Genomic DNA, 278,489 nt, shown 5'->3' on the forward strand with positions numbered 1-278,489 from the left:
GTGCCCTGCATCGCACGTCCGACGCTCGAGTGCTGCGGCAGCCACCGACCTACATGTGTGGACGGAGCGCCCCAGGCAGGGACGAGCTCTGAGCACCCCAAGGGGGCGATGTATACACACAATATGTTATATTTATCTCTTTATCTCCCCAAAACACACCAACCCAAAATCTAAACAACTCTTCGCTCCAGCTCTTGCTTTGCTCCAGCCTCTGATGTGACAGCTGTTTTTCTCTCTGTCATCTTCTGCAAAGCGCTTCCGATCCATCCCATGCTATCAAATTAGCAGCTATGGCAAGAGCTGGCTAGAAACAGGCGCTATGTAAACAATAAGCCACAAGAAGAGGCTGGATTTAACTTGCTGGTGTTGAGAGACTCCCCCTTGCTTGGCTTTTCTTGGGAATAGCTTTTCCCACTCGTGAGAGAAGGGCTCTCCTCCCAGCCAGCTGGTAGAGGCTGCTGGCACCCTCCTGGGGATGGTGAGTGAGGAAGGCTGTCCCTCCTCCTTGCTGGAGAAAACAGCAGTTTCCCACTGCGGTGAGAAGATGATGGGTGCCAGGAGAGCAGCTTGGGACCCCCCACTCCCAGCCGGCACAGGGGAGCACCAGACCCCAGTGCTGGCCCAGCCGAACCGAGCTGGGATTCTCCCCCAAACCCACACTTCAGCCACAGCTTCCCACTTGCTGGGGTCATTGCTACTGGTCCTGGTGGTTGCCTGGGGACCGGGAACCACTGGCACCCCTTCAAGGTGGGAAACTCGGCTCCCGCCCTCCATCTCCCGTGCCGTTAGAAGTGATTTTCCACCAGGAGGAGCTGCCATGTCTCTTTGATTCCCTCCGCATGTTGGAGCTCATTGTGTTTTCATTTGTGCACCACATTCAATTCATACTTGAAATGAGTAGAAATAGCTCCAAGTTCCCCTCCTAGTTCCCTGAGCAAAACGGGACCTTATCCAGGACTAATCTGAACCAGATGACAGCAGTGGAGGGGAAGAGCAAGGAGAGTCAGTAATAGAGAGATGTTTGTTCTCGCTAACAGTGTTTTTAAATGGAAACATCTTGCTTTCAAGTAGAAGAGCTTGGGGTTTCAGTGCGGTCCAAGTGCCAGGTTCTACCAAGTATTGTTATTCCAGATGAACTTTGATCAAAGCAGATGAAATCCCGTCCCTGCACTTCTCTATAAATTATCTGGTATGAAATCCAAACATTAACCTCTGTATAATTCGCAGCTGCAGTAACTCTGGGGATAATCCAGGACAATTTGCCATGCACAGACTGTATGTAGTATCTATGCTATATTTATTTCAATGTAATTTTAGCCAGCGCAAACAATGCGTTCAGCTTTGGCCGCCTACTACACCAGTCCAGCGACGGGAGCGTCTCTGAGAACCGTAACTCATTTTTGACGAGGCAAAGAACCAGCTCAGTGGATCTTTCCTTAAGAATCAAGTATTTACTAAGGGAGGACCACATACCCTTCATTTCAGAGGGAATGGCATTGCTGAGAAAGAGCATGGACCTGGAAGACACGAAGACTTGTTCCACATGCCTCTGGGGCGGCTCACACTCGTGGCGGCATCGGGACCATCACATCCCATGGCAGTACTGGTCACGGCCAGTCCCTCCAGTGCTCCGGTGCTAACGGAGCTCCATCAGCCCCACGCACCAAGTGCTCCTGTTTCCCAGCCGGCCGGCCAGACACCTCGTGCAGGAGATTTGGGTCCTGACCTGCATCCCCAGAGCAAAGCCGTCACGGGCTTGCAGCAAGCGACTTGGCCAGCTCCATTCATGAATCATCTCATAACCGGGGCTCTCTGGTGACACGGTAATTATGTGTTACAGTGTGGCTCCGTTATTATTCTCATATGTCCGCAAGCACAGCCTGGTGCAAGAGAGATGTGTCTTTCCAAGATTTTCATCAAACAAAGGACTAAACTCATCCGTGGTGTAACCAGGTCAACCTTGGAGCTTGCCCCAGAGCTGAGCCTGGCTCAGGCAAGCCAAGTAGTGACTAATGGGTTGACGAAGCCTCTCCAGACTTATGATTCGGGATGGGTTCGGCAATATTTCTCTCAGGAGCTTTCCTTGAGCAAGGTGATGTATTGCACTGAAGGCAGACGTGTGTCTGCAGCCTTGCATGTCCTGAATCTCCTGGACACAGGCACTGGGAGCCACGCTCTTCCCGCAGCCCCTGCCCCACTGCACAGCCAGCCAGGCAGGCTCCAATCATCCCAGCGAGTTGCTTTAATTGCTCGCATCTACTGAGGCAGCATCTCCTTCCTCCCGCTCGGCATCGCCAGTAAATTAAACATGCAGATAAGTAGAGGGGTGGGATAAGCCGCATGGCAGGAAGGACGGAAACGCAGCCGTGCTCCGTGCGTGGGCTCCAGATGCTGCAAGGCGTGGGGGGGGGGGGGCACAGAGCCCCCTCCCCCAGTCTGGTTTCGGGGGAGCTTTTGTTAATTAGCCCAGCTTAGGCCCTTGAGCATCTGTCTGCCTGGGTTTGCTCTGCTGCAGCAATGGCTACGGACTTTTGCTCGCCCCGAGGGTTGTGCACTGCCACATGCCCCCCCTCAGTGTCCCTGGGGTCGCCCAGCATCCTCCACCCTGTCCCCACACCATCCGTTGCAGCTGGTGTATGCTCAGAGGCTTGCGAGTTTCCCATCCCCGCGATATACGCGCCAATTTTATCTCGCAGAGCCAGGAGAGGGAGCCCAAGCCACCCCCACCGCCGCTCCTCGCCCCAGCCCCTGGCACCCACAGAGCTCCTCACCCGCCATGGCTGCTCGGCGAGGCAGCGTGGCACCGCACCGCGCTCGGCATCGCCCACGGACGCGCTGCCGGTGGGAAATTCCAGCTGCCTCCAGCAAGGGCTCTGCTCGGCAGCTCTTTGCAGCAGAGGTGCCTGCATGGGGTTGGGGCCGCATGGCCCGGTCGAGCCCTGCAGGAGTACTCCAGTTGGCCATCCCGTAGCCATCCTCCTGGGCCACGGGAGACACGTTCCCGTGAGCCGTGTGTGCAGCACAGGGGCCGAGCGATCCTCCCCACGCAGCCCTGATGCTGATTTTCTCTGCAGGCAACTCCAGCTGGAGGAGGCCAGGACCAGGACGGATCCTGTGCTGTGCCGGCAGGAGATTTTAACTCTTTGATGGTGCTGAGCATCTCCCTTTTCCCGGGGGCTGCAGCAGGAGAGTGGGTGCTGTCCGTGCAGGTCTGTACAGCCCTGGCACACTCCCCTCCTTGGCCCTCCAGGAGGGCAAGTCCAGTCTGGGGCTTGACTGGGGTCCCAACAAACCTTCAGAGCAAAACCCAAGTAACAAAGCCCCTGCAATCTAACACTGGCTTAATTTTGATCCAAAAAATAATAAAATCCTTTCCAGTCTGCCAAAAGCCGGATGATTTGGGGTTGGAGTCGCTGTGCTACACTGGTGAAACAAGGAGCCTGTGCTGTTTTCCCAGCCACGGGGCAAAGCTAAGGGCCAGTTTGCCCCTGCCAGCTCTCAGCGGTGCCCCACGCATCCATTAATGCCATTTTCCGCTGGGGCTCATGTAGAGATGCTGCAATGGGTGCCCTCAGCCCATGGCATTGCTGGAGGGCAGGGAATTGTCCCATGCTTGGCAGGGCCAGCACTGCTGCAGCTTCCCCATCACTGCAAAATCCCACCTTCCCACCCCAGCAAGGGCTGAGCCACCCCAGCATCCCTCCTGCTCCATGGCAAGGGCTCAGCTGGCAGGGCTGCATCCCCCGCCCTTCCTATCCCCCCCCACCCCAAAGGGGGTCCCAGCCCCTTCTCCAACAGGAGTGTTTCTGGGCTCCCCCTCCAGCAGCAGCATTTGGGGTTTGGGGGATGCTGGGGTGCAGCCGCGTGGCTGCCTCTGTCCATCAGCAGGATCAGGCCCCCAGGAGCCACCCAGCAGCGCGTGCCTTCCCAGCAGCCTTTCCCTTCTCACCCTACCTTCGCCGGCTGTCCCAGTTCGCCGCTCCAAGCAAGTTGTTTCAATCAGCTAATTGGTGCTAATTAATCCCAGCAGCTCCAGATGAGCGCAGAAGGCGCAGCAGGCCCTGGGCGCTGCCGCTTCCACGGCACGAGCGGCGGCTGCTGGGGCACGGCGGCTCCACTGAGGCTTTGCAAGAGGCTGGTTTCTCCCCGTTTGGCTTATCTGGGCCTTGATGTCCCCCGCCTCGTTCACCCCCCAAACGCCGTTTCAGTTTGAAGCATCAACTCTGTCTGCGTGGAGCGTCCTGCTTTGGTCACCAGCTCCCAGGAAAATGTTTTTTTTTCTTGGGAAGAGGTCATCGCTGGGTGGTTTGGGAATTAGAGGTGGCTGCTTCTGCTGGCTAATGTCATTAGCTCTACATTAATTGCATTAACCTTTCTACAGTTTCCAGTCCAGCCCACGGCACATGGTTTATCTTTAAAAACAGAATTGATTTTTTAGAAGAATATCAGAGGACAGATTCCTTTTACAACTCTCGGTATTCACTTGTTATCAGATCCACTGATATTTTATGGGAAGGCTCGGCACTAGAATACAACTCAGTAATCTTTCATCAGACTCTTGGCTGAATAATCTCCTTATAAGAAGGAAATCCTTTGTTTATTGGCAGAGTGCTTTTCTTTAAGGGGAATTCAAGATGCATTTAGTATTGGCCTCAAGTAGTTTTAATTCAGCAACAATAAAATAAGTTGGTGCAACATCTAATGTAATGGCTGGATAATTCTGTGTCTGGGTCGTATCCTGCTGATTTCATTCCCATGTAACCAGGAGACGACGAGCTAAAATGCTATGATTTCTAAGTATTGCTTCTCTCATCTCCAGTGATGGGGATCTTTAAAAACATGAGAAAATGCCTGTGTTTTGTGGCCAGTGCAAAGCCTGGCGATGCAGGCCATGGCTAGCGAGGCTGCTTCAGTGCCTGCTGGTACCCTGCACCCCTGAATTTATTTTGAGTTGGTGCCGTCTGGAGGTCCGTTTGCTAGGGGGTGAGAAGAGGAAGCAGGATAAAATTACACAGATTTTATTTCTTTGTCAGTGAGCTTGTGGCAGCCGTTTGAGCCCCGGTCTGTGAGGGTACCCGGCACCCAGCTGCACGGTGGGATGCCGGAGTCCTGAGTAACCCTGTGCATCCCGGTGCCACCTCCAGTTCATTCGCCTAGAAAATGGGACTGACAGCTCTGGGATGAAGCAGCGGTCCCTGGTGTTATCACTTGTTTATAACGGGGGACTGGGGTGGGGGGAAATCACCTTTTACGTGAAGGGAAGCAAGCACATGGATGCTTATGGATGCCATAGGGCCCTGCTATGATGCCCGGCCGGGAGGGACCAGGCACCAAGGTGCAGCACATCCCCGGCTCCCGCTGCAGAAAGCCGATGATAAAACGTGTGACTTGGTTGCAGTGACCCCGCAGAAGCTGGCGCCGCAGCCTGCCGGTCGGTGCCCAGAAACCCCCATTTATTGTTATTTTTTGAGAGAAAAGAGAGCTATTGCACGCCCAGCGCATACAGGCTGGTCTCACCGGTCACCACCGGACCTCGGTGACCGCCTGCGGGCAGGGAGGCCCCTCCTGGGCTGCCGCCGCCCCCTTGCGCATCCTCCGGGGGGGGGGTGGGGGGGTGGGCGGCAGGTGCCGGGACGGGGAGCTCCGCTTAGCAAAGAGGTAAAAACCGGTTTTTTCTCCCCTGAGCCGAGCTGCACCCACATCCCGCTACCCCCCCACCCCCACCCCTCCTTGGCTGGCCTCCCTTCCCGCCCCGGCCCCCCCCGCCCCGCGCGGGAGGCGGCTGCTCCGTCACGGCGGCGCGGGGTGACATCACCGCCGCCGCCGCACCGAGCACCCACCGCTTCGGCTGCTCGCCCGGGCGGGCGGCGGAGGGCTGCGGGCTCCCCGCTCTGCTGGGCCGGCTCGTCGGCACCCCCCCGCCCCCAGCCCTCCCCAAAGGGCGTCCTTTTCCTTGATTTTTTTTTATTTTCCCCTCTCTTTTCCTTCCCCCCCCCCCCACCCCTTTCCCCCCTCCCCTCCGCGCATCTCCCGCTCCCGCGGAGCTCCCGCAACCCTCCGCGGCTTCCCGCATGGTTGTCACCGAGGTAAGGACCTGCCGGCCCCGCCTGGGATGCTGTGCCGGCCCCGCCACCCCCGCAAGGTGCTGCGGAGGGGGCCCGGCCGCCGCCTTCCCCCCACCCAGCTTGAATTTATTTTTATTTTTAATATATTTTATTGTATTCCCCCACCCCCCGCCTCCCGCTTGCTCGGCCCCTCCAGCTCGCAGCCGTGCTGCATTTTTAACCCTTAGAGCAGCCGGCCGGGAGGGCCGGGGGCGGGCTGAGCATCCCCCCGCCGCCGGACCCCGCTATAAGCCGCTTTCCGCGAGCGCTCGGCAGATGCTGCCCAGACCTCTACAGGTGGCTGCCGGCTTGTCTGGGGAGGGGGGAGAGTCGGGAATGGGGCTGGGGGGGATTTAGGAGGGGGACGGGGGGGTTGCGGGGTGGAAGGAGTTCGGCGGCGGCTGAGCAAACCCACCCGAGCAGAGCTGCCCGGCGTGGGAGGCGGTGCGGGGTGATCAATTCCCTAAATCTGCCCTCTAACCCCTTAAATCTACCCTCTAACGCCCCAAATCTGCCCTCTATCCCCCCAAATCTGCCCTCTAACCCCTTAAATCTACCCTCTAACCCCCCAAATCTGCCCTCTGACCCTTTAAATCTGCCCTCTAACCCCCCAAATCTGCCCTCTAACCCCTTAAATCTACCCTCTAACCCCCCAAATCTGCCCTCTAACCCTTTAAATCTGCCCTCTAACCCCCCAAATCTGCCCTCTAACCCACCAGATCTTCCCTCTAGCCCCCAAAATCTGCCCTCTAACCTCTCAAATCTGCCCTCTAACCATCTGCTGGATCAGCCTGAGAGTCCGCTCTCCCAAATTCTTGGCAGTCCTGCAGAGGGGAAGGTTTTGCTCTCCGAGGACTTTCCTATTTCTCCCGGTCCCCATGATCCCTCGTGCAGGGAGATGAGTTCATCTCCTGCTCGCCCCATCCTGCAGCGGGTCGGGCTGGCGCCAGGGTGAATCTGCCACTAGGGTGGTACAGAGCACCCAGCATCCTGCTGAATTAGTGCGTGATACGGCGGAGTCCGGAGGAAAGGGGCCACCTCCGGCCTGTGGGAGCCACAGGACCTTGGGAGCGGAGCGGTACAAGCTGGACCTGCTCAGCCCAAGCCCTCCAGCTTGCTCTGCGGCCCCGACACAAGGACGTGGTTGTGCTGATGAGGCTAATGGTTCATACGCTTGAGGGGAAACAGCAGCCCTCCTGCCTCGGGAAGCCCTCCAAGCGAAGGGCTGTCTGGCCTCACGGTGGGCAGGGGCTGGCCATAGCTGGAAGGGTCTCAGCGCGCTGTGATTGCCATCCGGGGGATGGGACTGGCCCCATGGCGGGCAGGGTCTGGCCGTAGCTGGAAGGGTCTCGGCGTGCTGCAATCGCCATCCTGGGGATGGGACTGATGGGGTCCCTGCGCATGTTTGGTGCCACACCGCTGATCCGGGCTGCGGCACGGCTCATGGGGCTGTAGCGTTGGGCATGGCCCCTAATTAACTAGCTTGGTGCATGCAGAGTGGAAGCAAGCAGGAGTGAAGCTGTTGTGGTGCTTCTCTGAGCTCTGAGGCAGGACGTGTCTGGGGAGGGAAGTGGTAGCTGTGCTCTGCGTGCTGCCTTTCACCCCAAATGTTGCCGGCATCCCCTGTGGGAGGGGACACGCAGCAGGGGCACGAGTGTTGGCCTGAACATGCTGGGGATGTCCAGAGAGCCTGAAGATGCTCCAGGGCCAAAGCTGGTGTGCGCCCAGCCTCCCCAGTGCCCAGCGGCTGCTGGGCACGAATCGTTCTCTCCCGTCTTTGTCCTTAGCAAGTACCTTGCATTTTTGCTGCTTGGCTTTTGCTGGGTGGTCACCGCATTTGCATTTGTTGTCGGGTATTTCTGCACGCCTTGCGCTGCGTCGTGCCGTCCTGCAGCCCCTGCCAGCTTGACAAACCCACCAGCATCTGCGTTCAACAAAAAGTGGGTTTCCAGCTCTTCTGGGCGCTGAGAGAGGGATTGATGGACGGACCTGAAAAGTCAATTGGGTTGAAAGAACTACAAACTTACGGATACCAAGTATCACAGTTTTAAGCCAGGCTGACTAATCTGTAGTGCTCATTAACAGATTTTTTTTCTGAGTGTAAATTGATTTATTCAGAGTCACGTTGAGAAAAGGCCACAGGGCTGTAAGGAAAGCGCCTTCAGTGGGACGGGAAAGGACCCTGCTGTTAATCTGGGGGGAATGGAGGTGTAAACTGGGACGATCTCTACTGCGTGCACAGAGTATGCTTTCGCTAAAGCAGTGTAAAGCACCCTATAGATAGTATTTCCTGCAATATGGATTATCCTGATGCAAGCTGAAGGAAGGCCAAGACCAGGCTCCTGACGTGCCATGGCATCAGCGCCGGGGTCTTTCCAGGCACGTGGGGACACAGACCCCAGCGCCGAGGTGGAGGACGTGTCCTTTGCTCACTGGCCCATCCCCTTGGTGCAAGGCTGGCACGCACAGCCCAGGCTGATGGGGTGGGGCGGGGGGAAGAAAGTGGCACGAGCACCCATGGGAGAGGAGATGCTTTTTCTGTGTGTTTTTGGCTGCCAGGAGTCAGCGCGAGGTGGTGACTTGGGGAAGGGTCCAGTGCCCCGAGGCTGGAGGGAAGGGGGGTTTAGGGAAGGGGAATCCTGCGTGTGTTCCCACGGTGGGGCAGACAAAGAGGGGAGCCCCAGGGGACTTCTGGGTTCTTTGCATCCTGCCCAGCAGCAGGTGTCTAACTAAAACCGGCAAAGCCCACAGCTCCCAGCGCTGCCAGGGACAGGCATTTGCGGCGTTCCTGCAACAACTCCTCCCACGCTGGGGCCGCTTCCCAGGCGGTGCTGGAAACAGGAGCCATGGGTAGGATCTTACAAACTTTGCAAATATTCCTGAGCAGTTTATCCTTAGAGGAAAATTGATTTGAAAATCAGGTCCGGGTGCCTGACACCAGGCAGAGCTGTCCTAGCACCAGCCTGAGGCATGGGGAGGCACAAAAAGATTTCCCTGGGGTGTGGGGGAGTGGGGCTGGTGGAAGGCAAGGATAGGGCAGAAATACCTGCTATCAGTATGTGAAATAGGCTGTTTTCATCCGTGTCCCAAGCTACCCCCTTCTCTCCCACACAAAGAAATGCAAGCAGCTACAGCGCATCCCCAGACCTTGCTCTTTTGGGGGAGTTTGCTACCCGGGAGAGTTTAAACAGGTTATAAATAGGATGGAGAAGGACCAATGCAAAAAGAACCCACGCCTCACGCTCAGGGAGCTGCCCAGACTCTGTGACACCTCCCCTGGCATCATTGCATTGCGTGGTGTTGCATTGCATGGTGCTGCATTGTGTGACATTGTGTGGCATGGCATTGCTTTGCATGCCATGCCACGCCATCCTACACCATGCCACACCAGCTCTGCCTGGCCAGGGCTTTCTCCAGGCTCTGCAATAAGGGCTACCGAGGTGGTGGCCTTCAGCTGAGAAGATGCTGTAGGAATCAAGGGCAACTTCATCCCTGCTGTAGATCAGCTGGTCCCGCGACTGTCTGGGGCTTGGGTTTGGTGTGTGGTGTTTGTAAGCAGAAAACCAGCCCAAATGCACTATGTATAAAGAAAAGGGTCCGTGTTACAAAGCTAAACGAGTCTGATTGCAAAAGCGATAGGCAAACAGTGCTGACAGGCCCGGGTGTCATGGCAAATGGGGAATTGCTCGATGGCTGTGGTTTATAGGGTCTGGGTGAGTAATTCCTCACCCCGGATGACTTTCTGCTTTATGCCAGCAAGCAGGAAGAGCACGAAGCCGAGCTGATGGTGAGCGGGCGGCGCGGGGCTGGGGTGAGAAGGGATGTGAGTCACAGGATGGAGAACAGAAGCGGGAGGAAAGAGCCCACGGATGGGCTCTTCAGATTTATTTGCCATCGAAAGTGTAACGAGATCTTTGGGGATAGCCAAGTGGGAATCCTGTGGTCAGGGAAGGGCTAGACAAATTTAACCTCTGAGCAGGGGCTGTACCGGGTGTGTTTTGGCAGGCAGAGGCACGGCAGAAGTCCCTGGGTACATCAATGCCGCTTCCAGCCTCCACCCATCACCAGAGGCTGTTTCCAAAGCCCTAAATATAATTAACCATGAACACAAGTTAGTGGGGGCCTGGGGGCGTGTTAATTTTGGAAATATAGTTTTAAAATGACTGGAGGTTTTTCTAGATGTAGTTTAAAAGAGGATGCCATCTGGGAGGTCCCGCAGCGTGCATTAGCCTGAATTATCCTCTGGTCTCCTCTGGTTTTATTATCTATTAGTTGGCATTAGTCGTCGAGCCACACTGCCTGGATAATGGCTCACCCTCCTAGTTCAGCGAGCAGATGAAGCTAAAACCAAAACCCACAGAGCAAATTGCAACTATGTCCTGTTGTGATCAAACGCAATAAATAAATGATGCTCTAACACAGGTAAATAGTGATTACCGCCGAGGCCCTTGGTGGGGAGGCTACGGTTGCAACGCCGTGACGGTGGCAGCCGAAATGATGTTCCTGACGGGCAAGTCGCAGTGTCCTCTGCCTCGGCCGTAAGGGCAGATTTAGAGTGTCTGGGGCAAATGCTGATCCCATGGAAAAGCTGATACTGGTTCAATCAATAGAAAGCTTAATTGAAGGCACTGGGCCATGTTATCAGGGAAAACGGCTTTGCAGAAATTAGGCTTTGGACAGCACAGCTTGGCTTTATTTCTGGAGAAATAATGGGCGAAGTCTTCTCCAGGCAGTTTGTTAAAAATGAACTTGATGAAGCACCGTGTGTGCTCTGACGCTTGAGAAACGGCTCCAAATAATATTCATAAAACTCATGTTAATGATTAGGTGCAAGCTAACCAATGTATCTAGCAAACAGATTAACGGGATTTATCATTGCATGGGGTTTTGCTGATGGTGTTGGGATCAACAGGGCTCCTTCAACCCCGAACCCAGCCAGGGCTGTGCCCCGGAGAGCGGGGCCAGGTCCCCACGCAGGACCGAGCGGCTGGCACGGTGCTGTGACAAGGGGCAGATGCTCTTCCCAGTGCGAGAGGGGCGTGGAGGCAGCGGCAGAGGCAGAAACAACCCCCGGAGGGTGCAGGAGGAGGCTTCCTCTGCCTCTTGCTGCCTTAAAATCCTTATATTTTCAGTTGGGGTTCGGCAATGCGGCAGTTGGAAAAGCCTCGCTCGTTTGGGCTGCCCAGGCAGAGTTGCCTGTAAATAACTACCTGGGCAAAATGGATTCACGAGGTGGGTCTGAGGTATGGAGGGACGGTGGCTCTTCTGGAGGAGGTGCTTTGCAGCGTGCGGTGGGTGGAGAACACGTAATGGTGTGTGGTGCCGCAACTGGAAGGAGGTAAGGAGGCCGCACCGCTGACCAGCTGGACCGGGATGGAGCGAGGGGGTCAGCACTGACATGTTGCTAAAGCACAGAACAAGCCCCCTTGCCCCCAGCAGCGTGGATGTTCGCTAACCTTTAGCTTTGGGGGGATTTCTGGGCGTTGGGAATGAGCATAACAGGCTGCTTTGAGTCTGAAAATGGAAGCTCCCTGTTTCAAGAAGTATTGCTTTCATCAAAGGCAACTTGCCTGGCCTGCAGTTTTTTAATGAGTTTTAATTGTGATTCAATGCAGCATTAATCTGGTGCTTTAATATTGCCCGCCTGTGGCCAGCAGGCTCGCTGGGCGCTGTAATTCATACCCTGCAAATGCAGCACAGGGTTGTGTCCCCCCCCCTTCTTCTTCTTTTCATGGAAATTTTATCAAATGATGAATGGTTCAATTCATTACCCAGCTAGCAGAGAGCTCAAAGGAGTCAGATCCTGGATTCCTATCTCCCGAGTCAGTGTGTAATTACCCAAATCTGGCAGCAGGCAAAATCTACGTGATGGAGCCAGCTGCTAGAGTCCCCCACAAATCTGTGAATCCCATCGTTCCCGGGCTGGGAGGGGACCAGCGCCAAGCTCAGCTCCCAGAAATCCCGCGCTCCTTTGTTCATCGCAAAGCTGTTGGCAAAGCCCTGTCGCTGCGGCTCTCTGGCCAAAGTCGGTCTGCAGAGCCTTCAGCATCGCCATGAGAAGCCCCAGGAGCAAAACTGCTCCGGGGAGAGGCTGTGCTGGGGCGGTGCTGGAGCATCTGAGACATTTCTTGAGTTGCAGAGGGCAGAGAAATAGGGCTAAACTCTTCAGAGCTGAGCCCAGAGTGGGGTCATGCTATGGCTGGTGAGCACGACAGGGTCCCTGCTTGATGGGAAACGTGAGCATCCTTGGGCAGGGCAGGGTGACAGCTGCCTCACTGCACCAAAAATGAGGCTTTCCAACCTGTTGCTCCTTGCTCACATAAAAGCGCGCCCAAGGAAGCGCCTGTTCCCGCTCAGCACCAGAACGGGAGGTGCCTGCAAGCTGCAATGCACTGCCCTTCCCACCTGGCTGCTGACCACAGCCCCCACCCTCCTGGTGGGGTACAGACCTGGCTTTTCCCCTCTCAGAGTGGCTGTTTCTCCCGGTGACAACCTGCTGTGCGAATCACTCAAATAAACTGTGCCAACTATCTCCTGTGCCAACGGGTCAGGAGTAGCTGCGCTCCAGCTAAAAAGCCCCATGGAGCAGCCGGGGAAGCTGCTGGGGCCAGTCCAGGGACGTGCACGTGCCTGCCTTGGGGACCGGGGGATGCCAGCGCCGGGCATCGCTGTCACAGGGTTAATGCCCTTTGGTTTTGGTAACAGGAAGGACCTAAAAGGCTGGTTCTTGGGGCTGGAGGAGTGCTGGTGCTGTTGCCGAAGCCCGAGCCATTAGCGATGCAGGGATGAGGGTCCCTTTGCAGCCAAGGCTGTCCCCTTGGACAGGCCAGCCCTGGCTGTCTTCTGCTCTGAGCACCCCTGCTCTCTGCCTGACAATAGCTCCTATAAATTCCCCTGAGAATAATGGTCTCTCTGTCTGTGCACAGGACTCTCTCTGCCTCCCCACCCCAAAGCACGCCGGCCCTCGCAAGGGCTGGGGGGGCTACAGGGTGGTGGGGGCCCCATCCTGACCCATCCGTGCCAGCAGCACCAGGACTGTGGCTGCAGAGGGTCCCATAGCTGCAGGCGGGCTGGGGCCATCACGATCCTGGCTGCCAGCACCCAGAGCCCCTGCACTGGGTGCTTTGGGGCTCGATATCCCCACTGGTGAATGAGGGATGGCTCAGCCTGTGCTATGAAATACCCGCTCGTGGCTGCGATAAGCCGCAGTTTCGCCGTGTGGGGCTGGGGGACGGTGACGAGAGCAGGGGGGCTGGAGCCAATCCTAATAGCATTAGGAATTATCTGCCTGCAGCTGTGCTGGCGCCGGCGGCTGCACCCCGGTGCATGTTGGCACCCAGCGTGTCTCGAGTGCGTTTGGTGAAGCTGAGGTTCAGGCTTCGTGCCTGGTGGGGGCTTGCGGCAGGCAACAGCGGCGCTGCTGTAACCAAAGGGTTTCCCTTTCTTCCAGGGTCGAGGAGCACCCACGGTTCCCTGAGCCCCGCGTCCAATCCTGGGTGTCAGGAGGCACCCGACGAGCCTGTGGAGCAGAGCAGGGCAGGTGAGGACCCCACGCTGCACCCGCACCCCAACAGACCTGGGGGGGACCAGAGGGGGATGGAAACAACCCGGGGAACTGGCAGCCCCTCTCGCTCCCTCTGTGCCACCCCCAATTGCTCTGCAGGCAGCTGGGCAGGTGGTTGCACGGCCAGAAAAGCAGTTTTTATCCAGAGGAGTGCAGCAGCTGCCGCAGATCTCCTCCCCCCAGAATTTAACCCTGTACCCCAAAGAAGCTCCGTACATCAGAAGAGAGCAGATCCGTGGAAAACTCAGTCCTTGTGGAAATGCTGAGTCCTTTAAGCAAGTGACCAAAAAGCTGAACGTGCAAAAATATTGCTTGGGTGAACAGGGGCGCTGCTGCGATGCAGCGAGCATCCCATGTGAGCTCAGCCTGCGGGACGCCGGCTCCTGTGCCTTCCCGGGGGGATTTACAGCTCCGGCTCGGTTCGCTACGAACCTCTGGCAAAGAAAGTCCCTTTGGCTGCTCTCACAATTATATTAAGTGCAGAGAAACCTGATTCTAGAACATTGTGTGCTAAAATACAAGGTAAAATAGGGAAAAGGCGAGGTTTGAGGCTGTGGTGAATGTATGGACATCATGGGGCAGCGGGAGAATATTGCAAATGTTCCTCCATGAGCTTCCCTTGCTCTTGTTTGTGCCTGAATAACGAGTCTCTGTTGTGCTTCTGCGGATGGTTTGCCCCTTCCTGGGAGCCAGTGCACAAGGCAGGGCTTGTCCGGGCTCCAGCTCCCCGGCGGGCACCGCGCGGGCTGGCAGCGGGGGGGTCGGTGCCTCCCGCATCCCGGCCCCAGCCGTCCTGTGACCTTCATCCACCCAGGCTCTGGCACTTCCTCGCGCTGGCCAGGAAATGGGTTTCTGAAGCCTGAAATATTTAGAAGATAGTGTTTGTTTTTCTTCTTCTTTTTTTTTTTTTTCTCTTTCCTTCTTTTTTGGAAAACTTTTGCCCCCAACTGGGATAAACTTCCAAAAAACCCTTGCGGTTTTGTAAGCCGTCCAGGAATGAATGGCTCTGTGCGGGAGCGGCTGGGCTGGGAAAGGAGCCACCGGAGCCCAGGCTGCGGGGTGCTGCCCCGTGCCCTGAGGAGCACCCCGGGGTGCTCATTCCCAGGGAGTGTTTTTGGGCCTTTGGGTTGAAAACAGCAAGTGAGGGAGGGATGTCTGAGCTGCTCACCCATGCGCTGCCTCCCTGCTTTAGAAAAGTCCTGTTTGCCAGGGTAAATAAGTTTCTGTGGTTCATGTCCTGTACAAAGCTGGGGCTTGGTAAGGGTTTTTTTCAGGCTATCACAAAAGTAGCAATGTTGGTGCTCCCAAGCGGTCTTTTTGCCCTGATTTTTTCACTGTCACCCACCAAATAGCATTTTCCCAAGCAGTTTCTTACCCATGGGGTCCAGCAGCCGCCCTTCTCCCCACTGTCCCCCAGCCCTTTAACACCCGTGCGTGTGCCTTTTCACCTCTTTACAATTAAAAAGCAGGTGACTTTAGAAGGGGTTGGATTTATGGCGTCCTCCCACCGGAGGCTTTCTCTTGTTATACAGACAGCCCTGCTTATTCTGCTTAAAACTGGCTGGAAAAAACTGTTGTAACCAAACCTCTTGACTCAGTCTTCTTGATGATGTGCGATGCGATGTGAAATAAGGCTCATGGACAAGCGCCTGGCTTGGTTACCCACTCGTCTCAAGACGTGAAAAGAGACGTTTTTTCCCCTCTCTGAGTTTCTAAAACCCTCTCAAGTTGACTAAAAACATGCAATATTTTTGCCTTCAAGGAAACATTAATCCAAGAAGCTGGAGGAGGGTAACACCGCGTGGCCGGTGACCCAGGGGCAGCTCTGGGGGCCAGAAACGCTTTGTGTTTCACCAGGATGTTTCCGCCAGCTTTGCGGGGTGGGAAGGAGTTGGGAAACAGAGCGGGAGGAAAATTGAGGCTGTTTACAGGATTTATTGACAAGCATGAGATTTATGTTTCTTCTCAGCACACGGGCCCAGGAGACATTTGGTTTTACTCCCCTGGAAGGTTTCTTGGGGGGCAAAATGGTCCAAAATGGGGTCCCCACCAGTACCGCAAATGCTGGTGTCGGGGATGCTTCCTGCATCGTTCCCAGGCAGCCCATGACATCTGTGGGACCATGTGAAGTGCCCGGGGCGGGTGGGAAGCAGCACCGTGGTCAAGGAGGGATGGGGACCCGCGGTGACAGCCTGGCCACGTGGCCAGGAGACATCTGGCCTCGCTTGGTGCTTTTTTCCCAGCGGCTTGGGAAGAGGAGAGGCTCTTCCTAGGCAGTCAGGGGGCTCTAGAAAGAAGAAATCATTGACAAGTTGAACTCCAGGGAAAACCCAGTCACTTCCTTCCAGGCTGGAAAAAACTCAGCTGGCAGATACCGCTTCAGAAATGTTCATCTGCCTTTTGCCCTTTGTTTAGACTGTGTTAATGGGATATTAATAATATTCCCAATCTAATGGGATGTTAATATTTGTAAAATCAATCAACTGCCATTTGAAAGCTGGATAAACACAGGGCTCTCTTTGCCTCTTCTTGTCTGTGCGCTAAGGACGAGTGGCTTTCCCAAACTGAACCATGCCTGCCAAAAACCCCATCTCGCCCCCCCCAGCCCAGCTCCGGGGTCACCGTTGTGGAGCTGGGGTGCACCCACCCCCCCAGTGGGTGCAGGAGCAGAGCTCTGCTCTGGCTTTTGGCAGCTCAGCCCCATTTTGGGGGGGGACCAAATCAGAGCAGGGCTGTGTGTCTGTGTGCAGGGGGGTGTCAGCCCCTTGGGAGCTCTGCCCTGGGCTGTATGACTGCCTGATGTCCCCTGTCTTTCCTCTGCATGGACATTGCCCCATTGCTAATGTCATCACAGCTCTGATCTTGGGTGCAGGGTGCTGCTCGTCCTGTCAGTGCCGGCCACTGCAGAGTACCCGCCGGGGTGCTGGAGGGCAGGCACAGGGCGAAGCTGATGCAGGGACATCTGGATTTGCAGCACAACCTCGGAAAAGTCCTTTCAGAGCATCCCAATACGCTGCTGTCCCTGTCCCCCTTCCCTGGAGCTGCTCTGGCAGGGCTCTGGGATGCAGGCACCTGGGGCAGAGCAAGCCCAGGAGATGCCCAGGCTCCTGCCGACCCGAGCGTGACCCCCTCTTGGAGGGACATCACCCCACGAGCTTCACAGCAGCCCTGGTGCTGCTTCTTGGGTCAGGGCTGAGCATGGGGCAGCCCAGATGCACCCCTTAAGCGCAGCCGCTGCTCCTGCAGCGTTGGTATCTCACCGTTGGACTCGGTGTCAGCGGGCTCTGTCCCCCTCCTCTGCTGTCCCTGCCAGGGGGAGAGGTTCGGTGTGTGGATGCATTGGTGGGGGGCACCTTCCTGGGGTGCAGCACGAGCAGACGGTGCCAGCCCACCCGTGAAGGAGGCAGCCAGGCTGTGTCAGCGCTGGTGCTCCTGCACTGCCAGGCAATGAAATCCCTTATCTCATCATTCCTTAGAGCAAACGGGCAAATTCAAAACCCCACGAGTAAGGACACAGTGAATTCAGCGTCAAATCCCACGTCTGTTTTCTGAATGCAGCCTCAACCCAACAAGTGGTCTGGGGGCTCTGCTGAGCCCCCGCTGCGGATGTCCCACATGCCAGCGTACAGCCCTCCGATGGGCTGGCGGCATCCCCCGCCGCCGAGAAGCCTGTGAACTACTGCCGCCGCCGGTATGGGGCACGGCCCTGCCACGGGGGAGCCGCCAGCGGGGTGCTGTATGGGGTGAGACCTCAGCTACGCCCCACACCGACCCCCAGCCACCTCCGCTTTCCCCCCCCCAGCAGAGTTTCTACCTTTGCCAAGCGGTCTGTGAGCTTGTCCCCACCGCTGCTGTCCAGCTGTGCCAGGCAGGGCGAAGCCCAGCGGGACGGAGGGGATGGGAACACCACAGCCTGTTTTATGGGAACGTGGTCTTTTTTGAGGCCCTGCTCAGTGCATTTGTTCCGGTGTTTATTAGAGCCCGAAGGTGTTTCCTGCGGCTGGGTGCAGAGCTGAAGCCATTTGCTCAGCTTCCCTCTACCGCTCCAGCTGTTTGTGCCATCAGCCAGATGCATAAATAAGGAGAAAACAAGGAGCTTTGCTGGTTACTGTAGGATTTGGGTCCTCAAAGTGTTGTTAAGAGCAGGCTGAAGGGCTCTCCCCCGCTCCGTGGACTGTGCATGTGTAAAGGGCTGGTGGAGATGGAGGAGACGGGGTCTCTTGTCAGTGGTACAAACTTGTACGAGCCATGGGCCAGATGCTCCAGCACCACGTCCCGCCAGGAGACAGTGAAAATGGATCTGGTGGGGTGGGATGGGAGGAGGAGGACCCTCTCCCAGCACAGCCGATTCACCTCTCCCCGCCGAAAGAAGAGGGGCTGATAGCAATTCATCCTGTGGTGGATGTGCATCGCAGCAAGGGATGCTGCCTCGTGCAGCATCAGCTGGCAGGGGTGAGGACCGGCGTGCCCGCGGCTCCGCAGGCTGCTGCGCTCTGCCCGGCACAGTGCCCCGTGTTGCATCAATAAAACAAAAACTATGCAGTTGCTTATCAGCTTTTCGTGGGGATCAAACCTGTATCAGGACCAGGAGAAAAAAGCTTCTTCCCAAGGAGGAGACTCTTTGTTCTTGTACATTTATAACTAATTGGGGATGTGTATAATAATTTTTTTACTAAGGATCAAAACATGCATGGTAAAGCTTGATCTGAAGGAAAAAGCAGCTTCAAAATGCTGATGGCGTTTGGGATTGTGGTCCTGGTGCTGGCAAGGGAGCATTTCCAGGCGGCACTTCTGCCCACTGGCAGCCGTGGAGGGGCTTGCACGGGTCTCCGTGAGACCCTGGGGCTTGGCCGGACTGGTGCTGGTGGGAAGCAGAGTTGTGCCTGTCCCCAGCCCTGGCCCGGGAGCCACCGTGCTCTCATGGCAGCAGGAGATGGATGAGGTCCCGCAGCACTGCTGATGTTATCTTAGAGTTGAAACTACCAAGCCGTCCAAACCATAATAGCTGCATGGGGGCTCAATGGGGAGCTTTATTCTTCACTATTGACATAGTTATACTGTAATGGGATACGCAGTTTTGCCTGTCTCATAAATACCCATAATCTGCTTTTTAGAGGTCAACATGTAGCCCTGAACCGACGTCATACAACTACCAAACCTCTCCTTCCCCTCCAGCCCCTGTAGCTTTCTCAGGCTGGCAGGGCTTGATTTTGGGGCTCTGACCATCGTCGCTGCTGTGCAGCCGTACGGGGCATGCTGTCAGCCCGGTACGGGCATGCGGGGCTCCAGCTGCCGCCCCTGACGGCTGGGGCTGCTCCGTGCAGGCACATGGGCTGGGAACATGTTAACAAGCTGCATCCATCAGCCTGTGCTGGATTTCACGCAAACCACCTTTTTTTCAAATATCAAGCAAGTGCTTCTTACAGACAAGCACAAATTCAAAACCTACAGCCTTTGAAATTGCACCACTTTAAAAGTTTTCTCAGTGGCAGTGAGCAAAATGGCTTTTCCCCACAGCTGAGTGCAAACCCCCCCATTTCTGGTGCTCGCAAAAGCCGCCTGCGCTGAAAACACCCAGCAAAATAATCCTCCCCATTTTGTGCTCCCCCAAGGAAGCCATGGGGAGGCTGCGTGGAGCGGCCCCTCGCCTGTTGTCCCACTCCCACGTCAGGCCATCCCCGTGTGGGGTTTGGGGCCGGATCCTGCCCTGGCTGCAGCAGGCGAGGGGCGGACGTGCCCACGCCGATGCTTTGGGGGCTCTGAGCGGAGCAGCTGCCTCGCCGGCAAACTTCACCGGGGCGTATGAATAGATGTTGCTTTACATCCCGCTGCTGATCCCAGGGTTTCTGGACAGGTTAATGAGTACGTTACGGGGCTGTGTATGAGTCAGGTAATGTGCCCTGTACGTAAATGTCCCCATTTGCTAACGATTTCAGCAGCAAAAACTGTTTGTGTTGGAATTACTTTGTTCTCCGGAATAAAGTAGGTGGCGATGAGTAGTTATTCTAAACGGGGCTGGCAGCCACTGGGGAGGACACGGGGGTCGGCGTGATGGCTGCTGCCGGCGGCTCGTGGGGCTCAGCCTCGTGCCCTGCCGCCAGCGATGCTCCAGCTTGTGCAAAATCTGCCCAGGAGCAGGTCCGTGGGGGTCGGACCCTGCCACGCATTGCCCAACGCCGCGGCGCGGAGAAGCAGGAAGGGTTTGTTGTGTTTTATCTCAGCCTCCCGGGATGGTGAATTGAATGTTTTTGCTTTCCCTCTCTGCACAGAGCTCTTGTCGAGTCAATGAGAGACCTCCACAAGTCTAGCGTGCTGGGAAGCAAGCACAGCAGCCTGGTGAGTGTCCCGCGCAGGGCATTTTAATAAGGCTGGGACAGAGAGATGCATAGAAACAGCAGCTGAGCCCAAGCCAGCCAAGGGCCCAACTGGCTGGCTCTGCTCTGACGGTCTCTTGGCACAAAAGAGAAACTGCTTAATTTACACCGGAGACTCAGCATTTCTTAGCCCGTCTGCTTTTAAGTCGAGCTCGGGCTGCAAACGCGCCCGTGTGCCCCGGCTGAAGCATCAATTCTGCAGCAATGCTGAATCTGGACTTTCAGACACGTTTGGTGGCTGAATTACGCCAGCACGCTGCCAACATGTGTTGCTCTCTGTGGCGGAATTGTTATTAAAATGAAGAACGGGATGTGCCTAAATGTTAAATCTTACCGAGCCTCGTTAGCATGAAAGCCATTAATGTGAACAAAAGCCGTTTTCAAGGTTGAATTGAGAAGCATCAGAGCATTAGAGTACTGGAGAGATTAAAATCAGCATTTGTTTGGCTCTAATCTAATGTGCATGGAACAATAAGCATTTGATGACTAATTTTGGCAATGGTGGGTATCTTATCAAAATATAGCTGTTTAATTTCAAGCTTTTCTTTGGGGAGTGGATTCCAGCAGCATAAATCCTACATGCATGCTTTGCTAATGCACCGGTCATGCACTGAGCAGGTCCCATCCTCTGTGTCTGGAGGAGGCAGGGCAGGACACGTCTCCGGGTGGCACCGTCCTGCCGCAGCCCGCCAGCGGCTCTGCCAGCTCCTGCTTGTGCATTTTCCCCTCTGAGAGGAAGAAATAGTGGCTTTGCTCAAGCAAAGCAAGCGGGGGTGGGTTTGGGGCAGGGTTTGGCTTTGTGGGGGCTCCCCCACCACGTAGTGATGGCAGGGACAGTGTTTTGCCGTTTGCCAGCATTGATTTTGGGCATGAGCACAGCCCGGCTCGTCCCAGTGCTCTCGCCGGCGCAGGTCCCCTGGCTCTGGCCGTTGCGGGTCCTGGGCTCCCCCTCAAGTCCATGGCCAATATGTACCACGTCCTTTGGGAAGGGGTTTAATCCCCCATGGCCATGAGGCTCCTAAATCCCCCGGAGCTGATGCTCCCATCGGGTGTGGAGGAGCATCGGGACCAGAGCAGGGTCACGGTGGCCCCATGGGGTCTTTGGGGACAATGGCTCTGTCCTGGAAGGCACCGGCAGCATGCTTGGGAGCATGGCATGGCGCTGGGTCTGGCAGTGGCTTTTTCCTCTAAAATAAGCCCTGATGAGCTGTTTTGGTGTTTTCTTCCCCGCTCTCTGCACGCGGGAGCTGTGAGAAGTGTCCTTGGGCACGGGCGGGGGACATCAGGCAACCCTGTGCTTCCTACAAATGAAGCCGTCGCCTCGGTTAAGACCTGCTGAAAAGCAGCTCTTGTTTTGCCCAGTAACATTTCGTTACCTTAATGGCTGATCGATACTCGAAATGTCAAACTTGAGCAGCGCTGACCTTTCTGACGGAAAATAACTTCTGCCCGGCGGCTCCCAGGGATGCGCAGGCAACGCGTCAGCTCCGGAGAGGGGAGAGGGAAAATAACCCTGTGCAAGGGGGAGCACAGGGCGTCGGGGGGGGGGGTGGGTTTCAGTTGTATTTGATTTGCCTTGTACAAAACCGTGCCTTCTTTGTACAAAACGGGGAAGCCCCAGATGGGGAATGCTCACTAGAGCCTCTGCCTGTGCTGGGAGGAGGAATGAAAAAAGGGAATAATGTGATTTTGGAAAGGCGCTGTGTCCTGGAGCGCCACAAAACCCCTCCTGAAAGCCCCAGATTCTCTAGGCACAAAAAAAAAGTGTTGGATTTCCTTTTCCCAACACACTTTTTTCATGCAAATATCTTTTTCTTGCTAGTCAACCATAACCCTGTTACTTAACATGGACAGAACAATTAGTCAGACAGTCACGATGAATGAGCACTGGTTTCCCGTTAAAAAACTCTTGAAGGACACGGGAGATGCTACGTGCCATCGCGGTACCCCAAAGAGCTGCTGTGGGTGCCACGGCCCCCTGGTCGCTCCCCTGGGGGGCACAGCGAGCCGGAGAAAGGGCTCCCGCTGCGCCGGGGCTGGGGGGGGTGGGGTATTGCCGACCCCCCCCAAAATGACTGCTTCGTACAGGTGAAAGCAGAAATTAATTTCTCTGAAAGCTTTCATGATTGAGGCAGATTAAACGGCGCTATATATAGGTTATACAGATTTTTAAGGGATTACAGTCCACCGTGCTGCGTAACCGCCTCTCGCGGCGTGAGGGGCTCTTTGCGCAAGCTCTCCCTCCTGGCTGCTGTTGCCAAGACTCCCGATGCTTGAAAAGATGCATTTAAAAATAAACACATTGAGACAAGAGCTGTGTCCTGCTGCTGCTGGTAGGCAAAGGCTGGAGCTGCCAGAGGATCAGAAAAGCCTCCAAAGAGGGGCTGGGGATTTTTGGATTTTTGCTTCTTGTTTGTTTTTTTTTTTTTTTTTCTTTTTCTTTTTTTTTCCCAGCCGAATGGCAGGGCTGTTCCCAGGGGGATGCGGGCAGAGCTGGAACCCGTGGTTTTTGTGTGTGCTGCTGGGACACGCGGGTCAGAACCGCCTGCCCCGCGGCATCTGCTCTGCCCGGCTGATGGGGGCTGTGGGGTGGGTACCCCTCCTCCATCCTGCAAAATAAAAAGTTGTTCGTTTGGTTTATTTTTTTTTAATGCAATTGCTCCCGAAGCTGATCTCTGCTGTAAAACTGAATGGCAGCCTGAGATACCCACTTAAAAGGTTATTTCCCCACCCTGCAAGAAGCAGGAGCTCGCAGGGTGCCCAGGACGGGGCCGCTCCGACCCTCGAGGTTGCTTTGCTCCTCGTCCCGGGGAGCTCCCTGCGCCACTCGGGCGGATGCCTCCCTTTCTTGCTCATGCGTCAGCCCTGTGATACGTGATGCAATCTTGCAGCTCCTGGGATAGATGGGAGAAAGGAAGGGAAGTCGGCTCTCTGCAATCCCCACACACGGACCAGCCCACGCTTTTGGAGAGGAAAACTTGCCTGTCCCTTCCCCAGTACGGGCTGCAGCCGCTCCTCAGCATCGTCTCCTTCATCCAGCCCTACTGTATACGGAAAATCTCTTGCTAACCGACCCACGTTGCATGCCTCTGTCCACCTTCTCCCCATATCTGCTTTTGCACTGAAGAGGAGTCAGAGTAAGATATTAATGCAACCCTGCACAGGTGCCAGAGAGCACTGCAGGCTTCACCTGGAGCCCCAACTGCCGGGCTCCTTGCCTATACTACTGTCCCTGGGGTTTTGCACCACCTCCGGGCCTGTGTGTTTTCCTCTGGTTTTGAGGAACAGCACCAAAAGCGACGCAGTGACACACAGAAACAGCCCGGCGCTCCTCCGCATTTCTCCTTCAATGAAATATTTTTGCTAAACAAGGGATGTTCACCCCAGCCTGGGTGCCCGGCTTGGCACGGACGCCCGGCGGCGGCAGATACCCCTGCTCCGATTATGAAACCTCAATGAGCTGCTTTGTTCTTTTGTTTGGGGAGGAGGAGCCGGAGGGCAGCGCTGGCCGGCCCTCCCCTCCCCGGGGCTGCCTTCTGCCCCTCCCCGGGGATGCTGGGGGGAGCAGGGATGGGGAGGAGTGGGAAAGAGATGCTCTGCACTGGCCTGTATCACTGCTCGAGGCTTCCCAGCTCACCCGGTTTCTGCTCTAGTTGTTGTTACAAAGGAGATTTCCATCTTCCAGCTTGGGATTTCGGGACACGCTCTGCCCCTCAAGCACTTAAATAAGTAAAACATTGCAATAAGCCTAAAAGCGCTGGAGCAGAGTGGAGAATTTCTCTGCTGTTACTCGTTTATGAGGATAATGTTGATGCTGAATGTCGTGATTGGGATTGTGATTTATTTTATTGCCTCACTTCAAAGTGCCTTATAGTATTCTTGTTCTTCATGTAAGTTCTGCTCAACCCAAAGCAAGGGAAGAGGTCTGTAATGAAAGGAAAAAACCAGCGTCCAAGAATAATGCAGAACTAGAACGAACCTTGGAAATGGTGGTACATTAGTCCGATTCTGGTGATGGATGGAAATGACTCCAATAAATCAATACTATTTTTTTAATGCCTCTGAGCCATTAAGAGTGAGGTGATGGAAAAATAGAAATGCCCATTAGCATCAGCAGAACGTAGAGAATTACTCAAAAAGTGAGTTTCATAAAGATTATATATTGTAGTATTGCAAATGCTCTGGCTAATAACTTCCAGGACTGCTGGATGTGGCAGGAGCTGGTCTCTTGCTGCCGGGAGTTCGATCTGAGCTGGGGCCAGCCGGGGCTCCAGGGACGTCTGTGGCTTCTTGCAAGTGCACCAGGACAAGCAGGAGCTAAAATTAGCAGGTTTTTTTGTCTTGCAGAATCCTCCGTCTTCCCGGAGAGCTGCTGGCAGCAGCGCGCCCATCGGCTGCGGGATGATGGCTGGGGGGCTCACAGGCATCCCTGAATTCACCCCAAGTTTCTTTTTTGAATGCTTTAGAGCAGAGGGAAGGGTATCTGTAGGGGGTTAGATAATTTGCAATGAAAACGATAGGTTCTGAACAACAACAATTTTGCAAAATTGAAGTTAAAATCCCACAAATAGCTTGTAAGTGAGGAGAAAAAGGAAAAGAAATTTGGAACAAAAACCCCAGGAGTCTGAGATGCTGTTCATTTCCATGGTTGCTGAGGTGCAGGTGGAGCAAGGGTTTAAATTCAAGGGGAAGACAGCAAATGCAACATTCCTCTTTAAGTTTTTGGGGAAAATCGCTCTCCCCTGGCACAGGGAGGGCTTGTCACGACGACGCCACCGCGGCCAGGTCACGGCCACCTCTCCCCATACCCTGTGGGACACGGGAAGCTTCGGTCTGTGCACGCAAACACCCCTGCAAAGCCCCCCGCCGCCGTTGGCGTCCCCCCAGCAGGAAGCGAAGGGCAGAGGCCCCAGCGTGGGATCGCAGCTGGGTCACTTTTTCCAGCCTTTCCTCCCCTGCTTTGTCTCACCCGAGTCAATCCCCTTTGGGGAAGGGGTTGTTTTCCTCCGCGGCTGGGAAATGTCAGAACCACCTGCAAAATACTCGGTGCCGGAGGGGAACGCTGAGCTGCGTCCTGCCGGTGTCTGAAGCATCCCTGCATCCCCCCTCCTCTCCATCCCCTCCCCGGCTTCAAAAGCCTTTTTGCTGGCTCGGCCAGGAAATAGGATGTTTGTCCAACGCCGAACCCCAGCGTGTCCCCTCTGAGCTCGGAAACCCCGGGGAGCAACGGACTCTGCAAAGCAGCGTGCGGAGGGAAAATAAATAAGTAAACAACAAAACTATTTCCCATTTGAAACCATACTTCTACCCCGGATTGCACAGGCTGCCGGATAAGAGACTTTTGTCCTCCTGGCTAGAAAATGTGACTTCTTTTCAACAGTTTTCCATCATAAAGTGGTGTTTCTTGTGAAACCATGTGTTTTGCTGGGAGGACTTCCCACATGCAACCTGTTGGCAGTTGTGTTTGCAGCGTAAGGGCGGCGCATCGCCCTTTGCACGTTGGCTTTTCATTGACTTTCTTCTTCCTGGCAGCCCTTACATCACTTGGTGGCCTCGCACGTGGGCTTGCGCTCTTATCCACATCCTTTGGGAGTAGCTGGGTGCCGGGGACATCTTTCCAGATATGAAGCCGTGGTGTCCCCAGCAGTGCTGCCATGGGCTCAGGTCTGTGGCCACCATGGGCTGCCAACAGAAACCATAGGGGTCCTGCTCTTTCCCCCATCCCCTGGATGCTTGGAAGCCCCATGGGTTGACACTGGCTTCAAAGAGAAGGTCTAAGTGTATATAGAGGGGAAAGATAAATGGAGGAATAAATAATAAAATTAAATGGAAAAATAAACCCGGCATCTGCTTGGAAGCTCAAGGTTTTCATCAATCCACAACTGAAACATCACTCATGAAAACACCCCAAACGGGATAATGCAATGGGAAACAGGCGATTTTTTTCTCGGCCAGAAAGTATTTCTAGGTTTTTATTTTAAGCGATGCCTCCCACAGCCCACCTGGCTCCATGGGTAAAGGGGTTCGGGCAGGGAGATCCCACCGGTGCCGGCAGCAGCTCCACATGCCAAACCCAGAGGTGCAAACGGCAGCGCAGAGCACGCCGTCGCTTTCCCCGGGACGCTTTCCAGCCAGGGAACACAGCCTCTGCCGAGGCCATCAGCAGAAGGACCAGACGTGGAGGTGTTTTGAAAGTGGTCTTGTCCTGCCCGCCCACCTCCTGAGCACCTTGCTCCCGCGATGGGACAAAATGCCACGGGAGCAGCCTGCGTCCCCGCCAGACGAAGGGGCAAAGGATGCTGGGCTTTTTATTTTCCAAACCAGATTCAACGTCGATGTGTAAGTGTCCCATCAGCTGCTTTTCCCCACTCCTCCCGCACCGCAGCGCCCGGCGCAGAGCTCCTTCCGAAGGCTGGTGCTCCCCGCAGCCGGTGGGGCTGGCACCCCCGCGAGCCCCCCGGGCTCTCCCGCGCGGCATGGGAGCTATTTCTGGTGTGGGAAAGCCTCTGCCAGCTGCCAAACCCAGAAATCTGCAGGAAAGGGCTTGGCCGGGGGCCGCCCGACGCACAATGCCGGCTCTGGGCAGCCCTGAGTCCCTTGCCAGGGATTTTGCCGGCGTTTCCGGGCTGTCTGCATCCCCGGGGCCGCGGGGTGATGTGACGCTGTTTACAGGAAATACTGACTGAGGTTAAAGGAAAGAAACTCTGGATTTCTCCAACGAAACAGGCACTTGAGCTTATTACTTCCTCCCAGCGTGGCTGGGGCTGAGTGGAGACTTGCCCAGTTTTTGGTGAAAGAATAAAACAGGGAGGGCTGGAAAAAAAGAGAGATGCAAAAGTGCTGAGGTCCTGGAAGCAGCATCGCTCTCGTGTCTGGGGACCATGGTGAGTAGGGAGCATCCATAGCCCACACGTGAGGACTCATGTTAAGGGTAAAAACACATCTCTGGGCTGCTTGGAGCTCATTTGTGCTGGCGCTTTGTTTGGCAGCAATTTGTTAAGTTGGATTTCTGGATGCACAAAATAGTGGGAGCCCCTTATCTGCGCAGCAGGAGGGGTTTCCGAAGGGGGTCCTTGGGTTTTCTCCTGCGTGGGGATACGCTACGAGGCATCTGAAAAGTTTAGTGGGGGAATGATGGAGCAAATGGCCCTTTTGGTAGGATTTAGGGCTTTTTTTGACAATAGGTCTGGAGCAGAGGGGCACGGACAGCAGAAATGAGAGGAAAGTCAAAGTCCTGGGATCACGGAGCAAACCGAGAGCTTAAAAAATATCGAAGCACATTTTTGCGCCCTTTTAACATTATAAAAAATGTAATTTCAATATGAAAACTCATCTGTTCAGACAAAGGAAAAATGTAAGTTCTAGTGAAACTCTTGAAAGCCACTCCTCAAGCTGCGGTCAGGGTGTTTTTCCTTGCCCGGCCTGGCTCTGAACGCTTGGGTAGGTTTGGCAAAGATTCCCGGCGCTTTGTTGGACGTGAGTCTGCATTTTTTCAGAGCAGAAGCCTTTCCAGCAAAAAATGCCTCTCTGCTCTCATTTCGGGTTAAATCCTCAAGGATCTGTGTCCTTTTTCCTTGCGGCCTGGGGATTGCCGACAGCATCGCCTCCGCGGCAAACGTGCAGCCCTGGCGCTGCCGTGCACCCTCGGACGGATGCTCCCAGCATACGTGCTGCTGGCGGGATGGAGAACAGCCGGGATTTGGGGAGTGATGGGTGGGTACCGGGTCAAGGCAGCGCGGCGGGATCCGGCGGTGGGGTCTGCAGCGGCCCCGCAGCCTCCCTCGCACAGGTTTCCTGCAGGCAGGGGTGTCGGATGCTGCGAGGAACATCGGCACCGCGGGGTTCTGCTCGCACGAGGCCACTGCGACGTGTCGCTGGACGTCAGCCCTGCAGTGCGCGGGGCAGGCTCCCACCCTCTGCTGCTCCTCACTCTGCCTTTTGCCCCATGGCCATGAGTTAACCCCGTTGTTGGGCTGGCTCATAAGTTAGAGATGGAAACGCTGCTGTTTCCAGCCTTAAAACATTCCCTTTTCAAACTGAGGAGGTGCTGCTCAGACGTGCCGTGCTCCCAACCGTGTGCCCGCGGTGCGGAGTTCGGGGCGAAGCAGGGACTCAGTCCGAGTTATTCACGGTTAGAGCAGCTGCCGGAGCGCTGCTCTGGCGTTGCCCCGCGCTGAGACATGCTCTCAGCAGATGACTCGGTGTTTAAGTACGCACTTACATGCTTTTATCAATGGATGCTGGTTATGGAGACGTGAGCGGCTGCGAGTCCTCAGGCGCGCAGTTACCATGTGTTTGGATAGAGCTGAGTACTTACGTTGCTCTAAGGTGGCTTAAATACTTCTGCACACTCGAAGTGCCTTAAATCTTTATCGATTTTATCCTGAATGCTTGTGCTACCATAAGAACTGTTCAAAAGAAGGCTGACATGAAAAAAGCAGTCTTTTTTTTTACTTAGGAAAAGCAAAGTAGTGAGGACAAGCGAAAGCGCACTCATTTCTGTGCGTGCGTCTGCAGCGTTTGGACTTGCTGCGGGGAGGCAGGACGAGCCAGCGGGTCCTTGGGATCCCTGGTCCGCCAGGATCTGCTGGTGGGATCCCCGGGAGCATCTCACTGTTGGAAGCAATGGCAGCCGGCCTGCAGCTACTGCTCCCGCGATGCTCTGGGTTAGCCCGTGCAAGGAGACCTGTGCAAAATAAGCTGAGACAGCTGAACACAACACGTACCTGCTCCCCGATGCTCACTCCCTGCCTAAGTGCTCTTATTCTGCCCTGATGCATGCTTTCATGTGGTCCAGACAGATCCATTTCCAAGTCATCGCATTAAAAGCCCTAATTCATTTGTCATATGCACATGAAGTGGTAGTTGCTGTGTGTTCTAGATAAGCAGTTCATGCTGAAAAGGAGATCAGCTTAAATTTTGCAAGAGTAGAGAGCCTTTTAATGCCTTTTGTGAGTTGTACCTTGCACCAGGGAAACATCTTACATTTTTTCAAGGGTGTTACATTGGTGGGTCTGGGCTGCCCCGCGCTGCTGTGCCTTGTCAGGCAAAATCCCCTATTGCAGCTCGGGTTGGAAACGGGAAAGCAACAGGGAAAGAGCCCGGGTGGGGTATTTTCGGAAGGCTAAGCCCTCTGTGTTTGCCCGGCAGATGTCATGGCGCCCGCAGTACCGCAGCTCCAAGTTTCGGAACGTCTACGGGAAGGTGGCGAGCCGGGAGCACTGCTTTGACGGCATCCCCATCACCAAGAACGTCCACGACAACCACTTCTGTGCCGTCAACGCCCGCTTCCTCGCCATCGTGACGGAGAGTGCCGGCGGGGGCTCCTTCCTTGTCATCCCCCTCGAGCAGGTAAGAGGTTTGGCCCCGGCGGAGGTGACTCCGATCTGGAGCCGGTCCCTAAGCGTGGGCGTGCGGATGGATGCTCCATCCCGGGAATCCCCGCCTGCAGCGGGATGTGTCGAAGCCTCTGCTGCCCTTTCCTGGAGTTTTCTCGTGCGGGGAAGGGAGGTTTTAGAGCTGCTTTAGTAAACTGAGTTTTTTCTTTAGGAAGAAAATGCAATGTTCGTTAAAAGTGGGTTTGGCATCTCTCAGTGAGCGCGTGCCGGCGGGGCGGGCGCTGGGCACGTCTCCACCCTGCCCCTTTGCAGTGGCAGAGGCCACTTGGGTTTGTGACCCCAGTATTTCACCAACACATCTCCCAGACAGCAGGGGAGCCCCCGTGGAGCCCCTTGTCCTGCCGAGCAGGTAGCAGCCCTTGCCCTTTATTTAAGCTTGACCATATAATCTCAGCCCTCAAATTTCACGCCCTGGACAGCCCGAGAGGGAGAGCACAGCTGTGCACCCAGTTTTCCTGTTGCAAAACCCAAGGGGTTTTGCTTTGTGGACTGCAGCAGATGCCACCTCACGCAAGATTTATTTTTAAGACTCCGTCACCAAGCCGTAGCCCCTTACGAGCAGCCGACGATGCCCAGGAGCCATGTGTTGTGCAGAGGGTGCTGGGCTTCGGTCTGCAGCTGTACCCCCCTAAAGCTCTTTGCACGGGAGCAGCGGCGCATCCACCTCTGCACTATTAATCCCGTTTGCAGCACACATCCTTTCTTCCCACCACGCTGTGTTTTTGCTTCCCCAGCTAAGACTTTCCCCAGGTCTTTGCAGGAACACCCACGTGAATCCGCACATCTCTTGCTCATGCAATTTTAAACTCCCAGAAATTCAGCTGATGCTTCAGAAGCCGCCCTGTGGGACTGCACTTGGCGTGCAGAGGTGGCTCCTGGCTGAGCATTCGCCCCTGCGGCAGACGCAGAGCTGCGTCTCTTGGAGGAAAAGCTGGGCAGCAGCGACCTTGAACATGAAATAAATAGTACCTTTGCTTTGCTTTGCTCCCGAAACTTGAGCACAGGGCAGCGCTGTGGCATACCACTAATGCTCTGCTCTCCTGACGATGCTCCAGTGTGTGGACCGGCAGCGCCGAGCTGGTACCCGCATCCCATCCCCAGGCATCCTACCCCAGGCATCCCAGCCCCAGGCATCCCACCCCAGGCATCCCAGCCCCAGGCATCCCACCCCAGGCATCCCACCCCAGGCATCCCATCCCCAGGCATCCCACCCCAGGCATCCCACCCCAGGCATCCTGCCAGCTCTTGGGCTGCAGGAGGGGACACGGGGCTCCAAGTCACTCAATCTCGGGAGCGTCTTTGACACCGGAGGAGCTGTACTAACTCCTCTTAAGGACGCACCTACCCCATGTAACTTGAAGACACACCACGTCTGAAGGCGTACAAGGGGCATGGGGAGAAGGTGGTGGTCTCTCAGGCCCCCAGAGAGCACAGTCGCAGTGCCAAACCCGGCGGGATTTCCAGCCAGGAGGGGAAGCTGGCAGAGCCGGCTGCGGGGGGATGGAGGAGCGCTCCCCTCCGAGCCCCTCCACACCCCATCTCCCCACACCCTGCCATTCCTCTTAGACACTTTCCCCATGTAACATTTACATCTCTTCTGAATTTCTCTTTAATTTCTGGAGCAGAATCAGCTACAGATGGAAGAAATTATAATCAGCGTTTTAATTGCAGCGCACAGCTTGACTCTTATTAATATTCAAAAAACCAGGAGCTTTGTCTGAGCACTCGGAGTGCTCCAGCCCCATCTCTGCCTCCCTCCCCATGCCACCGAGCTGATCTGGGAGGATGCCCGTCCGCACACCGCTTGCTCGTGGTCCTAAATCCTGAGCTAATAACCTGGTATTGCCAGCAAATCACCCCTTCTTTTTTTTCCTGGCAAATGTAGCCCGGTCCCAGTGGGATCAGAGCGGAGGGAACGCGATGCCGTTTGCAACCTGTTCCGAAGGGATCGTCAGCCCCATGCGGAAATCCTGGCAGTATTGCACCCAATAAATCCCAGCCGGAGCAGACCTCGGCACTCTGTGTCAAGTGGCTGCACGCGCTTTTGTACAATCTAATAATTTCATTATTTATTTTTTTTTAAATAGGGACTGATTAGCTCATTAAGAGTAAACTAATTTTCTTTGGAAATCAGCAGCCCTCTAATTAATTGGCATCCATATTTAGCTGCACATAATTAAGGTAACCTAGATACTGCAGTTCTACTCAGGATTTTACTTGCTGCCATGGTTTTGGGTTTTTTTTCCACATTTCTGCCCTCAGTTCTGCTCAGAAATGTTCACCAGAAACCCCTCTGCTTTATGCTCTGAGTGACAATGCATTTGCATACGCTGGGCCATATGTTCCTCTGCCTGCACATCAGAAATGCTGGTTCCCTGTGTATTTACGTAGCGATAAAGTGGGTGCGTAACTGCTTCTGCAAGTCTGTGTAGGCTGGAAAGATGGAGCACAGCTGCGTTTTGTTCCCCCGTCCTCCCTAAGCCTGTCCCCCTGCCCTGCGCTGCAGCAGAGCCGGGGCAGGATCCCAACTTCTGGAGTCTCGGCCACCGGGAATCCGCCTTTCCCCAGCACCGCAAAGGTTTTGTGCTTTAAATATCCCTGGAGAGTGGGCGAAGGAGAGCTTGTGCGCTGGTGCTCAGAGAAGATGACGGTTTGCTCCCCAAACCGTAGCGACAGAAGGATTCGGTCTGGGCTTCAGCTGAAAGGGAGAGGAGACCACGTTGAAGATGTCCGTGTATTTTGAGTCAGCAATAACATGTTGAGCTCCATCACCACGAGCAAAATCCAGTCTTGCTTGGACAGTGCAACTCTGCAGGAGAGCGGCTCAGTGAAATCGCGCCCCGGTTCGTGGTCCAGCATGGACCACGCTTCTGCTCCAGAGATGCTCCTGGCATCGGCTGCCCACCCACCAGCCACCCCTCGTACTCTCCGCCTGTGAAGGGGTGCGTGGACGGAGAGAGGCTGAGCGAGGGGGACCCGTGAAATCACAGGAAAGCCAGGATTTAGGCTCTGTGCAAAAATCCCAGAAGCATCAGGAATGGTGAGGCTACATTTTTTTTAGCAGGGAACGTGCTTACTTGGGGGAACCTGAGATTGGACATTTTACAGCCCCGACAGCGGTGTTTTCCCCAGTGCTGCACATCCCTCGATGCCAACACTGAAATCCAGCGTTGGCATCAGCATCATCAACGGCACAAAGTCACCCATGGAGGAGCCTTTGCCTCTTCCAGGCTTTCAAACATTTCAGGGTGCATTTTGTGGCATTTCCAGGCTTTTATCAGTCGTAATGAAACATTTTTGTCCCTCTGAATGGAAAGCCACCGCTCTCACATCCATGTGTGACCCCAGGGCCGGGATGGGGCCGTGCAGCCCCAGGAGTACCTGCTCTCTCCTTCCCGGGGGGTTTCCATCCCTAAACTGCTACCTTCAGCTTCGGTCTATTCAGTCTCTAAAATGCTTTAGCTTTATCCAAACCTGTGGGGAACCCCGGTGCCCACTGGCCAGGGAAAAGACAAAATACGTGGTGCTTTTTGAAGTTACTACACTTGCAGCCCTGAAGGCCGAGTGCTGCTCTCCTCCCAGTGCCAGGACAGCTTTTAGCAGCAGTTATTAAGTCAAAAAAAATAAACTGGTGTGTTTGTGCTATAGCTTAAACCTGCAACAACCAGCACCAAGAAAGCTTGGAGACACTGTGTGCTTCGGGCAGCACCAAGGCTTTGCTGGCCTTGGGCTGCCCAAAGCAGCTGGGGAAAAACAAGCTTCAGCAGTATGTGGCTCTGTCTCAGCTGTGCCTGATTTAGGTGGCTCCATATTAACCAGGCTGGGGGTGAGGGGAGGTGTTGGGAGTAGGTTTAAGGGGAGGGTTCTGTTGTGGGGTTTGATGGGGTGCTGTAAGGGCTCCTTAGGGCAGGCTTTGTAGGAGGAGGGTGGCTGGCATCACTTGCACTGCAACAGGAGGATTTATTTTTTGTGTAGGGGATGAAGACAGCTTGTTTTCCATGGCCAGACAATGTTATCTGCCTGCATTCCTGAAGGAAGCAGTGAGCAGGAAAGGGGAGTCTCTGTTTACATGTAGGAAGCTGAAGTTTAAAGCTGTTGCTCATGCCAGTGCTGCCTCTTGTAGCTGTGTGCGGTTGTGTGCGAGCTGCCTGTGGTGTGGGGCAGAGCAGGGGCTGGGTGTGGGGTAGGTCCCTCACCCTGCTGCGGGCACGGTTGCTTTGCTGCCGGTGATGGGTGGGTGCAGACAGAGGTGTGAGCAGAGGGTGTTGGGGGGCTGGCAGGGAGCTGAGCCCTGCTGTGTCCCTGTGGGACTCTGTTGCTGCTGCGGGGGTCTCTGTAAGCCTGCCTGGAGCAGGGGTGGTCTGTGGGGGTGACAGACCCATTGCTAAACCCCTCGGAGGCCCCAGACCTCTACAGCAGCCCTGGGGAGAGGGGGACAGGGACAGCAGCTGGGCAAAGCTTGAGTTGTGCCACAGGGTATCGCGTGTGTGTATTGCCTGTCCCTTTGTTACCCAGCACAGAGGGGGGCAACAGAGGAGCAGCCCCTGTATCACGAGGAGCCGCATCACCATCCCTTGCCTGTGTCGGATTAGTGGCCGTCACCTGCGTGGGTGCCCCCCTGCCAGCTGTGTGGCAGCTGGCGAGCGGGAGGAGCGGGCTGTGTGCCCCAGGCAGCCTGCCCTGGCCCTGGGATGGCTCGTCTCGGCTCAAGGTCCTGGTGGCATCTGCTCTGCCTGTGTGCTCGCGGCATCGCCCGAGGGGCTGTCGTGCGTGCCCCCCCTCTGTGGGGGCGACTATTTGCCAAGGCTGGGCAAAGAACAGGCAAGCTCATCACACAGCTGCTTTCTTTGCTTCCTGGAGTTGCTGCGCTTCAGAGTACCAGGAGGTTTTCTGCAGGAAAATATATAGAATTTTCTCTATTTCTCTGTATTGTGAACCAATTTTCATGTCCTTGGTGCTTTGCTACCCTTAAACTCAGGACACAGAAGGCTGTCTTGGTCTGTGCTATAGGTTTTTTGGTTTTCTGTGAAACTTTCCGCTTTTAGTCTGCGGGAGATACTCCTTTAGCCTAGGGTTGGCCAAAGGAAAAGAAAGACCTGAGGCTTACAAAAAAAGCTGTCACTTCAGCATTACTGTTCCACACTGGAGCACAATCTGATGTCCCTGCATTTATCAAGGAGAAAACAGGAGAGCAGCTGTGGGAAGCCCAGACCTGGAATCTGGCTGGTTTTAAGCACCTGGATGAGACAAAAAGTGTCAGCTTAAAATGGTAATGCTGCCCTGAGAGCTGGTGGTGGCTCAGAGGAGGAAAGGAGCTCTGAAAATGGGGGTCCTTGGGCCAACAGGAGCTTGGGAGGGGAAATAAGGGTTTTGCCCCCATTAATGCTGCTGCATTTGGAGCCAAGCCTGGAGTCGAGCCTGGGGAAGTGAAAGCTTGGCTTTGCCTGGGCCATCGCAGTGCAGCCTTGCCTGCAAATTGCCTGCCCCCTCTGCCGGTTAAAATAGAGAGAAACCCTGTCCTCACTGGGGAAAAGTGGCTTTTTGTTACCAATAAACATGGATTTATTTTTAGTGTCCATAATCCAATTTCACAGGGACATTATATGTGCTTTTCTCTTTTTAATTAACAAGCTTGAGCCTGGCTACTGCTTTTATAGTGCAGATAAATACCGCTGCAGCAAGGCTTCGGGGTTTTAATCTGTGCAAATTGTTTGTCAAAAGCTGCTGCGTGCATCACTTCGCGGGTTTTATGCCATAGGGCTGTGGAGCTCTGTGGGTCCAGCGTGGCTGGAGATGCTCATCTCATAGTTACCCCAAGCAGAGGCAGCGGGGGGGCTGCCATCTGCCTGGGGGGGAGATGGGAAGCTTACAGTCCACAACAGTATTTATACTTCATTTAACAGCATTGATACCCCCACAAGGGGACTAACTGATATTTAAACCTTCATCCTGGCAAAAATGGCATTCAACAATGCTGATTTCTTTCCCTGCTTTATGTTTAGTTGCATAACAAAAAGAGTAACTAAGTCATCTATAAATTGATGTAATATTTTTATGGCAAGTAACCTGGTAAATCAGGGTAAATTTATTTTTCCCAAAGCACCCCTGACCATGGAATTTGCCAGAGACAGTGATAGCATCATCACTCCTGGGGAAACTGAGGCACGGAGACCTGTGATGCTTGCTCATCTCCATCTCCCTCCCTTCCCTGTTTGAATTTCCCAGGGGTTACAGGCTGGGAAAATGGACGGCAGTGTTTGCTTGTGGTGTTATTTTTCTGGAGGTGCACATCTGGCTAAATAGCTTCTTCGCACAAAGGTGCCAGAACACGAGCTGAGCTTTTATAATTTGTTTACTAGAAAGCTGGCTCTTGGCTTAGCGTTACTTACTGCCCTCATTCACAAGAGCAGTCAGAGAGCTTGGCAGTGTGTCCACGATAACCAGGTTACTCTCTGCAGGGCCCAGAAGCACGTTCAGACATCGCCAGCACCTGGAATTGATGTTTTGATGAACGATATTGTTGGTTGCATGCATGGATTTCTTTGTTTTGGTTTTTTTTTATGGATTTATATTGATTTATATGGATTTATAATCCCTAGACCAGCTTCTGGCTGGGTCAGTTGTGTGCCCCAGGCTCCCCAGGGGATGATCCTGCTGGGAACACGTGTGGTTGCCCAACCTCCTCGGCCCTGGCCGCCTCTGGCCAAACGCAGTCGCTCCGGTCTGGAGGTCTGCAGCTGCTGGAGGCTGGACGAGCGTCCTGGCAGAAGGGAGGCCGCTGGGGAGAAGAGGAAAGGTGGAGAAAGGCTTGAGGCATCTGTCTTTATATTTATTCGGTCGCTGGAGAGAAGCATCTCCCATAGCAGCATTCTTCCGCCTGCACGTGGGAATTTCCTAGAGGAATTTTGTGCAACCCCACGAGTGGCTGAGGCGCAAGCGCGGTCTCTCGGTGCATCACCTCCGCTGCCCAGCAACCCGCCCCCTTCCATTCAAGCTCTCGCTGCTCTTTGCTTAAATAGTTCATGTTGCAGATGTGATGCCCAGCTGTGCCCAGAGCCCTCCCCTTGCCTCCCCCTTCCCCTGGGCTCTCAGCCAGGGCTGGTCCCCACTACTGCGTGGGGAAAACGTGCGGCCAGCAGCGTGTCATGGCAATGGGTTTTCTGGGTCCCGGCCAAGGGTTTGTCCCATTTCTCTCTTGCTTGTGCTGGTTCCGTTTGACTTGGTGCCTAGTGAAGATCAGTCAACCTGTGGCGACCTTCCCTTGTGCCGAAATCGGCCGGGGATCTGCCCCGGGTCAGGGAAATCTCTGTAATTTCCTCTTCTTTGGCCCTCGAGTAGGAGAGACCTTCTTTAAAAAGACAGCAGTAGATATATTTACTCTTAATCTCAGCCACTGGAAACTTGTGTGTACTCAAGGATTTCCTGGGAAACCCTGTAAATCCCCTATGGCTCAGGCAGCGCTTCCCTGATCCCCCTCTAAAAGCTAATAAAGGATCAGGGGGCATCTGGGGGAAGCTGCTGGGTGGGGAAGGGTGGCCTGGCCGGTCCCTGGGGCTGGTGGTGGGTTCTCCTTCCTCGGGGGAGGTTCCTCGCCCAGGGACAGGCTCTGAGGGTGCTGGTGTTGATGCTGGATGGATGCTGCTGTTATTTCTGTGAAGTTTTCTGTGCACAATTGGTTTGAGGGTCGAGTTGAGTAAATGTTTTCACCACAGTTGTAGAGCTTCATAGGAAACATGAGGATCTGGAAATGGTCTGGGCTTGTATTTCCAGGGAAGCTGGTGAAAAGCTGGTTTTATGAAATACATATATTAAAATGATTTAACCGAGCTTCCCGCTGGCTTGTTGCAATGCAAATGTGGAGTCCTGCCATCGTGAGACTGAAGCTCGTGCTGCTTAGAGGGTCTGAAGTGATAACGCTTCCCATCGCCCGAGTCCAATGATGGCCAAGAGGTTCACTGAGGCGGACCCTGTTATCAAAATTGCTCACGAGCTCGCACCACTCACAGCAGTGCTTTGATTCAGAGTGCTTAAAAGTGATGCTTCTAGGAATAAAGAGGCTTTGCTCCTAGTGATGGTGTTCCCCTTCCCGGAGCCGTCCAACCCCGCCGAGGCCATGCATCCGTCCCTCCTGGGCTCTGCCCTTGCTGCTGTCCCAACCATTGACCGGGAAGCCTTCCTTCTGGGTCACCAAGCAGCAAAATAGCTGAATTCAACTATCTTAAAAAAAAAAAAAATAAAATCCATTGTCCTTTCTTCCCTTTCTTCCCCAGATATAATACAAATAACTTTCTCCTTTTTAAGTGCTCCTAATTGTTCCAGCGAAGGGAGGGCTTTGAGGGGCTGAGGTTGCTGGAAGATTTGTGCCTTCCAGTGCATGCCATGGACAACTCCAGGTTGCTGGAGCCTGGAGAGGCGGCACGCTCTTGCTAAAGGGACAGTATCTAGGTCACCGAGCTTCCCCTGGCCAGGGATCCAGCGATTAGGAGTCACCGCAGCTCAATGCACGGCTGCTGGCGAGGCCCCTCTAAGAATGACTGAATGGGAAGCTCTGGCATGAATCCCTGATTGTTTTATATATTTTTTCCTTCTTATTTCCTTTATTTGGCTCCTTCTCATCTTGCAGGTGCCTTGGGCGTGGACACAACCCACCACTGCTCTCGCACAAGGGCAGTCCCTCGCTGCAGCCACCGTGGCAGCTCCTGCGCACGGGCTGCCTTCAACTTATTTTAGTCAAAACTCTTGATTTCTTGGGCAGAAACTACCCCTAGTAACCAAACTCTGTTTTGTCCTCTTGAAAGCCTAATGAATTTTGACAAAAACCATCAAATCTACTTTGCAAAGGGAACCACTCAGCTGGTTGCTCAAAATTAAAGTGATTGCGTATTAATTTGTGCTGTTAAAAGGTCGGTCCGCCTGGAATTTAACAGCTGCTGGATGAATTTCTGCTCTAGACAGTGTCTTAATAATGTCATGCTAATGCAAATATGAAAAATAGGGGGAAGCTAGATAATCTGCTAGCGTACTTACTGTAATAGCCCATAAAGCTGTGCTTTGCATCCCATTAATTCACGGGGGGGTCGCTGGGTGGTACCGGGAGGGAGAACTTTGTGCGCTAACGAAGCATCAACGTTGCTGCATTTCCCTCCATCTTCTGCGTCTCACCTTTGGGTGTTTCTTCCCCAGATCTTGTCTGTTTGCCCTGGGGGCTGCATCCCCTCCCCTCGCGCTTCGCACGGTATGGTGCTCGTGTGCAGGATGAGACCCAAAGCACCTCATCCTCTCTGCAGGGCTGTGGGGCACAGGGCTGAGCTCTGCCCACCTGTGAAAGGACGGCACAATTATTTTTTTCCCATGGGAAAACATAAAGAATGTGAAAAATCAGATTATTTGGTTTTTTCTTCATAACTTTTCATGGCATGATTTTTGCAGTGGGGTTTGGGTAAAGGCAACAGCTGACTCAGGGCCTCCCCAGGCGATGGGCAGCTCTCACCCCACGTCCTGAGCGTGCCTCAGGGTGCCCAGCCCAGCAAGGGCACCTGATGTACCAGGGCCCCAAGGAAACGCCTGCTGAATGTGAACGCTGGTGTTAGATACTGAGATTTATTTTCAGTGAAAAGCAACATTTTTCCTTAAATCTTCTACCCTTCCCCTTTAGGAAAATTTAATTTAGTGGAAAACTAATTTTTTGATCAAATCTGTTCTCTAGGCTCTGCATTGGAAAGACTATTTTTATTTAAATGAAGCATTTGTCTTCTCTAATGCTTCCCCTTGTGTTATGGCCCGTGTGCTCGCAGCACTTGGTCAGTCGATGCTTTTCCTGGGGCCTGTTGGCTTCCAGCACGGAGATATTGGTGTGCGAGGGGGATCCCCGAGATGGGGGGGCCGTTGCCCCCCACCGCACAGGTTTGGTGTGACAGGGGCTTCCCGAGGGACTGTCTCTGCCACTGAGTAAAAGGAAAATTTAAAATCCATGGGTGAACGTGTACTTTAAGGCGTTGCCCTTCCTATGGGATGCTCCAGTGTTTGCGGTGGTGCTTGATGTAATCCAGGCAAAGAAAAGTATCCTGAGGGGGGGTTGAGGGGATGGGGGGGACCAGGGTGGGGGGTTCAGGGGGCTGTCCCTCCGGCCGTGGCATCATCCAGAGCTGTGGGCTGCCAGAGGTTTGGGTCACCCTGGTAAAATTGTCAGAAAGTCACTTGTTTTTATCCCTAAAAACCTGAACTGATTTATAACAGCACTAATAAAACACAAGCCTGGGGCATTAACCAGGAAAACGCCCTTTCAGCTTTTTGATAATGTCAGAAATGTCGTGTATGTCGATCACCGCTGCTTATCTGGGGCAAAGCTGCCAGGTAAATGCAGAGAAAAAAATGCATTTGTGGATGGCAGGAGGCAGTTAAGGGTCCAGGGCTGACGTGGCAGCTCAGATCGGAGCCAGGTTGTTGCTGATGGGTAGAATTATCAAAATTTAGGCTCTCTGAGCGAGCCGATGTGATGCTGTGGGCAGCTGAAGGAGGAGGCGGGCACAGCCACCCTGTCCCAGCTCTTCCACCCGTCCCTGCCCCGACACCCCTGAAATTGGCCCTAATGGAGGTTAAAATCACACCAGCAGGTACCAGTCACCGAGGGGAAAATGAGCTCTGTGCCGTATGGGGAGGGAATTCGCGTAACGTGCCCTAATTAGAAAGAGGTTCACGAGTTAGAAATCAGCCTCGCGTTAAGTGCTCATCACGGGCCGGCTAACGGGGATGTGATCCCGCGCCGGCGAGGTAAGGACTGTTTGTAAGAGACCGCATCGAAGGGCGGAGGGGAGCGGCTGCCGCAGACCCGGTACCCAGCCGGTGATGGAGCGGAAGGCGTCCGTTTGCTCACGTACCGAAGGCGGCGAGAGCAGGCACCTATTTTTTTTTTTCCTCCTCTACCTCAATAACTGAAATGACCCATATAACTAAGTCCCCTGTGTTTTAAGACCAGCCTAATTCTCATCTTATAGATGGGCCGTGTCCAAGGGATGACTTGGAGCTGTTGTAGCAATTTGAGCGAGAACTGGCTTTTCACTCTAATAATAATGCCTATGAAAACTATTTTAAAATTGATGGAGCCTGTGTTTCTCGGCGCCTCGTGCAATGGTTTTCGGCAACCCCCTCCCTGCCTGATCGAATCCAGGCAGGCAGAGCCCCTCTGCCCGTGCACCCCGTGCTGGTCCTGGCTCGGCGTTCGCCGTGGCCTCCTGGCACGTAGCAGCCGCGTCCTCCCTGGGAGCAAATTAATTCAAATACACCTTCCCAGCAGTGATGGTGCAGAGGTGAGCCCCTGGGCCTGATCCGGCTGCCCAGAGCACTCCTGGCCGTTGCCAGCTGCAGATGGTAAAAATGCAGCGTGTTATTCTTGGCGCGTTTCTTTGTTCACGTTAAATGGAGCCGGGAGCTCGATACGTTAAAAGGTCAGTGCTGGAAGGGCTATGAAATATTTAGTGGCTGTGTCGTGCTGACCTAGTTAGCCTGCACACTGCCACCACCTCCAGGCTGCGGCAAGGAGCCGGCGCAGGAGAAGGAAGGGTGGGGTGGCCGGCCGCAGAGGCAGCCTGCGAGGTCCCGGCAAGGGGCAGGGGGTCCTGCAACCCACCTGCAACGGGAACCTTAAGAGGAGGCCGCGCCGAGCGCTGTGCACCGTCCTCCGCTGCGGAGCTGTGCGGGTCCTCGCTCTGCTGGGATGGCGAGACCGGCCCGGCCCTCGAAGCGCTGCAAGGGTTTCCATCTGGTGTCGTGATTAGGTTATTAGTGTCGTTAAGCGAGAGTGTTGACGATCCCGGGGTCGCTGGGGATTTGTCCTGCGGAGTCCACATGCGTACCGTGCTCAGCGTCACTTCCAAAGTCTGGTACTTTTCCCCCAAAACGTTTCATGCATGGCCCGATGGCTGATTTGCCTCGAGGCCTCTCGAGTCGCTTCCAGCCCTTTTTTGGGTGGTCGTGCAAAGATTTCCCCCTGAGCTTCCCAGCTGGTGGTGCCCCCTCCCTGGGGGTGGGCAGCCCCACGGGGTTGTGTTTGCAGGAATCCCTTCTCATGCACGCATCAGCTGCAGCCGCCCCTGGGAATATCGCTGGGGTAAAACCGATCCCTGACTCAGCCGGGCATCTCTGGCCAAAAGCCCCATCCCAGCGTGAGCTACTGAGCTCTCTCCCCTCACAAGGCTCCAGCCTTAAAAAGACCGACTTTATCACTAAATTTAATATATTTTTTCTCTTTTTCTTTTGGTTTATCTTAAATTACAGACAGGCCGGATCGAACCAAACTACCCCAAAGTGTGCGGTCACCAGGGCAATGTGCTGGACATCAAGTGGAATCCCTTCATTGAGAACATCATCGCGTCATGCTCCGAGGACACCTCGGTGAGCTGGGATGCTTCGGGCTGGCGCTGCCCGGGGGTTCGAGCGGCCGCAGGCGTGCGGCTCCGTGCGCCCTTCCGCCTTTAACTTATAGACCCGGAGGTGCAGGGAAGGGGCTGCCAGAGGCACTGCGGGTGGGTGATGGCTCGGCAGCCTCAGCAACGGAGAAGGGGTAAGAGATTGATGAGGAGCAACAGGCAAATCGTGCCAAGCCCCGGCTCCTGTGTCGGCGGGGTGGGGGCTGTGGCCGGTGCCCAGCTCCTCTGCTGTCCCCGGTGTCGCTTATCATCACAGCGCTGCTCTTCCTGCGTCCCTTGCTGCAGATAAGCTGTACAGCTGCGCGCAACGAGGTCTTATTTTCCTTCTTCCAAGCCCAATAGCAAGGCTATTATTAATCCTCTGTGCTATCGGGGACCGCAGGGGCTGCAACTGCTCTCATGGCCCGATCCATCAAGTGATATGAGGAGAAGGCAGTTCTGCAGGCGGGGGGATAATGAATCGGGTCATCTTTGCGTAGCCGTTATTTGCATCCTCCTCCTTTTTTATTTTCTGGACGCAAACAAGCCCATCCCAAAGGCTGTGTCATAAGGCGGGGGGGGGAGCCTTTGTGCAAGGGAGGAGATCAGAAACCGGCGCCCATTCTGCACAGCAGAAGCCGGGGTTTGGGGTGAGCCAGTTCTTAACCCGTTACAAATCTGCCTCGCTTGATCCTTAGCGTTTTACTGTATTAATACCTAACGTCTCATCCTCTCCTTTGATTCAGTATATCAGAATTTTTTATTAGCTGAAAGCTTGTCAAGGAAGATATTGAGTGGGGGGAAAAGATTCAGATCGTGGCTGTGAATCATGGTGAGGTGTCTCCCACTTTTAATTATAACCTTTTATATACAGTTGCCGTGGAATAGAAGGTCCTGGGAGGGAGGCGGGGTACTGGGAAGACTTTATGAGCCCTTGTTACACCTGGGAAATTAAGATAATTGCCCCTGAGGCTGTCCAGAGTGGGGGTTTTCCCCTGATGGGGATGAGATGGAGAGGAGAGGCCCCACAGCTGGGTGGGTTCCCGGTGCCACCCCACACCCAGGGTGCTCCTTATGGGCAGGTCCTGCACCTTTGGGCTCTCTCCGCTCACTCCCACGAGGTTTAACGGGGCTCAGGCCAACAGTCTTTGATAAAGAGAGGGGATGCTCAGGTCCTTGAGGAGTCCAAGCTGCAGAAAACAGTATTTGCATTATATTTGTCACCTGGGGGCACCGTCGGTCCCAGGCTGGGGACACCACCGCCGTGGGGACATGGAGGACCTGCCCCGCGTGCCGCTGGCTGGGGGGGGAGCCTGGTGGTGCAGCCGGCCGCTGGTCCTGCTCTAGACCCATGCCTTTCCTCCATCGTGCCCTACGCGGAGAGGACAACGCGTGCAGCCTTGTCCCTGGGGCATCGCTACGGGTTGACCCTCTCCAAGGGGGTGATGAGGATTTTAGGGCTCGGCAGCACCCGGGTGAATGGCTGTAGTTTGATGCTGCCTTGCTGGAGGGTGATCTCTCTCTCACAGCCCACCTGGGTTATTGCTCTGCTTGAGTCCTCTCCTGCAATTTCTCCCTGGGGATCAAACCCGTATCCATCCGTACCTGTCCGTCCCCGCTCAGATCACGGCGTCTGTCCTCGCCTGATGCTCTCCCTTGGGGCACCGGGGCTGTTAATTCATTATTCGTCCTGGCAGGACAGCGAGAGCGGGGCTGGTCCCGGAGTTCCCCATCCTGCCGCGGTGTTGCGAGTTGCTGTGAAGGCTTTTTGGGAAGGAGCTTTGTAAGGGCAGGACAAACCAGGCGGGAAGATTAAAAGGGGAATTATCCCTTCTCCGTAGGTGTTTCAGGCTCTGTGTTTTCCTGGTGCTGGAGCTCTCCGTGCACTGGGCGCTGATATGGCATGCAGAGCTAGAGGGGGGATCCTGCAGCATGGTTTGCAGGATAAAGCTCTTTGTGGAAAGGGACTTTTCAGGGAAAAATTTATCAAGAACATTTTCTAGGATGGTCTGGGAGAGGAAACCTGTGGTTTCACATGCTACGTCCCACCCTGGCTGCTCTCCCTGGTGTCATGGGAGGAGGGTGGAAGAAGGCACTTCTATGGTTGTTCCTCTGTTTTTTTGTTAATGATAATTTTCCAAAAGCATCATTTCCATCCCAGGATGGGACAAGGTTGTGAAACCCAATGCTTGAGTTTTGGGTTAGCTCCAGCTATGCCCATACTGGCAGCAGAACGGCATTAGGACTGCAACCCGTTCCCACACGTCTATTTTCAGGTCATAGTGACCATGGTAATGGGGAAACCTGCCGAAAATAGCCTGTCCCTGGCACTCACCCCACTTTTTTTGCAAGATGCGAGGAATGACGCGACTCCGTTAGGAGCAGACCGCAGAGGGGATGCTGCACTGCAGACCCCCAGCGATGCTTCCCGGCTGAGCACGGATGCAGGACACGTTTAATAACCACCCTTTAGGCCACCTGCACAACAAAAAGCAAGAGGTAGCTCCTAGCTGAGCAGACCCTGACGGTGCAGGGAGCCCCGGCATCGCAGCTGAGCGTGAGAAGGTGTCCCTGTGTCCCCCTCCCCGGGTTTGACGGCGCATCCCCCCAGCAGTGAGCGTGCAGCAGGCACATCGCCGGCGTGCAGAGCTCGCTCGGAGCCCTCGTGGGTGCAGATCGCCGGAGCGAGGCGCAGCCAGGGGTTTGGTAACAGCCGTTTCGTAACCTGCCGCTTTCATAACCGGTTTCTTCGACGCCCAGTGATCAGGGCTGTGTTGCTTGTTCCTCGTGTTGTGCCTTGTTTGAAAACTGCTGATGTTCTCAGAATTGCTCCCTCCGAGCCAAACCAGCCCCTTAACCGTGTCTCTATCGTAACGCCGTTTCCTCTGCATGCCATGCAACCCAAAGAGCAGCGTCTCCCACCTCTAAACGTGCAGGTTCAGGCAGAAAACTCACCGCTCCACCCGTACATCCTTATGCAGATTTTTCACTGCGATATTGCAGATGACTTCTTGCCCCCCTGCCCAGGCTGTAGCTCAGCCCCCGGCTGGACGGGGCGACCCTGTGGGTGCTGGTGAAGAGAAGGAGCGACCGAAGGGGCAGCAGGATCAGTCCTCCCCAGGCAGCAGCTTCCCAGATATCCTCTGTTCTGGAAAAGCTTTATTTCAGCTCGGTGATGCTCACCGGGGCAGCATGGCCCTGGCCACCGCATCTGCCCACAGGAAAGCTCGCCTCTTGAGATGCTGGCGGAGGAGGTGAGAGGGAACCTGCAGGGGCTGTGTGCTGCATTCGATATGGGTTGGCTCTCTTTAATAAGTGTTCCTTAAAGGTGGTGTGGTGTGTCTGCAGCTGATGTTAGAGCTGGGGTGAGACGAAGGCTCTGGGAAGGACGAGCGTGCTGGCCGAGGGCAGCCTGCCTTGGGGAGATGAGGGTGCAAAGCTCAGTCATTTCACCTCCTCACCTGAACCACGGGGACACACGTCCATGCACCACCAAAGGCTGCCAGGTTTCGGGTGGCTCTGGGAAGCCGCAGGGCTGGCAGCACCCCGGCTCTCGCCGCTCGGATGGGTCCAGGGCGCTTGGGCGCAGAGCAGACCGAGGGGGGTTAGATAAACGTGACGTGTCACTTCGGCTTCATACCAGTGACGTGCCATGGAGGTGAAAGCATCTCCAACTGCTCTTGATAGCATTATCTGGAGATGTTTAATCGAAGATCGACCCCTGGGACACGCATTATTATGCAGGATGAGGCTGCTGGCATCAGGCACTGCAGGGATTCAGCAGCTCAGGGGTGTCGGGGTCCTCCCGGGGCTCCCAAACCCATCCCAAGGCCCGCCCCGTCCCGCAGGTGCGGATCTGGGAGATCCCCGAAGGCGGCCTGAAGCGGAACATGACGGAGGCCATCCTGGAGCTGTACGGGCACAGCCGGCGCGTCGGCCTCGTCGAGTGGCACCCCACCACCAACAACATCCTCTTCAGCGCTGGCTATGACTATAAGGTGAGCCCTGCCCGGCCCCGCTCCTTGCTGCTGCCTGCGGCTGCCCTTGCAAAGGCTGTCCCTGCTCGTGGCACGGGTGGGAGTCGCCTGCCTGCAGCCGGGGCAGGATCCTGCTGGCTGGAAGAAAATGACCCACCGTGTCGTGCAGCAGACGGTACCTTCCCTCGTGCAAGGGTCTTGCACCCGGTCATAAGGACTGTTTTAATTTTGCACAAGCAGCAGCTGCAGGGCAGCCCTGGGAGGAGGGAAGGGGATCTATAGGTGATGAGGGGGTGATTTCAGCCAAAACAGGTGATACTAAGATGGCCAAAGCAGAGATGGAGGTTGCAGGGAGGGGTTGGGGGTCACCAGGAGTGGAGACACCAGGGCAGCCTCCCCTCTTCCCGCAGGTCCTCATCTGGAACCTGGACATTGGGGAACCGGTGAAGATGATCGATTGCCACACGGATGTCATCCTCTGCATGTCCTTCAACACCGACGGCAGCCTCCTGGCCACCACCTGCAAGGACAAGAAGCTGCGGGTCGTGGAGCCGCGCTCCGGCAGGGTCCTGCAGGTGTGGTGCTCGTGCCGGGGCGCTGTGTGCGGCATGGGGTGGGGGGTTAGAAATAAGATCTTGGGGAGGAATCCTACAGAAAGGTGTAAAAACATCCACAAGGTGCCGTACATACTTGTGATGCTGTGCATGTGTCAGGGTCTGCAGGTGATTCCCTGCTGTGGGGCGGGGGGCTGGCTGTTTTAATTAGGTGGAGATGGTGGGGAGGGCTCAGCCTCACCCCAAGTACAGGAGTTGGAGGCTTTTATTCTTTTGTTAATTAAGGGTTTGTGGAAAATAGTAGAAATTGGGTGTGTGTGTGTGCAGAACGTTCCAGAAAGAGCCGCAGTTTGGAGGAAGACAGTGGTTTCTCAGAAAAGGTGATACCTAATATTAAGGGAAATGGGTGTTTTCATTTGGCACATGGGACAGGCGCTGAATCGTGGTCCCTCCGTGCCGGCCGCCACCCCACCAGCACGGAGTTTAACCGGGGAGAGGCACTGGGGGGGCGGCGAGTCCAGGGTACCTGCCAAGGGCCAGGTCTGGGGGCCGCGACGGGGCAGGGGGGCTGCCGGCGAACGCGCTCCTGTCTTGCAGGAGGCCAGCTGCAAGAACCACCGTGTCAACCGGGTGGTCTTCCTGGGCAGCACGAAGCGGCTGCTGACGACGGGGGTGTCGCGCTGGAACACGCGGCAGATCGCCCTCTGGGACCAGGTGGGTGCCGGGACCCCCGGCTCCGTCCCCACCGGGACCCCCTTTCAGCACGAGCGTCGGGATGGCTTGCTTAATAAAGTGCTTTTTGCTGTTGTGCAGGAAGACCTGTCCATGCCCCTCATAGAGGAGGAGATTGACGGGCTCTCGGGTCTCCTCTTCCCATTCTACGACGCCGACACTCACATGCTGTACTTGGCTGGCAAGGTACAGGCTGCGCTTCGCATCCCGCAGCTGCAGGGGCTGCAGCAGCTCCCAGGGAGGTGAAAGGGGTCTTTTTCCAGCTAACAGCATCGGGGAGAAGAGCCGCCCCGGGAGCAGGGCTTGTGCTGAGCCCCAAGCAAAGCGTTACGCAGCCCTTTGGCCATGAAAGCCTGGTTTGCAGGGGTGCCCGCCGCTCTTGCGTGAGCAGGCAGCATCCCGCGGGGTGATGCGCGATGCTGCAGTGGCCCCGGCCTGCCTCCCCCCAGCATTTCCCAAGGACGGGGTGCTGGGGTTTGTTATCATGGTCTTTATTCAACCTCATGTTTGCCAAAGCAGTAAACGGTCCCTCTTCCCTGCGCTCACTCCAGGGCGATGGCAACATTCGGTACTACGAGATCGGCTCGGAAAAGCCCTACTTGAGTTATCTCATGGAGTTTCGCTCCCCAGCCCCGCAAAAAGGACTGGGTAAGGATGGCTGGGCTGCTGTCCCTTTGCTCTGAACACATAAACGGTAGTTGACGGAAGGTGCTTTAATTAAATGCTGCTTGTAAATGGGTTTGGCAGCCGCTGGGCCGGCTGTGGAGTGCCAACGCAGGGCTGCAGTGCTTGTAGGGCAGCCTTCACATTGCTGTGCTGTCCTTCCTGCAGTGATGCAGCCAGGCTGGGGCTGGGTCCCAGCCAGGTGCACCCCTGGTGACACCCTTCCTGCTGTCACACACGCCAGGCTTCCACAGGCACCTCAGCCAGCGATTCCTGTGATATTTTTTTCCCTGCATAAAAGCTGCTTATCCCTTTCCCAGCATCCCTGGAAATGCCCCTAGTGTGGCCCAGGTCTGCGCCCCAGGTCCCCAGGGTGATGGCAGGGATTAATTCAGCGAGGATCTGGGTCTCCCGATGGGAGAGCAAGGACCTTTTGGGGTCCTCCACGCTGGGAGGCAGATGGGTCCCAGCCGGCTGCCCGGGGTTTGCAGCACGCGGGGGTTATTTTCTGCGCCTCTCCGCAGGGGTGATGCCGAAGCACGGGCTGGACGTGTCGGCCTGCGAGGTCTTTCGTTTCTACAAGCTCGTCACCCTCAAGGGGCTGATCGAACCCATCTCGATGATCGTGCCGAGGAGGGTGAGTCCCTCACTGCGCCCCGGGGCGCGGGGACAGGCTGGTGGGGGTGAGCGGTGTCCGGGGGTGCCCGAAGCGGGGCGGGTGTGATGGAGATGCCTCCGCTCGCGCTGCTTTGCTGACCAGTCCAATGGCTGGGTCAATTTGCACCCATCTTAGACCTCCCAGCTGTGGGATTCCCAGGGAGGGTTTTACCCAAGATTTAATGGGAATGTTTTAAAGACATGCACCTCTTCATTGCTCCCGGCCTTGATGCAATTGTTTTGTGCAAATTCAGCTTGGTCCGTTGCGAGAGGTAACAAGGGGCTTGTCTCGCCTGAGGTTTGGGGGCTGTTTCTGGTGAAAACTATCTCAGAGCTGGAGCAGGGTTTGGCGTTTGCCTTCCCAGTGCCGTCTGCAGCTGGAAGCAAACCCAGCCGCCAGCCCTGGCTGCGCGGAGGAGCCGGTCCCAGGCTCTGCCACGGCTCGGCAGCCGCTCGCCCCCTCCGCTTCGCTGCCGGCGGCCGGCCAGCATCTCCCAGCCCCACTCGGGTGCCCCGAGCAGGCAGCGCTGCCATTTCTCATCTAACTTAATGGTGCAAACACCAGTTTATTACTTCCCGGCTGCCCTGCGTGGCTGCATTGCTGCATGCCAAAGGAGCGAGCGCAACTGTTTGCAGCGTGTTGCAACGTGTAGTTAAATTGCGAGAGGATCCACAGAAGGCGGTGGTTTTTCTTTCCCCCGTGTTTTTAGTCGGAAACGTACCAAGAGGACATTTACCCGATGACTCCGGGTACGGAGCCAGCCCTCACGCCGGATGAATGGCTGAGCGGGGTGAACAGAGGTAAAGCCACGGGCACCGCGCTGGGTGGGCGGCACGGAGCCCCGCAAACGGCCGGGGCAGTGGGACGCAGCCGCAGCCCCCCCACCCCAACCCCCCTCCCGTGCTCTGCCCCGCTCAGATCCCATCCTGATGTCGCTGAAGGAGGGCTACAAGAAGACATCCAAAATCGTCTTTAAGGCACCGGTGAGGGAGAAGAGGAGCGTCGTCGTTAATGGCATAGACCTGCTGGAGAACGTGCCGCCCCGGACGGAGAACGAGGTAGGGCAGCGCTGCTCCAGACCGGGGCACAGGGACGGCCGCTGGCCGGGGGGATGTTTTTGGGGTAGCTCTGGGGGCTGGCGGGAGGGGGAAGCCCCGGGGCCAAGTGGCCGGCGTGGTTCCTCCAGCTCCCTCCTTCCCTTCCAGCTCCTTCGGATGTTCTTCCGACAGCAGGACGAGATCCGGCGGCTGAAAGACGAGCTCTCGCAGAAAGACATACGGATCCGACAGCTACAGCTGGAGTTGAAAAACCTACGTAACAGCCCGAAGAATAATTAACTTCCAGGGACATTTTATAAATAAACTTTCTTTGTTTATACTCGCTCTTTAATTTTATTGTATCCACTTACACAGAATATGAGCCAGAAGCCAAGTGACCTGCCAAGAGCCCACTCGCTAACTGGAAATACGTCCTCCTGGTCTTGTCTAGCACTAAAACCAAAAGCTACTGCATGAGAGGCGGCTGGGGTGTCTGCCTGCCCCAGCAACAGTCTTGGAGTAAGTAGGCGAGCAGTGTCCCCTCCGTCAGGGTTAACCGGCTCCGGGGCAGCCGAGGCGGCGGCGACTCCCCAGGAAAGCGTGATGCTTCGTTGCTATTAATTTCTTTTCCTATGCAAAAATGTGACAGCGGGTGCAGAACTGGAAACGGGGTGCGGGAAGGGCTTAATTCACAAAAGCGCACTGCCGGGGCGCAGCCGGGTGGGCTCCGGCACAGCCAGGCTTCGGCAGGAGCAGCCTGTGCGTCTCCTCGGGCTACGGCTTGGGGAAGGCAGTTGCTCCACACGCGTGCCCGTGTGCCTGTGCACATACATCCTTTTAAAACAATAAGAAAAGAGGCCGGGTTTCCTAACTGCAGAAGGTTTTTTTGCTCCCTCCGCCTCTGCGAAGACGGATATCCCCCCCCTCCTTCCCGCTGGGACACACGCCGGCGCTGCAGGGAGCGGGGAAGGATGTCACCCGGCGCTGCCCCGAGGGAGGGACCCAGCGGGTGCTGGCGCTGCGCGGGCGCTCCCTGGGTTCACTACGCGTGTACAGTCATGTGGGGCTTTTTTTTTTTTGTGGATTAGGCCTGTAGCACAGGAAACAACACCAAATACTGCTAGTTTACCTATATATATATATATGTATATTTTCACTAAACCAAGTTGCTGAACTGCCCGGCACTACCAGTGCAACGGTTTCTCCTCTCTGTCATTTTACTTTGTGCCCCGCACCCACTGCTTCGCCCTCTTTACATTACATGTGCTGTCATTGCCTATTATTTATGCTACTATGGAATAGTGATGAAATAAAATGTTTTCAAGATAGCAAAACCTCGCCCGCTCCTTCCTTTCTGTGCCGAGGGGCTGCGCATGAGCGCTGGCCCCCACCCCAGAGATGGGGTGGTGGGAGCCAACGGGGAGTTTTTGGTGCACGCAAAGGTGGTCTCTGCTGGCACTGCAGCTCTTTCCCCGGGCTGGGAGGGCCCTGCAGGATCGAGCGATGCTGGCCGGTGGCTCAGCTCGATGCCGGGCAATGGCTGTGCGGGGCTTGGGTGCGCGGCAGGAGAAGCAGAAGCAGGGAAGGAGGTGTTGGGACGGGACCTGGGCTGCGCTGGCTGGGCTGGGGTCCCCTGCGAGGCGAGTGGCGTGGGGGTGATGCTCACCCGAGGCTCTTCGCTGGATGGGGGAAGCAGCCGAAGAGGAATGACAGCACCATAGAACGGTCTGGGTTGGAAGGGAGCTTTAGAGGCCTCCTAATCCAACCCTCCTGCCATGAGCAGGGACACCTTCAACTAGACCAGGTTTCTCAGAGCCCCGTCCAGCCTGGCCTGGAATGTTTCCAGGGATGGGGCATCTACAGGGATGGGCATCTACATCTCTCGGGGCAACCTGTGCCAGTGTCTTGCTCCCCCCCCATCAAAACTTACTTCCTTATATCTAGACTAAATCTCTCCTATTTTAGTTTAAAGCCATTACCCGTTGTCCTGTCACAACAAGCCCTACTAGAAAGTCTGTCCCCATCTTTCTTATAACCCCCCTATGCCAAGGCTGGCCCCAAATTTGCAGGTGAAATGCAGCCATCCTGCTGCCCCGGCTCCCCGCAGCGCAGAGGGCAGCGCGAGGGATGCTGAGATGGAAATCAAGTTTGGTGTTTTTTTTTTTCCTGGTGTTGAGGAATGTGTTCTCATTTGGTGTCAGGACTGGAGTTTCCTGGTTTTATCGTGTCTCATAATTGGAAGGAGAAACCAGTTAAAGCACGGCTTGGCTGCTTCGTGCAGCGCAGCAGTGGCTTGGTGCTGTTTAGGGTTGTTTATGTCTTATGGCCTTAGTCAAAGGGGGGTGGTGTGTTGGGGCTTATTGCACTGAATTACCTCTTGTAAGGGAAAAGCCAACTTTTCTCCAAAACCCCTTGAACTGGTGCAAAATGAGCCCCATTACAGCTGCGGGTGGTGGGGATTCATGAGCCAATTAGCATCTCTGCAAACAGCAGCACGACTCCAGCAGCCGCTGCCGCCTCTCTTGCAGGTGACGGGGGCGTCTCAGGGACTGATGCAGGCTGCGGCCCCAAGGGGTGGCGCTGGGTGGGCTTCGGCGCGAGGCGTACCTTTGCGACGTGTGCTCACAGGGCTCCCAAAATCTTCGGGATTTGCACAAAGAAAATCTCCCGAGCCGTGGCTGTGCCGTTTCCAGGGCAAACGCTTCAGCAGGTTCGCGCTGCTCCTCCTCTTGCACCTTTCCTCCCAGACTGCCCTCGCTCAGTACCACCTCGCGCTTTTCCCAACGGTTCCACCTGCACCATCTGGGCGCTATTTAAAGCAGAAAGGCCCATTTTTGGGGCACTCGCTACCGCCGATTTTAGCACCTCTGGTTGCTAAAGGTTGCTGCTCTGCTGCAACCTTCCGTCTCGCCGCGGAGCAGGGGCGCTGCGCAGCTGGGCGCCAGCCTGCGCCACCCCCAGCCCAAGGGTTTTGTGCCACTCGGGAACCGAGAGACCTGCTCCTGCCCTGACCCGCCTCCCTGCCCTCTGCTCTCGCCGAGCCTGTGGTGCTGCTGTGGGGTTTTTTGGGATGTTTCTGGGTAGTTTGCAGTATTTTCCAGGTTCTAAAGGAGACCGGTGATGAGCCTGTAACCTCCCAGCTTTTTCTTCCTCCCATCCTGTTGCAGACAACGTTAAGTTCCTTTAAAGCCTCCCAGCTGCTCCTTGGTCCTGCAGGGTTAGCGGAGCCCATCCCTCGCTCGCCGGGACCAGCTCCTCCAGAACCCCTCGAGGAACTTCATCGCGACTCAGCAATTCACACAAACATCTAATTTACCTGCAGCGTTTCCCAAGCTGTCCCCGTCCGAGCCCAGGCTGAGGTCTCACCCTTCCTGTAGCGCCGCTAATTGCAATTACCTCTCCATCACAGCTGACACCTTCAGGGATAAAGGTTTTAAGGAAAAAGGCTTAAAAGATCTCAGCTGCCCGTAGCAGAGAGCCCCTTCCTCCTTCAAACACGGCCACGGGGTGATTTCTTTCCTACTTCGCTTTTCCCCTCCGTATTAGTGCTCTCCCTCTGCGCTCATCCTTATCAACCTGACCTACTTTCTGCTTCCTGGAGGTTTCGCTTTGTTTGAGGCTCGGCCTCCTCGTATCCTTCCAAGCTGTAGGATTATTGTTAATTCTCTGTTTTCCAACATTTTGTGAGTGCCTACTTGAAAAGATTTCTGGAGATTAACCCCCCCCCCTCCCCCGAGTTTATAGATGAAGATCTGGCTTTTGAAATCTAAACCGAAGCAAGCGCAGAGGAGAAGGCCCTATGGGTTTTATTTTAATTAAACGGGAGTTTCCCATCCATTTGCTGAGGATGATGCTGGTTCCTCCTTTTTCTGACACCTGTAAATTCAAGGGGTGGTTTGCACTCGCAGGACTCGGTTCAGCAGCGCCAGCTACGCGCTCAGGGACCCTCCCATGGGAGCTCAACCCCCTCACAGCAAATAATTATTAGGAATTTTTACAAATTTAGTGCATTTTTAGAAATTATTCACCACTGCCTTTTGACCTAAAGCGAGATTCCCAGAGCCCGACCTTCCCATCCCCTCCCACAGGCTTTCCGACACCGAAAGGGGAATTTGGTGCTGAAATGGGAGCTGAAACTGCCCCAGGGTTTGTGCAGCCGCTTCCCTGGGCGTCCTGGCGAGCGCCGGGCACGTGCCACATCAACCTGCCCACCGGGAGTGACGGCCGTGCTGGGATGGACCCGCTCCAGGCAGATGTGGCCGCTCCAGATGTTCCACAGCATCCGTGAAGGCTCAGCAGGGAAACAGCCCGTGGCCTGCCCCACTGCCCGGCTTCTGAACAGCACCGGAAAATCAGTAAAATTAGCAACGACAGCAAAGGCGATCTACAGGGATGGCTGGAGCGAGGAGCAGGGGTGTCCTCTCACGGGAGGATGTCCAGGGTGAGATGCTTGCCCGGTGCTACCTCTGCTGCCGCCTCCCCCCTTCTCCGCGCACGTTTGGCAAGTGCCAAGCATCCAGGCGTAACGGAAAAACAACAACTCCAAACAGAAAGCGTGAAAAAGCCTTGCCAAAACGTTCTTCGCGGGGTTTTTATTGGCTGTGGGCAGAAGGAGCAAAACCAGCAGTGACAACAACCAGCTGACAGCAGGAAAGTCACACGGTGACGTTATTGGGACCGAGGGAGCAGCGGAGCTGAACAGAACGGCAGTCAAAATACATCTGGAGAAGCACCAGTAAGAGTTAATGGGAGATGATCAGAAGTGGTCAGGTTTTCCCGTTAGAAGAGGGGCGGTAACTCCAGCTCCCGAACCACACACACACGTACTCTGACTCCGGCCCGTCTCCCACCCTGCGCTTGCCGCCCCGACAGCATTAATTCCACCCCCCCCATCCTCCTGCCCAATGCATGAAGCAAAACAGAGTATTTAAATCCTCCCATGGCGATCCGTGCAGCCGTGATTCAGGGTGCTGCTGCTGCTGCCAGAGCCTCGCCTGCAAGAAGGGCGAGTGCTGTTGCAAGCGAAGCCGTGGGTTGCGCAGGGCGATTGCTTCACCCGCCGCCGCAAAGGAAGCGTTCGTCAGCGCGCAGCAGAGCGGGAGAGAGGAGGAGAGCTTTCCCAGCTCCGTTTCGGGAGGCGGGAGGCATTATTTGCAACAGCAGAAGAGAGCGGTGAGCTGGGACACCGAGGGAAAGCCGGCTGCCCTGGGCTCTTTGGGTACTGGGAAAGCATCGCCGTCCTCTCACACCTACCTGCTGCCAGCCTTCAGTGAGGGCAGCACCTCCACCCCGTTCCAGGCTGCCCACTTCCCTCCGCTAGCGCCCAGCCGGCGGTCCCGGTCCCGGTCCGGAGGGGCCGGCAGGACGCAGGCGGGAGCCGCACGGCTGCAGCGGGGCTCCCGTCACTGCAAGCCCAGCGCCGGGACGTCCTCGAAGGCTGCAGGAACGGCCGCCGCCGGCCCAAACCTCCGCACGTTCGCTGCCGGCGTAGGGGCGTCAGCACGCTGACATCAATGGCTAAAGCCGACGTGACCTCCAGAAAGCTGAGAAATAGTTGTTTTTCACATCAGGATGAGCTCCGTGCAGCTGGATCCTTAATCAAGGCTCATTTTTTAAGTACTCTGCAGTACATTTCTTCCCTTAACGATGGGGACTGAAAATCCTCGGCCATCTCACTCCTAGGGCCGAAGGCTGCTGTCAGAGATTTCTAAATTTCAGCATGGGATGATTTATTCTTGCTGAACCATAGGACATCTTTGAAGACAATTGTAAGAGAGTCCTGGTCAACACAGGGATTGTCCTGCGGAGATCTCGGGCGGTGATTTACTACCAACCGAAGCATGGCAGGGCAGGATAAAGCCCTGGACTATCACCGACTCGGGAATCCACCTTTGACAAGGATGGTCAGTTCTTACAGCTGGCTGCAGACCAGGGAATTTGCCCCTCTCTGTATCCAAACCTCAGTTCAAAGTGATCTGGAATATGCATGTGGTCAAGCAAGCCACCAGCCCCATCCTGGGCGACAGGATGAAGGACCAGCTTTCCCTGAGTAGCAGAAATCCCTAAGTTTTAAGGAAATACCATTTAAACCAGTGGCAGGGGACCCGCAGCTGAGTCCAGGCAGAGCCAGCAGTCATCTCCTCCTGTATACTCAGATAACACTGACAATTATTTGGGCTTGGAAAGCCTTCCTGACCTTCCCCAGAGTCCCTTGCTTTAACCTCCACAAATAGCTCAGGTACAAGAAAGCATTAGCCAACCAGCCAAGGAGAAGCCGCCCTGGAGGGTGCCAGGAACGCAACCCCCCAGGCCATTACGTTATTAGGACTACAGGGATCCGCAGTCCCCGTCCGTTCAGCTTGGCACGTAACGCGTTTGACCAAGAGCATCTCGCTCCCGACCTGCACACACGCTCACTGACAGGCACGGCACGGCACCGAGCAACACAGGAGCGAGGCTTTGCGTGGGAGGAGAGGCACCAACGAAGGCTGGGAAGCCCCAGCAGGACATTTCAGGTGGTTTGAGGTTTAGAACAGGCTCAGGAGAGCAAGGCAAAATAAAGCACCCCAGGAACAAGCTCTTGGGATTTCTCTGAAACAGGAGCCAAGGGAGGGCTCTGCTTTTCCGTGACGGAGAGGTTTCTCCCAGGTCCCGACCAGTTTTTTTCCAGGTAAAGCATGTTTCGTGCTACACATAAGGATGAATGCACAGAAGAGAATGGTTTGGGCATCTGGGAAATACCATCCCCACGGTCCCCACCCAGGCAGAGCTATCAGCCCCAGACTGCCGCACGACCAGGGCTCTTCAAATTACAGCGTGCAGAAGGAGCCAAGCGACACAAAAAGTTGGGATTTGAATGAGCTGAACTCTCCCATTCTTCATTTCTGAGAGTATTTCTACCTGGGTTTTCCTGCTGAACTGTTATAAAATACTGGGGTTTGGGTTTTTTCCACGAGTTGATAAATTGGTGAGTGTCTTTAGCCAGCTCTTACGTTCACAGAGCACTTGGGGAAACAAGCCCTTGTTTCTCAGCACAAGACTGCACTTATAAACTATGAAGTAACCATGGAATTATCCACATCGGGCAAACCTCATTTCGGTTTTCGGTCGCAGCAGGCAGTCAGAAGTCACTTAGTTCACAGCCAAAACCTTGCTGTCCATCGGGTACCTGCCTCCCCTCTTCCCCACCTCTTCTCTCCCGGGAGCACTGGTGCCTCCACGGAGCTGAGCAGCGAACAGGACTCTGCTTCACAGGGAACGCCGTAAATACGAGACACGGGTAGCGAAGGCCTTGCTGCTGCAGTTCTCCTTGAGAAACCTAATTAATTCCAAAGTAAGCTTTGAAACAATTAACAGCACAAAGAGAAGAGTCACTTAAACGACACCCCGGCTGTTCACCGCTCACACAAGGCGAAGAGCTGAAGGGTTTCTCGGCGCTTCCAGGGTAAGAGGAAAAACCGCTCTGCAAGCCAGAGGTGGCTCGGTAGAGCCCACGGGTGACAAAGGTGAAACCGAATGTCGCTTCGGCATCACCGCGTGAGCCTGGTGTTGCTGCACGCTCTGCATGCGAAGGGGACGTTCATCTGGGCGGGCTCGTTTGCTGCGTCTCTGGGACCTACAGAGGCTCATCGTGCAGGGAAGGTCAGGTCCAGACGCTGCCGCTGCCTTCTAACAGCTCGAGTAAAAGCTGGGTCTTTGGAAAACCGAGTTCCCCAGTATAAAGCCTGAACTTTATACTGAACTCAGCCTAAACTGAAGTCTTAGACTGAGCTAGTTCAGGGGCACACGGGCTCTGTTTGGGCTTTAGCTCGAGAGCTGCTGGCCTTGCCCCAGTGTTACGCAGGGCTGGTGGCTGCTGTTCGCTTTGTAGGAGCCCGACCCTGCCCTGCCAGTTCGTGGTTTTGCTTTCACACCAGCAGATCCTGGCTGGGGAGGGAGAAGCTCGCAAGTATTTCATCTTAAAGAGAGACAAACCAAGACACCCCACCCTACGCAAACCCTTCAGGAGAGCGTAGTTTCCCACCTACAAAACAGGCATGGCTTTTTCCGAAGAGATCTAGTTAAGAAGGGGGAATACGTGATCTTCCACAGCTTCTCATGCTCTTGCACGGCACAGAAACTTAATTTTAAGCACCCAGTGTATGCTCCTTGCTCTGCCATTCTCCTTTAATACCCAATTCATTCATGAGAGAGGAACACGCGGGGACTTAGCTCTGGACTGGCGGGAAGTCGCAGCAGACAGCCCTCGTCTCAGGTTGACCACAGCTCCTAGATACACCAACCCCGAACTCACACCCCGAACCACAGCACCTCGCTCAGACGAAGAAAATCAAGAGATTCTTTCTTCCGGGCCTGGATAAACAGGGATAGGATTAAAGAGTAGAAATGAACACGCTGAACCTCAATAATCACGCTGGTAACACAGAAGAAACCCTCGTTTTGGAAGAAAAACGGCATACCATTATTTGCGTTAAAGCCAAAACCTCTCCCTTGGTTCACCCAGCCATGGCTAAGAGTAGTTTTTATGGAGCAAAACGTATCATCAAGCTACTAAAAATACCAGGGAATTTACCAGAATAGCTCAGTAAATGCCTTTTTAAAAAAGGTATGCGATTCCTTCCCCGTGGCCCGTTTTACTCAAATAAGCCACAGAAAAATTGTATAAAAAGATTTATTGAAATTCATCAATGACAAACAGACATAAAACTCAAAGTTTGGCTCTTCTGGGAAAAAAAAACTGTTGCAAATGTATTTATACAGATGAAATATTGACTAGGAAATACAAGTCACTTCTAGAGCTATTTTAAAGAGGGATATGAAAGTAAAACTGTACATTCACTAGGTATTTTCAGTCATTTTACTGACTTCCACTAGGTAAGAAAATACAATTTTGTATTAGTATCTCGTGCTTGAGTGTATGAAAAGAAACCTCCTACCCTACATGCTGAACTGCCTCCTGTATTTAGGTTTGTAAAAATTTTCAAAGTATATAGCACAAGTGGAAGTAGTTTCTCATCACTTAAAATTGACTAGGTGTTATATATTACAGACCAAAATAGTACACACCTTATTTAAAAGGGTTGAAACATTTTTTTTATTACAATTGTCAAATTCATTTCACTAGTAACTCAGGAATTAGGAACACTTTTTATATATATTTATATATATATTTAAATGCCTGCCATTTTCAGTGTATTGGCTATACCCTAGCCAAAAAAAAACAAAACAAAAAAAAACAAACCAACCCCAAAACAAACGAAGGAAAACACACAACACACAGGGCAGGGAAGGGAGGGGATTGCAAATTCACCCCACAAACCAGATCCAAAGGAACACCCCCCCAAAAAAAGAAGAAAAACAACCCCAACAAAAACATTTGGTCACTATTTACAAACAGCAAAATAAAAGGTACCTACAAAAGCAGGGAAAGCATTGGCTGAAAATGGCAGTCATTCACGGACAGGCAACAAATAAATCACTTTATCAATATGCCATTCTCACACCTGTTGCTGTGGAGGGACGCGCTGCCCAGATTGGCAGCATCCCCCAAAAACGCTTACGATGTATTTAGTGACTGGCAGCGGTGGAAAAATCCCAACAACCAAGGCTACCCGGCTGTCTCAGAACAGAGCAGTATGTGTATTTGGGGTATCGTCCACTGATCTTCTACTTTTTTGTCTTTTTTTTTTTTTTTTGAAGATGTCAAACTATCCACTCCAATAATAAGAAACAAATTACCACTTGGTTTATACTTACTATTGCAGGTACAGGGACTAAGAGAGGGACGAAAAGAAAAAGAAAAAAACAACTTAAAATGAATAGGAGGAGGAGTGGCAGTAAAAATAGTATTTTATTCCCTTGCCCACCCAGTCTGCTTCTCCCTCTCGTTCCCACAGCAACATTACAATCAGAAAAAAAAAAAAAAAAAAGAAAAAAAAAAGAAAATAAAAGGTTGGGGGTGTGGGGAGGGGAAATACAGGGTAAAAACAGTCAAATCACAATAGGAAATTTTCAAAATAGGTTATTCAGTTTAGTCATCTTCATCCCCTTCGTCTTCAGGTTCTCGTTTTCTCTTCTGTCCCCGTTCTTCATCTAGGAAATAAAACACAACGTGGATTATACGAGCGCTCCCTGACGCTGCTGAGGCGCCGAACAAGTTCAACAAGCTTCCACTCCAGCAACTGGCTTGCTATCAAAGGAGCAGGAACACAAACCTGAGCCTGCTTTTTAGAAAATGGTATTTTACTTTTTTGAAAAATTATTATTATCTCTAGCAAAAAAATGGATTACGGCCATACCGGGCTCTTCTTCATCTTCATCGTCATCTACCTCACCATCGTTGTAGCCTTCTTCATCCTCCTGGATTTAAAAAAAAAAGGAAGGATTTAAAAAGTCCATTTCAGCGTGGGACCTTCCACAATTTGCCAATATCCAACAGCATTTTACAACAGAAAGAAAGTCCTTGAAGCATCTTAAACAAAAACCAAACAAAAAGGCAGGCACTTCCCACGCACTTACATAAGCGCCCGTTTTTGCTACAGTATAACTGGACTCTGGCCCAAGTTTCAATGCAGAAAATCACAAGCAATCATAGCAGCCACTTCTCGCGTCAAGTCTTCAGCGAGAAAAGGGTTTTATACTTCATGCCAACACGTAGCTGCAAATTTCATTATGATGTCTCGAGTTTAACAGAACTCGATGACTGGCCGGTAGGAGAAGGCGCACGTTGTAGGGGCAGGGAGAGATAAAACAGGAACCGGCGGCTCCAGCGCCTGAGGAGCTGCTGTTGGTTTTGAGAAGAAGCCGACCAGCCGTGCAGGAGCGGCAGTTAAGCATCTAAGGTCGTTTGGTCAGAGGACGGATAATACGGCCTCCTACAGATAAATTTTAGCCCCGTTCCCAGTGGTTGTGCTAACAGCAAAGTCTCAGCAGACCGTGACCGGGCTCAGCACGCCCTGCACACAGAAGCTGGACTGCACGAAGGATTTAAGCACCCTGAAGAACCACGAGGGATGTGCCCAAGGAGGAACCTTCCCCTGAGAGCACAGGGTCACTAAGGCACATACCACCCTCTCGCCTGTACGGAGGCTGTAACCCCAGCCCTTCAAGGGCACCACAAACGAGGGCTGCAGGTGTTCCTGACAGTACTTTTGACATCAGCCCAATAAACAGAATGATTTCATGTCAGTGGTCACTAGATGGCAGCTGGCTCATAGACAGGCACGCCTCAAAGCCAACCCGCCCCTCGCTGCGGTGCTTCTCAAGTGAAAAAAGCAAGCACACACTTCAAGTACTAAAAGCCTCCAACGTTCCGTGCGTTTCTTCCCCAACTATTCCCAGTTACAGAACGTTCACTCCACACCCATTTATGAACTGCACAAATCCTTACCTCCTCTTCTCCGCTCACATCCTCCTCTTCTCCTTCCTCCTCTTCCTCCTCGTCTTCTTCATCTTCTACTACCTGAGCATCATCATCATACTCCTCTTCTATACAGTCAAACAAGATTAACCACTCAGACATTTAAAGTTTACTTTTTGCCAACGCTGCCACCTGAGATCTGACCTCCCAGCAACACAAGGAGCAAACTGCGAGCGCTGCTCAAGGGCATTACAGAATTAAAGGCAGCCCTCCAGCTGCTAGACAGGGCTAGATGTCATCCTGCGCCTCTTTAGCCTAGCGACAGGGTAGGGTGGCAGCTGCACCCACGGTCTGAGCTGCTCTAGGGCTGCAGGGGCCTTGGCACTAACTCACGGCAGCCTCGGGACTGCTTTAGCTTCAGCTGCTCCGCTTCCCACTACCAATATGCATTTTTGATCCCACAGGACACTTGCAGCTCTTCATCTGCAAGTGTCCATCTGCTCCCACCAGGATAGAGCAGAACTTTACAAGCCAACCATGCACTTGGAACCCTCCCCAAGGGCCACCCCTTGCCTTTACACTGCCAGGGCAATGCAAAAGGGTCACACACAATCTGTCCTACAGGTTTGCAATCTCTTTTCAAGAGGAAAGAGATTAACTGCAACTAGCCCAAGCAACAAACCAGGAAGTGTTTTCCATGCTGCAGGAATGGTGTTTTGGAGCTTTTTCATGCATTTGAATGCAGGCCCGGACTTGTGCTCTGATGAGGAGAATGTGTCCCTGCTGAACCTGGCTGAACGCGCCGCTCTGCCAGGCACCGCTGCAGCATTCGCCCCTCACACCAATGCTCGCATTCAGCACTCGAGGGAAAAGTGCAAGTCCAGCTATTCTGCTTTTGCTGTGCAGCTGGGTTTGAAGAGTCTAGCAAATTCCCCCAACTCAGCCGGATACTCATCCGACCGGTACACTGATGCCTCCGAGTGCAGTCTGCTGGGGAGGCAGAACGGCACCTACAGCGCAGTGGGACCCACCGTGCAGTTGCCTAACGCTAAAAAGTTGCTTTGCTGCTTCGTTAGTGCCTTTCACAGAGCTTGCCCCCAGGCAGACTTCAATACACACGCTCTCCTCTCTTCTGTCTGATCCCAATTAGTTCATTTTGTCCTCACAGAGCAGCTGCAGACTCCTATTAATGCCTTGGCTCCTTTACTTAGTTCCTTGACTCAGCTACTTTTTTCTATTCCTGGTCTGGTTCTCCACCCTGCCCTTCTCCATCAGGGTCTACACAACTGCTCACACGTCCCTGACTGTACTGTTCCTGGAAAACTGTAGCATGTGCATGCCACCCTTTCTTACCTCTTTTTCTCCCTTACGTCCTCACCCCCTGGGGTTAGCTGTTCCCTCAACTCTTTCAGTGCCTTACTGCTTGTCTTACTCCTCCTGGCCCCTTTCTCCTACCACCCTTTCACTCCCCACCTTTCGCTAGAGATAGAACTGAGAAATGAGCTCTTTCAGGCCCTGCCCACCTCCTCCCTCCTCGGGCCTTCGGAGGACACCGAGATACTTCTGCTTTACACGAGCCGGAAGGAGCCGCCGAGGACGCCCTTCTCCTGCCAACAAGTCAGAGCTGGAAGCAAAACGTGCCACGCAGCGCATCAGTCTCACAACTTACGTACACCAAGTAGCACAAATTCACATACCATCTTCATCTTCCTCCTCGTCGTCTAAGCCCTCCACGTAGCCCTCTGCATCAGAGTCCGGTGCTTCTTTGTCATCCCGATCTTTCACTAGAGATAAGACTGAGAAAGTAGCTCTTTCAGGCCCTGCCCATCTCCTTTCCCCTCGTTCCTTCAGAGGACACTGAGGTACTTCTCCTTTACATCAGTCAGGAAGGAGCTGCTGAGAACACCCTTCTCTTGCCAACAAGTCAGAGCTGGAAGCAAAATGTACTAGGCAGCATATTGATCTTTTAACTTACGTACACTAAGTAGCACAATTCACATACCATCTTCCTCTTCCTCCTCGTCGTCTAAGCCCTCCACGTAGCCCTCTGCATCAGAGTCCGGTGCTTCTTTGTCATCCCGATCGTAGCCATCGAGGTATGTGAGTTGCGGGAGGAGATTGAATACATTTTCTCTATAATCGTTCAAGTTGGTTACCTCGCAATTGAAAAGGTCTAGACTCTTCAGGTTTTCTAACTTTTTCTGCAAAGAAAGAGAAGCCGTTTAAGTTCAGTGTTACGATAACTCTGTACGGAGAAGAGAACACAACAGCAGCCAGAGTTAATGTGCTCAAGAGCTTCCCGTGACAAAATGGTCATTTTGGTCTCTGCCTGCTAAACCGGCGGGGCGCAGAAATCTGCAGTGCCTGGCCGCTGCTGCTTCGGTATCTGCGAGTGGAAAATGCCCTCTCCCACATTCAGCATCTCCCAAGTAGGAGACTGAGGTTTGGAAAGAGGTAACGATGCAAAAAATCACACATGCTGCAAGAGGCCAAGCTAAGAGTAAATAATAGTCCTGCAAGGCAAGGTATTGGAGCCAGCAGTCAGGTATATTTAAACTACTGCTTTCAATGGAAGAAGAAAGATTTCTTTGGACACAAGAATTTTAATAGGAGAAATCTTAAAAATTTTAACGATTGTACTGTAGCCTTTGGAAAAAATAAAAATGTTTAGAAATTGAACTGGAAGTCAATTCCTGGTTTTCATTTTTTTTTTTTTGAGGAGGAGGAGGTCGTCTGCATTGCCTACAGCGCTTCAAAGTACTAACAATAAAAGCACAAGAAGTTGAGGTTTTGTATCAAATATTATGAAATAACTCTCTTCTGGCGTTTAGCACGTGGAGCAATGGTGACATCAAGAAAGAAATAAGCCCGAAACTGGGAGCAGCTATAATCCTCTCTCTCATCCATTTGCTCCAGGAGTTTAACTACTCTGCTCTCCCTTTCTGCTGGGGGAAAGGCGATCCAGGGTGGACTCACCTGAGAACTGTTCCTTGAGACGTTTTAAGAGCAAGTATTTGGGAAATAAGCATGAGCCAAAACTTCATTCCTAGAGAGCAAAGGGCACACAAGCCAAAAACTAGAAAACAGCACCACCAGAATTGACACCTGGATGCTTTTTGGAACCGTAACCTGACAAAATTGAACTCAGTGCTTGAAATGAGAAGTATAATATCCGTGAGCAGGAGAGGCAATGGAAACCAGCAGGAATAAGTTGGAAGCTCAGCAGCCTCTGCCCAGCTGCAGTGAGCAAACCCACATGGAGGCACACGGGGCTACAGCCGGCCCCTACCACCCCCAGCACACGCCACACCCCTGGGCAGAAGCTGGTGATTTTAGACCCAACGCTTGAGGGAAAACACGCCCAGCTCAAGCAGAGCGTCTGGGAGACAGAGCCGGAGCCCATGCCACCGCGGAACGCCCGCGGGGAGAGCCCAGCCCCGGCGGCGGAGCAGCAGCCGCTAGAGGGAAGCAGCCACTCATGCTGCCAGCACAGCCCCAGGGCAGGGCTGCGAGACAGCCCGGGGCCAGGCTGAGCCCCATCGCAACCTGGCCGGAGAGATAAGCACTGAAGACACTCCACTGCAAGTTGCTTCGGTCTTTCCAAGGCCAAAACGCCTCTACTCATCACAAAAGAGGGTTTGATTTGACCCTGTATCATGTCAACTTACCAGCGGTTCTATTGTACCGAGATCTTTTATTTTGTTGCCGCTTAGATTTAGATGCGTGAGGTTTGGACACTTTTCTGCCAACACTTCCAGTCCTCCTGAGATTCTGTTGTCGCTTAGCTCGAGCTAAAAGGCATACAAACGTCTTGAGTTTTTAGTGCAAACACGTATCACAAAGCAGTTTGGCCAGCTAAATTACGGTTTTATACAAACAACTACTTCACACATGCAGTATAGTGCAAAGGCGGGGGGTGGGGGATATGGAACAGGGTATTTTATTTACCTTCTTAAGTTTGTTTAACTTTGGTAAGTTTGCAACTGAGGTTAAGCCTACGTTGATTGTACTTAAGAATTCCAGCTCTTCGAACTCATCTGTAAGGCCTTCGATTTTGCCTTCGTATGACCTACAGTTGTCAAGAACGAGTTCTTTAACCTGGAAAAAGAACAATGCAAAATGCGTTTAAGACGGTTTCCTCTTCATCTGGAGGATAAAGATTTCCCTCACGAGCGAAGGATGACACAGACCAGGCAAAAATGAAAGGCATTCCATAAACTGGCAAGTATGCCCAAGGTTGTTCTCAGTGTCTGATCCCTACTTTTGCTGGCATGCCAGGTTACCGGTGTTTCAAAAACGCAGATATTTGGCTTTGCTTCAACTGCCCACCTTTGTGTTATTCTATAAACGGTGCAAACGCGTTCAAAAACATGAACCCTGGCCTAACCGATTTGGTTGTTAGAAATAACCTCGTCCTCGGTATACACAAGAAATAAGCATTCTGAAAAACATGAAACCAATCTATTTTAAACTAACCTACAACTTTGACACTCCATACAACCCGTGCGCTATTACAACGTATCATCAGTGGTTAAAATAGCTTCTCTCTGCATGCAAACTTTATCCGAGCTTTTCAAGCGTGAAGAGATCGCTCTCTGCTCAGACACTCCCAAAACCCAACAGCAGGCACTGGTGATCCTAAACCAGGTCTTGCTGGAGTCTAACCTCACCGCTCCTAGTTACAGGAGCTTGGTGGTACTTCAGGGGAAGATCTTCTCCACGGAGTTAACTCCTTTCTTGGGGAATTACAAGGCTGTGTCAGATGATGCTGGCCAGGGAGGTTCGGTGAGCGTAGCTGCAGCACACCCCTTATCTCCCCTGCCCTGCTGCGGCAGGGAGGCTCGAAGCGAGGGACGAAGATAATGGGCCTGAGCAGCACAGGACCTGCCCGACAGCCAAGGCTGGGCAGCCCCACGGCTGGGTACAGCAAGTTACAGGCTGCAGGGTTTTATTGGGGTTTGGGTTTTTTTGGTTTTGTTTGTTTTGGGGTTTTATGGGTTTTTTTTTTTGTTTGTTTGGGTTTTGGTTTTGTTTTTTTTTTTTTAAATCAAGCACCGCTCTTTGTGCAGGTGCTATCTTCAACGGACACAAAGCATCAATGCAAAAATGCCCCTAAATACATCCCTCCCTGAAAAAAACTGCTTTTCACCCCAAAACCAGGTCAGCCTTATGGGATTCAAGTCCCTTAGTAGTCAGTATGAGTTTTCCTGGACTCAGGGGAAACTCTGCCACCAAGGACTATGATTCCAGAGGAAGGACCCATGCGGGGAACATCCAGGCATTTTCACACCAGCAGAGACCTGCTGGGGGTTATTTCTCCCGTATAAAATGCCCAGGAAACCCCATCCTTCTGCGTGCACTGCAGACCCCGTCCCGTGGCTGAGGTTTGTTTAGAGGTTTGGGAAGGGAGGGGGTGCTGCTTTTAGCGAGGAAGGGATAGAACAAGTCTGCAAGAGCAGTGTATGCAGGAACATGAAGCGACTCTTCAGTTCACACCAAGGGCAGTTAATATGCAAATATTTAATTTTCTTAATTTTTTTATTACAGTAATCCCGCTGCAGAGACAAATCCTATGTAGTTTTATAGCTCCAAATAACATCCCTAGATTTCTAATTAAATCCCAGGCACTGAAGTCAATAGGGAAGTCAGCCCAAAGCAACACGAGAGCACAAGTGATTCATTGAGAGTAGGAGGATCAGCGTTAGACAGGAAATACATTTTCCAAGACTCCTCGATTTTCCTAGAAGAATTATGATGATAGAGAATGACTACACAGAAGTCTTCCAGAAGAATTTCAGGCCCGTTAGAAGAAACCAATGATCAAGTCAAACGCTCCTGATCCCACATACATCTATTCTGCTGGCGGAGGCAGGGGGAACAAAACCCCAAAAACAAACTACAAAAAACCCTCTTTGCTTTGAAATTTGGACAGCAGGAAAGCCATTTTAAAGGCAAACATGTATCTTCTTACTGTAACAGTAGTTAAGTATCAGGATCCTCCAGTGAGATCAATCTGGGGACAAATACAGTTTTCTCAGTCATCTGCTTGACACACACACACGAAGTTCCCGCCAAAAAAAAAAGAAAAAAAAAAAAGAAAAAAAAGAAAGTAAAATAAGAAAGTAAAATAAAAGCCGCTCCACCCCAAACCCAGAGCACGCACCAGCGACATTTCCCCCTATCTGTGTCCTTGCTCGCCAGCACACGAGGCCCCTGCCTGCCCTGTTATCTCCCTTGGCCAGCGAGGTGGCTCATCCCAGACAGCACCCACCTACAGACACATTTCGGAGCCCGAAGGGCAAAGGAGAGCACCGTGGTGCCGGCTGTGCCATGTTGGTGTATGGCTGGGGAGCCTGGAGGTCTTTTTTTTTTCCCTTATCCTCTTTGCAAAGGAAGCTTGCAAGAGCACCCATAGGAAGGTGAAGCGAGGCGGGAGGGAGTCTGGGGAGGGAAAATGCTCGCAGCTGCAGCAGCCAGCTGAGTTTAGGGTCAGCTCCAGCTCTGAGCTATGCAGCCGACCAAAGGCACAGAGTGAAGCTGCACCTAAACTGGGAAAGAACCAGTGTCTGTCCTCACCCCGGGTGGTGGGACAGCCCTTCATCCTGCCCAAGGGCAGCACGGAGAAGAGGCAAACGGGGAATTGGACAAAGCTTCCTCAGGGGTAGAGAGGAGATTTCGGTGGGAGCTGAAAATATCCACAGATGCGGAATAAAATCCCTTTAATATGGTGGTAGGAGAGCCAACCAGCTTCTACTTTTGGTTTGCTCTTTTCAGTGCAAGGCTGCTGTTTCCTCTCTACCTCTGAGAAAACTTTTGACACAGAACCGCAACGCTCTCTTCTTTGCTGTGCCCAGTACCAAGACACTGGGCAAAACCACAGTCAAAACGACTCCACAGGTAAGCTATCACGGAATAAAACCGGGCAGGTTTGCAAGCGGTGGAAAGCTTGGTGGAATCGAAGAGCGAGTTTAGGAAACGGCAGAGCACAGGCTCCTGACGCTCCAGCAACGCAACCGCAGCGACGTAACTTCGGCACTTACGTGCTCAGAGGCGTGCTAACGCACCGAATCGTTTCTGAAAGAACGTGACGCCACAAAATAAAATTCAAGTCAAAATTAAGATGGCCTTATGGTCTGAAGAGATTTAAGAATCCCATAGAAAATACACGTGCGCAAAAGGAGAACAAACCGGGCTGGTGCGGCTTCTCCCAGCTTCGCGGCCACGTGTGCGCTCACTGCTGCATCGTCCCCAGTTGTCTCCATACAGCATGGGCTGTAAAAACTATCACCAGCTTATAAAAACTGTGTAATTATTAAAATTCCCCTGTAGCTATTTGCCCACAGCCTGCACATCCCACTCCCCTCCCCTTCCACTCTGACTTGTCTCCTTAAGGACTTGCTGGTTTGCAGCTAACCGTGAGGCAGCACTGTGCCCCCCGGGAGAGGGCACTGCTCTCCAAGGCCCCTCTGCGATATTATCGGGGCACTTTTCCGAGGCACTGGCTGCTGCACAGAGGTCTCCTCTCGAACCATAGCCCCCTTGCGAGGATGCTGGGCCTCATCCAGGCACACCACAGCCTTGACGGTTCGTGAGCACGTAACTGTGTCAGTATACAGAAAGGGAGAAGTGGAAAGGTGACCTTAGTAAAGCTACATTCCATCTAAAACAGCTCATTACCACAAAAGTATGACAGAAGGACTAAAAACCTATTCCTCACTTGTTTTTCAGAAGTCTTTGTAATTTTAAGGAAAATTCCAGCTCCTGAATCACTCGCCAAACATCTACTGAACTTCCCTGAAAGCACACAGTAGACTATAGTTTTTACCTTTCTTTCCTCATACTCTGTCACCAAAACACAGAATAAACCCTTGCCTGATGTAAGTAGCCTGGAAGAGCACCCTTGTTATGGCCCTGAGCGAGACGAGTGGGCCTCAGCTGGTCTGAACCAATTTAGTTGTATCACACTGCAGAGTCTGTAACATTACAGACACGTAGACCAGCAGTCAGAATTAGGGAGGTCAATCTGAACTCATTTGGAGAGATAGGCTAAGGGGATAAGGGCCCTCAGCTAATTCACGTCTAGCTGCATCAAAGACAGGAAGATTCAACTTGCAGAAGTTGTATAGGGTCAATCTGTTCACGCCACAATGCATAGGCAAATCAAAGCACTAATTGGAGTAAGTACTAATACAGGTGAGGACTAGTACAAGACAGACCACGTGAGCCGTACTTATCTTTCCTCCTTCTCCCAAAAAACTGCTACCTAGTGAGAAACAGTGGAAGAACAACATGCCACAGGTAACCGGCCATCACAGATAACACCGCAGTACTTACCTGAACAGCTAAGAAAGCACTCGCAGGTGAGTGTCTAGCGGAAAACCAAACAAGCAGGTGGCTAGGTTGGTTCCTGTAGTACATACCTGTGTCTTCGATAGTATTTATGATAAGGCACCGTCCGGCACTCGCGTAGGGATATTACACATCGTACAGCTTCTTGCCCAGCCTGCCGTTCTGCATTGCCCTCGGCGCTCCCGGGGCGGCTCAGGGCTCTGCTGCCCCTCTGCCCCCTTCAGCGGGTGCCATCTGCTCGAGCAGGTGCTTCCTGGGTGGCCGCGTACTTCTGCTCGAGCATTGCTCTGTGGTTTGCTGCTATCAGTCCTTAGTTTGCAGCAGTCGCACAGAAGCAAGTAGATGGCTGCTTCTCCAACAAACTCCTCAGGCCACGTGCCTTGGACCCGTTCTCCTGTGGCCATCCCGGTTTCTATTTCGGATAGTCCCAGACGCTTTCAGCACATGACATCACATCTCTGTTAACGCACGCTGCGCTGTTAGCTGTGCATTACTGCATCCCCTATATCTCCTCATGACATCACACATTACTGCCTGCTTGATAACCAGGGACTCTTGTTTCCTAGTACGGTTCCTGCACTAAGCTGCGTTCCCAAACGCATAAATGGTGTCCTTAATATAGCCACGGGGTGTACTGCGAGACTCCAACCAACTCCTAGGGTATGTACAGGCAACCAACACATAAGCAGCCGCTGGATTTCACGGGACTCGTCACAAGTGACATCTGGGACTCACTAGCTCTGCGCTGTACCTGGCGGAGCTTCCCCTGCCTCCCCTTCCCAGCGCAGGCTGCCCCTCTGAAAGGGCCGTACTCTCGAGTTATCAACACATACACCATCAACAGAATATAATCACATGCAGATAACTATTAAGTCACACATGTTATCACCTTAATGTTTAGTCTACATTTCCATTGTAACTGGTAAAAAGGCAAAGCCTCTGCTTCAGAAGGCCTACAACCCATGGGCAGGGAGATCCGTGAACTTGGGACTAAGTTGCTGAATCCTGGCTTGCAACTGAAGGCTTAACAGGGTGACAGAAGGACACAGTTGCGAATATAAATTTTAAAAGATAAAAGGCCAATTTACAAGTACAAATACCATTCTGCCAGCTTTACAAGCAGGAACAGCAAAGGCTGCAACATCTCATTTTCAGCACAATGGACCAGATGCTTTTGAAGTGTACGTTGCACATGGTACCCCTAGGACAGGAATACCCCGCTATGTGGCCTTTTTATCAGAAAACAGCAGGTAAAGATGAGGGTCTTAGCTCTGCCTTGCACTGCTCCCAAATAAATGATCCAGCTCAGCATTGAGAGAAGTCCTTCATACCTCTTAACCCAATGGAAATTTCACTTGGAGAAGGGTGGAGCTGTGGAAAGAAGGAAGGGGAGAGCAAGGGAAGCCTGTTGTGGTAAGTGGAAGCGAAGTCTGAATGACTTTTGAAAGCAGAGACAGTTTTATTCTCTCCTAGATGCACCAACATTTCTCCCAGACACCTGGCTTTCTGCCTTTGGGGGTCTTTTGGCCTCAGAAGCGTGCATAGTCCATGCAAAGCCCTGCATTGCTCCACAGCAAAGAATGACCACGCCTGTCTACTGTAACCAGACTGCCAAGGGTTGTGTCCTTCTAGTTCTTGTACTGTGTCCTAGACCTGTACTCACACAGATTTGGGGTTCCTTGAGCAGACACGGATCTCCTCAGGTTTCTATTCCACCTGGTTTGTGCAGCAAAGTTTAAAAGAAGCCACTCCTCCACAGTCACAACGTTCTCATTGGTTGGGAAAGGCACAGGTTTGACAAGGCTCAAGATAACGCCCAAGTCTTGCAGGCAGCCCATCGTTCATCCTTAGCTCTACAGTGATGGCAAGGACATGATGTTCTCCATGCTCAATTTTACAAGCTTCCCCTATAGTACTACTGGAATGAGTGAAACACTTCCATTTCAGGTACTATCTGGTACATGACTAGGCCAAGAAATGCTTGAATGAACAGCCTACTTAACACCTCGGGCTACCGACGCTGCTCTGAAGGCTCAAAGCCACGATGCAACTTCCGCTCTAAGATGGTCACCAAACTGTAACCAACCTGAGGAACTGAATTTTTTTTTTTTTTTTTAAAGTTAAGATGGCACCACATGTCATTTGCCACCTGCGTTCAAGGAAGACCTTCAGCCACGTTAGGGCCCCCTGTGATATAAACACACAGCAGAGCTGGGCTATGCTAAGTTCAGCTCCTGGTGGGAAACAAAAGGAGACAGAGGAGGACAGAATAATCTCTAGCCCAAGTTAGAGCAGCTCAGGGCTGCCGTACATCAATTAAGATGCACCTCAAGAGCTGTCGAGGCTTTCCAGGCTTGCCAGAGCGCTGCCCGTTCGGGCTGTGCCCCCTCCTACCTCTGGCACACTGCCCACAGGCAAGGAGGCAGGCAGGGGCAGGCAGCAGGTGCCGTGGCACCGGCTGCGCTGGCTTGGTGCCACAGGGGATTCCCCTTCAGTGGGGCAACCCTCAGCTGCTCCTTCTGGGCATCGCCCAGTAGAGATGCTTGGGGGATGAGGATCTAGCCACAAACAGAATTAAATTTATCGGGGAAGCGAGAATTCCAATGGTGTTGACATCCTTTTTCTCCCCCAAGGTACACAAGTAAAAAGCAGACCAAGATAAAGCTCATAGACACCAACTGCAGGTGACAGCGATAAAGATTTTTCCTTGCCAACCCAACATGTGATTTTGTATCTTCACGCACCCCTTCAAGGCTTTATTACATGTAGCTGAGATGAGATACATAGAGTTGGCTCACTCGCAGTGCATTTCTTAACCCAGTTAGCTGACGACCATTTACCTTGCAGGGGCCGTGGTCATTATTGCGTTGGGCAGAGAATCTGCAAATCCAGAGGCAGGGAGAAACGCTACGCAAAAAAAAAAATCCTGCAACGGAACACAAACCCCGTCCCCTGAGATACAGCGAAGGTATCTGGCAGCCAGAGTACTTGGGAACCATATTGGCAGAGGTTGTCACTGACGGCTGGGAAAGACTGGATGGGATTAATGTGCATACCTTGGGATTTTGCGCAGTGCTCCATCACCACCATTACGGACATCGGGTGCAAGTGCAGAGCCTCGCCGCGGCTGAACGCCAGGCGCCTGTCAGGGCTTCAGAGCAGTTCAGGCTCAAGTTTACAGGATTTCCCCATGCGTGTTCCCCGCACCTGAACAAAGGCGTCGCTTCCACCTGCACTCTGCAATCTGCCCCATCCATACCAAGCCATTCACAACTGCTGAACAAAACAGCTTCCAGCACAGCCTGGTTCAACGGCAACCCGCTCCACTTCTGTTTTGCCTCATCTATACCCATTCAGCCAAGCTGGAACTCCAAAGTCTGGCAACAAGGTAACATGAAACTACTACTGGACCTCAAAATTCAGCTAGGGTTTCTCAAAATGACGCAACCCTGTCAAACTTTCATATTAGAATTCCGCTTCTGCATCTTTTCTCGGAAACTCCCACCAATACTTTCAAACGCTTCAGGTTTTAGAAGCCCAAAACTGAACTTCCAGCATCGTGCCGATACACCTTTGGTGCCTCTTATATTCTTCGCTACAAGGACCAATATACATGGACGTGCACGGATCCCGATCCTGCTGTCTCTGAACTACAGTGCCACAGTTCTACAGGTTGACTCCACATTTATAAACTATACCCAGCAAGTGCTTTGTATTTAATTTAGTTGATCTAACAATCACGAGATGAAGAAACTTGGAATATTTTCTGAGCTGGAATATCTTTTGGATTGTGGTTCCGCACAGTTCTCAAACCTCCACCATCCAGCACGCTTGAGAAGAGCGCCTGGGGAGGGATGGAGCTGGAAGCAGCAAAGTCCCATCAACATAGTACCGAACCCGTGACAAACGACCAGGGGAGGAGAGGTGAAAACCAAATTCACTCCGGACGAGGGAGCAACCAAGGAACAGCATGAAAACGTTTGCCTAGGAACCAAGAGCAATCCAGTGACAACATGGCATCTCCCTGGGCATGTCACGGTCTTTGCTCAAGCACCTTGTTAAATCGCTGTCCCCAGGTTCAAAGCGATGCAGTAAAATAGCAGTTTAAATCCACCTTTTAAACTCCCCTTGAGCTGGGCTCTGGTGGCATTAACTCCCACAAGGATGAGCACAGTTAGCGTCTTCTTTTTGCTGGCTGCTCTGCATGTACGGGGCGCCTTGCATCACCCCTACCCCAGAAAAAGGGAAGGAGCAGGGGAGGAAAGAAGGGAGATTTTGGGAGTTTTATCTGTTTGGTGGTTAATGTGTGGTGGGTTTTGTTGTGGGCTTTTTTTCCCCCCCCTAAATCAAAGCTGCTCTGTGTTCAGAGACAGCTTAAGGCTGCTTGCAGAGCTCAGAAAAAAAATCTGGCTCAGTATCAATACATTTACTTTTTTTACCCTCTAATATTTTACACAGCATAGCTATAAACTCCGAGAGCAACACATATGGCTCCAACTAATTTTATGTCCCTTCGCTCTGTTCTGTGAGAAACTAAAGGTCCAAGTGAAATACCTCAGTGGCAGAAGGTTGAAGAGTCTTGGCAATTCTGACTACATCTTACACTCGTATCTAATTACGAGGCATCACCAGCACTAAAAAACTTCCAGAAAGAATAATCTACTGTTGTCTTTCTCAGTAAACACCCCCCCCCCCAAACCAAGAAACCCCATGAGTCACATAAATACACTTTCACACATTTACAAGGGTCCGTACAGCCATATGCATAAGCAACACACTAATTAATAAATCGAGAACACGCTTTGGGGACACGGAAAGCTGTTTCATTCAAAAGCATATAGCTGGTTTTTGTTTTGGTTTCTACTGTTAGCAGCATAACTGCAAAAACTCCAAATACTTCTTTAGGCAGACTGTTTCAAACATTTGAGTTATTAAATTGCTTGATCATTGCATTAAATGCTTTTTAATATTCATGGTAACGTTGCTTGCTTCTCCCCTCTCTACCGATGGTATCCCATACTGGCAGAGCACCTCGCTCTGCTCCTGCCTGGAGTGGGTGACTTCGTGCGGGTCACTTCAGCTCCACGTCTCCGTTTCTCTCTATTTGAGAGCCAGAGGGCCCGATACCACATCCACAGTGCTTTTCATTCACTGCCAGCTATTATTAAATAAAACAGAAGCAAAGCATAAGACTTCACCTTTAATTTGAAAATTCTTCAGCTGGAGATTTTAAGCGTTTAGCTGAACTGCTCAGTTTGTTCAGTCGCAAGCGCTCCGAATTGCCCTCAGCAACAAAGGACTGATGCGGAGACATGCATAAAAAAGAAACACTGCATTTAAATTAAGACTAATTTCAAGAGCTGCATATTTAATATGGAAAGCAGTCTCTGAAGATGTCAGCTGCTGTAGAATGCATTGGCAAATCATACTTGTAAGAGAAGCTTTTCCTAGCTTTTTTTAGGGCTTTGAAGGGAAAGCGTTTGATGGACTGAGCTGATGGACAGACAAGCGCTCCAATAGAGAGCGCAACTTTTACACAGCGGCATAAAGGGAAACCACTGAGGCTTCTTTTCTTGGGGGGGATGTGGGGGGGGTGGGGTGTGGCAGTGAGGGGTGAATATTTCAAAGGTCACGCTTACATGTGCAAGGGCTTCAGGACTGATTTTAGTAACCTAGTGAAAATACAGACTATGTATTTAGTAGCTGCGTTGTCTGAAGGATACCAGAGCAAGAGAGGAGATGGGGAAAAAATTATATGCAGAACAAGTCCAGTAGTGTCACATAAATAGCTGAGAAGTGTCCATCACTCCAAAGCACAACAAAAACATCACTGCTCCCTCTTCCCACCTGAGACTTGCACCTTGCTGCAGATGCAGAGAGTTTGGTTCATTGAGCCGAGCTGTTTGTCAGTCAAGACTGCTGAAAGCTATCACGCGCCCCACAAATGGCAAGCCCGCCGTGGCGGGTGGCGAGGCAAGGACCTCCCTTCCTCCCTTCCCGGCACCCTGGGCCAGTTCTGCTCCCTCCCAGACGCGGGGCTGGGATCCTCGTGGGTACCTGGGATCCTGGCGTGCAAACCAGAGCTACTCCCATAGCCTTCCTTTACTTTTAATTCATTAAAAAAACACTCAAGACGTAGCACCCACTCACATTTCACAGATCCAGTTCCTAGTTTTCAGGCTCTCCAACTTACCAAAACCTGTGCCTTTATGGGCAGGAGGATGGGGGCAGTAATCCACAGAAGGAATGAAACAAAATGGGAAGAATCAGTCAACATCAGCCTTATGGGGTGTAAATATTTAAGAAAACAGCCAGTGATACTTGTGCCACCACTCAATATACATTTAAAGACGCATCACTGAGGTAGACAGTATGGTCTTTTAAATAGAGCAGAAGAGAAGATATTTTGTAAATTCTAAATCCCTACACATGATGGTACCTTGAGACACTCCGGAGTTTTTGGTGTACATTTAGAACAGAAAGGTATATTCTATTTATTGATATATAACATACAAATCCTGCCACAAGGATGGATTATAATAGCTAGGCTTAACCCTAGGTTTGTTCTAAGCGGCTTTTTCCCGCCCCTCCCCTTGTTTCAACAACTTGTTTCATCTGGTGGGCAGGAAAAGAAGCCTTGTTTCTTCAGGAGATGCATTTTTTTGATGGACTGCAACACAGTTACATCAACTAAACGCCCACTATTTCTCTTAATGCATTTTTATCAAGACAGTGTTTGGACACACACCTGAATCATACAGATAGGTAACTGTATAACTGTGCACTTTACATATTGCTGGTCAAAAGTAAATTCTCAAGAGTTGAGGGTTAAAAAAACCCAAACCAATAAATCTACCATTGCTAATTTCCAGCAGCATCACAGAAAAATGGGAAAATTAGGCATAGATCCATATACCAGTGCTTTTCAAGTCCACGTTCATAGCTCCTTTTATATGCTTAAAACTTGGTCCAGGTTAAGAGAATTTGCCAAATACTTCGCCGGTCAGCCCAGCTGTCTGCTGTGAACTCGTCTAAAGTTCAGTGAGGACAGCTCACACATCACACCTGTTCTGCAGCCTGGCTTCTGGGGGCTGCGGTCCCTCTGAGATGAGCATCCATCTATCTAACAGGGTGCTCATTTCAGAGGTTTGCACCTGGAAATTCAGAGCCATGAACACCAGCTGTTAGGCAAACTTGGGAAGTTTGCGAAGACGACGGCTACTTCTTTGTACATTTACACCCTGCTGTCAGCTACATAAGTGGTTAAGTGATACAAGGCTGCAAAAATCCATTCTAATCTGCACACACCGCACAGTTTGTCCGTGCTGATATCGTGCCTCCCTAGGTACAGCCATATCTCACTTTGTTTCCAGCCTAGAGTACATCCCCTTCCCATTTTGAGGTTGTTTAGCCTGCGGAAAGTAAAATAAGTATGTATCTGCACCCAAGACCAAAATATTTTTCTAAATGTAGAACTTGAAAGCCACGTGCATCACTTTAAACTCTCTACTGTTATCGCAAGTATCACAACAAGGAACTAGCTTGGGGAAAAGAGCCTTTTTATTCATTTTCTTTGTTTGAAAGAACACATTGTATACAAGACTGCACCGTATTTCCCTTCAGTGTTAAAATCTACAGGAAAACCAGAGAGAAATCAGACTGTCAAATAAGTTTTAAAGTGCAACAGAGAGTTAGAACAACTGTAAGAAATGCTCCGTGTTACAGTCAGTGCTTTATCACTGCCGCAACTGTGAGCTGATAAAGCACTAAATCCTCAGACTAAACCAACCGGCGTGGCAGTGCTAAACCAGAGAAGGTGAGTTTTGTGCACGGTTTCAAAAACCTACCTCTGCATCGCACGGCTGAGGAGAGCCCCAGTACCCAGCTTGTTTCACAGTCTTTGCGTTTTACTAATGAGCGTACGATGGGAATCGAACAAGAACGCCCACAAACGTGCCCAGGCGAGCCCCGCTCTGCGAGGTCAGCAGTCACCACTACCGGCTAAGGGCTCTGGAGGAAACCCACATAAAAAAACTGCACCTGGCCAATATCTAGCAGGCAGTTAATTATAGTAGAAAACCATGTTGATAAGATAAGCAATGTGACAAAGGCTACGGCAAGTGCGCTACCTTAAGTGACCATTAAATAGAATGGGATAAAAACTGAAATATCTGGGCAGAAAATAAATGTGCAAGCTCAACTCTGGCTGTACAACGCACAGGAAAAAAAACCAAATTTCAAGCACTAAAAACCCCAGACCTCTCACCAAACCTGAATTCATATAGAAATGGAGGGGAAAAGCAACCAAAGAGGGTAAGGAAGAAAAGGAAGAAATAGCTCCTATACAGTCTACTTCAGGACATTTATATCATGTTTTATTAGTTGACGTGTAACCTTACAGGATTATATGACTTAACAGCCTGAAGTAGCTGGCTCAGTATTCTACACAAGAACCGTATCGGGCAGATCAAGCTGTAAAGTATTAATACAAGCTCAGAAGGAACCACATCACCTTATCAACAACCTATTATCTAACTTTGATTTACAACAAGTTTTCATCCCGTACGGTCTGATAACAGGATATATTAAGATGTACCACAAAACTTATGCACATATTGGGCAGAAGCTCCAAAACAAGTACATTCATGGTTACTTTCACCAAGATTTATTTATGTTTCACTCAAAAGTTTGAAAACAGTGGTCCCCCACAGGAGGAGAAATACAGCCTATATTTGGAAGCAGAGACTAAGGAAAACAATTCGCAGAACCATCCTGTTCACACCCAATGACTTACTGAAATCCATAAATAAATGACATTGGCATTAGAATCGCTTCTAATCCCCAGTTCCAAGTATTTTAGCTAAAGCACTAGCTCGATTCAGCTGAACTTTATTTTAATAGGTATTTTAGAGAAACAGACTTCAAACCGCACACTTAGCTCTCCACGACACAAAAGCACGTGCGCACATCTGTCACCAGCGGCTTTACAAAGCGGACTCTAAACAGAATGGCATTCCCAAATTCTCTGCTTTGTATGAAAGCGGAAAGATTTGGCTTTAAAACGGAGGTGATCACCTTTGCTGCCTTGGGAGGGCTGATACATGTAATTCGGGGACAGAGTTAAAGGCTAGCAGGTAAAAAGAAAAAGCGACAGGTTAAATAAACCGTATTTTACCAACAAACTGCTCTAGATTTCTGAGTTACTGAGGAACGGTGAAACCCCACCAGAGCAGAGCTCTCAACTTTCTTTGGCGTGAGCCAGAAGGGAGAAAAACTGAAGAAAATCCAAGCGTGGAGGGGAAAAAAAACAAGTCCAGTTTACACCTAACGCACTTTGGATCACGTATTTAAACCGTGGGTCTGTGTTTAAAATGGTGAATACGCCTCCAGCAGTGAGTGTGATGGGCAAATCGACCAAAAGCAGTGGGGAAAAGGCAAAAAATAATAATAAAAAAAAATAAAAAGGAGCCCCAAGAGCAGAGAGCTGCGTTCCCGCAGGGCCCTGCCCTGGAGGAAGGCGGGATCCCAGCCCCCCGCTCCCGCCCGGGGGGGGGGCCCGGTCCCCGCAGCAGGCCGGGGGCGGGAGGGCAGCCTCCAACCGCCCCACAGCGGGATTAAATAAAAATAATTAAAAATAACAACAATAAAAGGGGTGGGGGTGGGGGAGAGGACGGCGCCTTTTTACCCTCCTGGCTCGTCCCGCCGCGGTCGTCGCGAGCCTCCTCCCGCCCCGCGCTCGGCGACGGCGGCGACAAAATGGCAGCCCCGGCGGCTGGCAGTCATGTCGGAGAGGGCGCCCGGGCGCCCCGCCGCCGCCGCCCGGCCCCGCCGCCGCAGTGCCGGCGGGAAGGGCCCCCTCCGCCAACGCCTCATGTCGCACTTCCACACACCGCCGCTACCCCCCGGCATTGCCAGAGCGGGAACGCGCGGGCGGAGCGGGGCGGCGGGGCTCCCCTCACGGCCCCGCCGGCCGTTCCCTCCGCCGCAGCTGAGGAGGAGGAGGAGGAGGAGGAGGGAGGAAGGAGCGGGGGGGAAAGAGAGGGGGAGGAAAAAAAATGGCGCCGCGTCCTAGTTGCGGTGTGGCGGCGGCTCGGCGGGGGCCATTCGGCCGCCGGCCCCGCTCGCCTCACGGTGCCCCTCGCGCCCCAACAACGAGCCCGGCGGGCCCGCGCCTCGCCTCACCGCCCGCCGGTGGCGTGTGCCGCGGCGGCGGCGGCGGGCGCCCTCCTCCACACACCCTCCTCCTTCCTCCTCCTCCTCCTCGCCCAGGAGTTTTTAAACTTTAAAGAGCAGGTTACATCGACCTGCCCGCCTTTGTCCCTCGGCCACCGCGCTCGGCCACCGCAAAACCAGGCGGCCGCCGTCCCGCCGCCTCGCCTCCGCCCTCCCCTCCGGAGAGGTACGTTCCCCCCCTTTTCCTTCCTTCTTCCCCCTTCGGCGGCGGGGCCGGGGCACACCTTGGCCTCCCCGGCCATTATGCAAGGGCCTGGCGGGGGATGGCGGGGCGGGGAGGAGGAGGAGGAGGAGGGAGGAAGGGGAGGGGGCTTCCCCGCCGCGCTGCCCTCGGCCTCGGTGCGCCCCGAGTTCGCGCCCCGCCGGAGCGCGTTGGGGGCCCCGCCTGCCCCCCGCCGCCGCCACCACCACCCACTCTTTTACGGTGTTTTAAATAAATACATTTTTTTTTTCTTAAGGGCTTTTTAAGTATTTTTTTTTTTTTGTCCTGACAAAGTTTTTCTCTCCCTCTCGTTTATTCCGCCAGACGCGGAACAACAACCTGAAGTCCGGCCCCGGGGGATAAGAGAGAGGCGGGGGGGGGGAGAGAAAAACACGCACCCGCACACACACATCCAGCCTTTTTGTGCGTGTGTGGGGATGGAGGGGGTGGAGAGTGCATTTATTTCTTGCAATTATTATTTTTTTTTTTAATTCACCGCTCGCGCTACCGCCGGCGATAACCCGATCGCCCCCCAAAACGCTAAGCATTGGTTTAAAAAATTCTTTTCTTTTTATCTTCTCAGCATCTGGAGGGGGGGGGAGAGAGAGAGAGAGAGAAAGGGCGCGTTCATGAGGACTACAAAGTTACAAATATGGCTCCCCAGTCTCTCTTGCCTGATCACTGCAAAGAAATGAAGACGCACTTTAAACTAAACCATTCGCAACTCCCTCGCAGTCCCTGTCTGCCTCTCCCTGCCCAGCACCCAGTACAAATATTTGCGAACTAAACACGCCGACAGAGGAGCACCAACTTATTTTTATTTAATGCACGGCGAGCCCCCTCCGAGGCATCGCACACCGGCAGAGTCAGGAGCAAACCTCTAGTTTTTTTTTTTTTTGGGGGGGGAGGGGGGGTTCCCCCCCCCCACCACCCCTCTCCTAGACCATAACGCGAGCGCCTTCGGGCACACCCCCCACCCCCCCCCCCCAAAAAAAAAATTGGGGTGCACGGCCGCATACACACACAGGTAAGCACCTCAAGGGCAGCAGCGGCCCCGCCGCCCCCCCCCACCCCGCTGCTCCCCCCCACCCCTCCCCGAGCCCCGCGGGGTCGGGATGCACCCCCTTCCCCTAAAAAAATATTTAAAAAAAAAAAAAACGTGCGATGGATTTTTATTTTTTTTTTTTTTTTGCATTGCTTACATCTGAGGGCGTCCTGTTCCGCAGCTCTAAGTGGATCCTTTTCTTCATGTCCATGTCCGTGGCTGGCGGGAGTCGCTCGCTGTCCCCGGCTCGGCTCCTGCGGTGACACCGACGGGGTCCCCCCAAAGCCAGCGCCGGGAGGGACTTTGAGGGCTCAACCAGCTCCGCTCGGAATCCCCAGCCCCAGCACCGCGGCGAACACTAACCTGATAACTGCGGAGGCGGGCGCTCCCGGGGGCTCCGAGATGATTGACGGCCCTCCCCGCCAACCGCGTCGCCGCGACGCGAGGCCGGAGCCAATAGGGGCGTGGAAGGGGATGTGGAAACCAATAGGGGAGCGGCGAAGCCGGCCAGGGGGATAGCCCGGCTGGGAGCGGAGGATCAGTCCGTGCTGGTGGCTGATGGGGAAGGAGCGGCGGCGGCTCGGCGGCGGGGACGGGGCGCGCTCCGGCGCCCGCTTCCCCTCCCCGCTCCGCTCCCCCTCCGCCTTGCCGGCTCCTGGGGGAGGCGCTGAGGCCGGCGGGGCGGGGAGCGGCGCTCAGGGCCGGAGCCGCCCGGGCGTGGGGCGCGCAGCCAGGAGGGAGGGAAGGAAGGAAAGGTGCGGAGCGGGGCGGCGGAGGGAGCGCGAGGAATGGCGCGCGGGCCCGGGGCGGGGAGAGCGCGAGGCGGGCGGGCCGGCGCGCGGGGAGGGGCGACCATCTCCTCAGCGGCGGCGGGAGGAGGCGAGGCCGCGCCGGGCCGTCCCGCTCTACCGGGGAGCTTCGGCGGGTCCTGGCCGCCCCAAGCCGGGTTCCCGCGGCACGAGAGAGTGGGGGGTGTCGGGGCCGCTTGTCCCCGGCGGCGGGGGCGCTTGGGCAGCGCGGGGTGTCACCGCTCGGGGTGTTCGCCCGTCCCCCCCGCCTTCGGGTGAGGGGGCTCTGGGCGGGGGAGGCGTTGCTTGTGGAAAGAAATCCCGGGTCGGTCGTTTCCATCTCTGGAAATCTGCCTTGGAGGTGCGTGTAGCTGCTCCGAACGTGTCAGCAGGCGGCTTGCGGTGTCTCCGAAGCCTGCTCCTGCTTGGTAGTCACGTCCAGCTGTTGGATGAAGTGGTGGTGCAGGGCCTGTGGTGCCAACGGGAGGGATATTCTCCTCTGTACCCTTTGCCAGGGGGACGTGTGAAACGAGGCGCAGGCGATGCGATGTCCTGGCAGGGCTCGCTCTGTGCGTCAGGTATCGGATCCACTGGCGTTCGACAGCGGCGAAGCCCCGCGCTTGCTTGTCCTCGTGCATTTGTGACTGGTTTTGTCAAACGTAGGGGGCCGTTTTCGCTGGGCGTAGCAGAAGGTGGGTAAAACGTGCTCCGTTTGCCTGGTGAGGTTCCCGCTTGCCCCTTCGTGCGGAGTCACCGGGGTTTCGGTGCGCTAGTTCACCTTGCCTTCGCCTCAGGTGGCTGTGCAAGGAGGGCTGTAAACACCCCTCAGAGCTGTTTGGAACGTTTGATGTTCAGTATCAACAAAAAGATGAGAATTGCTAGAAGCCTGTCTGTCTTAAAAATATTTTGCAGTGTGGGATGGCGATACTTTTACCTGCGTCATCTGCGGATAAACTGTAATGAATGCAGTTGACAGCTTGAGCACCAGTTCTGAGAGCGTGCGGGCTGAGAGAAAGGTCACGCTGGATCCAGCTTAAGGTAAAAAGTCTAACTTTTACCTTAGTAAGGTGCCGCTAGCATTCTGCAACAGGTTAATATTTTTGGGATGGTTTAAGGCCTCATTATGATTTAGCTGTTAGAGCCGTTGGATTTCAGTTTTGCCTGTGGCATGCACAACTCCTTTATTGTTCCGTGGCACTGTTTTCAACGTGACAGAAGTTACTGCAGTAGTTTTAGTATATAAACTTTTCAGAGCGTTTAGTACTTCAGGATGAGGGTGAATTTTACTTTAGCTCTGTTTTAAATTCTCCTTTACAGGTGTGAACAAATGTGGCCCCCAGGCCGAGGCTTCACAGAGGAAGGTTTGGTCTGGAATTGGTTTTCGTGGCACAGGTGAAGACCTTTGGAAAAGAACTTTTATCATGGAAACAAAGTGTCTCTAAGTATTAACTAAACCAATGTAATATTTAAACAAAAAAGTTTCGGAGAATACAGAGATACTTTTTTTCTCCTGAGAAAACTAAGGAAAAAGAATGTGCTGCGTGTTCTAATTATATAAAGTTGTGTAAAATGTCCCCCCTCCAAACTATTGGGGGAAACTTACTCAAAACCAAAATTAAATGTTTAAACCTGTTGGTTTCCCCATGCCCCGTTCACGTGCACGCCACGTGTGTTGCAAGGGTTTGAGAAGTCTTGAGAAGTGTTTGGAGAACTAAGAATGAATGGAAGTGTTCCACGGGCCAAATATCTAAGCATCCTGTCACAACGGTAAATAAATATTAAATAACGTCTTTGCAGAGTGCAGCTTTTTTTAAACAGCAATAAAAAAATCTGGTCACTGGACTGGCTAATACTTTTAGGATATGAAAAAAAGTAAATTGGCTTTAAAAATTAATATGGTGATGCTATTTAAACTGAGGATCCAGTTTTGTTCCCTTTGTGATAGCGGAAGGAACTGTTGTATTTCAATGAAGTCTTAGTTGGGGAAGTTTTATTATGCGTTTCTGTGAGTAAAGCTGTCAACTATCTGTTATAGCTGTCCTTGATTAGAAAAATTGTGTACTGACACAGCATGTGGAATCCCGTCTTGTCGGAGCCCTTAACAGAGCGGAGCGGCAAAAGGGGTCTGAGCCCTGCTTATGATGGTGGGAAGCTGCTCTGTAGGATCCCTGGCCAGTCTCCCCTTGGAAGATGAAAATATTCCCTGTTCTTATCTGTATGTTCTGGCTTTTAAAGTTCAAGTACAAAGAAGTTAATATTGTGAGTAATCGCTGTAATGTTTGATGGGTTTTTTTATATGTTTGTATGTGGTTCACGTATTTGTCCAGTTTCTTTGTTGTTCAAAGTAACCTGTGGTTAACCATACAAAAAGGAGATTCTAAATGCAGGCTTGCATGTTGAAGCCGACCATGTGTCACAATCTAAAACCCTAAAAACACTCGCTATAGAAACTTTTCAGTTATTGCTGAGGCTGAGCTAGGTTTTCATGCGCTTCTATGTGATTATCTGTCAGGTTTTTTCTGATCTAGCCTTAGAAGCTCTCTAATGTAACTGCAGTTTGGCCAACTGGGTGATTTCATCCACAGTTTGTACTTCATTATGGACGGTTCTGTGTTTTATTTCTTTTTTTTTAAACACGAATACTGCAGCCTTACATGATGCAAGTTTCATATGAAGGTCTCCTATACATTAAGCATATGCATCATGCATGAAATCCTACTGTGTTCTGTGTCTGTAAAGTTGCTGGGTAGCTGAGCAGTTGCTGAAATGAGCTGCTGATTGGGTTGGGTGGCTTTTTGTGGTGGGTTGTTTTTTTTTTTTTTTTGAGGCTTATAATGCTCCTTTGTAGATCTGCTGGTATCTTGTTTGTCCCTGCTGCATCTAGACAATGCATTCCTTCATGTTTTGTGTAATATCTTCTTCAGTCGTTTCTGTGTATGTAGATATGGTAACTGGAAGGAGAAAGTTCTGTCCTTAAATTGTCCCTCTTCCCACCCTCAACTTCCCCACCCCCAGCATAGCTGGAGTTGTTGGTCATTAAGGGGAATTTAGACCAGTATTGATTGCTGGTATCCAGGAATTCTGGGGAAAGGGACAAAAATGAGCATTGGGAAGCTATATAAGTTTTCTGACAATGCAAATTTACGCTTTGAGACCCTGAAAATCAATAGGGGAGTGCTGTAGGTAGAATAAGAAAAAAAAAGAAGAGCTCGAGACATCGGATGAATAAGCTCCTGGAGCTTACTGCTGTTTTAAGAGGCTTGGATGTTGGTGCTGTGCCTTCTGTCTGTCGCTCAGTTGTTTAAATCTCTCCCAGTAGTGGTTAGCAAGGTGTAAATGGAGCAGTCGAGTCTAAACCCGGAAGGGTTCTTGTCTGCTGTTACTTGCTCGATTTTTAAACGCAATTGGCCCTTGGAGGGAGTTGGGCCAGTTCAAAACAATATGTTTTTCAGTGCTCACTTCTGGGATCGGTGTATAATTGCTCTGGCATATGAGTGAATCCTGTTGGTTTCTGCATTAACTACTTGCAGATACTCCACGCTTGGGTCACAACAGGCTGTTTTCTAGCAGCGTTTCAAGTAAGACATCGATACTCGGCTGTGAAGCTCAGATGAGAAATGAAGAAATGTTAATTTACAACAACGTATAGAATGGGAAGCAGCTGTTTTAAGTTAGCAAATTAGGAGAAGAGGAGGTGAGTACTTCTGGTACATCTCAAAACTGGCCTTTTTCATCCCGAGTTGAGTGTAGGATGTTATTTCCCATTTTATTTGCGGAATATCAGGCATGCCAGTGGAGCCTAGAAATTCATCATTAACAGGGGAAGAAACCGTTTCAATGTATTTTTGCTGGTCTACGGATATAGGCTGATCAATATATACCCCCATAAACCTTCCATAACTTGTACACCAGTTTTTAAAATAGCCTAAATAGTTTTCTGCAAGTCTTTTGCCGTATTCCACCCTCACCCACCCCACCCCAGTTTCTGTTTGTCAAATATGCTTTTTTATTTCCTACTGAAACTGGTTGTGGTAGTTAGCATGCTTTTAGGACAGGGTTTAGATGAGTTTTGGGGGTGGTTTTTTAGTTTCTTTGGTTTTGAACCAGGAGGTGCATTGTCTATCATTCTTTTTTGTGAAAAGGCTGCTTAAGGGTATGCAGTGATTATTCTTTGGTGATCTTTAGATAACCAGGCAATTCCTCATGTAAACTGGCAAATTGCTTTGTATTTCTTTTCTGAAGCGTTAATCATTTTATTATGGAGGTGGGATGACATTGCTACAAATAAGTGCTTTTTTATGTCTTTAATATTTCATTTTACAGGATTTAACAAATAAAAATAATTGTTCAGTTCGTTTCAGTGGCTTATAATAGATATTACTGATCTTGTAACGGACTGTTCGGCCATTCTTACTGCTTCTGCAGTCTGTCCTGCCCACAATCAACCTCAGAACTTTTGCAAAATCTCAGTAGTTGGGCACTGTAAGCTAAAAATATTACAGATTAGCTTAATTGCTAGATAAACCTTCAGGATAATCTGGGGGGGGAAATGTGTGTGTAATATGGAAGTGAAAAAATCCTAAACTGAAGAAATAGCATCATAACTGTGAAGTCAAATGAGCAGCCGCGCAGCTTTCCTGAGTAGTTTGTCTACTATCAGAATACGATAACTTGTTGGACATGAGACAAGAGGGAGGGTCGGAAATCAGCTTTTTTTTTTTTTTTTTGGCCTGTCACAAATCTGTGGGTGGGTCAACACAGAAGTAGGAGAAGAAGTTTAGAGGTTCTTGCAAACCTCCTGATAAAATTCCTTTTACAAAGCTGATAAACTCAGCTGTGGTACAGCAGAATAAGACACAGAATCGGAGGTAGGGAAGAAAAATGTCCCTTCTTAGTACAAAAAGTTGAAGAAGGGTTCATACCAGAATTTGAAGCTAAAAATACATGTTAGTGTGTTTTGTAACTCAGGTGGGAAATACAGGGAATGATGATGTCAAAATGAAGCTGTATAAAATGAAGTTTATTGAAAAGAGTTTGCAGGACTCATTTAGCTGTTCCTGAAGATGACAAGAGACATTTGGAGGACTGCAGTTAAATTGGAGGTTCTTGTTGAATCTGTGTGTGGTGGGATAAATAGAAAGGTGTGGGGTTTGTGTGGGTGTTTTTTTTTTAATAGTGGTTTGTCTGAGCTACGTAAGGCATCAAGAGCACGATGTCAGGTTTTCCCAAGGTCTGCGCACCAGCAGTGTAAATGGAGCTGAAAGTACAGCAAGCTTACTGTACCACTGGGCTTTAAGAAAACTTTCAGGACTATTTGACCAGTTCTGTGCCTTTCAGGGGGGTGGAAAAAGGAGGTGTACTTGTAGTTCTTATACTTTACAGAATGATTAGGCTTTGATTTAGCAGGACTACTTCAACAGAAGGGAGTGCATTTCTTTCTTACGCTCAGAATAGGAAGTACCTGCTGTAGAAAGAGCGTATTGTACAGAACTTGCTGCGGTGGATGTGGGAGCTTTCAAGTCTGACAGCTTAAGTAGTGAAGATGAGAGTGAGGACAGTTCTTGGGCAGGAGGCTTGAAGAGGAATGTGATTCATGGGACATAGTTACTGGCGCAATTACCAGTGCAGCTGCTGTAGTAACTTCTGCCAGGACTTAAAAAAAAAAATATCTGCCATGTCCAATGCTCCGCTGGTCGCAGCGTAAGTGATGGAGGCGGGAGCGGCAGCAGTGTGATGCCTCGTTCCGCTTGCCAGCTTCAGACCCGCGGATGCAGCTGTTTCTGCTGGGTTTCAAACTGGCACCAAAGGAGTTCCGAAAGCGTTCGGGCTGGGCTAAAATTGTGGAATCAGAGGCGGTAGGATTTTGTGTTGTGTTTTCTGTGAATAGTAGCGAAAGGGCAGGGATTCAGAGGGGCTGAATTACTCTGATAATGGGTAAAACCTGTTGAATTCAGGCAAGAGAAAAATCCAACCCTTAAACATAAATACCTTCTATTTCTGCACTTCATTACACAAGGTTTCATTTCAGTAATAAATTCATTTGCTTCAGTACTGTAATGAATAGGAGTTTTCTACTTCTCTCTGGGATTATACTTTCTATTGCCATTCCTTAAAGTGTAGGTCAGACTTTTCATTTATTAGTATTTGTTTCCAGTTACGTTGAATGGAACATGTTGGATTTGATCCAAAATGGAATTTGGAGTTGAGAGATCTAGAAAAATTTGGGAGGATGAGGGATAAGGAATGTTCTGTTAGACCCAGGCTTCCTTTTAATATAAATACTAGTTCAAATGAGAAAAGTCTTTTACTGGGAAGTGGGGGGCTTCTGAAATACTACCCCTAAAACATTACGTTCTCTCACTAATGTGTCATCAAAACTCAGTTTTCTAGCACTCAGTAAGTGCAGTTTCCACTTAAAATTGTTAAAGCAAATTGCCAAAGGTCATGCACCAGCCTAGTGTCAAAGATGGGTCTGGAATTCAGGAGCTCTGGGTTATATAGTCAGAGATATCTATTTAGCTGTCTAGCCCCAGCATCTGCATTAGCAGGGGATAAAATTTTGTCTGTGCAGTGGAAATAATTATTCTGTCTTACTTAAGAGAATGCTTAGCTTCCTTCCTAGCTGTTCTGAGTATCAGCGATGCAGATGTACGCACGCAACCTTCCTAATTCCCTTCAGTCTTACCCTCTTCAATGAGTTGCCAGGTTTGCTCCCCTCAACCTGTCACTGCCCGTTGCTTCACTTTTGTCACTTCCACCTCCTGTTTCTTAAGAACTCACCTCCTACTGCGGGGCAGTCTTGAGCAAAGGCTTTTGTGACTTGATTCAGGAAAGAGGTGAAGTGGGAATCAGAACTTCCAGCACGCAAAGTTATCGCAAGTTTGTTAGTTATTTCACGAAAGCGCTCTGTAAGCATCCCTGGCTGCCGCCCCTCTTGACTGCTACGGTGCAATTCCCGCAGACCTAAATTCAGGCGTGACGCGAGTCCTCCAGTAGTCCTGCTACAGGATGGAGCTCTGCGACGGAGCGAGGCTCCCCGTCCTCCTCCCAGGCACCGCCTGGCCGCAGACCGAGTGGCAGTAAGTAGCCTGGTCCTGCGCCTCCCACGCCTGGCACGGATGCGTCTGCGCTGGGACTCGGCCCTAATAAAGTGACCTTTTTTTGGTGGCAATTACACTACATGCTTTCCTCAACGTAATGGCTAGCAGTTTATGGAATGAGAGTCACGCGGCGTTTTTTGAAAATGCCATTAAAAATCAAGATTCTCTACAAATTTAATTTTTGCCTGAAGGTTGCAGTTGGTGTTTTTTGGTTTGCGGGTTTGTATTTTTTAACAATGAAAACCTGAGCCTGAAAATTGTAGTTTAATTCTCTTTCTGTGCCATCTTTGAACCTCTTTCCAATATGGAGAGCAGGGTGAAAACTGATTATTTAAAAAAAAAAAGAAAAAAAAACTCCTTTTGAAGCCAATGAAACAAAAATAGTCCTAGTTCTAAAATGAAAACTACAGTTTCAGCTGGTATAAAAGATCAGCTCATCCCAGAGTGGGTTTTCCTCAACAATTAGGTCTCCACAGTCTCCAAAGTAGGTTAACAACTAGAGTTTAATAATCGTTTAGTTCCTCTGCTTTTCTTTGACTTGCAAATTTGTCTGCCTAATGCAAACGTATGGTGCATTGTGTGTCCATCACTTTTTTTGCCCAACTACACAAAGAATTCCACTGTTAAACGCAGAGGCCAGTCGCAGGTGGCGATAGGGTATGACTTTGCTGTTCCAGCCAGTGCTCTGAAGGAGGATTTCTCAATTCTTGTAATGGCTCAAAAACTCACTGAGCCAGAGACAAAGCCGGCCGAGGGGCTGATAGCAATGAAGAATCGCAGAATCATTCGTGACTATGAATAATAGCCACGAGGTGTACAGAGCAGGGGAAGCCTCGCGTCCGTCCTATAGATGGGTAAGTGATGTGTGCGTCGTGTGGGAAACCCGGGTGGAGCAGAACTTGCAAATCCCGACTGACAGTAGAGTTACCCTTCCTGTCCACCCAGCAGGACTTGGCGCTTCCTAGGCATGCAGGCTAGTCTTCGAGTGCCAGGTCTGTCTTCTGCTGGCTTTTATGTGCAGTTATAAAAATAAATGCAGCTACTTTTAAGGCATAGAGGAAGAAAAGTTAATTTAACAAACCCAAGTCTTGACTTATGCTGGAATACATGGATGCTTTCTTTATTCCAAGACAGAATGACGGGGGAAGGAAGCAAATCCTGTAGCGTAGAAGTTGTTATCATACCTGAATGAGTTTTAAAGTAGATGGGCGTTTTTAGAAAGCTACAGAGCGGGGTTCTTGCGTGCCGGTGCTGTTGAAGTGGAAGTGATGTACCGGAGTAAGTACAATGAGTTGGCGCGGAGTAAGGAGGGTGAGCACAGGCTGGATGTGGTGTCCTGGCCCGTAGAGTTATGGAATTGTTGCCGCTGGCTTCACGTTTATTACGTAAATGTTTTTATAATTGAGAATCCTAATCCTCTCATGGCCGCATTGTGGTGTTTTCCCTCCCAGGTGGGTATGGAGTTTCTGGGCAGCAAAAGCATCAGTTTTACAAGCTGTCAATGCGCTCTGTCCTGTAAAGCTGTAATTCAAGTCCGTTCCATGTCTGGTAACACGGGTGAAGAAGCAGGGCTTGGATAAGTAATGCTCGATTTGACTTCAGTAGGCAGCAGAGTTAGGGTCCCTCCCACCTCCCTCACGGAAAGAGGACCCTAAAACTGAGGAATTGCTTCATGCACCACCCTAGTAAATGGCGGCCTCTCCTAGAAGATACAACTCTCTATGCTGCTCCAGTGAAATACCTTACACGTTTGTTATTTTCTGGGTAACAGCCAAATCATTTGTTGTCCCTCCACACACACACGCTTCCATTTAGAAAGGAAGTCTTCAGTCTTTTTGAATGTCAGACAAAACTGTTCACGACCAGCCTTGAGCAATTGAAATTCAATTAGTTCAATCAGAGCAATTCAATTGACACAGCTGACTTCCGTGATCTGAACAAAAGATTTTGCTTTAATTGTGTAGGAATATATAAAAGATGATGCGATTGTCTCGTTCCCAGCCCTCCAGATAGATGTAATGCATTTTGAAGTTCACTGGCATACGCCGCATTGCACTACTTGAGGTTTATGTGGTGCTTCAGCCTTTCATAAAACTGCAGGTGAAAACAGTCCCCTGGAACACAGGAAAGGGTTGGTGTTGGGTGTGGGGCAGCCTGGTGAGCCTTGGGGGTTAACACGTAGGATTACAAGTAGATTTGGTGAATGGCCCAGTCGTCCATTCCCGTCTCAAGAATTACAGTCTTGGAACATCCATTCGCAGATGATAAATTGTTTGAGGTTGCAATTCACGGCTCAACTGCGGTGATGTTCAAGTCAGAAACCGAACTTTATCTCAGAGCAGAGAAGGTGATGATGTCTGCTTTTTCTTAAATCTGCCTACACCTGTCAGCTCGCAACGTACAGCAGGGTGCAAAGCCAGCATAAACACCTTTATTCCCTAATAAGAGGAGCAAGATTGTCTGCTAGCTAGAAGCAGAAATTTCCTTGGTCATCTTGCTTCTGCCACTAGCAGTCGTGCTCGTGGACTTCTGTTTTCCCATGGCGTCTGTGGCTGCTTGCCACCGGTTCTTCTCTCACCTTCCTAGATGCTTCCTTATCGTGTTTTTCTGTACGTAATCAAAGACCGCAGTCGTCATCTTGCTTCCTCTGTCCCTCATTTTGCATAAGCATGAGACTAGTGGTCATACCAGGCGTTCTGATGTTACTTACTTCTGTTCTCTGTCACAACTTAAAATCCCATTTTGTCTTTCCGAAAGTAGACGAGGCATCAGCGTATGCAGCACGTGGTTAAACTGGCGATCCTTTTCCTCTGCCAGTCCTTCGCTGTCATAGTCGAGGCAGATGAAACAGCCTTATTTGCTTGTCACGCAAATTCAAATCGGGCGTCATCTTTGAAATAAGAGTTTCTCTAATTCTGAGTAGGGTTGTCTAAACTTCTGTATTTCTTTCTGCGTGAAATCTCAAGCGATGAGGTCCTTGGCCATCCGCACATGTCAGACATACGCAGCATCTCGCCATCTAATTAATCACTCCTTCCAATACTGTTTTCTCCAACTTGGCAAATTTCATCATGCGTTACCTCCGCACGGAGCGATGCTGTGGAGCGTACTGTACAGGACAGTGCTTTGATATTTCATCCCTTTCTTGTGGTCTGCTCCCCTGCTTTCAATAGGAGGTCTTTTTCCTTATCTCAGATCCTGCGCTGCCTTATTTCTCATCACCTCGCCTTAGTCAGCCACTAATTTTGCTCGGTGCAGTGTGCCAGCCTCCATCGTCTGCCTGTTGCATTTGAAGCCATTATTTCCATCTGAGGAGGAGTATCCTGTAAACAACACCTTCTCCTGAGCAGCCCTTAATTTTCCTTTAACTTGAGGACGGCAAAAGTCTTCAGAGCTACTTGTTGACGTGCCGTTGGGGCTGTCAGTGCTGTTGTGCTGTTTCTTTGGGCCTGCCTACCTGTTTATTCCACTGCTGCCTTATATTTCTTTTTTTGTGCCCACCGTGGCATTTCTGTCACACATTTATCCTATCCCAGGGCTTGGCATGAGTCGCTGGCTAGACTTTATAAACATTATAGTGAAATAAATAACGATAGAAGTGAAGTAATCAAACATTGAGTCAGAAGTATGGAAGGCCATCTAGCCCACGCTTCCTTTCAGGGCAGGGTCAGCTACACATAACTTTCTTCCTAACAGATGTTTATGTGGGCAGCCCTTGGAGGTGAGTAACGTTGAAATTTCTGCTCCCCAGTAATTTGCTCCAAAACCTTGCTGTGTGTGTCAGCCATAACATCTCACCTGAATCTTCCTTGCTGCAGAGTAAGCCCATTTCTTCTCGTACAGGCTGTGAACAGAAAAAACACCATCATATTTCCCCCCCGCTTTTTTTTTTCTTTGTTTTAACACTTTTATTTAAAGTACTTACAGACTTTGTGGTCATTTTGTCAGGGCAGGTTCCTCTGTTTCTCCAAACTTCCTTGGAGGTTGTTTGCTGAACATCTGATGTTTCCGTACAGTCTGTGGTGAGTACACCTCTTAAGGCACAGCATTCCTGAGCCGGGTGGTGTCCTCCAGCTGAGACCTGGGTTACATCTGTCTTTGATCCCCGTAAAGTGCGAAACACTGTTGACTCGTGTTCACCTCATCATTTCTCAGCAACCATCGGTTGTTTTCTGTAGAGTTATTTAGCTCCTTCTTGCCATCCACTATGTGATTGAAGTGGCAGTGATAAAAAGTAGGTGCAGTTTTCTTCCCCTCAGCGAGGGTCTTGGTCTGGATGGTCACTATGTCAATGAAAACCTGTTCTTAGGGGCAGGTGTGATCAGCGCGAGGAAGTCGCGTGGCCTTCAGCTGGAAACAGAACTGGAAAAGATCCTGCGGCTGTTCAATAAGCCTCTGGTGGATATAAGCCGTCTAATTTTTTTCATGGTGCCTTGTAGTCATGATATCTGTTAGATTGGATAGCACCGCTTCTCTGATATTTATCCCTTAGGTATGTGAAGGGAGGAATTTTATCCCTTTTCAGCCTTTGTTTTGGTGAAGCACCTATATGCTTGATGAGTCTGTCACCTTAGCTGTTCTTCTCTGCACTTGGTCTTTGCTAACAATCATATTTTCACTAATTTTTCTGACCTATTTCATCCTGGGTTCACAATGCAAGGGATCCAGGTTTCATTGTTGAATCTTGAACCCTACATGCAACAGAAAAAAATATGAGTATGTTGGATGGTGCTTTGAAGAGTGAGTCAACGGGCCAAGTGGCTGAACATCCATCCTTCCCATCTGCGCAGTCCCAGGGTGGGGAGCAAACTTGGCCAATACCGGACCCAGCAAAATCTTTACAAGGATTTTCAGACTGGAAAGATCCAGGTAGAAAAAGAGAGGAAGGATTTCTTGTTATTGATCACCATCTGTATTGAGTGTAGTACTACTATTGTAGGCCTTGGAAAATGATGTGTTACTTTCTCTTCTTTTAATTATGACAAAAGCAAAACCTAGGAATAAGTGGTGGATGTTAAATACTGAATATACCAAAGAGGATTTGTCATCTGCTGAGCATAAAAAGACTTCAGAAAGAAGCAGGCTGGCTAGGCGCAGTGTGTTTGTTTTTCTTCATATGGATCGTGTATTCCCGTTTCTGTTGAAGTGACATTTACATTTGGGTAAATGGAAGTGCTTTTCCTTTACAGAAATGCTGTTACAAAAACAGTGAGTGATTTAATCAAATGAGCTTCACAGAATATTCACAGCTCACCCTCTCGCGTGCTAGAGTTCAGCGTTGTACAAACAGGATCAGAAATTCTTTGCTTACCTAGCAGCAAATCGGCTGCTTAGTCGGGTACGCAAAACACCCTGTTGAGCGTACGATGCTGAAACGAAGTGTTGGTAATTTAGCTTTCTTCTACAGTGTCGTTTGTTGCTGGGTCAGACTCCTCAGATAATAGCTGTACGAAGTGCCTCAGCATTCTGTGCGTCTACTGAATGAAGCTCGAAGCACAGATCTTTACGCTGGAATACGTGCTTGGAGATGAGCTAGGGAAATACTCGGAGGCTCTGAATGTTACCGCCGCTTATGTGCTGCGTTATTCTCTTGGAAAATTCCCAGAGCTTGCGATACGTTGTGTGTATTTAAAAGCCCCACGAGGGGAGGAATAAGATACATTCTTCTTTCCTCCATACTTCATGAATAGCTTCTTTCTTGAAAACCCAAAATGATATAACCTCGTTTATTTTCTTACATTTACTTTCACTGTTTTTACAGCAACCTTAAAAAAGGTACTCTTTCTGTCATTGTTCCTTAAATATTTGCTTTCCTATCTCAGCCTTATGAGTGGAAAGCCATAGGAAATTAATGTGGTTTATTAACGGTTTAAGTTGTTCTGGTAGTTGAGAGTTCTAGAAATCACTGCGGTATGGGCAAAACAAGTAGAGTTGCATATTCTTGTTTCTGGATGTGGAAATTCCATGACCACCCCCTGTTTTGTTTTTTTTTTTTTTTTCCCCGAGGTGGTTCCACAGGTCAGGCAGGCATTCGAAACTCGAATAAATTTGTGTGAAAACAGATACAAAAAAAAAAAAAAAAATCCAGTTGGCAGTTCTGGGGTGTTGTATACAGGTACCAGAAAACACAGGAATGCCAGCTAGCATAAACGAGAGTGTGTGCTTGCGAAGGAAGGCGGGTGTTTGTCTGAGGGAACAGGCAGGCTTGCAGGCTCGGATGCTGAGGATACAGAAGGGCTGAAGGAGTGTGTGCGGGTTCGCAGAGCTCATGCCACGCCAAACGCATCTGCTTGTTTGCAATGACCACCCGTGCAAATGGAGCTTTGGCGGATGCAGATGAGCTAGACTCGTTTTACTGGGCGCATAGCTAAGTCACACACGAGTTCGTGACAAGTGGTTATACAAACAAGGAGTCAAATGACTTGAGTGCTTTGTATTAATTAGGACGTTTGTAACTTTTAAAACACTTGGATGTACGTGGCCGTATGTATTTGAAGATACATCTCTGCATACAGGTTACTGAAAGTAGGTTCTAGTACCAGGAAAGGTATTAGTACGAGGACAGTACGATATAAACAAGCCACCTTTTGGTTTTTTATTCAGTGAGGTAAAATGGAGAGACTCTGACGTATTATTTACTAGGTGGGGGTGGGTACTGAAGGTGGCTTTTTGTTCCTCAAAAAGAAGACAGTGGCTCACCAACTTCTGGTTTTCATAGACACCGGTAAAATATCTTCCCCTTGATTTAATCTTCCACACAGGTGGAACTTAAAGCTCAGGGTAGGAAATGAATTAAGCAAAGGGAGATACTACCTGAATATTTTTTTTCTGCAAAAAGCTTATCACAAATTCACTTTATTATTCTAGAGCAACATTGTACTCTCCAGAAATGTCTAAACTCCACCTAAAATAGTCCACACTAAAGGAGGGACAGGAGTGTAGAAGTACCTATGGAGAGTATGTTTTGCCTTTTTGGGTTGGTTGGTTTCTTTTTAGTTTGGGTTTTTGTTTGGCTTTTTGTTTAAAGGGGTAAATTCCTACCAAAAGGTCTTATTAACTGAATCCTGTACATTAAACTCATTCAGTGTTTTAATGAAAAAGAGTAGGCACTCCCCTTAAGCTCTGATGAGACGCCCACGTGTATTGTTCCCTCTGAGAACCATCTCCTTCGCTCCGTTGTGGCCCCCTCTGCTCGTGGCCTGATCCTGCTTTGCCAGAATGCCCGTGCGGTGGACTTGAGGCCTGACTGAGCATGGGAACCCGCAGATGTACAGCACAGTTGATCCCATATGCAGAGAGCCGTTGTTTTTAATTGGTGGGTAAAGTGTGGAAATTAGGGAGGAAACGCTCTTGGGATCCTTAGCACTGCTGTCCTCTTTGATCTCCTTAGGTAAGGCAGATCCTTAACGTTTTATGGAGGTTTTGATACAGGCAAGCCCACCTCACGGCAGCGATTGAGTGGATCTGTCCTGCCCTTGGAGACTTTTACAGTTTCTTTGTTTGGTGAGTCTTTGATCACCTCCAGTCTCGGTTCCCTGCAAGATGCCATCGTTTCCCAGGGTGTGCCTCCTCTTGACAAATCGGTGCTCAGTAAGTTGTAGTTTGCTGTTCAGTGGGGTAATCCTGAAGTCAGACCGTCCCGTGTTGCTAGCCTATGCCAGTACCTTTTAGGGTTTCCATCCTACGTGGAGAGTAGAAGACAACAGGACGAGGAAAAGCCCAAGTTTGCGTTCTGACAGGTACCATCAGCAGGAGACCGGTAACCGTTTGAGGATTTCCACATCGTTTCAGGAGGACTGGAATGAGCTGTGCTGAGGGAAGGTGGAGCAGAGGGAGCAGGGTCTGTATCCTTGGTATCGCCATGACCAAAACTGGACTGTGTCATCTTCAGATGCAGTCGGCTCAGGAACAAGAGAAGGTTGGCGAGCACGATAATGTATTGAGGAGTCCTTGGAATCAGGCTTTGGATTAACGCGGCCAGCCCATTCAGAACCTCAAAGAACAATAAAAGGATGACTATGGGTTAGGCAGAGCAGGTAAAACAACCCGAACACAAGTGCAGTTGTGCAGACGTGTGGAATCGCGCTGCTTGGAAGGGGCTGCGTGTGGGCTTCAGCCATACCATTGCCCGTTTCCTTGCCTGCTGTCCCCCCCGGGATTGAGTTTGCAAGAACCAAACCTTGAGGTAAGGAAAATGTGCCGCTGTTGTGAGACAAACACTGGGGGAAGTGTTCAACCGAGGGAGGCGGATCCCGCTACCTGCTGGTTATTGAGGTCCAAAAGTCTTATTTCATAACTGAAATTGTAGGGAACGTCCTGTGATAGCGAACAGCAGAGTAGAAGCCAGTTTATCTGGTGAAGCTGATGGAAAGGACTGGTTTTGGGTTGACCTACCAGTAGCTTGTGTTATGAAGCTTTTTTTGATGGAATAATCATACCTGCTTCTTATTTGTTCATCAGTAGCAGCGAATACACTTAGCCTTGCTTTCAAGGCAGAAGAATGAACGTTAAATGTGTATCTAGGCAAGAGCCTGTCTTTCAAACAGCAGGCCTGAAGTGCCACGATGTTTTTAAACTTCCCATTTATTCATACTTCAAGGCAAGTATATGGGACTTGGCTGTCAGCGTGGCCGTAACTTAGCGCTGAAACGAAACCATTGCCTAACGTGCATAGTCAGATATTCCGAAAACAACAACAAAATAGTCTTCTCTGTGTGTGGATGACTGTGACTGGTGAATGCCATCTGTGTTAAAGTGCTTTAAACTTGCTGCCCAACAAAAAAATGTGTTCTAGCAGCGCTTTGTTGGCGTTAACATTTTTCTGGCCGTACCCACTGCAGTTTCCACCTTAACGTTTCTGGCCCTGGAATTCTGCATCTCTGGATTTCTAGAAACAGAATTTGTTAATCTTTCATGCATTTAGTAAATGTATATCCCAAAGCAGACTTTACTTTGTCTTTTGCCTGGGGGCTACGGGCATAGAGCACAGCGTATGTTTTGCTAGCTACACTTGATTTTAAGAAGTAGAAGTAATTAATAAGGTAAAATCCTTAGTGTGGACCAGGAGGGATTAATATGCTGTGAAATTTGCACAAAAGAAAGGCATTTCTGGCTGTCTTTAACGTTATTTTATAAAAGTATGTTCCCAAGGCTTTTGTATTGAAATTTCTTTTTACCGGTGCTCTGTGATTCGCAGGTGTGTTGTTCCTCAGCAGAAATAACTGGCTCGGCTATTTTGTGATGTTATTGTTAGAAAATCTAAAAGTAATATTATCTAGAATCGCCTTCTACAAAGTTTACTATTCCCTGATACTGATCTGTGGTGGGTAGTAGATGCGAGAGGTTTGAGGATGACAGGAGCGACTAGGCTTGCGCTTCATTAGGAGCAAGAAGAAGAAAGAGGGTGATTGAGCCATCCGTGGAACACTGTGATTTCTCCAGGTGTGACTTTGCATCCTCGTGTCCCCAGAAGGGGTTACCGGTAGAGATCAGGTGTATGTCATGCCTAAGGAAGCATTAATCAGCTCCTAGACTCCTCGGCAGGCTGTAAGCACTCGCAGGAGCAGCCTGCCAAAGAATGCCGATGGTCAAGTGATTCTTACCTTGCATTTCATTGGGGAAATGCGTTGTCAGTCAGTATCTTGCCGAGCAAGTTTAATGGGGTGGAGATCCTGGGAAAACTGGTGGGACTGGAAGTAAGTAGTACGCCTCTAATATTAAAATTGAGTTAGGCTTCTGAATAAAAAGTGATTATTTGCCTAATTTCCCTTCAGATGTTCTAATATACGCATGGGTCCAAAGCTAATTCTCTGCCTATTTAATAGCCTTTAGCTGGTTAAGATGCAGCCCTTAGAATTGAGGGGGGGAGGAAGGGGTGGTGAACGATCACAGCTCCTGGCTGGGAAATCAGGTAAGTAGAAAACTTTTGGGTTTTTTCTAAAATCTTTTTCTTCATGGTTTGTTATTTCCAGTTCTCTCATTCCTTTGTGATCTATTATTTCTATGGATGTTTCTCAAAAAGCTGCTGTTCCTGCTTGTAGTATATAGAAAAATGGGGACAAGTGGTTTGTAATAACCTTTTTTTAAAAAAAAAATTTTTTCATGTTGCCTAAAAACCAGGATGGAAATGAAATCCTCTTTATCTTCTCAGAAATATGGCTTAATTTTATTTTTTTTTCTGTTGTGAGACTGCGGATAACCCAGAGATGGGGGACTCAGCTCTGGAAACCCTTGCTTGAAAAGGCAGGCATTTGAAGTCTCAGCCAGCATTACTTCTCCCCAGGTATTTGAGTTAATGAACATAAATAGAAACCAGATAATTTTAAGCCACCTGTAGTAGAGCAATTTCCTTTGCAGAGCAAATTTTGCTACCGTCTCACTCAGATTCTGACTATGTGTATCCCATGGGAGAGAAACCTAAGCATCCAGTGTAAGGTCTCAGCAGGCAGGAATTTTAAAATTATTTTTCCTTTTAAACAAAATATAACTAGCTACACTTCACCTTTTGTTTCGAGGGTATGCAAAGGAAAATCACAACGTGAAAAAAAAATCACCCAACCAAAAAAATCTTTAAAATCTTTCAAGTGAATCAATTTGGAATATTTTCTTTGAGCAGACTGACTTTCCCTTTAGCTGCGCGTGCCTGTTCTATAGGCTGTTTGCGTTGTCCAGAGACTTCCAGGTATTTAAGATCCTCATTCCTGAAGGTACCGTGCGTAAAAAATACTCAAGGCGTTCCTAGAGTGCTTCCACATTTGAAACCCATCTCGGTCTCAGCGTTTGCATTAAGCACTTCGCATTTCAGCCACTGTGGAGGGAGCAGAGTGCCTGCAGCGCATAGGTGCAGTGTGATTAAGCCATTTTAAGTAATGGTATGGCCCAACGATCTTGAAAGGGGTAGTCGTCGTTCTGGTAAGGCACCTCCTGGTTTGCTGCGGTGGGAGTGTGCCACGTGCCTGGTGGTTACTCTGTTGTACGGGTTGAATCACGGGTGATTGAAATTTAGGACTAAATCCCAAACTGAGCAATCCCTGTGATGTTTTTTGGTTTATACCATAAGTTTCACAGCATCCCAGAATGGCATGGGTTGGAAGGGCCCTCTGGAGCTCACCCCGTCCCACCCCTGCTGGAGCAGGCACCCCCAGAGCAGGGGCACAGGGCCGCGTCCAGGCGGGGGCTGAATGTCTCCAGGGAAGGGACCCCACAGCCTCTCTGAGCAGCCTGTGCCCCTGCTCTGGCACCCGCACAGCAAAGGGGTTTGTCCTCATACTGAGGTATCAATTCCTTGATATTACTCACCCCACCCCAAAGTAGAGATGGGCCGTAGCGAGGAGGAAGGGAGATGTGCATCCGCACTGCATTCCTCATGCTGGCGAGTTCTAGCCGGCTGCTGCAGGCTTGTGGAAAGGTAGGCAATAGATCTAGACCCAGTGACACTGAGAAAGGGACTGACGTAGGAGAACGTGCTGCTTCTTGATTTTTTTTTTTTTTTCTTTTTAATTGAGAAAGTTCATGCAACAAACACCGGTTTGGGAATCAGCCAGCTGACCCTGCCTGGGAAGTGCTGTATGTCTGCAAAAAGAGAAACTGAGGATGTCTAGAATGACTTTTTTCCCTATTGCAGATCTTGTTTTGTGGCTCCACAACATTTATATGCATTTGCTGCTGCCTCCTCTCCAGCTGCAAGTCCATAGCTAGCCAATTTGGTATTGACAGATGCATCACTACGGCTTCTCTAATGGAGCCGGCACTGCTGACTGGAAGGTGTTTGTCCCCCCTTGGGTTATTTTTGTCTGAGTAATGCACAGGAACTTGATAATGGTTTGAGATTTTTCTTATTTTTTTTAATATTTCTTTCTCAGTGGAGTTTCTGCATTGCACGAAACTTTCAGTGGTATGAGTCCCACCGCTATCACTTCAGTTGGAAGGCACCTCTTGAGGTCAACACGTCCAACCCCCCGCTGAAGCAGGATCAACTGGAGCAGGTTGTCCAGGGCCGTGTCAAGTCAGGTTTGGAGACTATACCTCCTCTCCGAGCAGCCTGCTCCAGTGTCTGACCACCCTCGCAGTAAAAAGTGTTTTCTTGTATTGAAATGACACTTCCTTTTTTAATTTATTCTAATTTGCACCCATTGCCTCTTGTCTCAGGGCGCTACTGAGAACAGCCTGGCTCCCTCGTCTTCGTTCCTTCCCATCAGGTATTTATACACACTGGTAAGATTCCCCCTGAGCCTTCTCGTCTTCAGGCTCAAGAGTCCCAGCTCTCCTGGCCTCGTACGAGAGATGCTCCAGTCGCCTTTGTGGCCCTGATCTAGAGCAGCCCCTGCCTGTCCTGTGCCGGGGAGCCCCTCATGGCTCTTTGCTTTCCGCAACTGGTCTCAAAGCTCGCTTTCAAGAGATGGTGTTTTGTCCAATGTCTTTCCCAGCCTCTCTGACCGCCGTGGGGTGACTGGGGGGAGGGTTTCCTAACTCCAGGAGTGTATTAAGTCGTGGTTTTTTGAGAAGAAAAGGGCCCCAAGATACATGCAGGCTACAGCAGCCTTTGAGAGTATAGAACTGACATGTTCTTCAGGAAAACCTTGGCTTTGTCAGCCCGGCCAGGTACTAGCTGTTTGTCTGTCCTCTCTCCTGTCATGCTTTATGGAACCTTTACGCCACTGTTGATTTTTTTTTTTTTTTACCTCTGGTTTGGCCAGAGCAGGCTCTCCAAGGGTGTGTTTTGTAGCATTGTTCCTTTGACGCAGGTTGGCCGGGGGTTCAGAGGCATTAGCCGCTTTGTTAGTAGCGGTCACCAGCATAGTCCAGTAGCGGGGGGAGAAAAGAGAAAATTAATGCTAAAAGTAGAACCTACCAGTGGAGAGTCTGGCGGGGGTGCGGCAGCCGCTGGGGCTGCCTGTGAACCCTCTCTGTTCCCAGTACACCTGTTTCCTTAGAGCTTCTAAATACCAGTTGTTTCCTAACAAATACTACTTCTGTTTATCAACACGCAGTCCTTTGTAACACCCAACAGCAAGCAGAGCTGGAAGAAATGTCAAGTATAGGCAAAACTGTTAGGCTAGAGGCCTGCATGTAATTTCTGGAACTTAATGGCATCTCTGTGTTCCTGTTATCTCAGATTCCTAATTTAGATTGGAGATCTCCAAGGGGTTCATTTGAACATACTCTTTACTAGCACTTTAAAAATGTCAGGCATATGTTTGTCAAATTTAGGGCTGGTTTAAGCACAATTATGCATGCATTTAAGCAAAATAGTTGAAGTGATTTCATGAACTGTATCAATAAGTTTATACTAATATAATTACACTGATACTAGCAAGTTTTATTAATTAACTCCATTTGTTTCCAAACAAGCGTAGCTGTATCAGTACAAAATCTGTGCATAGACAAACCCTTACTTTTGCTAATAACACAGTATTACAAAGGTGGGGTGTGTCTTTTAAGGTGCTTCATAATCTTCTTTCCCTTAAACAGGAGGAAACTGAGGAGCTGGAACAAGACACCTTAGGAAAAAGTGGGTGTATATTTTGTTTGTGTTTTTGGGGGACTTTAGGGGTGGTTTTTGTTGGGTTTTTGTTTGGTTTGGGAGGCTTGGGGGTTTTTTTTGTTTAAGGGAATAGGGGGCTATAGATTTCAAGGAAGAAGCATTCTTGGCACCAATCCAGAGATTGTTTCAAGCATACTGTAGTTAAAAAAAAAAAAAAATGTAAAAAGTCAGAATAATACGCAGGATCGGTATTTTTGGGGCTGCCTTGACTGGTGCTGGCTGGGGAAGGGCATCTTCAGCGGGTGAGCGTGGGGGCTCCGAGCACGGCTGTTCCTGCACCGCGCTGGCCGCAAAGGTGCATGCTGAGCTGTCACCGAGAAGAACCTGGCAGCTCCTTTGTCTGGCTCATCACTTCTAGTAGCTGAACGTTCACCAGGGAGAGGTGGAAGAGCCTTGGAGAGAGGCAGGGGGATTGGTCCTGGGGAGTCATCTCTGAATTGGGTCCTGCTCCTGCAAACCACACGGTACACGAAACCGCTTCTGGAGCGGGGGGATTTGGTGGGTGCAGGGGAAGCTCTGCGTGGTGTTAGGGGGTTCTTTGGGTGCCTGTGGGGAGGAACAAGGGGATGGAGCCCCGCTGCGATAGTCCAGTCCTTAAGCTTGCTTCTGGCTGCCTGCAGAAGTAATGCGAGAGCCTGCAGCCCCTGGTGTGGCGCTGCCAGCGTTAAATAACAGAGTTAGGCTTTTCCTTCTGTTTTCCAGTCCTATAAACCCTGTGTAAGTAACCGCCATCTCCAGCCCTTGGGAGCACGGCTCTGCTCTGTCTGCTGCTGCCACCTGGCAGTGGTGTCAAGCCTGATTCATCTCTGAGCGAGCCTTGTTTGAAAGGGATGAGCCTACGTTTCTAAATTAGCTGTATTTTAACTGAAAGGTAGGCTGGAGCCTGAGCTGCCAAATCTCGGCAAAAAGATATTTTATTTTGAGAGGAGCACAGTAAAAAGTCCACAGTCTTTTGTCTGGAGCAGGTGCCATATTCCCTTCAGCTGCTCTGCTGTTAGAGGAAGCTCTTAGGATCAAGTTCTCACCGGTTTGGTTTAGGGACGAAACTGGAATGGGCAGAAATGCTTGGATAGAAGTTTCCTATCAAAGAGTTTGTTTTTTAAAATGAACACGTTGATGTTTCAGTAACGTTTTGGGGGGGAAGAAATGTAAAACCTTCAAAAACTGAAGTCGTGTTCTGGCTTGCCTCTCCTGCCTTGTTTTGTATTTGATAGCGTAAAGGGTCATGCTTGACTTCCAGACTGCAAACGTTACTATTTTCAATGCTTTGAGGTGATTCTTCCTTCAGCAGTTCCAGCCAGGTGCTGCGCTTGGAAGAGCTCTGCTGGCCACGGGGAACGGCTCGGGGGTCACCGCCGCTCTGAAGCGTTTCTTCCCCGCGGTGGGTGCCGGCGTGCGGGAGGCGCTGCCCGGGTGCTCGCAGCGGCCCTGTGCCCTGCGCCCAGCGCAGGACCACCCTGGCACCGTCCCTGCTCGGATGCTGCAGACTGGTAGCTGGGCCGGTCGGTTTTCTCCTCCGTTCTGGAACGCAGACATCAAAGGGAAAGAAACATTCTGGTAAATTTCTTTGGAAGCTCTCAAAACTTTCCTTTTCCCGTGTGTTTTCCATTTTGTTAGTTTTGCAATAGCGACTTTTCACCCTCATTTCAGGTTTTTTGTTTTCCCCAAAACAAAACCAAACCCTAGTGTTTTCCTGGAACAGGAATCCCATTTTCATGGGTGCGTTTCCATTGATTTTTGTGGAACTACTCACATACGTAATGTTAAACAGCTACAGGGTGTTATTGAAATCACAACCGTAAATCTTGTAATAGGTTAAAAGTGTCCTGTCAAACTGTGGATAATAAATTCTGCATGTAATGAAATTCTTCCTAACTTCTGGGGGGGGAAAAGCCAAGACTGCATTTCCGCCAGTGACTTACAATGGCCTTAATTTTTAAAAGGCCTAAAATAACTTTCCGATTTAAAATTATTTTAAATCCTTCACTGAACAGTGATGCTATGTTGGCCGTACTGCTATCTAATTAAATATTTACTATACTTCTGTATCAGGTTCCTGCAACCAGGAACTTGGAAGTGCTGATGCTCGCGGCTCCGCCGGCTGCTAGCCCTGACCTTGGCGAGCTGACCCCCCACCTCCCGCGGCCCCGCTTTTCTCTGGCCCCTCTCACCCTGGCACTGTCGCTGCAAGCCTCTCATCCCTGAAGCTTTTCTGGCCCGCGAGGATTTTTATTTCCAAAACTCTCTTTGATAGGTGAAAATGTCTTTCTTCGAAGTTCCCTTTGGACTGCAGCGAGCTGCGCCAGCGCCTGCCTCGCCGTGGGTGAACGTTTCTGTTTGCTCGGTGAGCTTTTTGCCTCTGCTGTGCTCTAAATATTCCTCATTTAATGAAGCGAAGTTCTTTAATTACTATTTTTCTTTGTGGAATGGCTCATGGTCCCTTGGTCTTTTGATACTATCAGACTGAAAGGGGGAATAAAAACCACCTTTAAACAATTTTGACTCCCTCTAGAGGATTTCTTTCCAAGCCCAGAAATAGCTGCACAGTGGGAGAAGCTGAGCATTCGGTCCCTGCGCCTGCACAGCCGGGTTTCAGTGCAGATCACATCTTTTCCAGTACCCGCAGACTGCTTTTTCCCCCCTGTCAGTTGCTGCTAACGTCTCCCAGATTTTATTCCCACTGTTCTTTAAATATAAATGCTCACAGTCCATTTTTCCTTAGGCAACAAGCCCGGCATCCTCTGCTGAAGGACCCCACTGCAGTTACAGCTGCTCGAGGAATGGCCGTTCCTGTGATGTGTTAACTCCTCTGGACCAAGCTTTCCAAGACTATTGAGTAGAAAGCTTAATTTTAACACCTTGTGGATGCCTCTCGCCTATTGCAATAGTCAAATTTAGTGGCTGTCATGAACAGCAACTCCTTTTCATGATGTCGTGGGTTTTTTGCCCTTTATATCAAGGGAATACACATAACTTTCTGGTATTTCTGTCCTTTCCTGTTGCTGTCCGCAGGCGATGAAGAGTGCTGCTGGTGTTGGATAGGCTGGTGTGGCTTCTTTACAAAGGTCACAGGAAGAGTGAAGACCTTTTCAGGAGAGCGAGCTAATGCAGTCTCTCTCTGAAAGGTGAGGATGAGGCGTTGGTGGCCTGCAAGGAGGAGTGCTCCAGGGCACTCCGTGCGAGGCTGGTAGCTCTGACACCTTGAAACGATAAGGAATTTATTCCCCTATTTCAGATGCATTATCTTAGGTAACCATTCAGTACCATTATCTTATTTAACCATTTCAGATGTGTTATCTTATTTAATGGGGGAATAGTGCTAGGAATAGTCGGAATAAGCCACCCTGGCCTCTTCTTACTGCCCCTTGTTAGTTCAAAATTCTTTCAGGCTCTTCCTTAGGAATTGGCCCTGGATAAGGGCTAATAGCTGGATTATTGCTGCACTAAATCATTCTCAATTCGATACAGGTTGCATCCACCTCTAATTCACCCTCTTATTTCCTAAAGGAAATGTTAACCAGAACAATCACTTTAAAAGCAGTAGGTAATGATGGGCAATATCATTTGATTCTTTTAACATACTTACACTCAAGAGAGAAGTAAATCACGGTGTAACCAACTAACGCTACCATCGATCCCTTGGAGAAGGGGTCAGGTGTGGGTGCGTGCACCCCTCTGCCTCTGCACCCCCTCGTCAGCCCTGTCCCCCACAGTTCAGCCGGTTTCTTTGGAGAGCTGGGCCCTGGGTGACTTCATCCACGGCAGAGGCTGCAGCACAAAGCTGATGTTGGGTCTTCTTGCCCATCGCACCCCGAGCACGTACTGCTGGGGCACGGCTCCCCCTGCGTGCCCTAAACCCAGCCCGTCCCTGCTGTGAGGCACTGGGGCTGCTGGAACGACTCTTCTAACATAATAAAACAGCTGCTTTAAAGCTTTAAAATGCACTGCTTGCCTATGGCCGGCAGGGTTATTTCGATCCTTTGACCAAAATCCCCGCAAAAGCGGACTAGAAAGTACCGCGGGGTTGGGAGGGTCGGTATGTGCTTTGCCTGGGGTGTTCCTGGAGGGCGCAGCAGCGGCAGCACGGCCGGAACGCTGGATATCGGATATTTATTGCTGCTCATGCATCCTGCCGACAGCTGCATGTTTCTCCGCCCTAATAGTAGCAAATTATGATTGCAGTAATTCCATATTTGGATCCTTAGCCCGAAAAACAGTCTGTTTTTACGGTGTTTCCCGTGATAGCAGAGCACCCCCATTTAAATGGTCTCAATTCACTCCCTCAGCATACGGCTAAGGCACGCTGCATCCCCTGGCCCGCTGGGCGATGTAGCGCGGCTGGGGCTGCTCCACGGTGGGTCAGCGATGTGTTTTTTCTAGCACTGAGCTGCCTTGGAGGGGGGGTTTCCTCTTTTTTTTTTTTTCACCCAAAATCCTGCTGCTGTGTGGTTTTCCCAAGGGCCCGGACAAAGGGGCCGGGGCTGCAGCGTCCGCTTCCGCAGGCAGTCACCGATTTATTGTGAGGCTGGTCCTGGCCTCGTGTGCCCGTGGCCTTCCCAGGAACTGGTATGTTTTGTGCTGTGCTTTACTCATGGTGCCGAGCATGTAAAACCCGATAGGAAACTAGAATTTTCCATAAAGGGGATGCTGACTGGCTTAGCTACATCCACAATTCCTCCCCAAATTAAAATGCTGAATACCAAAAACATTTTTTAAAGGGACTATCATGATACCACTGAAGCTGGTGGCGTTATTCTTTCAAGGGTTTCCTAATACTTCTTTTTAAACGGTGGTTGTAAGTGCCTAGAAGCCGCTTCTGTGCGCTTATAAATATATATTTATGTCCTGTCAGTTACAGGTTAAGGGTAGTTACTCCATCGCATCATGAGGGGCCTAGAGGAACATCATGTTGCACGTATTTAGGGAAGTGGCAAGCTGAAATAGCTCTTCTGCGGTGCTTAAAGTAGCAATCTGGTGTGAGTGTTGAGCTTTTCCGCCACCAAGCGAGGCAGAGCGCGAAGTGATGAGTGACTGGCCCGTCTTCTCCCCACGGTCATCATCTCCCGTGACTGATGTTGCTGTAAAATTTCATTTTCTTCATTGCATTTTCCACCTCTTTCTTCAAATAATTCTCTCGTTTCAAAGCTTGTCATTTATTTCGCTGGAAGTATTTGATTATGACCCAAACCACGGGCATTTGCTTAGTAATAGCGCGTTAGTCTATTGTTGATGGAAACGGGAACTTACATCAGGACTCCTTGTTTAAATCAAGACTTTAGCAAGAATGATGTTGTCAGATGTGCTTCTCGGGGCTCAGCACGTGTCTGAGGGCGAGCGAGCGGGACAGAGAGCCCGAGCATGTGCCTGCCCGCGGCCGGCTGCGTGGCCGAGGAGCGGGGAACGCATCTATCTACGACCACTGTTACCAACCCAAGGGAAGCTCATGAATTTATTCCAGTCTGAGCTTATGGTCTTCCGCAGCGTTATCGCTTTCCAGCCTTCGAAAGGAGCGGGCACGGAAGAGATTTGATATTTCTGTTTGCACAGAGGCCTCTGCCTGGTGGTTAATTGTACGCGCGCCTGCGGGAAGCCGTTGCTCCTGTTAGTCACACTGCATAAAACACCTTCGTCCCTTTGATTGTGTGCCGAGCAACGGCTTGTTAGAGAAGTCCAAAGAACTTCTACGTTCTTGCTCAGAGATTGAATGAACTGGAGTAAATCTATGGCTTTTTCCAAGTCTTCTGCATACCTTTTTACGGAACATATATTTTAAATATTCAGCCATTATAGAAGATTTTACAGAAATAATAATACTAGGCTTTGCCTCCTATATAGTGATAAAATTTCTACATTGTCAGCACAAACTTCTACCCGAACAGGCTGTTAAAACACTATTCGTGGCTCAAGGCAATGCAAGATAAACCTGTTAAAGGGCATCTCTTACCTGAAATCTTTCCTCGTTTACATACGCTGTTCCCAGCATGGTAGGAGTCGCAGGGCTGTTGCGAACTGAGGCATAAGGAACATTTGGAAAGAGCAGAAGGCGCTTGCAGATGCCACCAAAGTTCCTAACGTTTCTATTCTGTCGGCATTTTACTTGACGGTAGCGTTTATGGATGTTTTCTGTTGATAGAGAGGAGGGGACATAGCTTTAATTTTTTTTCTTTACACGTTGAAGAAATCAGTCCATAGGAGAGCTGCGCCTTTGAGTTCCCAACTGACAGCATTTAGTCCGTCGGCATCTTTTGCGGGACCGTAACTGCCGTCTCAGTGGATGTGAAGCCTTTCTGGTGAGCCTGCGGGCGGGAGGGTGCGGTGCCAAGTCACGGCTGATGGGCCTTCTGCTCCTCGGGAGCGGCTCTTTGAGGGGGTTTGGAGGAAATTTTAAGGAAGGCAGCTGAGTACAAATCAATATTTTTCTTGACAGCCCTGGTCCTCTTCCTCTCTTTCCAATTTACATCTGTCCTCTAGAGATGACAAATCGCAGTGCGGTAACAGAGAGGATTTCCATCTTCTGGGTTACAGTGTGGGTTTGGGGATGGTGGTTTCTGTAATTCCCCAGACAAAATGGATTCCTATCAGTATATTTTCTCCACCCTTTGAGATCCCTTATGTTTTCAAACTCTCCCATTGCTCGAATAGGGGTGTAGCTGTAATTTCCCACCGCCCCGTTCTCAGGTTAATTTTTAGGCGTTAAGATTGTTGATCTAAATTATGAAATTAGAAAGCTTCATGCTGTTGAAAGCACTGCATGAAAGTCTCCGTAAAACCTCACTTGTTGGAGACTGGGTCACACGGGGAAGGCTCTTTGTCATCAAAGGACAATATTTTTTTTCTTTTGTGGTTTCAGCCTTGCTCCAAACATGATTGCTTGTGTGGATGCTTCTGTAAATGAAGATTCAGCTGAAAAAGTTAGAGAATCTTATTTATTCCGTACCTGTTGAGTATGTGTTCTCTTTTTTGTGTGTGTTAAAATGTGAATTTCACAAAAAATGTGAAGCCTCACGAAGACAGGAGAAAGCCAGAAGTTTATTTACGTTCTTTCAGGGGGAAAAAAAAAGTCACACACCCTTTTTGGCAAATAAATGATTGTGTAACACTTTAATTTGATTTTATAACAGTTAGTTTTGTTGTTTTGCAGCTCTGTTTCCTAGCTGTTGGTGCCTGGTCAGCCACGAAGGCTTTAACTGTGAAATTCTTATTATTTTACACTGTCCATCTCTCAGAAAAACACAGAATTCGGGAAACAGTTTGAAGTATTGTAGGTTGAGCAGTTACTGCAACACAGCCTTACTGTTAAGCTTCAAGGTTCAATATTGCCTTTGACATTTTTTCCCTTTGTGTGTCTTTTTAATTTTGGAGTCTGACTGAAGAGCAATTTTTAAATGATCTAGACGGTAACGTAGCCGTCGTAACGATCGCCGCCTAGGAGCGGCTGTACAAGCGCACGCTGGTATTTCGCCGGTCCTACTCTGCTGTGTAAGTTATTTAATAGCTGAGGTGGAAACTTGCGTAGCTCCTTTATCTAGCAGTAAAAGATCAGATCTCATTTTTTTTATATTACCTTTCATGTATTTTTTCCAAAGCTGCTCTTTCGTATTGCTCAGGAGGGACCAGTAAGATTTTCTGTGCTCACGCAGAGTCGTCCAGGCAAATCGCGGCTAGCTTTATTTCTAACTCGCTCTGAAATTGTTAGGATGAGCTGATTATGTAAGGTGGAAGTCAGTCTACCCCCAGATAAAGCTCTGAACTTCTGTGAACGCTTGAACGCTTTCAAATACCCGGAGGATCATGAGGGCAGCGTGGCCCGGGGAAAGGAGACGTGTCACGTTCTCTGGAAGGTCAATAGAGGCTTTAGAGCATTTCGTTGGAGGTGGTTGGACTGTACCGAATCGCTAGGTTAGGATGCTCCAATATAGTATCTTCATTAAGATGCTACATGGGAAAATAATTCACTTTCTCTTTTCTTTCTAGAGGTTCTGATCCTCTGAAGCAAATTCCAGCGTTGGAAGGGAATCTGTGTCTCAGAAAAAAATCTGTACGAGTTGCAGAGGACTCGTTGCAAGAAAAGAAACGTGGCTGTAAAAGAGAGACCGCTCTCTCTTGTTGGTTCTCAACAGAGCTGGGCAGCTTTCCTTTACCAGAACTGCTTATGACATGGCAACTTCTATTCAAAGCAGAAGATTGTAAAGTACCGAGAACAGCAAATTCAAGCCTATGTATCAAACTGAGATCATGTTGTTTTTGTTTGTGCCGACCGACTGGCTGCTCCTAAAAAATTTTTCTCTTAGCATTTGCGGCGTGATTTCAGGAATGCGAAACGTGTAGAGGTAATTTTAATAAGGGGACTTTGGGATGTAGATGCATTTATTTGTGTTTGTGCTCACGGAGCGCGAGAGATTCTTTAAACAGAGGGATCGTGCCCGTCCCAGGCAGATACGATTTGCCACATCCTGGTGTACTTCTCGTCAGTGTAATGTGGCTCGTTCCTTTTTCCCTTGCCTTAAAGCCAAAGACCTTTTTCATTAATTACTCGCTGTTTCGGTGCTACTGCATATGTGATAAGCCAAATTCTTCTGCTCTTGAAACTATTGGGAAGCTTTCCTGTCGATTTTTATGGGAGCAATGTCAAGGGAGACAAAAGGGAATCCTAATAAGTTCCCAGTGTGGAAAGGCTTGCAGGAGTTTCATTTTCAAGTTTGCAAGGTAGAACCCTTTGTGAAGACGCTTATTTATTCCTGGTGAAGAGGATTAATTTCACCAAGTGGCAGTTTTTGTAATAAGTCCCTTAATTCTGATGTGTCGCACCGTTGCAGCGCTAGGATTTTAATGACGATGTAGGAACAATAATCGTAACGTTCTTTTCTGATTTCATGTTTTTCAAACATAATGATGTGGTTTCCGTGTTTTTCAAAAGTTTGATGTGCTGTGAATTTTATGGCACTTTATCGTAGTCGTTAGTGAACCAAGCTGGTCATCACTATTTTTTAATAACTCTGGGTGGAGAAACTGCTTCTGAGATGTAAGTAATTCTAAAAAATTTTAAAGCTGTACTTTCTAAGTTGTGCTGTACTGCTCAGAACTACCAAGTCTGATATAAAAAAAGAATACGCGTGTAGGGCCACTGGCCTTATATGAGCCTTTTAGGCCTGAATATACATTAATTCATATTCACATTTTTGCACGTGTGGAAGTTTGCATGTATATTTCTTGCATTTCAGCCTGCAGACCGGGCAGCTATTTAGAATCTACCTGCTGTAATTTTCTCCCAAGAAAAAAAGAGGTAGGAAAGCAAAGTGTACATTAAAATGTTCATTTGAAAAGTGTTCACTTGCAAGTTGGGTTTTGACATTTTTAAACTTGAAAAAGCCTATGTTCTCCCCCACGTAGTGTGTCTAGAGGAGAAGCAAATTTATGAGTTGTGAGTATTGTAAAGAATATATTCACGATTATATTGGGTTTTTTTTCCTTGGCCTGGTTTGATTGCTTCTTTACTAAAAATAGTAGCCTTAACTTTGAGTTTCCAGGCCTCTCTAGGCATAATGTTTTGATGAAAATTGTCTCCTTCCACCCCAGTTTTTTTACAGTAGTTTGTCTTAATTCGAACCTAAAAAATTCAGTGCGATAATACGGCGATGAATATCATCACTTCAGTAAGATGGAAGTCCTGATGTGATTAAAGTTAGTTTTTGTGTTTGACAGATGATGGTGCATCATCCGTCCTTGTCTACAGAGTTTTCAGCTGCAGACGTGGTCGGTGCTATAGCCTGTGGTAGGAACTCTTCCCCTGCACTGCAGCGATCCACAACTCAGCTGCACGCGAAGCACCAGGATCACAGAATCATAGAATCACAGAATCATTAATGTTGGAAAAGACCTCCAGGATCATCAAGTCCAACCGCCAACCCAACACCCCCAGGCCTCCTAAACCATGGCCCCAAGTCCCACGGCTGCACGTCCTTTGAACCCCCCCAGGGACGGTGACTCCCCCACCTCTCTGGGCAGCCTGTGCCAGGGCCTGACCGCTCTGGCAGGGAAGGCATTTTCCCTCACACCCAACCTAAACCTCCCCTGACGCAGCTTGAGGCCGTTCCCTCTCGTCCTGTCACTGGTGACTTGGGAGCAGAGACCAGTCCCCCCCTCACTCCAGCCCCTCTCAGGCAGCTGCAGAGAAATAGAAAATAGGAGCTTTTTCAAACCAATAAGCTCTTAAGGAAGGCATCCCATGCACGTTTCCCTTGCTCATTAGGGCATAAAAGCTGCGGCTTTCAAGAGCAGCATGAAAAAACCTCCATTTCACTGCAGAGACAGGGTGAACTGGGGAATTCACTGCATTATTCATCCACTCGAGAGAGCAGGGTTACCATCTAGTATGGCAGAACAAATGGGTTTTCTGTAAATATGAAAATTATAGTTATTTGAGCAAAAGTGCATTTGTACCAAAGTTTGTTATTTGTGATGTTGACTGAAGGGTGAGCACTGCGACGTATGTCTGACGCTCGCATGAACGCACAACTTAAAAGCTGTTTAATAACCTTTTGCAGCATCTCAGCCAGCTCCGTCTAGGACAGAAGCAGCTAAAGGGGAGGAGACCCTGAAGAGCCTCGCGGACGCTCTGCAGCGAGTAACGCGAAGCGTGCCCACGCAGGGCACGCCGGCTCCGCGTTCAGCCGTTACACCCACTCGTAACGATACCATTGATGCTCTTTGGTTAAAAGTATACAGGAAACATGCTAAAAAGCAGGAAAAAAAAAAACCCTAGAAAACATCGCAATGACAGGAAAACCTACTCCATCGACAACACCGTCGGTTTTGACGCTCTAAACTGACCCAGATATTTGTTTTATGTGTTTAGGCGTCTGCTCAGCTGACAGCAGCACTGAAAGTTAGCCTTAATACTTCAAACTGCTGCTACATAAAAGAAAAATAAGACTCTCTATCAGTTAATAAATGGATTTAGTGAGATCTTTGAAGAATGTTTTTGAAAGAGGAATGCTAAAGATCACAATTAAGTTTGAAAACCCAGAACCTACCAGCAAAATGATGGCAAAGGTTGCCTGAGCCTAAGAAGGTGGAACGTCAAGCTCTAGGCAAAGTCATCTTGGGAATGATTGAAGCGTTACAGATAGAGAGCGCGCCCGGGAGTGATAAAGCGCATCTCGGCGCGCGTGTTGAATTGGCTGGAATCGAGGTGGCAAAAGCTCGAGCGCTAGCAAAGTAGTAGAGGAATTTGCAAGAACAACTATAATTTTTCGAAGGCTTCCTCTGCTCCTGTGTCTCCATCTCCCTGTCCGCTAGGTCCAGGAGAGAGCTCGACTGAAACCAGGAAAATACAGTCTCTGATTAACATGCTTGATGGTTTTAGTCGTCAATTAAATACGTATAGTGATAGTTGCGTTGAGAAAAAAAAATCCACTTTTTAAGAACGGTGAAAACACTTCAAGAAAAGAGATTTAAGTACTAACATCTGGAACGCTGTCACTGTCTTTCCTCGAGGTCTAAAAGACCGATTCTCAGATTCGTCAGTTACAGATAGAGCTGTGTTTACCCCAGTAATTAGCAGTTCGCATTTTTAAATGTTTTTACTCACGTCTGTCGTGTGACGACGATAAATTGGACCGTAGTGAAATAGAGAGTAACGCTCAGTGGGCTTGTCCAAATTCTGTTGTTCCGTATCCGCGATGACAACTCAAGTCGCTGATATTTTTAGAATACGCTCGGTGTTCGATGCTAATGGCACAATAAATTGGCTCCAACAACTTCTCCAATTCTTTTTTTCTTTGTGGACGTATTCCAATTTAAATGTCACCATGGGAAAATATGTTCTAACTTAAAAATAGTACCATGCAATATTTACATTTTCTGCTGGAAGTTGCCAGATTTTTGGAGCCCTGTGCTATTTCTGTTTTCTTACTGTTTATTGGGATTTTCTTTTGGTTCCGGTTAAATTCTTAGAAGGCTTCTGTCAAATATTGTTCTCTCTTCAAACGTAGTCTTCTGCATGGCTTAAATGCTGAAAATGGGAGGTTTGGGGTTTTTAACCTAAAGATGTTATTAAACTAAATCTGTTCGCTTGTATGTCTTTTAGCTCAGTATCCACGACGTACTTTGCTTTTTCCATTAAAAATGGGTTTGTACCGTGAAGATACAAGGTTTGTTTTTATCCAGAGAAGTATAATGTGCACGTTCTTGGTATTTAATACCAAGTAAAGAATTATATTTTATATTTAATTCTAAAATAGCTTTCTAACTTTCCAGTATAGCCGTTATTTCAGTATGCGGTTTATTTATAAAGTGCCGACAGCTTTGATTTTTCGTTTATTTTTATTGATGTTGCTTGTGTGAAGTTAATTAATGTTCTTCCAATGGGTCACTGGAATTTCGAGGCAGGAAAATAACGAATAGTGGCTACAGTAGTCTGAACCACAGGTTTTTAGGCAAGAAATCATTCTGACTATGCTTTTGAAATTCTCTGGTGACAGCGAGCGGATCTGTCCGCTTCACATGCGTCGCGAGCGTTTTACTTACCGAGGGTAAGCGGGCAGTACTGGGAAAGACTGAGACTCTCCAGACGATTTTAAGGGCAGGATTTGGAGGGTTGAGTGCTTTCAGAACAGATGCCTCGTCTTCACGTGCTTCCGTCAATATAAGCCACTCGATTGTGTTGGTAAAGAGAGGCGTTTTAAAGAGAACAGACCACCCTTCGGATGTTGGTGCGCAGCTTTCTTATGGCACAAGCTGGTGGACCCAACGCGCTCGCGCCTGCTGACAGTAATAACTCGTTTGTAGGAGTTTCTGCAAGTCCTGAGGAAAGAATCGCTTCTGAGTTTGCACAATTTGGGTGCAAAATGGAAACGCCCCCCGTGACGTTGGCAAATGTCGCTGGCGTATGCCCGAGATGAGCGCGTGGTGCGTTATGTGCCTTTAGGGACTTTGGAATATGTACCAGACAGGAGGTTAGTGTCCGCTTTGTGTCCGTGAGTGGCGTTGTCGCGGCTGACGTGTGGCCCGGCAGCGTCCCCGTGGAGGCAGCAGGTTCCTCCTCGAACTGCCTTGAGCTGTGGGTGCTGAGTGCCCTTCCTCCCCGCTCCCTACATCCCTGGGTTTTTCTGGTTTCAGAGCACTTTGTCTATTTTTTCAGTAGCCTGATGCTTCAAAATACCCCAGTTGACCAAAGCCTTCCAGCGCTTTAGAGCGTGCTGGGTGGAGGTTTGGGAGCTCGGTGCCTCCCGTGGGCTCGCCCTCGACTCCGCGGGTCGCTCGCGCTTGGCGGGGTGCTCTTAGCCAGAGCCCCTTGAAGCACGCCTGACTGCGGGGTTAAAAATCGTGAGATATAAATGTTTGATAATTTTATGGGATATAAATGGACTTCTACCTCCTCCTTGCTTATAAAATACACTACTATGTGAACAGGAACGGTGGTCTACTGTATGCCCAGCTGTACTGAGGGTGTCTCGGAGAGCTCGTGTATAGTGGTCTCTCCGCCCCACGCGGGCGCGGAGCTCGCGGCGCAGCCGAGCAGCTCGCCTTTGCTCAGCCGGCGCCCTGGGACGGTGCCTGTGAATAACACGATGGCGTGTGGTTGAGGAGCCGCACGCCGGCTCCTGGCTTTCAGAGGGTTTAAGCCGGGACCCGTAAGCCCCTTTCAAAGTAGTCCTGAAACAACTAGGCAATTACGGAAATGTCACAGCCAGCTGCTCCTTAGTGGCTCAGCTGAAATCCTCTTTTTTTTTTTTTTTTTTATTATTTAATGTGAAAAGCTTTACCAGGGCTGACCTAGCTTCAACCTTTTAAAGGGTGCATGTCTCTGTGGTCCAGTCGTTTGGGGTGGAATCGTTCAGGCTGGAATCCACAGCTGGCTGAGGAGCGCTGCGTCTTCGAGTAACCGCGAACGGAGGCTGGGTCAGATGTCTGACTGAAGGTGAGTTTAAGTGTCAAGAAAACATTATAAGAGACAATTCCTCAAAGAAAGATATTTTTTGCCACATTTACAATCACTTAAACACCTTTGTTTTCTGCGTTGTGGAAAGAGTCGTGTAAAATCTGAGCAGACTTAAGTATTTGTAGATATAAGCTGCATAATTTGTTAATCTGTGCCTTGTTTCTTGCTTTAAGGTAAATATTCTGATGTTGGTAAATGCGAAATTAACTTGATTCTTTCCAAAAAAAGGAAAGGATGTTTTGAGGAGGATTCTTTAGATTGATATAGATTGGCCAGTTGTAGTTTTGTATTAATTCTGCTTAGTTTGAGGACTTAAAGTACTGTAGATCACAGTTTGTGGGATTATAAAGCCATAAAGTATGTTTAACTTAGAACCAAGAAAAGACATGGAGCACAGCACTTAAAGCATGATGCTTTTGTGCGTAATTTTAACGTGAGAGGAACACTAAATTGTCCTGGTGAGGAATTATTTACCTTGTATTTCCTCAGAATATTTTGGGTAGTATTTTTAAAAAATCTAAAACTTTCCATTTAAAGGATATTAATTTCTCAAATCTAATTCTTACATTTGTAAACACTTTATTTCTCCCCCGTCTGTACGTATTTCTCTTCTGACTGTCTTTACCCGAAACCCAGCAGCCCTGTTACCGATATCAAACCTGACATGACTCCAGGCGTTGAAGCTTTCAGAAAAATACCGGACGCCGCTGACGTTAGGGTGACACTGCGGGAAAGCTGCCCGCTACTGGCCTTAACCCGTCGGGTCACCAGAACTTCACCGGCTCTGGAGTACGAGAGCTGTAAAACCCAAAACGTATCAAACCTCAAGTTGCTAATAAATGCCAGAAGCAATGAAAAATAAAGTCACGGCTCACGCTTGACTGTCTTCAGGATGGCCAATGACCCAGGCAGGGTGACTTTCTGCCCAGAGCAGAGGCGGCTTTCCCCCTGCCAGCCCCATCCCCGCGGTGGGATGCCGTCTCTACCCCCTCCCACCAAACACGAGGTTTGTCGTCCTCCATCTACCGGCGTCTCGATTTTTCAAGCTCCATCAGCAGGGGTGTTGCCTTTGGAGAAGCGACTCGGGGAGGCAGGCGCACCTTTCAAAGCGGCTTCTTGCCCCAGTTGCCGCTCAGCAGCGTTACGGGGACGTAACTCTTCCGTACTACCGACAGCCGCTTCGTCTAAGCAGGCGTGAGCCTCGCGCTCTGCTGCTGGGGTATTATCTACCCGTCATCCGCGGGTGTTCTGCTGATTCTAAGGACGTTGAATGTGTTTGTGCGCTTGATTTTTTGGTCTTGGAGCGACGGGCAGTTGAGGCACCATCCTGTGAAGTTTTACAGATGCATAATTTGCCTCTAGAAAGTAGTTTTAATTAGTGATTTAAAGGGAAACAGCCTGCACTGGGCTCCGCTCTAGCTTTTCGTAGAATTGGGTCCTTGTCTTCGGTCTAGCTTGTGCGGCTTCATACTTTTGCCAGCGCAGTGCAAAAAAACTCTGAGTTTGTGGTCGCCTTTGAAAGCCTGAGAGGGGAATCTCTGCAGGCAGAGAGAACAGAAGTGCTTTTCTTGAGAGATTGACTCGTCGGGCTTATTTTCATAAACTTACACGAGGAATTTAAGACAAGAACTGAAATAAAACAGACTTGTGCTGGTACATCTGCCAGCTCCAGCGGGAGTAAGTAATCCCATATCCCACTCCGTGCAATGTCAGATGTCTGAATATAATATATTGTGTTCTTTTTGTAGCAGCCTGACCGCAATTTATTAAGTCATATTGGCAAATTTAAGGTCTCTCTTATTTTAGATAGCTACAGTATGTTTGTATAGTGGAAATACTCTGAGCATAAAGGGGGGCTTGTGTCTGTAGGATCCAGCACATATTTGAGGATTATTTATATTTTACTCTCCCCTTTCCCTTGTAAATGTGTTCATGGCCTTGGATTGCCACAGTTCTAAAGGGAATTTAATCTGGATGGCGAATCGGCGCTTTGAGCTCAGTTTAGAATTTGGTGCTTGGTTTCTGCTGGATCCCGGCGGGGAAAGCTGCAACTTCACGTAAAACACACACAGCCGAGAAGAAATACTGCCGCGCTGGGAAAGGGGGCGAATAACCCCCTGGAAGCTGTCCTACTTTGCAGCGAAGCTCAGCAGCATCTGCAGCACCTATTTCTCAGCTCTTAGCTGGGTTAAAATAGTTATAGCTATTTTTCTGTACTTTCTTAAAATCTGCTTACTGTAATACTGCTTCAGCACCGGTGCAAATTAAGGCCTCATCGTTGTTAGGGAAATAAGCCTTTATGTGAGGAACGACTCGGTCGTAACCCAAGGAGATGCCTTTTGTGTGATGTATTTTTGTGTTTCTTGATACTTTCCGTCGTGATACGGAGCGTGGAGGGAAAGGTGCTGACTGCAGCGCGGTGCCTTGGGCCTTCCTGCGCGTTTTGTCAGATTCTGCCCTCTTTGCCGTGTTTCTCACCGTTCTTTGCAGCCTGACATTCACCTCTGGGACACTTTGGGGGTGAGGAGGAGAGGTGAGGCCACGGATGCTCCCGCCATCAGGTCTGTGCACAGCACGAGCCTCGGTCCCTGGGCAACGTCTCCATCGCGGACCTGAGCCACGTCTGCAGTTCCTGTGGAGCCAGAGGGGGACTTTTGTACAAAGCTCGGCAAGAGCTGGGCCCAGGGGAGCCTCATGGGATTCAGCCAGAGCCAGTGCCAGGTCCTGCCCCTGGGGAGGAACAGCCCCCCGCACCAGCACAGCCTGGGGGGGACCTGCTGGAGAGCGGCTCTGCTGAGAGGCCCTGGGGGTGCTGGGGGACAGCGAGGTGACCCTGAGCCAGCACCGGGCCCTTGGGGCCAAGGGGGCCAGCGGTGTCCTGGGGGGCATGGAAAGGCGTGTGGCCAGCAGGGCGAGGGAGGTTCTCCTCCCCCTCTGCTCTGCCCCAGTGAGGCCACATCTGGGGTGCTGCATCCAGTTCTGGGCCCCCAGTTCAAGAAGGGCAGGGAACTGCTGGAGAGAGGCCAGCGGAGAGCTACGAAGGTGACCAGGGGCTGGAGCATCTCCCTTGTGAGGAAAGGCTGAGAGACCTGGGTTGGTTCAGCCTGGAGAAGGGAAGGCTGAGGTGGATCTCATCAATGCCTATAAATATCTGAAGGGCGGGTGTCAGGGGGATGGGGCCGGGCTCTTTTCAGCGGTGCCCAACGCCAGGCCAAGGGGCCACGGGCACAAGCTGGAACACGGGAAGCTCCACCTGAACATGAGGACAAACCCCTTCCCTGTGCGGGTGCCAGAGCAGGGGCACAGGCTGCCCAGAGAGGCTGTGGGGTCCCTTCCCTGGAGACATTCACCCCCCGCCTGGACGCGGTCCTGTGCCCCTGCTCCAGCAGGGGTGGGGTGGGGTGAGCTCCAGGGGTCCCTTCCAACCCCTTCCATACTGGGCTGCTGTGAACTTTTCAATAAATAAGTCAACAGGTAGACGGGAGGAGTTTTCCAGCTGGGATCAGCTGTGGGGATGAAGCGAAACTCTGCCGCTTAGCGTACAAACCATCTCCCTGCCTCCCCTGCTCGTTTGCTGCCCGGAGCACCCGTGACATCAGCCAGAGTAGTAAAGCAGCGATGGTTTACTACCTGGTTTCTGGTTCTGACATTCCCATGGCAACCTCCTCCCCAATTTAGTCACAGTTTAGTGCCGTACAAGTAGGATTTGTTCAAAAAGAAATAAAGGTTGCAGTATGAAAAAGACACTTCCCCATGTGTTCCTGATGGCCAGTAAATAAGGATTGAAGCACCGGGTGAATACGAGCTCTTTATTGGATTTGGCAGGGCGCGCGCTTCCCAAGGTTAGGCTGCTTAATGGCGCAAGAAATATATGATAAAGGAAATTAAAAGAATAACGTACAACAGCTGTGATCAGCGATGTTTTAAATATTATGCGGCAACAGCAGAACTGGGCTGCAGCGACAGACCCCACGCCAAAACCGGGTGAGATTGTAAGATAGGAGAGATGATAAATTAAAACAGGAGAAAAGGAGGAGAGGTCTCGGGAGTGACCTCCCTGTATGTGAGCAGAAGTTTGTGCCTCCTTTCCAGCTGTATTGCCCAAACTTGCTCTATCCGTGCCTATTCTGCCCGGGAACGCTGTGTCCTTCTGCCGGGTGCCCCGTTTTCGGTTCCCCCAGGAGCCATTTGAGAAGGGGGAGCGGAAGGGGGTTGGGGTAATGCAGCACAGGCTGGTTCGCCGTTGCGAACAGGCTCGTTGAATGCAGCAGCTCTGCGTTGATTTTTCTCTTGATTTCCCAAGATAATGAGAGCCTGCGGTAATTTTGGACTTTGTTGGCAAGCTGCTGACAGATCTGACAGAAGCATGGGGGATTCGGAGATGTGGGGGTCTGGAGAAGGAGATGAGGAGGGGGACGGGGCTGAGGAGCCACCAGGAGAGGAGAGGGAAGGGGAGAGAGGGCCGAGGGCCCGTGGGGGACAAAGCATCCCACCTCCCTGCTCTGGTTTTGTTTGCAAAGGGAAACCCCAGAGCATCTTGCTGCTGCCACCCTCCCTCCGTCCCAGCGCCGCAGAGGAGCTGCGCCTCAGAGGTGAAGGGGTCCGGGAACGGTTCAGTCTGTTAAACTGAGCTCTCAGAAGTGAGGGAGCTCCTCGGACTGGGGCGTGGGTGTAGCAAGAAGCTCAGCCTTGCTGAGCACATGCTGTGAAACGCGTCGGGCTGCGGGATGCTGCTTGCATGGTGATGGGGACCCGGGCGGCCCCAGGACTTGCACCTGCTGTGCCTGGTTAACCTGACGGACGAGCTACAGAGGCTTCAGAGCAGGAGATGAAAGAGAAGGCGACTGCACAGGACTGCCAGAGGGCGAAGCAAGAAACCTTCCTTCCTCCGCAGCCCCTTTGGGGCTGAGCCATGAGCTCTGGCTCCAGGAGAGGAGCAGGCACACAAAGGCGTGGGCTGATCCCCCCCAAGGATGCTCTGCTCCCGTGGCGGCCGGCAGGTCGTGGTGGCCACGTGAGCCCCGTGGTCCTCATGCACCATAGGCAGCTCCTGCAAGGGCAAAGCAAGACCAGGGAGGTGCCAGGTGCTTCTCAGGGGTAGCCAGACTCCTCCCTCTGCAAATACATTAGCTTTTATCATCTTGCGTGTTGGTGCTTGCTGATTCAGGTCTGTAAAAGCAACTGAGAGTCACACAGGGCAACGGAGTGGCTCAAACAGCTGCATTTCATGGTTGGACTTGATGATCCTAGAGGGCTTTTCCAACCTTATTGATTCTGTGATTTTTTGACTTGCCGTGGGAGGAAGGCCAAGAAGGAAGGAGTTCCCCCTTGTTAGCGCTACCACCACCTTCGCGGTGGGGATCAGGAGCGTGGCAGGTACAAACAGGACTCAGCAGCTTGTTTCTTCGATACGTGGAAATTTGGGGTTGCACTCGATGCAGCACCCACACGCTCCTCAGAGGCCTGTCGTCGCCGCAGCCATCGTGGCTGCCCGAGTCCCGGCTCGTGCCAGGGCGGCTGCTGCGGGACCCAGCTCAGGGCCAGCAGTGAGGGATGCCGTGTCCTGCCCCAGCGAGCCGGGCAGAGAGCAGCACCCCTTTGCTCTGCAGCACGAGGCTGCAGGCGGCGAAAGCATGGCGGGAACAGTAAAAAAAAAAGCAGATTTTGAAGGCTACGGGGGGTTCCTGGGGGCTGCTGCCCATCCTGTGCTGTGCCCTCCGCAGGTCCTTGCACCATGAGCGCAGCCGAGGATGCCGAGTGGCTGCGGTGGGTGACGAAGCAGTTCGGGAGCATCGCGGGGGAGGACAAAGAAATCAACTTGGAGGAGTTCAAAACGGCTCTCCAGGTGAAGGAGGTGAGCGCTCCCGCAGGGTCTGGGGCGCGGGGTCCCTTCCTCCGGGCAGCCCGACTCCGAGCTGTGGTCTCCTATTGTGCTTAGAAAAAATTAAGCTTAAAAATAGAATTGTATGACATGGTATGAGAAGGGGGGGAGAGAAATCTAGCGGTACCCTGCAGCAAGCAGGAGTGGAAAATGTGGATTAACCATCTGCAATGCAAAATCGATCGGATATCAACAGCTTGTTTTTACACATGCTTGGCTATTCCCAGCAAATATTGTCCCCCAGCTGCCTACCACCCCATCCTGTCCCATGTCCCCAGGGCTCCCTCCCTCCCCGGGCAGCCCCCGCCAGCTGCGATGCCCATACCCCCCTGCAAAAAAAAGGCAGCCTTTTCAGGCCATCCCCATGACTTTCAGCTTTTGCCAGGCAATTCCCATGGCTGGCGGCAAGAACTTTGTTTGTAGCATCAGGATTCGGCCGGTGGAGAGCATCCCACCGCCGTGTGAGAGTGTTTGTCCCCCTCCCCGCAGTCCTTCTTCGCTGAGCGGTTCTTCACGCTGTTCGACTCGGACGGCAGCGGGACCATTAGTTTGGAGGAGCTGCTGAAAGCCCTGAGCCTGCTCGTGCACGGGAGTGAGACGGACAAGCTGAGATTCCTCTTCCAAGTTTACGATGTGGATGGTAAGGTGATGGAAAATAGATTAATTTGGGATTTTTTTTGAACAAAGTTGCCGTTTGAGAGGGTGAATTCAGCACCCAAGCGCAAGCAGCGCTGCTCGGCTTCAGTGCCGGCGTCACGACCCCTCTTAGGTTAAGCACAGTGGGGTGGTAGTGTAGGGTTGGTCTTCGCTGCTGAATCTTCATTAAAGGTAAGCATTTACCCGGTGTAATGCCGCTGCCTTCGTCCCGTGATGAAAGCGTCAAAAATCCACCTGAAAACCAGCAACTAAACCGGCCTCACGTCGGGATTTCCCACGATTCGCTTTCACCCTCAGCCACGGAGAGGAGCAGGCTCCGCTCCACTCAAATATCAGTTCTCAGTCCCGTTGGTATCTGCGAATCCCACCACGGTCTCTTCTTCCTCCATCGGCTGAGGAAGCTGGAAATAACAAAAGCAAAGCTCTTCCTGAGCTGCTTTTCCTGCTCTGACCTGCTTGGGCGTAAAATGCTGGCTAAAGAACTGAGAGCCGAGCCTCTCGCCTATCTGGTTTGCTCTCATGCCTGGCTGCGTGTCTGTGGCTGCCGCGGGTAAACTGCAGGTTAGGCCACCTTTTTTTTAAATCCACAAATTCACTGGTTTATAAGCGATGGCACGGTCCTGCTCTGGCTGGGCACTGTTTCCTCCCAGAGAGCTGCGTGCAAGGAAGGGAGGCAATTTCCACATTAAAGGTGCAAGACGAAGGTAAAACCATGGGGCTGACGGGCGCCACGGCGTATCGGGGTCCCTGCTCTGGCTCGCTGCGGTGCCCGCTCGCCCCGTGCAGGCAGTGGCTCCATCGACCCGGACGAGCTGCGCGTGGTGCTGCGATGGTGCCTGCGGGAGAGTGCGATAGCCCTGCCTGAGGAGCGGCTGGGAGACCTCACCCTGGCACTCTTCGAGGCGGCCGACAAGGACCACAGCGGCTCCATCACTTTCGAGGAGCTCAGGGAGGAGCTGGAGGGTTTCCCAGAGGTCATGGAGAACCTAACCATCAGGTAGGTGCGTCGGCGGGTCCCTCCGGCAGCCCCGTGGGGCTGCAGGTTCCCTTGCGAGCACCTTCTTCCCCCTGCGTGGAGGAAAAAGCGTGGGATTTATGCTCTCATTAAGGCTCTCATGGGCTGCCCAGCCCACGAGGTGCGTGGCCAGCACGGGGAGCGACTCGGGCACCTTATGTTGCCAAGCTGGGTGCAGGGATGATGCAGGAATGGGCACAGGGGAGGCGCTGGGATGGGCGCAGGGCTTGGACGCAGGGATGGGTGGCAGCCTGGGTGCAGGACTACCCCGGTTTGCACCTTTCTGTGGGCAAGCAGCGATCAGTGCCTTTGCTCCCAGTGCAGCGAGCTGGCTGAAGCCCCCGCCGCCCGCGGAGAGGAGCCGCCGGCCGCGCTACCTGAGCCGGGCATACTGGCACAACCACCGCAGCAAGGTCGCCTTCCTGGGGGGCTACGCTGGCCTCAACCTCCTGCTCTTCGCCCTGGCTGCCCTGCGGCACGCCGGCCACGGCGGGTGGCTGGCAGTGGCCCGGGGCTGCGGGCAGTGCCTGAACTTCAACTGCGCCTTCCTCGCAGTGAGCGCTGGGTCCTGGGCTGCGGGAGGGGTGCTGAGGGCGCGGCGGGCACGGAGTGATGGCTACCTGGGCTATTCACAGTCATGTTTACGCTGGGACCTTATCCCTGGGCCAGGGGGTCAAATTTTGAGGGCAGTAATGGAGCCTGTGGACTTCTGCAGTTGTGGGACCAGGTTGTCTCCTCCTTTAAATAATAATATATAAATAATGGGTTAGGGAGGTTGCGAGCTCTCTGGGACAAGGGTATTCATGGGGTGTGCCCTGCAGAGGGGTGCCTCTGGGTGCTCTCTGGTCTGACACCCCGTGTCAGCAGGGAGCTGGCCCCAGAGCCCCAGGGGAGCAGCCCCTGGCACCTCCAACTGTCCCCCAGCACCTCTGATTGCCCCTCTCCCGGAGGTGCCGATGCTGCGGAGGTGCCTGACCTGGCTGCGAGCTACCCCCATGGCCAAGGTTTTGCCGCTGGACCAGCACGTTGTTTTCCACCAGCTCGTGGGGTACGTGGTGCTGGTGCTGGCAGCCGTTCACACAGGAGCCCACATCGCCAACTTCAGTAAGTAGCAGCTCACGGGGAGGGGAGGCCCATCGGCTGCAAGGGGTCGGTCTTGGGCAGCACCTGCTCTAACGCGCCCTGTCAACCCTGCGGTGGGTTCCCCCCTTCCAGTCCCCCTGCTAAAGTGGGAAATGCACTGATGAAAAGCTGCAGAGCCTGGACTGAGTCCCAGGGAGGGGATGCTCATGTTCCTGGGGGTATGCATGTGTCCCGGGGTTGGGATACATGTGTCCCAGGGGGGATGCTCATGTCCTGGAGGGATGCACATCTCCCACAGAGGGGATGCGTGTGTCCCACAGAGGGGATGCACGTGACCCAGGGTGGGAACTGTGTCCCAGGGGGGGATGCTCATGTCCCAGAGGGATGCACATGTCCTGGGGCAGGGGATAAACACGCTCCGTGGAGGGGATGCACATGTCCTGGAGGGGTACGAACATGCTCCATGGAGGGAACGCGCATCCTGGGGGATGCACACGTCCCAGGGAGGGCGTTGCGAGGCCTGCAGACGGGGTGCACATGCCCAGGGGTGCTGAGAGGCCGCAGGCAGGGTGCAGGCAGCGTGCGGTGCCGCACAGTCTGTGCGCTGTCTGTTATCCCCCTCTAGTGGCTTCCCAGCTGGGCAGCAAAGGGCTCCCGCTCTCCCCCACGCAGCGCCCGAGTGGGCTCTGTGCCCCGCAGTCCTGCACCCCGCAGCCCCCCTCGCCCCACGGCGGGGTGCCGGAGCTGCACCCCCCGCTCGGGTGCATGAGCAGCACACCGGGAGCGGGGGGGCACGTCTGCTTGCACTACCCACCCTTGTGCCAAATGCCCCCCGTGCAACGATGCTGAGCCCAAGAAGGGGCTCTAGAAAGGAGGAACGTTGCATTTTGCAAAGCGTCCGAGCTAAACGCTTGGGTGCTGCCTAGGTAAAAATCATTGGCAACAGCCCAGTGGGTGCAGCAGAAGCGTGGGTGCGCGCGGGAGGGCGCTGCGGGCGCCCCCCGGCCCGACCGTGCGTGTGCCCAGGCAGGCTGGCGCGGCAGGACGGGCGCCATGCCCTCGCCGAGTACCTCTTGTCGGCACGGCCCGGCGTGGGGGGCCTGGGCGGCACGGCCTCGCAGACGGGGCTGGCGCTCCAGGGGCTGCTGGTCGCCATGCTCGCCTTCTCCAGCCCCTGCGTCCGACGGAGCGGCCACTTCGAGGTGGGTCCCGCCGCGGCCCCGTGCGACCTGGACAACCCCCGCGGTGCCCAACGCTGCTCCGTCTCGGGGAGCGGGGGAACGGGGTGGGGGTCTGGCGGGTGGGTGCCCATCCACGTGCGGCCCCGTGAGTCGGGGAGAGCTCCTGAGCCGGTGCGGTGCTCCCCGATACCTTCCTTGGACACTCCTGCCCTCCTTAGATTTGCAGTTTTGGGGTTTCTGTGCTTTTTTTCATCATTTGGGCTGCCTTTGCCCGCTGGGATGCCCAGCACAACCTCACCATGAAGCACCATTCGGCTCCACCACTTTTGGTCTATGCCTAGCCCCCGCCTGAGCCCCCGCTCCCTGCCGCAGGTTTTCTACTGGACCCACCTCTCCTACATCTCCGTCTGGACCCTCCTCATCCTCCACGGCCCCCACTTCTGGAAGTGGTTTGTGGTTCCCGGTTGCATCTTTGTGCTGGAGAAGGCGGTTGGCTTGGCTTGGCGGCGTGCCGGGGGGCTGCGCATCGTGGAGGTCAACCTGCTCCCCTCCAAGGTGTGCGCCCGTGGGGGTCTCCGTGCCCCTTCCCACCTCCCTCCTGCTGCTCTCCTCTTCCGAGAGCCTTTCGTTTCTGCAAAGCGTTTTGGAGTTTGGGGAAAAGCACTCGGCAAGCGGCCGCCGCCACTTGTGTTTGCACAGCGGGCTGGGAGGGGGATGCTCCCCCGGCCACGTGCCCAAGGGACGGCGCGCAGTGAATAGCTTATATGGAGAAGATGCAGGTTTGGGTTGCTTCGGGCTGCGCTGGTGAACGTTTGCAGCAAAAGGTGAAAGCAATTTTTTTTTTAAATACAGAATTTTAACTATTTTTCAAGTAAAAACCCCTAAAGTCATAGAACAACCAAAGACAAAATGAAACTTCTTTCACTCTTAGTTTCCTCAAAAAAATTGTTGTTTGAGGCCAGCCCTAACTGAGATTTTTGTTTGATAGCGAAGCTGGGCAGTGAATAGCAGAATAAACCCCTTTCTTGAGTAGAAGCTCTAAGTCCATCTCATACTGGCTGCTTTTTAAAATGGGAGGCACAAACCCGGGTGCTCGTGGGCTGCAGGGAGACCAGCCCGGCAGAGACTGACCACCGTGATGTGCCCGCTGGATGCTCCCGGCTTCCCTGGTCCTCCTTCTGCCTCCAGGTGACTCACCTTGTGATCGAGAGACCACAGTTTTTCCACTACAAGCCCGGAGACTACGTCTACCTGAACATCCCGGCCATCGCCACCTACGAGTGGCACCCCTTCACCATCAGCAGCGCCCCGGAGCAGCAAGGTGATCACAGAGTCACCGAGTCATCAAGTCCAACCGCCAACCCAACACCCCCAGGCCTCCTAAACCATGTCCCAAGTGCCACGGCTACACGGTGGTTGAACCCCCCCAGGGACGGTGACTCCCCCACCTCTCTGTGCCAGGGCCTGACCCCTCTGGCAGGGAAGGCATTTTCCCTCACACCCAATCTAAACCTCCTCTAATGTGGCTTGGGGCCGTTGATCGCTGATCCTTTGCTCATTTTGCATCACCGGGATGACATTTTGCATCTCACAAGCCCCATCGGGGCGGCCGGATCCCCTCTGAGGGTCGTGCAAGGGGGTCTCCATGGCCACGGAGCAGGGCAGCGCGCTCATGCATGCCTCAACTCACCTGCCTCCATCTCTGCCTGTACATAAGTGCTGTATAAAAAACCACGTGACTGGGTTATCTCAAGCGAGGCGTGGGGACCGAACGGCACCCGACCGCCCTGCCCGGCTCCACAGGTGCCCAAGCTTTGGGATTTGGGCTTCCCCCAGCTGTTAGAGCAAACCCGGTCCCCTGCTGCAAGCCTGGGGCTGACGTGAAGGACGCCGGTGGGCATTGCTGCCGGGTCCCCGGGACCGGAGCTGTGCCGTACACGGCCCACGGTGCTGGAGCTGTGGGGCAGGTCCTGACGTGGGATGCCCAACCGCTGCTCCGCTTCGTCCCGCAGAGACCCTCTGGCTGCACATCAGGTCGCTGGGCCAGTGGACCAGCAAGCTCTACGAATACTTCCAGCAGCCCGAATCCCCCAGCCCGGAGCCAAAACCGCTCAGCAGGAGCCTGAGGGAGAAGAGACGCCGGTGCTGGGTGCAGGTTGGTGCCGATGGGGCTCAGCTTTCAGCAAACGCAGAGGTTAGACCTTAAAATGGGGCTGGTTGGCAGCCGTTTGCCAGGAGGGGGTGAGGCCTCCCCACTGCTCGTGGTGCACGTCCCCTGCGAGGTGCTTGCGCAGCCTCGGAGGGTTTCGTGTCCCAGCCCTGTGCCGAGGCCATATGACCCCAATGGATGGGGTGTCGGACGCCCGCGAGCGTCGCAGCCAGCGACCCCTTGGCCTTTGGCTTCCAGGAAGGTCTCTGCAGCGGGGCCAGCTCGGGGAGGGGGTCCGTGGCCGCCGACGGGGACAGAGCCGTTCAGCTGACGTCGTACAAAGCCACAGGTGCTGCTGCCCCCGGGGGGGAGGACCTGCCGGCTGAGGGGGTGAGCACCATCTCTGACCCGTGCCCAGCGCCGCCGAGACCTCTGCGCTCCCCTGGGGGGCAGAGGCAGAGCCTCTGGTGCCTGCGGGGTGGGGAGGGGGGGGGTCTCTGCTCTCATGAACACAGCAGCGGCCAGAGGACCAGCCTGGAGAATCGAGGGGAAGCATCGCTTCCATCCCAAATGGTCCAAAGCTTGTTAAAAACCTCTTTTTAAAAGAAACTTCTCAGCTGTAAATCATGGCAATGGCAGGACCCTGAGAGCCACCATTAGCGGCTTTTATCCCCTGACACGAAAAGATTTGAGGACACTGGTTCTGTCTGGGCTTGAGGAGCAGCCCTCGCAGATAACAAATTTACATGCATCATTTTTAATGAGTTTCTCTCCCTGTCCCTCTTTTGCTCTTACCTGTTCCCTGGCGAGCAGAGGTTCCCCACGCCTGCTCCCACCGCCCAGGCCATCGTGGCCCTTGGAAACCTCTTATTCACCCCCAGCTCGTGTTGGGATTTGGATAATTGCCTTTATAATCGATCCTCGAACTGGTTCCAACCTGGGTAACATCATCAGGTGGCAGGTTCCTGGCGTTGGACATCGGCGGGATGTCCTGCCACAAGCACGGGCCCTGCAACGGGCTTGGCGCGCGCGACGTGGCTGGAAGCACGTGTGTGCAGCCCGGATAAACCCAGCTGGAAAAAGACCACCCCAAAACCAAACCCAGGGGAACGAGCTGGTTTAGCATTCGCTGTCACGGAGGGGTGGGGAGGAGGAGGTGATCACTGCTCTCTTCACCTCGCAGGTCTCCACCGGGCTGGGCGAGACCCGTCGGCTCTGCAGCATCAAGGTGAGGGATGCCTCGGTCCTTCCCTGGCGCCGGTGAGCAGGGCTGCGCTCAGCAGCCCCGGGGGGACCCACGCACGCACCCGGTCACCCCACACCTGTGTCCCTGTGCGTGGGTGGTCCCACTTTGGGCTGATGCGCACCCTGTGCTGCGAGGGCTTCGTGCTCCTACCCGGCCCCGGTCTCTGCCTCTGCTCCCTTAAAGCTCCCATAAAGACCCCAAATTCTGCCTGGGCTCCGTAAGGCTGCAGTACACCTTGCACGCTAACCCTGCTCCTGTCTGCACCCTAAGAGTTGTTTTAGCACCCACGGGCTGCTGGGTCTCTCCCCATTTCTCATCTCTCCTAGTGCTACATTGACGGCCCCTACGGGACCCCGACACGGAGGATCTTCACCTCGGAGCACGCCGTGCTCATCGGCGCGGGCATCGGCATCACCCCCTTCGCCTCCATTTTGCAGAGCATCATGTACAGGTTGGTGCCGCGGCAGCAGCTCCCCGGTACAAGCTCTGGCGTGGTTTTGGGGGGCACAAGACGTGATGAATGCCACGGTAGACCCCGCCACTTCTCTCTGCGGGATGAGCGCCATGGGGCAGCACCCATCATGGCTCCTCGGTTCTAGCCTTGGGGCTCAGAACACACGGCCACGAGACCCTGGGTCTCCCTCAGCGTCAGGCTTCTCCCTGGGGATTTCTGCCGCAGAAAACCCGCTGGCAGGGGGTTGGCCATGGGTATGTACCAGAGCTGGTGAGGAACGGGTGCTCAGGGTCTCCCTGCAAAGGTCTGCTGGGTGGGGGGCAGGCAGGGCTGCGTCTGCCCGTGCAGGTACCGCCGGAGAAAGCAGAGCTGCCCCAGCTGCCGCTACTCGTGGTGTGAGGACCTGCGGGACAAGGAGATGACGCTCAGGAAGGTAGGAGGAGGAGGGGGGTGGGATGCAGGACCATGGTTTGCCCTGGGGACGGGGGCAGGAGGGCTGCAGGCTCCCAGGAGTGGGGAGCCCACGAGCATCCCTTCCCAGGCCGGGAGGTTTGGGGGGGCAGGTGGCTGGATTTGGTCCCCAGCTCCGAAGCAGAGGCTGCTGCGTTCTTCCAGGTTGATTTCATCTGGATAAACCGGGACCAGAAGCACTTTGAGTGGTTCGTCAGCCTGCTAACAAAGCTGGAAATGGAGCAGGCTGAGCAGGAGCCGGGAGGTGAGTGGGAGGCAGGGGCTGGCCAGTGCAGTGAGCCCCGCACTTGCCATCGCCCCCGCGAGAGCCCAACGCGACCCGATGGGGCACGGTGTGGGGCTGGACCCCCCCCCCCCCCCCCCCCCAAGTCTGCAGCCAGGTTCCTCTCGAACACCCAGGGCGGTTTTTGGAGATGCACATGTACATGACGTCGGCCCTCAGCAAGAATGACATGAAGGCCATCGGGCTGCAGATGGCCCTGGACCTCCTGGCCACCAAGGAGCAGAGGGACTCGATCACGGGGCTGCGGACCAGGACCCAGCCCGGCCGCCCCGACTGGAGCAAGGTGAGGGCTGGCCCTGCCCTACTGCCCAAACTGTGCTCAGGGGAAGGGAGCCATGGCCCCCGAACCCGCTCCTTCCGGGGACGCCAAGGGAGAGCCCCGTTTTGGAGTGGGAGGGTGCACGGGGATATCCAGACGCAGGGAAGCCTCTCCTTCCCGTCGGAGAGCAAGTGCCATGGGGGCTCTGGGAGGCTGAGTCGTGCCAGGCAGCAGCTGCCAAAGCAGGCAGGGATTCAGCCACGGCCGCAGCGGGAGCGGGCTGTGCCAGCACCTCCGCCGCTCCTCTCGCCTGTGCCCTAGGTGTTTGGGAAGGTGGCGGAGGAGAAGAGAGGGAAAGTCCAGGTGTTCTTTTGTGGCTCGCCGGTGCTCGCCAAAGTCATCAGGACGCACTGCGAGCGCTTCGGCTTCCGCTTCTTCCAAGAAAACTTCTAACCACCAGCCCTTGCCTCCCAGCCTGCTCCTGCCAGCCCTGATGCAGGGTGATGGGCTCTGGCAGCCGGATCCCGCCGCACTGCCCGGGTTGGCTCCTGGCGGCTGCTCGGTCAGGGCTGGGTTGCCCAGTGAGCAAGGGAAGGGGCTGAGCTGCGCCGTGGGGCTTTGGGGTGGAGGGGACGGGGTCTTGGAGCCATTCAGGGTGTCCTGGAGCATCCATGCAGGGGTTTTGGGGGGGGAAAGGACCAGTGTCCCAGAGCACTTTGGGATGGGGGTGGGGGGGACAGGGTCCTGCATCACCTTGCAGGGTTTTGGGATGGAGCCCTTTGGGATGGAGAGGATAAGTGTCCTCCATGGACTTGCAGGGCTTTGGGAGGGAGGGGAGGGGTGTCCCTTTGGGAGGGAGGGGAGGGGAGGGGTGTCCCTTTGGGAGGGAGGGGAGGGGTGTCCCGCAGTCCCTCGCAGGGCCCCGGGCTGGCGGCTCCGGGGTCCCGCGGAGCGGTGCCCACAGGAGGGCACTGCAGACCCGGCAACCAGGGCTCTGCCGCCCGCCCAGGGCTGAGCTGGCCTGGGTCCCCCCCCGACCCCCTGCCCAGGTGCAGACCCGCCGCAGCCCCCTGCCCACCCCGAGCCTGGCCCCGCACCCCAGGGCAACCCCAGCAGTCCCGTTCCGGGGGGCACCGAACATTTTTCTGCAAAGACAGCTAACTTGGCAGCCCCCCGCCTCTGCCCCGTCCCCGGTTTCGCATCTTTTTTTGCACCAGGAAAGCAGATATTTCGGCGGTGCCGAGGGGGCCCAGCACAGCCCACCCGTCTCGGGATGGCTGGTGGGACGGGGCCACTTCCAAACCACTGTCCCCCGGCGTGCGGGGACCTGTCGCTTCTCACAGTAAATGCTGGTGTGAAGCTGCCTTCCCTGGCTGATTTATAAGGCCTTTTATGGCCCGCCCGTGCAATACGCTGATGCTTTTGTGTGAAAATAAATGAAAAGGAAAGATTAATGTACATGAGATGCTTGCCTGATGGCAGTCGCCCATGGGGAAGGCAAAGCGTGACCCAGAGCCGGCAATCCCGCAGAGCCAGCCGGCACGGCGCGGTACAACGCGGGCGCCGAGGGTTGAAAGGCTCTGAGCACCCAGCCGAGCCGCAGGGCAGGATGGCACCCCGCGGCGGAGTGGGCGACCGTGCCCGAGCGAGGCCAAAATCCCCCACCGGCGGGACACGCACCTTCCCGCTCTTGTTCTTCTTGCAGCCCCCAGACGAGGGGCTGCACGAGGGCTCCACACGAGGTGACGGGGCCGGCGAGCTGCAGCGGGGTGGCAGGGACCGCTGGAGTGGTGTCGCGGAAGGGCGAGTGAGAGCGCCCTTCGCTCGTAGGAGGGAGAAGCAAAAGGACATATTTTATTAATATATTACAACGAGCTAACAAAACTTGTTAGTAAACGCGAGAGCGGTTGAACACGGTTTGATGGCAAGGCTCGCTTGATTATTTACCGCCCAGAGGTCAGGGTCAGACAAACTGTCAGGGAGACCCTGCCGTTGGGTCATGAGGGTCAGAAAGGGCCCCTTCCTTTCTAAACTCCTCCTCAGGGAGGAGTCTGGGGGTGGCTGGCTCCAGTCCTACTCCTAGACTTGTTCAGTCTAAAGGGTTTTGTGTACACAAGCAATTCTTTATAGCGTTTAGCCAAGATTTCAAAGTTCAGCATGCTATTAGCCTCTTACCGAGCATCTGTGGCAGCAAGGAATCTCTCAGCCTCGAGGAGAAACCTCGGGAGGCGTCCCTGCCCAAGGGGAGATCCCATCCTGCACCCGCTGCCGTGCAGGAGAGCTCAAGGGGCTCTTGGGCGGCTCACTATTTATGGGGTAAGATGGTTGGCTCACAGTCAGGCCTACGTACCGGCTGCAGGTGTTAGTTTCTGCCAAGCGTGGCCTGAGTCGGATGCTAATTAGCGCTCTGGGTAGGTGGACAGGGACCTGCATCCATAAATTCGCTCTCGGCTATTGCGTGGTTATCTGTTTCCTGGGACTCCGCTTTGAGCCGGATGCAGCCGTCGCAGCCAGGTGCATCTTATCACGGCTATCACTGGTGCTTATCACTCGAGGAGAGCCGGGGGCAAAGATCGGGTGAGGGGGAGCACACCGCCACAGCCGGGACCCTCTGTGCCACGTGAGGAAGCTGGGCTGCGCAACCGGCTCCAGCGATATGATGAAATCTGGAGCTGGAGAGGAGAAATCGTTTGACACAGGGCCATGACAAACTCTGCGGCTGGATGTGCTTCAGACAGCAAGATGGATGGGTTGGGTAACGACCCCCTCTGGGATACATTCAGGGCTGACGCATGATGAATGGAGAGGCAGCGGAGAGCTCTCAGCGCCCCACGAACACGCAGCACGAGGTGAAGATCCCAAAGTCAAGTGTCAATTTTTCTTAACCCTGGCTAACGCGGGCTCCTGGGTTAGTGGCAGGGTGGAAACGTAAGGCAGCCCGCTGAGCCGAGCTCCTCCGGCGGTGTCGGCATGGGAGAGGGGCTCCCCTTTCGTCTTCACCCCACCGCGTCCCTCCGACAGTGTATCCTCCGGCTTCAGCTTGCTCTGCAACGAGTCTCCTCGGCTCTGCGCTCCCCATGGCGGCCCCGCGGCCCTTCCAAGCTTCGACCAAGGAAATCAAACCCACTCAGGGTCTTTGCAAGAGATCCGTGCTGTGAAACGGAGCCTGGATGTGACCCCAAACCCGCGGGGTGATCCGCTGGGGCACGGACCAGGGCGCCCCTTTCCTGGCATCGCCGCAACGCCAGCCCACGCGTCGTAATTAACGGGGGTGTTTCAATGGGGGGATGATGCAAGATCCTGCTCACCACATCCAGGGGAAGGTCAGGACAGCTGCAGCCTCCTGGGGCTTGCAAGGAAATGAACCCGCTCCCTGCGCACGGAGTTACAGTGTTTTAGGGATATCTTTCAGCTACGCTCCCGGATTTACTCTGTCCATGTGCATCCATCTGCACTTTCACATTGCCAAAGACGCCAGGAAAAAAATACTGTGGGTGTCTATGGCAGCGTCACGTGGCTGAGGAAAAGACTCTTATCTCAGTCATAAAGAAGAGTTAATTACAGCTCCCCGCTCTCCCCACGTTCCGAAGCAATTATAAACAGAATGAATCATTATGCGTCTGCTGATAATCATTTCATTCCGCATCCCCGCCGAATTGCAGGGTGCCGAAGCGCTCCGATGCTTGCAGCTCCTCCAAAGAAAATATAGCAAATTTAGGTCTTCTTGAGCATCGTGGCACCAGGAGTGCCCAGAGCAGAAGGTTTTTGGGGGAGAAATCATGCAAAACACCCAAGAAACAGGGATGCCACCCTGATGGGAAGCATGCAGCCGTGCTTTCCGAGGGCGGGAGGGCCTCGCAAGCCGGGTGGGCTTTGATTTTTGTTTTCCCTCCAGAGGAAAGCGTCGGTGTTCGGGGACACCGAGACACGGGAGCGTGTCCGCTCTGCGACTGGCAAGCTGCCCGCCAGCACGCACACCACTGGCCTTTTGCAGTCGTGCATATGGTTTATCGGGAGGAATTTGGTTGCTCCTTGTGTTTTGGGGCTTGTGATGTGCATGCCCCCTCCCCGGCACGTTGCAGGAGGAAGTTTTGTTGCCCTGGAGCATCTTGCAGGCTTTCAGCTGCCCGCTCCTGCCTGCAGTGGTAGCCGCCTGCCCGCGCTCGCTCCCACCCCAGGGTTGTTTTCCATCGCTGGTGGGCAGGAGGGCAGGCTGATGCTCAGCAGATGGTGAGGAAACGCTCTCCAACAGGGGATGGAGGCAGCATCAAGGTCACTGCTGACATGATGAATACTGAGCTGCTCACGTCCCAGCCACGGTGATGAAAAATTAATGAATTTCTTCCCCTTCCATCCGCAGGAGCTCCGTCAGCTGCCATTTTCCCCCCGCATCTTCATTTCGTTGTGTTTCCTTTGGATCCAAGGAATAAATGATTAAAAGATGTGAAAGCTGGGGAGGTGGGGGGGGGAATTGCTGCTGCTTATGGGGTTTTGGCCGCGGAGCAGGCGCGGTGCTGGAGCAGCACGGCCCAGGCAACTTCGGCTCCTCGGCCAAACCAAGGCACAGCTGGGACAGGAGAGGGTGCCTGAAGCGGGGCCACTCCCTCCAAGCCCGGGGTCTGCTTCGTTTTGGGGTTGTTTTTCATCTTAAAGCATCAGGAGGCTCCAAATCAGGAGGTGGGGAGGCAGGGGCTGAGGTCGGCTAATGATATACCTCCTGATTAATGCCTTGCCTCGGCTGGCTTCGTTATTGTGATTACACTCCGGCTGTAGCATAGCAACAGCTAATTGTTGGTTGGATGCAATGTGCATAATTCCCTGTATTAAAATTTTATTAAGATATAATTACATTCGTTTTGCAGCAGCGGATGCTTCAAAGACGCCGAGAAGAGGCAGCAGTGCTCGCTGGGGCTCTGCCGTGTTTGCCCCACGCCGCCGCTCCAGTCGATGGGGTTTTGAGTGATGGTTGAGCCTCGGGACGTCAGGTCTGGGTGTCAGGGGTCCGTGGTGCCGGACTGGGGCTTGGCGCTGCGTTTCGGGTCGGTGAGGGCTGGCTGAGGGCACCTGGGCTGCGGCGTCTCTTGCGCAGAACGCGGCATGTGGAATATCCCGGCAAACCCTCAGTATATACATTTTAACCCGTTGACAAACGAAAATGAGGATTCGCGAGGTGACGAAGCGCTGCCGCATATCGATGCCGCCGCAGGGCTGCGAGGGGCGGCGGCCATCGGCGCAGGGAGGGTTTTGCAACCTGTTGTTAAGAAGAAACTCAAATGGGAGCTTACAGCGGCCGAAAGCTCCCCGGCACCGCGTCCCTGCTCCTCCAAAATCCACACAGAGAGGGAAACCTTAAAGAAACTGTATTTATTAACTGTATGATCACACTTGGCATATTCTATTACTAAGGGGTCCTGGTACATAGATATTATTCACTTAAGTAATCAATCACTGCCAACAAATTACAGGATACAGGGAATGAAATTAGCAAAATGAACTATGGATGTAAAATTCATTTGAAATTCAATTTAGGAGCAACATTAGCTTTCAATTAGTCTGCCCAACTGTTTGAGCATCATTCTGTCTATCAGATTTTTAAATAAATGTAATTAACCTTTGCTGTTAAATTGTTGTTGATTTCATTGATATAATTATTATGCGACTCCTAATATTTTGCTTGGATGATATCTCATTAGCTGGTGGCTTCTAATTAGGGAAACGAAGGACCGGTGGTGATTTCTGGGTCTTCTTGTTCCCTCTGCCTTGGCAGGGCAGCGGAGCGAGATGCTCCAGAGCCAGGAGTTTGGGTGTGAAACTTAGCAGAGGGAGGGGACATGACCTGCCCCTGCTGTCCCCAGCATGACTGGTCCCATACTGGTGGAGCTGGGGACTGAGGAGCAGGGGGTGCCAGAGGGACAGGGGAAGGGGCACGGTGCTTTTTCGTGCTCCCTCCGCCGGGTTTCCGCCCCCATCCCCAGCGGGACGGGGGGTGGCGAGCCCAGGCAGCGTTTGTTCCTAGCACCGTGGTGAGGAGAGGATATTTGGGGCTTTCCTTTCTGCCCGCTGCTTCCATGTGCCGTGTGTGGCCACAGTGGTAAATTTGGAATTAAATTCTTATTTTCGGGCAGTTACAACTGTTTTGGAAGCGGGCGATTCCCTGCAGAGAGAAGGCTCTGGGGCTGTCCCCCAGCAGCGGGGAGCAAGAGGCTCTGCCGCAGCCACCAGCGGCCGCGCTTCTGCCTGCTGCCCTCCTGCCTGGCTTTCGAGAGGGGAGATGGATGAGACCGAGGAGTTAATTAAAGAGCAGTAACTCCTTATGGGCTCCTCAGAAGAGCTGGGGGTCTTGGTGTGGGCAGCAGCTGCGTGGGGCTGGGATGCCCCCCAGGTCACGGGTAGCCTGATCTTCACAGCCAACAGCCCCAATAGCTGGTTTTTCCCCAAAAAGAGAGAAACACATTTGACAGTCATTTAATTGCCACGAGTTATTTTTAACAGATACAGCTTTCCCCCTTCAGCTACATGGAGTTTTGCGAGGTTATAAATCAAGCTAATATCTGATATATAGGACTAATTCTGCCCCTATTGAAGGCGATGGAAATGTTTCCATTGACGTCAGCGGGAGCAGGATTGATCTCCGTGCATGGACTATTTGTTCCTGAGGTTTTAAGAATTCATTTCCTCCCTCCATTGCCAGAGACAGATAGCAGCAGTGGAGGTAGAGGAGTCATCTAATAACCACATATTAATACATGAATCATCAGCTTAGGGCCCAGTGCAGGAGGAGGCTGAAAGGAGAATAACTGAGCTCGATATCGGGCTGGCGGAGAGAAAGGATTTCGCAGACAGGGTACAGCAGCTAATCTGGAACAAGATAATAATTGCAATGTAAATTTTTTTTTTATGCCAGCGTGTGGACTGCATCTTTTAAGCTCTATTTAAATGCATTATGGTAGACGGGGCCTCCACTGAAATCCTTTCTCCCATGCTGGAACAGGTGCATCTGCGATATTTCTTTACAATACACTTTGAGGACGCTATTTGCTTTTGGATAGACTCCTAACAGCACTTAAACAAGGCAGGAGAGCCGAAGTTCCGTCATGTCACACCAGCATGGGGCAGGCAGAAAGGGGCCTTGAAGTTTTACCTGGACTCCTTATTTTTACTATTACGTTTTAATGCAGGAAACTGTCAATTTTATTTTTTTCCCCCATTTAACCATACCTCCTGCACAGCACTTCAAGAACTTCCTACATGAAAGCGGAAAGATGTGTTCTGCTTGACCTCTTACATCCGCCAAAGTGCGTAAAAGCATTGGTGGGATTTTGAACTCATTTGCAATGGAAATTTCTCAGCAGGGCTGGCTCTGGTGCAGGCTCCCTCTGCGCACAAAGAGGAGCAGCAGAAGGCAATAACCTTTCATTGTCTTAAAAACCTCTTTGCATTTTACCCTGTGATTTTGTTTTCACTGTGTGTGACAAATAAGACTAACGAATATCTTAGACAAAGGAGCGGGGTGTGTATGCGTGTTTATCGCCATGGAAACAATGCTGAAAGAATCATTCCTTTAAGACTATTCCCTCTTTGCAAAGCCACCACAATCCCAACCTTTGAAAGGTCCCTGCGGCAAACGACCTTCACCAGCTCGTGCAACACAACCAAAGGTCAGCATCCAGCTCTGCACTTTTGACCCACGTTCTGGCGTACCGAAGCGCACCCCAATAACGCGCCACCTCACGCCCGCACCCCGCTCCCACTTGTTTCCCAGACCTCGCGCACCCGGTGCCGGGGCTCTCCTGTGTCGGCACTGGAGAAGACGAGACCGAAGGAGCGTGCTTTGCAACCGCAGGGCGAAGCGGCGAAGGTTGAGTGGCAGCGCTGAGTCCGAGCCTCTAGTAAACACCTTCCTGGGTCTGCTAAGGAGTAATGAAGGTAATGCTGTAATTAAGACAGTCGCTGAGCATCTTAGTTTAAAATCAGTAGAAGGTCAATCCACTGTTTCCAGGTGGAGCTCCCTAAACCTGGATTTGAGCACAGGGAGTCTGTTGTGGTACAAAATACCCAGAGGCAGGTGGGCTTGGATGACGCGGGGCTAATCCCTGTGCCCGGCACCTCAGTGCGACCCACGCACACACCGGGCTGGGAGGGTTGGCAAAGGGCCCTGTGCTCAGCCCACGCGCCCGAGAGCACCACACTGCTCCCAGAGCAGCTTCGTCTCCCTGCTCTGGGATCCAGCCCACGCTGCCACAGCACCAGCCCCGGGTGAGGCTTTTTGGAGCTGGTGGTGGAGCTCTGCGGAAAACCAACCCTGCGGAGGGCAAGGCTGCAAAATGCAAAGGAGGGTTTTGCAAGAAGCAGCGTGCAAGGTTGTGCAAACCCATGTGAGCAGGATCATAGAATCGTGGAGTCATTAAGGTTGGAAAAGACCTCTCAGATCATCAAGTCTAACCGCCAACCCAACACCCCCAGGCCTCCTAACCCATGCCCTGACATGGCCAGCCAAGCACTGCTTGCACCGAGCAAAATAGCTTTACAGAAGCTGCAGGCAAAAGGTAAAAGCAGATAAAGGGAGACTTGGTGTCTGTCCCCGCAGGGATGAGGAATTTTTATTTCTGGAGGGAATCTCTGGCTGGAACATCCCGGAGAACACAAAGGGCAGTGGCAGGCAAGTTAAACACATCGTGTAAGGTTACAGCAGATTGTTAAGGAGGAGGTTTCTGCATGCTGAACAGAAACAGGTAAAATGTAGCTCACGCAATGATTACTTCAAGCGCAAACGAGACAAAAAAAAAGTGAAATAACATTTTTAAAGGGTGAAGTTTGCAGCTATTTGGGGAACTATGGTGCGGCCGCAAACCTACCAGGTCTTCCTGAGAGAATTCACACCCCGAGGGGTGCTGGACCGGAGGGCGGGAGAGCCCGCGGCGCCACAGCCAGGCACGGGCATGAGGGGCTGGTTCCTCAGGGGCAACATGAGCGCCCCGCCGCAGAATAAAAGATTTTCGACGGCATTACTAAAAAACGTACCGGTAATTTTAATTTAAAAAACCCTCACGGGTTATTTTAATTTAAAAAATCCAGTCAAACCAACGCTCGCTTCGCAATCGCCCCGGGCTGCGGTAACGGCGATTCTGCCCACCCCGCCCCGCGCCGCCGCCACGTGCGCGCTGCCAAGGGGCGGGGCGCCGCACAGCCAATAGGCAGCGCCTCCTCCGCCCACAGGCCCGCTTCCGCGCACCCCATTGGCCGGTGGCAGGCTCCGCCCCCTCCCGGCGTTCTCGCGGGAAGTGGAGGCGGGGCCGGTCCGCCCGCTCTCTCCCCCTCCCCCCACCCCGTCCACGGTATGCCCCCGCCCCGGGATTCCGCCGCCGCCGCCTCCGCTGAGCGCTGCCCCTCCGCGGGAGGCCCCGCCCCGCCTGCCATCCATGTCGGCGGCACCGCGCAGGTTAGGGGCTCGCCGGCGGCGGGAGCGGGGTGGGGCGAGGCTGAGGGGAAAAGAGAGCGCGACCGGCATAGGGGCTGCCCGCCAGGTGGATGGGAGGGGCGGGAGCGGCCCCGCCGCGGCGCCGGTGTCCCCGGTGCAGCGACCCCTCCCTCCCACCGCTCCCCGCCCCGCCGGCGCCGCTGTCACGGCGCACCGCGCGTCCCGCGCCGCGCCCTCCCATTGGTTAGAGCCCTCGGCGCGCTCCGCCCACCCCGCCTTCTCATTGGCGGGAAGGCGGGGCGCGGCGCTGCCCCTCCGTGCGCCCCCCGCCTCCCCGGCGCTGGGGTTCCGCCGCCAGCGAGGCCCGCGCCCCCGCAGGTAGGAACCGGCCGGGCCTCCCGGTGCCCCCTCCCACACAGCGCCCCGCCGGGGTCTGGCGCCCCTCCGCTACCCCCCGGGAGGCCTCGTTCAGACCCCCCGGCAGAAGCCGCGGCCCCACGCCCCCTTCCCAGCCCCCGGCGGGCCCCCCGCGGCCCCCTCTTCCCTCACGGGGCGCCGGTAGCGGCGGCCTCGGGGCTCCCGGAGGGACGGGTTGTGCCATCCCGGGCTGCTGGGGGGGGGCGGGGAGGGAGCCGCGGCCGGCCGGCCTCACCCCGCGCCCTCGGCGGCTCGGGCGTGCACAGCCCAAGTTGGGGGGTTTGGGGTTTCTCTCAGAGCCCGGTGAGGAAAATGTGGGAGTGTTGGGCTGCAGTTTGCAGGAAAAGGCTGAAAATCCCTCGGTTTGCAGGAAAAAGCAGAAGATCCCTCATTTTCCACCCAGTGAGATTCGAGCACTGTGAGTCCTGCCTGGAAAACCTCCAATTCAAGGTGAACCAAACTCTGGAAGGGTGTAATTGCACTAATTGAGGCCTCCCTGTCTTGGTAAAACCCGGCGCATCTCTTCGAGGGGGGGCAAAGCCGCCTCCGTGGCCTCAGCAGCGTAACGGGGGTGTTACCTGGCGAGACACGGCACCGTTCGTGTGCAATACCTGGGCAGGCTTGAGGAGGGATGGCGATTAATCAATCGTGCAACCCAGCCTCTGCTAGGCGAGGCGGGCGTGAGTGTTTCCAGAAGAACGGAATGACAGACGCTGCTCGGGCAGCTTGTCTGAATATACACCGAGGGGAAATGGTGAAGCGGCCCGGTCAGGTGCTGGGCTGTCCCCACTTGGGTGTGGGTGCTCTTCTGCCTTGTCAAGGTGTTTCACATGCATTTGTGTCTGTATGTGAGTCGTCGAGGTATGAAGGCACTCGTAGTAAGGCTGAGATGCTTAGTCAGGTATCCATAAAGCTAAACTCATAATACCTTCTTCTTCTTTACTTTCTCGTTGGGAGCTTGGGGTGCGTCAGGTTTGTCAGACCAAGCTCTGAAACTGCATCCATACCAGCAAACAGCAGGTTTCCCTGTGTTTCTGGAATCGGTGAAGTAGCAGCCACCTGTGAACCTATTTCCGTGAAGGATCCCTACGCGCTCTAAGTGAGTGCTGAGCAGGTGTAACACGATGAAATTATCATTGTCAGGAAGGCTGGAGCTGAGTGATTGTTGTGCTAGAGGTATGTTAGTGTGGGAACAGTCACCCTCTTAATGTAACTTAACTCAAAGAGACGTGGCCTATATGTTCCCTTCATTTTGCCTTCTGGAATTCACACCCACTTGAACAGTGTGAAGAGGAGAAAACCTCATCAGCATGCACTCAGGGAAGGGGAAAATTAAAATAATATCCATGTTTTTTGTAAGAGCTGGAATGAGTGCAGGTGAGTACTTGAATAATGAGGACAGTTTGTTCCAGGATCACACGTACTGTGTCTTCTTTCAAAATACAGCATGCAGATCAGCTGCTACAGACCTTGCACATGAGCTTGTGGAAGATCTCTTGTAATGAAAGAGTTTTTAGGCGCTTTATTTGCAAGGCAAAGTCACAGGAAGACAGGTAAGATGTGCTTGTGCTGTAGCTGCAGATAGGTTTGAGCGTCCGTGGGCTGTTCTGCTTCTGCCCGTTTTGAGAATCATAAGAAGGATGCATGATAGTAGCAGTATGATGCAAAGTTTCAGCTAATGTGTTGTGCCTTAAAGGAAAATTCTGACATTACAAAGGCAAATACCTCACAGCTTCCCAGGGAGCTGAAGAGGATCAGGGTACATACAGGATGGTGATCTTCCAGTTCTTCCGCATGATGCTTGTTGGCTTCAGTGAAATGTAGCACCTCAGACACGAAAAGCGTGGGGTTTTGGGGTTGGGGAGTTTGAAGGTTGGTTTTTTTAAATATTTTTTTTTTTCACTATAAGGAACTCGAGCCTTTTGACTCGTTCCATCAGCCACAGGAGCTGCCAGTGGTTAATAGTTCTCCTAGTTAGAGCTGGCCAAGCAAGAAAGGTTTTTAAGGACGTTACGTGCTTCTAAACACGGCCAGTTGTAACAAGCCTTAATATTTAATATATCTGTAGAGGCCTCTTGCCCTCCTAAGATGTTCTTTGGCATTGTTGTGAAATATTGCATTCTGTTTATTTAAAGGTATTGTTTTTACTTCAGTGAACTGCTAACTCTTCTGGTACAGCTCATGATCGATATATGTAATTGAGGTCAAAGGCACCTCGATTCCCCAGGTGCTCTTTGTACCTTTTTAGGAAAAGAGAACCCCTTCTTAGCAAGACACGATGTAACTTCCATGACTGTTTTGTCTGCCCGGCTTGTGGAATGGCTTTTGACATTGTGCTCTAAAAAGGTAGGAAGACCTGCTTTAATAAGGAGATACCGGCACGTGTCCCCTCAGGTGGTGCCTCAGGAAGTCCTTTAACTTTTCAGCAGGTAATAATGTCACAGCCTACGTTTGGGATATTAGCAGTTTCTCTGTTGTTTTTTTTTAATAATCAATAAAAGGATCCTAAAGCACCGCCTGGACGAAGCTGCCCTTTTTGTATCACGCAGCGTGTTACACAGCTAAAAATTAGTAGGGACCTGAAATGATTAGCATCTGGCTGGTGGCCCAGAAAGAGGGAAAGCTGGGTCTGGCAGCATTTGACAGTAATTTTCTGTAAGACAAGTGTCCTTAGCTCCTTCATTGTCCAATTGATTCTTTAACAGTAGTGCTCCCATTTGTAATGCTGAGCCTATGGCGCTACTCCCGCAGGAAAAACATGAGGCGCGCTAGTTGCCGCCTCGTGTGCACGCTGCAGCAAACAAGAGGTGACTTGGGTGACTGCTTCAGAGAGGCGGGTAGAATGTGTGGAAAACCAAACGACCAACCCCCCCCTACCACCAACCGAACAAAACAAAAGCCCTCAAAACTGATATTTGGCAGGAGTGGCAGTGGTACCGCTGTAACAAGAGCAGGTGATAATTAAAATTGCTGGGTTTTGGTCTTTTTGCCTAATGGTCTTTGGTGGTTTTCTTTGTTCTTTCTGTTCAGGATCTCTCTCCTTTGGTAAGGAAAGGGAAATCGTAAGCTGGGTTTCACTGAGGTTACGCTTAAAGTAGCTGCCTTTCTCTGAGCATTTAATTGAGCCGTAAGATTAAAAGGCATTTACTCGCGGTGTTTCGTAGGCTGGTTACTTTAGTACTTGGGTATGTTTTTAATGAACCAGCTTTCATGTCTGAGGCACAGTCAAAACTTTAAGATCTAATTTCTGCTGGTTCTCAAAGCGAGTTGACTCATCAGTTTAGCCCTGCGCCGCAGACCTAAAATGTCGGAAGACGTTCCCCTTTTTACCATATTGCCATTTTGTGATACTCCTGTTTTGTTTTGTGTTTATTTTTTTTTTTTCCCTAATGCTAAAATTCTGATGTTCCTAAATAAAATTTGGGGCATAAACGCACATATTTGGGGACTGTTTGCTCATGAGAGTAAGCCTTGTGCAACGTCAGCTTTTCTGTAGTTACGCTGGACTTTCACTTGGCATTTCTAGAACAAACACGAATTTGCTTTCCTATCGGCACTCGCTATTTTCTTGACTCCCCCTTGTGCTCCACAGTTGCAGCTTTTCCTTCTGTCTCTTCACCTCGTCTCCTCTTGGCATCCTTTTTCCTCCCTGCTCCTCCACGGTGCCTTGGCGGTGCTGGAACGTGGCACATCCTCTGTGCATGACCAGCTGGCTTTTTAATCCCTCCTCGGCGCCGAACTTTGTGCCGCGCTTGCCGACAGAGCCGCAGGTGAGCCTCGGCGCTTGCTTTTGATCTGGGTGAAGCCGTGTGCAAACCTGCGGCAGGACAGAAAGACTTTGTAATGATCTGGCTAATATTTAACAAAGTTTCCTTGAAAACCGCGCGTAGCTTCTGAGCTGTGTTTTAAATGTTAATATTGAATTTGAAATATTGGAGGTGACAGATAAAACGCATGGTAATGAGATCCTTCTAAAGAAAGCACACTGCTAATTCCAAAGGAAATGAGCTTTTAATTAGTGTCTTATCTCAAGTACGCCACCTTTTCTTTTTTCCTCATTTATATTGCTTGTATTATTAAAGATCAGCTGGTGTCCCCCGATGTGGGAACCAGTTGGCTGGTGTTGCTTTATGAAATCCGATTTATAGGCTCTTGATTATGTGTAGCTTGTTGATCACAAAGTAAGTTGGTTTGGCCATGTTTTGGGAGTTAGAATTTGTTGTCATTGAAAGTCGCATTTTTGGAAATTCAGGTGTTCAGGGAATACCCATGTTGCTGCCTGTGCGATATCTACCGTGTGGATAGAGACTCTGGAGCGTTGGATCTCGGCTCCTTCAGGAATTATATATTCCTTGTTTCATTATAATAAAAACCCGAGCACAGAATTTTCTGAAGCAACTGTAAATGCTAAGCAGTAAGGTTAGCCACTCAAAAAACCCCACCCCGACACCGCTTTTAGCTTGAGCTTTAACACGTGTCTCCTGGTGACCTTGGTAAGGCTGAGAACGATGAGGTTTGTATTTGATTAAGGTTCTTCTCAAATGGGCTTTCTGCAACAATAGAAGTTTAAGAATATCTAAAACAGCAGGTAAGATTTTAAGTTCAGCAAGCGTGCTTGTGGTTTGGATGCAGACTGAGAGACCCACATAGATGATTTGGATTAAGGAGCAAAGTAAGCCTAACAAAGCTCTCTTGAACAAACTGTTCCCGTGTCCAGCGTTTCTGCCCTGGACGTTCCCTGGAGAAGGCGCTGCGGAGGTACCGTGGTTCAGCACGTGCTCCGCGAATGGGAGCAGGGGCGCTGACCTGCGTTTGCTGGGTTCTAGGGCTAATGCACAGACCCACCAAAAAAAAGCAAGGTAAGAACGGAGCTGAAGCGAGCGAGCATAAAATGAGCTTGACTTGCCGGTAGAGCGCTTGATCTTCTCGCACATAGTGTGAACTGGGAGGGTTAACGCATGGTTTAGCTTCTAAAGTGGCTTCATTCAAGCTCAGTGCTTTCTGTCCTGCTCCTTGCCATGAAAAACAAAGTCTACTCCAGAGCATTAGAGCTTTTCCTGTGTCCCCTGAGTTCGGTTTGAGCTGTGTGTTTCGGCAAGAAGCCTTCGCAACAGGCGAGTTTGTGTCCCCCGGAGCTGGTCTAGCATGGGAAATGGTGCTGTTGGTGTGTTTCTTTTCCTCTTTTTAATTGCAATAAGTTATGCAGGAAATTCCAGAAAGTTTTGAAACAAAGGGGGTTTATCAGGAGCTCTTAGAACTGGTGAGGCCCCGGGACTTCCCTCAGAGGTGAAAATTCAGGATCTTTATTTGCACTTCTCAATCCTGGAGATACCAAAGGTTGCCCTCACCTCCAGTAAGCATCTCATGCATGAAAAGGCAGCCTTGTACTCTTCAACTTTGCTTTCCGTGCTGAAAGTGAAATGATTTCCCCCTTTCTTCTTGGGTGTGGTTTTCCTGAAGAGTGTTTTTGCTGTTTTCCTTCTCTTATAGTTAAAAAAAAAAAAAAAGAAATCTAAGTATGAACAGAATGAGCTTATTTAAGCAGTTGTTATATTTAATGAATATTTGAATTTCCCGTAGAAATCTTCTCACCAGTACCAAAAGATACCAATTAATTCCTGCCAACAATGCTTGAAGAAATAAAAAACCAGTTTCTGTCGGTCAGTCGAAACAGGCGAATGTCAGCCACGCTTCCTACCCTGCTTCGTTAACAGCCCGTTAGCCTGGCTGCAGCGTTCGGTGCCAGCCAGGCTGCAAAGGTAACCGTGGCAAGAAAATCTTCTTTAAAAATCATGCCTTGCGAGCGCGGTTCTTGTTGCTTGTGGTGGGATACGCGCCCTCGAAGCACCCGGGCCTCTCAGATCTGCAGGCTTCCTAACCTGGGCGCTTGGTGTCTCTGCTTAATTTTTGAATGCTTCTGGGATTTGCGGTGGTTTTAGATAGAGTGGAGTTGTTTAAATGGACCTGGAGGTTATCCAGTCAGGTAACATTCAAACAATATTTGATTTTACTTTTTTTTTTTTTAAATTCAGATTTTTCCTGCAAAGCTGTTGGATTTCTGTGCGCAGTTTGGTGTTATGCAGGGTGGTTAGATACTCTTTTGACCGAATAAGAAATAATGGATGGCTGCCGGCTTAATTTTCTTTCTAATGATTTGTTTTAAGCGGCATTGGGACAGATATAAGGATTAATTGTCAAACTGCTTATTGAGCTGACTACGCGGGAGCATGGCTTGCGTTTGCAGCCCGTTGTCATAAGCGAGCAAAGCGTGGCTAGTGAGCTGCCCTGGATGTGTTGAGTTGCCGAGTGTCTCAAAACTTCAGTGAGAGAAGATGTCATACGCCTGCAGAAGACTGTCAAATCAACGTACTCTTCTGAAAATAGGATTCTGGCTTGGGGTTTGAAGTGGAAGGGCCTTCGAAAATACCTTTTCCTTTTTGGCCTGTGGCGGTTAGATTTATGCTCCTGCTTTTTTTTCTTTAGTGTATATTGTTGAAAATGTCGGCTTGGATGTTTAGGAAGTCGAGCTATGACTTCAAGATGCATTTATTCATCAAGCTCTCCTGTTAAAAAGGTGCCTGAATATGAAGTTGAACCCAGAAGGCTGCTGGTTATGTTGTCCTAGCTGATTTTGTTAAGTTCTTGTAAAAAAAACGGACTGTGTTAACTGTACTGTGTATCTCAAGCTGAAGGACTAATCGGCTCTTGCCATCCCTGCTGTTTAATGTAGGCTTTCTTAAAAACCCTAAGAAGCTTTCCTCTCCTCGTAGGGCTTTTGGATGTCTCTCTTCCTAATGATAAATGTCAACAAATGAGATCAGAGCATCTTCTGCTGCAGTAAGGGAGAAGTAATTTTCTCAGTGTGGTTTTTTTTTCCCTTATATACTGGTTCTCCACGTAGCTGAGAAACCAAAATAGGTCATGTAGTTCATCCTCCAAAGAAGGCGAGTGTTTTGACGATGCACTGGCTGCTCTGAGACCGTCCGCTCGTACTCAAAGGGAAGGTAGACGTGCAGGCAGGGCTGCCGGCTCCGCAGGTGCATGGCTGGGGTTCGCTGCGGTGCCGCTGGCTGCGAGCAGCTCCCCTAAGCACAGAGACGCAGCCACGGAAACTGCTGGGAATAACTCTGCGAGGTTTTCTGTTCGTTGGCAATAAAAATGAAGCACGTGAACAGCACTATGGTTGCTCTACAGATGAAGAAAATGAAGGACGAGGCATCTGTGGAAGAACAGGGAAGGTGCTGTGTATAATTGGAGCTGTTGTGATTTTTTTTAAAAAAATCTATTCTTAAATATGAGTCGTGCGCCTCTATTTCATGCTATAACTGGTTTTGAGTAGTTTTTTCCTTGCCCATATGATGAATTTGCACTGGAGCTGCCATACAGGAGGTGAATTTAGATAAAATCTCAGTTATATTGCCAGCCCCAGAACCGAGGTGTCGGAGATCTGCATGCTTTGTACAATGACAGCCACCTTCCTCCGCATCTTAGTGGGTTTTGCTATATTTTTTGTGCACCAAGTATTCTTCCAGAAAAACCTGAATTTCCCAAGAAGTTAAAACTGTCAGAAAAGCTACTTGCTTTTGGGTAGGTGGGAGGAACAGCTTCATCCTGCTCAGCCATATGTCAGTGGTAATTTAAAGCCAGCAGGGTTTTAGGATTAGAAGAGGGTCAGAATTCGGTCACCTCCGCAGCCCGGACAGACCAGGACCCCCTGCGCTCGGCGTGTGGCGTTACAGATGTACCGCTGCCCTTCAGCTTGCAAAAATGCTCCTTGACACGTGTGGCCTCGCAAGCACCAAGCTATTCCTCGCCCCGAGCACGCTGCCTTTGCCCCCCGGCGAGGGTGCGACCTGCGACCTGCTCTTGGGCTTGTCTTCCAGCCCTCTGCTTGAAGCCTGTCCCTACCTTCATGGGTGCATTGCAGCCAAAGGATGTGTTGTTTATCTTCTTTTAAGCTGTTTTCAGTGCTTCCCTCAGCAGACAACGAGCTTTCTGCAGATCCCTGCTCTGTAGCTGCAACTTCAAGTACCTCGGGCGCGTAAGACCGTGCCGCCGATGCCAGGGTCAGCCTGATTGTAGCACTTCTGTTTGGGGAAAACTGAGGGAGGTAAGCAGACCTTCACACTGGGAGGCTTGGCGAGCCCCCGCAGCAGCGTTTTCAGAGCAGCAAAGCATGCACACGGCGCAGGTTGTGCAGCGACTTGCCGTGAAATCTCAGCTCGACGTGCAGTACCTTCACACTTCCATTGGCATGGTGGTAATTCATAGCTTGGATGCCTGCGCGCAGTGAATCCTAGGTGGCCGAGCAAAGTAGGTCAGTTATTTTTAAGTGTTATGATTAATTTATAAATGCCATTATTTTGTAGAGGTTAGGGAGATCTAAATACTCAGATCTTACGCGACAGGCGGCTGTTTGCGATGGGAAAGTGGTACTTCACAGTAAACAAATGCTTTTGCAAGGGAGAGCTAGAAGTAAGTGGAAAGGATTATTTTTAAGCTTTAAGCTTTGCATGTCTGGAGACTTTCCTTTAACATGAAATGGTTTTAGAACAGAAAATCTTTCGTGGTATGTAATGCTTCCAAAACCCTTGGCAGATGGGTAACTTTGTTTCCAAACATCAAATGTTTTAGCTGTTTAATGCCTGTTTTTAAGCATGAGCAGCACTCTCGGAGAATGTTCATATTAAGCCTGCCGGGAATTAGACTTTTAAAAGAACCATTTCTATTACGTTTTCACAAAAGGTGAAGAATTATTTAAAACTCAACGCAACACTTGGACTCCTTTGCATAACACACAAAATACCATCACCCTGGAAGAAAAGAGGGGAGGTACGCGCATGCCCTCGTGTTTAATCCCCTGTAGTTTCCGCAAGGCGTATATTTGCTTACCTCTGGTAGGGAAATTGCCTTCTATCAAAACAAGTTATCACAAACACGTTTTTGATGTGCAGTATCAAAAACCCTGAACGCTCATGGATAGGAATAGGATCAGCGCCTCGCTGCGAGCTGAGAATGGATGGATGCAAGGGAAGGTGTGCTTTTGGATTTCGCGTCTGCCAGGTGCTTTCCTCAATAATCACGGGTCTCATTTTCCCTAGATGTTTCAACAGAGAGCTTTTTTTATCACTGAATGCATAGTTTATTGCTGCCCTGGACAGGAGGATATGTACGGCCGTTGGTATAACGGGGAGAAAGTCGGTCATGATGCACATCTAGTCCTTAAATTCTTATTTGATCTTTGAACTACATCTAGAAGTAAATATTTGGTGCCTTATATCTTACAGAATTGTTACATACATAGAAGGTGAATTTGTTCTTAAACTTTAAGCCGAGCGGGTGACAGAGCTGGGAAGGACAAACACCAGCAAACACCAGCAGTGAATGTTACGCTTTAGACAAAGGATTTTGCACCCTTCTGAGCTTTCTTAGAAAGGCAAGCCTTGGCATCAGCGTTCAGTAACGGTACAGTGTTCTTGGTGTTTGTGGACTGTAAAATTTATAGAGTAATAGATATGCAAATGGACGCCACAACACTGCAGGCTGTGACACAATGTGTAATTGTGACACGTTTTTTTAGCTATTTGCAAAAATTGGCTTTCTTGCAGGCATGAGATTTATCAGGTTCTCACCTTTTTAAAGACATAATTCTCAGCTCTCGTACCTAAATACATTTTATTTAATTATTTATTTATTTATTTTACAATTTATGGTATTGGTGGCTTGGGAGAATGAAAGCCTATGGATCGTTTGCAGAACCGCCACATTTTTGTGGCCTTTTTTCACGTTCAGAAGACTTAAGGTGATGCTGCATTTCTTGTGACACTAAATTGCTTCACCTCCTGACGCGTCTGTAGAAAAAGGCCCCGGTATCAGGAGGTCAGAGGTTGACCTATTCAGTGCCTGGGAAGCCTAAGTGTTCAAGCCCTGGAACAGCCAGGTTTACTCTCTCAGCCTTTGCTAGGGGTGTCGTGGTTGCAGGGAGTGTGTTCTTGGGATGGCGGAGCAACACAGAGCATTTTTGGCTTTGCAAGCTCCTGTCAATCACGCGTTCTGATTTTTGCCTTAAATCTACCTGTGTGATCCTAAAAACCTGCCTTGCACGTAAGTTTTTAAACCTGTGTAAATGAAAAAAAAAAAAAAGGACTATCAATTTTCCCCCTTTTAATAGTGCACGTAAAACATTTGCATTTTCCCCGACATGGGTTATATAGCGTGCAGCTCTCGTCCCACATATTTTATACCGTGCGCAATCCAAGGTGCACAGCTCATTGCATTTGCCTGGAGATATGTGCTGTAACCGTGGGCTTAATCCTCGCTGTGACAACTTCTTTAAATGACCATCCGTAATACCCTGTGGTAAAATGCTTCTTGCTCCAGAAGGACCGTCGGCCAGCAAAAATTCTCCCCCCCTCTAGTTGAAACTGGTCCTACTGGTTTCCGTCCTTACCTTCAGTTTCCATTTGAGCAAATGGAGGTTATCCTGCCGCGCTAGCCCTCGTGATGCACTGCACTGTAATGCTCACGGGATTGTACACGAGTTCCCTGCCTCGTTCCTTTGACAGTACATTTCAAATTTTGCTGCTGTGGAGTTGGTCACTTCTCCAGGAAGATTTAAGCTTGCTTTCTTTGCAAAATGGTGCGGCGTGAAAAAGATCTAACGAGATGCTTGGCTTGACTTGTGGCAGCGCTTTCTCCTTATTTTAACAGCTGGTGTGACTGACAGTAGTGCACATCTCCCCTTAAACAGTTTCCCAAAGTGGCAGGACTGGAGTGGGGTTTTTTATTCTCTGGTCTTTGCTGTCAAAGCAAACCCACCCGCGTCCAGCGCGCGGGACTGCAGAGACCCTTTGAAATGGGAGTCGGCAGCAGAGGCTGCGCCTGGGAGAGAGCCTGAAGTCAGACCTCGGATCGAACGTGTTGCGTTTGCGAGGACTAAAGGCGAAACTGGTCCCTCCCGGTCCATGGAGGTGTTGGCTGAGCCATCCCCGCGCCGTTTGTTCTCTCTTGGCATCCGAGTGCCCTCTGCTGGCACTCGCTCCTCTCCTTCCAGGGATGAAGCTTGTTCTGGTGTTTGCAGCAGGCCCTGCGTGATGTTTGATATCGCTTCCGCGCATCGCAGCCCCCGCCCCGCTTTGGTATCCAAGCGCAATTCAGTCTCCTGCTATTTGCAATTGTTTCCCTTGGGATGTGCTTTAAAAAACTCTTATTCCACCGTTCTGCGTTGCAAGCTTAATGTTTGTCTAGATGGGGAGCAGCCCCTGGCACCCCCCTCCGACTGGCTGGGGCTGCCTGGGGGAGGCTCACGAGGACGGAAAACGAGATGCCGATAAAACCAGCGTGGCTGCCAGAGCGAAGCTTGCAGTGCTGCCGCTGTGCAGCGAGGTTTTCTGCCCCGGGGAGCTGTGGGAGCTCCTGCTCAACTTCGGTGACCCAAGGCAGGCAGGTCCTTCACGTGCAACCCAGAATTGTCTCCAAAATAACTTAGTCTGAGCGTATTTTTTTGGTAACCCTATTTTTTTGTAACCTCACCTTGGAGGACAAGGAGATCAATCTTGGTGGGCACATTTTATCTTACTCTAAATAACCATTTTGCACTACATTGCAATGGGAAAAACCAGCCTGGGATTGAACACTGGAATGGCAGCACTCGGGAGGGATGGTTTTACTGCCTGGGTGCCTCAAATCGAGGGACTTTCTGCAACAGCCAGCGCCTGGGTTAGTCTGGTTTAACCCTGTGGGCTTGAGTCAGGCTGGTTCTTCTTTTTATTGAACTGAAACTCCCCCTCTCACCAGGAATACAGTTGGGTAAAGCTGAACACTGGTGTTTAAATGGGCAAAAATCAGGATGGAACCCAAATCAGCTACTGAAATGAATACCGATTATTGTTTGTTTTAAATATTTTGGGGGGTGGTACAGTATTAGTGCAGCTTTGTTGCATGTGGGTTCAGACAATTAAGAATCCCATGCCTGCTTTGAATGTTTCATGAATATTAATGCCATCCTACTGAGCAGTTAATTGGGCGCTATCACTTTAACCACCTTATTTAAATTGAAAAGTGCTCTTAATAAATGACAAATGTCAGTGTGAAACTTCAGTGCTCAGTGCACCGAAAGCAGGCTGCTGTGCCTGCACCTTTTCCCCTCTGCCCTCTTCGAGCAGGCTGATAATATCCTTAAACCCACGAGTCTTTGGTGGCCGTTGGCATCTCAGCTGAGGCATCAGGTTGCCGCTTCCACGTTGCTCTCCTGGCTGTCCATACTGCCGTCCTGCACAGCTGGGAGGCGACAGGGACGCTGACTTACGGACAAGACGTCCGTCCCTGCCTCGATGGATGGGCACGACGCATTTAGAGGAGCCGCGCTGATAACGGGCTTTGTATGAGAGCGGGAATCCCGATCTCGGGGCTTACGGCCACGTCGGATGCCTGGCCCAAACGGTGTAACTTGAACCTGTCACATTCTTGACTCGGGAAAATGTTAAAACGCAGCTCAGGGAAGGAATTGTGCGTCCCGCCTGTAGACGTGGCTCAGTGTCAGAAATATGCAACAGCTGGAAGCGGAGTAGAGATTTTTTTTTTTTTCTTTTAATAATCTCGAGCTTTAGAAGCAACAAATTCTGTTTTATAGATCACTGAAGTAAAATATGAGGTCTTACTGTTCTGTTTAATAGAAACGAGATAAAATCTTCCTATCCGTGCATGAAGGAAAAAAATGTTACTTTTGTGGATTCACGAGAGTAATATGAACAAAATGAGTTAAACTGGGTTTGGACCTTCTCTTTGGGATGTATCCTGACAGCCTTAGGACGAGATCCTCTTGCTTCTCCCATTGCAAGTCCTTCCTAGTGAGGCTGAGTACTTGTCTCCTCTGTAGTTACGCTGGTGTCCAGCCTCACCCTGCTGCTGGAAAGGCTGCGCCTCCTAAGGCAAGCTGTGGGCACTTAGAAGTAGTCCTTTTTTCTTTTTACTTAATTAAAAATAAATTTAATAGTAAAAAAACCCATTCATTTAAAAAAAAAACATAGCAAGTCCTTGCTGGTTTAATTGTGGTTTAGGGTATTGCGTTCCCACAGTGTTTTATAAAGCGTTAGCCTGTATCTCGAAACAGGATTTCATCTTCAGTTGGGAGCTTGGAATTGATTGTGTAAAATCTGCCTGCTTGGCAATTTGTTTTGTCGTTTTGAAGCCAGCACATGCACGCTGTATTTATAGACACAGCAGGTTATTGAGACGTTATCTGATAACGCTGCCGTGGGCCTGCTGAAATTGCAGGTTGCATGCAAAGGCTTCTAATCGCCCAGGACTTATTAATGACTTACCAAAGTGTGCTGGAATCACGGTAATTTCAGAAATATAACAAAAGAAATGCAAAGCTTTGTTTGGAGAAGTGAAGCTGAGCAGAGCAAGGCTTAAAACACAGCAGATGGCTCGGACCAGAGAGCAAAAACTTGTCTCTGCTGATGGTTAGAAATCTTTCATTTTATGCACGTATTTGTAAAAGCTCCTGATAAACGTGCGACTGCGTGTGTGTGAATTTTGCCTTCAACTTGCAAGTCAACTGATTTTCTGCTGAGGTGCCTCCTGAGGAAGCCAACATGTTGAGCTGCTGCTTCCAACGTGGCTTGGGGCTCCTCTGGACAGAAAATAGCCACTCTCCATCCCTCGGGGCTGCGTGAAGTGTCGCTCATGCCTTCTCCTGCACAGTTTCTGTCCTCCCACCCTCTAGCTCCTGCACTCCTTGTGGAGCTGGCTGAACATCTGACTGCCTCAAGATCTCGATCCCTCTTCTGAAGGTACCCGCGGGGATTTCTTAGCTGTTGGAGCGATGCCCTTGTCTAGCCCCCGGTGCAAGCTGTCGGCATGAGCCGCCTCTCGCCAGGCTGGCCTTGCCAGAGAGATGAGGGTAGCACACCTGCTGGGCTGCTTCGTGCTCAGCCTTCAGGCAATCTCCTGGGTTTATTTCCAGGCTCTGCAGCTGTTCTTTCCACAAGCTAGGAGCAGACAGAAACATAACTTGGCCAGATTGATGCTCCCGACTGGGTCCAAGCTGTTGCGGGGATGCTTGTTGTTTATTCTCTGCTGGTTCGTAACAACATCAGCCTGGTCCTGCCCATCCAGGGGCAGCGGGGAGCAAGGGGACCTCTGCCCAGCGCCGAGCGGGACTGCGACGGCTTCTGGAGTTCCACCAGCGTTTTAGAGAGGAATTCTCTTCGATGGGGAGATGCAGGGATATGTCTGCCGCCTAAAACCAGAAAGAATGTGCATACATAAAGTGCCGATGGGTCTCGGCCTCCTAAGTCAAATGTCTCAAACCTGTCTGTTACTTTTAAAACTTGCTAGTGAGACGCAAGGGAAAAGATCTGTGTGGGCAGAGTCCTCTAAATGGGGACGATTTGGGCAGGAACTGAATTTCTGGCATAATGGCTGTTTTTTCTCGAGTTAGGGCTGCAGGGCTGGTTGAAAACTGTGCCAAGGCACAGCCCCGTGGAAGGAGATTTTGGGTACCTTTGGCGGTAGGTTGGAGTTTGAGAGAGGGAAGCTGCAGTGTATGAAAGAGATTAGCTCCCAGATGGAAATACTGACGGAGAATAAGGGAGGTATTAAAAATCCAGAGCGCCCTTAGGAAGTAACTGCAGAGAACCCTAAGCCGTCGCCTTCTTGGCGTGGGACGCGTTGCCTGTGTGTTGGTACCATCCTTTGGGTATGGAGGACTGTCTCGGATGAAAATATCACTTCTTTCTACTGTTAAAAACTTGTATTTCTTCTCTGGGAGTTGTTCCCATATGACCAGAGTACAAAATGGGGGAGTTCTCACCTTGCCACTTGAAGGCAGTAGGGTCAACTCTTAAGTAATAAAAAGAAATCTCGCGGGGGAGCCAGGTGAAGGGCTTTCTGGTGGATGTTACGTGAATGTACTGCGCAGTCTTTAAAAATACATGTCGTGTGTAGAGTGGTTCCCGTCTCCTGCAACCTGGCTGTAAGGAAGATGCACGTGGTGCTTTGCTGGTCGGATTTTGGCTTTGTTTGCTTGGGTTTATAAATAAGTGCCAAGAAAACGAGTATTTTGTTGTAAAGATGTTTTCGAGGCCACTTATTTTTTCTTTTTTTAAAGAGAATCGTGGAAGACAAGCTGACAACTTAATGGTGCGTGATGCACTAATAAAAATGTCTCTGTGGTTGCGTTTAATCCTTTAAAGGAGGGAAAAGAAACACAGTGGTTATCAGCATTCAAAAGGCAAGACGCAGGCTTAAACGTATGCAAAGCCTTGGAGAGAGACTGAAGAAATGTACTGACTATGTTGCAGAGAGCTTCTGACAGGCACATCACATCTTTGAAAGTAAGATTTGAATTATTAGAGCTGCCTTTGTTTATTAAATTGAGCCTCCAGCAAGAGGATTATAGGCAGAAATACCGTGCAGGCTCAAGTTGCGCCGGCATAAATTTTAATGGGTGATAAAATTTACTTATTGAGCTAATTCATTTAGAAAATTCTAATAGATGTTTAAAAGATCCAGGTGTGCATTAGACACCTAAAGAAATAGGCTTCAAGTGCACAAATAAGCCTCCTTTTATGGAATCCAGTTTGCTTTTAGCGACGGGTAATCCTTTTAAAACAAGGCTTCTTCAAGGCGAACTCCAACAGAAGGGTTTTTGTTTAATTTTAAGCTGGGAATGAGAGGGAAGGATGCAGAGAGCTAATAAGAGAGTAATTATACACGCTATTGCCAAGTTGAGGAAGGGCAGAGACCATTAAAATGCCATTTTAGGAGTTAATTATGTGGTGTTTCAAGTCAATGCTGGTGTCCTGATTTCTGTTTAATCCACATATAGCATATATTTAGGATGTTGTGTTCATGACATCTAATTTCTATTTTAAGAAACTTTAGGCCGCTGCGTTATGAAATACTGTCAAAAAAAAAATCTCCCAGCCTCCATAGGGTTTGTGCCTGTTGGATTTGATTAGAAAATGCACAAAATCAATAAAGGAAATGGAAAAACCTCAGCAAATATTTTGGGACCGGCACACATACCATAAATAAAGCACTGCAGTGGAATTTGGTTAGTTAAATCTCTTCCAAAGCTCACTTAATAATTCCAGAGTCTGCTACCGCTCAGATGGAGCCAGCTGTAATTTGTTTCAAGGTTAGTCTCTGACTTCTGTTTTATTAGCTTTTCAGTTTATATTCTTCCACTTGTGCAGTTCCTCAAGTGAAACTATATAATGGTTTAGCTAAAACTGGGATCCTTTAGATAGGGGCTTTAAATTGGAATTCTTCAGAAACGTTTAATGAAAGCTCTGCATGAGGCAGATGTCAGGATTTACTCTTCAATTGGGCAGGATTGCGGTGGGGAGAGCAGATTAGGCTCCTTTGCAGTTGATGTGCTGCCTAGAGGAAGTGACATTTATGCTCTTGATCCTTCAGTGATTCTGCATGTCAAGAGCTGAGCCTTGAAATTCGTCAGCAGTGCTGTCTTAAGAGCAGACAGGACTGAATTAAGAGGATTTTTACAGAGAGAGGGGGAAAAATTCAACTCTGATGGCTGTTGCAGATCCTTAAGTAGTTCAATTTTTCCTTTATTTTTCTTCACATCTCCCCTGTAGGAAATCGGAGAGGAAAATCACTTTAAATCACCAACCGATGTATTTTTGAAGTTGAAAAATCTGAGATGCATTAGAATTCAGAGACCTCCCTTTGCTTAAGGTAAGAAAGGAGCAGATTCTCCCTGCTCCCTGCTTAATAAACGTCTGTATTCGCTTAACTCTCGGGCTGGAGTTTCTATAATGTGTTTAAAACGTTGAGCCTGCTGTCGATGCCTAAATGGTTAACGTTCATCCAATTTAATAACTTGCAGCTGCGGAAGGCATATGGCTGCGTGTTTACAGGAGGTGTCGCGGCGATACCCGGGCTCAGCCTGCCCGGAGGAGGGGAAGCAGGCTGCTTAGTGCGGGGACTCCACCAGCTTGTTCGCGCTGCTCGGGCAGAGATGGGCTGGTTGGTTCTGTTGTACCCCTGAAGGGCTGCCATGCCTAAAACCTAATTTTCAGAGGTATTTATTTTCCCCGTTTGGACAGTAAGTGAGCTCGGTAACTCCTGAAGGATGCTGAGGTGGGGCTGGGAATAGGGTGGAGGTGGTGAAAAATCCCACTTTGGAGAGGTAGTAGTTGCATGAATTTCATGAAAGGTGAGACTTGGCGAGCTGTGGTTATGTTACCATGGTAGCCATAAATTACTCCAATGTGAGCGCCTGTAAGTATCAATAGTGAATTATTCCGGGTAAGGTGGTGCGTGAGAACAGGTCTGCATGCGATTAGCCCAGCTGTTTGTTTTTATGTGAGAAGTATGTTAATTACCTTCTTTTGTATGTTGTCTGTAATTATCCATGCCGTAAGCATGAGCTCGGTAGCACAGAAGAGGCAGGATTTTTGACCTGTTGTGCTTGCCTAGAGGCTTTGGGATGCTATAGAAAATCCACATATTAAACTGAAGCTTGCCTTTCCGTGGCTCGTAATTTTCAAGCAGAAGTTTCTCCTCGTGTTAAGTTTAGGGATCATTTTTTGTATTTAAACAATTTCTTCACTCGTTGCGGTGTATCTTGCTGTGCACAACTTTAAGAGACCTAATTCAAAAGGAGAGATGCCAAAACGGGAAGGTAGAAGATCCTGTCTGGGCTTTCCAGCGTGCCTCCTGTGTTACAGCTGAAAGATAAAAGCTCTTTCGGAGCTGCTCTACCAGACGTGCCATTTCAAAGCGTTTCAAAATGATTAAAGGAGACTTTAAACTTCTGCCCAATAATTAATGCATGCTGTTCTTGTGTGTTTAATCTGAAATTGGTAAGTTTTATTTTTCAGGCTTTTGCTGCTGAATTTGTTCAGCCCGGGGTGAGCACTCCTGTGAATCTGCCGAGGTTTATTTCAGAACTTGATGTACAAACGTCAAGCCTGCGCTGGTGTATGTGATCTGTCATTTCCAATTACTTTGTGCAGCAGGACTGTCTCGGGCGCAGGATGTCTTAAATTCTCTCATTACTTTTGAATGAGCAGAAAAGAACATCTCTGTTAGCAATTAAAACCTTCAGTCAGGAGCAGGAAATGAATTTTTAACCGGACAGACAAACTTGTTTGGAAATTAAGGCGGTGTTTGCAAAAAAGCATCCATTTTGTGTTACTGCACTGTGCCTTTCCATCCTTTGTGCAGCTGGAGCAAAACACAAACACGCTGAATCCCTTGTGGTGGGTTTTTTTTTTATCAGTTGCTTAAAACGTTCGCTCTTCTATCACTTGCTATATTCTCCAAGTCTACTCCTGAATTGACTTGTCAAACTCATCATCCTCCTCAGACTTTTTCAAGCTTAACCGATCGTAGAATATGCTTTTTATTAGCATCGAGGCAATAGAATCTGAGAGAATACTCCTGTTTAGTAGGGGAATAAAGTTTTGCTGCCAGGTTTTAAATATATTTCCTCTTAAACATGCTTAGCAATCTGCTTATGTGAGCATCGTGAGTTCTTATATTTAAAGTGGAGTGATTTTTTTTTTTTCCCTTTAGGATGAAAGTAGTTGAAGATCTGAATTGTGAGGGACAGATGAAATTAAGCCGCAGAAACACTGATGGCAATCTACAAAGCTTTAATGTGTTAATGTAGTCTAGGCATTATACATATTTAGAGGCGGTCTAGATTGAATCCTGGAGAAAAAGCAGAGTTATTCATAGACTCCTGTCTTGATCGTGTTTTCCTGTAAGTGATGGATGGTTTGAAACAGTGGTTTGAAGGAGATGTTAAAAATTATTTTGCTGCTGTTAGAACTGTATCGGATATTAATTGCCCCCAAGTTCAGTATTGGTTTAAAAAAATACAGTGGTAGATGAAAGAATGATGTTTGCAAAATTTCTCAGCTTTGTACAGACCTTTTTTTTTTGTGTGTGCCTTCATGAATTATTCAAATTTTCAAGTTTGGTATATTGCTGTATTTAATATGTTTTAAATGATGGTGCGTCAGTTAATATGGTGAAGGAGAAGATCTGGGTGGACTGATAATTAATCTGCCGGGGGGAACAGCAGCAGAGAAGCTATTGACATAGGCTGAACAGTTTATTTTATACAAACAGGGAGCATTTTAGCATCTGCTGAAAGAGTATTTTGATAGAGCAGGACTGAGATGCTTTCTGGAGCCAGTGTCTCTATCCTAGCGTGTTGCCTTGACCCTGGCTGGAGCCTCTGGATGCCCTGCAATATAAAGTAATAATTTATAGGCTGTCAGTGGGGTTGAAAGAAAATAAAGAGTGAATGCACTGAATTTCTAGATGAAAAAGGGAGCCTGTAGCATCCGGAAGAAAATAGGTTAGCATCAATTTTATCTTTATGTTTGAATATTGAACAGCTGCTGGGCAGAAACTTTAGGAGAATACTCTGGTTTTGGCAGTGGGGGGTGTGGGGGGTGTGCAGGTACAATTCCTTAAAGAAACATTTACAATATTGGAGAAAACAGAATGTTTAGCCTGAGTGTTCCCTCATCATACTTGCTACCAGAGGCACCAGGTTACTACGGGCAGGAGCAACCCGCTGGCTGCACCCTCGTGGGAAATATGCCCGTGGGTGCCAGGTCGTGTCTTCCACTCCTGCATCGGTCTGTCTTTCGTGCAACACCTCTGGGTCGGTATTGCCTTTCCAAAGCAGCAAGGGTGTTCCCGATTGTTTTTGGAGGCTGATGCCCTTCTGGGAAGTTCTTTCATCCTTGTTGATGGCCTCAGTGTTTCCAGAGCTGGTTGGTAAATTAGCTTTTTCTGTAATAGTTCTGCGATGGTTTCTTACTCGTGCTTCAGTGGTAACTGTTCAGCTGTAAGAAGTAGGATGAAGTCTTTTAGGGTGGTTGATCTATCATATATTGAAATAACTGAGTCTGTGCCTCTAGGGCACATGCTGAAGTTCTAGATCCCCTCTATCAGTCCCCCAGTAAAACGCAGCTGGCCTTTAGACCGCAGAGGAGCTTTAAGCCTTTCGGTGTATATTTCTGCTTTGCGCTAATTAAGACTTCAGCTAACTCTTAACTAGCAGCATCTGAAAAACCGTCGTTTCAGAAGGTTGTTCTGAACTCTGCTCAAACAAGGGGGTGTTTCAGTCCTGTGACCGTCCCGGCGCTTCTGTGCGGCCACCTCCAGCTCGTCAGGCGCTTCTGGGAACTGGCGCACCGTGGCGGGGTGGAAGGAGGTGGTTGCAGTGAGCCTGTTAATTGCTGCTCGAGTGACCTAGTTCCCTTCCTGGAAACAGATGCGTAAGCTTTCCCTTCCTCCTCCGTATTTTATGATCGTGGTGGAGTCTGGGTTGGCACATCCAGAGCCACTTCCCCAGGAGGGTGGGTTTTTCTTTTTTTCTTTTCTTTTTTTTCCTTTGGAAATTTCCACAAGCTCGGTGTATTTTGTGTCGTTTCCCGGCGGAGGTGAGACGGGCTGTGTTGCGGAGGCTGTTCCCAAGCACGTTTTTGTGTAGCTCCTGCGGAAATGTCACATCACCATATTTTATTACCCTAACGTGGGAATCCCTTTCTCCGAGCAGATGGCAAAAAGGTGGTTTGGTTAATTCGTACCTACTTGAAAGAAGTCACTAAATGTGTGTTAAACCCCTCATTTATTAGGCCAGAGCATGTTACTGGTGGGTAAATGGTGATGTTGAATTACAAGCTCAAAACCACTGAGGAGCTGGGCAGGTATCTGCAACTAAAACAAACCCAGACAAAATGTTAAGCTGACTTACAGCTGTTGGAGTCTGCAGATAATCAGCCTTTACAAAGGAGATTGATGGCCTTTTGCTCTGAGTAAAACTTGCCTCACCGAGGATTTTTCTGGTAAATTCAGCATTTCTCCTATAAAATCTCTCTCGTGCTGTTTGCTTGCAGGCTTGGCCCGTAGGGTGATATACATCTGATGGTCACTGAGATGATACCAGGTGCGTGCTGGCCTTTATTTGCCTGGTTGGGGCACGGTTATGTGCTGCACCCAGCTTAATATTAGTCCTCGGTCATCAGAAAAAGATCTGCCGTTGCAGTCAAAAACTGGTATTTCAACCATGTCCCTCAGAGAAGGTGAAACAATTTTTTTTTTTTTTCCTCTTTTCTTGGAGAAATCCACCTGGCAGAAGGGGTAAAATAACTTTGTAGTTAACTAACGCTAGTTACTAATTCTGTGAAACCTGCAACAAAATAGTGGTTGTTTTCTGCCCAACATTCTGGGCTTTGTACAGTGTGGTCTTTCATAACCATGGGGTTCTGCTCATGTTTTGGTAGGTACCAGGTGCAGCAGAGATGCCTGTTAAATTCTGCCCCTGTGTTCTCATTGCCCAAGGAGTTAATAATGCTCTGGGTGTCCTGACGGGAGGAGCTCCCGCGCTTGCTGCAGCTGCAAATCTTCCTTTATCTTCCTGCTGCTTGGCAGAGCATCTCTGAGCACCGCCAAGCGGTATAAATCGAAGTGAATCTGGCCCAGGAGCCAGCTGAAGGCTGGGAAATGTTGCCATCAGAGAGCATCTCGGAGTTGTGTAAGCGGTTTTTCCTCGGCAAGGGTTGTATCTAACGGAACAAAAGGAAGCCGAGCTAACGAGAACAGCAAAAGGGAAAACAAAATATATTCGGTCGCGTGTATTAGGGAGGGTATCAGAGCTGACAACCTGATGTGCCCGCATCAGGTTGTAGAGAGGAGCTCTTGCTGCAGCCTCCAGCAGCAGGTCGCGGGCAGCTCGGTGGCGAGCCCAAACAGCTCCCTCTGGGCTGGGGCATGCACGGGCTGCAACTGGAGCAGCTGGCCCTTCCATCAACTGGGCGCCTGCCTTTGGGTGTGAGGACATCAGTAACCCCAGATGGTGATATCAGGCGGGGTGGGGTATCCATCCGTCTTCTCTTTGGCAAAACACGCCTTAAATTCGACAAGAGAAGTAGCACGACTTCCTGGTACTGCGAGGAAATATTCTCAATGCAGAGTGTCTTAGTACATTTGTTGCGTTATGAGGTTTCCATTAGTGCCAACTAATTACATGGACCGTGTTGGATTTGAGTTGCAGTTACATTGACCGATGTACAGTAATTAGCTTTAATACATGCTTCCGTGTGTAGGGGAGATTTAAGTGCTTGCTGTTTTTTGACAAAGATACTGCTATTTTCCGTAATTGGGTTTCCCCGTCTTCTGCGAGCGACTCTCGAGAACTAGCAACCACTTAGATAGGAAGATCCCGCCACCGACAATTTCTTTGAGATGAATACGGCATTAGCATTCCCTCTGGCAGCTTTGCTAATGGCATTTTGTGCGTCCTGCTCACAAGCAAATACTTTTAATGGTGTTGGATAGATGCGAAGACAGCCTTACAAGCGCGTGTCCCGTAATGCAGTGCTAGCTCCAGCTAGAAGGGAAATGCTTTTGGATCAAACTCATTGGGTTGCAGTATCGTACAGTAATGGAGGTGGTCTGCTGACATCTCTTGAGGGTCGCGCTTAACAAGCTTTGTATCAATCCGCGTGATTTCTGTGGCGGAGCAATGGCACGGCAGCCCGCAGCCCTGCCTGCCTCTGGCTGCGTGACCTGGTGGGAAGGCTGCGTTGATGTCTTCTCCTCTGAAATATCAGGAGCCCACCTGCTGTGTGTCCTGCCCGGCAGCCGGTGGTGTCAGCAGTGCAAAGGGCAGAAGGAACCGGTGGTTTTAGCTTTTTCGTGCCTTTACTTGGTGTCTTCCAGGCACCATCTTTTCTGAAAATTACCAGCCATGCCAGGAAAGCAGTCAGAAACGCTGTATTTGGATTATTAGTCAATGCTTATAATGCGTGGAATAGAAATGCTTATAATGTGTAAAAAAGAAATGCTTATATGTGCATAGAATACTAAATGCTTACGTTTCAGCTTAAAACGTTTACCTTGAAAATTCTTTTTATTTACATTTTCAATAGAGCCGCTAGCACAGAAATGCTATGAATCCCTTTATCCTGTCTGTATAGGCAGTCTCTCGCTGCAATGCATGTTGCTGAATGTGTTCAGCATAAACAGTACAATCAGCGAAACTATTGTTAATGCTTAATTGCTAACTGGATCTTTGCGTGTTTGCAGAATTTTTTTGGCAATGCCGTTGCCAGTTGCTCAAAAGAAAAACTCCCCACAAAGAACCCTCTTGTGAGTAAATTATGCTTGCAGTGCTGCATTTCTCGGTAGCAGACCTATCACTAACAGTACAAACTTTTTAAAATGACTAGGATGTAACAGTAAAACCACGACAAATATTAAATACATCCTAAATAACTTGTTATAAAATCTCAGATACTGCTAATAAACCTTTTTTACAGTGGTGTGATGAGCTCCATCTGTGGAGCGATTTAAGTGTCGTCATCTTAATAGCTCTTTTGCCTGTAGCGATGTTATATGGTCAAGATTAATGATGAGGTATAGTATCGCTGTCAGTCTCAACGCGTTTTTCCTGATATATTTTCATTAGATTAATGACCTCATTGTAGGATAGGCATAACTTGTCTATAAAGCAATCGTTATGTTTGTATATAGGTAGATTGATGTGGCTCTTCTCCCTCCGTGGTTGTTGTTCTTCTTTCAGCTCTGCGTTTCTTGTGGTCACCATCTCGCAAGCTGGCGAGCAGGGAACGGGGGTGAACTGGTGCTGTGCGTGCTGACTTTCCCTGTGGTTGGTCTCCTCAAGCTCTGAAGTCGTCCTCTCTGCGGTCAGTAGAGATTAAGGTTTTTGAGGTCAGCTCGTGCTGCTTCCAAATACTCTCGTCCCAATTCCCTATATGTGGAACTGAGCTGAGTTTATGAATGTCCTCGTAGTTCAGTCTCTAAAAGGGAACCCGTTGAGTGAATTTTCATCAGGTGGAGATTTCCTTAAGCATGTGGAGCACTGGAGGCTTCATTCTGAATGCATCTAGCTGAGGCTAAACGGTTGCTATTTTCTTGCATTATTGGTAAAGATATTTTCATTTTGGTAAAAGCTCTTCCTCCAAAGAGGCAAAGCTATTCAAATCTTGAAACGCTTAAAACTTAACCTCTCCGACTCTTTGCAGAACAGTTAAAGGCTTCTGGTCTTTAGAGTATCTTCTGGTGACCTGAGCATCTGAAATTTTTGCTGTTCTGGGATGTAGCGTATAGTGCTAGTTGTTTGCTGTGAATCGGCGGGAGTTAACGTAAAACACTGTTGAACCAAGATATTAAAATATTCTGCTGCCAGTGTAAGGCTGGAAATAGTCTCTTTTTTCCAGAAATCCATGCCGCAAAACCAGATATTTATAATAATGTAAAAATAGTGCAGTTTGTGTTTAGATGAGCACTTTAGGAACTGCTGCTGCAAAATGCGCTCGCTCTTGCTTTAACGATAAAGGGTCTTCTAGAAAATCTAAATAAAAGTATTTTGGATCAGGAGGTAATCTCTGACTCATCTCCTCCTCTTCCCTCCTTCCTCCGACAGTGAGTTGCATGTTTCATGGTCTAGAATAGAAGGTGTGGAGAGGAAAGGGAAGGTCAGTGCTCATTGGGTACCTGGATCACTTGGGAACCTTTGTGCGCCGGTATTTTTGCATCGGTTGCAGTGTTTGTAGCTTGTGTCTTTGCTGTGGAGAATATCCTCTGCTTGGGTTTTACGTTTCAGCCCCAGTGTCTTAAGACAACACTTTTTGCCACAAGAAAATGTGTGGTTTCGGGGGTGGGGGGGAGGCATCAGTTTACTCTTAGACGCCTCGTTGCCTACGAGTCACACCTGGAAGGTCGAGGGTGCTGATCCGGAGTTAAGCATAGGAGCGCCCTTGGAATTGGGTCCATCTTCAGAATGGTTGTGAAAGGGTTTGGGCTGACTTGCTTTTTGCTTGCAAAAAGAATTTTTGCATATGCTGATTGTTTTGGAGCTACTTTGTAACAAAGGAATTCTGAATTATATTGGACTTTCTTAAATTTTAGGCTGTTTTTAAAGCTTCTTGAAGCTTGCTTTGCTTCTCCCAAACCAGCTAACTTGATTGCATCCTTCTTGTTTGTTCCTCCTTTTTCTGTTGATTTCTGTTTGAAATCTCCCTTGCTATTAAGCTTGCAGTGGCGATGCTGCCTACCTTTGTGGGGGAGCGTAGGCACTGGGCTTGTTGATGTTTCACAGCACCTTATTTAAAATAGAAAAATCGACTCCTACTCTGCAGAGCAGCCCTTGCTTTGGCAAACACAGGTAAACCACAAAACTGAGTTTCTTTTAGCAACAGGAACAGATGCGTAAAGTGGTGACGATTTAACCTGTTTTGGAAAAGAAGTGAATATTTTCCTGCCGGTTCTGACTTACTGTCCCGATGCATTATACCTGTGTGTGTTTGTATGAATACATATTCATACATTATTTATTGACACGGGAGAGGTTGGTAGTTTACGGTCCATTAGATTCAGTCTCGGGGTAGGGATCAAAGACCACACGTCTATCGCAAATCATTCCCTTTTACCTGAAGCGCCGGGGGGACGGAGGGAATTGTGGCCTCTTCTTGCAGGAAAACAAGTGAATAAGAGAACTGCCTTTATCCTGCTTGTTTCGTGTTACTAGCTGGTTTTTCATAAAGGAATTCTGTAAGTAGTAGGTAAATCTTGGGATTCTGAGGATTTACATCATGCAGCTTCTGTGAAAACGTCCCTGTCTCCCGAGGACACCAAATGCATCTTTGCTGATTTAAATGGGGCTACTCGAAGTATTCAGTGCAAGTATCAAGGTCTGATTTGACTCCTCCGCCCTACTGGCGGGGAGGTAGGAGGCCGTTGTCTGCGGCAGCTCTAGGCTGCTGCCTGCCTGGGTTTCGGCAGGAGTACCGGTTATGTGGGTACAGCCGCTGACACCTCGATTCCCCGCTGGGACGGGCCAGTTGCTTTTGCAGGCTTCGGGCAGTGACTGCTGTACAGGCACGGGGTAAAAATTTGTAATCCGGAAGTGGAACCGTATTCCTCCCGAAGTCTGTAGCAAAACTCCTGTAGGTTAATTTTGTGTAAAATAAGATGCAAGAACAGAGTAGAAGGGAAAAAATTTGGGCTGGGGAGGTAGCGCAGAGAAAAGTCAGGAAGCAAAGATGCTTAGGTGAAGTTGTGCACATCTGTGGTCTGTGGCGGTAAAATTGGTCCGTTCCCTTAACCACGCCTCCGCCAGAACCCCACAGCATTTTGATTATCTTCCATGGCAAGTTGCAAGCCAGTAAAAAGTCTACAATAAATAGAGCTGAAGAGTCAAAGATTAAAAAAATGTGTGCTGATCTCCTTGGGCGTTCGTTCCGTGGTACAGCTTTTCTTAAAACAACCTGCCCGCTTGGCTGGGAGAAAGGGTAGAGCATCGCTGAGCTCGATCCTGCTCCCAGTGAAATGGTATTTTTGGCTGAAGAGGACGGTAATTTTCTGCCCCAGTATGCACTTTTTAAAAGTATTTGGCATCCTAAAAAGCAGAGGCGATCCAGTGCCAGGTTACCGAACCTGTGGTGCTGGGTGATAACTGAGATAGATGCAAGGGTTGGGATGGGCACGCACGTAATCCAAAAGCATCATGTGCAGGTGTGTCTGACAGCCAGGTCAAGAGCTCAGCTAATTTGGGTGTTCAGAAGCACTCAGGGAGAAGAGTGAGTTAGGAGAATTTATTCACAGCATCTGCTTGCATGCTGAAATAGTTTAAAGACCACGTCGTTGCTGTAGGGGCACCGCAGCATTCTTGAGCACGAGAACCTTTGCTCAGCACTGCGTGATGTTTAGTCTGGCCTCCCAGCACTGAAGGTATTAAACCCCGCAATCCCAGCCAAACAGCAGCTCCGAAAGCTCCGTCCCGCTTTTTTTTAATGCGGAAATCCAACTGGGAATATTGCTGGAGGGCCTGCAGCTAAAGTTAATCCAATCAAACTAAGAGCCTGTAGAGGAAATAGAAACCATCGTGTAGCTGCAGACCAAATCAGCCTGTGCTTGTTAGGATGGAGGTTGTCCCACTGGCAGTTATTTCCCTTGAAACACATGAAGTATCTGTCGTCCGTGTCTTTTGTTTAATGATGTTGCCAGACACTACTGTTAACGCTAGGGTTTTTTTTTACGTGAGGCTGATCCTGAGAAGAAAAGCAGAAAGATTATGCTGTCAAGAGCAATGAGTTCAGGTTGCAGCTTTCTATTCTGTGGGTTGCTCAGTATTTAGAGGTTGAAGAAATTTGAGTGCCACTTCTTAAAAGAACAGCGAGCATCCTGTTATAAGATGATAATTTGGTGTGTTGCAACAGGAAGAACAGCTAAAATCTAACTTGAGAAGTGGAGCCAAGGAAGATCATTAGAGGCTCCCTCTGGATTAACTTTGACTGTAAAGCTGCATTTAGAGCTGAGCATTGTCTCTTTGTAAGTTCTTTTCTTTCCTGAATCTAAGAAACTGCAGTGAAGACATCTTCAGTCCCCTAATTATTGGGGTGGAAGCGGGGAGGAATCTTAGTTACAAAGGCTAATGGAGAACAGGGTTTCACAGGAAAGAGCTGTTGTATATAGAGTCAGGATATTTGTCTCAGTTGGATTTCTGGGGTTCAAGAACCAGTTTTATTGCTATGACTTAAACTGATGCAGCACTCGTTACGGTTATTGTATAGAGAGCGGGGTGTGATGGGAGGGACTGTGCAAACTTCTTTGGGAAGCTACTCCTCTTTCAGAGCCTGCTGAGGATTTGGCATGTAGGCAAAGAGCTGCCTCCTGCACATCAGTGTTATCAACAGCCTTGTTCTACCCAAATGGAAATTACGCAAGCTTCATCTTCCGAATCTGTTGTGGATCCGAGGAGTTTGGAGTGATTTCATCTATTTTTCTAGCCTGTGAGAAGCAATTCAGTGCAGCTGTGTCGCTCCAGCTCCCTCCGAGGGACTGAGGTCCGGCGTGTGGGAGGGCACCTGGCTTGCTGCCCTGGGAACCCCACCGGCAGGGCTGGCGGTGCTTCCTGCACAGAGGAGAAGCCCGCAGTCCCCTCTTCGCAAGGGTCTCCGGGATCCCCTGAGGGCAGCCACTCGGGAAAGCAAATTCCAACCCTCCTCACCCCGGCAGAAGTGGAGTGGTCCCTCTCCTAATTACGAGCAGGTGGCAGGAGGCAGCAAAATCAGACTCCATATTGTGCTCCCGCAAAAGAAAGAAGTAGGTGCGTAGCATCCGTGAGCCAGCGGGGCGAGTCGGAAGAGGCTTGATGTCCAGAGACAGGCCGGTAGATATTATTTGACGCTTTGGGAGCTGCTTGCTCGCTTCCATCTCTTATGTTCCAGGATATCCAGACGAAGTCAAAACTTTTCTGGAAAGGCTAAGGCTCTTTCCTCTTCCAGAACTGAATTGCTGTGTCTGGAGGTTGAGGTAGAGAAATGAAACTTGCTTCAGAAGAGAGTTTAATAGATCGTTAGGACTTTTTTTAGTAGCGCAAGTTAACCTAAATTCTGGAACACAACCTGGAAGGGTGTAGCCACCGGGACGTACGCAGGCCTCTTTTTGCCGCGGTACAAAAAGATACTTTACGGGCTTCTACTTTTAGCTGTTAGATGCACTGAATAGAGCCATTATTGTAACATCTGTCCTCCATTAACTGCTTCTAAATGTTGTAAAGCACAGTGAGAGAACTTTTTCTTATTTCAATACAATTATTACCCCTTTACTAGTGAATGACATGAAAAAAAGGAGCTTCTCTAGGGGATGTGTGAACACACATCTCTGAGGCTGCCTCTCCTGAGGACAAACCACTTAAACTTGCTGAAGTCCGTTAGACTGGGATGAAATTAAATTAACTGCTCCAGGAAATGACATAAATATCCCATTAAAAAAAAAAAAAACAAACCACACAACTTTGATTGTAACAACTGGTTTTGATATCCCAGCGCTGGAGCAGAGAGTATGTGTGTAGAGAAGGGGAACGGATCAGCCCTGGCCTTGGGGAACGTGCCTTCACAGCACGGCGGTGGGGATCTGTCCCCGCCGCTGCTGAGTCGTCCGCGCCCTCCGGGAGCGGTACCCAGCCAGGCCAGTGTTCTGGCTGCATCCGCAACAGCGCTGAGCGGAGCAGAAGGGTTACTTCATGTCTTCCAGCTTGTAAAGCGTCTCCCTGTGTATACCCATCCTGTTGTGATTTGGTTTTTCTTTTTGATGACAGCCTGCGGGAGTTTAATCTGCAATGCAGTGTAACCTCTAGGTACTTGGGGAAAAAAAAAAAACAAACAAAAAACAACCCACCCAAAAAAACCCCAAAGCCATCCTGTTTAGTGGGAGGACTTCTGCCTTCTCGTTGTGCAGTTGGTTAGTCCCGTCTGAGTAACTTGCATTTGTTGAATTTTTCTTTGCCAGGCCGCTTTGTTAGCTTATTAAGCATCCTGTTTCCCACTGTACTTGCAGTGCTTTCCTAGCTTTGCAGATTTACTGGCTGATGGAGGCAATAATCGCCGTTAATAGAAAACATCGAACAGAAGGAGGAAAACCCCGCAGACCACATGTGTGCCCTTGCACTTGTGCTTCAGCTGGCGCTGCCTTGCTAGCAGGCAATCTCCTGGAGCGGTCGCTTCCCTGGGCCCTTCTGCAGCCACGGGCTGGAGCAGCCGCTCGTGCGCAGTGGCCGTCCTTGCCTTGCCCCTGAAAATGCTGCATGTTAATCGAGTTTGATGCAACTCGGCATCGCTGCTCCTGGTCAAATAACACACGCCACGGACTCGTTCCCCGGTGGGGTGGAGTTGCTTCTTAGGCTTGTTTGTGCTTGGTTTAAAAAGCGTAGGTTTAAATCGTGGATGAAATACTGCTGTCTCCAAATACTAGAAGAACTGAGATCCTGATGCTAAAAAGATTGGGGTAGAATGCTTGAAAGATGTGAATTTATTTTTCAAGCTGGGATAGGCGTATAAAAAAATTCACAGAAATGAAGCATTTGGCACTACAGTAGAGTTGTAATGTCTGGTATTTCCTGCTGTCTTTAAGAGCGAGGTCTGCTGTTTCCTCCAACTGGCAAAACTATTTAAACTTAGACGTGGCCTTCCCAAACAGAGCTGGAGAATAGATAGGCGCGTGGTATCCCCCAGCCAGGTCCCTGCGTTTGATCTCCGATCCTGCGTCGTGGCTCTGCTCCCCCCGAATAAGGCGGCTGAAGATTTTGCAATTCTGTTTCTTACAAAGAAAAGCTGTCTTGACCGATCAAATTATATTTTGTTTGCTAGAATTTTAAAGCTACAGACTCTGCCAAGCCTGTGTGAGGGTCTGTTGGACACACAAGTCTCTAACAACTGTAGGTATGCCATCCCGGTTTTGTTGGAAGCGAAGAACCGAAGGAATCTCAGAAATCAGCAGAACATGGGCTGCGGACAAAAATATTCCGTCTCTTCCCATGGAGCAGTTCTTTGCACTGTACTGACCTGCGTCTCTTCAGAAAGAGAGAAGTCTTCTCTAAAAACATTTTTATCTCGTCTCAGCAGTCGTTCTGACCTTTCCTTTCACTAGTAATTTTTTTTGTCTCTTGGATGTTTAATAGTAATCACCTCGTGTACTTATATACAGAATATACAGAATAATTATATACAGAATAATTCACAGCCAAAGCGGTTTGCTATCAGGTAGCTTTTGGCATGCTTTTATATCACTTCTAATTTTATTCTGCCCTCCTTTTTCAGCAGCTTTTCTAAGGAGCTGAAAAGCGGGATGAAAAAAAGGTAAAATAAAAGGATATCTTTATCTTATGCCTTATTACATGCCGATATGCATTTATGGGCTGTATTCAGAAAAAAACAGAATTAAAGGCGCCGTTGTGCCTGATGTAAAAGCTAGCTCAGCCTTTGTGGGGAACTTCAATAAAAACGGGATTTGTGCGTTATCTTGGTCTCCTCAGTACCCAGCGCTGCTGCCTCCCAGTAATCTCTGGCATGCGGAATATGAAAACATCTAGAAACAGAAGGTTTCCACACACATTTGCCAGGGTTAATGCCAGAGTCTAAACATAAACTCTGCTGGGCCGGGCTGTTATTTGGAGAATGAAGTGCCAGACAGAGCTTGATTTGAAGGATTAGGAGAAGGAAACACAGCAACTCTCCCCAGAAACAGACCTCACGTGGACCGGAGACCCCGCTGCCGGGTGTTTGCTCCTCCGCCTCGACCCCGCTCCCCGTTGCCTACAGCACGGACGCCCCTACCTGGTGCGTATATTTTTTGCGTACGGCTCCTTAGAAAGCGATAGTTCCGAAGTGCGGCCGTGCACAGGCACTGCTTTATCTCAGCATCGGACGTTCCTGGTGCCCCTCCGCGCTGGTTTACGCGGCCAGGCTGGGTCTAAGCCTGGCTGTAAAACCGCGGGGTGGCCATCTCCGAGGTCTCTGCTCTCTCTATTTGTTGTTCAGACCAGCGTGTATCGAAAACTTGATGTTGCTGCTTAGCTTGTGTTTACCAGTATCGAGGCTCGGCCACTACTTGCATGTTACGTGATGTACTTTGAGGCAAAGTATTCTCAGTTGTTTTCTTTTACGTGAACACTATGAGAAAATACCCATTAAAGCAATTATAACCAAAGCTTGCTTGAAAACCTCCTGGCAAAGTGCCTTTAATAACGTTTTTAAGCGACGTTTCTTATTGTTGCCCACGTCATTCTCTTTACAAGTATTTAGTTGAAGCAGCAAACTTTCACTGAAACCTTTAATTCTGCAACTGGGTAACTACCATCAGTGACTCCTTCCCCGAGAACCATACGTACGGAGTGCCAGGGTTTGCTCAGCTAGAAAAATGAGGTGGTTTTAGCCAGTTCCTCTAACTTAAAACAGATTTTATTTATTTCTCTGCTATAAGCAGTGTTACCTCTGTTTTTTGCATGGTGAAAGAAAAAGCCAGTGAAACACGTGAGAGTTCAGCTGCGAGTGGTTTAGGCCAAGAACAAACTGTAAACATCAGCGAAGCAAAACTGGGGGATTTGGGGCTTCCCAGAGATTTGAGCTTTCAGGGGAGCGCTTGGCAGCAGCGCGTGAGGGAACCGCCGATGCATTTACTGCTGTGACACTGGCTCCCGCAGCGCGCTCGTGTGCCGCCGTCGCTTACTGGAAGATAAGTCACGATTAACTGCAGGAATTACGTGAAGCTCGCAAGCGATTGCTAAACAAAAACGTGCTCTCGTGAAGAGGTTGGGCCGCGTTTTCCAAGTTCACCTGCTTGATAGGAGCCGTGTGTGATTTTTTTAGGGCGAGGTGCGTGCACTCTCCAAGAGTGCCCGCGCCTTTTAAATGGTGGCGGTGTTCGGACTAGAAGGGTTCTTCTATTTTTATTTGAAGGCTGTATGCGAGCAGGCACGCCAACTACTTGCCAGCTGTCCGAGATGTAATTTGGAGCACACGTTGTATTGAATTCTTGTCGGCGTTGTAATGAGTTGGCAGCAGAAGTGCCTGCGTCTCCGTCCGCCCTGTTACTGTCCGTGAAACCCTGTCGGGAAAGAAAACGCCGCTCCGTCTTTCCCACTAAAATGCACATTGCGTATCGGGCTGCTTAACGGCAGGAAGAATGCGATGATGTTCTAAATAATCAGGATTTTGTTAGTGGAAACTCCTAGAGGGAACCTGGTAGGGAAGAAATGAAAAGCACAAAGTGAACGTGGGCCTTTCTGGGCACCAAGGAGAGTCAACAGGTCTAACGCGGTCGGGGTCGCTGAGCTCCGCTGCCCGTTGGCACCAGGGTAAAAGCTTTTCCTTTTCCATTTGTATAAAAGGTCTCCCAAAGCACACGCTGAGATAAACACATTTTTGCAGGATGAAGGAAGCTCGTGCTGCTTTGGCTGCTCGATACTTAGAGCCGCCATTTCCCAGTGCATCAGGAAAGCAAAGGAGACAGAGCTCAGCTGCCAGCGGGCTGGGTGTCAGGCCTGGCTGCCCATCCGGTGAAAGAATTGAGTTGCAGGCTGTAGTTGCTAACGTGTACGTAACTGCACGAGACAACTTCCAAGCATTTCTGATAAGACAGTAAAACGGTAGTGAAAAATCTCGTTCTGATCCTAGCTCATGCGTTTGTTTTCCATGAATTTCCAGGGAAAACGCATCCGCTTGTGAAATCAGCAGAAGCTCCGCGGGTCTGCCAGTGAGGGGGGTTTTCAGTGTTGCCCTCTCCTTTTCAAAACTGAGGGAAACCAAGCTTCAGGCTTTGCATTTTAGTTCAGCCAATGTACGTTCTCAGCAGAGACAGGTAGGCAGTAAGGAAGAGCCCCAGATGACTTCCCGCAATCGGATCGGGGTAGTGCAAAACTTGTCCTGAAGCAGGCAGTAATATCGGGCTGGATGAAAGAAGACATGGCCTTTTTGCTTTGTTACAGCTGCTTCTTTAAGCAAAGAGTTGATGCTATTATTTAAGTTCTTTTGCTATAAGCCATAGACGTGCTGAGGTATGTAGCGATGCACGGCTAGATGCTGTGTCCTGCGTTGCTCTGGTATGTGCACCATGAACACTGGGGGCTTTTTGTAGGATTCATAAATCCAGCTTAGAATTAGGTTGGAAATCCTGTATCTGTGGCTTGAAAAGCAGGGTTTGGCATTTTTTTTTCTCTAAAAGACCCTCCAAGCTTTACCGCAGGTGTGTAGGTTTGGTGGCTGTTCACCATGCCGTGAAAAGGGAAGCAGGAGGGGGAAAACTCTGCTTTTGTTTTTTTTTCTGTCTCGCCAACCTTAAAGATCTACGTGCATAATGTTGAGCAGCAGAAAGGGGTTTCCAAAGTAGATATGTTCTGACTTTTTAGGGCTAAATAGACCATGAGTTGCGTGGCTTATCTTGTCTCCAGTGGCACGATCAAAATGTAAATTACTGCCGCTGTACTGGATCAGTCCTTGCACTAAAGGAGTTTGGCTTTACATGCTGGCCTCCAGCAGAAAGCTCCGCTCTGAGTTATGAGTTTCCAGACAGCCGTGCGGCTGGGGTGGCTCCCGTCCCCATTAGAAAGAACATGCTATGTTACTGTTTAAACGTGCGACCTTTCTTCTCCTTATAATTTGACTATTCCTTGACCGTGGCTTAAATGTAAAATACCTCCCCACCTTTAAGAAAAAGGTTATAATGATTTAACCCGCTGGCAGGTACTGCAGGCTTTCTGGCACCAAAGTTGTCTTAGGATATAAATCAGCGTATCGGTCCATTAGAGGTAGCTCTGCCAAAACCATGTGTGTTCTTTTTATGTTAGCACGTTTTCACAATTATTCAGCGTAACCGAGCGGGTACGTGGGTGTTTGGGGATATGATGTGTTGCAAGGACCACAGCTGTAATTGTAGCTGTTAAATGTCCTGTATCGCGCTCATTCCAATAAGCAGTTAAAGTCACTTTCGGACAAAAATGACTTCTGAGCTCAAATACGTGTATTTTGGGAAAGGCAAATAGTTGCAGTGAAAACCATGGCGCTGTTCAGCGCGAGCAGGTGCCCACGGACGCGAGAGCTGCTGCCAGAGCAGCGCAGGGATGGGGATTTATACTCATTTAAAATTTTGCTGCTCTCTGTCATCAGTATAAAATGCTTCTCTTCTTTAATAAGTCAGTAACAAATAGGAGCTGGCACGATAATGTAATAGTTGCCAGCGCGGATGATTAAATGTGACCTGTATGGAGACTGCAGGAGCTGGTGACGGAGGTACCGCGGAGGCTGGTTTTGAGGACAAAAATGGTGTCAATCAAGGTATTTCACTTAGGTAAAAACATCTGGCTGGTTAATGTAAATTGATCAAAGTACACTCTTAGGAACCTTTGAGATTACTGGTACTCCTCACAGCTGAGGATTCAAGTAGTTCGAATGCTTGTGTGCGAGCTGGCTCGCTGTCTTCCTCCCTGGTGGAACCCTTCTTGGATGGGGGGCTGAGGCATCGCCCCGGGGCGCCCAGCTCCCGGGGACCCACCAGCTCCTGCTGGGGGGGAAGATGGGAGCTTGGGGAGGGTGAGGAGGGAGGAAGGACATCTGCTTGCTCTTTTTTGATGTGAAGCCTGCTTTTTCTTCTTCAGAGCCGTGATCAGATGCCTCGTTAGGAGGAAGTTACTAATGATCCAGAGGAACAAAATGATCCAATTGCTTGTTGCTGCCAGCCAGGCTGCATGGTGGGATGGAGGAGGTGATCTGTCTATGTCCACAAAGTAGCAAATGCAGCCCGCAGTCGCCTTATTTAGATGTTTTTTTTGCTTGCTGTGAATGATTAACCCACAGTGAGACCTTTCCTGGTAGTCTGCTCATCACATCTCATCAAACAGCACTGGAAAGAAGAAGGTGTAAGTAAGGGGCTTCCCCCATTTGGTTTGTTGTTGTGTTTTTACTTAATGAAGGCAGAGGGATGGAATGATGCATTTTACATTGTTCTAGGAAGGCAGCAACGCGTTGCTGAGCAGAAAAAGCTAGCAGAACCAATGCCTGTGCCTGGCAGCGCAAGCAGAATGCATACCTATGCTCGCTTCCGTGAGTTAAACACAGTTGGCAGTTGTAGTTATTTTCCCCCGTAGGTCCCAGGGTCGCCGTAAAGCAGAACCGACAGTTCAGTTACTGCTTAAAATTGCTGAACCTCACCCGGGTCGCTGGGGTGGTTTGGTGGGAGCTCCTCAGCCCCCGAGCCCCGCAGAAGCCCGAGGCGACGGCTGCGTGTGCTGCCCTGCTTCCCCTCCCAGCTGGCGTTTGCTCGGCGGTTGGATGTGCTGTCAGAAAGGTACAGCTGATTGAAAAGCAATTTGAGCTGAATGTCAGCCAAATCGGCCCATAGCCGGTCACGGCCACAGCTAGTGCCGCCTGGAATAGCGCTTCGGGAAGAGATGGCGGTGCTGTAAAACCAGCGATGCGCTGGGCTCTCCGTTCCTGCCTGAAGACAGAGCCCACCTCCCTGAAATAACATTGCTGGGCTCCTCCTGAGAGCCCTGTTAGAGCCCTTAATGCTGCTGCCTTGAGACTTGCTCGGGCGCTGCTTTTGAAGCCTATATGTAAGGGAGACTGATGAAATGGTTTCATCTTTTGCTTCATTAACTTGGGTGGTAACAATATAATACTTGATAGCTTGGAAAGAGGCAGTGTAATGCCTCTGTAAGCAGCAGCTAGGTTTTGGAGTTATTGTTTGTGCCATTAGTGAGAGGTTTAATAGCTTAATCCATCTGGAAAGCAAGTAGATTTATTAGACTGTACCGTAAATGGGCTCGTAATTGCAGCAGCAGTCCCTGCTAACTGGTTTTCCTGATATGGCCTAAAAGTATGATACGCAAGTAACTTCATCTTCAAAGTTTGGTAGTGATATTCTGTGCTGGATCTACTAGGAAAACAAAGGCACCTCAGTAGTCTCTCTGGTGCCTGAGAGCCTTTGCAGCGGCCGGCACTGGCCGGCTGCTCTGAATGCATACGGGCCAAGCAGTTGTGCAAAGAAATACGGATAAACCCGTCGTTTGCGGTGCAGGCCAAGGGAATGCCCTCCTAGCAGCTTAAAAGAAATATTTTTCTGTCTATCTAGTTTGGAATACAGTTACTCTTTGCGCTATGCTAGATGTTTTTTAAATTAATGCAGGCTGATGAGTGCTTTTGCAAGTGTGCAGCACGTGCAGAGGTTAAGGAGACGAGTGCTTGCTTTGTAGGATCAACCTAAACAGGTCTTGTGTTTTCTGTTGACTAGATCAACGCGCCTTCTAGAGTTGTGCATCTTATTGTGGATTCGTAGAGAAGTCGAGGTTGCAGGGGGCATCTGGAGATCATCTAGCCCCACCTCCTGTTGAAAGCAGGGCTTAGACTGGGTTATCCAGGACCTCGTCAAGTCTTGACACAACTTGTCCACTTCATTGCAGCGAAGTGTGCAAATGTTTTCCACTTTTTCCATATTTTTTTTTCCAATGTTAGTTCATAAACCGCTCCTGATTGCGTGACAGTCAAAGGCCTGTGTGTCATTAAAACCCTGCTGTTGCACGGGGAAATAGTTTGCTCTAACTTGTGTTAAGCGTCTTGCGTGCAGAGAAACATCCGTCTGTCCAGGGGGCAGGAGAAGGCGGCCGTCCCGTGGGGGAGCGGGGCGAGGGTGGGGCGCAGTGTCTGGAGGCAGCAGCTAAACCTGCTTGAAAACCTTGCAAATTGTGTAGCTGCACCGACACCAGCACTGAATGTGCCTGATGCTGAAATGAAATGCAAACCTCAGTTTCTTACAAGAAATGACAACATCGGTATCCATAGAAAAGTATTTTGACTTTTTGAATTAACTATTATATAGCTGCGCACTTTGATGCTCCGTTAGAGATGTGTTGATACACATAAAGCTGTATTAGGCTCTAATTGGACTGGAAAACTGTAGGATAAGCTGCTAGATGTGGCTTCTTCACTTTATATTTTAGGTCCTCTCTGTCTAATCATCGACAGATGGAGCACTGGAAGAAGCAGTGAGGATTAGATAGTAAATCTGTGCTGAAGAGCCAGTGGAGAGGCTGGTAATCTAGATTCACTTGTGGTAGATAGATTCATTCCTGTTGGTAGACTTGTCATTTCCTAGCACTTCAGGGGAAAACACGCAATCTTGACAATGCGCTACGTATTAAAATACTGAGTACAGGCTCTGGGCAAATCAAGTATGGATAAAATATTAGAAGCTAGGCTTGTCTGTTGAAACCAGCTTGCCCAGGTTAGCGCTCTGATAAACTGTACGTATTGCCAGAGTAGTTGTAATGGTTTTCCTCAATGCGTAACACCTCCGGGTCCAGTGTTTGGCAGCAGAGCGCTGGTTTGTATGCGTAGTGGGGAAGCAAGTGCCTACTGAAGCAAATGATAGGAAGTGAGTCTGAGGAGCCAACGGGAGCAGACTGACAACGCAGGTAAAACGTGTTTGGGAAATGCGGAGCTGCCGGGAAGTTAGGTGATTCATAAATATCACATTCTGAGGCGTAAGTGAGCTTTGGCAAAGGATCTGAAATTCTGATGCCCTTACAATTATCGAAAAGAATTTTGCACAGTTATTGAAGGCAATTCCCGAGTTCTTTGGTTTTCTATTATATAACATTGTCACGACTAGCCTAAATAGTACTTTTCTGCATGTAATAAACGGGAATTGGGGTAAAACTTCTGTCTGAGGTTTGTGTAACAGAGAATAGCTTTTAGTTCTGGGTATATGTTGAAGTTCTAGTCCTGTTGCTTTATTTTGTTAAACTGTGTGGTATATCTTTTCTTTAAATATTTCATTGTACCTATCTCAGATTGGCAGTCACTGTTCAGGTTTGTTTTTTTTTTCTCTGTACTAAATAGCTTAACCTGGCATAGAGGCTTCAAAGTAAATAGGTAGCTTATCACTCCTCAGCAGAAATCCCTCGTCTTAAGTAAAAATACTGTCTGTCTTCCTACCGAGCAAACACAGAGCTGGTGTGCTGGACTGTCGGAGACCTCTGAGACTCAGCCGGCAACTTACTTTTGATTATTGTTTAAACACAGAGAATTTAAATGCGAACGCTTTAACTTGCTGCCAGCCGCCGTGTTCTTGGGGAATGTACTTTGTGGTGTGGTTTCTTGGGTCCTCACTCGGTTATTTGTTCAGGAAGACGTCTGGTATTTTTAACCGGCTCAAAACACTTTGTGCTCTTTGCTTGTGTGAGCAGGGTGGTTGCAGAGCCGTGGAAGTTGGGCTCTTGCTGCACGTGATGCGTCCTCTGGGGCTTTTAATTCAAGTTAAATGTGAGTTATCTCTCAGTTGCAGAATCATTGATCTGGTTTATTAAAAGCTGATCCATGCAACGTGAGCAAAAAAATAACTGACAGCACTGAAGTAGCACCGGCAGCTCGCGTTGCACGCTTGGCTAAATGCGCGGTTCCTATCTGTGTCGCCCAGGTGAAATGGGCTTAATGGTTAAAAATAAATAAAAGCACATGGCCAGGAGCTGTAGTCCTGTCTGCATTCATCCTGCTGTCACTGTCACCGCAGTGTCACTGGTAACCTGCGCAGGTGGGACCTTTGGGAGCTGCAAGAAGGCTTTAAATAATTCTCTCCTCTAGCTTGGGTAAAACGCATCAGCCCTTATGCAAAATGTTGTGTCCCGTGTCAGCACGTGACGCGGTTTTAATAGTCTGTCTTTTTTCACCCTGAATGCCACGGAGACTTGAAAAACACCTGAAGATGTGAGGGGTTTTTTTGGAAGGTTTTTGGAAGCTCTGGGCAGCAGGGCTGTGCTGCTGCTTCGGGGTCCTCCTGGCAGCAGAGCCTTCCCATTCCGCTTGAAATACGTCCAGGCTGTGGAAGCCCAGACCCTGCGAGGACCGGCACAAGCGCTGGAGATAAAATGCTCTCGTGGGCAGAAGGACAGCAGCAGCACTGAAATCTCACCCCTCCGCAGAGACTAAATCTCACTTTCTAAAACACGACTGGGATGGTAAGTCCGAGGGTTGCTGCAGGTTACCCGCTTCCACGCCGCTTGGTTTAAAATGAATTCACCACATCGCATTGATTAAGACTGTGAAAGCAGAAATGGGAGCGCATCCTCCCTTTCCCCCCGGCCGGGAGGTGAGGATGATGCTGTGTCTTCCCACCTAGAAAATACCCCGAGGTCTTCCTGTGCTGGAGAGTATTGCTTACGAACACAACCGTGCACAAAACGACTGCAGCATTGCCCATTGGATTTACAAACGGACTGTGTCGATGATTATATCCAGGAGAGAAGCCTCCTGCTGCATCCTCGGCTTTGAAGCTGAGCAATGGCGAGTGAAGCACCGGGATGGTTCCTGTGCCGAGCGTTTCTGCCTGGGACTTGGTGCCCGTCCTCTCCTCCGCCCGCCCATCGCCCCCTGCTCTCCCACGAAGCGCGTCCAGTGTTTCTGTCACTGGCTTTATGAGCATTCAGCAGGAAAAGAAATTGCATTTTGTTCTTGTGTAAGGGCCACGAAAAGGCAAACTGCATAACTGGAATTGTACGTTAATTATTTTATCTCTGCTTTGAAAATACAATATGAAAATGAATTAGTCTTGGATGCATCCATCTCCGCTGCACTCGTGGAGGAGCGCAGGGGATCAAACCCATCCTGCTCACGCTACAGTAAGCTCCAAATGACGAGGATTCAACAGCAGCACTACTTTTGGGGGCTGGGAGGACAATACGCTAGCAGAGATCTGTTAAAACAGCTTAAATCGGGAATGGCTGATCTTGTAGGGAAAAGCCCTTCAATAAAACCCTCACAAGTTGCCCAGAAGCAACAGAATCTTCCTTTTCCGAGGGACCACAGCTTCTTTGCTTCACCCTTTTGTAGGGTTTCCTAGAGAAGTTGTTGTTCTCCTGTTTCTCAATTATATTATGCTTTTTGCTTTTCCTTTTCTTCCAGAGCTGTTCAGACTAAGCCAGGGACTGTCCTGTTTCCTGGGTGGTTGGTATTTCATGTAGAGCACGGTGACGGTGGAGGAGAGGTGTCTTCGTTCCTGTGCTTGAAATTTTGCTCTGTCATCTCGGGATTTTCAGAAAGATAGAGGCCTCTTCCTGGTTTTTGGCAGTAAATACAATCGCTGTTACACTATATAAAATGCAGCATTTTATAATGCCAAAGGAAAACGCAATGTCGATAATATAAAATTTTAAAAAATAAAACCAAAGGACAGAAGTTAATCATAGAATCGTTAAGGTTGGAAAAGACCTCTCGGATCATCAGGTGCAACCACCAACCCAGATGAATTCAAGAAAAGGCTCTGCTGTTCAGTGAAAATTAGGTTCAGCTTAAGATCCTTGGCAGGTGCAGGTAGTGCGAGTGTCAACGGCACTACAGAAAAGTCAGGAGGATTCAGTGGACGCGTCTCTGCCTGGAAATGTTGCATCAATCTCGTCATCTGCTGCAAGGGAAAATTTATCTCTAACAGAGGAGGATGTGGGATACAGCATCTGCTGGGATGTAACGTTTCCAGATTCACACCTCTGTGTAACTCCCACTGAGGTGTCTTAAAGAAGCTGGAACGGGTTATTGAAACAGTTATATTTGATGGTTCTTGGAAAACCAAAGAAATGCTAAATATCGTGGTAGTTCTCCAGTTAATTCCCACACCTGGAGGGGAGCAAAGTGATGAACCGCAGAATTACTGTTTGGGCCGATGTTGGCGTTGATCTAAAGGAAATGGTGAAGCCATTGCTCACAATAGTCTGGATTTGAGAGAGATTCTTACTTTTAATATATTCAACACAGCTTTGCAGATCCAAAAAAAACCCTGTCATATGAGGGGTTTCCTAAGACAGACACACATATTTTTAGACCGCGAATAACGTGGTTTTATGTAAGAACTGGGTACCGGAACGGGATCTGTCGTTCTCAGATACACAGCTGCGGCTGTGGAGTCCTAATTCACAGCACGGAATACCCAGATTCGCCCTTTTTTCTAGGCATCATTAATAAAGCAGCACTATCAAGACTTTATTTTTATCTAACCCAGTTGTTCTTTGTATTAAAAACAGTGTTTCGGGAGCCTTGACACCTCACTTGAATTGGCAAAATGAGTTTCTCTAATTGCATCCCCGGTTTGGGATACGTTTGAAACGAGTCGCTCACTCTGTAAGGAATGGTATTTCGGTGTGTTTTAATTAGAATTTATATAACTTGTGCAGCGACTGCATAAGCGTAAACTGTGTAAAAACTAAACAAGTATTAATTTATAGATCATTTGCGCTGTCGCTGTGGGCCAGCTGTAAATACCAGCAGAGCATCGCTCTGCTGCAGCCGTTTCTGTAGCTCGCCGTAGTAATTCAGCAGGGGACTTAAAGGAGTTTTAGCCAGACTTCTCAGGAGTATCTGCCCTTTAAAACCTGTAGCTCCACCGTTGCTCGAGGGATCAGGATCGACTTTTACGATAAACAGCTTGCGCCTTCAGGTTTCGGTGGGAGATGTTTCGGTGCACAGCCTTGGAGAGGCAACGGGAGGAGAAAACAAACGTGGGTCTCGTGGTTATATTACTTCATACCTTAAAACTACTTTCCCGTGTTGTACTCCTTAAATCTTTTAAGTATGGTACGATGAAATCCTTTTCGTAAGAGCAGCGAGGGAATAAACCAATTTAACACGGCCCCTTTGTGGGTTTAAATTACCTCTTTCTACTGTTGGAATTCTGAATTCTTTTTTTTTTCTGCAGTTGAATAAAAATCCATCTATCCATTTAACATGTAATAAGCCTTTCTCCTCCACTGATATTTCTAGATTTATATATTTTTTTTTGGTGACTGGTGAGCCTTAATGCGATGACTCTCTGAAAATACTCCCCTTTTCTTTCCGAGTCCTCTTCAGTTCATTTATAGTTCATAAAAACTAAATATTTCAGCAGCGTTGCCAGGAAGCTGCGGATGCGGCTGGACTCGACCTGCAGCATCTCCTGCTCTTCCCTGGAGCTGCAAACCCTTTGTGCTGCTCCAAATGCCCTACTGTCCAAGGCAGCAGAACCCAAATGAAAGAAAAGCTGTGTATAATGACACAGCCAGGACCTTTTCGCAGTGACGGGCTCTGTTTAAAGCCATGGACTAACGGGCATGGGGTGGTAGGGATGTAAAAAGTGTGGTGATGGTGTTCCCCCTTCCCCTTCTCCCCATCCCCTGGTAATCCAGATGGCTTAATTAATTCTGAGTTTTATAGGTAGAGGTGAAGTGTGTCAGAAATGTCATTCCCCATTTAAAAGTGAATTATCCCTTTGTGTAAAAAGAGCAGAGCATATTTGTTGAGGTCATCCTGAAAGCATCATCACTAAAAATTATCTGCTGATGCAGAAAATTGGATTTATTCTTATGCTAGCATTTCCATAAAAATACAATTATATATAAATTTATGTTCCCTAAAAGCTTGTAGTAAACTAGGCTTTCAGAAAATAAGACACTTATCTTTTAAAGCCCAGTTTTAAATGACCAGATGGTGCTTACAGTATGGAAGCATAAAACTGGTGAGAGATAATTGATTATTTCCATTTAAAAAGGATTGGGGGGGTGGGGTGTGTGGAACTCGAGGTGAAACTCCTTTTAATTGCTATATGGTTTAACTCCTGCCGATCAGCAGAATATCTATAACATCTGCAGCCGTTTCTGGAGCACCCTGTTGAAATAGCCACTGGCCGGGCGCAGGAGCATCCCCGGGCATGCCGGGGCCCACGCGAGCCCCCCGGCTCATCGGCCGAGCGGTCCCTGGGGACGTCCAATGGGGCTGCAATTAAGCAAAGGGTTTAAAACTTAACTCAGCGGCTTTGGTACTGCGGCTTGCTAGGGAGGCGAAATTAAACTTGTGTTTTAATAAGGGTTTTATGAAGTGTATCTTAAATATTCCTGCACATTTGAAAAATGCACGTGTCATTTGTCTGAAGGTCTTCACTCCTCAGCAAAAGGAGGGTCTTCCGAGCAAACGTGCTTACATCTCATCAACTGCTGGATTTATTTCCGTGCTGCTCAGCCTTGCCCCTTTCCAGGGCTGTAACGGTGGGGTTGGGGTGCGCTTCGTACAAGCAGGAGGTTTATCTTCCAGAGACAAAAAAGAAAATCCCGAGAGAGAGGGTTTACATAGTTTCTGCTTTCTCCTGGGGGACCAGGACACGTGAGGCCCCGAGCGTGACCATGGAGGTCCTGTCCCCGGGGACGGTCCCGTGCTTTCCCAGTCCTTCCTTCGCTTCTTCAGGAGGCGGCTGGCTCAGGGCCGCGGGCACCGTCCCCGCCAGGGCTCGGGCTGTGAAGTCCTCGGTTCCCAGCCCGCTTGCTCCTCCTCGTACGTGTTATTGTTCTAAAAGCGTATTTGAGGCACGGTAACATCAAGAACTGATCCAGCCTTGAGTGTTGAGTTTTCATCTAGGAAAAACGCTTATAGTGTGTGCTTTAAAAAAAGAAAAAAAAAGGCAAAAATAGCCATCTGGTTTTAGTAGCTCTCTCAGTGATTTCAGCTGTGTGAACTGGGGATATTTCTAGCCTTTGGGTTTTGGTCATAGAGCTGTTTTGTTGGAAATCCCTCTTTCGTGGTGCTGGGTAGGTGGCGGTTATATTCTGCTGAGGATTTCTCTTCCTCCTGCGCACCGAGGCCAGTGAGAGTTTGTTCGCCAGTTCCCGGTGGCTGCTGAGCATCTCATTAACATCAAGCTTTTCATTTCATTTTCCCCCGCAATTGCCGCTGCTTCTTTGCGTTTGGTGAAACAACCTGTTGTCACAGCAGGGGGGTGAATCAGGGCTCGGTAGGTTTGATCTCGTTGCTTACGCAGAGCTGGAAGACCCCAAATTCTCTTCTAGGTGGCCCCTGCCTGTCCCCTTCCCACCGAAGACCATCATGGTGTGTGTGTGTGGCGATGCTCCCGACGGACAGGCTTTGGCTGGGGCTCTGAATGAGCAGAACCACCAGCTCCGGCTTTAAGCACTGCCACTTGAAAAGCTTTCCCCTCTCTGTGTTGCAGGTATGGTGTGAATATGCGTTGCTTGGCAGCTCGGGTCAACTACAAGACTCTGATCATCATCTGCGCCCTCTTCACCCTGGTGACGGTGCTGCTCTGGAACCGATGCTCCTCCGACAGAGCCGGCCCGTTCCCCCGCAGCCTCGCCGGCCCCGAGCGCCGAGCCGCCGCCGCCTCCGAGAGCGACCTGGCCCGGCAGCAGAGCGAGGAGGCATCGCCCCAGGAGCAGCAGAAGGCTCCCCCCGTCGCGGGAGGCTTCAACGGCAACAAAGCCCCGGGGCTGAAGTACGAGGAGATTGACTGTCTGATCAATGACGAGCACACCATTAAAGGGAGGAGGGAAGGCAACGAGGTCTTCCTGCCGTTCAGCTGGGTAGAGAAATACTTTGAGGTTTATGGGAAAATTGCTCAGTACGATGGTTATGACAGGTTTGAATTCTCTCATAGCTACTCCAAAGTATACACACAGCGAGCACCTTACCACCCCGACGGGGTCTTCATGTCCTTCGAGGGCTACAACGTAGAGGTTCGAGACAGAGTGAAGTGCATAAGTGGTGTTGAAGGTTTGTCGAGTATTTTTATTTTTAAGAGTTAAAATGCTTCTTAAAGTTTGCTGCCGTCGTTTGAGGTGCAAAGTGATCTTAATTCTGTTGCGACAGGCTCAAAAAAAAAAAAAAGGCAAACTTTGAGAAATGGTGCACAGTCTCTGCTTCAAACTATTCTATGATCTCTGTGATTCTATGATCTCTGGTTTTACTGGTTGCGGCAAACTCTGAAGGTGCCGGACGCTTCTCTTACGGTGCCGCTATCGGGTTTTGGCATTGTTGTTCACACTTGTCGTATCTGTCAGGGAGCCACAATTATTTTAAAATCTAAAATTAACTAAAAAAGCCTGGCTCTGCTGTCTGAGGAGGCTCCTGCTTCCCTGCAGGCACAGATACGGCCCCATGCCCCGAGGCAAACGGCGCTGCCAGCCCTGTGGAACAGCCTGGCCGCTCACAGGCAGCTTAATGTTCAGGTTTTTTGTCTTCAGCTTTAACAATATCCCACCTCCTCACGTTGCTGGGGCAGTGCTGGAGATGCAGCAGCCAAACCTTCACCGCTGGGCTGCTCCAGAGGAAGCGGGGAGGGTTTTGCTCAGCAGTGTGGGATTAGCTCTTACCAGCGCTCGTCCTGTGCCGGGTAAATCGGCGCCGCCGCGCCCGGGGCAGGCAGGGCATCGCCTCGCCTCGTCCTGCAAACGGTGCTGCTGCCCGCGGCAAGGCGAGGAGGTTTCGGAGAAATGCCGCAGGGTCAAAAAGCTCTCAGGCCATCGAAGCTGGATAAAATTAATTTATGGTGAAACCTTTCCAATTTGCACTTTTGCTAAACCGTGCAATCGGTAATTAGGACACAAGGTCTTCCCGCATCTCGGCAAAGACTTGATCGCAGAAAATTCTTGTCAGGTTTCATATTAAAAAATGAACGACTTTATAAAACTATTACGAAATGTGACACTGTGACCCCTCATAAATTAAAGACCCAACTTTTACTTAATAAAATACATTAATTTTCATGCGTCTCAGAGATCGGCGATGCTCTGCTATGTTGATGAGCTCTACCCATGGTACGGTCCCTGCAGAAAGCTGGCACGCCATGCCATTCATTTGGCTGTAAAGGATTCACATACACAAATGCATAGGGTAGGTCGGTCGGTTTGGGTTTTTTTGTTTTTAAGGTTGCTCTCACATTTTTATTAGTATTTTTTTTAACTTGTTATATCTGCCAAGGAAGGGAAACGAGGCTCTGAAACTCGGGGCTCTCCCAAAGGTGCGAATGCATCCTGGTAACGACACGTCCGCTACGTGTGAGCGTTGCCCGGCTCAGGGTTTACGCCGGCTGTGAGAGGCTGCGGAGATGGCTTTTCTTTCCAGTTGCTACAGTCATTGCTGATTAAATACAGCTTGTGAACATGAATAATAGCCACGGGTGCTGCTTTTGCTGTTGGGGGCGGGCTTGGACGTAGGTCTTGGAGCCCCACCAGTTTTCGTATGAAATGTGGAAGGTGCGCGAGATGCCCCTTGCAGCCGGACCCCGCGGTCTCCTGAGGTTTTTCAGCAAAAAGCTGAAATCCAGTAAGAACTAATTGAGAACCAGGCCAGGCTCGGCAGCCCCTTGCCTTGCCAGATGTGCGCGCGAGGTGCTGCGCGTAGCTGCTCTCCGCTTAAACCTCAAGAGACCAGCGAGTTTAATGCTCAACAACGTGGTTATTTATCTACAAGCCTTGCTTTTTCGCAGCATGTGATTTAAGACCCATCACTGCGAAAAGTGGTGCCAGAGCCAGGGTTTCGTAAAGGCAATAGAGTTATTGGCGTCCAGCAAACGGGTCAGAGAAGAGAAATAGTTGTAGTTTGTAGGGAAGGGGTTTTAATATTCAAATACATTCTCAGACAGTTTTAGGCTCTTGCCTTGCATCATTCCCGCCCTAGAGATTCTCATATTGCTGCATGATGGAAAAAAAACCTCATGTTATATTTTTACCTCCTCTCTTTCTGCAAGGTTAATGTGTTGTTATGTCCTATGACCTGGAGAATTTAATCTTGTCATCTTGTATAAATTTCAAGTAAAGCTCTTCGAGCGGATTTCTTCTTTTGCATTTTTCAGTCTCAGTGCATGCACCCTTAACAGAAAACGTTTAGCGTTGATAAGTGAGCTGGCTTCCAGGAGTTGAGATAATACAGGCTATTTAAATATTTCCCATGATGGTTTTCTCTTTAGGCAGCAGTAAGCCGTCACGTCTCCATCGGTAATATTTATTAGTAACACAAAACACCAAAATATGTATGAAAATGTCTCTTTTTACATTTAGTTTAAGTAATCTTTTCATTGTACCAGATTTCAGAAGAAATTGGTTTCTGAGCTTGACGTTGCCAAGGGGGAAAGTGGTGCAAATGCCAACTTGTTTATTTTCATCTTCTTTTTTCCTTTCTCGCCTGCATGCAAAGGTTTACAGTACGAAATATCCTTGCTTTCCTGCAAGAGGGTCACAGTGATATAGTCCCGCTTCGGATTCATGTTTAGAGGTTGGGAATTTGTTCCAAATAAAATCCAGGACTTTAGGAGGATCCTGGTTTTATCCGTATCTTAAACATCGTGTGTTTGCTTGCTTATGGAAGCACGGGCATAAATAAGTCTGCTCCACACAGTTCGCTTCCATTTCCCACGCAGCCGGTGATGCAATAGGCAGTTTATAGGGCGAAGGTTTTTCCACCCAAACCTTGGGGCTGCAGCTCCTGGGAGCTGGTGAAGGGCAGGCAGAGGAGAGCCTGGAGCTTGGCAGGGTTTTCTGCAGGTGTGTCTCTGCTAACGATCGTAACGGAGGGTGGAAGTTTTCTATTGAGCTGGGCTATGTGACATTGTCTGAGCTCATACGATGGGTTTTGCACGTGAAATCCAATCCGTCAGGCTACAGAAGATGTTCTCAGTGATCTTCCTGCTTCGAATCCTCAGAAGAGGTGGTGCTCCAGGGGGTTGCAGAATCCCAGACTGGTGGGGGTTGGAAGGGCCCTCTGGAGCTCACCCCGTCCCACCCCCTGCTGGAGCAGGCACCCCCAGAGCAGGGGCACAGGGCCGCGTCCAGGCGGGGGGTGAATGTCTCCAGGGAAGGGACCCCACAGCCTCTCTGGGCAGCCTGTGCCCCTGCTCCGGCACCCGCACAGCAAAGGGGTTTGTCCTCATGTTCAGGTGGAACTTGCCGTGTTCCAGCTTGTTCCCGTGGCCCCTTGGCCTGGCGTTGGGCACCACTGAAAAGAGCCCGGCCCCATCCCCCTGACACCCGCCCTTCAGATATTTATAGGCATTGATGAGATCCCCCCTCAGCCTTCTCTTCTCCAGGCTGAACAAGCCCAGGTCTCTCAGCCTTTCCTCATAAGGGAGATGCTCCAGTCCCCTCATCATCTCATAGCTCTCCGCTGGACTTGCTTGAGCAGTTCCACATCCTTCTTAAACTAGGGGGGCCCAGAACTGGACACAGCACTCCAGATGTGGCCTCAGATGGGATCTTCTGGTCAGTGCAGACTCTTAAATCTAAAATCACCCTACCCCTAAATGAAGCGTGCTCTCCTGCGAGGCTGCCAGCCTTTGGGTCAGGGAGTCGTGCGCGGACAGTTAATCCCAGGGATGGCTGGGCTGGAGCAGTAGCTCTGAAGACAAGGGACAGCTTTGGGTGGAAGAGCTGGGGCGTATTCTGCTGGTATTGCATGGAGAGCTCGGCTGGTTTCTGCAGGCATCACTTCAAACTGCGCTTGTAATGGTCTTGGGGGAGCCAAGGTAATTGGAGCAGATTTGTAGATCCTGGCTAAATTGCTCTTTTAGTATCAAGTAACTCTTACCAAAATCTAGGAACAACATGTACGCTAAACTTGCAAAGATTTGTGTGGCATTAAAGGGATTGTGCTAGATACAACATTGTTTGGAGAACTAGTGGTCTCTGGGGTAGGGGGGGAATATCGGTAGGGCATTGAAAATATATTATTTTAAAATAAGTACAATGTTTCAGTAAGCAATTAAATGAGCATGCATGGAAGACCACGATAAGGACTTCTCTGCCACTCAAGTCTGCCTAGTTTTGACTACTCATGGATCTCGGTGTAAATGGCAGCGATTCACTCCTTGAACGGGGCTTTCCTCAGGTCTAACGGTGAAGCCTAGAAATATCATTTGCTAGAAGGAAAGAAGTGATGGGGTAAGGAGGAGGTGTGTGCAGGGCTGCAGGCACTGGGGTTTTTTTGAAAATGTGCTGATAAAATACTCGCTGTTGTCCTCTCTCCCAGGTGTGCCGTTGTCCACGCAGTGGGGACCTCAAGGCTATTTCTACCCCATCCAGATTGCACAGTACGGGTTAAGTCACTACAGTAAAAACCTGACGGAGAAACCGCCTCACGTCGAGGTGTACGAAACGGCCGAAGAGAAGGACAAAGCCGGCCGGTCCGTGGACTGGACAGTGCCGAAAGGCTGTTCTCTGTCCACAGTATCTGATAAAGCCAAGTTCACGAGCGTCAAGCAGTTTGTCGCTCCAGGTGGGTTATCCTAAGTGCGTGGCAGCTAAGCCACGTCCCTTAATTTGCACAGATGTTATCAGGTGAGCTTTAACTCGCTGGGATTAACGTGTTTTCATTTATCCTGCGTGACTTTGCGTCCTTAGGATCTCAACCTGAGAATGTCATCTCGTTTCCGTACCTCTGGAGTTTTCCCTTTCTCCTGTTTTCTCTCCATCACTGCTTTTTCAACACTATTTTAGTGAGAACATGGGTGGCTGTATGCATGGAGGGCAACGAGAAGCTATGGTCACGCTTCCTGAGCCTTTCAGCTTCTGTCTTAAAATAGAAGCAAAGAAATATATATATATATGTATATATAAATGGAACCAGTCGTGGAGCCTGGGAAATAGCGCTGACGTGTGATAAGCAGGTGCTGACAGGCGATAGATAAGGTCTATTTTCAGCCCGGAGCAAGTGTAGCACGTGCTGCTCTCCAGTGGGACCCAGCAGCTTTCCCTTCATCGGGATGCAACTGTTTTTGCGAAATATGAGACCTTGGGTCGGGCTTAGCCAAGTTGCCTTAAAGAAGGCAGCGAGAGGGAGCGGCTGCCCACGTGCGGCGCAGGTATTTGCAGAGGGCTGGGGGAGGACAGTGACGATCTGGGTGCTCTCCTTCACCTGCAGACGCGCAAGATGCATTTTGTTGCCGTCTCTTCAATTTACCGCGTTCCGTTCCGTACTTAGCAGGGAAATTCATTATTTCATGCAAGAGTTTCCTTTGTGCTAGGACAGGCTCGTTAATAAGGACGTAATGTATTTTTCCTCAATCAATACCCATTAGAATTAATGAGTCCATTACTTAAAAAGACAATGAAGTAATTTTCAGTTGGCACCTTAGGCCTGGGTCTCTAGGGAAAAGATTGTCGAACACTCTTGTGTCTTTGTAGTAGATAAATACGGGGAGAGGAAAGGCTAAAAGACCTGTTATGTATTCTCTCCTCATCCTTTATTGATGGCAGAGTAATCTGTGGGGCTCGAAGGCCGTGATATGCATCCACTCGTCTTAGATGGCCTTAAGTAATGGCTTTGTAGGCGCTGAAGGCAGTGCAAACAACGGGCAGCCTTTAGTTCTCCTTTGCTGCTTAAAACTCTTCCCCCCACCCCTTCTGTTATAATTCATTTCATTATCACACAAGCGTTTATTTACAAGGAACCATAAAACTTACTTGACAGGGATTGCGAGGGGGGTTTTTTAATTAGATTTTTTTTCATAGGAGCAAAACGTTGTGTAACAAAGCGCTCGGTTTCTTCTCCCACAGCGGATGCTGATCTCCAAAACTCAAAGCAGTGAAGCTTTTGCTTTGAAAGACTGGAAAACGTGACGTTCAGTCAAAATACCAGGTCCCGTCCCATAGCACCTTAGAGCGCGAGGCATGGAAGCGGCCGCGACACAAAATGCCAGGGATTAGTTTGGGAGATGGGGAGAAGGCTCTGCCGTGCGGGGAGAGCGGACCGTGACTCGTTGGTTGCACGTAGAAATAGTTACAGGGCGTCTCACGTATCGAGAAGTAGCAGAAAGGAAGCAATCGCCTCGCGCGGGAGAATTTCGCTCCATAGAAAGCCGTTAATTTGAGATGACTTTCTTTAAGTGTTTGTCGTCCCTCCGTGCCTTCAAAGCTACGGGATTTGCACACAGCCTTACAAACTAATTAGCCCTTTGATCTTCTAGTATAGGTTTTTGGGGGAGGAGTTGATTTTACGTTTTAAAATCTAGCCTGCAAGAGAACACTGGATTTCATTATGTGGCACTGCCTAGGAGCTTTATTTAATATATCTTTTTAAAATTAAACAGAGTTTTGCCAATGGAGAGGTTAATAAATACTTTAACACGTTAGTCTCTGTATATTCTTTTCTTTTCTTCCCCCCATTAAACTAATCAGCGCACTGGTGTGTGGAACTGTCAGGTTGGGAAAGAGAAAAAGTCGCAGATTTAAATATTAGTCCCGGGGGAGGAATCCTAAATACCTGCTGCTCGGCACTCCCGGCTGGTGGTTTTTTTTTCTCTGAAAGTGGAGCTTTATGCAGGAATGCGACTGCTAAAGCGGCGCCGTGTTTTTGGTGTCTTTTCTGCCAAGTGAAATACTCAGTGGAGAACAAAAGGGTGGTTGTTGGTTTATATTTTGAATTACAGAAGAGGAGAATCACGCAGCATCTATGTTCTTGCAGCTCGGCTGCTGTGCCCCATCCTGTAGGACAAGCCCGGCTCTGCCAGACCCGCACGGTGCCAGCAGGCAGCTGCAGGCAGCAGTAAGACCCGCCGTTGGTGGCCCTTTCCCTTACCCCTGCTAGTGTCCGTTGCGCTCCGCCATCGATCAGCTACCAGAAGCGTCTGCTAAAGCCATCGATCGAGCCCCTGGCACCGCTGCTCCGCAGCGAAGGGCTGCAGCGTGTTACTGTACGATGCAAACGACTTCTCCCCGCTGCTGCGGGAGCCGGCCTTCGCCCACGGATTTACTTTTATCCTTAATTAAATAATATATGATAGTGCGCGGAAAGAATGATTGAATTATTGATGGGCTGCCCTAAAAGCTTTTGGATCCTGCCTGGTAAGAGGGCTTACCTCGGGAAACTGCACTTCGTAGCTTAAATGTTTCGGGCAACTGAGTGCTTCACCACTGAGCAAGGCTTTTTTTTGTTTGTTTTGCAGAAAATACCGAGGGGGTGTCTCTGCAGCTTGGGAACACGCGAGATTTTATTATTTCTTTTGATCTCAAATTCGTAACGAACGGGAGCGTTTCTGTGGTTCTCGAGACGACAGAGAAGAACCAGCTCTTCACCGTGCACTATGTCTCCAACACCCAGCTCATCGCTTTTAAGGACCGAGACATCTACTACGGCATCGGTCCCAGGACTAGCTGGAGCACCCTCACCAGGGACCTGGTGACCGACCTGCGGAAGGGCGTCGGCCTCTCGAACACGAAAGCCGTGAAGCAGACCAAAATCATGCCCAAGAGAGTGGTGAGGCTGGTAGCGAAGGGTAGAGGCTTCCTCGATAACGTCACCATCTCGGCCACCGCTCACATGGCGGCTTTTTTCGCTGCCAGCAACTGGCTGGTGAGGAACCAGGACGAGAGGGGCGGCTGGCCCATCATGGTGACGAGGAAGCTGGGGGAAGGATTTAAGTCCTTGGACCCGGGCTGGTACTCGGCCATGGCGCAAGGACAGGCCATCTCGACGCTGGTGCGGGCGTACCTGCTGACGAAGGACCACGCGTTCCTCAGCTCGGCTCTGCGGGCGACGGCGCCGTACAAGCTGCCGTCGGAGCAGCGCGGGGTGAAAGCCGTCTTCATGAACCGGCACGACTGGTACGAGGAGTACCCGACCTCGCCCAGCTCCTTCGTGCTCAACGGCTTCATGTACTCCTTAATCGGGCTGTATGACTTAAAAGAAACGGCTGGGGAGAAGCTGGGGAAGGAGGCGCGGGTCCTCTACGAGCGGGGCATGGAGTCCCTGAAGGCCATGCTTCCCCTCTACGACACCGGCTCAGGGACCATCTACGACCTTCGGCACTTCATGCTCGGCACCGCTCCCAACCTGGCCCGATGGGACTATCACACCACCCACATCAACCAGCTCCAGCTCCTCAGCACGATAGACGAGTCCCCCATCTTCAAAGAGTTCGTCAAGAGGTGGAAGAGCTACCTGCGAGGCGGCCGGGCAAAGCACAACTAGAGCTTACAACCAAACCCCTCGGTCCTGCTGCCTCGCAGAGGTACGGTTTCAAAGGTTGCATCCGAAATTTTTCTTTATGGACCGTTTCAAAGAAGTGATCCTTAAAACTGATCTCCTGAAATCATTGCATTCCAGTGTGAAAATATTTGGGTCTGGTGGGTAGGATTCGGGAACTTCACCTGTCCTTAGTGCTCCGCAGCGAAACTATCTGTACAAAGCAAAAACCCCTTTGTGCTCCTGAGTTTGGGGACATTTTGGGGTGGTTTTTTTTCCTTTTTGTAGGAAAATATTTGCAGAAGCCATACCGGTCTCTAAAGTCCAGCACTTGCCTGAAAAGTTAGTCTGTGGCCTCTTTTAAAATGGAGTTATATGTGTATATGTTGGAACAGCGTAACAGATCATGTGGTGTAACGCCGTAAACGTGTATTTCCTTGTAGCCTGGGTAGTGGACAGTGTGTCTTTTTAAAGGTTTTTTGTTTTCTTTTTTATATACGGATTCTTTTCTTGGGGTGAAAAATACACAATTTCTTTTCTTTTTTCCGTGGTTCTCTGTATGGAGATCATTTAGCTGTATGGTTTCTTTACAGACGTGCGGATGGAAAACACGCAGACAGAGCGCGGGCTCCGAAGTCACGTCACATAAGCACAACTCGGTGGGGCTCGCGGAGCTCACAAAGCCTGCAACTGTGCCACCCCCCTTCTAGAAAGCCAAACCTGCCATCGCCCGTCAGGTTTGCCGGTGCCGCCTCCTCCCTGGAGGCTGGAATCTCTTGTCGTGGAGCCTGATGTTTTGCACTGTGTTTTTTAATCACATCTGAGAGGTTTCTCTAAGCTTTGGCAACTTCGCTCTTTGGGAGACCTGTCTTGAATCCCTGACCGTGACGTGGAGCTCATTTTGAGTGGCGCACAGGAAATCCAATTGGAATTAATTAAGGTTTTCCTGTGGTGATTTTCATTTTTAACCTGCTTGAGTATATCAGGCATTTTAAAAATTAAAATGACCCCAGAGGGCTTTCCAGCTCCTCCTGCGCTTTAATACCAGGTGGCACCTCTGCCTACTGTCTTACTCGTCGTGTAAGGCGCTGTTACATCTCCAGCAGTGGCTTCTCGGGTGTGCTTTGTCTTCGTGGCTCTGCCAGGCGAGCAAGGGTACTCGTGCAATAACCGCCCGCCCGCGTCCGAACCCAAACGCTTTCACTGTACTGTTGTAATGCAGAAGAAACCAGGCGGTTTCTTTTCCCTGTGTATCAACCCTTTACACCCACCGTTATCTGCCTTCTCGGCGTGTAGCATCCTGGTTGATCCAGAAGAGTGTAACCCATCGGTTGCATCATTAGGTCAGGGGTGTTTAGTTCGGTAGCGTAGCACATACCGGGTTCTCAGCCCTGTTGAGGCACGCCGGTGTCTGCCGTAAGAGTCCCAGACTCGAAAGCTCCCGACTTACGCCGGCGTGGGAAGGACGCGTATTAGCTCTGGGGTTTTTCCACTGATCCCATAACATGTTGTACATGTAGGTGGGGGTTGAGCTTAAAGATGTTCATACTGAGGATAAAGTTCATTCAAATCACAAAAAGGCTGGGCACAAGGACAATATGTGTCTTGATTATTTTTTTTTTCCTTTATTTTTTGACTCTTTTTCTATTTCTTGCAGATATTTGAAAGAACTGTCTAATTACTTGATCTTTGCGAACACATACTACGATCATATCAATTAATGAGAAGTGGATGTCACAGGAGAAATTTCAATACCAAAGGTAGCAGAGGTGAATTTTTTTTTTACGTACACGTGTACACACACACGCGCGCGCACACGCGAAACCCAGACAGATGTGCTTCCTTTACGAACAGCTGGTCCTTCCTGCAGACACAGAAACATCTTTCTCCTGCGTGTTTCCTCCATCTTTTGCCCATTTGGGATTTGGAGAATCTAGAGAGACTCTTTAGGTACTGCTCGGGAGGTGGTATCGGTGCCTTACGGAGGCCACAATTTCCTCTTTTCTTTTTTTTTAATTAATGCCAGTTGAAAAAAAATCGCAGCGTCGCCGATCTTCCGGTGCTGCGCGAGAGTCGGCGGCAGCGGTGGCATAGGTGAGCTCACGAGCGTAGGCTGGCCGCGCCAACGCCGTCGGTCCTGGTCAGGCCACCTTGTCCTTACCATCGCCGGCGCGTTTTCGTTGGCCTTAGCCCACGCGTAAACCGAACCAACCACCATCGGAGGCCGTAGAACCGAGGAGAGGTAGCGCGGGGGCTTCTCCTGATATTTTTTTCAATTGAGTTGTGCAGCGGAAGAGGATTAGCAGATATTGGTGCCCGCAGCTTCATCAAACTCCCTTAAGCTGGGTTTTGTTCGCTTGGTTTCAGTCTTCAAACTGACAAAGGTCTTGGTCGCTAAGATCTGTTTAACCTTTCCACGAGGCTTCCTGTACATAGACTTCATCAGAAACATGGTGCGCGTGGGTATATGCAAACCGGCGACACAAGCACAACCGTACAAGCGTGGCAGTGCTGTTTTTCTCGGCCATTGTGCAAGACATTCACTGAAAGCTGCTATTTTCATTCACCTTGTAGTTGTACTTTTATTTTTTTCTACCTTTTTTTCTTTTTTTTTTTTTTTTTACATGTGGGATATACACCATGTGTTAAATATGCAATAAATTGTTTACAGGATGCTCTTGTGAAGGGTAGTCCTTTGTAAAGCTGTACAGACTTTGCAGTTTAAGCACAATGTGCACATGTTAGTTTTATATACAGCGAGACGTGACTTTTTGCAGAGGGAAAGGTTCTACTATGTTTATATACAAAAGTAAATGGATCAACGTTTGTGCTTAATGTAAAGCTGCTTTATAAGACTGTAAAATAAATTTTTTTATCTTAAGACAAACGTGGGGCGTTTTCGTTATTTCCCTCGGTACCTCCTGCCCTACGTGTAGTTGCGGGTGAGCCCTGACGAGCGTCTTCGTGGCCCTGAGACGCCTCCTTTTAGGGCGTTTTAGGAGGTTTTTATCCTAAGTAAGATAGAAAACGTTCTTTCTTCAACAGTTTGCTTATTTGGGGTAGGGACCGCAGATGTATAGTCTCTGCTCAGGGTCACGCAGGATGTCGCCGGTGTGAGTTATTTCTGCTAAAAGCACCTCATTTTCAGTTTGTGTGATTTTGGTTAAATAATTTGAACTAACCGGTCGCTAAAAACCGCCCTAATGAAGACGACAGGCGCTGTGCTGAGCTTGCTTGTAACCCGCAAGAAAGCGGGTCTCTTAACGCCCGTTGAGAGACTTAAGACTCAACCAGTCTCTTAACTCCTGTTTCCAGCTAAAAATCTGCGAGTCCTATCAAAATTCCCCCCCCAAACTGGGGCGGAGATCACCTCTGCCTTAGCCACTCCATGCCTGAAGTGCCGCTTCCCACCTGGATGCAGAAGTGCCCTTAAATCGGAGCTAACTTTTCCTGGTCAAGGGAAGCTGGGTGCCTCCTTGGCTGTAACGTTGACCAGCACCCAGGATGCCGCGTTCGACTTGGCCGTGTATAATTTGGCGCGACCGACGCGCGCAGAGCAAATCTTCCGCAGCCGGGCAGAGCTTCAGGGCGGTCTCGCCATGGCTTGGGTGAAAATACTGATTTCCGTTACTTAGCAGTTTGTTAAAAACGTATGAATTGAAAATAGAAGTGGTTTTAAATATGTTGTCTTGGTGATGAATTTGAACGTTTGCTGCTCAGTTTGTGGTGAAAGGAGATACATTTACCATCTGCCTGGAGTGACTGATAACTCCCATGTACGCGTTGCACTTCCTGAATGTTAAATAGCTGCTTCTATACTTCACTAATCTCGTCCAAAAACGGCAGGAGCTATTTAAATGCCAAGCGTTCAGCGTTCTGGCCTATTAAACAAGGTGGAGTTTTGCCACGGTGAAGTGCAAACGCTGAAAGGCATCCTGGCGCTCACCGGCTTCAGCCTTCAGGATGGCAAATATTTTAAGAGCTCATCTTCTTGAATTTATATCTCTTAAGCAACTCGCCGAGTCGCTCGCGTTGGCTTCAACTGAAGACCAACAGGACAGAGCGCCGCGTGCTGCGGTAATAACCCCTAACGAGCAGAGGGTTGCGGCGGGGAGCGGAGGGGTTCTGGTTTGGCTCTCATGGCCGCACGTGCGTTCCCCGCCTCAGAGGAGAGGGGTACACGTGCCTGCCTTGGTCTGGAAGGGGTCAAAGCTCGCCGTGCCCTTGGGCCTCGAGCGGAGGAGCCGTCCCGTGAGCGGCACACGCTCCAGAGTCGCTGCAGCCGAGGGGAGTCTGTCTGTCTGCACCCCCCCAGGACAGGTGGCTGCTGTGCATCTCCTGCCAGCTCCCCCAGAGGCCGTTCATCCGCGGGGCAGAGCAGTTACTGCTCCTTCCGAGGCATCACCAAGCCGTTAGACCCGGGCGTTGGCGCACCCTCGTGCTGCGGGTCCGCCGACAGTGCCTTAATCCTCGGTGCATTTGGGTGGCCGCAACCTGCCGCCGGGGCCTCGCTGTCCCTAAGGAGGCAGCGCGAAATGGCTGGCGGCTTAATTACACCAGGGTCAGGCGTCTCGTGCCAAGTATGGGAGGAAACAAGAGTACCGGCCCGGCCTCAAGCACCTGAGGTTCTGCTCTTGCCCTTGGCGTGCGCAAATGCCGGTACCAGGTCATGCTCTTGGTGGCGGTGGAGGTGAGGTGGCTGCTGGGTTTTTTCTTTTTCTAAATTAGTCTAGATTAATGGTATTTGCTAGTGGGAAAACACTCCCCGCACAGCCTCCCTTCTGCACCGTCCCGCTGCGGCTCCATCCCTCCCTCCATCCCGCACCCCCTGGGCCTCCCAGCCCCGCTCCCTCTGCAGAACCGCTGTGCTGAAGAGCTTCCCCAGTTTATAAGCCCAGTCCCATCGCCTTCCCGAGCTTAAGCGATGGCACCGTCTTAAGGCACTCCCTTCTAAAGAGATTCATCGTGGTTCAGCGGCTTTATGTCACCCCGACGAGGACATATGAGGTGGCGCTGACGTGCGGAGCGGCTTCCCCGCATGGCAGGGCTCCGGCAAAGGAGGCGGCTGCTCTTCACCGGCGCTGGGAGGCATAAATGGTGCACGGACACCTTTCCCGGGCCCTGTTTGCAAGCGAAATCTCTGCTGGACCTTTCTAGATGTGAAGGGAGGCTTTGAGGATGCTCAGGTAAGAGGCTGGTTGTGCAGGTGCTGGCTTCGGCGCCCGCCGAGGGTGCGGGGCTGGCTGTGTCCCACGGCTCTGCTGCCCCCCAGCACCCAGCTCTGCCCCCCTTCGGCACCCAGCTCTGCTCCCCCCCAGCACCCAGCTCTGCCCCCCAGCCCATCCGGAGGGACCCTGCGGGCCCTGGGCCGGCAGTTTCCTCCCTTCGCTGCCGTTTTCCAGGTGGGATATCAAACCGCCCTTTGCACGGGGGTCTCTGAGGTACCGAATCCGCCAGGGCACCCTCAGCCACCCGTGTGCAGGAATTACCTGCGAAGACGTGTTTCTGCAAAGCCTGTTACTGGGAGAGGAAAAAAAAGCAAAATCCAAATGGCATCGCTTGGGTGGTGAATACAAACCCATTAATTTGATCATAAAGAAGCCTTTTTATTAAAATCCCGTCTTTATCCCAAGCGCTCGCAGGGCTTGGCTGGATCTTATTAAATGCTCCGATATTTCACTGTAGCTTTTTGTTTTCCCTGGGCCTTGTTTGAACAATCAAATGTCAGCAGAAGCAGCTGGTGGTAAATGCCATTTCCCTCTGCCCAGGGACCGCGGGACTGGCTGCTGGGTGCTTCACCGAGAGATGAGCTGCTTAGAGAGAATTAAATATTAATACTGGGTATTGCTCTCTTTAACGCACTGGGCCCGGCTTGTGCGGAGCGGGGCCGCATCCAGCTGTGCCCGCGGGTGCCACGGGCAGGCAGGGCAGCGCGCGGAGCTCCAGGGAAGCGAGGAGGAGGATGGCGAGGAAGGGTCGGGGGTGGTTTTTCCCCATGGAGTCCCGGTGCTCCAGCGAGGGCTTGGCTCCTCTCCCACCATGCGGCTCCCTCCCCGCTGGTTTTCCGCAGCCGCCCTCCTCCTCCCGCTCCCCTCCGCATCCCCGCTCCCGGCTGGGGCGGCCGTAACCCCCACGTCCTCCAAAAATTTAACAGTAATGTCAGCACTGGCACATTCCTCCGTCTCACACGCCCCGTAAGCAGAATGTGTCAGCATATTCATTTTGTAATTAAAAATATTAATTAAGGCAGGCCCGTGCCAGAAATGTGTTGCATGAGCTGGGCTGTGCCAGCGGCCGGGGCTGGCTGCGTGCGGGGGCTGAGGGGCGGGTAGGGGGTCCCGGTCGCCCCCCCGCGGTGTGCCGGGGTGATGATTTTGGCCGCACCCCCTGTTTCCATCCAGGCTCGGCTGCCTCGGTGCTCCCCCCATGGCTTTGCAGGTGCGGGGGTCTCCGCCGGGATGCAGGAGGTGGGAATGGGCGCTGGTGGAGGAGGAGGAGAGGAAACGCTGGGGCGAAGCCAGGCGCCTCCGGCGCTCGGCGGTGGCCGGGGGGGCCAAGCCCACCCCACCCCGCTGCGGCGAGCCCCCCAGCTCCTCGGGGCGGGGGCGGCTGGGAGGCGGAGGGTCCGCAAACAGGGGCAGAGGGTGCTGGTCACCAGAGGCATTAAGGGGCTGCAGCGGGGCTTCTCCTCTGCTCACACAACGGGCGCTAGCAGCGACGATGGGGCTGCTGCTGATGTTCGTTTTCTCTCTGGTTTTTGTTGGATGAATTTTAAATTTTCTAAAGTTTGGTAGGTTTTTTTCCCTGAGTGCTGGTGCAGCACTGTTCCTGGAGCGACCCCATCCCATAGGAAAGCCCCTGATTGCTCCTGCCCGGCTTTCCCTGCCCGTTGCCGAAGCGGGTGAGGCAGGGATGCTGCTCGGCTTGCGAGTGCCGCCTGCTTTTAGCCATCCTGCCCTCTTATTTGCAACGATTTTTGTAAAGCCTTCTGTGGCCCTGACAGCAGCAGAGGTCTGCGGGTGCCGCTGCCAGCGGGGCTCGCGGTGCGCTCGGGGAGCCGCTCACCTGCGCCGGTGCCACCGGCAGCGCGTGGCGTTAATGCCCGCCGGAGCAGGGGGCCGTGCAATGCAACCCCCGCGCCAGCCCTGGGCCACCTGCGGACACTTTGCAGCTCTGCCAGTCAGGCACATTGCGAGCGCGGCTCCGCTTTGCTTTAAATGAGCACCGAGGTCTGGAACATCTGATTGTCTTCATTTCGAATAGCTCCAGCTCACAACAACAGGCTTTATAGACAACTAGCTCCCTTTTATGGGGAAAAAGCCATTTTGGACCAGCAGAATAAACCGTCGCGGTCGTATCCCGCGGTTGTCACCTTGTGGATCGCTCCGTGTCGGTGTTTGCACTGTGGTCGTGCCCAGCGGCGCCGGCTGGGGCTGCAGCAACGCCTGCCGCAAAGCTGCTGCCTCCGAAGCGCAGGCAGGGCAAGGCAGAGGTGCCAGCAGGAGCCCCCCTCCTCCTCTGTGGGCACCCACGAGGGCTGAGCCGCGCTCTGCCCGGCACTCCGGCACAGCAGGATCGGGCCCCGCGGGGCTGCGGGTGCTGGACGTGCCAGGGTTTGCGCTGAAGCAGCACTTGCAGCAGGCCATGAATAACACGGTGAAGAATTAAATGTGCATAATTAAATATGCAGGCTTAGGGCTAGATTAAATATTGACTAGTTGTCCCTTTGCACCTCCCTTCGGCGGCTCCACCGTGATGTTGGGGGGTTCAGAGGCCGCCTGGGGTGTCCCGTGGCTTCCCCAGGAAGGAAGGGATGAGCCGGGCTGCCTCGCTGAGGGCCCCTTTGTGAGAAGGATGGGAGGCCAGGCTCCCTCTGGGCGCAGTGAACCCCCAGAAGCCGGCACAGGGGCTCAGCACCAGCCCGTGGACCCGCTGTTGTGCTGGGCCCCATCGCCCGCGGGTGGTGGGGGACCAGTGGGGCCACACACCAGGCTTCGGGCAGGGGAAGGGCAAGAGACCCCGGAGGGTGGCCTCTGCCTGCGCTGGTTCCCGGCTCCGTGGGGAACCGTGTGCCCAGCCCGACCCTCATCTCCTGACAGCTGCGGGGCCAGGGATGCTCCTCTGTCCTCCCGTGGAATGGCTTTCACGTGCCCAGATGTTTCTGGGGTGGGGAGGACCCTTCCCACGCTTGGTCGTTGCCTCCACAGAAACTTCGGGAAGGTCCGCACCCAGACTCTCCAGTTAATTTAAGGAATAAATAAAGCAGAACAAATACTTGCTCAGAGCACGTTTCTATCAACTCCGTGTGCGTCAGACCCAGGCAGAGCTGGGTGGCGAGAGCGCAGTCCGTGCACAGCCTCGCAAGGGCCGGACTCTGCCTGCCCCGGGTGCTGCGGGCCGGCCGGAAAGCTAGGCTCAGCCTAAAACCTGGGCTCAGCCTAAAACCTGGGCTCAGCCTGAAACCTGGGCTCAGCCTGCAGCTTCCAGGGCTGTGTGGGGGCCTGGCGGCTGGGCAGGCAGCTGTGGGTCTCTCCAGGCTGGCAGGGCTTTATGGGCAGCTCCGAGCGTGATGCTGAACCCCACAGCTCCCAGTGAGTCATTTTTTTGAGGGCGGATGTTTGTCCGCAGTTCAGCAAACAGACGCTGCGCTCTGGGGTACGGCCAGCTGGGAGAAGTCACCTTTATGCTCCTGCAGCCCAGTTGTAAGTCAAATAAAAACCAGAGAGCGATTAAAACCAGAGTGTGTTGTGCTGCTGGGTGCGGTGGGATGGAGCCCAGACCCATGAGCTGTGACCACGGGTGGGATGAGCGCTGGCACCCACGGCACGGCCGCTGCTCCGTTCCCACGTGGGAGAGCCACCAGCCTCCCCAGGAGTTGGCTGTGCAGATCTGCAGGGGTGGGTGTGCACATCTGGGGTGGCCATACACATCTGGGGTGGCCATGCACAGCTGGAGTGGGTGTACGCTTCTGCACGGGGCTGTATCTGTGGAGGGGCGTGCGTGTGCCCAGCGCTCCCCAGGACGCGTGGTGCTCCAGGGCTGGCGGCAAAGCAGCTGCGGAGCCAGCGCTGTCCCCGTCCCCGAGCCGCGGGATGTCTCCACTGGCGCTGCCCAGCCCCCAGTTCCCAGCAGGCGCCCCAAAGCCCGCACTGGGTGCCCCGCCTGAGGCTTTCCTGCGGGCGCCCTTTGCCCACAGCGCACACCGAGAGCCGCTGTGACCCACCCCGGGTCAGCGGTGCTCCCTGCCCCCGGCCAGGCTCAGCTCATCCAGTCCTCTGTTAGAGCAGGGCAGCAGGATCCAGCCAACACTCAAATACCTATTTTTCATTTTTCACCCTCTCCGGCTTTTGTCACCCTCGGTAAAAGCGTGGGGAGCCGGGCTGCGGCGGCAGCTGTGAGCCTCGCTGTAGGCTGGAGCAGAGCTTGATGCTGCTGGGGTGGATCCTGGCCAGCGCTCAGCAAGTGCATGCCGGCGGCAAGGCTCGGGGAGAGTGGCCGGGATGCTCAGCTCCGCGGTTCCACCTCCCCTCTTAGGGCTGCCCAGGCATCTGCACCGATGCGGGGCTGGATGTCGCACTCGCCCCTCACCCCCACGGGGTTCCGGGCTGCACAGACCTTCGCCGAAGATGCGGGTGCTGTGGCAGCGCCCCGTCTCCCACCGGCTTTGTGCCGTGCCGGCAAGGCCTTTCCCCAGAGCACCGCGTCCTGGGAGGCAGCTGAGCCATGCGGCCGGGGCTTTCCCCCTGCAAGTGCCTTTTCCCAATGCTTTGACCCCAAGAACAAGAGCCAGGAGAAGCTCGCTGCTGGTTTCCAGACCCCCAGGATTTCCTGCTCGCACCGTTGTATTTCAGCTCAGTTCCTATTTTGCTGCAAAAACCGTAGCTGGGGCTCAGCCGTTCAGTGCTCAGAAGTTTCCACTGGTCTGAAACTCGTCGCACCAGCAGCTGAGGCACCGCAGGGCTGCCACAGCCTTTGCCAGCGCTGAAAATGCCGGTTCGGAAACACGAGGTTTCCCAGACTGCTTCTGCACGGTGCTGGGAAGAAAGTCCGGCCTCGGGCTGGGGATCGTGCCCAAAGCGGGGTCGAAGTACTCAGGTACCAACCTCCTCCTCTGCTGAGAGCACAAATAAATGTGGATGGATTATTTTCATGGGTTTCTGTCAATGATCATGTAAAAAAACGAGACATTTTAAAGTATTTCAAGGGTTTATTGCAGCGCAGCAGCAGACTTTATCCTTTCCATGTCATTTGACCAGCTGCGGCTCGTAAACCTGGGCAGGTGAGGGGGTAAGTGAGTAAATCTACCTCTTGGTCTCTGTGGGGCAATGGTTTGGGGGAAAAAAGAGCCCAGGAGATGGTTTAAAACAATTGCCCAATGCCAAAAGCTTGGGGTGTGCAGAAAGGCAGTGACCTCCTGCTCGCCGCCCTCCTGGCCCGCAGCCCTGCAGGGACGGGGCTGCGGGGGGATGAAGTCAGTGTCAGTCTCCCCGGGGAGCCGAGCTGTCCCCTGCCCCGCAGCGGGATGCAGACGTGCGTGTGTCCAGCCGTGGCCTTGCCGCGCCTGCAAAGCAAATCCTAATTTTGTGCCAATTTGCCAGCATGGGGCGGGGGGAAAAACCGCTGCAGGAGCTGCGGGTGACCCCGAGGCGCCTGGTTACCTGCGACACAGCTCCTCCGAGCAGCACTGTGGCGGAACCATCTTCCTGGGGACAGTTTTACTCTCTTCATCCAAATAAAAAGGCTGTTTATAACCCCAGCCCTGCGTGGGCTCACGCTGGAGCACGAGCACCGGCTTCCCCTGGCACGGTCTGTCCCCACACCCCTGGCTCATCCCTGCTCGGCTGAGGTCACCCCCTGTTTGCTGCCAGGGATGAGTTTCGTGGTGGCAGAGGTCGTGGCCACGGGGTCTGGGTCTTGCTGGCAGGATCCGGCCCTCTGCCCTGGGGGTCGCTTCGTTAAGGAACCCATTACTGGACCCATTGGTGCAAATCCCTGTGCCCGCCCCGTAGCTGCCCCTCGGCGGTGGGTCAGCCAGCGAGGCTCTGACATCGGGAAACGGGCACGGCCCCAGCCCCGGGGTATCCCTCCTGGTGGGCAGAGCGCCCGAGGGGAGATGGCAGAGCCCCGGGAAGCCGCCGTCCGAGGGGAAGCCGCGCTGCAGCGCCGGCAGGGGAGGGTTAACGCGCTCACACCCAGAAAGTGATCTCAAGAGCCTTTCCCTTGCAATTTAAAATGCAGGATAGTGCTGCACATTCACCAGCCCTGATTTCAAATGACCCTTATTGCTTCTCCCCACGACCTGTGAGCAGTGCATTACGCCTGACTCTGGTTCTTCCAACTGCTTAATAATAGAGGAGCAACGCTCCTGCATCCCTCTCCAGCAACTCCCAGTCCTCAAGCTACCGCTCTGTTCAAACATTGTGAAACACGTTACCAACGGCTGCAGTAAAAATAGAGGCTTTTAACGGGGAGGAGAAGGGGAAACGCGCTGGGTTTTGCAGCCGGCGCAGGCGTGGGGAGCGCCAGTGGCTCCTGCTCCGTGGTGGCCGAGGGGACCCCCATCGCCCGGGCAGCTGCGGTCCTCCGGCCAGCCGGGAACGATGTAAGAACTCCCTCCAGTTTGGGAGCGCCTCCCTCTTCATTTATGGGAGGGTTTTAACTTTACAGTCTCCTTGGAGACAGTTAAGCAAGTTTTGGGTTTTTCCAGTGCTACAGCAGAGGGCCTGGGAGCTGAAGATGCACAGGGAGGTCTGTGAGTTAATATTTTTTCCTGCCCTTATTGCACTTCCTTGCAGCCGGGCTGAAGCTAATCCAGAGCACGATCTGAGAGCGTTTGGCCACAGTTATTTCCGGTTTTATTTTGTTGCCTTTTTCCTGTTCTACTAAAAGACGAGCCAGAATTAATTTGCTCCTAATCTGGGAAAGCAGCCGGCGGGGCTGACCTCCGCCGCGTCCTTCCCCCCGAGCCCAGCCGGGGTGCGGGGAGCATCCCGCCGGGTGCCAGCAGCGAGCAGGGCTTTTGGCAGAGCCACCCTGCCCTTCCTGCAGGCTTTGGCAAACCTGCCCCAGCCCACTCGCTCGGCTGCCTACGCCCCAGCCGGGCTTCCAGCGCGGCTTGGCCATGTGGGCTGTGTTTGTACACAGATGAGTAATACGGTCGCCCGGAGCCAGCACCGGCGATAACGCAGCATCTGACCCAGCCCCGCTCCCGGGAGCAGCGCCGTAAGTACCGGCCGCTCTGCTTTTCCACCCCCCGCCCCCGCCCCTGAAATCATTTCAGCTCGCTGCTTTTCACGCTGCCCTGGGGATGCCGAGGGTTTGCACGGCATGAGCTCGCCTGCGGGGCCGCGATGGGAGGCTGGGAGCTCTTCAGACACGCCGTGAAAAGATGAAGGTGGGAAAGAGCTGCGTGCGATGGGGACAGTGCGGTGGGGCCGGCAGTAAGTTTCTTTTTCTCTGCCCTCCTACGGCACCGGCGGCTCGTGGCCGCGCTGATCCTTTGCTGAATTTATGGAAGTTTCACTTGGCAGCGTTGTAGGAGCGGGCCGGGGCGCTGAGACGCGGCCGTCCCCGGAGGAGGACGGATGAAAGCACTGGGTCTGGCAAAAAGCTCGAGCACGTGCCTGAAACGCACTGATTTTGGAGAGCCTTAAGCTCATGCGTATGCTCGGAGCTGCCTGCTCGTCTCAGATCCCGAGCAGATACCAGCAGCCACCCGCAGCAATAACAACCTCCTACAAAGCCTCTGTTGTTCTGCTGGAAAAGGTCTTGGCATGTCCCATGCTGCTGACTCCGGTGCCGAGCACTGAAAGGAGTCCAGCTGCTAGTTTTACAGTTCAACTCATCTCTCTCCTTGTGCCACCGTTAAGAAAGTCATAAAAGTTAATAATTAACAGCTAAAATGTTTTTCCCTCTTGTTGAAAGACGTCGGCTGCCGGCTGGGGCTGGCGGGGCCGGCTGTGCCATGGGAGAGCTGCTGCAGCCACGCTCCGCGCTCGCTGGAGCCCAGCCCGGACACGCGGCCGAGGGCCAGTGACAGGGGACGTGACAGGTCCCCTCTCGCTGGAGACAAACCGCAGCCTTTAAGGGCGAAAGCTGGTGCCAGGCAGGAACCTCCCCTGGGTGACCCTGGCACGAACCAAAGGCTCCCGGGCTGGACCTGCAGCCTGTGGTGCCTGATGTCCCCATGGGGCTTCGTGTGTGGCCGTGGCGGGAGGAGGAGGAGGAGGAGGAGGAGGAGGAAGAGGTGTGTTTGCAGCCAGCTGGGTGAGCCCCGTAGGGTTTGTAACCTGCTGGTTGCAAAGGAGCCGTTTGCAGAGGTCACGGCTGCGATGGGCGCCCGTCCCTCATCCCGCTCCGCTGCCCCCGGAGCACTGCTCCCCAGGTGGGAAAAGTCAGCCGAAAGAGGAGGAAAACACGGGACTGCAGGGTGTGCCCGGGCTGCTGCTGCACCCCGCAGCTCCGGTGACTCATTTCGCTCTTAAAAATACAAGTTCTTCGTTAAGCCTGGGCCTGCTGCTTCCCATGTCCCTCCGTGGAGGCAGCCCAGTGCAGGGTGCGTGCAGGGGACCAGCTCCCTGCTTCAGGCGTGGTCTGCCTGCGTTGCACCCGAGCCCACCCAGCGCGGGGCTCCCATCCAAGGGCACTTTGCAAATCAGGACTCCCACACCCCACGGCGTGCCTTTGTGAAGAGCTTGCGCGGCTTCCGCGGCTTCACCGAGATAAGAGACATTATTTTTGTTCCGTCCCATCATCGCCCTCATTTGTGTTTCCATGTGCGGTGGGGATCGGCAGAGCCCCGTGCCAGGCTGCCCTTTATTTCTGGGGCATGCAAATACCCAACGGCAGCCCTCGCTCCCTGCCCTCGCTCCCTGCCCTCCAGCTGGCTCCTGAGGCTCTGGAGGCCACCGCAGGGATAAAGTCCCCTTTCCATCACGGAGAGGTGCAGGAGGACCGAGGGGATCGCTGCGGGGCTGCAGGCTCCGCGTAGCTTTGAGGCGGCACACTCGAACGGCCAAGAAAAAGCTCCTGCTTTAAGCCTAATCTTTAACTAAAGGCATTTCCAATTTTATTTTAGGCCGGGTTTATTGCTCTTGCCTCATTAATTTTTTCCCTCCCTCCCAGCCACTCCCCCTCTCCGGGCACTCCCCGCGCACGGTGGCCCACGGCGTTTTGCCCGTGTGGGTTTGCACTGGAGCTGCTTGGCCACGCAGAGAGGTAGAGGATGGTCTGGGAGAAAGAACAGGGGAAGACAAAGGGTAACGCCAGGGACCTGGAAAGGGCAGCTAAAGGGGGTTTATTTGGGACTGGCAAGGCTCTGTGCAGCACCGGCAATGTGTGCTGATGGCTGAAGCTCAGTGTGTCCCAGTGTGAAGTTTTAGGATGACCGAAACAGCATCTCAGGAGCAGCTCTCGGGAAGCTGTGGAGGCTCTTTCTCATGGCTCTGTGGGCTGGAGGGTTGCAGACATCCCTCGTGAACCTGGAGGGACCGGCACGTTGGCTGTGCGACCAAGCTGACCCGGCACGCCGCGCCTCGGGCTCCCTTCTTGCCCAGCTGCCCCAGGACAGGGAGTCCCTTGCAGGACGGTGTAAGAAATCAGGTTTTTTCACTTTTATGTCACAGGCAGGAGGTGGAGGCGCAGAGGGGGAGAAGCGGCGCTGCCGAAGCCATCAGTGGGTAAGAGATGGAGGCGGTGGGGCCGGAGGGACCGCACCGCGACACTGGGACGTTTGATGGGGAGCAGACAGAAAGGAACCAGCCCGGGTGCTGCCTGCGACCCTGCGTCCTCCCCGCTTCCCTGAGGGGACCTGCCTGCACCCTGCAGCACCCCAGCCCCTGCCCAGGGCTTTCTGTGTGACCTCGAGGTGCTTGGGGGATGTGGGTGCTGTTCCTGCACCACCCCTTGCTCTCTTGGGGTGATAACGGGGTTTCAGTCCCTCTGGGTGGTGGGCACAGGGACATGCCGTGCTTCTCCCCCTGCCCCTTTTGGGTACGGGTGGTAGGGAGGGATCCCAACATCCCCGCAGGGATGGATGCCATTCCCCCTCCCCATGCTGCGGGAACCCCCCCAGGAAGCGTTTGCCACGGGTGGGTTTGGGACCCTGCATGGGAACACTGTGCCCATGGACTCTCGTCTCCCCCCAGGCTACGCATCCCGAGGCCGGGGAGCATCACTTCACCTGTCACGGGGCAGCCCCGTCCCAACACTTCCCCGGCGGGGTGTGAGATGCAGCCACGCAGGGTGTGAGGTACCGCCGGGGCTTGTCTCCGAACCAAAGACATCCCTCGGAGCTGGAGCCCCGACCTGCGCGATGCTGAGCCTCAAGTTACCCCGGCTGCTCAGCATCAACCAAGTGCCTAAGGTCAGAGAGGAGCTTTTCTTCCCTAAACCAGAGGCTCGGTGGGATTTTGGGAGGTGACAGGCGGTAGCAGCGTGCTGGGGTGGCCATCGCCCCTGGGGCTCATCTCCCATGGGGTGGGGACACGGCTCTGTCCTCGCAGCAGGGTCCTGGGGTCTGGAATCATGGGTGCCCTCCTTTTGGCACCCTGCCTTCCTTCTCCTCCAACTGCCACCAGTGCCAGTCCTTGCCTTGCAGGGGTACCAGGAGCAGGGGATCCTCTTCGGGTATCGCCCCCCCAGAAGCTCGGCAGCAGACTGCCTCCTCAGCGTCTTCCAAATGACGAACGAGACCCTAAATATCTGGACACATTTTGTGCCTACCTGGTGGGTACCTGCGGGTCCTCGGCATCCGAGGGAGGAGGTGGTGGGTCTCTGCGGTGGGAGCAGGGATGGGGGACACCCAAAGGTGCCATCCTTACCTTCCTCCACCCCACAGGTACTTCGTGTGGACGCTGGTGGGGCGGCTGCGGGGACCGGGGGGCCGGGAGGACCCCCACGCCTGGCCCCTCCTTGCCTACCTGCTGACCTGCTGCGTCTACCCCCTCGCCTCCAGCTGCGCCCACACCTTCAGCACCATGTCCACCCGCACCCGCCACATCTGCTACTTCTTCGATTACGCGGCGCTCAGCATGTACAGCTTGGGTAAGGACGGGCGAGTCTGCAGCGGTTTCGGTGCGGTGCCGGCCCCAGCACTCCCCCGAGGCAGCAGGAGCTGAAGCACAGGGAGGTGTCAGGGACGGGGCTGAACCCCCGGGTGCTCGGACGGCTTGTATCCATGGGACAAGCAGAAACGGCGGCTGCTTGTGTGTAGTTTCGCCTCTTCCTCCTCCTCCTCCTCCTCCTCCCTGCAGCCTGGCGCTTGGGAAGGACCGTGAAGCATCTCTGACCCCGCTACAAATAATTAGGGGCTGGGTTTTGTACCGGGTAGCCCTGGGACGGAGGCCTGGCTGTGTGACACTCTCCGGTATTTGTTGTAAATAGAATAAGAAGGAAGAAAAGCTCCCACATGAAAGGCAAATGCTGTCGATGAAGCGGGTGGCCCCTCGTGGGGGCAAGCCTGGGGTAAGCAGCAGCAGCAGCCAGGGTTTTCTCACGGCACAATGCACCTCCGGCTCCTCACGGAAGGGTGTTGGCAGGAGCTGGCCATCAGCGCCCTGCCTCATGCTCCCCTTCGCTATTTAGCTGCTCGTCTACCTTAATTCCTACCTCCCTTCCCTGAGGGTGCCCGATGCCAAGTGCCAGTGTGCAGGTCCGCAGCTGCGCCCAGGAGGATGCTGAGGGTCCCGGCGGGACTAACCGGGCACCTCCTGCCTTCCCAGGGTCGGCGCTGGCGTACTCGGCGTACGTTTTCCCAGCAGAATGGGTCGACAGCGCTTTCCACCACTGCTACGTCCCCATTGCGGCGCTTAACACTGTCGTTTGCACCAGTCTGTCCTGCTATTCCAGGTAAGCGTCTGTCTTATCTGCCGTATCATTAAGCATAATTAATTGGTATTATTAATAAAGCTTTTCAGTTACAGGCTGTGTTGTAACAATATGAGCTTAAGCTCAGGAAGGGGAAGAAGGGGACTTTTGGTTTGGGAAACGTGTTGCATGGCAGCACTAGGAGAGTTCCGTGATCAAAAATGCAAAATAATTGAAGTAGCTTTAATTTTTGCAAGGTCACAAGGTGATTCCGGGCAGCGCCTGCCTGGCAGGAGGAGACCCACTGCCAGCACCTTGTCTGGGCTCTGCAAAAAGGGGTGGGCTCCTACCCACCCAACGTTTAAGCGTGTGCTTAGGTTTAAGCACGAGCACGGTCCTGCCAAAGGCTGAAGCGCTCCGTGGGTGCGTTTATAGGCGTGTGCAACAGATTCGCCGAGGAGGAACCTCAGCACTGTCGCAGCCGATTGCGTCATTTTTAAAGCATAAACAGCATTGCGTGCATGGTATTTCGTTCCTGAATGGCATTAGACAGTTTGTTTGGAATAACTCAAACGTCTAAACTACTCGGCTGAGTTCCAGCGACACATGCCGTGCTCGATTTCTGGCTGGTTTGGTTTTTATTTAACTCATGGTAGATACCTCCCTGAAGGCTCTGTTTGTAGAGCACTCGTGTCTGTCGTTCCGATGACACGCAGTTTGCTTTGCAAAACATAGAATTCCTGATTGCACAAGCGGCGTGAATCCTTTGGTATTAGTCCTTCCTTGTATTTTGGGGTGTCTTTGTCCTGTGGTCACCTCTCGCAGCATCACGTAGCCCCGGGGGGGGCCTTTCCTCCCCCGCTGCCTCGGCCCGGGCAGCCCCCCAGGACCCCCTCCAGCACAGGGCTGTGTTTCGATGCTGCTGCCTCGGCAGGGAGGAAGATGCTCCCACGCCCTGGCAAACACAGCGGGAAGAAATCACGCTGCCCGCTGGCTCGGTCTGCGGCAGGGTGGGACGCAGCTGCGCATCGCCGCGTCTTCCCGAGAGGGAGTGCTGAGCTCTCGGTATTCCCTACGGATCCTGTAAATTTGGCTCCTTTCAGTGTCTGTCGAGTAGGGGAGGACTGACTCGCCTTTTGGTCTGTGGGTTAGTCACTGGAGTAGCTCCCTGGGGTGGAAGATTTGGACCTACCCTTGGTATTACTGAGCACTAACGCAAGCTCAAGGATGTCTCTTGGATCACTTGGTGGATGATGCCAGTTGGGGCTTGGGATTTTTCCCTTATATTCCTCATTTCTTTCTCTTTCTTTTTGTCTCTTTTCCCCCCTCTCATTTTTGTCTTGTGCGTCTCTTTATTGTCTCATTAGGTGGGCTTAGCAAACGAAGCTCACTGACCATGTGCTAATCCTAGTACTTACCACTTGAAGATAACACTTAGAAAATATCAGCAGCTTGAGTTCCAGATTAATTTGGATTGTTTAAAAAATTTCTTGATCTGCAAATTTAATTGTCAGCATCTCTCTACTACAAAACTGTAAGTACAGTTATGTGAAAAACATGCAACTATCGCTGTGGGATAGAATAGCAGTTCCTATCATCTCAGTAATTTCCATTAGAGAAGTAGTAAATATATCAAATGTCAGCCTAAAAAAAAAAAATATTAACAGAAGATCCCTGGGTGAGGAGGAATACCGACTATACCATACCAGTGTGGGCCCGCAGTGCTGCTGGTTCACCCCCACGGTGCTGAGCGGAGCCCCCGTAATTCATCGCCGCACCCCGTGCACGCCAGGTCACGTCCGGGGACCGCGTTAGCCCTGGGGCTGCCAGCACCCGTGCGTGGTTTTGCGCCCACCTCTGCCACGGTGCTTCCCCGGTTTGTGTAGGTGGCTTGTGTCGGGTTTGCACCCCGGGGTGCCTCAGCCACAGCCGGCGGCTTGGGGATGGGGAGGTGGCGAGGCTGGCCGCCCCCGAGACCCCAGCGAGGCCGCCGGCATCTGGGCCACCCCGTTTCCTACCGCAGGGTGCTGCTCACCCATTGTAGTCGCTTCAGCATCACCCCCGGCTGAGTCACGCCAGCCAAAATGTCCTCCGAGGCAGGGGGTGGATGGATGGGAGCGGACCCGAAACCGCATTGTGCAATGGGCGGTGATGCTCCCGAGCCAGGCGCGCTCGGAGGGGACCTGCCCGGGCGCTCCGGCTCCTGCCCGGCCCACCGAGGGCTCGGCAGCGGCACAGCAATGCTGTCGGGGCTGCTCCGCCAACCGCGCCCTGGGCAGGGCTGTCTCGAAGGGCCAGGAGGGTCCGTGGCTCCTGGGAGGGTCCGTGGCTCCCAGGAGGGTCCGTGGCTGCCCGGAGCCTGTGGTCACTCAAGGGGAGAGAGGCGAGCAGCATGCCTGGCCATTCCAAAGAGGTTCAGATGAGGGAAGCGCTCCAGACCCCGGCTGAGCTTCCACACCGTGGCTGAACGCAGCGGCAGAGTACCCTCAGCCTCTTGCATGCGCCCCGTGAAGGACGACGGCAGTATGGGTTGGTGCAGAGGAGGATGCAGCGATGTGATGAAGGCAGGGACTTGCAGTGGGGCACGTGGAGAAAGGCGTTTGCTAAGCTGCCAGCACCAAATTTCATCGACTTCTCAGGAAAATTTTACGATCCTAGATTTACAACGTTGATGAGTCAACAGCAAGAATTTTTGTTCGGTTGGTTTTTGCATCCCATGCCCTAGGAACATCGAATTGCCAAACAGGGGAACACATGCAGAGGGGCTGAAATAAGTGTGTTTATCCTTTATGTGAGACTAGATAACCCTGTCACGCTGAAATGGTGGTGTCCGACTCCACACACCCCTCCCCGTCCCCCAGTGCAGGATGAGCAGCCGCATGAAAGGCTTCTTTCATGCAGGAGGATTTGGCATCTCCCTGCAGAAATCCCCACGAAAGCAGAAAAACCAGTACGGGCTTTTCATGAGAACAGAGTACGCTCTAACCCTCCTGCGTCTCACGCCGTCCTCTGTGACCAGGGCACTGTCCCCCGGGGTTGCCGTGCGCCCGGGCTGCGCAATGGTGGCTCTGTTTTGGCAACAGAAGGGTGAGGGTTGGGCTGGTCCGCGGCTGAAGGAGTGGGAGGATGTGTGGCAAGGGTGAGCACAGCACCGCGCAGCAGCCCGTGAGCGGGACGGGAGTACAGCGCCGGGCAGGTGAACTCCCAGGACGGAAATACAGCGTGAGTCATGCAGAAACACAGGAGAAAAATAGAGCAGGAGGCATCTTCAGCATCATCGTGATGGCTTCAAGCCACAAGACATGGTGGAAAGCCAAACCACGGAGGAGCAAGACGCAAGCTCTTATGCAGCTAGTGGTTCTTGAGCATCAGTTGAATTTTTGGGGTTTCAACCCATATTTTGGGTCATAGAGACAGATCCCTTCTGCTTTGCAGGCAGGTCTGTTGCAGTTCTGCTCACGTTAACCCCCCTGTTTCCACATTGGGCTAAAACCCTACAAAAGCCCGTCTTTCCCAGCAGGGAGGCATCGGAGAGAGGGGGTTTCTGCTCCCAGTGTGGAGCTCCCGTGGCTGCAGCGGGAGGGCAGGGTGACGGGCTGGCTGCTGGAGCCTTCCCCGTGGTAGGGAGCATCCTGACACCCACGGCCGAGGGGCAGGAGGAGGTGTGGGGTGTGCCGGGCATGCCGCCTCCCTGGGGGCAGGTGGAGACACTGCATGGAGCAGGCGGGCTGGCGGCTGTGCCAGCGCATGGTGCGGCTCCCCTGGGCTTTCCATCTCCAGTTTTGTCTGAGTTGTGTTCCCTGTGCGGGAAGAGCAGGGTGGGGGGCTCGGCACACGGCTTGCGACCCAGCTCCAGGTTTTAGAATGGGGTTTTTGGGACCTGGGTGGTCAATTCTTTCATGATTTTGGCTATGAAGTATGTCCTATATTTCAGCAGCGTGATTTCCTGGAGAATAAAATGCAGAATATTACTCCCCATACAGTCACAGGCTTTCCTCCTCATATATAGAACAGTTATAGCCAACGGGCTGCTTCTTCCATTGTAATGGTGATGTCGTTAAAAAGTAACTTGTTAAATTAATTTACTCTGCATTTTCAGTAACCCTCTCCGTGCATTCTCTGAAATGACAATTGCAAAGTCTTGGCCAGATGTAAAAAAAAAAGACGCTGCGACATGTCGTGCGTTTCAGATGGGAGCTGCGAAACAGCTTAATGAACAAAGAGGGGCGATGACAGCCTGAATGCTGCACTACCTACAAAGCCTTCCAAGCCAAGGCAGATGTGTTCTCCTTGATGGCTGTGCTCAGAAAGCTTGGTTTCGAAACCGAGAGCGAAAACTCAGTTAAAAACAACTGCAGGGGCAGCAGCTGTTTAAAGCCCAGCTCTGTTCCTAGCTGCTGATGGGTAATGGCTGACAGGCAATGGTTAAAGAAGCAAAATCAGCCACGCCGGGATGGTGTAAAAAAGGTTCTTTTCAGGGCGGCAGAGATGCACCTGCGACAGCCAGAGCATGTAACAGGGGAGGGTGGCCCCTAAATCCTTTCTCCCCCAGCTCAGGGCTCAGCCAGGGAAGGTTCAGCCACGTGAGCTCAGGGAGGTCGCAGCTTTAATACTCTCAGCACACAAAAACCACGTTGCTGTGGCTGAATTCACGGCTGTCCAAGGGGAAATGTATGTGCAGCCTATATACTGCAGGGCACGGCCCCCAGCAAACTGCTGGCAAACAGGATCCAGCCCTTACGTTGGCCTAATCAGCCGTGCTGTGCCATGTGAAATACCTTCTCTGTTTTCCTCTAGGTTTCTGGAGGTGGAGCAGCCCACGTTCAGCAAGGCTTCCCGCATGCTGGCCTTCGTGTACCCGTACCTCTTCGACAGCATCCCTCTCTTCTACAGGGTATGCCTCCCGCAGCCCACAGTCACAGCACCGAGACATTTGCGTGCTGCAGGGTGGGAAATATCAGCTGCTTCATCTTTGTCTGAAAATATTTGGGAAAATATGCCAGCCCTTTTATTTTTTTCTTCTTAAAGGAAAACAAACTCCGGCAGGAAAAGAGATTTGGTTATTTTTTCCTGCACCTATTGACAGGCAGATTCCTTCCACTTCAAAGCACCGCGCTCAAACTTATCCCGTGCTGGAAAGTTACTGCCTTTGAAAGCTTCCTAAACTGGAGCAGGGTGGGAATGTTGCTGCAGGGAGGTCTAAGGACAGGAGGTGCAGGGCTGGGATTTGCACGAAATGGAGGCGGCAGCTCTTGTACTGAGCCTTGGGTCCTGCACCGCTTGCCCTGGTGTTGGGTGAGGGGCAGCCAGAGACGATGGGGGCTCGGGGAACGGCGCCGCCTCCTTCAGAAACGTGTTGTTCCCCTCTTTCCCTTGCACGGTACCCCTGCGTGGACACGTCTCTGCTGCTGCAGTTCTACCTGTGCACTGTGGAGAGCTGCACGGAGGCCGCGATCCTGGTCCACTACAAGCACACCGTCTTTGCCTTCCTCACTTGCTTCATCTTCGCTAGCCATCTGCCAGAAAGACTTGCGCCAGGTCACTTCGACTATATTGGTAAGTGCCAAAAGGCATTGTCTTGTTATTTTCAGGAAGAAAGCGCATTAAAGCAAGGGTGACTCCCAGAGGTTATAATATATTCCCTTCTGGAAATTCAAAACGTAGTTTTACACACAAGATGGAGCAGTCCTGCCTCGGTAAAGTGGGAATAGCTCTGGAAGCGTGCTGTTCCCAAAATGCTTCACAGAGAGTTTCATGACCACAAATCACTCGTTTCTCATGCAAAAACCCTCACATGTGGCACCGTGGCGCTTCACAGTGCCACGTCAGGGCACTGCTGGGCAGCCACCAAGCAGACTGGGTGGCAGTGCCGGCCGTATCGGGGTTTTCCTGGCTCCCCCCCTCCACGCCGTGCACAAGCGCAGTGCTCGAGTGTGCCAGGATCGCAGCAGCGAGCTGCGCGCCACTCGCTTCCATTACAGCCGGCTGCCTTTTGGAACGGAAGATTTCTGTGCTCTGGTGGTGCAACGATAAAAGCCACAGAAATTAGTAGAATAAATATTTAAAAACGCGATGCCTGGAGGCAATGGATGCTATGCAGCAGGTCCGCTGAGCCCTCACAGCGGTGCTTTAATGAAGCCCAAGGAGTTTCTCGGTGAGCGCTTTTGGCTTTGTTGCAGGGCACAGCCACCAAGTTTTCCACGTGTGTGGGATCATCAGCACACACTTCCAGATGGAGGCCATCACGATGGACATGGCCGAGCGCCGCGACCGGTTCCTGCCCACCTCGCTGCTTCCTTCCTCCCTGCAGACCCTCGGGTCGATGGGCATCTGCCTGGCCGTCAGCCTGGCTGTCATCGGGCTCTGCTCCATGTCCCTGCGCTTCATGCCAGAGCCTCTGCAGAGAGAAAAGCCACACGGGCATTAGGCTTCGGGTCTACACAGTATTTATGCTGCTCCATGGGAGAGACCCTGAACAGTACGTGTGTGGTGTGGATGAGGAGGGGTTTATTCGCCTACGCTCTCTGAGAAAATGTTTATTTAAGATTTTCTCGAGAGCGAAATATATTGCACTGGTTTTTGTACATATAGCTTTAAAGCTGGGAACAGATTATGACACACTTTTAATCAAGTTGCTCTTTCACCACAAGAAATATTTAAAATAATCTTAACTTTTTCTGTAAAAGGGAGATAAGTGCTAATACTTTCCAAAGCAATAGGCATTCATCAGGTCTGCCTTATGGAGGAATCAGGGAGGCAAGTGAACATGGCTAACTCCGGTACTCTGGTGCACAGGTGTCCTTGCCATCTTTAGACTGATAGCCAAGACTCCTTGGCAAAGACACGAGCAAAGGCTCTCCCAGGAGCTCTCTAACTAAGGTTTTCACCTTGAAAGTGGCATTATTTTGGAGATTAAAACCTCAAATATCCATGTTACACAGCCTTACACTAAACCCAAGTGCCTGGCAGATGTGGGATTGGGAGAGACTGGAGTTTGCCTGTTTAAAATTCAGCTATTTTTAATCATTACCCGGAAGGAGTTATTCTAGAAGAACTCTCCAGGGGACATTCCTCCAGAATAGCTTTGTTTTGGGTCTGGTTCCGGTGCGTAGGTTAGTCCTGGGAAATTAATTCCTATGGGAGAGCTGAGCTCTCCCTGCGTGGGCGACGCGACCGGCCGGCAGCTGACGCAGCCCCAGGCGCAGAGCACGGGAGGCACTGTCCCCCCCTCCTTGCACCGGTCACCTCCGTCCTGCTCTCACAGCGGGGCTCCTTCTCTAACCTCATTTGTGGCATCAAATGGAAATGGAGGAAGAAATACCTGCGAGGGGAGGACGCGGACTTCCTTACAAGCACCGTGCTGGTGCTGAGTGTTTAACACGGGAGTGAAGCCGCGCTGTTTAGAAACGGTGTTTGACACCTTGTCGAGGGTGATGGCTGAGGAATTCGTGACTGCCAGGTCGAGGCATCCTCTCCCAGGTGTCTCTGGAGGCACAATACTGGGCTAGACAGACCCTTGGCCTGAGGATGTGAGTGATGGTAGAGCCATCGCCTCCGAACCACTCTAGCTTCTGGTCCCACTCGCATAGAAGAATGTTTTTCTTTTCATGAGTCAACAGGACGGGGGTGTTTGGGGAGAATAAAACATCCGCTGAGCAGGAGGTGGGAGTCTGTACGGCACAGAGTCGTGAGCACTGTCGGGTGAAAGGCAGGAGTTAGAACAGCTCAGCTGGTGATGCACGGGGAGGGTCAAACCCTGTAGTTTGAAAGCATTTCTAGAGTTAGACCTCCGCTCGCCCGGCAACAGCCTTTTGCTCAGGCTGGTGCTCCTTGCCTTCCTTTGCTGCTGCGCCTGGATTTTACAGGCAGAAGCAGGGAGCTCTGGAGAGAGCCTGGAGGTCCCAGCCTGGGCCGGGGCGAGGGGGAGCAGCCGCGGGGAGAGCTCGGCCGGTGGCTCCCGCGGTGGGGGTTGTCATGCTGGGTTTACCTTACGCAGGAGGTACAGGAACATGTGATGCAGAGATTACTGCTAGGGAATATTATCAACCTTCTTGATAATCATACGGGTGTATAATTTGTTTTGTGTATAATTACCTCTACCAAGGTATAATTGATGCACTTTTGAGTGACAATACAATGGCTTGTTACATATATTGTGGGAGAAATAAGTCTTTCGAAAAATAGCTTCCTTTTGAAAGCTGACCAAGATTTATATTAATATTTATAAGCACTGGAACATAATTGTTTGTTCAACAGTTTTATTTCATTAAAAGAGAAAACTAATATAACTATCGCACTGATGTATGCTAACCTGATTTGTATAGTTTCATAAAAATACCGTCTGTGAAAATTAATCACTTCAGAGATAATTGCTGATAATTGCAAAGCTTATTTACCTTGTGTACTCGTGTGACTGGAAAGGAATCTGGCTCTGCGTGTGAGACACGACTTCAGAGTCTGTAAAATTTACACGAATCATCATAATTTTTTCTTTTTTGTTTAACTTCTGAATTTGGGAAGTCCTCTCGTCCTCTTCAGGTGAAATTATTTGTAGGAAAACTACATTTAAAAATATAGCACCGTGTTATACATTACCATCGTCCCTCTGGATCCTGCAGTGCTTTGCAGGGACCCTTTGTCTGGCGCATACTTTACATACTCCGTGAGTGAATGTTTGACCTGGAGGCAGCACAGGCCAGCCAGATTCCTTGTTCAGCTGGAGACGGGCCTTCAGAAAACTATTCAATATACTAAATTTTATTCCCATAAAGAAATAAAATCTCTGTGTCAAACTGATACGAGTAAATAATACAGGATATTTATTTGTTGGAACGTGTTGTTTCGTCGTGTGTCTGCACCCAGTCCAGAGCAAATCTCAAACAAAACGATTACCTTTATGGCCAAATCCCAGAGAATGTCACTCATCTGCTCTTCAGCCAAGTGGATTTTACTGCGCTGACAAGCTGTGCAGATACAGCAGATTTTTAGGTCTAACGAGTTCATTTGGGTTAAGATAAAAGGTGAATCTGAATATTCCTGAATAACGCTTAATCCAAAAGGTCCATGTCTTTTTCCAGAGTAATATAATGCACAGCGGGGATTTAAATGAGCTGTAATGAGGGTACGAACGTGACTGCGGCAGGAGTGAGGACTGTCTTCTGGAACACCTCCCCAGGCGAGGCAGGCGTTGCCCTTGGGCTCGCTGCACCTTCGTGCAGCGTGGTGTGCGAATCGTCGGCTCGTTTGTTAAACCACCTTTCCTCCTGCGATGATACTCAATTGTGCTCTCATCCATCCCGCGTGCTTCACTTCTCAGGCAGGTATCAGTACGCTGGGGTTAATTTATTAAGTCCTAAGCGGTCTGGGATCAACGAGAAGCGAGACGCTGCTGTGGCAGTCAGCGGAAGCGTGAGTGGAGTTTTTTGCTGCAAGCGCAGCTTTGGGTTCTTTTATCTGTTAGTTCCCAGGGCTTTGGGAATTCAGTCCGGTTTTTAGAGTGGCAGCCCCACCTTGCCAGTCTTCAGGTGCAGGGCGAGGATGGTGATGGCTTGCGAGGTGCTCCGTGATGGTGGGACAGCATGTGGGGCTCTCGTTCTGCTCCTGGGGAGGTCAGTTCAATTTTGACCGTTGGTACCCTTGATGTGTGTTATGAGAACACTAAGAAATGTGTCTGTTTCAATGCATTTTAAAACACCGTTTAAGAAGTGAAGATTGGCCTGGGACAGTGGCTTGTTCTGACAGAGGTCACAGTAAATCAGACAAGACAGCTTGTCGGGACTTCCTTGCACTTTTTTAAAAAAAAATTTTCCCCTTAAGGGCGTAACTAACAATGTAGTTAAACTGGACTAAAATAAGAATTGACTGTGGTTAGGCAAGATCGAGTTCAACCCGCTGGAGGCCTTCATTGCTGCTTAAACCCGAGTTAAACCCCCAAGTTACTTCATCTTTTCATCCATTCAACCCCAGTTTCCCCATTTGAATTAGAGCTACATTTCCTCCACAGAAAGAAGGTCTTGCAATGGGGCTTTCTATGCGTGCCTTAACTTCACATTTTAGGTTTTGTTTTCCACCATTAATAATTTCCTATGGGTTAGGAATTAAGTAATTTGCCTCCAGGCAGGTAGCGGCTCAGCCACAGGGAGGGCCTGGCACAGGGAACTGGCTGGATTACACCTCTCTCCCTGAACCCCAACCTTTATTTACACTAAGTGGATAAAACAGGCAAAGACAAGACGCAGCCTGGGCAGCCTCCCAGGGAGAGCCCTGTGCTGGGCACTGGTGAGGCCCCACCTTGAATGCTGGGCTCAGGTTTGGGCCCCTCGGGACAAGAAGGGCCTTGAGGGGCTGGAGCGTGTCCGGAGAAGGGCAGCGGGGCTGGGGCAGGGTCTGGAGCACAAGTGTGCTGGGGGGCGGCTGAGGGGGCTTGGGGGGGTTTAGCCTGGAGAAGAGGGGGCTGAGGGGAGCCCTTCTCGCTCTCTGCAGCTGCCTGAGAGGGGCTGGAGTGAGGGGGGGACTGGTCTCTGCTCCCAAGTCACCAGTGACAGGACGAGAGGAAACGGCCTCAAGCTGCATCAGGGGAGGTTTAGGTTGGAGGTGAGGGAAAATGCCTTCCCTGCCAGAGCGGTCAGGCCCTGGCACAGGCTGCCCAGAGAGGTGGGGGAGTCACCGTCCCTGGGGGGGTTCAAACAACGTGTAGACGTGGCGCTTCAGGACATGGTTTAGGAGACCTGGGGGTGTTGGGTTGATTGTTGGACTTGATGATCCTGGAGGTCTTTTCCAACCTTAATGATTCTGTGATTCTATGAGAGGCTCCCCCAGCCTAGCCTTAAGCCCGGGCCTTGAGCCACAGTGACATCTAGTCTCCCTCCCTGCTCCACCAGCTGGCCGATGGGGAGGCGGCCGCGGGGCGGGAAGGCGGGGCGTGGAGCGGCACCCCAGCCTTTTCCCTGGGCCAGGGCCTGGCTCCGGCCTCTAGGCCCGGCTCAGGGTCTAGCTAGGCGGGACCACACCCTGCCCGGCCGCGGGGATCGGCTCAGCGGGGCCGCCGCGTCCAGCAGGGGGCGCCCTCGCTCCGGGCCGCGCCCGTCGCCGTCGCCATGGCAACGCTTCCCCCCCCCCGCCTGGGCGTTGGTAGCGTCGCCTTAACGTAACGGCGCGCTGCGCGGTGACGCTCCCGGAGGCGCGCGCGCTGATTGGTTAGATTTGAATCGCAGCGTAGCGCGCGAGGGCCGCTGGTCAGAGGCGACTCTGGAGCTGCGGGAGGCTGCGCCCTCCTCGATCGCGATAGCTGGCCCCGCCCGTCCGCGGGCCCCTCGCGATATGAAGTCGGCGTAAGGCGCCCCCCACCCTCACCCCCGACCCCCCTCTCCCCCCCTCCCCCTGGCCGGCCGCGGGCCCCGCGCCCGCCCCTCAGCCTCCCTCCCTCCCTCTCCCAGTAGGGCCAAGACGCCGCGGAGGCCGGCGCCGAAGAAGCCGCCCAACTCCAGCCTGAAGGATCCCGTGGGGGTGAGTGCGGGGGCGCCGGGCCCGGGGGCGCGGGAGGGACCTCCCCCGGGGCTGCTCGGGGCGGCGACGGGCCCTCTGTCCGTCTGTCCGTCCCCCCAACGCCGCCCATTCCCCAGGTGTACTGCAGGGTGAGGCCGCTCAGCCGCCCGGACCAGGAGTGCTGCATCGAGGTGATCAACGAGACCACGGTGCAGATCCACCCGCCCGAGGGATACAGGATATTCCGCAACGGGGAGTACCGGGAGGTAACGGCCCGCGGGGCGGCGGGGGAGTCCCTGCCTCTGCCCTCCGCCCCCAGCCTGCGGCTCACGGAATCACGGAGGGTCCTGAGTGTGAAGGGACCCGCAGCGATCATCGAGTCCAGCTCCTGTCCCTGCACAGGACAGCCCCAAATTCTTACTATGTCTCTGAGTGTCCGAGTGGTTCCTGAATATTGCCAGCCGTGATGCCTCCCTGGGGAGCCTGTGCTCCACCACCCTGTGGGGGAAGAACCTTTTCCTAATACCCAACCTAAACCTACCCTGACTGGAATCATTAAGGTTGGAAAAGACCTCCAGGATCGTCAAGTCCAACCCCCAACCCAACACCCCCAGGCTTCCTAAACCATGCCCTGAAGTGCTGCATCTACATGTTGTTTGAACTCCCCCAGGGACGGCGACTCCCCCACCTCTCTGGGCAGCCTGTGCCAGTGCCTGACTGCTCTTTCACTAAAGTCATTTTCCCTAATATCCAACCTAAACCTGCCCTGACACAGCTTTAGCCTGTTGCCTCTCATCCTCGTTAGGCATCGAGGGCCTCTTCCCTGCTGTTGATGTTTTCCGTTGGCTTGCAGTGTCTCTGGCTCTGTGTGAATCAGCAGTTTGTGCCTTTAGAGAAGCAAGTTTTCAAAACCAGAAAACAATTGCAACAAAGATGCCCCCTTAGCCGTGGAATATGGTCTCTGTATAGGAAAAGGCTTCTTTAGGGTTGAGGAGGAGGGTGAAAGGAACAAAAGCAAAGCTGGAGGACATTTAGACTGCCTGAAGGACTCTTTCATGTAGGACTAATTAAGCAAAACCAGCTCTGAGCTAAACCAGTCACAAATGAATTAATGGTTGATTTATCCCAAACTTAAGCTGGGTAAAAAAAGCTGTTTCTCTGTTTATATAACACATATGGGGGGAAAGCTGTAGGTTATATATATAAAGTGGGGAAACGTCACAAAATGTGGGAAAGTGGGTAGCAGGTCACCAAGCGGTTTGTACTGTTACGTGATCAACAGAAATGTTTCCTAGGAGAGCTGGGCTTAGGTGGTGCATACAGACTGAGGAGCCAGAGTGCTGTAGCACTGAACGCGATTTGGTAGTGAAAGAGTTAACTGCAGGTTCCCTACACAGCCCTGTAACTATGAGAGGAGGTCATAGTGTTCTAAGAAAAAAAAGAATGTTAGTTGGGCTGTAGAATACTTTGTTTCTGATTTCAGGATGGGAAATTCTTATATGTAGCACAGAAAGTGATCTTCAAAGGCTTAAATGAAATAGGTAAAGATAAATTACAAGTTTGGTCAACAATGCTTTGCACAAAAGCTCTAAGATTCAAATGTTTACATAAGCAGGTGTTTTGACTGAAAAGTGACCAGATCGATATACTTTTTTAATTAAAAACCTGTGACTGGAAACTGAGCCTAGACTGCAAAAAGACACAGGCTTAAACCAAAGTGATTTACGCGCTGGAATGACTTGACTTTGGCTATTGTGGGTGTTCCTTTGCTCAGCGCTCGCATAGATGGTGGTTATAGCCCAAAAAGAGCTGGGGAGTTGGGCTTTGTGATCGTCCTGGTTAGTTCTGGGCTTCAGCCCTGTGAAAATGAGGCGGCTGCTGTCCTTCGTGATGCACAGCTTATTCTGAGAATGGTTATATTGGAGCAGCTGCCCGTGTTTGAACATTGGTATAATCCTAAATTAGAATCTTTATCATTCCGGTAAACTGATGGAAAGTGGTTCGAAGGTATGAAGGGCTTTGAAGCAATGGCCTTCTGGACTGGGAAATGTCAGGCTTAGGAGGGCGTGTGTTCTCTTCTTCAGACGCAGTATTCATTTAAAGAAGTGTTTGGCACCCTTGTTGTTCAGAAGGAGCTTTTTGACGTGGTGGCCAAGCCTCTAGTGGAAGATCTCATTCGTGGGAAAAATGGTGAGTACTTGTTCCCTACCACTTTTCTGCCTGACTGCCATGCAGGATTTTTTTTATATCACTATGATTTCACAAGCCTCAAGGTTTCTTAGCTTACCTAGGTGAAAACATGTGCACCTTGTCTGCAATGGGAATAGCTCCCCTGTGCAACATCATTGGAGGCTGCTCTTGCCTTTTGTTACTTCTAAACATATTTACCTTTGTTACAATGCACGTCTTACTTGTGTCAAGGTCTAGCCTTTTAGTACACGGTTAACTGGAGAAGCTTTTTTTCTGCAGAAAGGGATGGTTTATCCACCTAAAGAACGACTACAGAAGTAAATCAGTTTGTAGGGCTTGATCTCCTGGGTGTGGTTTGATATCACGGTATTGGTTCTTGAGCTGTCTGGCTTACGCCAGACTCCTCAGTAGCAGCCATAACACATCGTCCCTCTGCACCAGGGACTGGGTGGCTTCCTTCCATTTTGGGCTCTCCCCAGAGAGGGTGATAGGTACTGTCAGTTGTAGCTGAAGCGGCCGTCAGTGAGAGATGCAAACGCTAGCAATGACGGTGGCTTTTGATGGGCTGGAATCGTTTATTGTAACTGTTCAAAAGGAGTAGTTTTTCCCCAGATAAATTTGACCAGGGAAAGGCAGGGTGTGTCATTATAACTGAGATTTTTTGAGATAGCAAGGATGATTCTGTAACTTTCCTGTCCCTCCTAGGTCTCCTTTTTACATACGGCGTGACAGGCAGTGGGAAAACACACACCATGACAGGATCACCTGGTGATGGAGGACTTCTCCCACGGTGTTTGGATATGATCTTCAACAGCATAGGACCTTTCCAGGCCAAGCGATTTGTGAGTAGTTTTGCACTGAATTTTCTGCACTGTTGCTTGTAACAGCCTAAAAAGACTCAAAGTATTTGCCTCCTGTCAGTCATGTGGCTGGAACACTTTAAAAAGGAAACCAACTGAAAAAATCCCACCCCTTGGAGATTCAAAGAGCAGGGCCAAGGAGGAAGGCTTAGTAGCTAGGATGGACATTTCATGAAGATGTATGATCTGGCTATCCTTAAAATTGTTGCTCATTCTCTAATTAACTTGTTTAAAACAATAAGAACAGAAAGAGGAAGCTTTCTGAGTGATGGAATGAAATCCAGCCACAAGATACAAAACCCACAGGAAACCATATCTAAAACAATATAGGGTGTGATGTGAGGCTTTTCTTGTGGTCAAACATCCTGGAGTTTTGGTATCTAAATATATTTGAAATGATACTGGAAGTCTTTTCCTTGGTAGCATGCTGGCTTGGAAGCTTTTATGAAATATTGTTAGCTTGAAAATATCTGTTTTCTGTCAGATCTACTTTGCCTTAGCCAGCAGATCGAGTGTTAGCGAGGGGCGTGGTGCGTGCCGGTTGCCAGGCAGCTCCATCAAATAACTTGTTTTGCTGGCCAACGCCTTATGTTCTCTAGTGTTTATTATTGTATTGGCTAAACGTACTCTACTCACTGCTCAGGTTTTTAAGCTTGATGACAAGAATGGCGTGGATGTTCAGTGTGAAGTAGACGCTCTATTAGAGCGCCAGAAAAGAGACGCCATGCCTGTTCCAAAAACTCCATCTGGCAAGTAAGTAGCTATTGTAACATGCAGAATGAATTTAGTTAATGTAACTGTTGCTCTGAAAGTGTGGTTTTAACTTCCCTCGCTCTCTTTATCCTTCTCTTGGAGAAAGGAAAGAAAAAACTAATGGAAAGCTAGTACATCTCTTGAGGTTTGAGCAGCTGTGTAATTAAGTATTTAGATTAGAAGACTTAGAATCATGCAGCAGAAGTCGGTTTTGTGGGTTTTTTGTACCTGTTAACTCACGAGTAAAATGCTGTGACATCACCTTGCAGGAACGCTGTGAGTGAAGCTAACCTTGGGGATATTTTGCAACATAGTGAGATTGCTGGGTGGAGGGTAGATGTGCTGACTATCCAGGAACTTTGCAAGGCATTTCTTACTGCAGCCAAGTACAGGGGAAAGTTTATCTATTTAAACTTTTCAGAGTGCTTTTTTTTTTTTAATCTAACGTGACCGGGTGTGTTGTCATTAGTTGCTGGTGTGAGCACTTCCATACTCGAGTCGTGAGGCTTGTCAGTAGACTTGCTTTTTAATTGTACAGTCACCCCCTGACACGCTAGCTGGCTGTGTGGCTCCGCGACAGTCGCTTGCTGTGTGTATTCAACAGGCGACAGATAGACCCAGAATTTGCTGACATGATCAATGTGCAAGATCACTGCAAAGTGGAAGAAGTTGATGAAGATAACGTCTACAGTGTCTTTGTCTCCTATATCGAGATCTACAACAACTACATCTATGACCTCTTGGAGGAAGCTCCCTTTGATCCTATAAAACCAAAGTGAGTTTTATTAAATACCATTACTCCTACTTGAGTTATGCTTTTGTGGGAACCCCAATATGTCTTTGTGGCTGGAGTCTTTGCGAGTCTGGCTTAATTCAAAAATCACATGGAAAAGGGGATGCCTGAGGAGAGCAGATGATAGTACTTAAGCGTGCCAAGTACTGATGGTTGTTCTGCTGCTGCTAAGAATTGGTGCTCCCTTCCTCGTTATAATGGGGCATTAATAAGCACACATTTAATTCGTGAGGCAGTGTGTTACATCCCGCTGAAATTCTAAGTCTATTCATGCTATCCTGCAAGTACTGCTCCTGGCAGGTGACTGCAACTTGAAGAGTAAGCCATGCCGTAGCTGACGTTTTGCTCCTGCAAACAGTGTGTTGCTGTGTTGTTGTTGCTTTACAGTTAACGCAAGCTTGCATATTATTTCACTTGATGCCAGTAATTTCCATAAAACCAGAAATGAGTTGTCTCATAAATGAAATTCTGGGTATTTTTTGGAAAGGTGCGTACTTGGCCGATGTCTAAAATCGGTAAATCTCGAGTCTGTCAGAAAAACAGCCTGCCAATTAAACTTTGAATAGACTTCTAAAATTCTAAATCAGTTAAAGAAAACTTTACACCCATCCGTCGGTACAGGTGTTAGCTAAAGAGTTGGCTGACTTACAAAGACTAACTCGGGCAAAACAAGCCATTTGCCACAAGCAAAACAAGGGCCGTCACCAGGGTACTGTTGTGGAATGAGTTTGAATGTCTGTGAATGCTTTTTAAAGAATAAAAAAATTATTGGTTTAGGATTCTGCCTATGTCCAAAAATCAGCCGGTGAAGAATCTTGGATTGTTTCTATTTATGGAAACTACATTGTATTATATATAAAAAGATTTTAGACGCAAGCTGAATGACTTAATATTTTTCAACCCTGTTTTTTTGGTAGGTGGAACAATTGCAACACTCCTGTGCGAAATGGTGACTTTATGTATGTGCATAAGCATATTATTCCAAATACTGAAAAGTGACATTTTAGTAGAAGCAGAAATAAACCCACCTCAGACTGACTCCCTGTCTCTTCTTGCTTTACTAGCAAATATAGAACGCTGTTGAAGCCATCTTGCTTCTGTATGCATGTAGAAAAACAATAGCTGCCACCCAAAACCGTGATTTCCAGTAGGAATTGCAATTAAACATAGCTTCTAAATTAAAGCAGTAGCTGACACGTAACTAATCTTGGCTGAATGTGTGTCTGTGTACTTGTACTTCCTCTTCCATCTGCTGTAGGGATAATTGACGTAGTCAGCCTGAATTTTGTACTTAAACAAAAGACAATTTGCATGATGCAATGTATTGTTGTACAGAAACCCCCACTCAATTTTAGTGGGGCTCTTTTGTTTTGTTTCCTCCCTGTCCTGAAGACCTCCACAATCCAAAATACTTCGCGAGGACCAGAATCACAACATGTACGTCACGGGATGCACAGAAGTAGAGGTGAAATCTACGGAGGAAGCTTTTGAAGTGTTTTGGAGAGGTAAATCTTAGAGTGTAACTTCTTTAAATTCAGTACAGATGCATAATCCTTTACACTATCATGGTGAAAAGAGAACTGGCTTTGCCAGGTGGCAGGTCTGATAAATAAAACAGGTTTTTGGAGGGATCGTTTTTGTTCTTTTAAACAGGCCAAAAGAAGAGGCGTATTGCAAACACTCAGCTGAATCGAGAATCTAGTCGCTCTCACAGTGTTTTTATAATCAAGCTGGCTCAGGCACCCCTGGATGCAGACGGAGATAATGTGCTACAGGTGAATTCTGGGGCTGGCTATAAAAGGAGAACCGTGCGCACGTATGCATGGGTTAGAAAACGTGGTGAACCTTGCAGCACGGCCTGCTGAAACGGTTCCCGTGTCTCGGGCGTACACATCTTGCCCGTTAGCAATTTCTTTTTGAAGAAACTCAAAATTATTTCTGTCAAAGGCTAGAATTAGTCTCCTTTTTGTAATGAAGGTAAAGCGTTAACCTGAGTGCGAAGCTGCTTATTCCTTTGTTCTTTACGTCTGCTTCTTTTGAGCAGAAACCCTTAAGAATCTAAAATGGGGGGAATTTGAATGAGTGCGGTTGTTACATCTATCTTGTAGCTCGAGACGGAAGGGATCTGCTAAATTTACACAAAAAGCTAGTGGCACACAGCTTCTTGCACTAAGAGCTATAAAACCACCCTTTATTTAAAGGCGCAACGTACGCTTTTTAAGCGTGCATGCCGGTTTAGGTTTGGGAGGGGTGGGGTGTCCCCCTTTGGAAGGAATATAGAGCTAATCATTAGCCTGACATAATTTGTTTTCTGTAATAGGAGAAAGAACAGATCACTTTAAGCCAGCTCTCTTTAGTTGACCTGGCTGGAAGTGAAAGAACTAATAGAACAAAAGCTGAAGGGAACAGGCTGCGAGAAGCAGGTATGTATCACCTTTAGACAGCCTGGTAACTTTATGTGCTAGAATACGCTCGTGTTAGTCTTGTCCCGTAGTAGAGAAATCATAGGAAGAATTGAAGTGTTCTGTTATGTTCAGTTGTCTGATTTGGTGACCTTAAGTCCTCCAGTTTGGAAACCAGTAGTTTTTAGTAGCATGTGTTCTGATACTTGAGTTAATTTGAGCAGTTATCAAATAAATTGATAGATATCAGAGCAGTAACAAATATAACTTAAGTCCAGGCAATTTATTCTGAAGTAAACTGCTAAACAACTTGCGCACGTGATCCAAATGGCTGCTTACAGACTTTTTTGTCTTGTGGTTTTTTGTTGTTTTATTTTTTTCAAGGTAATATTAATCAGTCACTAATGACATTAAGAACATGTATTGAAGTTCTACGAGAAAACCAGATGTATGGAACAAATAAGGTATGCAACCCGTTAGCCAATTGTCCTTGTTTTGGTGAAGACCTGATGTAACGAAAGCTTTACTAGCCCTTCCGTGTACTTTTATTTTAAGATGGTCCCGTACCGAGATTCCAAACTGACTCATCTCTTCAAGAACTATTTTGATGGTGAAGGAAAAGTGCGTATGATTGTGTGCGTTAATCCCAAAGCTGAGGACTACGAGGAAAGCTTGGTAACTTGCTTGCAGATCATTCCCTCCTACTCTTTTATTTTTTTCATGTTTATCACTGATTACTGTACTTGTCTAGTAGGCGACAGGAATGATATTTTTAGTTGCTTGGACACCAGTAATCCAATATAATACAAAGCAAATGTGCCCTCCAAGTCTTATTTTTCCTCTTAAAAACGACAACTGCTACTTGCCTGGAAAATAGGAAAAGTTTCTCTTATTTACAGAAGCCCCGGTACTCCGCTGTAGTTAGGTGCTAACCGTACTGCGACAGTACCTGCACAAGCTTTGGCTGTCTGCGTGGTCGCTGTCACGGTTCCTGGGGGCGGGGGTCTGGGAGGTGTTGCTAGGAAGGTTTCCGGATGCTCTGCTTCAGCACCGCAAGCTCTCTAGCTGGGAACTACTTGAGATTATAGCTTGATAATGCTTCCTCTAATGCTTTTATTGACCTAAGGTATCGCTTTGACTTACATTGGAGTGCTTCTGGTTAGTTCTGTGGTTAAGCTTGCTTTTGTTCTGTTGTAGCAAGTCATGCGCTTTGCAGAAATGACCCAGGAAGTTGAAGTTGCAAGACCTGTTGATAGACCGCTCTGCGGCTTAACGCCCGGACGGCGCTTTAGGAACGCAGCCTTCAGAGAGGAGCTCTCCCGGAAACTGGAGATGCGGGGTGGCCCAATAAATGGAGGTAAACACTGGAATGCTAGGTGATTACAGCACAGGCTTTTTTTCTGTTGGGAGTTGAAGGCTATTTTAACACAAATCATTTGAGCTTTGAAAGTGCAAAGCGAGCTTCGTTCAACTGCTAGTTGTGAGCCTTCTCTGCAATAGGAACTGCTCTCTTCGTACTTGCTACTTGTGGTATAAACCCAGTCACTCTGTAAGTCTCAATTCTTTTGTTATTGGTGGTGAGTTAAATTCCCGTTATTGCAGCTCCTGAAAGGAAACTGCTAGAGGATGATACTTTGATGTTCTTGTGTGCTTAGGGCCCACTTTAGAAATCAAGAGTTGCCTGGAGGTATTATAAAGCAGCAAATCGAGAATGTCACATTTAATCTTTTCTCAACACTGTCATCCCTTCTGAAAACTTCTAGTTCTCATTAATTATTCTAAGTTCTGTCTGCTTCGCGATACTGCGGGATGAGTGATCTGTGGCTGTGCGTTGTCAAATGGAATTCTTCTGTTCTGTAGCTTCCTAACAGACTTTCTTGGCTTTAAACCTTACAGAAACAGAAGAGCAATCTGTTTCAGAAATGTTTTTGCAGAACTTACCTCCGTTGCCTTCATGCGAGCTATTGGATGTTAATGATGATCAAACACTTCCAAAGCTTATTGAAGTCCTGGAAAAACGCCATAAACTACGACAAATGTTGTCAGAGGAGTTTGCCAAAAACGGTAAGGATTTGAATGTCGGTGTGGAGCTAGATTTATTTGGTGCCCTTAGCACTGCTCAAGGCATCTGTACCAACAGGAAATAAGTATCTTGTCTAGACCGATCGTTTAAAAAACCTTGTAGTAATGGAATAGCTGGTAGCGTTAAATTGGTAGGAGAAAACCAGGACTGCTTTTGATATTGCAGAGATATGGTGAGAAGACACAATATATCGATTCTCTTGCAGTGCTTGCATTTAAAACAATGCTGCAAGACTTTGACTCCAGTGTTGTATCCAAGGAAAACTATATTCAGGGAAAACTGTCTGAGAAAGAGAAAACAATAGCAGGACAGAAAATGGAGCTGGAACGCCTGGAGAAGAAAATTAAAACTTTGGAATACAAGGTCAGTTTTCTTCATTGTCTAAAGCTAAGCACAAAATGCATTTTCTATGTACCATTTGACAAGTTCCTCGACGTCAGAAGTTGCCTGCAAGATGGATATTAGGAACAAGATGGGAAGTGTTTTGTGGGGAACTTCACTGAATCCTTTTAGCTTTTTGGCTTTCTTATGAGGTGAGGCTTTTCTTAATGCATTGAAGGTGGGCAGCTTATAAGAAAGTTGTAAAATCTCTGAAATTCCAATCCGAAACTCTGAATTCCAGTCTCTTGGGAATATGGACCCTTTATCTGGGTATATTTGTACAACAGCTAATACATTCTAGTGTAAGTTAACAGTCAAATATAACTAGCAATTCTGGGCTTAGATGGTTGTGCTTCTAAGAAGCATAGCCAAGTCCTTCCTCTCTTCTTCTAGATCGAGATTTTAGAGAAAACTGCGACAATTTATGAAGAAGACAAGCGTAATCTTCAGCAAGAACTAGAAAGCCAGAGCCAGAAATTGCAACGTCAGGCTTCTGACAAGCGTAGGTTGGAGGCACGATTGCAAGGCATGGTGGCAGAAACAACCATGAAATGGGAGAAGGAGTGTGTAAGTACACTACCATATCTATTAGAAGTGTGTAATGGCGCAGTGCTGGGGGGAGCTGGGCGGCCTGTTTTTGTGTTTGTTTTTTTTTACATATAGTAGTAGCATTAAGAATGGAGATGTTTGGCTTTTAATTATGGACTTGAACAGTCATTTTGAGCCGAACTTTTGTGTCACGCTACACTTAAATTCCTCAAGGACTTTTGATGTAGCTAGAGTAGCACTCCCGAGCTCTGTGGCACTTCATCTCAATATCTAGAATTTATTCTTTTGGGTTTGTGGCACTCTAAGGAGATGATTCTCTTGTTCTGTTGAGTGTTGGTAGAAGCCTAATGTCAGGGTTTCCCCTTTATCCTCATGTAAACTCTTGCTCAGCTATGCACTTGACAAGCAATAAGGAAAGAATCCGAGGGATTAATTTTTTCTACAGCAGGACTCTACTACTTTAGGACCATTGAGGGAACTATAGTTAGACATAGCCCCATTTGTCATAATTTAGGAAGCAAAATTATTGTGGCATTAAGCATGGTACTGGCAAGTCTTTCTTTATCTTGATATGTCATTGTTTCCAACAGCTTGTATCTCAGTGGGGAAGAACTTCATTCCACGTGGAACATGCAATTCCCTTCAAACTTTCAGCACAATTACTTGTGCTTTCGTGTAAGGTACTTAACGCTTTTCCTCACGTGTCTCTGTAGGAGCGTCGCGTAGCGGCCAAGCAGCTGGAAATGCAGAACAAACTTTGGGTCAAAGATGAAAAACTGAAGCAGCTGAAGGCTATTGTTACTGAACCAAAAAATGAGAAGCCAGAGAGGCCTTCTCGGGAGAGAGACAGAGAGAAGCCTGTTCAGAGATCAGTGTCTCCTTCACCGGTACCTGTAAGTTGCCCTAAACCACTTCTTACTACAGGGAAAAGCATATTTATAAGAACGTACTAAAGTGCAGGCCAAGCCTCTTTAGTGGCTAGAAAATAGTTCCCAAGCACAGAATTTGGGTAACTTAAACTTGCTTTGAATTCTTTGTCTCCTGTTGTATTTATTGGTGCTCCTTATTTGTGCTCCTACCTTCTCATGCTAATACTATTGGAAGAATACGTCATTCTTAATGCTGTCACCGCAACACAATACTTATCCAAAACCATAAGCTTGAACTGCTGAATTGTCACTCTGCGCGTTGTCGGCGTTCATTGTTTTTATTGCCTTGTAAGTTGACAGTTCTGTATGCTCACTAACTTCTTTCCCGTTCTCTCTAGCCTCCTAGTAACTTTACTACTCAGGTCGCTGAAAGCCAGCGGCTTGCGAGCAACCCGCAGGTGCACAGACGTTCTAATTCTTGTAGCAGCATTTCTGTGGCGTCCTGTGTTATGGAATGGGAGCAGAAAACCCCTTCGCACAAGCATACCAGTGGCACTCCTAATGCAAGGAGTAGACAACAAGAACCAGGACAAAATAGAGACTATAATGCCTCAGACAGAAGGCGAGGGATGTGCTGGACTGGAGTCATTGAGGTTCCCAGGCGTAGAGATGAGCTAGAAATAGAAGAGGATCAATGCTGCAGGGTTAGTGCTGCTCCTGTCAAAAGTTAAACGTAGTGTTGCTTAGTCTGGCTCAAAAGCTCGTTACAGCTGCTCTCTTACATTGAGCACACCTAACGCGGGTTGGAGTTCCCCCTAAATCTATTTCTCATAGAACTGAGTTGAGTCTCACTACTCGTTCTATTTGACTTCTTAACTTGACCTTTAAAAACTCCTTAAAAGCAGCGTGTGTGTTTCTTGCTGGCGCATAGATAGCTCTTGTAAGGAACTCCTAACTAGCTAGACCTCTCTAGCTGTAAACGTCCTTGTGTTTTAACTTGTGTCTGTCTCCTCAAATCTGTCTTGCAGCCTGCAATTTACCGTAGTCTGTCTGGGCAGCTTAAAAGGTGGTCTTATGAGCTGTATCTGCAAATGGCTACTGGAAATTGTGCTTGGACAAACATCTCGCTGTGTGACTGTTAACTTTAACTCGCTTAGAATAGCCTTCCCTAATTTTCACATCTGCGTTAAAACTGGGGGCTTCGCTTACAAGTGGGAGACTTTCCCCCCCCCCCTTAAACTGCTGCGTGCAAATGTTGGTCTCGATGGTGTCTCTGTCGCGTTACGGCACTGTCGCAGTGGCTCAGGTAAATCGCAGAGAATTGTACGACCCCAGCCTCTTGAGAGAGCTTCTCGAGAGGAGGAAAGTTCATCGTGGTATGATTCCTTTTGCAATAGCGTTCTCAATTTCTGTTACTTGCTGGCTGTTTGAAGTCAGGGACATGCTTTTAAGCAAGTGCTGTTCCAATTAAGTAATACACGGACCACTGTCAGCAGAGGAAGGGATGTGCTCTCTGCTGAGTAAAATGCGACCAAGAATTGTTTACCCTCTCCTTGGAACGTAACTTCTAAGACACCTTGGCAGAATTGTTTCAAAAAACTATCAACAGAAATAAGTACTTGCCCACTAAAAGGGGAGGAAAAAGTCTTGAAATGCTTTCTCCTCTTAATTTTAATGGAAGATTTTTGCTGACAGCTGCATTTTCCATATATGTTTAATTTTTAAGGGCTGCTTTAGACTTGTAGGAGGTTTTATCTGCAAAGGGTACAGCCAAACTCATGTCTGTTGGTCAAAGAAATCCTAATTGATGCTCATCACCTGAAAATACAGGGGATACAATTTGCATTCATAGGTTTGGGGTACATAACCTCACCGTGATTGAGGCCTCTAGAATTAGTATGGAAATGGAACAGAGAGAGTCTGCAAATACTCTTTCAAAAGCCTGTTCAGAGATCTTGAGGCACCCAGGTTTTTAACTAAGTTTCCAGATTTTTTTTTTTCTGATTTCCCTGAGCAACTGACAACAACGTTCATAAAAAAAAGTATGAACTTCACTCACTTCTCGTGGGTTTCCAACAGCTGAGTTCAGAAGCGATAGCGCTAGGACAGGGGATGCTGCTTCTGCTCTATTTACTCAGAAGCGTTATGAGATCTTGCATCCTTTAGAGATGTTGGAAATCCATACCCGGTCTGCTTGCTTTGCTGCCTCAAAAATACATTTTGATCCATGAATGTATCCATGGAAACATAAATGTCTCTTTTGGGGTTGGTTAATATGTTCATAACAATCCCTTTTGATTTGGGAACTCGGGAGGAGCATTACCAAACATAAGATGTCCTCCGTGCCGATATGTTACTAGGTATGGAATGTAACAGATTGGATAAAGCTTAGCTAAAATTTACCAAAAAAAAAAAAAAAACAAAACCAACCAGGAATTGGCACAGAAATAATCCATTAACAATTTTACACGAGGCTCTTGGTAACGGTGCCTTTCAGGATGCGCTCTGCAAAGCACGTTAGGAACGAAGCTTTGATCTTCATACAAACGCATCTTAACCAGACCTGCAAAGTTCAGTTCTGCTAATGATACCCTTGGAGAGGTTGACTCTGTGCTGATTTCTTCTGATTCTCTTCCACTCTGATCAGAATGCACCTCCAGTTCGCCTCAGACACAGACGGTCGCGCTCGGCTGGGGAGAGATGGGTAGATCATAAGCCACCTTCTAATCTGCCCACTGAAACAGTCATGCAGCCGCACGTCCCTCATGCCATCACGGTCGCGGCTGCAAGCGAAAAGGCGCTAGCTAAGTGTGACAAGTATATGCTGACGCATCAGGAGCTAGCCTCCGATGGGGAGATTGAAACCAAGCTAATTAAGGTAAAGCAAACGCCTTCCTCGTTAACTTGTGATAACCCTGACGAAACCTATTTCTGGCAGTGCGTTGGTGCTACGGGCTCACTGGCTTGCGAAAGGGCACCTTTGGCTTGGTCTGCTGAGGGGTTTGATTTGAAATTTCTGTGCAGCCGGATTCAAGCGAGCTTTTAGAGTCGGAAAATACTTTTCTTGAGCTTTGTCATTGCTTCCTATGAACCATTACAGGCTTGGTTATCTAAGTCGTCGTTCTCCTTGAAAGTAATTAAGGTTGTTTTTTCTTTAGTAAAATGCAATAATCCATTTGTAGTGGAAGTTTCTTAGAGTTGTGGCTGCAGCTAATCTTGTGGAGTCGGTCTTGTTGGAGTGATGTTATTGGATTCCCACTAGCGGTATGAGTAAGCCTGCTGCAGTGATGGATGCTCGAATGCTCCAGGACATAATTTCTAGTAGTTGACTGACAAACAAATTGGTGAGACAGCCTAGGCTTTGAACGCTTGCAATGTTTGTGTCCCAGAACGCTGACTGTACTGGCCTACGGCAAACCGAGAGCTCTCTGTAATTCGTAGCAAGAAGCTTTTGGTGCATTTTTCCTACAGTCATGGGCCTTCCAATATTGCCTTTTTTTCTTTGAGTTTTAAAAAAGGTCTCACTCCTCTCGGGTAACCTTTTAGTTTCCAGCAAAGTTTTCAAAAGCAAAGTCTTGCATAACTGACAACGTACCTGTTCGAGCTGTGGAACTATTGAAACTAAGCCTGTGACACGATTTCCCTGGTATTACATAGTCGTCGTTATCATACAGAAATCTTTGCCAGCGTAGTGACGGCTCTATGGGTATCTTGCATGGTCATCAGGGTGGAGGGTGTTTGCTCTTCATTGTCCTGTGTATAAGAAGAGAAGATAATAATGGGGGAGAGTGTATTTGTGCACATACGCTTGCTGGCTACTAACCTGCAAGGAAATAACCTTTATAAGCACTTAAGTTTTGAGGTGAAAGCTGGCACTGTGGCCACCAAACTGACCTCGTGACTGTACCTTGTTTTAACTGCTTTTGGTTTCCAGGGTGATGTTTTCAAAACCAGGGGTGGCGGACAGGCTGTGCAGTTCACAGAGATAGAGACTCTGAAGCAAGAATCTCCAACAGGGTGAGTTGTCTTAATTTTAGGTTCTGGCGCCCTTGGCGGTATGTAATTCCAACAGCAGCTGATTCTGGTCTAAATGATTGAACAAAACATTGTTGCATCTAACCTGAAATAATATAAAAGTAACTTGGAGAAGCTTATAGGCACTGTAGCTGCTTTTAAGGCTGGTCTGTTGCTGAGAGCAAAGTATTTATTGAGACTGTATGAAATGTATTCTCTTGTGTCTGAGAATCTGCCAAAATACATGATGCTAGTAACTTTTTCCCACATACTCCTCTTTCAGTCGAAAGCGAAGATCATCGCCTTCCGATCCTGACCCACCCAAGGATGCTGCAGACTCTGAATGGACTGATGTAGAAACCAGAGTAAGCTATAGACAAAGGAGGGGGACATCTCGTGCTTGATCTGGATGAGAATTTGGGGTAATGATGATAGCTGGGTGGGGGGTTAGCAATAGAGACTGATGTTTCTGTCTCTCCTCAGTGTTCTGTGGCAGTGGAGATGAGGGCGGGATCAACTCTTGGACCTGGATATCAGCATCATGCTCAGCCCAAGTAAGTGTATCTCTCCTTGTAGCTGGGGTGTTACATTCTCTTTCCTGGTAACATCTAAGGTGAGGTAACTTCCCCCCGCCCTTGACCTCGCTGCCCTTCCCACTTCAGGTTTGGGGCGCACACCTCCGTTACTCTGTAAGATAAGCGGGCTTATTCGGTGCTGGAAACCGGTGACAGGATAGGTCTGTAGGAGACTCTGAGCAGAACTGCTGACTTGTCTTCTGGGTAAAACTCTGGCATTCAGCGCAGTGAGCAGGATGTCAGGTCTGATCTTGCGCTATCCTGACTGTAAAAAGCTGGGAACTGTAGGATGCCGGCAGCTCCAGAGCGCAACAGGGTTAGGGATGGCAGTGACAAAGCATTAAGCTGCATCCCTCTTCTGTCCACCTAGCCTTTATCAGATGCCAACATAGTAAAGAATATTCATTTTTGTAACCTTAGATAAATTTAAATTAAACAGGGTTACAATTTCAGTATGGCACAGGGAGGAGGGACTGAGGCGACCCTAGGCTATACCTAATGGTATACCTGAACGTAGCTCCAGGCGCTACCTGCTGTGTAACTGCCAAGGCACCTGCTAGGGAAGCAAGGGCTCTAGTCATGCTAGAAGAAACTTTCCTCTTTTCCAAACACACAGATAACAGTCTGAATTCTTCAGGGCTGTCTTATTCTTTAACGTGCTGGGATCAGCGGCGGTTGCACACATAAACGCGAGCTTACCAAGTCAGAAGTCCCAATTTCCAGCAAAAAGTCCAAACGATCCTGCAGTTTGTAAGGCTAGCGCCCAACATTTGAGCCCCACGTCTAACAGAACCGCGCCACTGACAAAAAAAAAATCCTTTAGAGAAGGTAGTTTTGTTAAACTAGGTGTTGCGGAACAGAATTCGATATCCAGATTTGGCCTCTTGCAGATAGGTGCTGGCAGTGCTGTGGAAGTCACCTGTTCAGCTCAGGGGAAGAAAATTTGCAGTTTTGCAAGCCATATTTACAGGCAGGAGAGAGGGCTGGAGAGGTAAAGAGGCTTCTGTGAAGCCAAAACGAACGGAACTTACTGCTGTTTAGAATCCAAAAAGTTTAGAGCTGTGGTGGAAGAAGGGTATTTTGGAAGGTATGTGAAATTTTCAGATACGGTGATAAATAAGTGCCTTTCATCGTGTTAGTGTAATACTTTATTGCATCTCTTGTTAGAAACTGGGAACTGCTCGAGCTGGCTGCTGCCACTTGCAGCCTTGCCACAGCCTTGGAATATTGTAGTAGATGCTCTAGTTTGCCTGTGCATTGAGTTGGAGCTTGTATTTATTTGAACTTAATAAATAATTTAAATAAAACTTTGTTTTGCTCTCACGGCTGTCTGAAAAAAGAAAGCAAAATACAAGCACTTCTTGGTAAATAAGCTCTTTGGTTTTCTTGTGTCGATTGTTGCATTTCTTAGCATAGGAGGAGTGGGGGACCTACGTACACATCAGAATAGGTAAATAGGCTGCTGGCTGCTGTGAAGGAAAACTGCTGCCGTGTGAAATCTGAAAGTTGTTTGGGGCTTTTTTTTTTCTTTCCTTAGGCGAAGAAAGCCATGAACGTAACGTACTACTGCGTTGGAATCCCCTTGACTTTTATCAGACTGATGTAATATCTGCCGCCAATGATAAGCTTGATAAAAACCGCTTTGTTATCACTACAGGCTTATATTTTTGTAATGGCCTCTGCCAGGCATTGGTTAAGTGGGAGGTACCTCTTGCGATCCCAAAGAAGCGTATGTGTGGGTGTGTATATGATCAATAGATGTAGGGGAGGTTCTGCCATTGTGTCCCCAGGACTTCTTCAGAACGCCTTCTCTCTTGTATGTATGAAACCCTTGTTATTAAGCTGTATCTTTATAGACTAATGACACAAGGCTTTTGCCTTGCATATTTTTTTCAGCTTTTTCTAGTGCAAAATACTTCTGTTCTGGTCACTATCCCTTCCTTGTCAGGTCCTCTGTTTTGAAGAGGCATAAATGCTGCTATTTATTTAGATGCAGTAACGCACTTTAAGAGTGTTTCTATGCCATTTCATGTTTTATTGTTACTAGCAACAGCTTGGTAATATGGATTTCTTCTGGAAGAATTACCTGAATTACCTTTGGTTATTTAATATGCAAATCAGCTTGTGAAAACATTTCGATCTTCAAACCGTCAGAAGCAAGAACACTGATACGATTGGTGACTTGACAGCGGACCTATTTTTTGTAGTGCAAGTAAATAATTTTTTTACATCTGTACATATGGGGTAAAAGGGTAACTTGCTCACAGACACGGTGAGAACTTTATATGTGTGGCTCCGCAAACCTGTTAAAATAAATACTTTTATTCAATGGCTCTTACAAACCATGTTCTGGTTACTTAGGGATATGCTAAGCTACAGAAACCGGGGTAAGCATCGCAGCATCTTGACTGTGCCTTGTGCACAGAACTGTGAGTGAATGCACCTCTGGGGATGCTTCTGAAGTTTAAAATAAGGAATCTGCGTGGATCCCAAGTTCTGGTTTGGACAGCCTTATCTTCGCGTCTGCACATCGCTTCAAGGGGGTTGATTCCCTTTTGAGTGCGCAAGTGACGTGGCCTTGTTAAAAGATGTTAAAGATTTCAGCTTTTTCCAGCAGAAGAAAAAGCTTTTCTAAGTAGTTTATAAAGAAAATGTTTAAAGCCTAGGTGCCTGTTTGTAGCTGGTATAAGCAAATTTATTTTCAGGTGGTCCATGAAAATGCTTATATTCTGAAGAAGCACCGTCGTTTCCACAGGTCTCGTAGGCCCGCTGCCGGCGCAGGCTGCCGTGCAACAGCAGCAATGGCAAGCGCTAACGCTGTCCTCTGTGGTAGCCTTGGCGTTCACCTAGCTAAGAGCAGGCTTGATCATAATCCCTCTGAGGAAGCAGGAGGCAGAACACGATTATTTTGTTGTCTTGAGCAGGCGGCGCTGCTTTGTGGCTCCAGAGGGTTTCTGCCTTGGACAGGGATACACGACGTCCTGCTTCAACAAGCTACAAGCAGAGACAGCTCTGTGTGCGGGCGGGCGTTTAAGTGTGTGTTCGGGATGCTAGTTGGACTACAGTATTATTTACTGCCTGATTAGTTAAATGCAATGTCTTAAAATACAGCTAATAAGTCATAAGTGGCAAACGGAAGAAAAAACAGCTGGGGAGGAAAAAACCAGCCTGAAGAAAAGTGTGGGTTTAAAAGAGGCGTCAGTGAACTTGGGCTCGACAGGCAAAAGCCGTGCTGTGTGGTGATGGAGCGGTGGGGAGCAGCGCTGCTGTAGCTGCATGGTGAGCTAATGCCACTAGATGGTGCGAAATAACCGTCAGGGGCCGGTGGCTGGGCCCCTCTTACCCCTGCCCTGCAGGGAGAGGGGCTTTGCCCGGGGCAGGGGGCAGGAATCCCCCCTTTTGGGATACCCCTAACCCGTGCAGTGTGTTCCTGCTGCCACCCATCTTCCTGCCTTTGCGGTTGCCCTGTGGGAGGATAAGGATAGGAGGGGCAGCCAACAGAAAGAACGATTAAAGAAACTTAAATAAGGCCCGTGCTCCTATTTCTGGCATTTAAATTAACTCCTTCACATGCACTAAAATAATTAATCTGCTATTAACGACGAGCAAGCTGTCAAACGCATTATCTCTTTGATTTGATTTCAATCATCCTGTCAGAGTAAGTCATATTGCAAGTGTTACTGGGGAAACCTGGGAGGGAAACATGAGAAACTGATATTCAGGTCTCTGTAAAGGGAAGGATTTAGCTGCAGAATACGGCTTCATCTGGGTCCCTTCAAAACAATGCGAAAGGCGTTCTGGACTGGCTCTCGGGATGCTGGGGTTTGCATCACCGGGTGGCCGCGTGGCCAAAGCGTTTATTTCTCAGTCCGTGCCGAGTTCTGTATTTCGATGTGTGACGTTTTACAAGAGCTTTCCTCAGAAATTTCTTGTTTTGAAGGAGAAAGCTGTTAAGCGCAAAGAAAACAGCCGCTGCATCCACTTTATCCTGTTATAAAGGTTAATCAAAAGCACAAATACAAGCCCTTGCTAAGGAGGATGTCCGTCCCTGCTGGTGCCGTGGGGAAGGTGGCAGCACGGTAACGCCTCGTCTGGAGTCGGTGACTTGCTTTTCATGTGCCTCAACTGCCCTTGGAGGCCTGTTGCTGAGCTGACCGTGCTGCTTTGTGCCTCTGAGCAGAATTTAAGGGTAGGGCGAAGGCTGGGCTGCTCTTCCTGGCTTGAAGGCTTGACTAGTCATCACCCCTGTGCAGCCAACACAGCCATACTGCGCCGCCTCCTATCTTAGTTACATCTTTAATTACTGAAATTACCTCCTGTGATGGGCACCGTAGATAGCTTTAAAGACTGAAACGTAACGAGTGAGAAGGAGCTTTGCACACTACCCCGGGTTCGTGTTTGGAAAGAAAAAGGACTTGGGTGAAAAGCCAGGCTTATCTTGTGAAGGCTGTTAGCTTGGGGCAGGAGGGGGCTCGCGGCCTCTCGTGGCAGCAATGGCAGGAGGAGCTCAGCGTGCCCGTCAGGCTCAGTTTCCTAGGTCAGGTCTAGCAACGCTCTTCCATCAGCAGAGTTGCGTTCGGTGCCACTCCATCGCATTCCTCTGAAGTCGTTCTTCATGTCTTTGCGTCGTCTTCACATATTTACTCTCTCACATAGTCCTGGCGGTGTTTACTCTGCAAAGATTCCTCTAAGACTCAGCTAAGCACACAATTTACTCAGCTAACAAGGGCTGGCATTTATTGCGGGTATCTCTGTGTACTTGTCGTTCTTTAGCCTCCGTTGACATTCAGTGGGAAGCGTTAAAACAAACAGCAGCGCGCAGTAGGAGGGTTGCCCGTACCAACGCTCCCGTGGAACAGCCGAAGGAGGCCGCCTGCTTGGTGTTGGCCACAGCCGGCTCCCACCGGTCTGCTGTCAGTGAGGATGGAGAAGCCTTGCTGAAGCAAGTGGGCTTTTGGGAAAAATTTTCATCTTTGGAAATTCAGCTGCTTTTTCTTTGCGGTGCACGTGTATCTTCCTTTATTTTCCCTTTGAGCTTTGCACTGATTGCAGCTAACCTTTCCCGAGAGCGGATAAGGAAGTAGCCCTACAGAGTAACTCAAAGTTCAAGTCTCCAGCGGGCAAGCTTTCATGGCAGTTAGCCCTGCGTTTGTTATTGCCCAATAATAGAGCAATTTAATGGGCCTAGAGCAATTTATAGGGCCTAGAGCAATTTATGGAGCAGGGGCTTTCAACCCAGGGCACCTTGGGGTCTCGCTGTCAGCAGCAGGAATGTTTGCCCAGAGGGTGGAGAGCTGGGACTCTGCTCAGTGCTTGGAAGAGGCAGCTGCCCACTCGCCTCCCTGTTGGGATGCTTGAACACGTTGCTGAGGAGGGCTCGGTTATACACGTAAAGAGAGTAACCAGAGGCACGATAACGTATGTGATTAGCGCTGTTCTTCATTTAAACAGCATTCCTTGCAGGTCCTTGTTTCTGCCAGTCCTCCCCTCGGCCAAGAGGATCCTACCGTGCTCCAGCGTGATGCATCGCGCTGTTTTGCAAAGGCTTGGAGCCTGCCGGTGAAAAACAGCTTTTCGGAGCCTTTGTTCTGAGGCTTGTTTCTGTGATTTCTGGTTCATGTAGCTGGAAGCCTGCAGAATTTCAGCACATCCAGTCAGCTGCTTCTCTCTGGAAGCCAGCTGACGAGCAGTGGGTGCCCTGCTCGGTGAGCAAGCCTGGCGTCAGAAGAATCGCAGTCAGTTTGCTTGTCCTTTAGTGTCGTAGCGAGCCAGCAGTCGTCAGGAATATTGAACTCAATTAATATTTACCTTTTGAGGTAACAAATTCCTACCGCAACAGGCCAGAGTCTGCAGCTAACGCTGCCCGATCTTCCTGCCAGTTCTGAATTGTCAGAGTTTCCTACTGGCAAAAGGTGAAGGCTCTGGACTCTGTTGCCTGTGTTGCTTGGATGTTTTTGGCATTAATTGGCTGCAGCCTCTGCTGAGTAATGAAAAGCAGAAGAATAATATGCAGGCTCAACCCTGAAATTGCAGACACAGTGAGCTGGAGCAGAAGCTGCTCTTGAACTGGGGCTGTTCCAAAGTCTGCCGCCTAAAACGGGTCAGGATAAGGCACAAAAGTTCAGGACACCGATCTTCTTCCATGTCTTGTTCCGCCCCTCTGCGTCAGTGAATCATTCTTAAGGATATAAGTACCAGAAGCCCGTAGGATTAGCTGAACTCTTCCCAGTGAAGTTAACGGGGTTGTACTGCCTACCTCCCTAGCCTGCCTGCTCTTCTTGCCAACTGCTTTGCAAAATAAAAAGGTGCCTGCACCCTGCCGCTGCGAAAAGCGTTCTGGCTGACCCCTGGCTGTGCGTGAGGCAGGCTGCCAGAGAGCAGGGGAGGAAAAAGCTGATACAGAGGAGCCTGTTTGCTTTTGGACCTGGCAGCTCCCGTGTGTGCTTCACACTTGCATGCTGATGTGCTCTGACCCTGACCCGAATGGCTACAGCCGTTCTCAGCTTGGCCTCTCAGTCTGGGACCATCAGTCTCCTGATCCTCCCCTGCTGCCTGGTGGAAGCTATTTGCAGAGAGGGATCAAAGGCATGGCCAAAAAAACCTGACTATCCAGGGGGTAATGGGAGCTGCCTGGGATAAAAGCTGACTTTTGCTTTGAAGGCATTGCAGAACATCTCTGCTCTGGCTGTGTCTGCCAGGTATTGCTGCCTGCAGGCGTGCGAGCCGCGCTGGCAGCAGGCAGAGTCGGGCACTTGGTGCTGCTGCGTCGTCCTCGCTGCATGACGGGGAGGCAGAACGGGCCCCAGGGGCAGGGGTTGTTCTGAGACGTATGAACCTCGGCTCCCGGTGCTGTCCCTTCTCCATCAGACCTTCATGTTGCTGCTCCATGTATAGCAGGGCCGTGGGAATTCATCAGGCTCTGAACAACTCATCCCCCAAACAGAGGCTGGGCTCAGAGGGCGGCTGGTGCTGGGTGCTTGGGATACGCTCACTTTTTAGTGCTTATCGTTGCTTTTAATACCCTTTCTCACAGTGAACTGTTCTCTCTTTTTCCACCGCCTTTTGTGGTCCCCTCTCTCGTGTCCAGCTGATCATCGCGGGGCGTATGTGGCCTGTATTGCAGCCACGTGGTGTGGGCAGTGCTTGCTGGGGTGGTCCGTGGGGGGGTGGCCTCCATCTCCCCCCCCGGCTCCATCCACGGCTGGGCCCAGCCTGCCAGTGACGGGCTGAGGGTGGTACTCGGGGCTGGGTACCAAGGCCGAAAGCTGACTCTTAAGAGTTTGCAGGAATAAGCTTTAGATTGCCTGAAGGAATCTAAATTGGAGTTGCTATTCCTCTGAGAGGCTTGCTGTTCATGGCGTATAATTCTAAGCAATAACCCTGGCAGGCACAAGCAACCCTCACGAAATCATGGCAGCAGATGAAGCGCTGGCACGTGGCAAAGCTTGTGTTGGCAGAGTGGCGTGGTGCTGCGTGGGGACGGCGCTGGGAGCAGCATCCGAGGGCTTGCAGATGGTGGAAACCACCTCGGATCTTAGTACTTCAGGCAAAAACATTTACCTTACTGGGGAGGGCAGCTGATATGAAAAACAGCTGGTGTCTGTGACAGCTCGGCGTCCCAAGGACGGGGTTTTATCCCTCCTTATAAACAGGGCAGATGTTTACGTGCAGTCATCCCCTGGCAGCGCTGGTGGCCATCCTCCTTCAGGCGGGACCTGCCCCAGCAGCCTCAGTGACATACAAGTAATCATCTTTTCCAACGAGCTGCTCCCCGCTTCCCAGAAATAGTGGTTGTCTCCAATGTCTGCCTTGATTTATGTTGAGTTCAGATGCTGTTAAAAATAATCCACCCACACGCTAAAATTATATTGTCTCTGGTTAGAGTCAGCTTTGTGGACGAAGTAAAAGGGTGCTCGGGGTGGGGTGCAACAAACTGTTTTCTGTAAGGAAGATGTTTGTCCTCTGCCTTGACCGGAGCTGCTCTCCGGAGGCAGGGGTAGCACTGGCACAGTGGGACCGCCCCGAGTTAGCTCCCGGGGCAAGGCAGAGGCCCCTGCAAAGAGCTCCTGTCAGCTCCCCGAGGCTGGGCGTGCAAGAGTTAAACACATCGTTTAACCTGCGGTTCAGACGAGAACTCTTTAATTGGTGAGCGAGGAGTTGTAGCTGGTGGTGGGGAAGCCTCCTGCTGCCCCACAGCTCGGTTGTTCTGGAGCTTTGGATACTTGGATTTATTTTAAAAATACCACAAGCTGCTCTTGTTGTTTTATCAAGAAAAAAACCTTAGTGCCTGTAAAACACAATTCCCTAGGATAGAAGGCTAATCCTCTTATTTCTACACATTTCTGGATGATTAAATGGCTGGATTATTTAAGTAGTGATTTGTTACTAGATTGCATCATCAAGGAGATCTAAGGCATAAATATTAGCTTTGGGCTTTTGGCTCTTTAGTGCTGAAAGGGGTAGAAGGTGTTCTGCAGACAAAAGCCAGAGAAATTAAATTAAATGAGCATGTGGAGCCAGCGGGTCATGGCGAAGCCCCTAAACCCGTATTGGCTCGCAGAGCTTTAACCTTTGCAGAGAACACGTACTGTAAGTAACATCAGCTTTGCCTAGTAAATCTTGTATCCTACTGTGTTTCGAAGTGAACTAGCCCTTCTGCTCTACTTGGAGATGTTTGGAAACGATTTGTTAGCTTCTCGGGCCTGGATTAGCCTTTCCCTTGCGCTGGTCCCAAGTCCTGGCAGCTCTTTGTGCAGCCTCTGTCCGGCAAGGGGAGTGCAGGGGGGCTCGGGGTCCCCGGGGGGTTCGCATCAGCACCAGCGGGGCTGCCTCCCTGTCCCACGTGGTCGCCGATCCGTGCACGAGCAGCACGCGGTGGCAAATGGTGCTCGGCCGTGTGGCGCTAGCTCTGCTCCCACTGCTGCCCCTCTGCCTGCCCTGAAATGCCTCTGGGACCCCCACAGCAGGGGCTGCAGCCTTTGAAGGACAGCTAGAAAAATATTGGGAGCGGTTAATGAGGGCACTGTTGGGTTCTGGAGATGGGTGGCTGCGTGGAGCACCCTGCCTTCTCATGGCACACGGGGGGGAAAACGAACAGAGGAAGACTTCCCATGCTGTGCTTCATCATTTACTGGCAGTGCTCTCGACCCATGAATTCCCCAGGACATGGGTGCGGGAAAGGTCTAGCCGTGCTGCTGGGAAATGCACGGCTCCTGCAGGTTAAACAGTGTTTGATGCTCCCACCTGGCTGGTGCAAGAAGAGACAAGCCTGCGCTTGTAAAGAGCTGCGAGGCCGAAGGTGGCCGGAGAGAAGAGCATCACCTTGGCGTCCGCAGCGAAGCCTGCTCCCGGCGGCTTCCGCAGCCTCGGCAGCACACCGCCGCAGGGTGGCTGGGGCAGAGGATGGTCTCACGTTTTCCTCCATCAGCGGTTAAAAAGCATGACAGCGAGAACAAGGAGAAACACGGGAGCAAAGGGAAGTGGCTCCGCACCCAGCTAGCTTGAGTTTGGGGTTTTTTTTGCCCAAATTTGCCTGATGAGACATGGGTGGAGCTCGTGTGCCAGCGAGCTGCCCAAACACAGCCTCCCTCCTGCGCAAAGCAAGCCGAGGTAAGCTTTGAGGCCCCGAGCGCGGCTCGCGGCACCCTTTGCTGACAGCACCCCTCAAGTCTGACGTTCCTCGGGGTGGGGATGAGGAGAGAGAAGGAAAAGGGGAAACTTCTCTAGCGGACAATGGGAGAGAAGCGCGGGGTCCCTGGATGCGCATCCTCCTCCTCTGGGCCCCTGGCCGGGCTCTGGCGATGAATGAGGTGCTGTGAAGCGTCTCGTACCTTCTCCCTAGTATGGCTGCACCTTTCCCCAAGTTCAGCGTTAACTGGAACACGCCTCATTAAGTGTGGTTCTTCTGCACTTGTTGGTTGTTAAACCTTGTGCTTGTGTAGCTTGTTCTAACAAGTTACAGACTAAATGCTACAAGGTGAAAGGGTCTTGGCGTGGAGTTACAGCCTAAAAGCTACAATGCAGAAGGGTGAGGAGATAAAGGGAAAATAGGATGGTTTAAACATCAGTGGCGATCGCTTTGACGACAAACCCTGCGTAACGGTGGCTTGGAGCCTGCCCGTGCGAGGTGACAAGAGCATTTGGGACGCCGAGGTGGTTAATGCGCCGTGCAACGTGCCTGTACCGCTGGGGTTTTAGTGCTTTCAGAGGAAGTTGAAGGTGAAACGAGCCTCCCGCTGCTCGGGACCGTGGCTGCAGCCGCTCCCAGTGGCCCCTGGGCTCGGTGAGGTCCTGCTGAGACGCCCGGTGAGTTTTGGAGAGGCGCCTGGTATCTGGTGGTGGATTTGGGGCTTCGCTGCTCTGGTTTTGTGTTGTATCCTCCAGCTGGCATCCCCCAAGCCACTCCTGGCCAGCCGCGTAAGGAGAGATGGGTGCTAAGCAGTGGTTTGGTAGATGCTCTGCGGACTTCAGGAACGGGATCAGAGCGGCACAGAGGGAAGGAAAGGGAGAATTCGGAAGAAAATTTGTTCACTAGGAAACACGTTTTTGTCTCTGGATTAGGAGAGGAAGGTGGGGGCGTGTGGCTTTGGCTCTGGATTAGGGGCCAGCAGGTCTGGGGCTTGCTTTCTGTCTGTGTTGTGCTAAAATCGACTGGTATGAATATTTTCTGGGGTATTGGAAGGAGGCATGGTAGGTGGCTGAAAATAAAGGAGCGCAGTTGGCAGGGTGGGCCTTCTGCAAGATTTCGGGTTTCCAAGGCTTAGAAGAAATGCTGTTGGAATGAACCAATGCAAAAAAAAAAAAAAAAAAGTTGTAATAATAAAAGTATTTTAGACATAATACTGATATTAAATTAGTATGAGCAGGAAGGGTGTTTTGCCGTGGACTTGAAACCGGAGCAGAGCTGGAAAGCACAATTCCTCAGCCGCTTTAAGAAATTCAGTTGAAAAATAAGACAAAGTAAATATTTACTTGAGCTTGGACCATCCGAATGCATTATTGCATTGGGAATTCTCAGCTCTGGCGCGTTAATACTTTCATCTGTTGTGTTAATAAACCCTCTGACAGCGGGGCCGGAGCACACCCCGCCGACCCCGGCACGCGCGGGGAGCTGCCCGTCGCCGGCCCTGGGCCAGCCCGCTCCCGCGCCCCCCCCGCGGCTTCTGCCGCCTCTCCTTTCAACGTAAGTTCTGCTTTTTTTAATGAATTCAACCTTCAATGCAAATTAGATTCTAAATAATAAGTAATTAACTTTATCAAATTGACATTACCGTCTATAACAAAATGTCAACATTGCCTTTATAAACAAGGCAGAGCTGCTATTTGCAGAGCCGAGGGGAGACTGACGCCGCAGGAAAATGCAGCAAAGCCCAGGCAAGAACAAACGAGCCTTTTCTCGGGCTGTGGTTTCTCACCCACCGCCTCTCGGCGGGGCTCCCTGCACCCCCGCAGCCCAGAGACCCCGGCGCCCTTTGCTGCAGTGAAGCCAGCCCCTGATAGCCGAGGTGGCCCGCTCAGAGGATGGCGGGCTGGGATGCCTCCAGCCACCCCCAGACCGGCTTTAGCACCGCGAAAGCCTTGGTGCTATTCTAGGCGAAGCTTATAGATAGTTTCGTCTTTAAACGGCGCTTAAGTGGAAAAGCGGGGTTTAGCTGATGGTAATTCCAGAGGTGTAAAATACAGGCGAAGATGTCAGGCTGCGGTATTAGGATTCAAGCCTAGATTTCCACCTTCCTCTCAAGGTCTGGGTTTGACACCTCCGGTTTTATAAAGAGGAAAAAAAATAATAGATTAGAAAACATGGCTCTGGATCTGGAGTGGAGGCTAAGCCCCTGGTGGATGCACAGGCCTAATAAAAATGTGAAAATTTGCAAACCAGAAAAGTCCTTTAAAAAAACCTAATTCAGTGTGTTTCAAAAATCCAGTGCGTTTGCTCTCACACATGGAAAGAAAATCGCTTCTCCGTGTGCACCGGTGACAGTATTATATATTTTCTTGTTACCCAAGAACTGAAGTTACTCATTTACCTCCAGTGTCCTCGCAGGCAGAGGTTAATAGCTGCAATAAGGATAAATTTAATCCTCCCTCCTGAAAGCACAAATCTGGGGCTGCGGCATCAGGGCAGAATTTAAACACGTCAAACGCGAAGGGCTCTGCCCCAGCGGTTCCCGTGAAGGAAGCAGGAAACGTGGGACGTGCTTCTTTTTATTTTTTATTATTTCAAGATATTGTGCAACGGTTCCAGGTTAAACGCGGGGAACTGGCGGGGTTCGGAGCAGGAGCCTTGCCTGGGGGGGATGCAGCTGGGCCGGGGGGGGGGGCAGATTTCTTCCACGTGATTTGTGTCGTAATTTTATAAGGAATTCTTTTTATAATGGAAAATATCCATTTTATTCGCATGGGTGTTTCTGGGATATGTCTTTTTGGTTTTGTTTTTTTTTTTTTTTAACTGTGATTCAACATTTCTGGCAAAGGCCACCAATAATTTGGCAGTAGAAAAGCAAGTATTAAAATAAAACTCTCCGTGGACTAGCAGCTCGGAGGTGTCTGCCCCAGGGATGGATGTATGGGTAATTAAAAGCTTTAACGTTCTAATGATCCAGGTGCAAAAAAGTATTACTATTTTTTATTTATTTTTCCAAAGGTTGCTATTCAGAGTCCAGCCATTCAAGCAGATGTCAATGGGAGCTGCGGCCTTTCCTTTCAATACACCTCTTGGCAACAACAAACAGGATAAATTTCAATTTAAAGGATAATTTCTTAGGATTGGAGGAAAAAAAAATGGGATGGGGGGGGAGAAGGTCCCCACCTGAAGCTGGGCTGCGGCTTTGGGGAATGTGAAACCATTTTGAAAATAAGCTTTTGATTCAATCCAAAAATCCATCTTCTAGTTAAGATTAAAAAAAAAAACAACCCCAAACCAAAACCCCAAAGCCACACATTAATCTCATCAGTGGGAATAAGCATGTTGGGTCTATGATCTTAATCTTTTATGTCATACACATCTGGAAAAGTAATTCGGGGGCAATAATATAAACTTCAGCTAAGCTGTATAAACCCAATAGGAGAGTGATTTCGCGGAGCTGCAGCTCGGTGGCCCTTTGTCACACGCCTCCTTGTAACAATATTGACTTTATAACACCTCCACTTTGTTCTCTTCCTTAACAGGACAGCTGCTAAGTGCTGGTAAAACAAACATCACATGCTCCGTGGGGCTCCTACAAGGTTTGCAATCAAGCGCTCTCTAATAACCGCTTAAATACTCTCATCAAGCTTGTCCTTGCTGTTTGCTTTAGGACACGGTGTTTTTCTCTCCCCTCTGTATTTATTCTCCGCCAGTGATAGTCGGAGCTAGAGGTCACGCAAAGTAAATGCAGGTGGCGGGTTGGTTTTTTTTTTTTTCTTCCCTTTCCCTGGGTTGTCTCTCATTGTTGAGTTTGCCTTTCTCCATCAGCGGAGTGGATGTGGCTCGAAAAGCATCGCCTTGTTTTTTCTGGGGTTGGGTAATCTGCCCTGAATGCAGCTCCTTATTCTCTCCTGGCAGGTTTTCAAAACCAAACGGAGCAAATCAAAGGTGGCAAGAGAAATAAGAGCTCGTTTAGCAAGGAGAGGGGAATCCACACCGTCCACACAAAATTACATTCCCCCCTTTGCACGGCCTCCAAGGTCAGCAGAAACCAGACCCGTTGCTTGTGAGAGGCTGGAGAGGGAGCCAGAAAAAAAACCCAGTGGCCGATTACCCCTGCCCCAGCCCGGGGCTGCAGCTTTCCTTCGCGGCTCCCCGTCTCTTCCCGGGGAAGCTGAGGGCTGATGATGCTGCCTGTTGGTTTCTGGCTTTGCTTGAAGCCGCCTCTGATTTCTGTGCATCTGCAGCTCACGCCTTCAAAGCCACTGCTGTAACGTACCGCTGTAGCCTAGCTGAGTTACCCGAACGGGAGCACGGCCCCCTTCTCCTCGGGGTGGCTGGCCTGTGTTCGGAGGACACACACCCATTATTTAGCAGCATGCCTGGAAAAGCACCCTGGGATGACACGCTGGGTACCGCGGGGGCTGGGAGGGCGGTGGAGGCAGACGCCTGTGCACGGGAAAGCACCGGGAGCGGGGCCGGAGCGGGGGACCGGTAGCGTTTCCAAAAGCAATGGCTCTTTACAGCGTGTTGCACCAGCCCCGATGACAAGTCTAATACAGCCCGTTGCATTCTTGGCTCCCTTACCTCTGGCAAGCGCGCAGCCTGAGCGCCTCGGCTGCAGGGGCTGGCTCTCCCGACGCCTTTCCAGCCGTTTCCCCACAAAGCTGCTATTATACCCTAACGAGGCTCCTCGAATCCGCTCACCCTGGAGCAGCCCTATTCCGTACGACCCAGCGAGCCGTGCCGTGAGCGCTGCACCCAGCTGCTTCCACGTTAGCGTTGGAAACTGGAGCTTTATGGTCAAATTACATTTTGTCTGATTTTGCAGCTCGCGGGGCTTTGCAAAAATCTGGCCCTCGTTGGCCCGAACGGTGCTGTGCTCCTGTAGCTCGTGTTTTGGTGGGGATGGCAAAAGAAAGCAGCCTGTGCAGCAGCCCGTCCGACCCAGAGCTGGGGTCAGCACGGGCGCATGTGCAGGGCTGTGCCTCTTGCAAACCCACCGGAGCCCAGCAGTTATTCTCCCTTGCAGAGCCAGGCTTGCCACCCCGTGTGCGTGGCCTAAAACTCAAATAAATGGTTATTTTACTGAGCTAACCTATTGCTGGGGTGGGGATGGGGGAGGAGGATGCTCTGCTCAAAGGCACCCTGCCTATAGAGTTGTGCAGAAGTCCGTGAAGGGTGCAAATCCGGCACCCGGGGTGATTTGTGCCAGTAGGGGTGTGCGGTAGAGCCGACCCCTCTCTCCGCCGCTGTAGTGGTGCCGCTCGGCCCCGCGTCCTGCCAGGATGGGGAGCGGGCGGCCAGGCGAGGGGCGCTCCCTGCAAGAGCCTCCCGCGTGGCACAGCAAAAAGAGTCGGTGCCGGGACTTCAAAAATCCGTAATTACTGTGCAGGCAGGGGGACTGTCCCCCTTTCTCCCCCCAAATGCGTGCTACAAATTAAAATAACCCTAATGAAGCTGTATAGGTTTATCCTGACAGACCAGGAAGGCCACGCTGAGGCTGCCACAACTTCTGTTCCTTCTGTGGAAGATGGGCCAGTAACGCCGGCTTCTCGGACTTGCTTGTTTTGCCGCCTTTGTCCTTTTCCATGCAAAGGTTACCTGCTCCTGCGCCGAGCGCTCGCTCTGCGTGCCTGCAAGGCAAGCTGCTTCCCCGTGCCGCGGTCCCCCGGGGCTTCCATTTGATGCCAAGGTGCCTTTTCTGTTGTTAGGTGGGACGCACCTCCTGGGCGATCCCTGGTCCCAGCGAGGGCTGTCTGCCCGCGGCGGCCGCCCGGGAGGGTCTCTTTGGTGATGGGAAAGCAGAGCAAGTGCCTTGGGGAGGCAGCTGGAGCTGCCCTCACTGCCTCCCTTGCCAGAAGGGATTTCTGCAAGCCCTGAGTCTTGGCCAGACAGCGGCTTGTCCCCTGGCCAGCCTGGGGTGACAGAAGCGGTGGCACCGCTCCCACCGAGCTGCAGGTGGGAGGTGCCCATGGTGAAGGGTGCAGGTGGGACATGCCCCTAACACACCAACAGCAGAGGGGAAAGAGCTCGAGAGCAAAGATGAGAGGTCTCAAAACAGCCCTAATAATGCCTGGCTCCCTGGCAGCGCCCCTGGAGCAGGTGAGTTTATCGCTCCCCTCCTGCCTAGTTGCTCCTCCAGCCCTCAGCAAAGCCAGAGGGAGCAGCAGGGGCCGGGAAGCATTCCCGCCGCTGCCGCCGGGAGCGGGGTCTGGCTTTCCGTCGGGTTACGCCGTGGCGTCCCAGCTGAATGCGGCCCTTCAGCTGCTGCAGGTTTTCTCAGCTTTCTGGTTTCCTCTAGGAAAAATAGAGCTGGTCAAAACATACGTGAGGCTCTTGGCGTAGGAAAGGGGGGGGGTGGGTTCGTCTGGGGTCCGGGCTGCTTGCTCCTGGCTTGGCTCAGGTAGGCGGAATGGCAGGAGCGAGCGGTTTTGGGTTTAGAGACTGTGGGTTTTGCTCTACGTGCCTCCTGTGGCCAGCCTCACTCAAAATAATCAGGTTACGCGTTCCCTTTAAAAACAAGGGAAAACGCTGCATATTTTCTCATTTTCAAAGAAAGGATTTGCTCATGCCGAAGTCCTTGTTTAATACGCAGAGCCCCTGCACGCTGGATGCTTTCCAGGGATCGCAGCCCGGCCGAGGCCAGCGGCACTCTTGTAACGCAGGAGGTCCTCGGGTGATGCTGCGTGAGCCTCCCCGGCGCACGTGGCGGGGGTCCGGGCACTGCTGCGATGGAAAGCGACGGGCGGCTGGTGCTTTTGTGCAAGGGGGATCAGCCCCCGGACACAGAGCCTGGGCGAGACCCTGCTCCAGACTGAGCCCTCCCGCTCTTTGGGTGATGCTTAAACGTTGCTGGAGGCAGGGAGCAAGCGCTGCCAGGCTGCGCCTGGATTCCCCATCGTCTTACCCCCTCGAGGATTGGCTTCCCATGGGGTTGCTGCCTTGTTCTGGAGGGGCTTCGCATCCCTGTGCCCCCTCTCCCGAGCGAGCGGGGCCACCAGCCGCTCCGCTTTCAGGCTGGTGTCGGAGCCAGAGGCTGGTTCTCTCCATTGGGTCATAAATTTACGTCCAGCCAAACACAGTCGTTACCTCAATGCTGTTGGTTTTCTCAGCTCCCAGTTTCCAACTGGAGCTGACCAAGTGCACTGGCAGCACTGGGGAAGGGGTTTTTAGGTAAGAGGGGTGGTAAAACATGGGTGCTGACTCCCCAGCACTGTAGGAAATCCACCCCCAAACCAGCTTCCAGGGCCGAACGCTGTAGCAGCTACTCTGGAGGTGACCCAAACCCCGCTGCGCAGGGCACACATGGCTCCCCGGGGAGCATCCATCTCTCCTCCAACCTGCACCTCCATTCGGAGGTCGAAGCCCTGCTATAACATCTCTGAATAAACCTTCCCTCTGTTTTAATTTGAAAAAAAACCACCTGCTTACACCCTATAGGAAAGCTGCCACCTCAGGGGGACAAGTCCCGGGAGTCCCCGTGCCTCCCCGGCGAGCCGGCGTGTGCCGGGGCACGCTCTGCCCGGCACGGGGACCACTCCATCCGAGCGGCAGATCGACACGGGGGCCTGGGCGAGGACGCAGTATTTAAATCATCTGGGAGCCCGTTTAAATGGGAAATCAGTAAGTGAAGCATGAGAGATTGATTTATATAAATTTTATGGCCAGGGACTTCAAGCTGGTGTCAATATTTCTGCATAAATAATGAAAAACATTAAAAAGGGGGAGACGTGACCGACAGCATGCCTAGATAAACCTCGGGGCTGGCGGGGTTGCAAGGTGTGGGGAGCGCTGCAAATCACGCTGCTGGCAGGTGAAGCTGCTGACACACCATTTATTTTCCTGTGCTGACAGCATGAGCCCCTTCCTCACTGGCACTACCAGCAGCACGGCGCTTATTAGAGCAGCGCTGATTTAAAAGGAAGGGGGGGGGGGTAGGAAAAAAGAGGTTATGATAGGAAATGATGAGGTGGGCAGGTTTTATATCCCATCCCTAAGCGGCATTTGTTGATTTGCAGCAGCAGCAGGCACGGCTGCTCCTCCGGCTGCAGAAAGGCGATGGGGCCGGCATAAGGCAGCGCTGGGTGTCCATGGGCAGGTTGGGATGGTCATTCACCCTAGTGCTTTCATTTCTTAACAGGACCCTCCTGCCGTGAGGGCTCCTCCTGAAACCCCCCTGCAGTCAGAGGGGGCTCTGGTGCCTTCCCCAAGAAGCTTTCAGCAGCACCCGTGGGTGCCGCCCCCCACCCCAGGGTCTCTTTATAAATCATTTAGTTGTTTTCCCACCTCCATCTTCCTGGCCAGGACGACGCCCGCTCTCACCTCGTCCTTGGTCCTGTTGCAATGCCTCTGAAACAATAACCAGGCGGGAGCTGGCACCCGCTCGCAAAACATCCATTACCTTGGTCTCTGCAATCAAAAGCCATTTATAGTAAATGTGTTTGCTTTGTACTGAATTACTCACAATGCTGCCAAGTACAACCACACCAGCTGTTAATTAGAGTTTAGCTTTTATTACCAAAAAGTCTGCTCTGTTGATATGGAAAATGGGAATAAAAAGTCATTTAACCTATTGTGATGTGAAAATAAACGATGACTTGTTGGTTTAATTAAATAGTCTATTTATCTAGCCGTCAAAGTGTTTGAACATACGCGGGATTATGAGCAGCGTTACCCTGGCTTGGTCTCCTGTTGTCTGAATAATCCATGTTGTTTGAGGTGACAGTTACCTGCTAAATGGCCCATTGAACTCAACGTGAATCTTTCAGCAGAAAAGTCCGACGCATCGCTTTGCTTCCCGCGCTCTCCGACGTTTGCTCGCTTTCCTTTCCTTCCACGCACCAAGGGACTGCCGCCTCCTTCCCACCGCGTCCACGCGATTAGTCCTGCCGCACAGCGAAGGGCGTCGGCGTCAGCCCCGTCCCTGCATCCGTGTGCGTGTGCGCACGCGGTCTCTGCTTCCCAAAAACATTCCCGCCGGGCTCGTTTTGGGACGTCGCTGTGGGTTGCACCGAGGAAGCAGTGCTGGGCTTTCCAGTACGGGCTCTGTCTTCGTGTTTTGCATCCTGCTCTTTAGGATAAAGCTGATAACGGAGATTCTCCGTGCTCGGATCTGATGGTCTTTATGTTTCGCGCCTTTTCTTTGTCCCTGCGGCTGTCTGTCTTGCATCGCCAAGAAAAATACAGCAAACAGGAGGACGGGGCTACGGCTCGTGATGATCCAGCATGGTGGGACCTCCACATGGCGAGGCTTGGCTGGCAGGCGCGGGGAGCGGGCTGTGCTGGATGGAGCAGCTCCAGGGCTTCTCCTGGGGGGGCAAAAAAAGGCAAGGAGTTCTTCAGATGTTGAAGGGAAAAATTGATTTCAAGTCCTAAAGGGAAATCTGGTGATGGGAAAGGTACCGAGGATTGCCTTTGTGCTCCCGGGAGGGCGAGCAGCTCAGCACGGCGGCTCCGGGGACAAAATGGCATCTCCGTGCCGGGATACTGAGCGAGGCAGGGATGTAAATCCTGGAGTTTCCAGGGCACAGCTCTCAATTACAAAACGAGACAGGGAGCAAGGGAGCTGGTGCTAATGCGATTCAGATGATTCAGGAGCTGGCTCTGAGTTCAGCTGCCAGGCAGAGCATTGCAAGCTGCCCTGGAGGACACGATGCCTCTTTCTGGAGGGAGTTCAAGGATCTTTACTCATCTGTGGCAGAAATGGCTTTGTTATTGCTTTTTTTTTCCCTTCTTCCTCTTATAGAGTATTTCACCATCTGCCAAAGCTGGAGGGGAGATTTCTTCCTCACCGGGCTGGGGAGGAGAGTGGTGGGGTCCCACCAGGGCTGTGTGGGAGTTGTGCACACGTTTCTGTCTCAGGTGCCTGTTTGTTTAATACAAAACAGACCAACCAGTGCCACTGGGAACGTACTTTATTACTGGGACATGGGGTTGTGCTCCTGGCACAGGTCAGGGACTTCTGCCTGTCCCTCCCACCACATCTCCTCCTGTCCGTCCGTCCTCCGCCGGACTTGCCTGGCTTGCCATGCTGTTGCTGGATTGCGAAGGCGACGAGCAGCCTCGGCGGCCGCTTTGCAAACTGTGCCGATGCATCTGCACGTTGCAGCTCTGCCGTCGCGCTCCCATCGAAGGGAGGACGTGCTGCTGGCCACCTGCCTTACCTCCTGCCTTCCAGCCCCATGCCAGGCTTGGTGCAGCCCACGGCTCGGGGCAAATGTCCCCGCCGTGGCGGCAGGAGGCACCAGATAGAGACGGCTTCTCTCTGTCACCCTGGTCCTGGTTTTATCACCGGCAGAGTAAAACTAGTGCTGGCAAGAGCTGGAGCAGGGTGTTTGCTGGGTGGATTTGCAAGAAGAAGCTGGCAAATGACAGCAAAGACTCTTTGGGCAGAAGTTCCACTAATCTGGGCATTGCAGCATTTTCCCTGGGGAGCTGGGAGAGGAACCTGCTGTGCCGTGAGCTGGGTGCACCCTGCCACCGCCGACCGTCTCCCCCAGGCACATACGGAAGCCGTGTGCCTGCCGACAGCTCGCCAACCTTTCCAACGAGCAGGGGTGTTGCTGCTCTGCCTGCTTCTTGCTGGAAACCACCTTCAGCTGCTCTGCCGCCCCAGACCCTGGGAAGAGCAGGGTGCTCTGACCCTGCGTGGGTCGGCTGGCTAAGGGAAAACTTAATTGCACGTTCCTCTTTTTGGTCTCAGCCTGATGCTTCCCCTTGAAATCCTGCAGCCGTGGCACGGAGCACATGCATCCTCTGCAGAACTCGGTCTCCACGAGAGCGCTAAACTTGTCGCAGCTGTTTACTTATGCTTTCACACTGTTTGTGTAGTCAGAAGTCTTGATCTCTTATTTATCTCCTCTTGAAACAGCTACAGTTTAGAGTTTAAACACATTAATCATTTCCAAGCCTTTAAAGGGCTTTTAAGTGGAGACACTGGTTTTGTTTGCCTTTTAATTTTTATTTCGAGTCTCCCTTCTGAATCAGAAGGCAAGTGCTTTAAAGACCATTGAAGGAGCTCACTCCCATACAAACTGCAAGCTGTGTGCCCCCCTGCTGAAAAAATATCCGGCGGGGAGCTGTGCTTTGGGGGGACGCCTCTGCGTGGGAGCAGCAGCCGGGTCCCATTGCCTGGGCTGGTTGGCCTCTGCTGCAGCCTGCCCTTGGCGGCAGGTCCCCTCCGCGGGGCGCAGGGCTCCTCGGGGTGCTCCTGGCTTCAGGGTGCTGCATCTCCAGCGCAGGGGAGCGATCCGTGCCCTGCAGCCGGCGTGGCCTTTCAGGTGGTGCGTGCGGTCGGCGCGTTACGGGCCGGGGAAACGCTGCCAGCCTGGGTTTGTGTGGTCTGGCTGCGAGGGAGGTGCTAATGCATTCGGTGGTTGGCTTGGCTGAGCTGCTCCGGGGCTTGAATTTAGGATTTTTACAGTCCCTGGGTCTTATAAATAGATGTTACAGTGGTTTAGCTGGAGGTTAGAGGTGATTTGAAGAGCTGGCAAAGCACAGCCTACCTAAGGAGGTAACTAATGTCTATTTGGGGTCTGCGTTGCCGTTTGGGTTATAACTCTCCCGTGCTGCTCCCGCCCCATCCCCGGCAGAGGGGTTGCAGGCTCCGTGGCCGCCCATACCAGGGCAGCTCATGATCGTGGGGTTTGAGCTAAAAACCTCTCCCAGGGTTTTTGGGGAAGAGAGACAGAGCATCCCGCGAAGGAGCGGTGCTGGCTCTCCTTCAAGGCACTGCCACAGCCCTGCTGGGGGCACAGCGCTCAGGAACTGGTGTTTTGATAAATACCAGCACGCTTATTTACTTTGCAGGGGGGAAATTCTGCCAAAAGAAAGCAAACTCATGCAGCATCCATTTCATATAGAAATAGTAAGCATTGTGAGGGACTAATTGCTTCGGGGCATCAGTCAAGCACCCAAAGCCTCTCGTTAGCAAGGGGTTGTGACCTCAAGTCATCAGCATCTTGCTAAAATGCATGAAATAAGGTTTCTGCTAATCACCTGCAGCCAGGTGTCAGTGGCTGGGAGCTGCCAGCTGGAAAGGCAGGATTTGGGCAGCCGCCCTGTCCTCCCCGGCCGCTTCGGGCTCGGGCTCGGCACGGCTGCACCGTGGCAGCTGCAAAGCTCTTTGCCCCCGGTCCTCGCCAGCCTCGGCGGGTGCAGAGCTCGGTGCTGTTAATCCAGCGCCTTGCACAAGCGAAACCTGCAAAAAGCAAACAGGGGGAAGGGAGCGCTTGGCCTGTCGCCTCCCGAACCACTTCCCGAGCCAGCACATTAACAGCGACCCTCGCCCCTCGTGTCCCCCACCCTGGGAGGCACCCGGGCGCTCCGGCAAGGGAGGGATGCTGGAGACGTGCTCGTAAATAAGGGCATACTTTCCACGGCTCCCTCAGCGCAGCCGAGGTGTGAGATGCTGCTTTTTAATCGGGGTGTTGGCATTTCTCCCGCGGTGGGATGGGAGCGGGACCCTCCGTGCAGACCCGTTTCCTGCCCGCGAGCAGCTGTAAGGGTGGGTTTGCCAGAGCCCGTCCCTGTGCCGTGCCGAATTACTGTTGTTATCCTTGGAGTCCCGTCTAGGTGCTGCAAACGGCTCCAGGTGTGTCACCACTGAGCCCGTCTAGATCTGCCAAGAGGCCCGGACGAAGCAACGTGTCGCTGTAAAGGGATCCGCGCCGGCGGGGGCCAGGACCCGTCTGCACATAGAGAGGTGGAAACCTGGATGTGTTTTATTTCCTCCCACCTCTCGGTATGGGTGAGTGCCTGCATCCCCCATCGCCAGGGCTGGAGCCGAGGCCTGAGGAGAATTGCCAGGTGGGGATAAACATGGATTTACCATCTCATTGACTTGGGAAAGGGAATTGTGTCAGTGCTGGACGGGCTGCAGGGCTGCGGGTGTTATAGCAGTGGCTCATCATCTCCATGGCAGCCCTAGGAATGAGGCGTTTCTCCCCAAAACTCAGCATCCTGCACGAAGCTGGTGTCCTGCCGGCTGTGCTGCAGCTGGAGGGCAGCAGGAGAGCTGCCCTGATGCCCTGGGGGTGTTGTGGGAGCTCCATCACTTCCCAGCTGGTGAGCTGGACACGCAAAGACCTTCTCCTTCGCAGCAGCCGGTGCAAAGCGGTGTGCGAAGGGCCGTCGGTGTTCATAGGACACCCCGAAAGAAGGAAAGTCCACATGTGCTTCATGCAGGACCTGGAAATTCCCCAGCGATGGTCAGGAATCAGCCTCAAACCGGCCCACCTCAGCCCGCGAGGTGGGTTAACTGGTGGGCAGGGGGATGCTGGGGGGGAATGGAGTGAGCAGCGATCCCAGCAGGGACCCAGTGGTGAGATCTGGCACTCGGGCAGATGATGTGGATTTGATACACTCTCCCTCGAGGGCTGTGGGTTCCCAAACCAGCACATAAATTACAGCGAGGCTTCGCTAACCCGGCACTCGCATCTGCTGGAGGCAGCCCCGTGCCAGGGCTCGCTGCTATGTAAAACCAAAACCAGACCCGTTTGCTCAGCACTCTGAAATTCCCAGCGAGAACAAGATCCCGCTGAGCTGAGGGCGAAACCCAACAGAAACCCACGGCGTGGAGCTTGGCATGGCTCGCTCCACCCCATGTAGCCACCAGCAAAGTCTTTAAATTTCTTATTAAAAATACAATTGCCTAATTATGCCTTTGCACCGGTGTTTCTGTGCTCCTTTGGTGCTCTGCAGGGAACGTGACCCCAGCTCTGAGGCTGTGGCTCGTATGAGCCCCGTGGGAGGTGGGAGCAGCCTTTGCTCCCAGTGAACGGGGCTCCCTCGAGAAAGATTTATACACGTGGGAAAATGAGAGTCGGTGAGTTTGTCCCAGATATTCCCTTTTGGGCCAAAGCAGGGGAAAAGCCCAGATTTCTCACCATCCTGGTTTGTGCTCCAGCCGTGTGACCGCTGTTACTCAGGGATTTTGCACGTTTGTCTCTCTTTCTGTTGCGCTCTCTGCAATTCGGGTGATGCTACGGGTATCTTTAATAACTGCCTTACCCTAAGCAGCTTTTCTCTAAAGTCTTTAGAGTCTCCTCGAGTTTTCGCCTGCAATGTTATCGTGGCAATAGTGAAAGGAAAGGCAAGAAATGGCTTGGGGACTATCCATGGGTGCAGGAAGCACCCGAGGGCTGCAGCAGTGACGGGCCGGTGGGGAGGAACAGCCGGTGCCGTGGGAGGAGAGCATGTCCTCGCGCACAAGAGGGCTGGTGCTGCCCACCCTCCGCTCCTTTCTTCCTCGTGTTTGGCAGGATCGGCCCCTAAATGAAGTACTAACCGGTGTACCGGTACCGGTCGGTGCTGCTGATGGGATTTGCGCCGTGGGTCCCGGGCTGGGGGCAGCCCGGGGCTCAGTGCCATCGCTCCGGGAATGAGCTGCTGTGGCCGACGGGGCTGGGAGGTGCGGTAGGCGTTCACAGCTCTCCTCGCCCGAGGAGACGCCGCATCCACAGGGCATCAGGATGTGGCATCCCTCTGCCGGGCCTGGTGCGGCGGGCTGATGAGAGATGAACCCCCTCTGCACCCTCCTGCCTTCGAGCTGCATCCTCCTCCTCAGCATCATCTTCTGTTTCTCTAAGGCAGAGCCCAAAGGTGTCTCTGGAAATGCAGCAGGTGCCTGAGCAGCGGTGCTGAGCAGATGAAGTGCCTCGCTAAGCCTGTGTTTAATCTGCCCTTGTCCCCTTTAGTCTTTGAAAGACGAGCCCCGGGTCTGCTGGGAGCAGCTGGGCAGAGCCTCTGCAGAGGACACGTGTGTAATTTCTGCAGGTGACTTTGTGCTGGGAGAGCCCGCTGGCCCTGCGCCCTGCCCGGGCAGTACCGCTGCCGGCAGGCAGCACAGCCACCCGCCGTTCCTCTCGTGCCGCAGCCGAGCAGGGACGGATCACCTCCCACCTAATAGCGATGCTTAGCACCGAGGAAGCTGTCTACATCTTCCCTCCGCTGCTGTGCAAATATTAGCTAATTAAGTGGCAGCAACCTTATCTAAAGGACACTTGTGATGGCCTTGTTTGTGGCTACAGCAGGTAACAGGGAGGATTCATTCCCAGCAGTCATTTGCAAAGAAAGGAAAAAAGAAAAAGGTGGTCTTGGAGCTGGCTGAGGATTTTAGCAAAGCTTTTACTGTCAGCTCTCGTTGGGAGGAGGGTCTGTCAAGGGACGACTCCAAGGTGCCTGGTGGGGGGTGGCTTGGGGGTGCGTGGTCCTGGGGGAGAGCCCAGGACCCATCTCCTGTGAATGTGGGGTTGGCTGCAGAGGCCAGGCTTGCTCCAGGAGGAGGGCTGCAGACACCAGCTCCGCAACAGCCGGTGATGGTGCAGGGGGGTGCGGGCAGCGCTGAGGTGGGATGCGAAGGCTCTGGTGTCCCACCGGCGGTTGTGAGGCTGCGGGGTTCGGAGGAAAGGCCGGAGCTGTCTCCTTTTACTGCGCAAAAAGAAGCGATGCCTGAAACCTCAGCGCTTTGAAGGAAGGGAAAAACCATTTCAGGACCCCTCCAGACCTCGCCGCCGTCACCCCCTCCGGGGTTTGCTGCGTGCAGGTGGGAGGCTCGTCCCCGCTCCCACCGCACCTCCGTGCCCGGCTGCTGGTGCGGGACTTCGAGGTAAAAGGCGTTAAAGCTTGTGAGCACTTGGGTCTGACAGTAACGAGGGCTGGCTAAGTGCTGCGGCAGGGCTCCCCTGAGGGTGGTGCACCCTTGTTTTAGCTGTGAACCGCGCGGCTGCTCTCTGTGATGTTTATTTTAAGCAATTTTGCTAAATACTGAGAATTATTCCTGTTTACTCATGAGCGCTGATCCTGAAAGCAACCTAAGAGGTTCGGATAAGCTTCCCAATAACTTGCAGTGAGATTATTTCGGCTCCCCTGCAAAAAATGTCTTGGCTATCAAGCGTGATGGGCGAACTGGCAGCCCGGTGGTGCTCAGCTCTCCCCTGTGCTGGCGATGCTGCTTGCACATATTCTTCTTTTTCCGGAGCGAAGGACACAGTGGCCGTTTGCCAGCAGGCTTTAGTGCGCTGAAGGCCCATGTGCATGTTGTTATCTTGTGCCCAGCAACTCAGGATTCCCTCTTGCTTCCTTCATTAACTTCTAGCAAATTCATTTTGTATCTTGCTGCAGACGTCAGTGCACTGAAAGTATTTTATATATCTATAAAATCATTGGAAACAAGCGAGGCTGGAGGTTAAGTGTTAGCTTTGCAGCTCCAAGACCTCCCTCCCATTGTGCCAAGCAGCGAGAGGCCTCACGGGCTCCCTTATATTGCTTTAATTGCAGAGAAATTCCATTGATTTTTCTACTGCTTATACCATGGCAGACAGAAAGTTTTGTTAAGGACACAGTGGGCAGCAAAATTTGGGGAATTTATATTGAAAACCTGTCCTTTAGGCGCCACTCTCCAGCTTCTGCAGCTCCGCGACTGTAACAAATGCTTTTTCCATAAGATGTCAGTGTGGCACAGGAGTTTAGATGCTTGTTTGTTAGTTGTGGGAGTAATCCATCACAGGCAAACGATGGAAAACCATCTTCTGGACCACCACCAAGTTTCAGCTCAATTACAGCTCACAGCATTAATTTTTTCACTGGCGGAGAGGTGAATTGCGGCGCTGATCCGGTGCCACGAAGGGACGATCACTCACCTCCAGTGTTAAAATGGGCGCAAGACGTGCCCCGCAGCCCGGGTCTCTCCTCCTGCCTCTGCATGCTCAGTGCTTTCATCCTACAGGCTCCACTGGGCTTCTTTCACACCCCAAAAAATCTGGCCTCGAAAGCTCTCTCTCCTCCCTTCTGCGTGTTTGAAACAATAAGCAGGGAAAAAATGTTGGTGTATTAATAATATTCTGGATATCTTTTATGCACCAGATGTAACCAAAATAGGGAGCCGAAAAAAATCCCCCACTTAGTGATGCTTGTGGCTACCATATGACTTTAATGGTGTGTGAGGAAAGGAAGGCAGGAGTCCATAAACGTGGGCAAATGTGGATATCTGGGCAGTCCTTTCTCTGACCCTTTCCTGGGATATTCTTCCCCCAGAAGCCAACGTGTGGGGGGAGCTGGAGGTGGCTCCACGTTGGGCTGGCCACGTGCCCGGAGCCAGGTGCTTCGCTGGCGGAGCCATCGGTGAGCCCAGAGGAGGGAATAAGACATATTAGGAGAAATACAGTCTTTCAGCAAATGAGAAAACCAGCCATGGCTCTAAGCCACGAAACGCAAGGAATAAACCCACAAGAGTGCGGCTTTAACGCAGCGGGGAGTTTTATTTAACTCGGGGCTGCATCGTGCTGGTTTTGCGCTAGAAGATTTTTTCAGTATCAAGATTTGGCTCCTAATGTGGGACCGAGCTGTAACTAGGGCCCTGCGCCAGGTCCTCCTGCTTGCCCCGCACCCGTCCTCCCGCAGAGCTGCCACAATGCTCCCCCTGGTGCTCTTCCTGATACTATCCGTGATGCTCTCCCTGATGCTCCCCCGGTGCTCCCCCTGATGCTCCCCCCGATGCTCTCCCCGATGGTCCCCCAATGCTCCCCCTGATACTATCCGTGATGCTCCCCCTTATGCTCCCCCTGATGCTCCCCATGATGCTCTCCCTGATGCTCTCCCTGATACTATCTGTGATGCTCTCCCTGATGCTCCCCCAATGCTCCCCCTGATACTATCCGTGATGCTCCCCCTGATGCTCCCCCTGATGCTCCCCCTGATGCTCCCCCTGATGCTTTCCCTGATGCTCTCCCTGATACTATCCGTGATGCTCCCCCTGATGCTCCCCCTGATGCTCTCCCTGATGCTCTCCCTGATACTATCTGTGATGCTCCCCCTGATGCTCCCCCAATGCTCCCCCTGACACTATCCGTGATGCTCTCCCTGATGCTCTCCCTGGTACTATCCGTGATTCTCCCCCTGATGCTCCCCCTGATACTATCCGTGATGCTCCCCCTGATGCTCCCCCCGATGCTCTCCCTGATGCTCTCCCTGATACTCTCTGTGATGCTCCCCCCGATGCTCCCCCCGATGCTCCCCCCGATGCTTCCCCTGATGCTCTCCGCGGCTGCCAGCTCCAGCAAAGGGCGGAAGGATGCTTGTCCTCCCCGGCTTGGCCATCTGCAGGGAGCTGTGCTGGTGGCAGCAGCCGGTGCAGTGCTCCTCTGCTCCCGCCGTGGCTTTAATTGCCCTGCTGACGAAGCTGTGCTTGTCTAAGGGTTCTTAGTTTTGGATTTGTTAGGAAGGAGCAGCTCCAAAGGCTGCTGAAGCCCATGGAAAGCCTCCTGTTGACCTCATTAAGGGCTGGATCGATGCCTAGTGGCAGACAAAGGGCTCTCCCTGTGCAGCGCTGGCTACGAGCGCAGCGCTACGGCCCCCGCTCTTCCAGCGGCAACGACTTCGGGGGCCGAGGGGATTTATTTCCTCTCCGGCTAATGGGCACGCTTGGATAGTTCAGATATTGCATAGCCCTTTTCCTTCTCTAGTTTCAATTCGATATTTAAATCCAGTAAGATGTGTAATAATCTGCGTGTCTGGGATTAATATAATGTTATATGTTTCTTGAAAGCCTCGCTGATCCCGTAGTGAACTTAATCTTTTATTAACATTAACTAGCTCATGTGGTGTCCAGCAAGCCCAGGGAGTACGCTTTCCAATACCAACAGATGACAAAGAGATGAAAATATAATAGCAGATGAATTCCTCCTTTACCACAAAAGCAGCAACGACAACAAGACTCCAGCAAAGAGCCTTCTCCTGCTCGGAGAGTATTGTCTCACAGGCAGAGCACGTACCGCGCCGCTAACGGGAATTGCCAGGAAGTAATACTTATTGTCGAGGCTTTGAAATGGTAAAGGAAGAGATTATTGAAAGGCGTATCTCTGGCCTAGGAGCAGCCTGCACTTAACAGCTATCAATGCACAAGTGCCAAGAGGAAAATGTTAACCTCCCTGGTGCCAAAGAGACTCCGCGGATCCATTCTTTGGCTGCTGTGCAACATTATAAAATAGAAATAATGGCATGCTGGAAAATGGCCATTTCGCTGCTAGAAACGCTGCTCTTGTGTGAATGCCAAGGCTCTGTCTCTGGCAGAGGCATGCCTTTGCCCGGATCGTGAGTGTCAGCGCGGCAGCGTGCCGGTCCCTGCCCGCCTGGGTGGTGCGGGGAGCACGCACCCCACCGTGCTGCAGTTCGGGGTGGGGGGGGCTCCAGCACCCAGGCGGCTGTGGCCAGCCCTGAAGCACCCCTCTCACTGTAGGCATCCCCTTCAGGTGCCACTTCAGCCCAGAGCCCGGGCTCTGGGAGCATGAGGGTGGCTGGAATTCCCTGCTGCCGATGCCCCGCTGCTGACCCGCGGCGCTCGGCCGGCTCGGCATGTCCGCCCGCGAGCTGCAGTTAAACTTGGAGAGATCCAGCAGTATCATTAATTTCCGATTGAATTTTTGCTGGTGCAGCTCACTTCTCTGGCTAAACCAAAGCGGTTCGGCGCAGTTTGCTGCCTCTGACACATACCCGTGCTGGGATAACACTGGCATTGGATCCAGATGGGGAGAGGCTCTGCTCCGGTGGTGCAGAGGGAACCCATTAGCAGCACGCCGTATTCCAAGGAATTCCTTTCCAATTTCCTTCCCGATTATACTGCTTATCCCCAAGCATGAACCCTCCCCTGGTCTCCCTTTGGTTTATCTCCACACTAACTCGCCTGAACTTGCATATTTTCTTTTAACTTCATCCGATTTTGGCAGTTTTGTTGGAGCTGGGCAGCCTGGAAGGTCGGTGCCGGTGGGGAGCAGGTCTGCACGGGGCGGTCGGGTGCATCGTCTGGGAGGCGCTGGAAGATGGGCTGTGGGCTACGTGGCTCAGGGGGGCATTTGGGGCTGATTTGTCACCAGTGCGGGGTCCTACAAAACCACGGCACCTGCACGGTGCTCACTTCTCAGGAGAGACTTTTAGTTGCAGCTTCTCTGAGCTGCTTCGGATGGGATGAGCTCTCCAGTCCGTGATGGAACGTGCTTCACTTCTGTCTCTCCAAGTCTCTGAAGATCACCATGCTATTTTGAAGTTGTTCAGCGCAACAGCAACTAGGCTTTGAGGGAGCAGGGCTGAGTGGGGTGGGTTTTTTTAACCGTGGGAGCGTGGGGAAAGGCTTGGAGAGGGCTGCCCTTGCGCAGAGCTTCGGGCGAGCTCCCCTGTGTGCATGCACGGAGAGGTGCGTGACCTTGCTCGCCTTCTCCCGCGCAGCAGCAGGACCTGCCCGCTTCCCTTGCACCCAGCCCGACAGCTCACCGCGGCTGTGCCGCCTCCGTCTTTCTGCCCCACAGCTGCACATTTGCCATTTCTCACCCGAAATGCCGCGCACGTAAGGAACAGCACATCCCTGCTGTGCTGCGGCCCTTGTGCACCGGGGCTACTCCCTCCCCAGCCCCACCTCGGGGCGCAGGGTGGACTTGGGCAGGTGGGTGGGTGGGCAGGTGACTTCTCGTTTCCCGCGGGATGGGGTGCCTGTTTATGTATCACCATATGATATTTGTTTGTGCTTGCGTCTACAGGCCACTGATGACTTGGGTTCAGCTGGTCTCCGTTATAACCTCAGATTTGTTCCTGCAAGCACTCGGCAGCTTCCTATCGGACCCCAGAGCACCTTCCGCAGCGATGACACACACAGGATGCACTTGCATTTCCCTGCAGGATGTTCTCACTCTGGATTACTCTGCTCTGGGCAGAGAAGACCAACTCAGAGACCTCCTTTCCCTGTTTTTTCCTTTCCCAGCAGGGATTTGATGCCTACCCATGCGCTGTGTTTTGGGGAGACGGCCTGTGCTTGGCCCCATTTGCTCCACCCTGGGGGTGATGGGGTGAGGGCAGCTGATGAGCTCCACTGGTGATGGACTGGGTCTGGCCAAGCTGTGCTTCTCCTCTTGCCCGTGTCTGCAAGGTGGGGGGTTATAAACTGAGGCTGGAGCAGGGTTGGGTACAAATTTAGCCTTGAATATCCAGCATGGGAATTTTCTTTTACATGCAACCAGCTCTGCTTTTGCATGCTGCCCAAAAACGAGCACCGTAAGTGATGCACCGGGGTGGGGTTTGGTAATAGCCAAAGGCTGGCAAAGTGCTGATTAAACACCAGCTTGCCCAGAGCAATGCACCCAGTTTGCACGCTGGGAAATCAGACCAGTCCAGGCTGTAAATGCAGGAAAGCAGCTTAAAAAGAGGCGTTGGTATAAACAGAAAGGCGAATGGGGTTTTCACTGGTTTAGTGAGAAGTTAGCAAACGAGCTGTAAAAGACTGGGCTCTGTTTTCTGAGCTGTAAGCTACAGTCAGAAGTGAACTCTCGGAAAGTGTGGTCTCCTCTGAGGTCTGCGCCATGGTGAACACAGCGGAGCTTTCCAAGCCTCAACTGTTTTTGCTGGGCTAATAAAAGTTATAGGAAGCGAAGGAAAAGGCGTAGTGGAATTGGGCTATGTGAGAGCCAGGACCTGAGCTGAAACTTCAGATCTGGGCCCAGCTTTAAATAAACGAGACCAAAGCCCAGCTTGTGGCTCCACATGTGGTCAAGATGCAGTGCAGCAAGCAGCACCATCAGCCGCGCGGTCTGGGGATGTGCGAACTGGCAGACCTCGGGTAGCTCCATCCCCTGCCAATTTCTCACAAGGTCTTTAAATTTTTTTCAGGTATGGGTCTGGTTTTAATTTGTTTGGTTTTTGGTTGTTTTTTTTTTTGCTTTGAGAGAAGGTGCACCAGCATGCGCTTGGGGAGGTGTAAGGGGAGGGCAGGTTGTGGTGGCGAAGCAAAGGCAGAGGAGGTGGAAAAATCATAGTCTGGGGAGAAAACGGGCTTTTGGGTACCTCTGGGGAAGGTTGCTAATTAGCACAGAGTCACCACACCAGGGACCACCGCATGAAAGGGAGAAATCATCAGTGCTCGGGTTTGAGGTGGTGAGGGAATATTAATAAGATCTGCTAAACTTCACCTTAAGGCAAACCCGTGTAGAAATTCCGGCTTTAGCGCTGAAAAACCCGACGGAGCAACGCTCCCTCCTCCGGCCGCGGTGCCTTCCGCCCTGCTCCTGCGCGGCTCCGCCGGCGGCGAGAGCGGTTCGTGACGGGGCAGGACAGTCCCTCGTGGGAGCATCGCCCGCGCGCCCGCTCGGTGCACGGGAGCCCTGCAGCAGCCAGATGGTCCGTGCAACGAGCTGTGCGGCCATTTGGTCCTGATGGTGCATTTAAGTCTGGGCTTTAAGATAACCTGGTCGCAGCCCTTGCCTTTCCTGTGTGCTCAGCTCTCGCACTGGCTGTCGGGGTTTTGTGTGTCTTAAGTGTGTGCTGGAGGTTGACGGACATGGAAGCACTTTGGGTGCAGCTTCCCCTCTCCCGCAGGAGCCGAGGGCGGCAGCGCCGAGCAGGGCCGGAGCTTTCTCTGCTGAAGACGTGGCTGTAAATAAGAGCTTGGGTGTGTGCAGAGCTGGGGTTTGGGGAGCTCTTGTGTGTACCCGTGCAGGACCGACCCCCTCCCCAAACCCATCTTTAGGGTAAAGCTGCTAGAAAGGAGCTTTTCTAATCAGCAGCGTAATCACTGCAGCTCAACTGGGTGTGTCTTTATTGCGCTCTAACACATGCCCTGTTATGTCTTATTGTTTAATGGGTACTTGGCGTATCCTTGGTATAAGCCTGTCTGGGACCCATTGGAGATAAACTCTTCCTCCATTAACATCAACTGGAAGTTTTTATGGGGTTGATGAAAAATATACCTGGGACAAATCATTGTTTTATGTCTTAGAGAAGTAAGACCGAAGAGGCCTCCAGACACGCAGTAAGAGAATCATCAGCCATTAACATGAAGGTATAATTTGTCTCTCATCCTCTTTAACATAGGTCTGAGGGATACTTTCTAGGTAAATACAACGTTCAGCTGTCTTCTTGGCACAGCGGATAAGGGCGAATCCACTTCCTTGGCAGATTATAATGATATACATTAGCCACCCAATTTAGTGAAAAATATTGTTTTCTCCTAATTAAGCAAATTGTTGCAAGCTAGGTCGCTGACTCCTGGGGAAGTTACGTTTCTGCCTTCTAGGCTTGCTGACAAGAGAATAGATTTATCTCCAATTCAGATCACTGGAGAGGGTTCTTGGCATTTTATTACCACATGCAACTTTCTGGATGTTACTAGGAGATTAATGAAGAAGGGAGGGCGGGGGTGAGGGGAGTTCAGCAACAGTCTGTGCGTGACAAATATTAATTATATTTAATTTCATATGCAGATGATGCAATCAGCTGTGCAACACTGGAGATAACACTTTTGTCTAGGTTTGTTTTTTGACCTTGAGAGGCCATGTTTCCCCCTCTCCCTTCTTCCCGCGCATCAGAATTCACATCTTAATTACTCTCTGTGATGTGAGTTCCCTTTCATACGCGCAGATTAGCGAATGTTAACACTCGGGATAGACAAGATAACTACCTGCGGGTCAGCTAACTCTCGCCCTGGAAGGATCCTCGCATGGGGTAGTCCCACTGCCTCAGGGAGAAGGAACCATCACCAGCTTCTCCTTCCAGCTCGGAGTTTCCTCGTGAGGCCACATTAACTAACTCACAAGTGCCGCTCCCGCCGGGGATGCGCGATGGCGTTCAGCTGCCGCGGGTCTGGGCACGGCGGGGTGCTGGCTGGCAGCACCCTCTGTCCGGAGGAGGTGCCCGGCACCCTGCGGGGGCTGCAGGCATCGCCTCCCGCGCCTGGGAGCCACTGCGCGCCCGCGGCGGCGGGGAAGGTGTTGGGGCGTCAGCCCACGGTGCCGCGCTCGCGCTCCTGCGGGGAAGCCTGGGCTGGGAGCGGCACGGCAGGGCGCAGGGGTGCTGTTAGTACTATTTGTAGTAGTTAGGATGGTTGTCTTCCTGAAAAGAGAGGAGTGAAGGAGCGTAGCAGGCACAACAGGCTTCTAATGGTGTTTTATTTAGGTTTTGAGCTTCGGTGCATGCCTGGGGTGCCGCTCGGCACGGCCCCATGGCCGAGCCTTACCTGCACCCCTCGGGAGCACCCTCCTCCAGCACCCGTGTGGAAACACGGCCGGGGAGAGCCAAGCACGCCGTAGGGAGCCCACCTTCGCTTGCACGCGAGGGGAAACTGCGGAGGGGCCGAGGCTGGGGGCAGACGGGTGAGCGGCCGCCAGGTAAGCACGGCACCGCAGTTTTGTTTGACAGCGCTGCTGAGCAGTGACTGACACGCCAGGAGGATTTATTGGGAAAGCACTGGGTCAGCTGTACTGCTGTATGTCCTGGGCTAACGTTGAGATATATAGTGGTTGAATACAGAGTAAAACTCTCCCTTCGTGTGTGTGTGTGTACACATATACGTACATGCTCTCCCTTCACGTGAGTGTGTGTGCGTATATATATGCACATATACGCATATATGTATCTGTAATTAGAAGCGTCTTTAAGTGTCCCATAGCAAAAACAGACCTAAAGGGCTCCAAAAATGGAGTAAAGGGTGTGAATTTTCTTAATATTCCGGCCGAGAAGCTCTTGGCCAGAATTCCAGCTTTTTATTAAAATTTGATTCAAAGCCTTCATCCACGGTACTATTTTTTCTGTCTTTAAGATCTTAGCGTTTATAAATGTCATCACCCCTGGCTTTTATTTTGTTCCATGAACTCTCGCAGACTCTGGGAAGCGGCGGCGGTTTATTGTTATAAGGAGCCGCTGTGCGGGTTGGGAGCTGCCGGCCCCGGGTAGCGCCTGGTGAAGCCGCCCCGGTACTAACACACTATAAATAATCATAATGTAAAGAGACACTGTCAGCTTAAATACATCAGGCTTGTTTTCTCACAGAGTGGCAATTTGCTCTGTCATTTATAGTTATGCAAAGTAAGGGTAAAATAGTAATATCCTCATCTGCTAATAGCCTACAAGCGGCTCATCAGGGAGGAAATGGCTGTGCAGAGCCCGGGAGAGGTGCATCGGGCTGCAAGAAGCCTGGAAACGCCTCGCGTCTGGCACCCTGGGCTCTGACAGCCGATCGGCTTTTAAGACCTCGCCACTCGGGTGTGTTTCCTTGCTGCTAGTGTCTCCCCAGCCTCTTTCAATTTGTTTTTCCAGCCCTTTGCACCCTGGGCTCCTCATTTTTCTTACACTCTTAAGTTATCATTCCAAGGGATAGTTTTATATTAAAGCATGCTGAAGCTGCTTTGCTTTAACGGGCGTTTTGTCTATAGCTCTCGGTTTTGCAAATAGGCGCTGAACACACAAATGCTGAAGTTACTTCTTCCCGCGGGAGCCCTCGGGGCCACCAGCTTGCTCGCAAAGGCGCGTACCCCAAAGCCACAGCACCCAGCCGGCACGGGACCGATGCCCCAAGCCTCTTCTGCTGGCTGGGGGAGGTCCTGGCCTTCGCATCCACCGTCGCCCTGCAAGGCAGAGATGCCGGAGGAGGAAAGGGAGGCTTTCTAGACTAGCAAGATTTGAAGACCTAACGGATCCTGTGCATCAGGTAATTACCGGGCAGCCGAGCGGCCGGCGGCCTCCCTCGCCAAACACGGCTCCTTAGTAAGTGGCTCATTAATTAACGAGGGGTTTGCTCCGCCGGCCGCTGTGGCATGGGCTGGTGGCGCTGCCCCGCGCTCGGGGGGGACGAGGTGCCCGGGAGCGGGCGGCTTTCACTCAATTTCTTACTTATTCTCCCAACCCGCCCCCCGCCGGGATCGCAGGCACCATGCAGGCTGGGGCTGGCCGTTTCCAGCCTGTGCTGGCTCTGATCCTCCCCGAGGGGTTTCTTCCAGGTAAATATTATTTGATTGTCTCCGGGATTAGCTGACAGCTATTTCCTTTGGCTCCCCATTGCCCAGGGGATCTGCTACGGGTAATGCGAACGTGCCTGTTTGAACAGTGCCAGCAAAAGCAGCCTTCGCTGGTGCGAGCAACCCCTCCCTGGTCCTGCCACGTGCCCACGGGTGCTCGGCAAAACTGGAGGAGGATTTTGGCTCCTCTTGCTGGCCCCAAGGTCAGAGTGGCCCAGGTTTCGGGGCCAGTTAGGTCTGGGAGGGTACGTTCCTGACGATACAGGACTGTTTAAGGCCACCCAGCAAATCCCCGGTTGTCAGTTTGCTTCCAAGTGAATCCACGGTGCGTGTGCTCGCTATGCAGAGCCGTCGGCATGTGGACGTGGGATTTAACGTCCAATGAGCCGTAAGAAACGGCAGCAACAGCCCCAGCTTCCCCGGGGCGCTGGGGAGAGGCTGGGATACAAACCCCTCATTCCAGCCTAAGTGTTTTTCCACCATTTCTCTGCGACGTTGAGCGTCCTTTTGCCTGGTTCTGCCCCGGATTTGGTCCCAAGCCGTGGACCCCGGGCATCCCCCCAGCAGTGCAGCAGCATCCAGCTCATCCCTCGGGATGCTCTGCTCCCCCCAGGCTGCTCCCCTGGGAGCAAATGGATCTGTTGAGCATTTAATTGATTCATCATTTTCTGCCTTCCCCTTATAGGTACGAGTGTTTTCCTAACCCTTCTAATTCACGCAGGCTTGTTTTTTCCACTGTCAGGCTTTTCTTCCCCCCCTCCTCTGTGCACAAACAGACAAGATAGCTTAAGAGCTCTTATCTGCAAAGGAAAAAAAAATAGTCTTAATCCCCATTTAATAACATAATATCAGCAGGTAACATGTTCAATATGGCAAAAGAACTCCAGCACCAGGTCAATAGGGTAGCTATAATTTTTAGCAATAAACAAAGCCTGCTTTTAATTACTTCTGTGAAATTGCTTGATCCATGCATGATTAAATATTCATTCTGTGTAACTAGACAGTTTCTTTGTATATAGATCCATATTAAATTTAGCTGGCATCCTGCCCACACAACACATCTAATAAATTCCTTTTAATGTGCTGCAGCTTTGAAGACGTTTTCCCTCCCCTCTTTCCCCCCATCTAATTTGTATAAATAGCTGATGTCTCTGCCTTACCTGGGCGACCGCGCGCTCAGGATACACATGGAATCTTTTAGGAGGGGAAATGATGGAATTTGGGGGAGACATGGGAAAAATAAACCTTCTGATCGCTCGGTGATGGATCTGCTAGGGGAAAAAGTGACTCTCAGACCTTGTTTTTTCACTGGCTTGCCAGCTAACTACTTTGGCAGTGCGTGCATGAGGAAAAAAATCCCTCCTTTTAAAGTAAAGCCAGGGCTGATGTAAATATTTATGTAATATTTTATTACAATCTGAATTTACTTCTTGATTGAAAACATTTCCTAGAAACCTTCTGGAAAATCAAATTAATATGTAATTTAAGTGTCTTGATTTTTTTTTAATAGTGGTTTTACCAGGAATGCTGATATCCATAGGTAGGGCAGAGAGCTCAGGTCGCAAGGTCCGCAATCAGTGCAGGATGCCCATGGACGAGCGGACCTTGACTGGCTTTAAAGCCCTGCTCAGGAAAAAGCTGCATCCTTGGGAAACCCTCGTCCTTCTCGGGGCTGGGGGCAGCTCAGCCCATCGCCAGCAGCAGCAGCAGCAAACCCCCGCTGCTTTTTCTACCTCTTTTTAATTGCACGAAGGCACGCTGATCGATACGGCGTGATGCTGACCCCAGCCAAGTGCCAGCAAGGGGGCACACGCATCTCCCACGTGCGCCGCGGGAATTAATAGGTTTGGGCTGTTCACCTAAACATGGCCAGCCCAAGTGTTTCTCCCTGTCTGCTCGCCACAAGGACGGGGCTCCTGGCTCACACGGGGGGATGTTCCCCCTCCAGCCCTCTGTCAGATGCGTGGGCTCTCGAGCAAGCCCCATTTAGGCTCTGCTGCTGATGCCGGTCCAAAAGGAGTATGAGGGAGGTGATGGGGGAGCTGCTCTGGGTGCACGGCGAGCTGCCGAGGGGTGCGCTCGAGCCCGGGGGAGCGCTGGGGTTCACTCAGCATCTGTTCCTGTTCCAGGCTCTTTGGGATGAGTCCTCTATCCCCAGCAGCCAGCCTTTCGGGCGGGCTGAATTCAAGAGTTGGACTTTTGCTAAAAACTGACAACTTTTCACTTAGCCCACGAACCCCTCTCGCCTCCGACCGAAGGCAGCAGGCCTGGGGCTGTTCCTGCCTGCGCTCCTGCCCGCAGCCTGCCTCGGGGGCTGCCTGTTGGCACCAACACCTTGCCGAGCATCTCGCTGGCTCTGGGGGGGGTCCCAGCATGGGAGGACTTTGCAGTCCCCCCAGCAAGGGTTTGGGGCTGGCTGGGAGGGTGAGCGGCTCTGAGATCTCTGCCCCAGCTGATGGGGGTCACGGAGGATAACAATCTCCAGCCGACAAGTGCTGTGCTTTCAGGGTGCCTTTTTGCATCTCCCATCTGACCTGTGGGGTAGAAGAAACCCTCACCTGCACCTTCCTCCCTTCCAGTTGCTGCGCAGCTGGGGAGCATTGATGGAGGTGCCCAGCTGTGATTTAAAGGCTTCAAGTGATGGCCGAATCGTTTGCCCAAGCAGATAGCAGCAATGATTTGTGCTCCTCTATTTCCAGAAAGAAGAACAGATTGGTCATGCAATCCATCAGCCAGTTTGGGACAGAGAGGATCAGCTGGCTGGGCCAGCTCTATCATCAGCAGTGACCCCAGGTAGCAGCCTAGTGTCCCCCAGATGCCTCCGAGTACCGTTACTCGAGGGGCTCGGTGTCACCCATCTGTGGGGACTGCAGCACCCATCGTTCCTGCCGTGGAGGTCTCCAGGCCAAGCCTCCGCCCATCTGTGTTTTGGTTTCCACCACAAACCTCTTTATTGATATTGCAAATTGAACGAAATAGCTAGCAGATTTTTAAAATTAATAATGTATTTGTTTCTGTCATCAAGACTGCACTGTTTGATGAAATCTAGTTCAGCAGAACATAATTACTCAATGGAAAAAATAAAATCATCTCTTAAATAATCAAATCTGCACTGATAAAGCTAAACCCAGTCCTGCTTCCAAACCCACCAGCCAAAACAGTGGTTGGGCTCGTGCTTACAGAGCTCTCCTTGCCCACAGGCTGGGGCCTGAGCATGGAGCTGCTGCTCCAGGTCGGCTCAGCGTATGCCCTGCTCACCCCTTGCAGTGGAATTCAGCTCAGGAACAGTCCGGTTTCCAGCTGAATTCACAATATTAATTAGCGAGCCTTTGTTTCAGACTAGAACTTGTTACGCGTTATCTTCTGTGGCAGCAGCTTCTATAAAAGACTTTCTCCGCTTTCCTCCCCTTTTACTTTTAATCTCATGTTCAGGCTTTTCAAACCAAAACAAAAGGGTGTCTCATCGAACGAGGATGCCACTAGTGTTTAGGAAGCATTATTTTTATTGTGTGGTACAGAAAAAAAGTACGAATTCCTTGGAGGCCCAATACTTAAAGCTGGAGGAACAGACTGCTTTTAAATACGCTTATAAGGAAATATAGGAGTTGTAATGAGCAGGCAACTGAATTAGGTGACTGGCAAGCCAATTAGCTGGCTTTAAAACATTGTATTCATTAGAATGAAAATAAAGGCAAAGTTTTTAAGGGTAACTGCATCTTTTAAATATCAGTATTCTTGATCCATGCTTGTCTCATAAATATACATTATTACATAATCCCTTAAAAAAACACACGCCCATTAGTAGGAGCAGAAAAAGTCCTCTAAGTGTTTGAATTTATGGCATGAAATGAAATAAAAAAGTAACAAAAGAAAAGAGGTTTGACTTAAAAATCTCAGCCTGGCACTTAGCTGTCCGCTGGCGTGTCCAGGCACCGTGGCGTGCCCGGTGCGGGGTGGAATGGCCTCGGGAGGCGAGGTCCTGCAGGGCCGGTGGTAGCAGGGACGGATTCGGCACCACTCCGGGAGCCCTCGCCAAGCCATGCTGGATGGAGCCAGCAGCACCCGGGACATGGATCGGCACCGGTATTGCAGGTGAGGGACGGCTGGGCTTCGGCTCCTGCCGCGGCACCGGGCGCATCGGCTCTTGCTGCAGCCACCACACAGCTGTGGCCACCCCACAGCAGTCGGGGACCCCCCGTGCTGCCCCTGGCCGCCTCCCACCCCAGCGGCAAGGCAGGCAGCCTCTGCTAGCATCCTCGCTCACAACTTCTTTGGCTCAGACTCTTCAGCCCAGCTTTGACCCAGAGTAATAGTTTAGTCCTGAGCCTGAATATTTGGTTAGCGTGCCATTAGCAGCCGGCGCGTGCCAGGGTGATGGGTCACCTACATCCAGCGCCGGTGTCGGGGCTGCTCGGGGGGCAATGGCTCACCGTGGCTTTGCACTCCCGTGGCCATTGCTGTCCTCCCCCCGGGACGAGGGGGCAGCAGGCTGGGATGGATGGAGTATTTTCACCTCTGAGAAGGTTTTGACCTTGCAGAGCCGTTCAGGACACCTTCTCCAGCCTGTAAAGTTTTCTCAAGAGCACACCTGAGGGTATTCTTACATTAAAAATGCAAGTAGCCATAGCTGAGCCCTTCCTGGTGGGCGCGTGGGAGGGCGGGGGGTGCTGTGCCCAGACCCCGACCTGCGCGGCCAGGATGCCTTGCACCCGCAGCGAGCAGGAGCAGGAGCAGGAGCAGGAGCAAAGCCCCCGCTGCACCCAAAGCAGCGGCTGCTGTCGCACGTGTCCCTGTGCCGCAGTTTACGGCAAATCAGGGACAGCAGTTTACCGTAAATTTGGGTCAAAGTCATGGCTTTTATCTTGCCCAACCCACCGTGGGGCCAGCTGCGGTGTTCCTGCTCTGCGATCCCATGTCTGTCTGTCTTGTGCTCTCCTGGAGGCTCAACCTTGCGCCTCAACAGCTGCTTTTCCCCCCTAATATGTACAGAGAGGCCGTCTTGGGAGAAAAGGACACAGATACGTCCCAGCACTTACTGTCCGTTGCGAACCCCGGTATCCCGGGGAAATACTTGATAAATGCCAGCGAATACCGCTGCTTGAAAACCCGGCCGTGGGGCGGGAGAGGGGAACGTGGGTTTGTTTAAGCCGGCGGAGCTACAGGGCAGCCGCTGCAGGGTCCCCTCCATCTGATTTATTGGCTTGGGGGGGGCGGGGGGCAGGAAAACCGCCCGCATCGCTCTGGGCAAGCGTGGCTCCGCGGCCTCCTGCTCGCGCAGACGATTTCCTGATTTTATAACCCGACGGAGCGCGCGTGATAAATTACCTAGAGTGGGAAAGTTTGAAGCAGTCTTAATTTTGCAGTTGTGCCCAAGTTTGCCACGTCTGGCACGGCAGCAAGATGAAGGTGGTCCCTGGCCCCCTCTAAAGCATCCCCGTGTGACAATTAGGATGAGCAGGAACTAATCAGATGTTGCTTTATCATTATTTTTTTCTTAACAAGAGAACATATAAAGGCGGTTGTATTCCTGGCAAGAGAGCGCAGGTTCTGTGTGCGAGGATGATGGCGGGTCCCTCCGGTGAAACGGAGCGGCTGCTTTTGAAGGGAAATATTTTTCGGGAAGGATTTCACGTCGCCTCGCAGCCAGAGGAGCCAATACTGCATCAATCAGCGATGCTAAAAAAGAAAGCGTTGAGAAGGTGAATAAAGGTGGAAAGATAAATTTAGCTTCTCTTTTCCCCC

General features: G+C 51.1%; 6 protein-coding genes and 2 long non-coding RNA genes across 36 annotated transcripts; 6 read left to right on the top strand and 2 right to left on the bottom strand.

Moving 5' to 3' along the window:
• The first annotated feature begins 5,558 nt into the window (after window positions 1-5,558).
• CORO2B (coronin 2B) lies at window positions 5,559-50,799 on the top strand. 4 transcript variants are annotated; one of them, XM_075100793.1, is made up of 14 exons: window positions 5,559-5,658; window positions 13,555-13,644; window positions 19,938-20,004; window positions 29,193-29,393; window positions 41,714-41,830; window positions 45,693-45,842; window positions 46,232-46,396; window positions 46,973-47,089; window positions 47,189-47,293; window positions 47,659-47,755; window positions 48,295-48,407; window positions 49,138-49,228; window positions 49,347-49,486; window positions 49,634-50,799. In XM_075100793.1, exons 3-14 carry the CDS (start codon window positions 19,954-19,956, stop codon window positions 49,763-49,765), a joined length of 1,479 nt encoding a protein of 492 aa, XP_074956894.1. In that variant the 5' UTR covers window positions 5,559-5,658; window positions 13,555-13,644; window positions 19,938-19,953; the 3' UTR covers window positions 49,766-50,799. The 4 variants fall into 4 exon arrangements, with proteins under 4 accessions (XP_074956894.1, XP_074956897.1, XP_074956898.1 ...); XM_075100797.1 differs by lacking the exon at window positions 5,559-5,658 and adding an exon at window positions 5,797-6,086; XM_075100796.1 differs by lacking the exon at window positions 19,938-20,004.
• A 7,323-nt stretch (window positions 50,800-58,122) lies between these two features.
• On the bottom strand, window positions 58,123-80,943 carry ANP32A (acidic nuclear phosphoprotein 32 family member A). 2 transcript variants are annotated; one of them, XM_075100798.1, is made up of 8 exons: window positions 80,811-80,943; window positions 64,773-64,922; window positions 64,493-64,615; window positions 62,827-63,025; window positions 62,522-62,620; window positions 60,855-60,952; window positions 59,764-59,824; window positions 58,123-59,557 (listed from the first exon to the last, which is right to left on the bottom strand). In XM_075100798.1, exons 1-8 carry the CDS (start codon window positions 80,862-80,864, stop codon window positions 59,496-59,498), a joined length of 846 nt encoding a protein of 281 aa, XP_074956899.1. In that variant the 5' UTR covers window positions 80,865-80,943; the 3' UTR covers window positions 58,123-59,495. The 2 variants fall into 2 exon arrangements, with proteins under 2 accessions (XP_074956899.1, XP_074956900.1); XM_075100799.1 differs by lacking the exon at window positions 80,811-80,943 and adding an exon at window positions 79,631-79,663.
• A 471-nt stretch (window positions 80,944-81,414) lies between these two features.
• Window positions 81,415-114,394, top strand: LOC142060515 (uncharacterized). The gene is made up of 15 exons (XR_012661779.1): window positions 81,415-82,479; window positions 82,759-82,833; window positions 96,333-98,451; window positions 98,729-98,823; window positions 100,403-100,550; window positions 100,689-100,738; window positions 102,012-102,051; window positions 102,443-102,548; window positions 103,373-103,641; window positions 104,339-104,428; window positions 104,807-105,209; window positions 110,059-110,414; window positions 111,306-111,367; window positions 111,787-111,949; window positions 112,629-114,394. It is a non-coding gene; the product is annotated as an uncharacterized LOC142060515 (long non-coding RNA).
• A 6,782-nt stretch (window positions 114,395-121,176) lies between these two features.
• On the top strand, window positions 121,177-131,285 carry NOX5 (NADPH oxidase 5). Its single transcript, XM_075100800.1, has 17 exons — window positions 121,177-121,402; window positions 121,750-121,880; window positions 122,397-122,547; window positions 123,351-123,561; window positions 123,899-124,133; window positions 124,530-124,683; window positions 125,689-125,864; window positions 126,216-126,398; window positions 127,032-127,164; window positions 127,856-127,998; window positions 128,251-128,382; window positions 129,176-129,220; window positions 129,565-129,689; window positions 130,041-130,125; window positions 130,308-130,407; window positions 130,563-130,729; window positions 131,027-131,285. The coding sequence occupies exons 2-17, from the start codon at window positions 121,761-121,763 to the stop codon at window positions 131,156-131,158; spliced, it is 2,292 nt and encodes a 763-aa protein (XP_074956901.1). The 5' UTR covers window positions 121,177-121,402; window positions 121,750-121,760; the 3' UTR covers window positions 131,159-131,285.
• A 1,247-nt stretch (window positions 131,286-132,532) lies between these two features.
• LOC142060518 (uncharacterized) lies at window positions 132,533-140,017 on the bottom strand. 2 transcript variants are annotated; one of them, XR_012661781.1, is made up of 3 exons: window positions 139,561-140,017; window positions 138,479-138,612; window positions 132,533-137,563 (listed from the first exon to the last, which is right to left on the bottom strand). It is a non-coding gene; the product is annotated as an uncharacterized LOC142060518 (long non-coding RNA). The 2 variants fall into 2 exon arrangements; XR_012661780.1 differs by having other exon boundaries at window positions 132,533-138,612.
• On the top strand, window positions 139,994-196,481 carry GLCE (glucuronic acid epimerase). 11 transcript variants are annotated; one of them, XM_075100802.1, is made up of 6 exons: window positions 140,039-140,144; window positions 140,911-140,990; window positions 157,148-157,247; window positions 184,854-185,413; window positions 189,662-189,907; window positions 192,576-196,481. In XM_075100802.1, the coding sequence occupies exons 4-6, from the start codon at window positions 184,867-184,869 to the stop codon at window positions 193,598-193,600; spliced, it is 1,818 nt and encodes a 605-aa protein (XP_074956903.1). In that variant the 5' UTR covers window positions 140,039-140,144; window positions 140,911-140,990; window positions 157,148-157,247; window positions 184,854-184,866; the 3' UTR covers window positions 193,601-196,481. The 11 variants fall into 11 exon arrangements, with proteins under 11 accessions (XP_074956911.1, XP_074956903.1, XP_074956902.1 ...); XM_075100801.1 differs by lacking the exon at window positions 140,039-140,144 and adding an exon at window positions 140,399-140,501; XM_075100805.1 differs by lacking the exon at window positions 140,039-140,144 and adding an exon at window positions 146,121-146,299 and having other exon boundaries at window positions 140,508-140,990.
• Window positions 196,482-205,290: 8,809 nt separating this feature from the next.
• On the top strand, window positions 205,291-219,230 carry PAQR5 (progestin and adipoQ receptor family member 5). 5 transcript variants are annotated; one of them, XM_075100815.1, is made up of 10 exons: window positions 205,291-205,342; window positions 205,739-205,816; window positions 208,219-208,272; window positions 208,741-208,958; window positions 209,193-209,320; window positions 209,433-209,638; window positions 210,316-210,442; window positions 215,198-215,294; window positions 215,815-215,956; window positions 216,580-219,230. In XM_075100815.1, the coding sequence occupies exons 4-10, from the start codon at window positions 208,908-208,910 to the stop codon at window positions 216,825-216,827; spliced, it is 999 nt and encodes a 332-aa protein (XP_074956916.1). In that variant the 5' UTR covers window positions 205,291-205,342; window positions 205,739-205,816; window positions 208,219-208,272; window positions 208,741-208,907; the 3' UTR covers window positions 216,828-219,230. The 5 variants fall into 5 exon arrangements, with proteins under 5 accessions (XP_074956916.1, XP_074956915.1, XP_074956918.1 ...); XM_075100814.1 differs by lacking the exon at window positions 205,291-205,342 and having other exon boundaries at window positions 205,418-205,816; XM_075100817.1 differs by lacking the exons at window positions 205,291-205,342; window positions 205,739-205,816 and adding an exon at window positions 205,847-205,988.
• A 2,370-nt stretch (window positions 219,231-221,600) lies between these two features.
• Window positions 221,601-239,695, top strand: KIF23 (kinesin family member 23). Of its 10 annotated transcripts, none has more exons than XM_075100826.1 (24): window positions 221,607-221,730; window positions 221,836-221,905; window positions 222,022-222,150; window positions 223,969-224,074; window positions 224,780-224,916; window positions 225,578-225,687; window positions 226,292-226,462; window positions 227,398-227,439; window positions 227,873-227,985; window positions 228,134-228,255; window positions 228,801-228,903; window positions 229,267-229,346; window positions 229,438-229,557; window positions 230,080-230,239; window positions 230,779-230,946; window positions 231,171-231,328; window positions 231,740-231,913; window positions 232,609-232,788; window positions 233,163-233,468; window positions 235,412-235,642; window positions 236,699-236,781; window positions 237,062-237,143; window positions 237,262-237,332; window positions 238,891-239,695. In XM_075100826.1, exons 1-24 carry the CDS (start codon window positions 221,720-221,722, stop codon window positions 238,904-238,906), a joined length of 2,943 nt encoding a protein of 980 aa, XP_074956927.1. In that variant the 5' UTR covers window positions 221,607-221,719; the 3' UTR covers window positions 238,907-239,695. The 10 variants fall into 10 exon arrangements, with proteins under 10 accessions (XP_074956925.1, XP_074956930.1, XP_074956927.1 ...); XM_075100827.1 differs by having other exon boundaries at window positions 221,608-221,730; window positions 221,839-221,905; XM_075100824.1 differs by lacking the exon at window positions 233,163-233,468 and having other exon boundaries at window positions 221,601-221,730.
• Window positions 239,696-278,489: the final 38,794 nt, after the last annotated feature.

Source organism: Phalacrocorax aristotelis, chromosome 7 (genome assembly GCF_949628215.1).
Source record: "Phalacrocorax aristotelis chromosome 7, bGulAri2.1, whole genome shotgun sequence".
Classification (NCBI taxonomy): Eukaryota; Metazoa; Chordata; class Aves; order Suliformes; family Phalacrocoracidae; genus Phalacrocorax; species Phalacrocorax aristotelis.

Bases quoted from the DNA above. Each gene is read 5' to 3' on its own strand.
- CORO2B (XM_075100793.1), top strand. From the start codon at position 19,954: ATGAGAGACCTCCACAAGTCTAGCGTGCTGGGAAGCAAGCACAGCAGC. The intron at 41,831-45,692 runs GTGAGCTGGGAT...CCCGTCCCGCAG, and splicing joins CATGCTCCGAGGACACCTCG to GTGCGGATCTGGGAGATCCC. The intron at 47,756-48,294 runs GTAAGGATGGCT...GCCTCTCCGCAG, and splicing joins AGCCCCGCAAAAAGGACTGG to GGGTGATGCCGAAGCACGGG.
- ANP32A (XM_075100798.1), bottom strand. From the start codon at position 80,864: ATGGACATGAAGAAAAGGATCCACTTAGAGCTGCGGAACAGGACGCCC. The intron at 59,825-60,854 runs GTAAGGATTTGT...TTTTAAATCCAG, and splicing joins ATGTGAGCGGAGAAGAGGAG to GAGGATGAAGAAGGCTACAA. The intron at 59,558-59,763 runs GTATGGCCGTAA...TTTATTTCCTAG, and splicing joins TGAAGATGAAGAAGAGCCCG to ATGAAGAACGGGGACAGAAG.
- NOX5 (XM_075100800.1), top strand. From the start codon at position 121,761: ATGAGCGCAGCCGAGGATGCCGAGTGGCTGCGGTGGGTGACGAAGCAG. The intron at 124,134-124,529 runs GTGAGCGCTGGG...CCTCTCCCGGAG, and splicing joins TCAACTGCGCCTTCCTCGCA to GTGCCGATGCTGCGGAGGTG. The intron at 129,221-129,564 runs GTGAGGGATGCC...CATCTCTCCTAG, and splicing joins GTCGGCTCTGCAGCATCAAG to TGCTACATTGACGGCCCCTA.
- GLCE (XM_075100810.1), top strand. From the start codon at position 184,867: ATGCGTTGCTTGGCAGCTCGGGTCAACTACAAGACTCTGATCATCATC. The intron at 185,414-189,661 runs GTTTGTCGAGTA...CCTCTCTCCCAG, and splicing joins GTGCATAAGTGGTGTTGAAG to GTGTGCCGTTGTCCACGCAG. The intron at 189,908-192,575 runs GTGGGTTATCCT...TTTGTTTTGCAG, and splicing joins CAAGCAGTTTGTCGCTCCAG to AAAATACCGAGGGGGTGTCT.
- PAQR5 (XM_075100815.1), top strand. From the start codon at position 208,908: ATGCTGAGCCTCAAGTTACCCCGGCTGCTCAGCATCAACCAAGTGCCT. The intron at 208,959-209,192 runs GTCAGAGAGGAG...CTTGCCTTGCAG, and splicing joins GCATCAACCAAGTGCCTAAG to GGGTACCAGGAGCAGGGGAT. The intron at 210,443-215,197 runs GTAAGCGTCTGT...GTTTTCCTCTAG, and splicing joins AGTCTGTCCTGCTATTCCAG to GTTTCTGGAGGTGGAGCAGC.
- KIF23 (XM_075100826.1), top strand. The intron at 227,440-227,872 runs GTATGTGCATAA...CCTGTCCTGAAG, and splicing joins GTGCGAAATGGTGACTTTAT to ACCTCCACAATCCAAAATAC. The intron at 229,347-229,437 runs GTATGCAACCCG...TTTTATTTTAAG, and splicing joins AGATGTATGGAACAAATAAG to ATGGTCCCGTACCGAGATTC.